The following is a 243,793-nucleotide window of genomic DNA, read 5'->3' on the forward strand; positions in this document are numbered from 1 at the left end:
GTTTATTTAGTTCGCTGCCACACTTTCTTAACTTCTCTTCACACTTGTAATTACCAATGAGTTGCTTTATTTTAAGCTAAAGCAAATGTCTGCTGATTGGTACCACCTCCCCATAAAGCTGGAGGGGCCAGAGCTTTGCAGGTTGTAAGCTAGGTGTATCACTTCCCAGGGTCAGTCACCTGTCAGCAGGTAAAAGATCCTGTATAATCAAGGCTGGGTGATGGGAGTCCAATGATTATATCAGCATAAGAGGTTGTTTATCAGAACATTTATCTGTTGGTGTCTAGTCTACTTTGTTTATAAAAAGAAGATTAAAGAGTGAAAATAATCTCTCCCTTCTGAGACATCTAGATGGAGGATGAATTTAGCTCATCTTCTTTGCACCATCAAGACATATCCAGTGGTATATCAGATGTACTATGCACACACCTTGTGAAAGCCTCAAGAGTAATGCAAACCCAGGAGCTTATATATGAAAGCAGCGGGAACATTCAGGAAGACAATGTTTCAGCCTATCAGGCTTGATAAAGGCCCAGACGGGTAAAAATGTCAGCTTTATGTGTGTTCCAGCCACTCTCAATCAATCTACTTTCGTATGTAGGTTACTGAGTGTGTCTTCCCCAAAGCCTTGAAGGCTTTAAATCTTGTGCCCAGAGTGATACCATTATTTTCATGATAAAATTGATCCAGGCAGACATCAAATTTCATTTTCATGGTACCAGACTGGTGGGATTGTACTTTTCAGCTCAATGGTTCTAGAAATTCACATTGCAGTGGTGATGTATTAAATTGATTCTCCTTTGCTTTATATATCACTAACATTGCACAGGAGAAGTGGGTTTATTTTTTTCTTTCTGCCCACATTTGGTATGATGTAACTGAATTGCTCAAAACCAGGGGAATTTAATAATCTTTCCACAGGGTCTTATAGTGGGTGCAACTAGTATATTATAATTCAATCACTGTATTATTAAATGCACTGAAAAGGATTCAATGATGAAGGGAGAGGATAGGCTGGGAGAGCTGGGTTTGTTCAGCCTTGAGAAAAGGAGGCTCAGAGGGGATCTCATTACAATGTACCAGCACTTAAGGGGCAGCTACAAAGAAGATGGAGACTCCCTTTTCACAAGGAGTCACATGAAAAGGACAAAGGGGCAATGGACACAAGTTGCTCTTGGGGAAATTCTGACTGGACACCAGAGGGAAATTTTTCACAGTGAGGACAGCGACCATTGGAATAATCTCCCCAGGGAAGTGGTTGACTTGGCCACGTTGGACACCTTCAAGAGTCATCTGGACAGGGTGCTGGGCCATCTTGTCTAGACTGCGCTCTTCCTAGAAAGGTTGGTCTAGATGATCCCTGAGGTCCCTTCCAACCTGGGATTCTGTGATTTTAAGGCCTGATGTGTAGCATGCCTTCCCTTTTCTTGTCTTTTCCCACATCTGATTCTGTCCCTTTGTTTTCTCTTGGAAGTTCCACCTCAAATCCTATAGCCTCTACTGCCATTATATACTGTATTTACAACTCATCTCATAAATGCTTTTTTGTCTCCTTCCCATCTTTTCCTACTTCTCTCAAAACACTCCTCATTACTCCCACCTCTTGTTCATCCCAAGCAGACTTTTTCTGACAAGGTGTCTTGGGCTTTTCACCACCAGTAACTTGCCAAATTCTCATACAGTAGCACAGCTCTGGGCATCGCAAAAGTGAACTACAGGACAAAAATCACTACCTGTCTTTGCTACACAAAAGAAAATGGAAGGAAATCTGCAAGCAGGTAACAACCTGTGTTCAAGGGAGCAGGCACAAGGCTCAAGTACAGTGTTCTCCATTTAGGTGGTGGTTTTTGTAGTTTGAGGTCTCCTTGGCAGTCAAGCAGCACGGTGTGGTGGGAAAGGCAGAAAGCTGCTCTCGACACTGTCACACATCTCAAAACCCCTGCGGATTTTCAGGCCACCAGCCAGTTTTGGTTTATGTCTATCTTCTTATTAGACATTGAAATAACCTTTTCTATGACATACTCTGAACTTGAGGAATTTACCCACAGATTTAAACCTTCACTGACCTGCAGGGAGTTGGTCAATGAGTGGTGTCTTTCTGTTACCTGCGATTCCATTCTATTTTACAGAGATTGCTTCTCAGAAAATAACTGCAAAATTAAATACATTTTAAGGTTTTTTTAACTTTTCTTGAGGATTTTATAGGCATAAATGTATGCCTCCATATTTATTTGCTACTGTCATAGTATCTCCATGCATCCATGATACCTAAAGTTAATATGTTTGTTGCAGGGAGAATAGCATCCTCCTTAAATCCTTAAGGTACTGAAAACATTTCCGGGGGATACCTTTTGCTTTCTGTAGAACCCTGCTGCTTCCATCTGTATCAAAGTCTGTGACACTTCTCCTGAGGATTTGCTTCTGCAGGAACACAGGTGTTAATTCTCAGCAACTCTGCATGTCCAACCCGGTGTGAAAATCACAGAAACTCAGAGCAGTTCTAATTTATTCTGTGCTTCCCACTGCCTCTGAGGGAACAGGTCTCCAGCATTGTCCCATTTCTTCTCTATGTTCCCCTCCCTGATATCTCTTGGACTTTACAAAGGAGATAGAATCATAATGCTGCATATCTACCAAACATGGGGAGACCCCAAGTGCAACAGCTACATCCTGATGTGAATATCAGCTGCCACCAAAGCCTCTTAATCTAAGCAAGTTAATACAAAGGTTGCCTAAAGTAGCAGAGTCTCAAGTCCATTTTTTTAATAGAAATAATTGTTCAAGCAGCTCATGAAAGCGGGAGTAAATGTTGATGTTCAATTCTAAAAGGGTAAGATGGAAAATTCCTTTCCTTACTGAGCAATATTGTAGCTAGTCATGTAGACCTTTTATGCGTATCTGAAACAGGGAGGAAGATTAGACTGTTATACACATTTCCCATTTCACTATCCTTGTACTAGAATTTCATACCTAAATTTCTCCAGTGTAAGTCTATAATTTAAATAACACTGGAACATCAAAACAAATCAAGCTTCACTTCCCAGGAACACAGGGTGCCTTAAAGTCTAGATCCAAACCCAAACTGCCCCAAAGTTCTGAGAAGCTCAACTGGGGCCACATTATTGATTGAAAGTGGACTTTTTCTCATCTAAGTCCCTAAGTCTGGTGGCATACTTAGGTGCTATTTAACACATAGAATTTTTTGACTGGGAAGCCATTGCATCAGGGGCATGGAAAGCATTATTTATCTATCATATTTAAAGCAAGTCCATTGATAGTAGAGGCTTTTCAGGCCATCCTGGTTTAATATTGTTCAAATCAAGGACTCTTAGCCAATTTATTGGTAGGAATATTCTGATTAGTTATATACCGGTCCTAACTCTATGCTGATGGCTTCAACACTCACACCCTTCCCATCCTTTAGCCTCTCTACCTTCATTTCACTTCTAAACTGTCAATCTTCCTACTCCTAGTCCTTTCTTTCATCATATTTTCCTTCAAAATTCTCTCCTCTTTCATTTTTCTTGTCTTTCTTAGCTTATTAAAAAAGAAATTGAACTAACATGACATTTACTACTGCCATGACATATATCTTCATGGTGGAGGACATCCCTTCCCAATACTGTATCTGGATTGTTCTTATAGATTTATGGCACAGACTATATTGCATTATCTGTGCAGCATAGCACAACTAGGCCTGACTTTTCAGTTGGCCCTTATGAATTATGGTTAATTATTACTCATTTTTAACAATATTAAAATTTCTAGAGCATCCCTTCTCACTATGATCTTGATCCAAAGATCACAGAAGCTAGAGGAAGAATTCCTGCTGATGTGAATGGTCCTTACATTAGATCTGGGCACTGTGGTTGATATAGCCCAAAATGAGAACTCAACACTTGGGAAGCCAATGCACACTAAATCAAATCTTTTGAGGATGAGTCATCACTATACTCAGCTCTGCTCAGTGACATTTAATAATAGTATTACAGATTTCCCAAAGTAGCCTTTTATATCTGCATAAAAATGTAAAGAAGCAAATACCGAATCAGCTTGTTGTATAATGAAGAGGGTAGAATTGTGCAGCTTTTACCACTGTGATTCTTTTATCTCCTTTCAATTTAACATTCAGAGTTGGTGCTTTTGAAATATAAAGCAGTTTTCTTAAGGGATAACAACACTGCAGGGTGTGGAATTACACAACTGAGTAAGAATATTGAGAAGGCTGCATACATCTCCCAGTCAAACACTTCCAAGTAACCGTCATCGGTAACTGAACATAGTCCCCCAGCCCATCTTGATGCGAATATGGTTTTCAAAAAGTACTGCCTCATGCAGCACTGTTGCAATAAAAATATTTATTTATAGACTTTTAATAGTTTCTCTGCCACAGTTGCAAATTCTGACTTCATTCTCATGCCCCACTAGAGCATTATTTGCTTATGGAGTACGTACAGAAATACGAGGGAAAACAACCTATTAAAAAAAAAAAAGTCTACTCCATTTCATCACTTGGCATGCACTACTGTGTGGCTTTCCAAAGGATGATGTAAAGCATCAAATGACAGTTGTCCAATATATCCTGCAAATTCTGGGATTTCGGATGAGCTGGTAGATGCTAACTTCTCCCAAAGCCTGCTGCTGGAAAAGAAGTGGTGCTGAGTTCCCTGAGGCCATCTCCAGTGGGAGACAGAGCTCATTTGGCATTTAGTGGGTTTTGTGTTGGCTGTTGTGCACAGGAGATCTCTCTGCCTGATCAAGCACTTTAAAAAAACACCTGGGAAGGGCTGTCAGGTCTCTTGTATAAGAAAGTCCAAAAGCAAGACTCCCCAAAAAATGCCAGTACAGGAAAAAAACATGAGGCGGATGGGCACAGTGTGGGGAGAGATATTTTGTAGTGATGGAGTCACAAGAACTCCACACTTCAGAATAACAATATGACAAAAATCCACAGTGAAGCACAGTCTAACTAGTTAATGTGAGACTGACTAGATCACTACATAGTGATCACTAGATCACTGTAAATGAAAGAGTGACTGTAAACAAATATTTGGGGTCTAAAACCTAGGATGGATGAGCTGAAACCACTGGTTTAAAATGAAAGTATCCCTATATTTGCACTTATGATTTAGGGGTATAAAGATGATCAATGAGACGTTGTAATGCTATGATACGAAGGAGACTCAGTCAACAAGTTGGCTGGTTTTTTAAAGTATTCAGCAATATAAGATGAAATAATCTTCTTAGAAATAACTTGGGACATGGCTTGGAATTCCACGCACGTTAGGAGTGCAGGGCTATAGTCTTCAACAATCTGCTGAGGAAGGGAGATTATCAAATCTGTGAAGGCATACAATGATCAGATGCACCCACATAAACATGCTACATCTCTGTGTCAGTTGTAATGCAAGGGATAATTTTCAGATATGAGAAGCAGCTCCTCCTCAGAGCAGCTAGTCTAAGCATTTGCAAGAAGAGGAATATCTACCCCTACAGTAAGCAGAAACCCTACAAAAAGTTAGTGGGATCAAAAATCATCAAAGATAAGCACATCACAAAAAGCTAACTGACTTATTGTATTAACATGCACATCAGAAGCCAGAAGTTTTCACACCAAAGTAACCCTACATGGGGAATGGACTTGAAAGGTGTATTGCAAATAAGTGTCAGTGAAGGTGTTTCAGAGAAAATTAGTAATTCAAATCACAACAAATCAGGAAGTAGGATTATTTTTTTTACCCAAAAGCTTCAAAAGAACTCAAATATGAAGTCGATCACAATTAATTTTGGTTTGAAGTAGTTTATCCAACAGTCCTGTTTCATAACACAGGACGAAAAATTGCAGCTAGTTTTTAGAAAAGCCTTGCAGGAGTGATTCTGGGAACCACAGACCAGTAAACCTGACTTCTGCATCAGGAAAATGCTCAAAGCTATAATAAAGAGTGGAAGTGGAACTGGCAGACACAGGAATAAATAAATTTGGGGAAAAGTCAACACCTATTAGTCCTCTTGAATCTATTTTGAAGAAATCAGTGAGCACAACTGTAAATGGCATTCAGTTCACTTAGTAGGGTTTACTGGTGGCTACTAAGCATGATGAAACTTCCAGCTCACAAACCCACTAGGCTTTCAATTGATGGAAGATGGATGTCTTTTCTGGTTTTATAAGGCAGCACACAATGATTTCCCAAGGCTCTCAGTGATATCTCTCTCCTCTCCACCAAAGCAAATGGTAGTCTTGTTAGAAGCAGGCCGAGGCTGGGAGCTTTTAAGTTTTTTCTGTTTTGCCAATGCATTTGCAGTGGCACGTCTTTCCTCCCCTTGTACTGCTTCCATATGAACTTTATTTATAATTTTTCTTGTCTTCATTTTAATGAGCTATTTTTATTTTAATTCTATTTTTCAGTTGCTTATCACCCCAAGTGTCTCTGCAGGAGAGTGGGACATACTGTGCCCTTTATAAATTAAGTATTAATTACATGATTAATTATTATTATGTTCAGTTCCCTGGAAGGTTTTATACAAAGACAGTTAAAATGCATATATTCTCTAAGGTACGTCTGTAGAGTGATTATGGACTTCACGCTTACACAAAGCTATTGATTTCTCTCATGTACTCAAGTCTATAATACCATGTTCTGTTCCAAATAGACACTATTTTAATATGCTTCTCCTCTTTATGATCAAGTTTTGTATAAAACTTTATGGAAAGGAAAAAAAGAAAGCTGCAGTTTCTCATCCGCAGACAGAAATTTGTTTCCTGAAAAAACCTCTTCCCTTGGGAAGCAAGGAAATTGTACTTAACCTTTGTTTTCATTAGTTGCTCTACATTGCCATTTTGCTTCCACGCAATGCAATGATGACACTAATGAATGTTGCAGGCAGAGAAAGGATTTGCACTCATAGGTAAACTAGTAAGAAACCTTGCACATAATTTTAATGCTCTGGCTGTCATTGCCACTTCAACAACAGCCTTGTTCCTTGGGGAGTTTACACTCTGTAATTTATTTCAGAGGTGCTTGTGAACCCTTTTGGATTTTGATACTTCCTGCTATTTATCCAGTTCTCCTTCAGAAGCTGAAGAGTAGTGCCTGTGTGCTGGAGGGTGAGTACAGCCCTCCCCGGGCACAGGGGCACCCTGTGCTCACCCCACTACCGGGGCTTCACAGCATTCAAAGGGAGGAATCTTTCTCCAACCATTTCCTCCCCTTCAGTAAAGCTAAGAAGGTGAAGGCTTATGAAAACCCCCCAAAAAAGAGGTGAAATGAGGGCTATGAAAATCCAAGGCAACAGAGGGGCACAGATGGCATGGTCTGGAGACTCTCCCCCATGGGGCTTCTCCAAGAGCAGCTCTCCAGCATGGCAGCTTACGCTCCTGGGGACCACAGACACAGAAAATGGGGTTCTCTGCACCAGGAAGGGTTTAGCTGTATCCTCCTCCTATCTGATTCAAGCTCTGTTCTGTTCCTCCTCCTTCTGATCCTCAGGTGGTGATGGGGCAAGATCTTAGTTAAAGGATCAGTTTGAGAGAGCAGTTCACATTCTCAGCAGTACCCAAAGTTTATCTAACCCTATTGAACTTCATTACTACTGTCATAACTTACATTAACCAGCAATAATCAAAACAATACTAAACCATAAATCATCCTGTCCCTGGGGAGAGGAATGTTCCACTTTGTAGATTAGAAAGTTTTCTTTTAAAGCCAAAGATTGTCATCAATTCCTCTAAAAATGGTCTTGCTTGACAACATGCAGGTGGAGATTGTCTCCTCCTCATGCAAGAGCATGGATGCCATTTGCCTCACTGTCAATTAATCCTCTGCCCCGGAAGGAAAAATCTATCTGCTTGTATGTCTGTCCTGTAAACCGTTTGACACTGGTAAGCTTATCTAAACGACTTCAGCGCTATTCATCAACTGGAGCTTGTGTGTGATTCTTGCAGGCATTTTAGAAGATATATTAAAACCTTCTGCTGCCTCTCCTGAAGTCCATGGCTACTGGGCAGGTGACAACAAGGTGGACAACTACGTTGTGATAAACATTTGCACGGTCATTTTCTTTTTTCTACCAGTTCTCTTTATTTAAAGACATTGTACAACCTTTGGTTGTGCAGTAACAGCCTTTGATTAAATCAGTCATTTTATTGCAAACCATGTAACTAATCGTCTTCAGTTATTTAAATACATTTACATGCAAAATAATAAATTATCATACTAATAACTACGGTGTGATAAGGGCAGTACTGTCTGTCCGAGTTGTCCCAGGGGTCAGTACCTACCTCTGATAAGGTTCAAACTCTAGATTTTGTACAGAATCTAGATATTGATACCAGAGCTGTATATTTACACCTTAAGAGTATTTCTCTCTTGAATATCAGGCTGGAGGAAGTGGTTGTCTGTGCCTATGCTTGCACTTCCACTGAGACAAGTTAGAAGCGAGGAAGACGAAGCTGTTCTTTCATCCTAACAGCAGGGCTAACCACTGCCAGGCGTCAGCCGGTGCTGAAATGTGGTACAGCGGGTAAGTAAGAGCAACCCTCCGTAAAACAATGAACTAGCACAATCCAGCTGTCACCACTGAGTTTGAAGTCCCATTAGAGAGATGGAAAAACACTACTAGAAAGCAACCAAGTAAGTCATACTTTAGGTACTCGGCAGACCAAGTAACCGTCGCCTAGAAGAAATGTCTTCAGCTGACCTACTTATGCAATGGGAGCTGGAGTCCTGGTCTGGACTTGTGCAGGGAGCCAGAGCAAAAGCAAAACTTCTTCCTTCCAAGCAGCTTTAACATGTGAATGAGAGTGCTGCTGGAGGAAGACACCTTCAGTCCACAGGTCACTCCTTCCAACAGAGCCAGTGCAGGGAAGGAGGGGTGGGAGGAGACGTGAGCACCGGTCTTGGGGGCTAAGCCAGCTGCCCTCGCTTGCCTCCAGTGCCTAGATTTAAGGCACTCTCCCGTTACACATCCTTCAGTAGCACACAAAACACCATCCCAAAACATGCTCTGTGTGCTCAATGCAGTTACTGGAGGCAGAAAGTGGCAGGAGAGGAAAGGCGTTGCAGGCATCACAACTGGGAGCAGGGCCCACGGAGGAATGCGGCGATAATTGGTTGCAGCAATACCTCCACTGCCCTTCTCTCGAGCTGAAGAGATCATCCTCAGCTCCTAAAGTTCAACCCTGCTGGCCCTGAGCCTGTCCCGACCCCCTGCCCCAGCTCTGCCTCTCATGCTGGGGGATGGCTGGTGAGTCACGCCATCGCAGTGCTGCGCAGCACCTCAGCCACATACCAGCTCATGCCACCACCTCGGCAGCACATTCGGGAACGGCCAGCACGAACAGTAAGTAGCGGTTGTAAAGCAGGGATGTTCATGGGCTCAAATTTTAAGCTTTGTCCCTAAAATGAATTGGAAGCATCTGGCTGTTTTGCTGTCGGTGGGTAATGATGCAGCCCCGTCACAAGCCCAGATGTGATTCTACATTCCTGCAGCTGTTCTGGTGGGAGTTTCAACACCCGAAACATCTGCTACTGGGAATCAGAGGCACAATACTTACATGATCATTTAGGGCTGTTATTTTTGTATGTTTGCTATTTTGCTTTTTCCTTTCCTTTGGAAAATACATTTTGTTTATGTAACATCATATTCCGTTTGTCCGGCAGTGACCGCTCCCCTAGTAAGAGGGGAATCCCCACGTAAAGTTGTGCTATAAGTCTGCAGCACCAGGCGCAAAAAGCAGCAGGTTCAGTGTGTCACAAATGAGGTTTATGGGGGTTGACGCTGCAGAACATTATGGTCTGTCATGTAAATATATATGTAGGGAGCTGCTAAAATGAAGTCATTACTGTCTGCTGCATAAATATGTATTTAGACCATCTTAATAATACAGAAATGCCCGTCTATCAGGTAATTACATATTTAGACTGTGGGAGAAAAGGCTGTTTTGACATCCAGTAGTTACTTACATTCATTAAAGAAAAAAAAACCTCAAAGCAAAAGAGATGAGAAGACCATACCATGACTTTACAAGGACAATAAAGGGAAGATGAGAATGTGCAGGAGAAAACAAACTCTGGGCTGTGGGGAGGTGGTAAAGCCTTATCGTGCCCAGACTGATCTACTGAATTTTGTAGGAGGGGAAAAGCATGGTCCGGCTGGGACCTCTAAATTCCAGGATTAATCCTGAAGTAAAAGTTTGTGATTATACTACTCAAACCCATTAGAAACAGATTTTCTAATGAAAATGCTGACTTTGCACTGTAACACAAGCAGTTGATATTATAATTTCTTATTTCCTGTTACCATGGACATACACTGAAAAGAAACAGAGGACCTGGAAAATTTATACAAGAGGCTGTGTCATGCCATTTGTTACCACGCTGTTAATTACACTTTGGTTCCCACTGCGCGACTCAGCACAGGTTCGCCAGCCCCCTGCATCTGGAAGCCATCCTCTGCTCTCCCACTTCAGGCAGCTAATCCTACGCCTTTTAGGTGCTGCAGAGGACACACTATGCCACCAAGTCTTCTATGTGCTAATCAACTCCCAAACAACCATGAAAGTGATAATCATCGTGCCTCTGGTCCCCGCGTTACGCTATAGAAGTAAGGTGCCGGGAGGCCATGGTGCTGGTTGCGAGGATGGTGGGAGGGTCCATCTGCACAGGACTGGAAGGCAGCACCACACCCAGGAGAGAGGGGAAAAGCCAGAAAGGTGGTAGGAGAACTTGGGGGTATCAACGACAAGGTGGTATAGGGGGCAAGAGAATGGGGGGAAAAGGCAAGGAATGAGAAGGTGGGAAAGGTAGGTCAGAAAAGGAAGGAAGGCAGCCTGGAAAAACTGCTGCCAGTAGAAATATTGCCTTATTCATGCACTGCCTGGTGGGGCTGCCTGGAGAACGGCTGCTTTTGGACAGGGTAAGGGCTCCTGGGACAAACTGGGAAGCCCTGAATTATCCACCCCAGCATAGGGAAGCAATGAGGTAATGGAGCTGAAGGGGGAGGTGGGGGAGTGGAGGGGAAGGCACATCAAAGAGACGAAGCAGAAACATTCTCTTCTTTTGCAGAAGGGGAGGAAGCCCCGATTTAACTTTTCCATGTTTTCTTTGGATTGTTTTCAAGCAAGGCACCCTGGGTTGAATGCTTCATCTCAGGCAAAGAAACTCCAGCAAAGCAAGCCCAGATCCTCACTTTGGCATCTCAGTCAGCAGTAATTTATATTGCTGTTCCTCCTTAATAAAATCCATCGTGCACTCCAAAAGAGTAACTAGGACACTTAGTTTTTATTCCACATGCATCTCATTTGTCTTCAGCAGGTTCTTCCATAATCTCATCATTATTGCAATCACCCTCTGAGGACAGCTGACTTGCATTAATCAGCTAGGCCTCTCATCCCTCACTAGATTCTTTACAGTTTTACTGTGCCCTTGGGCATCCTAACTTTACTTGAAAAATTAATAAACCTCCCCTCTCTTATCTTACCTTATTAATGTCTGTCTTTGTAACCCATTATCCCTGCATCTCTTCAGTGACCATTTGAGGATGTGGTTACCACCAAAGGATTGTGCCCTGGTGAGGCAGCACACAGGAGTGCCCTACATAATTGAAACAAAAAAAAAAAAAAAGGAGGGGTGGGGGTGATGAGAGAAAGAAGGAAGAAGGCCATTAAAACTTTCAAGTCCAACACCATTGTTTACAACATAGAATAAAAATATGGGAGTTGCTAAGGAGCCAATATAGACTATTAAAGCTCATCAAATAGTTCCTTTTTGCCTTATTCCTCTTACCATGAAAGCAGCCCCTTGCCCTGCAATGCCCCCATGCACACCCCAGCTCCCACCCTTCCTTTCCTGTTCCCTTTCTCTCTCACATACCCTATTAGACCTGACTCATTCGTTTTAGATGTTTTGAAATCCTGGTACATTAATCACTTGTGTTTGCGCACACTTTATGTGGGTTGTTGGTCACGGTTTGTAGTTATACTAGCTGTCTCCCTTGCTTACTTAAAAGTACAATCCAATTGAAAATAAAGATTTTGCAGGTTTGCTCATTTCACACAGCGATAGCAGCTGGTAAGTGTCTTTTGCAATTCATCAGAGGCCTCCCAGACCACCTGCTCTTGGCATCCTGCAAACAGCTGGCTCTGTGTAAGTACCATAAGCTATTATCTTACTCAATAAATAATGAAATAAAGAAAGAAAGCAGGACAAAACAACATCTTTGTAAATAACATACACTCATGACTAGCCACCTCTCCTATTTCAGAGAAGAAGAAAATCAAGGTAAGACCTTTTGCTGGTTTTAGCAGTACCTTATGACCAAAGATGGAAATAAATCAACACCAATACATAGATCTCTGTATTTTCTTTCTTTCTTTCTTTTTGAAACCTGCCCTATTTCTGAAAAGGCCATAGGGAGCTTTTGTGAAACTTCAGCTAATGTCACCAGATGTCCCACTATTGAGAGGTGACTCTCGGTCTTTGAAGGACTGCTCCACTTAGGTTTTTTTGAAATTAACTTTTGTCCCCTCTTTCTGGTCCCAAGCATAGATGCAAGGTCACTTGCTCCTCCCCAGTACTTTGCTGCCTGTGAGGCTGCTGCTGGGTCTCCTCTGGGCAGGAGGTGGTCAGGAGCTGTGGTCGGAAGCTCCACGGGCTGCCAGAGCTGGAACACAAAATGCACTCCTGTGACTTGGAAGGAACTTCAAAGGTGAGAATAGGGAAGAAGATGATGGGGGAAACAATGCCAGAATCCCCCTGAAGTTGGATAAAGGTTTTAATAAGAAAGTGTTGTATTTTGGGTACAAAGCCTGTATCTGTTAAAGATTTTTATTTTTTAATCTATGAAGTCTACGAGGTGCATCTAACAGACTACTTGCACTGCAAACAAAGGCAATAAATAAATGTAATCTGTTGCATGAATGACTTATATCAGCACGGTTTAAATTTAGGGTTTGATTTATCTTTTTTTTTTTTTAATGGCCTCCTGTTTTATGTTTGCCACAAACCGAGGATGCGAGAGATGGCAGCTGGAGATAAGACTGCTTGAGCTGCAGAGAAAACTGGGAAGTTCAGTGCCTGCCACAGTTGGCAGACACAGAGCCACTCTTTCTCCCGCAGAGGAAAGCCTTGCTCAGCAGGCTGTCTCATTCCCTTTAATGGCAGTCCTCTTGTAGTAAGGTATTAATCACTGCGAGAAAGGATGCCTGACCCCAGCTCCTGTTATTGCAAGCCAGGACTGGGAGAGGAGTGTTTAAAAGCGGGCTTTTAACATCCTGTAAAAAAAATACTTGCAGTGGTTTTCAGAACTAGTGTTTTCTCCCTCTTGCCTTGCAACCACCGCATGGGATTTGCTACTGAAACTGCAAACTGAGGTACCATCCCCTCTCCTTAAATCAGGTGGAGCAGCTGACTCCGAAAGGAGCGTGGAAGTGAAGGAGCCCTCATTTGATCCCATCTGTGCCAGGCAGCACAGCGGAGCTGGCACTGGGATGTTTTAGTTTGCTCCTGTCATAGATCAGTGGTGAGTTAATACCTTTCTGACACAGTGTGCAGCCAGGAGAGGGGCAAGGCAGGTAGTCTGCCTCAGAGAGATGTCTCTGATGGGCCCCTTAAAATCCTGTGATTGACAGGGCCATGCCATGCACTTCTAATGAAGCATTTAAATGCCCCGGTAGGTACAGCAAACGTGCATGATATCTCTGCAAGTTTTTCCGTTTCGTTTCAACCTTCCTGCCCTTTCCATTCTCTCTCTTCTCTTGTTTCCAAGAGAAGTCAGTTCCAGAGGCCAATTCACACGTAAACATGAGATGCAAACAAACCTGCCCAGCACTTACCTCTCTTTTCTGTAGATGATGGGGACAAACAGCCACAAAGAAAAGTCTTAAGAAAACTATGGTGCAAACAACACCAGTGGCTGGTTTCTAGATTTCATTTCCTAAATGCTTTTGAGGACTGGCTTCCAAGCCTGTGACAAGGCAGACCATCTCTTCGGGCCATTGCTATTCCAGCAGCAGGGCAGCCTGTCAAGGGCACGGCTGGCTGGAGGTCTTACAGAGGGAATCGCTCACCCCGGCCTCTGCAAGCGGTGTTTTTCTAATGAAACAGGAGTGAAGGAGTGATGAGCTTCGACAAGCATTGAGCAGTTCACCTCCTTCGATGAATCTTGCGAGGTCTCAGGAGAAAAATAGTATAATGGGTGGCAGCATCTCTGTGGGTGTCAGTGGGATCTGCAGAGAGTGGAGAGAAAGAACTAAATTGGTTGCAGATACAGAATGTTTTGTGACTCCCTTTCTGTGTCATTTATATACTTTTGCCACTAAGGAGAAGTATACTGTCCTACTGAACATTATGGCAGTGTTAGCAGAGGTTTCTTGTGCTTGCACTAAACTGGAGCCTGAAGCAAAATCTCAGACCTAAATGTTCCTCCATTCTGTGTATCAGATTTTCTTTATTCCCTATATCTTACAGCTTTTTCTCTTTCTGCCACTAAGCATTTTCTTAAACTTGTGGCTAGAAGCTATAGTTTTTATGATATTTTTAGTACACTGCATGGTTGTTTAAAGTGCACCTTATAAAACTTCAGTCCTCAGCCAGCTCCCTATAAACTGGTTCTGTTTTACATCAACAGGCTTCAAACCTTCCTTGCCAATCCCCACCCTCCCCTTTTAATAACGAGGCAATCTATAGCAACAATTTCTCTTGCATGTGCTGATGCAGCCTACTCAGAATTCAAGACAGGAGGCTTTTACTTTACTTTATTATTTCACCAAGACTAAAATCCTCCAGATACTATTTTCATTTTTAAGAGCAGCCTGGGTAAACACCGAAGATGGAATTAAGAATTTTGCACTTGACAGAAAGAAGCTTGAATAAAATGAGCATGGGACATAGCATAACCTAGCCAGGAACCTGAAAAAAATAGGTAGGAAAAAAAAATAGCTAGGAATTCATTATGAGCACAGGCTCATTCTATCTTAACTCAGGCTCCAAATGTCCTGACACACATGGGCAGTTCAGATCTCATTTCTGGTCTGGCCAAATCTGTAGTCAAACTAGTGTTTCAATATTAATTTTGAAGAATTTGGCTTTGCAGCCAGCAGCTTATGTTTTTATATAAAAAGCAATGATGGGCAAAACTCAAAGGGTATGAGTTTTGGTTTACATCCATCTTTCCATCTTTACACCTCTCTCATAAGATAAGGCAAGGATATTTCTTTGAGAGTTAAGTGAACTACTGCGAGCATTTAGATCTGCAAAACTGGGTTAGAAACACCACAACTTTTCTGATGATATTGACTTCTTTTCAATCAGGACAGAACTATACAAATATCCTTTCCTGCAGGATACTGATGTCTCTAATGAATATATTACAGTATTTCTATTGGACACTCCCTAGAACACCCAACCAAGGCCAGAGCACCATTGCAGCAGGCACATAGTATATATATCTAATAAGAAACTTAATGCTATGAAAAAAATAGCCATTAGTGAATCCCCCTCATCACTTTTGCACTGACATCAGTGGGGCTTCTTTTCTGCTTGCATGGGTAGCACATGCTTGCAAAACTGTAACCTTGTTAGACTAAGGATGCCAGAAAGGAGGTGGTTTTACTTCCTCTATTACAGTTATTGTTATTATTTTGCTTCAGTGTTATTTTCACTGAGGGAATGGAGTATCAGACTTTCACTTGTGGAAGACCTTCTGATTCTCTTCTGAATATGATATTCCACTCTAACACTTCAGCACTTGCCTCCCTTTCTCCAAGCATCATCATGCGCAAGGCAACATGTTTTTCAGTCTGCCTGCAACTGCTGTTGAAACTCCCATACTTTAGTTAAAAACCAAAAGTAAATGGAGGATATGGAATATCAATGGGAGGTAGCACTCAAGCTGATGGTGCAGCACTGTTAATTACACAATACTTTTATTGAGCAATTCAGTGGTAATTCTTACTGCTATTCCTCCTTAATAAGATCCATTGTGCACCATAAAATAGTAACTAGGACACAGTTTGTATTCTACATGCATCTCATATCTCTTTAGCAGGTTCTTCCATATCCATAATCTCATCATTATTACTATTACCCTCAGAAGACAGTTGACTTGCATTAATCAGACAGGCTGCCATTCCCTTGCCAGATTTTCTGCAGTTTCATTGTGCTTTTGGACATTTTAATTAACTTGAAAAATTAATTAAAAATCTTACCTTATTAATATCTCCTACCTTCCCCCTACCCTGTAATCTATTATCACTGTTTATCATCACTGACCATTCAATTCCAGAATGGTTGTATTGAGACAGCACACCAGAATGCCCAGGTAATGATAAAACAATAGGGTGACTCTGACACATCTTAAAATGCTTGATTTGGTCTTTTACTTCAAGTATACATGACTGTCAGAGAAGTAAAACCAAACTGCTACAGCTCATTAAAGACTATTCCGATTCCTTCCACTCACAATCCAGCTTAAATGCTCAGATCTTTCTTCTGTTCTTGTACAGTTGGGTGGAGATTTCCAGAGAATGGACTGAATTAAATGAAGGCCAACTCACTTGAAGATGCCATGGCACATCCCTGAAACCTGACCACCAATCATATTAGTTGGAGTTTTACAATCTTTATGAAAAAAAAGAAAATTAAACAGGGAGCTATAGATATTAATAAGGAATCCATGGAAATTACTCCTAAAACATACATAGTTTAATGGAGAAAAAAAGCTTTTCTACTAGTATTTTTAAAACAAACTACAGAACCTGGTAATTTGCTCCAACAGTTGCCCCAACATGAAATTCTTTAGGGTGGTTTAAAATTCTCAAGAGGCTGCCATATTTTGTACAAAAAATACATTGCGCGGCAGAAAGGGTATTTTTCATGCATTTTTGTATTTTCTGCCATGCTTCTTTCAATTTCTCATCACTATTAATATGATTACATCATGATTGCACTAGCATGAGCAGTTTCACTGGAGCCAGCTAGACTAACAGCAAAGAAGAGCGCACCATGCCACAAGTGTGCACAGGCTTGTCCTCAACATTTCTGTCTGAGGTGCCAGCTGGGATCTCACCTCCCTTCTCCAGCTCATACAAAGTCTCATGCCTGGACTGAAAGATTTGCAAACAAAACCGCAAATTTTTGATTCAGTGCACCATTATTTTGAATTGTCTGCTTTTAGTGACCATCCAATGATATGTCAGTGGAGCTGCTACGTATTTCCTTAGCTTTAAAACTTACTCAATGTTGTATCTTGGTCTTTGTAAAGAAGAGCCAAGAGACACTTTAGCCAGTTCCCCAGGTTTCATGAATGGGGGTCCTCAAGCTGCTAAAGTGATTGATGAAAGATCACCCACCTTGCAAGGGCTCATGTCCCTTTTCCCTGGGAAGGAGAGAGACAGTACCTGTTACATAGTCATCCACACAGGGTTTCTATAGGGAAAATAAAGAAAGAAACCCAAGTTCCTACAGACATTGCTTGTGATGCTGAACTTCTTTTAGAAAGATATGGGGCCTACTGGAGACATGGTGAGATTCAAGCTTTACTTTCCTAACAGTAAGGACAACTTGTCCCATGGGAAAGGCATTTGGCTCATGGCTTGGGAGACATGGGTTAAATCCCACCTATGGGCATCCTATCTGTGCAAATAATTTAGACATTGCCTGTCTCTCTCCCTCACAGATAATCACAGCCATGTAAGCAGCTGTAACTAACACTACTGCTCAATGGACAGAGCCAACAGCAGGGAAAAAGTGAATTGATTACAGATATTTTTTTAAAAAAACCTAAAAGTCCCCAGCAGATAAAATACAAATATTCAGAGCAAACATAGCACACTTGCAGTTCCTCCCAGACAGGACAATTCCAAGAGCTCTCCATAAAGGAGGATGATCCAAGAAAAAGATATCCAAACTGCCTGTGGTTTTAGTCCTTCCAGGAACAAAGAATTTGTTTTTCAGTAAGTGTCAGAGTTTCACACACAAAGGCCTTCACCCACTTTTCATCTGAGTAAATACCTGATGTAGCAGCAGAAGACAAAGAAAAAGGAGTAACCAGTATAGCTTAATTCCTAACAAAAAGCACTTTGAGATAGTTTAAAGCTGCACATCCTATCACAGCCAGGAGAAGCTTCTGAATTATTTAGTAACCACAGGCCTTTCAAAAGGAGAAGAAACTCATTGCCCAATTCCATGGGACTTAGATGAAGTTGTGTGGGTAGGAGTATTAGATATTTATTCACCATGGACTTTGATAAATAATTTACCAGTTCAACCGTGACTAACAAGATCGCTGAATGGTGAAATCTCTGCAGTAAGCAAATAGAAATGTTTCTTCTGTCAACTGCACAGGTAAGGCCCAGGGCTTATCAAAAGAAATCTAGGCTGCATTTTGTAAAAATCAGCCCCATAGCCAGAAAGCTTTATGGCAGTGGACGGAAGTATTCTGCTTCGTAGTTATCATTACAGACTCAGTCTTACCCGGCGTACAGCAAATTCAGAGGTTTATTAATAAAAGCTTGGACTACTGGATCAGAGGGGCCCTCTGCCCAGTACCACAATGCTTTTGACACAGAGGTGTCAGAGAGATGAGGAAAGTGTCTTCTTCTTACAGTGAACAAGCGAAAAGCATACAAATCCTTCTGCTCAAAACCAGAGATGGAGCACTTTCAGCTGTGCATACAGAAAGGGAGTTCTCCACTAACACTGATAAACGTACAAAAGCAGAATTAATGCGCATTCCTAAATAGTGTATCTTTCTCACTCTTTTTAAATGGATGGATTCTTTAAACCTCCTGCCCCACTCTTCTTTTGAACTAATCCCATTTATACTCCTGCAGTTGCATGTGCACATTGTCAAGCAATAGTGACATCAAGTGGTCTAGTTTAGCTGATTGCTAGCGTTTTTATTTCCTCACTCATCCCAAGGGCAGATATCGATCATCATCAATCCTTTGTGTAAACAGATCTGAAATAAATCCAGTATCAGACATTTATCCTGTTGAGGGTATAGCTCATCAGCTTGATTTAAGTTATGTTTATATGTGAGTATAGTATGATTTACAAGAGACCTTCCAACTTTTCACTGTATAGTAGTTTGAAAGTTCTCTATCAGAAAAATACCTGTATAATACCTGACAGTAAGAAGATTAAGAGCCACCTTCTCCCTTCTGATCTATAGCACAGGTAGACCAAATCAGCAGAATGAGTATTATTTATTGTTTGTATTTCCTGAGTGCCTAGTATCCACCAGCAGAGATCAGGGTTCTGTTGTACCAGACACCATAAACATATGAGGAAAAATGTTCCTAGCACCCAAAGACCTTGTACTTTCCCCTATGAGAAATGCAGGAGCAGTCAGCAAATGGGAGAGCACAAAACTATGAAGAGGCAAAAGCAACATAGCAATGTAGTCCTGTCCCACCAGCTTCCTAAGTAACAAGAAGGAGGCATAAAACCCTCTTTTATGACTCCACACCTCTAAAAATATGAACGCAATTGTGATGGCAAAACCACCACTGTTGGCTGAAGGTATCTGGCGATGGAATGAACTGCTAGAAGAGATCCAATAAATCCAAGGTCTAACCATCACCTGGGGCCACAGCCAAACCTTCTCCTTTTCCCTAGTGATACCTGCAGTGGCAGGTCTACCTCTGCTTCTCAAAAACAACAGCTGAAAATGTCTAGCCTTTCCCTCAAACCTATCAGCTCTTTGAAGATTTCAGAGAGATGTGCTAGCTGATGGGTACAAACTCTTTTTAAGATATTTTTAGCATATCCATGGTGATATATTCAATTTGCTATTTATTGTGAGCAATAATTCACCTGATATAGTTGGATAGCCACAAATACTGCTTCAGTAAACTGTCCCTGAATTCTGAAAGTTTTCTGGGCCAAAGGGTTAAATTGATAAAGGTATCTATTCCTCAGGATTACTTTGACCAGCATCAGACAGTAGGGCACAGAGAAGGAGTTGCTTAGCAGACAGTGACTCCACCACACACATTTTCATCTATATCACAGACTTTATGAGCCCTACAACCTGTAACACATGCCCTCAGTCGCTTTGGAGAGAGGGCTTAGCGCAGCACATGAGGAGGGTGAACATATGCTAGTGCATGAACTGAAGATGTCAATACAGAAAAATAAGAATAGGTGTTTTTGAAAGGAGAATGTTTTCCTCCACACTCTTTCATCAGTGACTGTGATCGTGTATATGAAGTATAATTCCAGCTTTTCAGAGGTATCTTTGGGTTCAGCAGCAGTGGACATGACTGCAAAGCAAATTGGGGGAGGGCATGTCATGAGCATGCTAGCTTTAACCTAGAAGTGGCAAGCATAAGGTCATGGAATACACAAGAGAACATGCCTATAAAGGATTAATAAGGGTGGTAAGAAGGAGAAAGGTGCACAATCAGGGATGCTTTTGGCTTTCAGATTAAAGGTGGTGGTCACAGCCATATGACTGCACAGACTCTCTAGTCCAGCTGTAGCAGTGCAACCTCCAAGCTAGTCACAGGGCATATACCCGAGTCCTTGGTTGCCAACCTGTGCAGTGCACCTTCAGGGGTACTGATAGACATGCTGGTTAACTGGTGTCTGGCACTGGTGTGCCTTTTCATGCCAAAATCACACCTTCAGTTTGCTGTGGAGGTACATCCATGGCACCACTTGGTTCCTCTGCATCAGAACTGCAATATGAGTAAGCTGGATTTCCTGCTAGAGTAAAGCATAAGGGGCTGGGTTGACCATGTGTCCTGGCTTCAGCTGGGATAGGGTTAAGTTTCTTCATAGTAGCTAGCATCTGGCTATGTTTTGGATTTGTGCTGGAAACAGTGTCGATAATGTGGAGATGTTTTAGTTATTGCTATGTAGTGCTTACACTGGTCATGGACTGTTCCAGCTCCCCGTGCTCTGCCGGGTGCACAAGCTGGGAGGGGACACAGCTGGGACAGCTGACCCCAACTGACCAAAGGGATATTCCATACCATATGATGTCATGCTCAGCATATAAAATTGGGGGAAGAAGAAGGAAGGGGGGGACGTTTGGAGTGATGGCATTTGTCTTCCCAAGTAACCGTTACGCATGAGGGAGCCCTGCTTTCCTGGAGATGGCTGAACACCTGCCTGCCCATGGGAAGCAGTAAAAGGATTCCTTGTTTTGCTTTGCTTGCATGTGCGGCTTTTCCTTTACCTATTAAACTGTCTTTATCTCAGCCCACGAGCTTTCTCACTTTTACTTTTCTGATGCTCTCCCCCATCCCACTGCGGTGGGAGTGAGCGAGCAGCTGTGTGATGTTTAGTTGCTGACTGGGGCTAAACCACAGCACTATGTTCTTGTCCCATGTTTCCTTCCTGTTTCCTAACATTTAAATAACCAGATTCCCATTTCCTTTTCCCTATATTGAGAAGTTAGCTGGTTTACATACCATTGTCTACTGGTACAGCCCCCGTATGGGCTCCCAAGGCCCCGATCCCAGCTGAATAAACAGTAGTGTCTCATGGCACACAGCAGCATGCTACACACCCAGAGTGACCTGTTTGATACATGCACAGTGAACACAGTACCACGGGGGGGAAACAAGGCCTTTGGAACTGGGAGGCCCAGATTACGGGCCCCACCACCCCATGCTGTAAGACAGCCCTGGTTATTACTGAGTACAGGTGCAAGTGAGAGAACATGTTCCTCGTTATTAGCTATTCACCATGTGTGCTCCAACATTCATTAGTCTCCTGTTTAACTAGAGTTATTCAAGTAAGGAGCAGGGACAATACCATATGACTTATGTGAACACTCACACACCGTGAATAATGAATAGTGAATAGCCAAAGTGAACCTCTCACTGGACTGAAAATGCTTTGTCCAAGCTGTTTAACAAATACTTAGGAATAATATTCTCATTGACAGAAATTGGATCTTGTTGAGGAATAACTGATGCACATGCAGAAGAAAAGGAAAAAAAGAATACCTCCCACATACATCTCCCCAATTTACTGAATTTACTCACAGTGAATAATCTCAATAGGCTCTGCTTTCCGGCAATGATGGGAATCCCCCTTTGGATCCACAAGATGGGGAAATATCGCTTTATATATCTACACTCCGTCCTTTTTTTTTTGTTGCTGTTATGGCTTTTTGTAATTTTCTAGACAGTAGTAGTACTGAAATAATTTTCTCTGACAGCAGACTGTTAAATGGAGGCACAGTGGAAAAGTAGGACAACGTTGCAGCCACACAGGGGCTCATTCACCCTTTCGGGCTTCAGCAGGGGGGATGTTCCTTCCAGTAGCGAGTTGCCCAAGTAGGATTCAGGGACTATGCAAAATGAATGGAGTTGCCCGGGCACAGACCCGCCCCATCAGTCGGGTCTGTCAGGGGATGACATTTACTCCGGCTTTCTCACGTCGGGTTGTCATGTAGTATTGAATTCATTCTCGACCCAGAAATGAGAGGTAGTGGGATCAGAATGGTCAGACAGCTAACGACGAAGATTACATAGGCTGGAAATTGTCTTTTACAAAGCAAAAAAAATAAAACTAAAGCTAGCTATATCTCCTGGTCATTATACTAATAACAGGTAGGCTGGGCAGATATGCACGGGCTATGCATGAATGCATTGAATAGCAGCTTGAATATTTCTCCAAATGGCTTAGGGAAGCTGCTGAGAAGAAACTAATATGTTAGACTTTCAGAGCAATCAAAACCTTAACAGAATCTGAAATGGTTGCATCTTCTGCATTGTGTTCCACCACAAAGTGCTGTGAGCCTCGAATTAAATTACAGAGACGCAAACTGAAAGTGAGGAGCTGTAGCCACATCTTGATACTAATATAAGCTTACTTCACCTCACCAGAAGGATCCAGGATAGCATTATAAACCAAATTTTCACATCCTCTGTACTCTGGCATAGCACATAGCATCATCCTTGGTAAATATAGGACCTACCAGAAATAGAAATATATTGACCCAGGATGCAAAAAAAATTTTGCCCTTTGCAGTAAGGATCAACTTTTGTTCTTAACACAACCCTTTGGTCCATTTTATTTCATATTGCTCTGTTTTGTTTTTTTGCACAGGAGCCATGGGTAGTGCTGCAGATAGAGGGGAAAATCCCAGGGCTGTGTTAAAAAAATTCCAGATGTAAAGCAAAATGGATTAATACACTTTTCTACAAAGTGGTAAAATGAAAACACATCTGATGGACTTCCACACAGTTTGCCTCAGGCAAAGAGCATTCCATTAAAATAAAAATACATTTGGTTAGAGCAAATTAAATGTTCCCAAGGAGGAATAGCTTGAGGTCAAAGGTGAAGCCACTTTACTTGCACACATGTTTTCAATCTGTTTGACCTCTGTGATCAGCAAAGCTCAGATGTGCAAAGGGGAAGAAGCTTAAAAGAGACTGGGAAGAATAAAAAAATAAAATACAAAGAAGGGCATAAAAGATCTGCATAACATCACTGTAAACTCCCTGTACTGAACGAGCAAAAGTTGTGAGTGGTTTTCCTGTGATCCTTTTCTGGGTAATAAAAGACCTGGAAGATCTTGACCATATTGCAGAATAATGTTTTTTCTCATCAGCTGGGACAGAAAGAAACTCTCTTAAGCTGTTGTGGCAGGGATTTGTGTTCTGATGGTGAGCATGCCTGAAACGACTCAAGGGAAGTGGATCAAAAAGAAGAAGAAGAGCAAGTAAAAGACTTTCTGCTGAATCAGTGCCCCATTTCATGCACACTCCCTGCTGCATGTGCTCTGGCTGCTCTCTTGCAGGCACGCTTTTGGGGCAGGTTAGCGCCCAAGAAACCAGAGGGCTGGAGCAATCAGGCAGAGGACAGCACCCTGCCAGTGTGCCAGGTGACAGCTTCCAACACAAGCTTCACAGTGACTTAATTTCACAAGGGAAGAGCAGTCATGTCTGCCTCCTTTATGAGACTAACCTAACCTAAGGTCATATTCCTGCACTCTGGAGAGATCTGACAGACAGGGGAGACAGGGTGAGCAGGGGCAGGGAAAACAGGGTTCTGTGTTTTGCCTCTCTCCTCTCCGAGTCAGAGTCTTCTTCAGCACAATGTGAATGTTTTGAACCCAGGCTCAAAGATGGTCGAAAAAAAGCAAAAAAAAAATCCAAATAAATCCCAGCTAAAGGCTCTTCTGGAGCTTGCTCACTTCAGCATATATAGCCCAGAATGCTACAAACTACAGAACCCTTTTACTGCCAGCCACGGGTTTATGATGCCTGATAACGCTGTACATTCGCTGCCCTGGCAGCCAGTGTTAGACTGGCTTTTTCCCCTGTGGCTGGTGCTTGAGAGAGGAGCCTCTCAGCAGTCACTGCTCCTTGCAGTCAGCCCTTAATCAGGTCAACAACAATAGGTTTTGCTTCTCACTCCCAATGAAAGGCTGTTGCATGAGCAGACTAGAAGTCCACAGATCCTTTGGACAAACTAGACTTACCCAGGAGCCACGTTTGGTCGTATTGCTGTTTTGAAGCCAGTCAGTTTAGCTACTCCATATTTCACAACTCATCTGTTTTCTATGGATTAGCAAATCCATTGGCCCTTCTCCATCTCTGACAGCTGTGTTATTGCCTATGTCATTGCAGGAAAAAAAAAAAGAAAGGTGCTTTACATCTTTCCCAGGTTATTACTGTGGATTGATCCATCTACAGCCCTGCAGCTGCAGGTTGCATCCCCCATGGCTCACTACCCACTCACATTCTAGGTGGCACCAGTGCAACCGGTGCATCTGCTTTGCAGAGCCCTGGGCTCAGCTGGGGGCTCAGGGCTCATCTGTGCACCCTTCTGGGCTCAGAAGATTTGAGTGGCATTTCCTTCAGGACTTTCGGCACCCTTTTGTCTCTTCAGCTGCTTCAAAGCAGCAGAAAACCACAAATGCATTTTTCGAAAAGGTAGTGTCTGCATCTCTACTAACTCCTGCTCAAGAAAAGCAGCTCTGCAGTTGTCATGAATCAATGTCCTCACTGGTCCTGAAAACCCAAAGCCAGCACCTCAGCCAGCATGAATGAGAGGGACTGAATCAATTTCAATTATATGATATGGGTTAAAATCAGCAGAAAAACTGGGACCCAGGGTTCAGAAAGCACATGACCATCTAGTATGTGCTTCAGGTGCAAATCAGCCCCAGACTTTGGACCATAATTCACCCTGCTTTTAGTCAGTCCCAAACCTCACACCCCTGAGCTTTGGGGCAGAGGGGATCCTGAAATCAGGCTTGAATCATTTCCAAGATCAGTGCTATTTACGCCTTAACCGATGGCAGCAACACATCCAAAAGGGGTTTGCTACACCTCTCTTGAAGTAGCCTGGATCTGTGAGGTCGACTGTTTTATTAACGGGTAAGTCTGTGCCATGTGAGGAACAGCAGAATTTACACTTGCCATCTGCAAAATGAATTACATGTTCCAGGCATCTGCAGCTTCATAAATTATAACACAGTGTCAACAGTGCACCTGTGAGGAGATTTTAGACAACAGGAGCAAAGAAACTGCCAGCGTGCCGAGGGGATGCGCAGGCAGAAACGCTGGAAAGGCATTTGGCCGCTACCCGCTTTGGCTTGCCGAGCTTTCCCTCCTGCGCGCCCATCCACCAGCAGACTTGCACCACCCTCACCGAGGGTGGGAGAGGGCACGCTTTTATCAGCCTTCTAAACGCCCGCTCCTCTCTGTAATTAGGTGTGGTGATGAGGCTCTGCTTGGTGTTCCTCTGTGCCCCCCCCTTGAGCACTGCTGGTGAGGGCCCCTTGGGGGAGAGGGGAGCAGGCAGGAGGGCCGGGGGGGGGGAGCCTGGGGTTTTGCATATGAGATTAAGGACTGAAGATCCCGTTCATTTCCCTTTTATCTGTCTGTGTGCTGTAGCACTGAAGTCTCTGCTTTCCCTGTGTTATATTCAACGTGCAGAGTGACTCATCTGCAAGCGCAAATTACCTTGCTAAAGTATTCTTAGGAGAAATAATTAGCCACAAGCACCTCCTCGCCAGCCTCCTGCATATGCCTCCAGGGACTGGGGCGCTTGACATAAATCATTTAGTCCCGAGCCCTAGCACACACCTTTCCCAAAGGACTCCATAATTGGCAAAGTAGTTGCCAACCGGGTTTAAAGTGATTTGAAATTGTTTTCCATACAGCCTTGCTGATAGCAAAAGGTTTCCCCCTTTCCTCAAGCATGAGTTACAGTAACATGATTGAATGTAACCCGTTATTCAGTTCAAGCTGTGATTCTGATACGGTATAGACAATATAAATTCCCCAGAGCTCTGTGAGGCCACCTCAATGGTCCATTTAAGTCCAATTCAATTAGGCTCACTATAGTTCTTAGGATTTCTTAGGTATGTTTGCAGCAGCCTTGGGGTTTGAATGTGAGAACAGTATTCATCTAGGAGTTTTAAATTAGGTCTCAGGTGTCATCATTCTAAATGAATTATTACAGTGGTGTGTTCATGCCATTACAGGTAAGGTTATGTTAGTATCTCCATTCAGCCATATTAATGCACCGAGGGCTGGAGCTTGGTATGTAAGGTCCTTGCCATACAGTGACTTTTTTAACCCACTTTTCAAAATAATCAGGATGCTGGGCACCGAGCTGTATTTAAAATGCATGTAAGTAAGTTGTTTACTTTCAGCTTCTGAATGATTGTCAGCGATGTGGTTTAGGAGATGCTGTTACACCCGTAACAGTGCCAGCGCACTCCACTCCACAGAGAATGAGGAGGAAAGGGTCCTTGCCCTGCCTGGCTCACCATCATTGCCCCTGGCAAATAGGCAGGCAGCGGGGAAGGGAGTGCTGGGACAGGCAAAGTAACGGGGGAAGGAGTGCAAGCTGCTGCCTTGCTCATGCCTTCGATTCACCAGCTGGGTTTTGAAGTCCTGTTTTTTCTTTATTTCCCTAGCCACAGCTGGTGGGGAGGGAATCATAAAGATGATACTTTATTTTGCTTTCCCCAGCTTTTCTCCATTTGTGTCTGAATCTGATCTCTCCCCAGTATTTAACACTCCTCTCAGTGCTTTCAGGAATGAGTGTGTTGAGGGGAGGGAAGCACTTCAGCAGCCCAAACAGCCTCGCCATATTTTGTATCTGCAGATGGACACCATTTGGTTCCTCTAACAAGGCAATGCAAATGCCAGGTATGCAGATGAAGCTTAGTTCAAAGAAGGAAGAAAGAAGAAGGAGAGAAGGTGTTTAATTTTTGGCAGGTAATTCTGGAAGCCTAACTGACATTTGGGTTGATTCCCAAGACCAGTATTTAAAGGGTAAAGATAACATGTCTTTATTGGCCTACATGGTGAAATTATTTTCATTATTTTACTCTGGTCCCATCTAGTGGCTCCAAGAGAAAGTGAGACCCCCTTGGTCCGTCACTGCATTAACAGGAAAAGTCACAGTCCTGCTAGGGCTAAATAAAGAAGGGGCAGGGGACATTTAACGGGCAGGAAGCTGAGGCACAAAACAATCAGGTGGCCTTTACATACTTTTACACAGGCTGTCAGGTCTCCTGGATCCAAGCATCCTGAGACTCATGTTGTACTTTCTAGAAGAGTAGCCTACCCCTCATAGCCCTAACCTTTTCCTATTGCTTTTATCCTATAAATTTCATTTAGTTTCTCTCCATTCAGATTTGCTATGTCTTACCCCTGTTCTCCTGGGAGAAACATGCCAATATTTTGCCTGTGTTATGCAGGGGAATAGTCGGAAGAAAAGACTCAAAATCTCTTTCCTCCACTCTCTGTCATATCTTTGCTAGGGCAGACTGTAGCCCTAAGATCCTTCCAAGATCAAATAAATGCCTCCAGGAAGAAAAGATCAAAGGAGAAAAAAGCTTAAGAAGTCACTAGTCTGGGTATTTCCTTGTATTAGAGTGGTCCATCATGATTCAAGCCGTCTCCTGGGTTACAAAAATTAAGGGGCAAAGCATGCTTCTCTGGGGACAGAGACCCCCAGGTGAGGAAGAGCATCTACAGGGCACATCCACACAGACAGGAGGAGACCTTGTGCTCTCACTTTTCCCTTCTCCCAACCATCTAGAAAAGAGTCAGACCCTACCCACGGGCCATGTAGCAACATTAGTACCAATTATTTCCAAGATTCACAGCAAGTCTCGTGAGCATCAGGGTGCTAGCGTGATGGGCTCAGTGAGCCAGACATTTCTAGGCACCTCGCTCCCTCTTCTGCCTGCCACAGCCAGGGTCCTCTTCTGGCTGAGCACAGAGACATGAGGATCAGGAAGGTCACAGTTCCTCCAAAGGTATTCAGAAAACAGACTGAGGCATGGCTCACTTGTTTATAGACCTGGGCTGGGATGTCCTCCCATTACTCCATGAGAGCTTTTCTGTGGGGTTAACACTAACCTGCCTGCACTGCGCACAGATTACCACTTAACCAAACATGTTAGGTCACCTGCTAAGTGCTGGATGTTTTCCAACTCTTCTTCAGTATCAGTTTCTAGGCATGGAATTTCAGCAATTCATTTTCTTTTAGCTGGCTTCACATTTCTATCTTAGTTTTGTTTTTCATGGCATCTTCCTCACTTCTTTTAATACTGCTACTATTAAAGTACAATTAAGGTCACTTTAGGGTGTCACTCATGGGACTGTCCCTTGTTTGCAGAACCCCAACGGAATTAGATCCAAATGACTTAAAGTTAGTAACATATTTAGATATCTTGTTGGGTCAAGATTACAGTGAAAGGGAATGTGTTAAAAGAAAAAACAAATAGCTCCTAAGGAGCAGTGTTACTTTGAGACATTTTACCTTCCTTCAGGTACTGGAAAAGCCTATGCCTATCTGAAGTCTTACTTAAGTAATTGATTTGTTCAGATGTGGTTTCTTACCATTTAACTGTCTCCTTTTGCTAGAACCACTTTAGGAATTTTTTGCATCAACCGGACAATGAGAATTTAGCAGGAAAACAACAGGCAGCCACTTTCTGCTTTAAGAAAGGTGGGATATTTCACATGAGAAGACAAATCCTGACATCTCTACAGAGTTAATCTAAAGCCAGACTGGCAGCTGGGAGCAAAAAAAAAACCTTCCCTAAAGCACAGAGCACAACAGGTCTGTGTTGGATTCCATGCTGATGATACCAAGCTGGGAGGAGTGGCTAACACACCAGAAGGCTGTGCTGCCATCCAACTGAGACCTGGACAAGCTGGAGAGCTGGGCCAAGGGGAACTTAATGAAATTCAACAAGAGCAGGTGCACCTGGGGAGGAACAACCCCATACACCAGTACAGGCTGGGGGCTGAACTACTGGAAAGCAGCTCTGTTGAGAAGGACCTGGGAGTGCTGGTGAACAACAAGCTGACCCTGAGCCAGCAACGAGCCCTTGTGGCCAAGAAGGCCAACGGTATCCTGAGTTGCATTAAAAGGAGTGTGGCCAGCAGGTCGAGGGAGGTTATCCTCCCCCTCTATTCTGCCCCAGTGAGACCACATTTGGAGTACTGTGTCCAGTTTTGGGCCCCCCAGTTCAAGAAGGACAGGGAACTGCTCGAGCAAGTCCAACAGAGAGCTACAAAGATGATCAGGGGAATGGAGCATCCCCCTTATGAGGAAAGGCTGAGAGACTTGGGTTTGTTCAGCCTGGATGAGAGAAGACTGAGGGGGGATTTCATCAATACTTATAAATATCTAAAGGGAGGGTGTCAGGGTGATGGGACTAGGCTCTTTTCAATAGTGCCCAATGACAGGCCAAGGGGCAATGGGCACAAGTTGGAACACAGCAAGTTCCACCTCAATATGATAAAAATCTTTCCTGTGAGGGTGCCAGAGCAGGGGCACAGGCTGCCCAGGGAGGTTGTGGAGTCGTCTTCCCTGGAGACATTCAAAACCCACCTGGACATGCTCCTGTGCCCCCTGCTTTAGGTGTACCTGCTCAAGCAGGGGGTTGGATGAGATGATCTCCAGAGCTCATTTCCAGCCCCAACCATTCTGTGATTCTGTGATTTGTTTGATGTTGTACTGGCTGCAGCCATCCTCTCCAGACAACCCCAGTGGTGTTTGTCAACTGTCCTCTGCAGTGGGAGCATGAAAAGGCACTTCCCACCTCCCTAACGGGGCAGCTCAGTTGCACCCCAGCCCTTCACCCAGGCAAGATTGGCCGCATGCTGCCTCTCACAAGCCTTGCTTGCCCCAGGAAGCGTGCACAGGTGTGCTGGCAGGGGGTGACCTGCTCTTCCTAGCCTCCTTCCTGGCACCCTGCACCTCAGCCCCCATGTTCATTGGTTCATGAGCTGCAGCCCGGGTGCCCTGGCTGGACTCCGGCTGCCCTCAGACCTCCGTATGCAGTGGGAAAGGATTAAGTGAGCAGCCACAAGAAATGTCAGAGGCACCCTAAAGCTGCTGCTGGGAGGTCCTGCGGCTGTCTTGCTTGGACTGCCTGAAAAGAGGCTTCATTTGGGCCAGAGCTTTGTGTTACCTTATTTCTTCACACTTTGTGTTTATTGCATTTTTGCAGGCTGTGTGCCAGGCAGCTGAGAATCCTCTGAACCCATTCTCAGCCCGGACCCATCACTCCAAAGACGCTTTTTGTGTCCTGTAACTCAGCTAATTTCACCACGGTTTCCTTCCAGCGTCCATAAGGAACAGACTCTGTCACAAACAACGTGCGATGCCACCAGGGCACAGCCTCAGAGCTTGCAAAATGTGCCACCCGTACAATCCATGCCTCACACCCATAGCATCTATAGGACCCTTTGCGTGAAACTGGACTGCTTAGAGCCACTTCGTGCAGCAGACCTGGCAGAGGGTATAAAAAAATCTGTGCTCTGCCACCCCGTCGCCACCGCATCGCCCCCGTCGGTGGCTGCCAGGGGAGTTCCGCGGAACAACAGTGACATCCAGTGGCCGCGACCACCCGGCCGAGCCGTGTAATTCCTGCTGTAGGCAATGCTCGGGAGGGTGCAGATGCTTTGCCTTCATTATGGAAAGAAAAAAAAAAAAAAAAAAAGATGTGCAAAGTACTGCCAGGCTGGTGAGGCAGCAGCTTTAGGGGAAATGCAGGTCTTGCTTTTCAGCAGCAAACCTGCGCGCTACTGAAGGCAACTGAAAAGGCAGGGTCACTGCTCAGCCGGGGAGACTTGGGATCAGAAACTGCGTAAAGAATGCAGACTAAAGCATTCCGGTGAGCAGGGAAAGGGTGTCTGTGGAAACAGAAGATCACCTCCATGCCTCTGGCTACTACCCCCAAAACCAAAAAAGTGATGGGGTGCAGCCCCACATTAGCAAAATTGGCCTGGCGTTGGTTTTACTTCTCATTGTTTCAAACCTTATGACTGTAAATCTTCCAGCCACAGTCAAGGGACTTAAAAAAAAAAAAAAAAGTATGCTGTGATTCTCCTGATATCTGCCCAATGCTGGAACCTTGGATCCAAAATAGTGAGTACTGGGAAACTGACAAAATCAAAGGGCCAGCGATGCTGCAACCTTTCTGACTTTTTTCCCCAGCAGTCCAGCGTTAGCGTAAACGATGACAAGAGCTACCCTTACAAAACTGACCCGAGGCTACATCTACACTGGAAACCTCTATCTGTGGAACCACATTGGTTTAAGCAGTGACATTTTTATTCCTGTTTTTTATTCCTGGTAAATCCCTAGAGCAGGATTAGCTGTACTAGCAAAAGCTTCAGTGAAGGAGTGATAGGAGGCAAGTTAACAGGCAGTAGTCTCTGCTCACTAACTGTGCCTGGGGCAGCCCTAGCCCAGTTTCAGTGTCCTTTCCTCCTCGCCCTCCTCCTTCTGAACCATAGCCCATTGCCTGTGAGCTGTGCCCGTGCTGGAGGGCTCTGCAGCTGCACCAGCTTAGGTCTCCTGCTACAAAGCAGCCCTTCATCATCATCCTTGCCTGTAAGATCCCTTTATACAGCAACATCCCAGTATTTCCAAGAATATTAATTTACTGGCAATAGTACTGATTACAAGCACTTCAAGGCAATTTACAACTCCTACACCAATATTTCCTCTCGCAAGATCTCTAAAAGTAAAGGAGGGAGAAGGGCTCCGCATATCTGAGTCATTGTTTGTGCATTCAAGAGCAAGGACCAGAGTAAATACATGAGAAGCCACTTCCCTATGTCATCATCCTTGGCTGTACTGTAGATATCATAGCTGTAACATTTAAATAAGTTACATGGGTGCTGAGGGAGAAATCCATGACCTGTGAATGTTGGGAAGTGGCTTCTTGGTTCCTGAGAGCATGGGAAAACAGAAAATTAATTAAGGTAACTAGTAGCTTTATTTCTAGCTTTCCCAGTAGTCCCAGGGACGTTCAGGACTGTCCAGTGAACTGGAAGAAAATCAATAACTAATTGAGAAGTAAACATTCACGGTTACAGGTCATCCTCTGCAATCTCAAGCCACAGAAAGGGAACCCTGTTCTTTTAAGACCTCCATCCGTGGGGCTTGTTGAAGACATTGCCAGAATGTTAGTGCGGTCACCTCCTCCTGCCACATAGAATCAGAATCGTTAAGGTTGGAAAAGACCCTTAAGATCATTGAGTCCAACTGCTAGCCTATCACTTCCAGGCCCACCACTGAACTATATCCTCAAGCACCATGTCTACCCTTTTTTGAACACCTTCAGGGATGGAGACTCAACCACTTCCCTGGGCAGCCTGTTCCAGTGCCTGACAACCCTTTCAGTGAAGAAGTTTTTCCTAATATCCAACCTAAACTTCCCCTGGTGCAGATTGAGGCCATTTCCTCTCATCCTATCACTTGTTACTAGGGAGAAGAGACTGACACCCATCTCACTACAACCTCCTTTCAGGTAGTCATAGAGAGCGATAAAGTCTCCCCTCAGCCTCTTTTTCTCCAGACTAAACAACACCAATTCCCTCAGCCGCTCCTCATAAGACTTGTTCTCCAGACCCTTCACCAACTTTGTTGCCCTTCTCTGGACACGCTCCAGCACCTCGATGTCTTTCTTGTACTGAGGGGCCCAAAACTGAACACAGTAGTCGAGGTGTGGCCTCACCAGTGCCGAGTACAGGGGCACGATCACCTCCCTGCTCCTGCTGGCCACACTGTTCCTGATACAAGCCATGATGCTGTTGGCCTTCTTGGCCACCTGGGCACACTGCTGGCTCATGTTCAGCCAGCTGTCAACCAGCACCCCCAGGTCCTTTTCCTCCAGGCAGCTCTCCAGCCACTCTTCCGCAAGCCTGTAGCATTGCATGGGGTTGTTGTGACCGAAGTGCAGGACCCGGCACTCAGCCTTGTTGAATCTCAACACATGGGTAGACCTGAGTGAGGACAAGTGCCCCTGGGGCCTTCTGCTAGGCCCCCCTGGGGCCTTCTGATGTTTGCAACCTCACTCCCAATCATTGCCTGCTTCTCCCATTTGTGTGCCACTCACAACAGTGCCTGGGACATCCCCTTTGTTCCAGCCCTGCTCATGCCTCCTAAGAATTGCTTCCTTTTTAGAAATCCTGGAGGTGGGTTCCTCAGTAGCAGTGAACATTTTGAGGATGCCATGGGCACCTGAGCAGAGCTGGAGCCATCCTGGATGAGATGACACCAGCAGGTGACTGATGGCACAGGAGAGCCTGCACAGGTGCCACTTCTAGAGGCACATCTGCGGGTACACACCCAGGACATGGAAAACTCCCCTTTCCCAGGATGCACCCCACTGATCTCATGACAATAAAATGGCTTTTACCACTGCCACTTTTGTAGTTACCATTGCTAGCTGTCCTGGCAGGCAGGCATAGGGCTATGCTCCCTGTCCTAATTAGGGAGCTACTCCCATCGCAGGGCACCTGCGACTGCTCCACGTGTGGAGGACACAGAGAATGAGGATGGACTCTGCTTTCCCACTCCTCACTCAGCAGCTGCAGCAAAAAATGGACTGATCCAGCCTGTAAGAATAACCTTCTTACCCAAGTTGCTTGTTTAACAGTGTTGGCTACTGCTGCTGTCTTCCCCCCCCCCCCCCCCCCCCAAGCCTAACAGGTAAAAACCCATGGGAAACCAGCTGCTGCTAGGTGCACAGGAGCTCCAGCAAGGGGTCTGGGTCAGCAACAGTGGTGGTAACATGCCAGGACTCCTGGAGACAGGGTACGGCTGTCAGCGCAATAGGCGGGCGCCAAAATTATGCCAGCACCTCATTAACCTGGAGAGGCAGCTCTGCACAACGGAGGAGGCAGGGATGGCCTAGGCGGGGGAGGCCAGGCTGCTGCTCGTGTGTCAAAGCACAGGCAATAATTGACAGCTCCATGCTGGCAGGCAGCAACAAAGGAGAAATCTGTAGACCTGTCCTCCCAACATGAGGAAAGAGCCGCGTGGTTCTCTAACAACCTCACTTCACTATCGCCTTCCTTTTCATGCGCGTAATAACTACCAGCAGCAGCAGCAGCATCTCCTGTCAATTGCTGACAAAGGATCCCACCTGGCACCATGCAGATGCTGCCTCACGAACAACAGGCCACCAGGAGAGAGGTGCTGAGTGTTGGAAGATTTATAGGAATCAAACTCTTCTTTGTGAAAGAGAAAATATGTGGGTGGCAAGAACAAAAAGGATGGGAATAGAAAAAAGACAGGGAGGAAAACCTGCTGGAGGAAGTACAATAATGGAAATAAACTACAGGAGAGAAGACTGTGGCCCAGCCAGGCTGGTGTGGTGAATTGTAATGCTTTGCTGGTTTTGGTCCCCACTCCTTATTTGGTCCTGATTTACTTATTATCCCTGGGGACCAGAAGTGGGGCTGTGATGGGACTCCACTGAAACGCCAGTAAAGTCCATTGCTTGTTGCTGTCATGATCCTGCTGACTTCTGCTATAATTAGGCCAGCAGTACTTCACAAATTCGTGATATCCTACTGGAGTTTGAGTGGGGAACTTGAAATATTTTGCTTATGTATGCAGTTACATGTAATTCTTAAATAAGTCCATGTTCAACTTGGTCTGGCACCAAGATGATGTTACCACAGCTCTGTCCTCTCCCTAAGTCTCTGCAGCCAGCAAAAATCTGCATATCTGCTGACTTCTACCCTGTTTTGTCTTTTGCTTTTAAACTGTGTCAGGATCTTCAGTCACAGATACTGCCTTCTAGATGGAGGTCTGAATTTCCAGAGGTAGCTCCTACAACTCTTTTTAACTCATAAAACTTCCCAGTAGTTGTCATATACCTTCCTCCAGAAGGGCCCAGTAGGTGAGAGGAAAGACACAGCACGCAGTGGCATTTTACCTGGATACTTCTCCATCCTTTCTTCTCAACAATTTAAGCTTCAAAAGTGCTGAGGGCTTTTCCTCCCCTCTAAACGTCAGTAAGTGTTGTCAGGTACCCACTGCATCTATGTCTACAGACACAGCTCTATGACATGTCTTCATTTTTCACCTTTTTGTTTTGTGGAGGCACAGCTCCCCTTGCTCACCTGCCAGACTGGGTCATCTGACATTACATTTGCACTTTCCCAGAGGCCAGCAGGCTTCAGCTACTAAGCCATCATCATCTAGGCTCCCCCTATGGGCATAATATGCTAATTTATACCCACAATCAAGCATCTGTGATACCATTTGTGTTGCAGATACTTTGGAGGGAACTGATGGTTATTCAGATCTTGCATTAACTGAGGAAAACCTGATTTATTTCCCCACTGAGCGGAGCAGTTACTAAAACCAGTATGGACGAACTCTCCTTTTTCAACGTGCCTTGGCTGCATGCTAATATTTTGGAGTCTAGGTGATTCATTCACTGGAGAAACTTTGCTCTCTGAATTATTTACTTACTCAGCCTACTAAGCCAGATAATAGGAGATGGCAGAACCTTTCCTCATCTCCCAGAGGGTATATTAATGTCTTTTAAACATTTATACTCTGCCCAAATTTATATATTTCAAGACTTATTTGTGCCTGCATTCTTTTTCTTTAGTCAGTTTGATACTCTTTTGTTCTAACTTTGCTTGTATCACAAAAGTTTGGCCGGGGATAGAGTCACACTTCCACACAAAGAAAGATTTCCTTTTTTACACAAGCGTCTTATGTGTGAGGACGCTCAGCATTTATTTCCTATGATGGGGAAAATCCTACCACCACCTCCCTCTTTCCTGTCCTATAGACATTGTTTGTATCCAAAGATACAGTCACTTCAAATGTATTTTAAAACAAAAACGTCTCCATCTATATGATTGAAGCATTCATTATCATTTACATTGATCACAGCAGCTTTTCTCTGAGGTAGAATCCAAGATGCATGTGTCTATTCAAAACAGTTCTCATGACACCTTTGTAGCTGTCTGCCCTTTTCCTTATGCTGATCCCCATTTCGAGTTCACCTCCTGCCTTACACTCCCTTGCTGTGCCAGGGTCAAAGTTCCTGAAGTGCAGACCCCCTCTGCCTGCTCTCCTCTCCCCACGGGACCTGCTCCTCTGTCTGCTTTGTTTCCCCTTTTGAGCCACAAGCAACAAAATTAACCTACTACTCCACCCCTTTCCTTTTCACACCTTCTTCTACACTGATCCCTTCTCCTGGAGCAGGCTCTCCCCACCACAATGCTTGTCACTTGCTGGGTCCCCAGGCTGTTCCCAGCTTCTCCAACAGAGATTAATCACCAAGACCCCACATCAGGGAGATTCAAGCCCCAAAGAAGGGAGGTACCAGAAGACCCTGTGCACTGGCAGGGACTTCAGCATTGCTATTGCTCTTACATATGTATCACCACATATTTATATATTACCATATATTCTGTTAATGAGGAACAATACTGAACCCAACAAAGACAGAGAGACAAGATAGGTCTGACCCACCATCCTAGATCCCTCTTCAAGAACCACCTATTCTAGGATCTCTGAAGGTTGAGAAGGAATTGCAGATGGCTGAGATGCTCTTCATGTACTAATTTTATTTTATTTTATTGCATGTGTATCAAGGCTGTAAACACTCCTTCAGGTAAGGACCAGACCATTCAGTGATTATAAAGCACCTAGCACAGCCAAATCTTGGTCCAGCCTGTCTGTCAGCCTCCAGTTATGCAAATCATGATAATAACTGATTGCATGCCTCTCCCTTTGTCCCTCCCTTGGAGCATCGGGTCAGAAAGTCAGTCATGGACCGGGTAACATTTTGCATTTTCTATTGCAACAGACTTTTGTCCCAAGTTCCTCTACAAAACTAACAAAACATAATAACATATAGAAAGTCTTTACTCGTATTGCTTTTGTGACATTTACTTTTACTATAGAAACTTACCAAGATTACATATAATCATGATAAGGAGATTAAGCGTAATTTTGAACATATATGAGGACAGTCGCTGATCACAATAAGCTGAAACAAGCCTTTTTTAATTCCTGTTGAGGCCTATTTGCTCTGAGTCATTATTTACCTCTGACTCTTCACAACCCTGCTGTGCTAATACTGTTTCAACACAGATTTTTAACATTTTATGAAGGCACTGTGTTAGCTTTTAACCAACTGATTGCTATATTCTGCATTGCTGAACTTAATTTTTCCCCTTCACTTTTTCAGCCTAAGCATTACATTTCATTTCAACCAAGTCAGTCTCTGAATAGCCCAAATTTAAATATCTACAAACTTGCTTGCATTTTCTCCACTTCAGGATACTAAAGCACATATGAAATGCATGTTTCTGAAGTTTGGTGCCGAATGACACATTGAGAAACAGATAACACAGGCAGTGATGGGTGAGAGAAAGAAGTGACATGGTGAGTGCTGTTTTACGAAGAATTAGCAATTTCAAGGTGAAGAGAAAACACAAAGGGACTGTGCCTGGACCATGGATATGAGCATGGGAGAGACTCAAACAGATTCCTTCTTGCATAGCCAGTGTAAGCCATAGCAATACTCTGTGTCTGGTTGCAACTTGTAGGGTAGAGAAGCAGTGAAAATCCAATGCATATAGAGAGAGAGACACTGGTAGAGCCAAAAAGAGAGATCTTCCTCAGAGGTATTCAGAGTCCTATGGGTCCATGTTACTGCACTATCTAGCCCAGAGCAATTGCCATCCCTTTACAGCAGGTGAATAAAAGAGAGACAGTGTTAAATTTTCTGGTATCTAGTTTAACACATCTTCCATTCTGGGACCTTAATTATATCCAGGTGGTGTCCAGGTGCAGTTGTCTGGACTATCTCCATTGGGCACATTTGCTTATAGAATAGTCTGGTTGGTGGTTTTTTTGTTTTAGAGAAATGTGTTCTCCCAGCCATTCATTATGGGATTCCACTCTTCCCAAATTTTCCCTATGTCCCCAAACTGAATAACAGCTAATCAAAGCCAAAAATAAAAGAAGCCCGCTTTGACAACTGAGAACACTTCCAACATAGTTTATACAATATGCTTAGCCTCATTGATTTTTCCAAAAGCCACAGCAAGGGTATATTTTAAAGCATGGAATATTATCCCTGAGATGAATATAGTTGCGTTTTTTTCTTTTTGTTCTTGAGACCACTGAATTTCACCATGAAATTTAAAAAATAACCTGAACTTTATAAGGCTGTTATAGAAGGAAGCCATAATAAGAAAGAAAGATGGCACCAGTATACAAGAAGAGCTTGAGGACAACAATATCACTGTTGGGGGACAAAGGCATTTTCCAATGATCAGCCACTAAATTCCACCACCACATTTGACTATGCCCAACAGCCTCACTAAGGTTATTCGAGAGGTAAGTGCTGTCAGAAATGTTATTATGGCAAACTATGACAGCCTAGATATAGGTTAGCAACCAAGTGCTTCTAATGGTAGTATGGTCTGACAACACCACTAGCTAGGATGGCCAACAAGTGTCTTCATCCCCAGCAACCTTCATTCAACAAACATGAGATGATCACAGTCTAGACTTGGTGTAGTTCATATTAAAGGCACTATACAAGACAGCTGACCATAGAAAATATTTTTTACAAAGTTATTACAAACTGTTTCAGCTTAAATTAAATGGGAAACACAGCAAAAATATTTTTTAAAGTAAGATCATTGATTTCAAAGAGCAGAAGTGCAGGTAAGTCAGACAAACTGAATACTGAATACAAACAAAAAGGTGACCGGCGTGCTTAAATAGGATAGATGAAGAAATACCCAATTTTAAGTTAGAAAAACTCTGTTGGGTGATATTTCAGGTCTGTTAGTAAACCTTTCTGATAAAGTAACCAAGTTGTGTACAGTGCCATAGGACTGGGGAACAGCAAGGGTATGACCTGCAATTAAGGAGGTGAGAAAATTGACCCATATTTACAGGCCTATTAGAGCCACTTGAATAGCTTGCTAGGCTTTAAAAAAGCTTCTGTGGGGAGTCTAATTAATGATGCAGAGGTAAAAGCAATATGGGATAAAATGCAACATGGGTTTACTAAAGGTAGACCTTGCCAGACTCACTCAATTTCTTTTTTTTGAAAAGGTAACTATGAAGGCAGCAGGGGAGGTATTTCCAGTAAAAATAGGGAAGCATTCATGTCTTTATATGAGGCCCAGGTGATACCATATGGAAAACTGCATACAATCCTGGTCACCCACGTTTCAGGGAGATACCTTCCAGCTGGAAGAGGCACAGAAAGGTCAGCGGGAAGGTTAGGAAAATGGATGTGAAATGCCTGGCTGTTCAGCCTAACGAGGGCTGGCTGACTGGGGATGTGGCTGCGAGAAGCAGCCTAGGGAAAGGAGACCTATCTAAAATAAAAGACAACACTGGCACAGAACCTATGCATACAAAGTTGTCAAGAGTAAATTTAGGCTGGAATGAAAACGAGCTGCAAAAGCTTTGAAGCTCAGGCAAAGGTTTCCAACAAGAGTTTTGAGACAGAAAGCTAATTACATCTCAGGATGAGTAGTGGGTATTTGAGAAGGGGTGGCCCAACAAAGTGTCCTGAGAGTAGGGAACTGTCAGACACTTGGAGGTTGTCTTTGCTTCCTCAGCTCCCACTGCTTTTCAAAGGCCATTGCTATGGCTTTACACAAAACACATTCTCTGAACTAACTTCCAAATCAGATTATTCAAATTAGATCATGTTAAGAATACGTCATAAAACTAGCATTACTACTAATTTTGAGAAACAGCAATTAAATGCAAGGTTACTCAAGAACCAAAATAAGTGGGTCATTTTAAAACTGCACATAATTTGTATTCAAAAATCCCTGTATTTTGATGTCAATTAATGTTATATTGAAAATAATTTATCACGTAAATTAATAAAATGAGGAATGGAAATGAAGCCCAGCAGCAATACACAGGTACTGGTATAGGCTGGATGTTACTAGCCATTAATTGGACTTCCCATGTGAGTAAAAAAAATGCAAAGACCCTAATTGTTTTTCCAGTTAAATCAGTTGGGCAAGAGTCCAACACTCCCCCCACTCTTTGATTCAGTTTCCCCACCTGTAGCACTGTAACAGGGCATAGCATTTTCAATCAAAACATTTTTAACGCTCACCAGGTTGTGAAAGAAATTGTGACAGCTTACAGTGCTCTGTAGGTGCACAAAGGCTGGGAGACATTGACATAGCAAATGTAGGCAAAGCCCTGGAAAAAAACAGAGAAAAAAATTGTTTTAATGTTATGTCCACTACCACTTTTGATATTTGCCACCTTTAATGTCCAGTTTTCACTAGACACTAACTACATTACCAAGTAACTAGTCAACAGAGTAGGACCTGTGAGCATTGGCAGGAAGGAGGTGAGGTGCCAGGAAGTGTTGCTGGCTGCTCACAGAGTGCCCTGGACCCGTAACAGCCTATTTCCCCCTCTGATGGGGCAGGGAGCAGTAGGTAGGTTACTAAGGTAAAACTTGTTTACATATTTAAAGTATTTTATCTTGAATTAGGTGGTCTTCACAGGACCCCTCCACCCAAAATTATTCTGCGATTATATGAAGTGGTACTACTGGCCCCCTCAGCCTCTTCTCCCAGCTGACCACTATCGCAGAAGCTGGAAACAACAAGGAGCAGGAGAGCTCCATTCAGGGCTGGGTACAGTCTACCTACAAGGGTGACATTGCAAGACCAAGCCATAAGAAAATGGCTTACAGCATCCCTAAACTCATGAATGTTTGGGGGAAAAGATAAACTTTGGGTAATGGTCGTTTCAGTGGCATAAATAACTTTGAGAGGGACAATGTATAACCAAGTCAGCTTTGAAATATGATGGATTTGAATTAATCTCTGCTGCACAAGGAAGCCTTAAAATGTTTAAAATATCTGAGGGATGGCCTGCAAAGGTGCAGCTAAGCTGCGTTAAAGGTTTAAAGACTATTATTTTCTACTGGTCTAAATCCTTAAATCACCTTAAACTCTTAGCTCACCTAAGACCTTAAAATAAAAGAACCAAAACTCTCTGTGTCACTGTATCAAGCATTAATCTAATCAATATTTATTAAACTTAAGTATGTAAATAAAAGTATAAACTTTATGTTATTAAAAAGTTGTGAGGTTTTAGAAATGTCATGACTGAATGTTGCTCTCAGTTGACTTTACAAAGGCAGTCTGCATTAGTGTGAAGGTTCAAACTTCAGATATAGTTTACTCTCTGTATTGAAGACACCCCTTAAGTTTGGGGAACCCTCTTTGTCATTTATGAGGTTGGGGACCAATATAAAAAGGAATAATAGAAATATACCATAGCAAATTTTTTTTTTATAAGGAATGCATCCCACAGGTTTGAAGCTTGTATGAATAACTGCACTCTCATTTTGTTTCCTTCAGTGGTTTTAGTCACACATTGCACAATAGTCATCAACATTGTGAAACATAAACAGCCTTGCAGACAGTCTTCTGCTTTCTTTTTCAAATCTTCTCTCATTTTCCAGAGAAACTTTACTTTCCCTACTCACTGTTAAATAGCCTTGTACTTCCTCCTACAACATCTGTTATTGTAAATGAAGGGTAGCTTTGCTTCTTCTTTCTCTTCCTTTTAACAAAACCACACAGATGGAGAGAGAATTTTGCTTTCCCTAGCACTGAAGAGATGTCCAGAGCAGTTAAAGATGAGAGATGTAAAGAAGGAAAGAAAAGAGGCTTTAAAGGATTAGCAGCTCCTGTTACTAGAACCACCCTCAGTATTGCAATGGAGGGGGAATTCACACCTCAGCAGAGAAAAGGGACTGCAGCACCTTCACACAACCCAGCAGTGCAGGGGTGATGGGGGAGCCTAAGGACCTGGCCACAGTGTGTGCTCAGCCAAAGGTCTTCTGTGCTGGCCCTTGTCTCTTTGCTTCACTCTTCAAGCAAACACCTCAACCATATTCCCTCTTGACCAGCAAATAAGCAGATTATAGACTGGAAATCTCCTGGAAAAGCATTTGCAGCATTAATTTGAGGTATTAAAGAGGAGTCAATACCATTTGGCTGTAAATTGGAACAGGAATCAAACAAAAGTTTGCAGGCAAAAAAAAGTGGTGTGTTTTTTTTTTTTTTGTAAAGCCTGAAATTTAGTGCAAAACCAAAAGAATCCAGACATTGCCCAGCTTTGAACTCACAAGCTGAAGGAAAATCATAAGTTAGGCAAACCTGCCCCCGATGATTGTTGTTACATGTGAAGATAAATTAGAATTGGAGCCCCTGCAGGCTGGGCTATCCAGGTACCCATGCACAGGGTAGCCAGTCCTGAAAGGTGCCTCCTGGGCATGGTGCTATGTTGCTCATGTTGCATCTCTGCCCTCCTCTCTCTGGGGCAGAGCACAGCTTTCAAATTCACCTCACAGCTGTGGAAACCTTTTTGCCTATTAGAAAAGCTAAATTGGACACTAAGTGCCCTGACTGTCAGCAAAACACAGCTGGCGGCATTAGCCACCAGGGCAGTCTGAAACGCAGCACTTCTCTTTGCAGGCTGCTGCCCCACCACAGGCTCACCAGCAGCCCTTCAGGTGGCTGGGCCTTGGTGGCAGTTTCCTTTCAATTAATAAATCTAAACTGGGAAGAGCCATGGAGAGTCAGGAATTATACAGGGCAGTCAAAGGGGACAAGGCAAAAGCTAATGGCCTGAAGCGAGAAAGAAAGACAATCCTAGATGAAAAGATCTGAACAGCAAGGTCCGCCAAAAAGCACCCATGGGAACAGTTACACTAGTGATTTGTGCTTTGGAAGGATCAGGGGGAGGAAGGAGAGGAGGCGATGGCCTATATGAACACTTTGTGGCTTCAAGTGCAAGAAATAAACAGACTCACTCCAGGAATACTAATCACTACAGAGAGACTTTGAGTTGCTCCACTGTGGGTAAGGCAGTCCGCTCTCCTCAACCTGACCATAAAGCTGTGATATTATCAGCAGTGAGAAAGTCCAACACACACTTTTCCCACTTTTCCCTCTCTGGATATTTCTTTACACAGCTGACATGTCAAAAATTAGAGAAACCATCTTTTTTTAATGCCAGCAATGTGATAAACTACACCCATGTTACTAACATCCTTTTTAAAAGGTAATTCACTAAAAACCTAGCAAAGCTGGAATAAAAAAAAAAAAAAGACCCTGTTTAACCTGTCAGATCTTTTCCATGCCGGTACTGGATGTAGCATAGCACGGAATCGCACCTGCTGCTCTGCTGGTTCCCTTTCTCATGAAAAATACATCCAAAGAAGTCTGCTAGATCTCGCTGTGGTAATTGATTCAGCTGATCTTCAGACAGTCCTTTCTAGCATCTAAGGAGCTATGTGAGAAGAGACATTCAGATACAGCTCAAGGTCTTTACCAAAACCAGAAGTTTTTTGCCTGTTTGCTGTTTTAATAGGCAACTAACTACTCCCCCTCACATTCTCCATTTGGTTCAGGCTTTTCCTTTCTACCTTTCAGGATCTGTGTGTTCCAAACAGAATTATGGCAATTCAACATGTTACATTTGGATATGCCAGCAGTCTATGTGACTTTTATTCATCCATTAAAGAGATTTTGTATTTTTATCCATTGGAGCACTGGTAGCTAAAATGCATTTTATTGTGCAATATTCCAGGTCAAGCAGTTAAAAAAAGTAAACAATAATTTTTTGCCAAATTAAGAGTAACAAAACTCCCCTGGAGCTGACCCAATGGTACTGGCTCCAGCACCCCAGTGCAACAGGAACAAAATGCACAATCAATCCTCAAATGGAGCTACAGTTTTAGTGTCATTTTCTCCTCCCAACTCCCATCATCACGGGAAGCCTGAAGTCCCATCAGTATGAGTGTCAGTAAAACCACTGATTCCAGCCTGTGACCCCAATCAAATTAGACAATTAGATTCTTTCCCAAATAAACCCTGCCCTGGTTGGCAAGGGACAAGAATAAACCTCCTTAGCTCCATCTGAAAACTCAATCCCCTCTCCAAGTTGGTCATGGGTTTATTCCATTTTTCAAATGACAAAGCAGCTCCTCAGATCAACATCACATATTTTTGCAGGTTTAATACTATGGTGATTTGCTCTCCACACTGGCTCCCCAATGGAGTTCAGGTCTCTCTTTTAAGGCTCAAAAGCTGGAATATATTTAATCCTAACGTCCTGCTTTTCCTCCCTGTGCAGATGTGTCCTCCCACAACACCAAGAATCAACAAATCTAGTAACTTTGCAAGAAATAACTTGCACAGAGACCAGGGTCTAAGCTCTGGACATGGCAAGAATCTCTGAAGGAAATTAAAGCACCTTTTTGCCTCAGTTTTGGTTTAAACTCTCCTTTCTTCAGCCTCTTACATGCAGAGATTCAAGTAGGAAGGAAGACATAAACCTGCATGCTAGATGGGAGGAATATTTAAAATTATAATATTGCCATTCTTCATCAAGAAAAAAATAACAAGCATTTATACACAGCTCCTCAAAGGACCCTATGCCCAGTTCCTCCAACATGGTAGAGAGGAAGGGTACAACACCAGATGGAAGGCTGCAAAAGGAGGTGAGTCAGAGGCCAATGCTGTTTGCTCTCTAACAGGATACACCTCGCCCGGTGGTCTGGTACAAAGGGGCAACTGCCCAGGCAGAACACAGCAAAGGAAACCTGATGTATAGTAACGAGAAATTAACCAGTGCATTGTGACATTAACCAGTGTGAACAACCCACCAATAGAGAACAGAAAAGAAATAGTGTGCCTGTCAGTATAATACCAGAAAAGTGAGGCAATGAGTTAACCTAAAATAACACTAATAGAACAGATTGAAAACTGATTGATCTGTGTACACCAAAAATTACACTGAGATATAATACAAATAATGTAAACAGTTAAACTTCAGAGGCTGTACCCATTAACTTCCACGGCATTATTCCAGAAATTAATTTGGCTCATGTCCTTTAACGCAGGCATTTGCACTGATGTACTGTCATTGTATATACTTGAGGACTGACTCTACTTGCAGTCAGTTGTCAAAAGCGGAAGAATCAGTTGAATGTAAATGTCTCAGCAGGGAACTCCCCTAATTTTAACAGTTACAGACAGTTTCCCCCATACAAAGACCTCAAGAGAGAGCTAAAGTTGCTAAGACGCTTAGCACTACCAGGGAAAGCAGTAAAACTGAGATCCGTCCCGCTGGGGAAGTCCTCCATCTCCAAAGCCCAGCTGAGCAGATCCCCTTGAGGTTGTCAGCTGAATAGATCAGGCAAGGTCCTACTCCATTCTAGTCTGGCACAACTTTGCTAAAGTCACTGGGGGTTTACCAAGACAGCCAAGCTAAGGTTCTGATCTGTAGAAAATGGCTGAGAAACATATCCACGTACCCTTACCCAAAGCTGCAGCTTCCTCGTTACTTTAATATGACACAAAAGCAAGCTGCTGACAAAGGGAGAGGTCTCACCTCTTCTGTTACACCAGCAGCTAGCACTTCTGTGCTTGTGTGATAAACTAGATAAGGTACTCGCCCTAAATTAACCAAACAGAAAAACAGTTACTTGCCACCTGGATCAACCCCTAGACTGTATTTCCTGCACAGCTGCACAAACCTTCACCAAGGATGGCAGCAGGGCCAGGACCATGGGGCCAGGAGCAGCAGCAACAGCAGTAAGGAGAGATGGAAGGCTGTTTTAGCAGCAGTCCACAATTAGAATAGCCTTAAAGCAATAATGAGAACAAAGCCCTTTATATCAGCGGAGAGGACAGATTTTTTCAATGAGCCAATGCTGAGGACGTGCTCTCAGCTTGGTATGACTCTCTGTCCTTTTCCACGGGAGATATAAAGCTCTGGTTTAAATGCAGAACACAGGATGATTTCTATGCAGTGCAACTTACGAAGAAGTCCTGCACTGACTTACGATTATCTGTGTGACTGAAGTCTCCCTTTCTTTGCCAAGGTAATAAGCCATACCTCTAATCTTTTCTGCAGTAGAGTAAATATTAGATGTAATATAACAGATCTAGCAGAAAGGTGCTGGTGTCATATAATGCAGGATTGTATATACAAATAGCACCTTTTAAAAACCCATGGATTTGCAAGGTTTTAAAATACCATGTAGCGCTAGTGACATCTGCAGGGGTATGTCAGTTGGAACAGCCAGAGGAAAATGCCAAAAATCAGACTACTCTGAGAAACTCTCATAAGGCAAATGAGCAGATAACATTCATAACACCTGCCTTCACAAGCCCACCAGAGGATAAACAGACCCTCTCAACTGCTGTCTCAAGGGGTTAAGTCAGACCCCTCCTCTAAATCATGCTCTGTAGGAGCTTCTCATTTTGTTGAAAATTCAGGTGAGGGGAGAACCTGACCTCCTGTTTTACAGGGCACCTACACAGCAGTGTGGCTGTCCTCTTTCCTAGGAGTGAGAAATAAAAGTGTGATCTTCAGGGGAGGTTACATTATTTCCTTGGTCAGGCCTAGGTAGGGTGACCAAGAGACACCAGTGTGAAGGTGACAAACACAAATCATTGTGCCTTGTCCTACAGAAAAGGGGGAAAGGGAGCAACTGATTTAAAATGTTTCCACAGCTCAAGAGAGAGCACATCAGTGAAGAGTCACTATTGGTTGTATTGAGTCTTGTTGCAACTAACAGGTGCAATGAATGCTCTTTAAAGATACAGTGATAAGAGCGAGTTCCTACAAAAAAAAAAAAAAGCATACTCAAGATAAAAACTTTGGGCAGAGTTGTTTAACAAGGAGAGAAAAGGGGTGAGTGAGTATGCACTCAAGTGAAGATCAGAGCACTGTGCAAACACTTAATGGCAAGCAAGTTTGATCCAGCCTGAAGTACAGTAGCCAGATCCTGAAAAAAGAGCTGGAGGGAAGAAGTCTTAGGAGGGCAATACCTAGATTTGGTGATGTAAGGAAGGAGACAGTCTGCTTTTTTCATTTCCCCTCTGTTCAAGAAAGCAATCCCTTCTGCAAAGTGAAAAATTGAACTTCATCTCCTCTCATTATGTGATGTTGTTTCAGTTTTGCCAAACACGAATCCAGCCAATCTACTTTATAACACTTTACACTACTTACACTAGGAAAGCTATTTCTAGCTCACTTCATTAACACTGCTGCTGAAACATTGCTTTTAAAATAAAGGCATGCAGGCAGAAAACAGAACAAAGAGGGATTTAATTTTTCTGGTCTGTTTATATCTGTTGTGTTTCTTTGCTTAACATTTGTTATTTTCTGATCTTGGTTGATTTTTTATTATTTTAAATTTTATCTGAAATAAAAACTCTGCATTTTACATTATGTTTAATCCAAGTTCTCAAAACCCTTACAAAATAGAGTGCCAGAACCTCCACACCATCAAAAGGAATCAGCTATGATTTTTTATATTTCTTAGGAACAGAGGTCATCAAGTTTGAACATTTGTGAGATAAGGCAGCACTGTCATTTTAGTGACGATATGCAAGAATCCTGTGTTCTACCCCAAAATTACAGCAGCCTAACAGCAGGTAGGCTATGAATGGTAAAGCTTGTATAAGGTAAGGGGAGGTATTTATGGTTGTGCTAACACATTAACAATAACAGATTTTACACAGGGAATATTCAATTTCTGTGTAGATCTCTTAAAAGGAAAGGTATTTTTACAGTACAGGAAATGAGAAAGAAAACAGTAATGTGAGTGAGAACAACAATCAGATCTATGATATGTTTAATGAAATAGCTGTACTAATATGCCCAGGGAACCGTTGAGCAAGGCTCACAGAAATATATGCTGTAGCAAATATATAGGCGCTACAACAATATGTAGGAACATGAACTACCTGATGCAAAATGGGAAACTAGGTACTACAGGTATACAAGAAATATGGTGGGGGCCAAGGAAAAAACCAGCATTGAAGGATGCAATAGTAAGGGAAGATTGGTATAACAACGAAGTAGTATGATAGCACTGCACAACATGCCATGGTAACATGATAAAAATAAACAAAAGGAAAGGGTGGGATCTGGAACTGTTTTGGGGGAAGAAGGGGAAGAGACCCTTGTCAGGCAGAGCTGGAAATCTCCTTGGGAGACCCTGATCAGACTAGATTTGCTTTGGAAATCACTAGTGTGATTTCTTTCTGAAAGACAAGTGGTGTCACAGATAGTCTTCCACTGTGGAAGACTTCAGTTCCCCAGGTATGACTGGGGGACATCATGACACAAACAAGAAGTGACAAGCTGGGTCCAAGGCCAATGTCAGAAGTCCATTCAAAACCTAAACAAAATGCAAAGCACAGAGCTAAGAGCAGCCTACAGGCACTCATGTAGCTCAGACGAGGACCCCTTCAGTCTCATGGTGCTCCAGGGCCCGAGGTTGATATTGGCGGTGGGGGCCCAGGTGAGGTTGGCAGTGAAGGCCTATTGGGTGCCCACAGGGCCCTCACCCAAATAACAGTAAGAATCAATTGTTCTTGACTAAGGTTTGCTCAGCAAGAGGTCCTTCCCTTCATCAGTTATTTTGGTTAGAGCCCAAAAAAGATTTTTTTTTTTCTGAAGGAATACACTGTTGTTCAGTAATGAAACTAAAAAGCTATGTCTCCAGAATCCAGACAGAATCCACCTAAAAAGCATGACACTCTCTTTTATTCAACCCTAGCTTTTGCACTTAGATACATGTCTGAATTTTGTTAATAAAGGCTTTTTCTTTACACATTTTTGTAGCAATTTTCAAGTAAATTCTGTACTTCAAAGTAAAGATTTACTCCAGTACTTTGAAACAGGATTTTTTAAAAATGCATAAGAAAGAAAGGAAGTTGTCTGGTCACTCTCACCAAATAATACATGGGTAAAAAGGCCCATATGCTTCTGTCAATCCAAGGGAGAAGTGAGATTCACATTTGACAGCAATATCACTTTTCCCTCTAACCAGCACCCTTCCTGATGCCTTTCATCAGCACAGACCCCATGCCATGGCTTGCAGAACCTGCACTGACCACAAGATCAGAGCAGGTGTAGGGAGAATTTGATGTCAATGGCACTTAGGTCAGTAATGCAGCTTACTTGTGCAACTTCCACGGGGACTTACAGTCCACAGGAACCTTTTTGGACTAAACCCTTGCTCTGACAGTTCCCAATATTTCTGCTGCCTGGCTCGAGGATAAGGACTACAATGTACAGATGTCCTTTGCCTTTCTCAACTGGAAATAACTACTACATCAGAAGAATAAAAAGGCTGATCTAGCCCCTTGCCTCAACCACTCCTTTTTTCTTGCCCATCAGCTTCTTTCTTACTCCCCTATCCTACAAACAATAGCTTACAAAAAGTGAGGAAGACAAGACCAACTGGATTCCCAACTTACTTGCCAGTACAGCTGCAAAGGGTGCCAGAAATAAGCCAGAGGTATTAGTGAAATGTCTGCCCATGCCCCTAAAACCAAGTTTGCATCAAGAAGCACTGCCTGGTTAGAGTAATTATTCTGGCAACTTCTAACATGTCAAGTAAGCCCAAATGGAGGCAACATTAGGTACTCCACTGCCCCTCAATGGAGCTAGGCTTGTACTCAGTGTCTTTCATCATCTTCAACCTGCTTTTCCTAGGCCTTGCACAGTGCACTCCTGCAGGCTTCCCAGGGCCTCAGGCTGCTTAAAAAGTCCCTCTTGATAGCAGCATTCAGCTGCTGTTCTGGCCTGTACCAACTATCTGTGGCAGAGACCACACTGGTATGAGAAGCAAGCAAAAGGCAGGAGCAAGGAAGAGGAAGAAAAAAACCCACAAACCCAAAAACCAAAAAACCCCCACCATGTCATAGATATAAGAGTATGTGTACTTATCTGCACACGGCAATGGCTTAATTTCAGAGATAGCCTTTTGACAAGCTAACCAGAATGAGTTCTTTAAGCCCCTATTGCTAACACTATCAAAAAGCTTGTCTTATAAAGCATTGAGGAGCCATGTGCTCTTAAGGCTGACACAAAAGGATTTGTTTGCCCATGTTCAACATTACTGAATTTGCAAGTTATGTTTTAAAAGAATTACAAAAGCTTTGCAGGGCAAAAAACTGGTGCACGCTGCACTTAAAGAAAACAGATAGGTGTAGTGAGCACTTGTGTTTTGTGTTCTGACCTGCTTTGGATATATCTGTTGACTTTCAGCAGTAATTACAAGCCCAACTCATTGGCTAAGATCCTGTAACACCTCATGCTGCTTAGACATCAACTAAAAAGATTACATCTAGTCTGAAGAACAAATAAGAAGGGTATTCAGAGAATGCTGGAGAGAAGCTAGAAAAGCCAATATGCTTTTGTAAACCTCTCAGTTACACCATGGGCTTCCTAAGTTTACATTTTAATCTATGTTAATCCAAAAAGAAATGTCACAGAAAGAACAAAAAAATTAAAGGAAATTATTGTGGGCCAGAATCTGTAGAAGGAAAGAACTTTTCACCTCAGCACCTGAGTGTGACAGTGGAACAAGGTCAGGTGAGGCAAGGTAATCACCTGCTCTGCCCGGAGACAATATCAACAGAAGCACATCGTCTTCCTGTATTTGCCATAATGCAGCTTTTTATTAGTTATTAGACAGTCCGATAAGGGCTGTGTCCCTGGCCATCATTCTCCTTACACTGAACTTACGTTCATGTTTCTATCTGCAGATGTAAGAACGATCCCCCTTCCTCAGCACTTCACACCTGAATCTTGGGCAAGTTTGTTGCCAAAAGGTTGGCTACCCTTCAGTTTCTTAACATTTAAAAAGCTTGAAAAATATAAAAATTTATATTCTTCCCTTTAAGTTTAAAAAAAAAATTATGTATTTTTTTCACATATTCTTTGCATGATTATGTTATTTTCAGTTCATATGTTGTACTCCATGATTAACATCTTCAGCAAAGCTCTATTTAAAAAACAGGTCTTTGAAGTAGTTTCTCTTAACTCTTACAGTTCTCAGCTCAGTTTGAGAGACACTTCCTACGTTTGTGAATACATGTGTATTATCTGTAAGTAGATCAGTTTAGATTATTATACAGCATAGCAAGAAAAATAACTGTGATTAAGTGGTAGTTCAGCCCAAAAGGAGAACATTCAGAAGACTATTTAGTAAAATATACCAATATACTATATGAATATACACTAAATAAAACCAGAAGATAAAAGGGACACCCACTACTTCTCACATTACTTTAGTATTTATTCTTCCATTTATTTGCTGCCCTTATACTTACTAACAGTATGCTGAAAAGAAGCTATTTGTATTTTAACAAGTTAGACTATTTAATAAGGAATCTAGTACCTGGTAATTCCAGAATTCTGCAGCTAAACAACCCTTAACAGCTTGGAAACTGCATATTGAAAGATTACCTCCATGCTGTCTCAGCTAAGTTACCATACATGCTATAGGGAGTCATCAAGGTCAGTCATTTTCCTGGCTCATGCAGCAAACCAAACACAGCCTTACACAGTGTGTAAGAGATTTGCCCATTTATCATAACCTCCAAAAAATGGCATGTAACAGGAACTGAAGTAGTACAGAAGAGGACAAATGAGATATAATACTCACATTTAGCCTGTTTCTCAGTTATTCAGATTGCTTGCCCACTGGCACACTGAACCAAATGGGTATTTGCTCAGGTGTGGAGTTGAGTTGGTCCCTGTGCATTATGTCATATTAGGAAGTGAGCAGGGCTTGTAAGACCAGCATTTTTCACAGTGTGGGTTAGAGCTTCACTGGGAGTCACAAAACGATCTAGAGGGGGCTATGCAGTGTTAGAGCCACTCAGACTGCTGCACACATCCTCCCCTGGGCCAGCAGCAGCAGATTTTCTCCCTCAAGGAGTAAGAACATATACTACTTTTTTTCTATGATCTCTCAACACTATAGCTGTAGAAGGCTTGTTTCTTGAAGAATAGCTGACGATGCACATAAATGCTTTACATGCCTAAATTCTCTACCATTGCATCTGAGCAAGGAGGCAGATTAATGCCCTTCTGCAGTGAACACCTTCACTAGAGTTTTAAAAAGTAGTCCCTGTATTCCCCTGATGTCTGAACATCCTTAGTGAAAGGACATAATCCTACTATGTGCCTCAGAACAAAAGTCATAATTTAACTGCATGTTTTATGATAAGGAAAAAAATGCTTCTGAATGCAGTAGAAACTGTTCAAAAGAAGTAGAATAGAGAAGATACTAGCTTTAGAATACTATTGACCTTATGGCAAGTACCCACCTTTGTTATATTTTTAACCAATACCACCCATGAACACAAATATAAGCTCTACTGCAATTGAAGATAGTATCTTCAACAACCAGAATGAAGATAATGTGGACAGACTACTAGGGAAGGTCAGACAGAGGCAATATCCTTTAACCAGCCAATTGAAATAGCTGGAAAAAGTATGCAAACTCTGTGCATGCATGTTTATCTGAAGGAGGACGTATTTCACAGAAGGCTTATCTAGGCTTTCTAACTAGACTAATCTCCTGGAGGAGACTAATTTCAAACTCTGGTTACCTCCACACCTCACCCTGCTCTCTGGATCCTTTTTTTCTTTTTCCTTCTAAAAAGACCCTGATCTTAATCTTGCAAACTTTTTGGGACATAATATTTTCATGAAAGCCATTCGAAATTTAACATGACAGAGAGGGTAGAGAAATGGATTTACAGAGGAATTGAGCCACAAAAGCCAAAAGGTTATTTCATACAAGGAGCTATGGACACAGGTTCCTTTGCAGACCCCACGAATAATCATTAGTAAAGTGTATGGGGCCCAGCAAATGGCAAAGGCACATACAATTATGGCAAGTGACTTGGCTCTTTTCTTGTCCTGCTGCAGTTTTGACCTGGTCATTGCACAAAAAGAAACAGAGAAGTCATTTTCTGGGGTTACAGAATTGCCTCTGGATGGAGATGAGCTCTCAGTTACCAAAGACCCTTTCTTTGGCCTTGTGGAGATAGAAACACTGTCCTCTGCTTCTGATGGAGTAGAAGACGCTCCTGGCCTTGGCAAGAGGCAGAATCGCCAGGACAGGGTGCCGCTCCTTGGAAGCTCACAGTCCTGCACGCTGCTGTGCCACTGGCGCCTCTGGATGCTGTAGAAGATGTGCACATTGAAGTAGGTCACCGAGAGCAGCGGCACGAAGAACTCCAGGGTGGATGCGCACAGCAGGAAGTACCAGTTGTGGAAGAACTCAGCGTAGCACTGATCCGCCGCTACCACGCTGCATCCGGCCACATACTCCCAGAAGAGGATTGCTGGGCAGTAGAGGAGGAAGGCAAAGACCCAGATGGCCACCATCTTGACGACAGGGTTGGACGTTATTCCCTGCTGGGCTCTGTAAGATACCTGCGAGGGAAAAAAGAAAAAGGTTGCATCTGTAGAGACGCGTTTTGGAACCAACAGAAGTAGCAGGAGAGGCATTTAACACCATGCTTGGTAATCTAGAGCTGTGGCCATGCTGTTTAGGTGAAGCTCACCTCAGTGTGTGTACTTCACTGATGTTGACATAACATAAGGGTGTCTCTCTACAGGTTAATGTAACTGTGCTAGGGTCCTGGTCCAGGTGATGAAACATGATCATCCATCAGTATCTAGTAATTTGGTATGCCTTGTTTGAGATATCTGTGACCTGAAGTGCCAGAGCAATTAGCATTTTCTAGTTGTTCAGAGCATGACTCCCATTCACTGACAACTGCACTGCTTTTCACAGCATTTTACATGCAGACAGGACTATATGCGTCACATTGGTCAACAGAAAATGTGGCACATATATTTAACACCCACCTTTGAGAAATTGTTTATTGCACACTTCATGAGGAGGTAGGAATAGATTCCAGCTCTGCAATGCAACCTTTAGCTGACGAAACCACAAAGTCACCCCTTTTCTTCCTTTTCCCCCCACTTTGGGGCCAGTACATATTTTCCACTGTATGTTGCAGAACAGACATATCTTGTAGCTCACATCCTGCTCCATCCCTTTCACAGGATGACAGAGTGAATGTGTAATTCTGGGAGCATAGATATCCAATTAAAAAAAAAAAAGTATGAGTTAATGTCATTAAAGACTATCATACAAACGTCCCTAGGTCTTAATTACACTTGCGCAGGTGGTCTTAATTTTGCACTTTGTAAATGCTGAGTCTTTGGCTTTCCAGTGTAATATTCCTTATGTGCAAAATATTTTGGTGTTTGATTTCCCAGATTTTTTCCTTTACATAAAATAAAATAACAGAAAATAATGAAATGCCATAAAAAGACAAGTATAATAAGTTAATTATAATTAACAAAAATAAGGCTGAAATTCTATTATATGGCATTATGTTGACACTCTCATACATCACCAAAGAGCTGGAACCTTTAGCTCTCCCCAACACTTCCCTGCCACTTGAGCTAGCAGAGTGACTAGTGAGAAATTCTGCTTTCCATCCTTAGCATGAACCAAGACATAAAGCACACGAGAGCAGAGACATAGAGTGCATTTGAAGATTTGGGTTCTGCCCCAGGCACCGAGGGGAGTTTATTGCCACATGTCCATAGGCAGTCTGTGCAGTCTGTCCCTTGTCCCACCCTCTGCCCTGTTTGCTCTTGCTCCCAATCTTCTCCAGGAACATTTGGGGCCACATCTCAGGCCTAGCCATCCTTCCCAGTGTCCTTCACCTCACTGACCTAGCTCGACTGCCTTTTCTTCCCATGCCTGATTTTAGGTCCAAATCCAAATCCAGTTTATTTTTAATATCCTCTTTCCTTGCCCCCTTTCTACCAGCCTCCTGTCTTACCCTTTTCACCCCTCAGCCCGCTTTTCCTCAAGCAGCAGCACAACAGCAACCTGCAGCAGAAATTGTGAGAAAAGTCCTGCTTGACTGGCTCTGGACCGGAGCATGCTCAATGCAGAATATTCACCACAACTAGCAGCAAATATCTAATAATCTCCACATGCCAGCATATTTTTGAGGGCCATTATCGCAATTAAATTTGGCTTATACTCACCAACATGGCAAACATTGGTCAGTATAACCCACCAATGATTTTGTGACAAAATCAGAGAAGCTATAAACAGGGTACTTACAGCTTTAGTAACTGACAGGAAACGGTCGTAGCTGATGAGAACAATGTTAAATACTGAAGCTGTGCACAGGAGATAGTCTGTAGCTAGCCAGAGCTTGCAGGCACCTTTTCCCAAGTGCCATTTCCCCGTCAGGCTGTAAGGGATGTAGAGAGGCATGCAGAACACACCTGTGGAAAGCAACGACAAAGACACCATGTGGTTCATACAGATTGCAAATGGTACTCCTGGAAGCAGAGAAAGACAGTATCCTGGTCTTAGGCTAAAAAAAAAATAAATCTGTAAAGGTGCATATGTAATTTAAATACATAACATCTTTCATTCTCAAGAAATCTGACCATGAATTTCTACGTATTAGATCTTAGCATATTTGGGTATGCTGATTGCTGGGAATAAGCTCAGGGCAAATCAGCAAAGAAGGATCTGCTGAAGAAGAAAATTACAGTCTAACCAACTTATAGTTTCTAAAGATATATAATCAGTGTTGCAGCATATATGCATTGAGTTTGTGCCCTGACATGTAACCTCATTGCTGTATATCCTCTAGCCTTTTATCTGTTTTAGAGTTTTCCCCCTAACACATCTACAGATGTTGCTAATATCAGTTATTAATGTAGGAAGGGTTAGCATTTGTAAGCTAGAGACAATATATTGGACAGTCTTTGTGGTATCTGGAAACCTTTTCTACCAACAATAGAGCAGACACAGCAGAGGTATAAAACGCTCTCCCACTTTTAAGAGGTGTTTTAATCTTGTACTTGTTCTCCAACTGAGATTAACTCCAGAACTATTTTTTTTTTTGCTTGTTACGTTTGTTTTTCTCCAAAAAGCCTTCCACTGAAGTACTTTTATAAGAAAGTCATGTTTGTGTTCTATTTTTAAGGCAGCAACTTCTTCATTTCACAGCTAATATTCTTTCAAAAGTATGGTGTAATATCTGATCCTACATTCCTGAAAACACTGATCCACTAAAGACAAATATAAAACTATATGCAGCTCTAAGATCCATTTTAAACTCTTCAGATTATTCTTTTTCAATATGTCCATCAAGATCTTAGAAGTTACTGAACATATCCAGGCTGATGTGGCCCACTGACAATAATCTGAGCAGTGAGCTGACAGACTCATCAACAGGCAAATGCTCACAGCGTTTCAAAACTGATGGCTTGCTTTAACATATACCTTAAATACAAGCAACATCACTTTTGTACAAAATACTCATTTTTCATAGTTGCTGATGATAGTTGCTGCTTTCATCAACTTCAATGGGATCAATGTTTGGCACCATGCCAAAAGTAATGACTGCTTTATCAATAGATATAAATTCAGAGGCAAGAACTAGGTCTTAAGTATTTATATTTGAAACTATTCTCACTTTTACTAATTAGAGAATGCAAAAGATGTGAGTCAAGTGACTGGAAAGATTCTAGATTTCTAAGAAATTAAAAAAATACCACAGCAGTTTCAGAAAAGAAAGCATTTTCTGACCGATCCCAGAGACAAAATCCTAGATTTACATGATCTATAGGCCAACATAATACTGATACCAATAATTTCCTCTTGGCTGAGTTAAGACTCCACGGGGCACCAGCCACAAACCAGAATTGATGTAGAAGGCAGATATTTAAATCTCTTGACTAAACTGTAAGATAAAGGAGAAACAGACTTTTGCAGAAGACCTGAGCAATGAAATGGCAGTTCTAGCAAATTCTTTCCCTGGAGGAGGGAAGCAAAGGCTCCAACACACGTATTATTTGGCTTCTGCCCTGGTGGTGAGCCCCAGAAATAGGCACAATGGGTTATAAATGGCATAAATGAAGGAAAATCTTAAATACACGTCACCACAGAGCACTGACAAAGGAACAGCAGTTAGGAGGGACAGTATTGCCAGAAGTGGAGTAGGTTGATAAGCATTATTTCCTTCCTCATGATTTAGTGAATATTGGTCTCTGTGGCTGCCCTGAAGAGAGAGCACTTGTGTGCAGAAATACCTCCTTGCTAGCCTCAACTCAAGATGTTTGCTGGAACCTATTCCATGGGACCATGGTTTTTGTCAGGCTTTCTCTGCTGCACGGGCTCTTTCCCTGGCCTGAACCTTGAAGGATTGCTACACAAGGCATTCACACCCTGCATCTCCTCACCTGGCATCACACACCAGGACTGGATCCATGGCACCTCAAGGGGCCAACTCTGCTGGGCTTCTGCAATGACACTATGGGAAGAGGGGACTAATAAGGAAAACGGATAGGCGATGCCAGCAGGCTGTTGGTGGCATAGAGCAAGCCACCTGATCTATAGCCTGCACTGAGTTGAAGCCTGCAAAAAGTCATAGTAGTAATTGTTTTGGGGTAGTGTAATACACTCATTAGCCATTAGTACTACGTAGAGAAGTAATTAATTTACCTGGATGTACCATACGTAGCTGTATAAGAAAACAGTTACTCTGTCCATTATAAGGATGTTCTGAAGCGTGTGATCTTAAAGGGGGAGCAAAGGTAAGTCATGAACTGTAGCAAAAAACACTCTTTCCTTCAGTTGGTACTCACATATAGTAGTTGTTCCTTTTCCCTGAAGCAGCAGTAAAAGTATTTATATGAAAAAAGGATGCATTTCTCATTATAACATATTTTGAGACATAATACGCTGTTAAGACACTTAATGCAGCTTTCACCATTCCTTACCCCTCCCCTAGACACACAGCTGGGAAATAGGTCGCTTAGAAGAAGCCACCCAGCAAAAGCAGCCCCCTTGCTTCTCCTAAGATGCCTAGGAAACAAACAGGACATGCCTCCACAGCTGCCACTTACCCACTGCAAAGTCAGAAATAGCAAGGTTGAGAAAGTAATAGTTACTCCGATGCCTGAGGTTTCTGTCCATGATGAAAGCAAGGATCACCAGGGCATTTCCAAGGATGGTGACCAGAGCTAGCAACACCATGAGGAAAGCCAGCAGCACCAACACGCCCAGTGAAAACTCGGAGCCCGGTGACTGTGTGGACGAAGTCTCATTACACATTCTAGCCGTATGAGGAGCTTCAGCCGTGCTGTTGTGCATGTTGCGTATCCAGGTCAGTTCAGTCTGGGAAGAAATTCGCATCTGGCGGAGTTATCCAAAAGTTTGAGACAAGTCCATTAACAGGATAGGTTGAGTACTGACACATCCAAAAAAATTCACAATATTAAAATAAAGGAGTCTCTAACATTCCTGGATCTGAATGCACCTATTGGCCTGAAAACAAAATCTATAAAAAAGACACCTTATAAGCAGCAGCAAGTGCACATTTTAAAACAGATTATCTCTTTCTCTCCTGAACACTGATCATTATCTGCTGAGGTCAGAAAAGCTGGTCTGAAAACAACTCTATTCACAGTCAAGCAGTTTGCATATTAGCATTGTGTAAGCATTTTTACACATTGAATTCTGCTGCAGCTAAAAACAGATCTCATTTTCACTTCCCCAGTGGTCAACAGGATTTAAATTATTACAATTTTATTTTTGTTATGGTAAAATTTCGGCACTGTTGCACTTGCTGCTCTACCACTTACTAAATTTTACAGTTAAGAACAGAGATGTATATTTCTTAATGTTCCTGGTTACATAGCATTTATAATTCAGTTATACACAGCAGAAGTACCACCAATACCTTTTCAGTTCACCCTAATCAGAAGAAAGTCTAGCCCTGGGCACAGCAAAAACAAATACCTGGAATTTGGAGGACCTTTTAAACATGTCCCATCTAATCCTCCACTCCCCAGGTAATTCCAGGTAAACTTCCATTCCACAGACTGCCAAACACTTAGCGCTTTGCAGGTGTGAGCAGGTGTATCCCTTCCTCATCACAATTTCATTTATTTTGGTCAGAGTGCACAGAGGTTGGCAGGCCATGGCTGACTCATGCCTGCAGCTCACCAGCTTCGTAGCACCACGCCATACCCTGTGACCAGCTTTTCCAGCTGCAGCCATAATTCTGGGTTCTTGAGAAGATGTAGGGCAAGAGACAAGGCAAGAGAGGGTGGAAAAGATGTAGGATGGGGAGGTGCAGTGTTCTGATCCTGTCTTGGGGAACAAAGGGAAATATATTGCAAAAAGTAATTAAAGCAAAAGGTGTAGGGCAACAGGACCAGAAGAGACCTCAAGATTCATAAAATGTGGCAAACAGACACCTGCCTCGGATGCCTGTGCACAAACGCAGCCTGGGAAACACACAAGACGAACTAGAGCACCCTGTGCAGTCACAAAGTCACCAGTCATGAAGCCAGTGGCATGGGCGACAGTGGCAGGAGTGTGTTGCAGAGCACCCTGATTGGGGTGAGGAAGGTAAAGTCTTTAAGCAAATCAAGGAAGCCTTTGGGTCACAGACCCTGTTTCTTGTGTGGGACTTCAAAGATCATGACATCTGCTGGAAGGGCAACACAGCACTTAGAAGCAGTCAATGAGATTCCCAGAGAGTGGCAGGGAGAATTTTCTGATACAAGTACTGAATGGGTCAATGGAGGTGGCACACAGCTAGACCAGCTGTTCACTGGTAAAGAGGAGCTAGTTAAGGACATGGAATCAATGGCAGCCTCGGCTGTAGTGACTATGAGGTAGTGGAGTTCAAGCTCCTAAAAGGGGTGAGGAAAGAGAGTAGCAGAGAACAGACCATGGACTTCAGGTGAGCAGACTGGTTTATTCAGGAAAGCGGTAGGTGGGATCCCACAGGAGGTAGCTCTGAAGTGCAAAGGAGCTCAGGGAACCTGTATGCCTAAACAGCATCCTCCATGCACAAGAAAATCCCAGTTCTCAAGAAAATGAATAGGCATATCAGGAAACTGTCTAACCAGGGAAGCTGCAATCCAAAAAGGCAGCGTAGAGGAATTTGAAGCAGGGACAGGCTACAAAGGAGGAATTTAGAGATGTTGCCAGGCCACATGAGTATGATGTTAGAAAAACCAAAGCTCACCTGGAGTTGATGCTTGTAAAGGACATCAAGGACAACATGAAGAACTTCAGCCACCCCATTAATAGTAAAATGCTGAATAAGAAAAATGTAGGTGCTTTGTTGAATGGGGCCAGGATCTAGAGACAGCAGATGCAAGCAAGGCTGAGGTACCCAATACTTTCTTTGCTTCATTCTTCACTAATTAGGTCTCCCTCTCACAGGATCACAGCATGGCAGGGGTTGGAAAGGACCTCTGGAGATCATCTCGTCCAACCCCCCACCCCCGCTTGAGCAGCCACACCTAGAACAGGGGGCACAAGAATGTGTCCAGGTGGATTTTGAATGTCTCCAGGGAAGGAGAATCCACAACCTCTCCGGGCAGCCTGTTCCACTGCTCTGTCACCCTCAAAGTATAGAAATTTTTTCTCACGTTTAGGTGGAACATCCTGTGTTCCAATCTGTGCCCATTGCCCCTTGTCCTGTCATTGGGCACCACTGAAAAGAGTCCTGCCCCATCCCCTTGACACCCACCCTTCAGATATTAGAGGTGTTGATGAGAAGCCCCCTCAGTCTTCTCTTCTCCAGGCTGAACAAACCCAAGCCTCTCAGCCTTTCCTCATAAGGGGGATGCTCCAGTCCCCTGATCATCTGAGTAGCTCTCCGCTGGACTTGCTCAAGGAGTTCCTTGTCCTTCTTGAACTGGGGGGCCCAAAACTGGACACAGTACTCCTCCATGCTTAGTGAATGAGTTCAAGGAGGAGACCTGTCAGGAGCAGATAAGAGTTAAGACAGGGATTACTTGAGAGGACTTGAGCTATGAGTCCATGGGACCCGATGGGCTGCGCCCAAGGCTGCTAAGAGAACCAGCTACCACCCTTGCAAGGCCACTTTGTGCAAAGGCCCCGTCGAAAGGTTATGGAGATGAAGGGAAGTTCCCAACAACTGAAGAAAGGCAAATGTTGCAACCATCTTTCAAGTGATGTCAGAAGGACAGAAGGTCAGCCTCTCTGGTCCCTGGGAAAATAGTGGAGTGAGCCCTCTTGGAAGGCATTTCTGAGAACTTGAGGGAGGAAAAGGTGACTGAGTTTACCAAGCTTAAATCATGCCTGAGCAACTTGGTTGTCTTCTTTAATATAATGACTAGATTAGTGGACACGGGGAGAGTAGTCATTTGCTTTTAAACATCAGGGAATAAATCAAATGCTGAAGTTTGAATTGTAGTCCTTCTTGGGGCTGAGGGAGAATTCTGTGTGGTCTCTCCTTCCTTCCTTCATTGCTTCCTGTGAAGGTAAACCATAGCCTAACATAAAGGAGACAGACATTAGGAGAATCATTAGGGTTAAATGCTTGGCCCAGAAATAAACAAAGAAATGAAGAAACAATAACACAATTTCTTCCAACATGTATGTTTTATTCGGGTTTTCTTTTTTTAGGACCTGGGAGGGTCAAGCTAGATACACTCTTGTGGTTTGAGCTGAACCTCACAGAGTCACATACCTACTGTGACTTTGTATTTACAAGACCTATTGGACATCTGCAAAGACAGAAGAAAATTCAAGGACAAGAAATGGTAAAATGAATGAGAGAGTGGATAGAGACTTGGCTTAGAAATCACTTTGGCAAGCAAAGTCCATTTGTATCAGTGCACAAAAGGTACACCCAAGAACAAATGCGGAATAACTATCTTACCATAACCCTGCAAAATGTCCAATAGGGAGGAGAAGACTTAGAATGCCACCTTGACCAAGACAGCTTTAATGCTGTGAGCACAGAAGCTAAGTGCTTGACTTAGGCTAGGAGCACTGAGCAGAATCTTCAACAATTAGAAAAATACAACAAATCATTCAAATACAAAGGATTGTTGTAACAAAACAGTTTGAACTCTGTGTGTGCAATATAGAACATCAAAAACATTGATATCTAGCAGCTTCACTACTCTATGTAGTTTCAAATTTGCTGCACATTGTGCTCCCTGACAAACACTAGTTTTCCAGTACTGCAAAATGTGGATACAGTTTACCTAGTCCATAATTTTGCAGGCCATTTTTCCAAAGTAAAAAACACATTCTTTAATTACAAAATGCAAACTGAGTTTTTATATTAAAAGGATAGGGATAGAAAAGCAGATGACTCAAATACTTTCCCATTTTGGGCCTACCAACAGTTTCTCTGTTTAAAAGGTGTTTATTTAGTACACCAGCTATTCTATAAATGTTTTAAATGCGTGTGTGTGCGCGCTTGATTTTTTAAGTCTCACAGAGAAACAAATCCCACAAAACCTATGCCAGCGCCTTAGCTCATGACAGTGAAAGCAACTGTGCTGAATGGCCTCCTCCTGAAGCTGTATCTCTCTCAGCAATCAGGCTCACAATCCATAACACTATCCATGTGAGGCAAGGAAGCATAATGAATGGTGAAAGTCAGTCTTCCACCAGCATGAATACTGGCAAGAGAAGTCTTCTTCAAGTCTGAACAGAATGGCATTTTAGCTCCTCAAAGCCATCAACTTTCATGCTATGATTAAGTTTCTTTCATGCATTTGAACTGTGCTTGCAAAGGAGCACTCTGCTTTTGCAACACGTCTTCAGCCAATTTCATATTCGGTAAAAAACACTATTTAAATTGACTATTGCTCTTCGTTGTTCTGTGCATCAGATTTCTCTTTCCATATTTTATACATTTATACATTTATATACACAGAGAGGAAAGAAAATCAATAAAAAGAGAGAAAAAAAAATTAACCAGTGACTCTCACCCATTCACGAAAGCTTTCTGGGTGAGCTGCAACACCCAACACAAGGCAAGAAAGCTTGGTACGTGGAATGGGTTATAGTCAAGCTCCATTGCCTTCAATACTCCTTTCAGCCCTGGATGTTCACTCATATTGTTTATTAAAAGCTGCTTAAGACACCTCTGTGTCAGCTTTCAGATAGACCTTTATGAATCCCATTCTCAAGCAGCAAATATGGCCCTTGTTCAGTGATAGAAAAAATCCAGTTTGATACTGGTTCAGTGGCAGAGAAAATCTGTATAATGTCACAGTAACAGGACACAAAGAACTCATCTAGTACAAAAATCACTCTGTCAGTTCAAATTTGTTCCAGATATTTTGATGCAATATCTTCACACTTGCAAAGCTTTACACCCAAGAGGATATTGTCTGTTCTCTCACAGCGAGCCAAAATCATAAATCCAGCATGAACTTTGTATTGCTTGCTTTGCCAATCCAACAGGAATGTGATCATGTGCCCAAGCCTGGCATATCTATTAGGTGGTCAAATAGTGCACAAATCTGACAATGATATTTACATTTAAGCATGACCAGAGGCAGCCACTCTCAGGAGAAAAGAGTACTGGTGAAAAAAGTAACAATCATTTATGTCTGTGACAATTTTGATAACCATTCTTAAAATTCCATTACCACCAAAACTTTCATTCTCTGAAAATCATCCAGGGTTACTAACTCACAGGGTAAGTAAGTTACAGGTTACAGGTACTTACAGGTTACTGTACTTACAGTTACAGGTATTTACAGGGTTACTAACTTACAGTAACTTAAAGGGTTACAAATGCACTGTGTCCTGCAACACCAGGTATGGACTACACTAAAATTAGAAAGGATAGATATGCCAGATTAGGCAGTCCATTCACTTGCATATTGCTCACTGTGGGAAACGACTACAGGGCACTATCTTGTCTTCATAATAGTTTGTAAAATGAAATTATACTGATCCTGTGAGTATTTTTACAACCTTGCAAAAATGTAGCAGAACTGCTTCTTCACTGACAGATTTAGGTTCACAAATAGGACATAAATTTTAATTCCACACATACATGAACATGTATGTCCTCCAATGAACCTCTATGGAGATAGCTATAGAAGAGTTCTTTCTTAGTACCAATTCTATATAAAAAAAGGGAAAAAAAGAGTATCTCAAACCTACAAACCAAGAAGGACATCCAGCAACACTTATTATTCTTTTCATTGCACTAGGTGGTGTTTACGTTGGCATCATGCTAGCAAAAAACAAAATCCTGAAAACTAGCAAAAACAGGGCAAATATATGTCTCTGCTGCAACCTTAACCAATGCCATTAGTAAACAAAAGTTTTTTTGCTAATTCTGTTGAAGATACATATGAAAAAAAAATAGCACTAAATAAGAGAGGATCCTCTTAGCTGCAAGTAATTTATTTTAACTTTCTAAAAAGAGCCCGATCTCAACCTTGCAAACCTTTTGGGACATAATATTTTCATGAAAGCCATTCGAAACCTCATATGACAGACAGGGTAAAGAAATGGATTTACAGAGGAATTGAGCCACAAAAGCCAAAAGGTTATTTCATACAAGGAGCTATGGATGCACTTTCCTTGGCAGACCCCACGAATAATCATTAGTAAAGAGTATGGGGCCCAGCAAATGGCAAAGACACATACAATTATGGCAAGTGACTTGGCTCTTTTCTTGTCCTGCTGCAGTTTTGACACAGTCCTTGAACGGAAAGAAGCAGAAAAGTCCCTTTTGAGGGCTGTAGGACTGGTTGGTGTTGGAGATGGACAGTTAGACATCACTGCTGGTCTCCATGACTTTGTTAATGATGAAACACTGTCCTCTGCTTCTGATGGAGTAGAAGATGCTCCTGGCCTTGGCAAGAGGCAGAATCGCCAGGACAGGGTGCCGCTCCTTGGAAGCTCACAGTCCTGCACGCTGCTGTGCCGCTGGTGCCTCTGGATGCTGTAGAAGATGTGCACATTGAAGTAGGTCACCGAGAGCAGCGGCATGAAGAACTCCAGGGTGGATGCGCACAGCAGGAAGTACCAGTTGTGGAAGAACTCAGCGTAGCACTGATCCGCCGCTACCACGCTGCATCCAGCCACATACTCCCAGAAGAGGATTGCTGGGCAGTAGAGGAGGAAGGCAAAGACCCAGATGGCCACCATCTTGACGACAGGGTTGGACATTATTCCCTGCTGGACTCTGTAAGATACCTGCGAGGGAAAAGGACACGTCACATTGAGATAACATTTTGGAACAACTATCTCAAAAAAACATAAGCAAGCACATCAAATATAATATTCATTCTGTAATTCCCCAGACACCTAGAACATCTTCACTTATGTAAGGTCCTGAAAAACTGTTGGTCTTACTCATCAAATACTATAGATCTATGATTGATTTTAACTCTTGGGATTGGAGAGGAGCAGAAATTATGATGGCTAAACTACTGTTTGGCTTCCAGGTGTGAAAGGACATGGCTTGTTTTCATCATCACCACAGTAAGGTGGCAATAAGGAATCAGTTAATGCTTCATGAAATGCCCAGGCTCAGAGGAGAGCTAAAGCAGCTGTGGGACTTCCTTGCTGCACGGGCAAAAGTACTCAGCCTTCTATGTTAGACTGGTTGCTATGTGAGGCTACAAACACTGGACAATGTAATTTTTAATACTATTTCCTCTTGCCATAGCAGAAGAATCTATCACACACATATATATGCTTTAACATACCATACGTTATTGAAACATTGTTATAAAACTCACTTTACCTTGTAAACAGCTCATTCTATTACTGTGTATCTCGATGTTTTTACGTCTACCCAAACTGCATTAATTTATTTTACTCTCTAGCCATAAATATCTATCTTTGAAAAAAAAATATTAAGAATTAAAATCATGTGGTCCAAAGTTAGGAAATACAAGACTTTAAAATGCCCTTGTATAGCCCAGTCAGTAAGTACAACGCATATATCTAGCTCTTGGTCCCCTGCCCCTTTCAGAGCACAAGATGATCAGTTAATGAGAAACCAGACAAATTTATTTCCTCCATACAGTTCAACACTTGTCATCCCAGGCTTTCCTCAGAACCAGAGCTACTACGTTCCTCATCAGCTTCCCATGCTGTTCATTAGCGTAGCACCTGCATGCTATAGAAATATTAATGAATGTTATCTTCACAACTGCATACGACATGAGGGGCATTGTCCCTGTTTTACCAGTGAGCAACAGAACAGTGATGCAGTGTTACACACTCTATCTTAGATTCTCTGTTTTAAATATCTGTAGCCTGAAGATTCAGACTCCTTTATGTCTTAAAGCAACATATCAGCTCAGAACACAGCTCCAGTTCTGCAATAATGAATTCGCAACCCTTTGCAAGATGACAAGGATCTCAGTTTAGTAGGCAGAAAACAGGAAGCTCAGCACAGCCTCACAGAAAGATAAGTCTGAAATGACTGTCCCCTGGCCGCAAGCTAGGTTTGCAGCAGAGGCAGAGGTGGATCCCCAGTCCATGAGGAAGCATGATAGTTTTTTCTTTTGGATATCAGCCCTATGTTACACACTCCTGGACTCACTCCATTGTAATATCCTAGAGGAGAAAAACAGAAATGAAGACCATCAACAGTGGTAAGAACACGGAGCTCAGTTGGGTTGCAGAGGCCTTTTAAATCTACATTTCTCTCATTCTGAGCTCTGCAACTTCATTAATATTTTTCAGTATTACTATTTCTTAAATATGGGGGTTTTCACGTTTCATTGTTCAGCTTTAAAAAAAAAAAGGCGGCAACAACCAACCCCCAGACCATAACACTGGGGAAGAAGAGAAAAAGATTAGACATTGTATCAGCACTTTGCAAACAAGAACCTCCCGATCTAACACAGCCCATGCCACTCAAACTAGCAGACCTATCAATAGCAAAGGATGTTGATTCCCTTCCATCTGGACCAAACACCAGGTAGTGCTTAGAAATGGTGAATGGATGCCCCAGATATCTTCTGAAGCAGAAGAATGAGAATATTAAAGAAACTCCTCTTGCCTCTCTGCATATTTTGAGTCATTATTTTTGCTTCAAGGGATTAGTTTCCACCCAGCTGCTTGTTGGTAGCACATGTCAGTCACCCCCTGTAGTAATGCAGATCCTCATCTGATCTTCAGTCAGTCCATCCCACAACTCTCTCCATACCCTTTTCTCCTTTTACACTTTATCCCAAGTCTAAAAGCATCCTTGACCCAACTTCGTTTTGTTACCACTCTTCTAATGACCAAAGCCCAAGTTCTCCATGTTCCTGCTGCCCCTTTTCTACCTTGAGCTTCCCATCTCCTCTGTAGTGTAATTAAAGAGTTTCTAATCCAGGCAGCAGGATGGAAACATTGAAATCATAGGCAAGGCATTGTCCTATCTCTACGTCCCAGTGCAACACTGAAGCATCAAAGTTTCTACAGAAAAAAAAAAAGGTACAATAATGAAGGACTATTTAGCTTGTAGTATTATTGAGAGCACTCTGAGTTTTATAGAAATCTCAAGATATATAAACAAATAATTAGAAATGTTCTTCTTACAGCTTTTGTAACTGACAGGAAACGGTCGTAGCTGATAAGGACGATGTTAAACACTGAAGCTGTGCACAGGAGGTAGTCCATAACTAGCCAGAGCTTGCACAGGCCTCTCCCCAAGTGCCACGTCCCTGTCAGGGCATAAGGGATGTACAAAGGCATACAGAACGCACCTATGGGAATAAACCAAATGCACGTCAGTCAGCACTGCAGGCAGTGCTCATGAAAGCAAAGAAACATTTCTGCAGTATCTGATAAAAGCACAATACTGACTGGAATTGCCATGTGGAAGGCTCTGTATTCTCATGCAACAATGAACACTTGACCACAAGCTAAGAACCAGTAACACTCTTATTATTAATACCTTTCTGAAAGTTGTATTATGTTTATTGTGTATCATTATTACTTCTCCTGTTTCTATCACCTGCTAAAGGAAGGAGCAGCTGGCTTTTTCATTTGCTGAAGTAAACACTATTCTATATTTAGCTACTGAAATTAAAACAAACAAACAAACATCTCTTTTTCCCCCCAATGCAGTTTACTATTTTCTACAATAAACAATCTAATTACCATTCTTCTATCCTCTTAAGAAGCATGGTATAGTGTCCAAAAGTGCTCCAGAAGTAACTTTTATAGAAATACAATATGAATTTCAGACTAATCTTTAAAACTATCTAATCAGAAGGCTGACAAACACTGCACAGTTAATGAAGTACATCCAGTCTAACATTTCTTCTCATCACAATTCTTGATTACAACCACTTTTCAGTGGTGAGCTGATAGGGTATTATTTATGGAAACACACCAAACGGTGGGAACATACATAAGTGACCGGCACCCACTGCTATCTAAATTTAAGCTGTTAAACCCAAATGTTGCAAAAGTCCCAATAGGATCTCATTTTAATGGATTTCTAGGTGATTCCACTACACACAGTCACAATGAAGCCCTGCAAGGCTGAAGAACTAACGGTGTAGCTTGCTGCGATGCAGAAACGCAACGAACAGCAGCGACGCTGCAATGAAATGGCATCACTGCATCTACAGAGCAACCAACGCCTGCTGCTTCCAGCAAAAGGTTATAGTACACGTTTTAACATTCACGGGGCGGGGCGGGGAACGGTATTATCTCTACTTCCTTCTTTGGTAGAGGACATTATTTACTTCGTACTTCTCAGCTAGGTGCCAGTATTTGTTCAATATGATGCTATATTGTGAGGAAGATGACAGAACACCACTCTGTCCACTGGTTTTCTGTCACTGCTGTGGTTTTTTTTCCCCCGTGTACTGTAGCCAGGCAGCAGAAGTTCTGTGGCACAACAAGGCCATTATAAGCTGGAAGAAGACATCATTCATTATGGGGGAAAGGATCAAAAGATTATACAAGGAGATCTGGACATCACGAGGACCGGACTATCAGAAGTTGCGCCCTATAACAGGATTTCTGACACTGGCAATAAATTTTAAGAACAGCTTCAGTTATTCCGGTATCCTTTTTAAATGTGTAGGTAAAAGAACTAGGAAAAAAGACAGTTTCAAAAAATTTTGTTGTGATGTGATGAGTCAGAATATAGATTTCATGAAATAGCCACATCTGTTTAAAACCATCCGTCTCCTCAATAATTTAGCCAATACTTTTACCAGAGACACTCAACACTTCACAGAATATTGCAATGCATCAATCTCCTTTGCACATCATGCTAGCATTTTAATTGCACTTTTTCTCAGTACAAGTTTCAAAACAAAACGTGTGCCTATGTATAAATACATACATATAACATCAAACTTATTAAAAACTGTTTGATTTGTTATTTTTATTTACCTATACAAACACATATTCCTAAGGTATGACTCTAGATGGGGCATGTACGGCAATTCATCACTATTTAGTTGCAAACTCCAGCTGATTATCTGTATGGTGTGAGAGTAGATTGCAGTAGAAGGTATCAACCATGTATGCAAGATCTGCAGATAATATATGCTGCATTCATTTGACTACCTAGAGTTTAGTCAAGACTCTTCACAAACAGCTCCCATTCTTTATTATTCCACATCGATTCACACACAACAGTGTTTCTCCCTGAAGCAATAACATTAAGTGTTACCCGTTTACCTGGCAAAGGATCCACTTGTTATGATAAGGCATTTCTGAAAAATAGTAGGCTGTTAAGACACTTAATGCAGCTTTCACCATTCCTTACCCCTCCCCTAGACACACAGCTGGGAAATAGGTCGCTTAGAAGAAGCCACCCAGCAAAAGCAGCCCCCTTGCTTCTCCTAAGATGCCTAGGAAACAAACAGGACATGCCTCCACAGCTGCCACTTACCCACTGCAAAGTCAGAAATAGCAAGGTTGAGAAAGTAATAGTTACTCCGATGCCTGAGGTTTCTGTCCATGATGAAAGCAAGGATCACCAGGGCATTTCCAAGGATGGTGACCAGAGCTAGCAACACCATGAGGAAAGCCAGCAGCACCAACACGCCCAGTGAAAACTCGGAGCCCGGTGACTGTGTGGACGAAGTCTCATTACACATTCTAGCCATATGAGGAGCTTCAGCCGTGCTGTTGTGCATGTTGCGTATCCAGGTCAGTTCAGTCTGGGAAGAAATTCGCATCTGGTGGAGTTATCCAAATGGTTGAGATTCATAAGGAGCACAGACAGGATGGGCCAAAAATCCAATAAACATCCAAAACATTGACTCAGGAGGTAAAAAATTTAAAACTTCTGATGCTAGATAAATCTAGTTTTCCTAAGATCTTGTTACTTTAATAAATACCAATGCATCTGAAACCATGTATATCTCTAGATGTTACCAGTAAGAAATATGTAGTTTTTCCAAGCTCATATTTTAAAATGCAAGTTCTTCTTCATGCAACCTGATTTTTATCTGTGGCGGTCAAGAGGGCTGACTTGAAAATATCTCTTGCCTTCTTCCCTTCCTCCCTTCCTCCCTCACTTGCAGAAGCGTTTTGCTTGTTAGCATTATGGACATCAGCTTTTTCTTGGGTAGCTATCCTCATGAGAACGTAAACTACTTTCTAATTTCATCCTTGTTTATCTCATGTCATTTTATTTCAGCAAGTGTGTGGTCCCTCTCTATTGTGTTATATATTTTTGTTGACCAAAGGCATGGTCAACTTTGTTGTTGCTGTTGTTCCTCTTTCTGTGGACCCTGGGGATGAAAACTGTAATGCTGTAAAGTAAACATATATACAATTAGTTACCAGCGTAGTTAACCAGTAATAGTCCAACCCTCAGAGATCAGCTGCAAAACTCCCACTGAAATCAGTTTCAAAACTCTTAGCAACCTCAGTGACGCAGCATTGGCTACTGCCATCCCAGAACCAAGGAATGAAATACTGATTCCTTGAACGTGAATGAGAGCTTGGCAATTAACTTTAATAGGACCAGGCTTTGCTCTCCACACTGGTGGGAGAAACTGTGAGTCTTCCACAAGTGCTTATATTTTTGTATGAGTTATGAAGCCATTTGCAGAGCTGTGAGTATTCCACAGTTGTAAAAATTCAATCATTTTTATTATGGTTTCTAAAAACACTTTGGTGTCTAATTTCAGGTAGTTAAATTTGAAGAATGTTGGCTGTCGTGTCTGTGCTTCTGTTGTGGGAACAAGTTCGTTAGCATTTGCCAAGTACTTTTACTAAATGTTTTAACGGCAGCAGTATAAAAATACAACTTTATTATCCATACAAATATCTTCACAGCATGCATGTCCATTACTGCTTTAAGCTTTATTTTGTTTCCAGGTAATGCTGGAAATGTAGAAAACACACTTTGGCAACAACTACTAAGTAACACTGCTAACCTTTCTTCTCCTAGCAATACTGAAGGTGATCTACATGATGTTTAAAGGTCCAAGCTATTAAAAGTTTGAAATGAAAATAAAGTGGTGAACAAATGTGAGGTCAAATTAAGGGTTTGGCCGAGCTTGTATCCTGTCCATCTCAGCTGGCTGTAGCCTAAGAAAGAGTGTAAGACCACGGCAAAATATACTGCTGGTGTGCTCCCCGTGCCTCTAGTGATTTGCGGCTCAAAGTACCGATATGGTACGAGAAGCGAAATTCGATCATTTTATTTTCACTTCATCTTCTGAACAGTCACCTTCTGAACCCAAGAATTTCTGCTTCTGCATGTTATTGACAATAAAAGACATCACAGGGCTTCTATAGGCCTCTAAGGAGGGTAACAGTCCTTCTGCAATTGCTTCTCTGCATCCAAATCCAGAGAACAGCAGGAAAATTGCCATGGATACTGCCAAATCATGGATCCTATATAAACTGTTACCATGTCCCAGTTATACTTTTTCTCTCCTCATACCTAATGCAATGAGTCCTTTTTGACTGCTCTCACCTTACCGTGGGAGCAACGGCTCATTCCTGCGCATTCAATGTGACTATCCCTTGGTAAGAATCACTGCATGTAGGGCAGCTCACATGCGCATGACATACCTGCCACAAACCTTCAGCAGTGGGTGCTCAGAAACTGCACGGAGTCCCATATCCTAGAGGGAAATTCATAACAGGTTTTCTTCTTTTACACATGGGGCTCCTTGCCCTCAGTCACAAAGAGTGCCTGGAACGGGTTTCCCCATCCCAGTAACACTCTCCCCTTTTCAACTGCAGAAGAGGGGAGAAGACCTAAGCTCTTAAGTATGCTTTTTTACTGGAAACTTCTGGATATACTTTTGATTTCTAACTTGTCCCTGAATGGCCAGAAACGCCAGCTTGAGCTGGCAGGCTTCCTACAGACTGGTGTCTAGGGCAAATCAATGCACAGCCACCAGTCTCAGAAGAAAAGAATTTGTTACAATCTCCCAAAAGCCCCATGAAGCCCAAAAGGCTGCAAAAATCTTATAAAAGCAGAAAAATCAGAAATCCAAATGGTGTTCCAAAAGAATACCATTTTGTAAAAAACACACAAATACACAAGCTATGAAGCCGAAAGCCACTGTCCACAGCAATTGCAGTTAGAACTGGATCCTCTTAATAGCAAAGCCCTCACTCAGGTTTTATGCATTTTTTTCTTCAGTGAGAATCTATGCTAAAATAATTAAAGCTATAGTGTCAGTTAAGTTACCGATGTAATTTGCAGCTACTGTGCCTTAGAATGGTGTGATTACAGCTCTTTGCAAAAGCGAGTATCATGTTTTGGACCCTCTTCTTCTTTCTTAAGCTGCTTTACAAAAAGTATAAATAGAAAGGTTCTTGTATCTTAACCCAAAATCTTCAGTGCTGAGGAAGTGACAGGAGGGTGCCCACATAATGGCTTCCAAGATACAATGACCACATTCTTACTTTTGTAGCCTGCAACAAATTATCATAGTTTTAGAACACGTGTATACACAACAGCTAGGCTATACCTTGTTAAGGTAAGATACAGAGAAGAATCTAAACAATTAAGCTAAGAAATATGGTACCACTTCGAATTCTCTGCTTTTCTTTGACATCTTTATTTATTGCTGCAAGAATTAAGACTTTGGCTTAAGTGTAATGAAGTTTAGCAGAGTTCCCTGAAAACCTGGAAATTCTGGGCTCTGCTTCTGGTCCAAGTGGATCCCCCTTCTAACTTTTCAGCCTGTTACTTGATCTCTTTGCTTCAGTTTCCTCAACTCTAAGAGGAAGGTAATGCTTAGCAAGCTTCTCAAAATCTGAGGGAAATTCTGCATTAAGGTATATCATGGAAGAGAGTGAAAGATACACCCTCCAAAGTACCTTTAGTCTATTAGTTAAGATAACTCATTTGGGAAGCAAGGAAAACAGATTTCACAGCCTCCAAAACCGACCTGAAGACAGGATTCATCGTAGCTGAGCACTCTACCCATATACTCTTCAGTCTGAAGAGAAGACTCAGCAGCTTCACTGTTTTTCATGAGGATCAGCTGACCTTACCAGATGGCTTAAATCTTAGGGTGCTTTCTAGAAATATATAGTTCCCTAATCCCTTTCCATCTCCCTCCCTCAACATTTCTTCTTGGAGCTTAGATCTAACTTGGTTTCTCAAAATCTTAGATATCTAACCCTTCCACACCATGCTTGGAAAGTCTGTGTGCAGCAGGGTACCTAAAATTATGGGTGCTATACTCATGTGCCTTACAAATATACCTCTGACATCACAGACCTATTGTGCATAAGTCATGATGCCATGTAACTGATCTGTTCACATCCGGAAGATAATCTACACTAGTCAGCAAGATTTTTTAAAACATCAGCAGTATAAGTAGAGTTTAATAGAAGATCCGCTACATAAGCCTTTAGCAGAATTTTTTTTTGTGTGGCTAGAACCATGATTAAACCAGGCTAGAACACATGTCTAGCTAGAAAAATACCTGAAGCAGATAACAAACTGCTGATTTTCTACTGGTATCAGGGCAGCATATGAATTGTTCAGTCATAACCCTATAAAAAGACATGAAATTTGTCTACAATGACTATTTGAAGAAAATAAATGCATAGCACAGATTAATATACCGAAAGGATCCACAAGTACGTGTTCCACCTTTCTCTTCCCCTCCTTCTTCCCCAGGTATTAAACAATAACACATACTAAACAGTAAAAGAACCACCCTGAATTACCTGCTTATTCAGACTTTGCGATATCAGGAAATTACAAACAGTCCAAAATTGTTCTGTTGCAATTGAGAGACAATAATCTTCACTTTTAAAAGTCAAGGGCAGTAGATTTTAAAAACAAGTAATCTTGCCCCTATCTCAGCATGGAAGATTTCCAGATATACGGTAGGACATTCAGATGAAATGTTCTCTCTCATCACGATGGAAGTTCCAGCTAAACTTGAGAAAAACCTTTCCTGTGAGGGTGCCAGAGCAGTGGAACAGGCTACCCAGAGAGGCTGTGGAGTCTGCTTCTCTGGAGACGGTCAAAACCCGCCTGGATGCGTTCCTGTGCCCCCTGCTCTAGGTGTGCCTGCTAAAGCAGGGGAGTTGGACAAGATGATCTCCAGAGGTCCCTTCCAACCCCTGCCATTCTGTGATTCTGTGACTTCTTGAAGACAAGCTTGTTGGAAAGACAGGAGTTCTTTTCCATTGCTCAACTGTCTTGAATTTATTATTTGAAGTCTCTGTTTTACACAGAAACCACCTGTCTGTTCTGTAGAAGGTACTTTGCTAACAAAATACCCCGATTAGAGACCCGATATAAACTCCAGCTCTTCATTCAGCCTCTTAACTTTGAGCAACAGAGGAAAACAAATCATTCTGATACCATCCTGTAGGAGACTGGGCTCCTGTAATGGCTAATGTGGTTTCAGCTGTACTCCTGATTCATTTCCAGAAAAGCAAAGCGAAAACAGTAAGAGATAAGGCAACAGAGTGGTAAAAAAGATTAAACAGAAGTCACAATCCGCCTTTTTCTGCTAGTGCTTGATTCTTCACGGACGTATTTTTATGACGGGCAACTATACTTTAAGTATGGACTAAGGCTACAATCCTTTTCTTTTTTTTTTTTCTCTCCAGATAACAGAATTTGTAATTCTTCCACAAGTAGGGGATATGTATACAGCTTATATTGTCTTAAACAAATTTACAATATCTGACAACAAAAACTCACTGTTAAAACTGCTGCTTCAGTTTAACACTCTACCTTCTATAAGGATGTTATATTTTTAAAGTTGCTGCAAGCCATTTTTGTAATCGCTTTCCATCGCTGGATCACTTGCTAGTTCACACAAACACACGCACACGTAATTTATTTAACACAATCTGATTTCTCATCAGGTTGCATTGTCAAGTTCTGGACTGAAGAATGGTGATGCTCCATTCTGATTTAGTTGATTTTCAGTATGTGTCACTAGATCCTTATTTATAAGGCTTTAACTTACTGGAAAATATTAAACTATCATAGCTTACATTGATAAACAAGATTATTACATTGTTTAGCAGTAGGAGTTTAGAATATCAGTATTTATAATAATGCACTTAACAGGAGTATGGAGATTGCGTCCCCAACTTACTCAAAAGCAAAGGCTGATCCTGGTCTTGTTACCTGGCAAGGGAGGAAGCTGTGCCAAATCTAAAGCAGATCTCCTGTCAGCACTCTTCAGATAAGAAAGTGCAAAAACTCACTCCTTTCCCAGTGTCATGGGTACTTCTGCTGATTCCGCTTACCACAGAAACCTGCAAAAATGGTGACGCATCCCTAACAGAAAAAGCAAAGCTATCTCTTTTCTGCATAGACACATACCGAAGGCTACAATTCCCCTCTTAGGGTTTATAAACCTTACCCCAAAATAAAAACACGATGACTTACGTCAGCAACGTAAAAATTAAATGGTTGTTATTTATCAAAATGACAGGGTTATTATGATTACAAGGAGTTCTCTATTTTGTTCTCTTCACATTTTTTAATAAAGGAATACCAATCTACAACTACTACAGTTCAGAGACAAAAGATGTCAGTACTTCCAGTCATCCATTCAAGAGCAATACACTGGCTTCAGAAGAGCATACTTTAGCACACTCAAAATTCATCAGAGATTCCAGCGTATCCAAGGTTAGACTACAGGAACCTGCAGCTTCCCCAAATATTATTAATCAAAATGTCACTTTTTTTTAATATATCTGTTTGGTTTTTGGTTGTGTTTTTTTTTTGATCAGTGGCTCATTGCCTCAGAGCACAAGTGACTCTGGAAGCAAGCCAGCTGCTTGTAAGAGTAGGCCGACTTTTCTTTCTCAGGTTCCAAGGTAGCTCTGTTCTCCACTAAGCCCAGTTTCTACAGAATTTAGGTTCTTGATTTCTTTGTTAGCAAGCCAAATGCATTACAGGCAATGATGAAAATGTGAGGATCAAAATACATTCCGTGTGGCTGCTGCTGCTCTGCTCTACATGCGGAATAGGTTGTGTCCTTTGGTTACCAGTCCAGTGTGAACTCTTGACACCTCAAGGACTTCAACTGCTGCATCAGTGCTCAATTTTTGATGCTGACACATAACAACCACTGCTTCTCTAATTTTCTAATTACAAAGCAGAAACAATTGTATTCAATTAAGTGACAGGATAGAGCCTCCTTGAAGCATTGCTAATAATCAAAGAGCAAGAATCACTGGTTCTTTAGGCCATGAGTACGCTGAGGCATCGCTCTCAAAGGAAAGGACAAAATCCTGCATTGCAAAACTCTTCTGGAAAGCCACATGAAAACTTGTTCTTAGAATAAAGGAAGTTTCAACCCAGCAAATGCTTATAAACAGAAATAGGAAGAGAATGCAACTTCTCTAGCCAAAAGTGTCCACAAGACAGCTAGCCAGCACTTCGTGTTCTCTCTGAATGGAACAGCATGAAAATACAAACATATTTCCACCCTGATGGCCTGTTTCCAGCTCTTTTAAGGGATAGGGGATTCATTTTGCTCACTGATTGGCTTACCTATATGGTCTACTTCATTTACACAAGTGGTTATCAACAACTTGTTTCTTCTATTTTGGGGTTTTAGTTTTTGCTAACACACAACCCTGAAACAGGAGATTCTTGAGGATAAGGATCAGTACTTTCTGGAAAAAAAAAAAGTGATAAAAAAAGAAAAATCAGACACCTAGCTTTCACATACCTCAGACTGAACACTCAAAAGTTCACACCTTCAGAATCACTTGTTGATTCTAAGCATTCAAGCTTAACGATGCTCTTTGGAAAAAGAACATGCGTTACCTTGAGTGGAGCTGAATCTTGGGCAGCTGTAGCAAAACATCTTGCCATTCTCCCTGCTTCCCACATTAAGTAATTGCTACAACCTCAAACTTTCACAAAAGCAACAGAAAATGTGGAATACTTAAGTTAATAAGGTATTGGAAGTGAACGGCAAAATAGAAGAGCCTATCAGTAAGACAGACATACTATGAACAAGAAATACTTGTATGACCAAAAAAGTTCAAGACTACTACACACTGGAATACACAGATCTCCCTCCCCGGGACAAATAGCATTTTATGTGCAAGTACAGATGCTAAAGCTGAACCCAAAAAACCTTTACTACGCAGACAAGGTAACATAACTGCATAAAATTGTTTCAATAAATCAAAGCAGGCTCTATCTGCCAGAGAATTAAGTGGCAATGTTTTTTTAATCATGTATTTTAGCGGTATTTTTCAAGTTACTGAAATTCTTACGGAATATCTCTGTTGCTATATCAAACTTCAGAGTAGTTACTTTGATTACATGAAGTTTGCCTCATGAAGGGTTTCCTGAGGTACCCCTACTGGAGAACTATAATGAACAGTTCAGCGTAAGAACATACTGGCAAAAAGATGTATACTGAACTGGTGGGCAAATAAGCTAGCCTTACAAATACACCCTCAAACTATGCAAGCACCACTAGAGAAATGTCATTAAAAATAGTCATAGCCCTGACATTACTATATGAGCAAACTAATATAAGGGTTACCTGTACCTAAGAAAGCACCCGTGACTCAGCTAATACTTAATGGATCACAAAGTTCAAAAATTAGCTTGAGGAAAAAAAAAGAAAAAACACAACAGACCATCATCCTCCCCAAGCGGAAGATATCAAGGAAATGTAAAAATAATTATTTAACTCTCATCTAAATAGCAATATGATAATTAACTGACAAAAATTTCTGTTCATTTTTTGTAATGCGTTAGAGAAAAATCTGGAAGGTATAATAAAAGAAATAATAAGAAGGAATATTTATTTCTATTAAATAGAAAATTCAAGTGTTTGTCACCATGTCATTAACACTTGTTTTTTCCCCCACTCTACACCAACGGAAGTAATTTCAGTATGTTTACCAATGTTCACTACTAGCTGTAACAGTCCGATTTCAAAATCCCCATATTCTTTGTTGAAATCACTGGTTCCTTTAACTATACAACACTTAATCCTCAGCTTTTCAACAGGCTCCTAGAGCTCCAACACTCACAGCACAATCCTCAAAGACATTTTGAAGTCATTTCTTTACATTTCTTAGTTCATCACCCGTGACCAGCCTTTCTTATGTCACCAGGCAGGCTCCATCTATCATGACCAAGTACTGCACAGGCAGGACCAGGCTCTCCAAGGCCATATAGCACTGGGACACATGCTTTCCATTTAAGTATAAAAATATCTAAGACTTTGTAAGTGACCTTGTCTACAGATTACTCCAGTCTCACCCTCAATACAATAAACCAGGGAATTAAATTACTAATACAAAAGAGGTGTTTGAGTTCGAACCCAAGAACGGAGGAGACAATTAATCCACATTTTAAATTTAGTCAACCATTGTTGGGTGGGAGGTGGTAGGATGGGGAAACGGTTCCAGGTGTTTCAGTGCCCTCAAAGCAAGGAGCTGAAATGTGTAAGAATACAGAAAACTTGTGTTTAAGTATTACTTTGCAACAGCAGAAGCAATCACAGAACAAGATGAAAATATATCTATAGCTTTACTGAATTCTCTTTTGAATACAAAATGCCTGTTGTATTGGATAAGGCAACAGTGTCCATGTTTTCTTTGTATAAATATGTGCAAAACAATCTTTTATAGTTTTAAAAAATAAATTAGTGTTCTGTTCTCTTCTTGTTGTCCTTCCTTATCTTTTTGCTCTTTCCTGCTTGTTTAGATGATTCTTCCTGAAATGAAAAACAAGCATTTCAAAATTTGACCAACATTCTTACGTACTGTGAGCATTCTCTCAAGGCCACCCATGAGAACTATTTTTAATATAATCAGTGTTCATATTTATGAAAGTTTAGTTGTATGATATTAACCACTCGGTTTCATCAATTTGTCTGCTCACCTTGCTATTTAGAAACTTCTGCCTTCAGCAATGATAAAATTATAGACATAGTTATGTCAACAGAAGTATATGATGTAAAAATGATCCAAGCCATTTCCACTCAAGGAAGAGGTTACCAGTATAGGAATAAATCTACACTATACTGCAAAACTGCTTCTAGTGTGAATGTGGCCTTATCAAGAGATATATTGTACACCAGTACATTAAAACCGCTTCCCTAAGTGAAACAAACCTACACTGGGAAAAGCAAAATTTTGCCAGTCTTGCTGGATCAACACTCTAATGTACAGCTTGCTCTCACCGCCCATTCTGAAAAAGAAGATTTTTCTTCAGTAGGCATTCATTGCTAGCACTCCCCAAAATGGTGAGGGAATCTGCCACTATATCTCACAGAACCTGGGACATGAAGTTCCATCTGTTATTTTTCTGATGGACACTGGTAACAAAATACATTTGTTAACACACAATAGTCTGATTTAAGTTGTTAAAAATAACAAAAATAAGTCATTTTGGGTACTAAACCTTCTCTTGAGGGTTAATGCTTAAAAGCCTTGTTAGTTTCATTTTCTTTTATGAGCAATGCTTTCAAATAAGAGAACATTGAGAAACTGCCAAGAAGGTAAATCAATAAGTATACACAACCACCTCCAAAATGCAAAAAGCAAATAAGTGAGAAGTCCAGTGGCAGGAATGGGGAAGAATGCTCAGCTCTCAGCCACAGCAAGCTTAGATATTTCATACAAAAAGGAAAACTGACAGTTGCTTACTTTTTCAAGTATCCATTAGCAATTATTTCCTACTGTCTTAAACTTCCTATTATTAGCAACCACATACTATAATCTACATAGACATATCTAATAGGCTGTTCTGAGCAGGAAGAAATGTTGAAAACCAAGAATATTAGATCATTAAATGACCTAAGTCCCTTAAGAAGTACAATGCCATTTAAAGACATTTGGAACTTTGTCTCCCGAGTTATTTAAGCTGCCTTGAAACATTTTCCCTTAATCTTTTCTGTAACAGTTAATGTTACTTTGTTTGAATTCTTCACTCTAGATTCTTTTTAAATGGTGTCTACCTTCCGTAATTCTGAAAAATTCTTTGGGTCTAATAAAGCTTTCAATTTTTAAAACGCCTTCTAGTCACAGTGATTCCCAAGCTGAGTCTGCCACACACTAGAACTGGCGGCACAGCTAAGCGTGAGAAACAGCAGCTTCCAGTTTTCTGACCACACAGAAAGAGGTATTTCCCCTTCCCATCCTCCCCTACCCCTCAAATTTGTGTTCTGGACCAACCTCCTCAACAGCTGTCACCCTTCTATTGCACAACTCACACTTACAATCCAGATCACTAACTTCTCTGGAAGTTCTTTGGGAGTCTTTGCACTGATCCTATGCGCCCTATCAGTGCATCAAAACAACCAGAGAATGACACAGGTAGTATTACTTTTCTTCTGGCTTCATCAAACAGTGACAATTTACACAAGTTCACATACAATACCTTCATTCAAAGTGGCAGAAACTTACCACTGAATGTACATAGTTGTATTCCACAAGTACATTTCTTGCACAATTGTTTATATGTTTGAAACGATCTGGTCCTAAGAGAATACCTCCGTACCAGCGGGATACCACAACTAACACATTGTGGACATTCAAAATCTGTTTTTTTAAAAAAAAGGCAAAAAGAAATAGAAATTGTTACTTTCTACTTGAACTAGTTTTACAGTTGACACCTATTTTACACATAGAAAAAGTCTACTGTCTTGCATTTTTAGGGAGAACTTATAGCCAGGTTTGCTCACACCCATGTTGTTATCAGAGGGTTACAAATAACGACGAGTCAGCAGCTGTGGTTAAGTTTCCCTCTCCAAGCTGCTACCCAAAGGTAAACTCAAAGTAAAATGAGTCAATATATCCCTCAGAAAGGTGCACAGAGCCACTTCATGTGCATTACGGTTGCTCAATCATGTGTCAAAGGCTTCAGGCATAACTTAAAGGGAAAATTACTGAGTTACATTTATTATTCTTTGCTATGATGAATTATTATTACCAGAGAACCTCTGTCACTATCCACATTTTTGGAAGTTTTGTTGGATGAAGCTAATAACAGCCAGGGGATCAGGCATATGTATGGATACCTAAAAGGCCATAAGCTAGCACTGTTGCCATGTGCGGGACTTAGCAACAGCACCTGGATAGCACATAAAACCTCTGCATTTTCCAGGCTTGAGTCTTAGTCCCTTATAACCAAGCAGTTGCTTTCTGAATTCAAAAAGGCATATATAAAGTTCACACAACACAAAATAATCGTATTAGCAATTAGGATTGAAAGGAATTAAACAAGCTTTATATAGCTTTTTTTTAAGACTGTAAATAAAAAAATCAAGTAGAGAGTTAAACGGAAGTGATAACTTCTTTTACTGCAATTAAAGGCAAGAAGCATGGAAGGCCTTCAGCAGCTTTACTTTTCACAAAATCTAAACGTGACTGGACTAGACTTGAAAACTACCATTTATTCTGCCTTACAGCAATTCTGTGCCCAAGATCTCCCCATCAGCAGCAAACACTAGTAACACAGGGAATGCCAAATACTAAGTATCAGAGAGAAACACACATCTTGTCAAAATACAAGACTGACATTACTGCATGGAAACGTGTAGTGACAATCACCAATTAGCAATTTTGCTTGAATTAGTCTTGTGTGATTAGTGACCACGATCCTGAATTTGTCCCTCAAACTAAGGCACCTGAAATATCTGTGGAAGGTCTTCACTTACAAAACAGCTTTCTCTCAAGTCCTGCGCAATACTACACTAATGCGTACAGATGGCTGGGAGCCAGATAGAGCAAACACAGCTTTATTTGCACAAGACTGAGCAAAAACACTGTGGTCTACAAGGCATCAGGGTGGTTTGGTGGAGGTGAGAAATCCCTGAAGATATATCAATAAAGCATGTCAACAACCACTCGTCATCTCCATTAAGGAGAAAAATATATGTATTTGACTAATTTGAACAATACTATTAGAAGATTCTATCATTGCTTGTGAAAACAGAAGTATTCTTAGAATTTTAAAATGAAAAAGGGTAAGTACAAACAAACAAAAAAAAAGAAAGAAGGATCAGGGCAGGTTTTGTGACAGGCATTTCCTACTCTACATTAACACACTGGCCATAAAGTCTATGTATAGCAACCGTTCACAGTAAACAGGATGCCAAACGTAGTTGGGAAATTTTTTAACTAAGTTCAAAAAAATTAACCTAAAATTCAGTTTCTTGTAACCGGAAAGTGCTATCTTGACTGAAGTGCTAGGTTTATCTGAAATTAGATAAGATTTCTGTTGCAAAAGAAGAACTGTAAGTACAGCAACAATTAGTGTATTAAACCACTTAATTTTCATGCCCGTATCTCTTAAGTGCTTATAACAGAAAAACTACAAGACCTATGACCATCTAGAAATCAGCCTGCGAACTGTTTTAATCTTGTCCTATGAGTGAAAATCGCACTTTCCTGATCCCTACAGCAGTACTCTTCCAAAACAAAAACACACCCAGTAACTAGGACTACAGATGGAGAGAGATGATCCATATGATTTAGACAGATTCACATTTGAAAGGGGAAACTTCATGTCACTTTCTAAACTGGATTTTTAGGGGATGTTAAGTGCCTAGACACTGTAAGTCTGACAACTTTCAAAACTATACGTTAACATGCTGAGAAAAAAAGCTGATAAGCTCAGAACAAATTGAGGTACAGTAACAGCAAAGTTGTTTCTTTCATTATTTTTATTACAATAATGTTTCCACACTTACCACATATACTTGCATATATTACATAAAATAAGTTTTCCTTCCCAAGTCATGTTTGAGTTACTTAGGAAGTTTCATAAAGTTCTAAATTAAAAATGTCAAAATATTTCCATCAATTCTATTTTTTTCAGAAAAAAAAAGCAAGCTTTGAAATATTAATAATAATTTAAAAAAGCTTTAAAACAGTGTCCAGGAATAAGAGTATAACACAGTAAGCAACACAACATGCAAGCAAGGGAAGGATGGGTAGGGAAAACCCTTGCTGTGAAGGGGACATCAATCTAAAAATCAAAACGAAAAATGGTAATTAATGTGCTAATTACTACAGCTAAGTGACATGAGGCACTCCATAAGATGTAACCACCTGTCCCCTGTAGTTATAATATTTTATTTATGGTTTTACAAGGGCTTACATCATGCCAGTGAATCAAAATTTATCAATCTCAATTCACGTTTAGTAGCAACTTTGCCGAGGTAGTATTATTTCAACACTTGAAAACTACAATGCATGTATGAGGGCTAAGAACCCAGAACTGAAACAGCCCAAAGAAACAGATTAAATGATCACGACAATAACTCCTTCACTCCCACCACCTTTTGCATTTGAAGCTGTACTCTGCAAGTTCAAATACAAGTGGTTTTTTCATTATGCATATTTGAGGAAACGGAATGAAAGGCTGTGTATAGGTCAGCTGTTACATTCTGTCAATCGGCTTCTTCCAGTCTTCATTTTCTACATATCTTACACCACATAGTAAGCAGAGGAATACAAACTTATTTCTCTTTTAAACTGCTCAAACTATTACTACCACCTATGAAAAACTACTTGTTTCTGTGATCCAAGACCTGGAAATCCCAATTTAGTACATGCATGCAACAGTCTGTTACACCTTTAAGAAAGTAATCATCTATTTGGCTAAAAGCAGTGAAAGAATTAAAATAATCTTCCACAAGTTTATTTACATTGTAGTGATTTTTAAAATCTGTTCAAGACTTCCAGAATTTAAATATTATTTTCTATAACCTGCATAAGATGAAGAAGACGTCCACCTGCTGCTGTCTCTCCATCATCTTCACAATCCTGTAAGAATGTCTGCTTATCTTCACAGTATATTCTTAAAAAGAAAAAAAGGTACAAAAAAGAAAAAAATTAACATAAAATAGATTGAAAAAGTGTCAATCAACTAACATTTTGACATGATTAATGAAGTTTCAGGGATCTTTCATACCATACACACTTGTATCAATTCTACTTCTCTACTAAGGACATTTACTTGAAAACAGGATGAGGCTTAGGGTAAACCACGAACATCTGTACAGTAGAACAAGCTTTGACAAGTTTTTACGTAGACTTTAGCTACTTCAGGTTACCTCCAGACTCATTACCAGTACAAATTCACTAATAAGAAAAATCCTTCAGTTTTTAACCTAATAATTACACCTAGCTGAAATCAACTCTATCAGATACAGATTCAAAGTATGGTACACACCCACAAGCTGGAAGAACTCAGACAAAAATATTATGAATAATTAGTTAGGCCTATGTTTCAGCAGCAGGATCATGAAACCATTACTGAAATCTCCATGCCATCTCTTTCCTCAGGGGGCACCCCAGGAAACTCTGGGGGGTATTGTTTCATGTAAAGGTCTCATTTTCCAGAAGTAATGCTCAGAGGTCTACTGTTTGTTATCAATTGATTTCATAACTTCCAAACTTAGCTAATACACAGGTGACACACTGACAAAGAGGGTTGTGGTACTAGGTGACAAATATGAAGCAGTAAGTACGTTCTTGTTGCTTTTTTGAAGTGTATTTAGACAGTATGAGTGAAAGAAGCCAGATCATCATCAGCAACTATAGAAATCCTCTCTTTACAGAAACCTTTTACATAGGTAGACTTTTTGGTAGAGTAAGCTTTCGCTTGCTCTCGTTTCATGTTTCATTAGGATCACGCCAGGACGTGCATGAATGGATCAGTGTCTGTACACGCATTTTCAGATGAATGGTTCCTCCAGTAATGAAAAGGGCTCCTTTTACTGTCACTTACATTGCTCAGAAAACCTACATCACTACGTGGACTGAGACCAATTAATTTCACATAAGCTACAGTCACAAAAGTTGCCAGAAGCAGACCACTGCCAAACTCATTTTTACCTGTTTCTGATTTTCCAAGGTTTCTCGTATTTCAGCTGTAATTTCATAAGCCAGATGTCTGCATCAGGCTTTCTGTTTCAGCTCTTATTTCAAGGAAAAATTTTCAGCTATTTTGAAAAGGGGGGGGGGGGAGTTACTCTGCCCAAGTAAAACACATCAGGATGATGTGGCATTTCTATGCTCACACATACTACACAAAGGATAACAAAACATGTTCAAATCCACTTTTAGTCTTTTTTATTTATAATGCCGCTTTACTATCTTATTTCCTACTATATGTTCTACTTTCTCAAACTCATAATGAAGCCTAAAAACTTTACCATACAAATAAGAAACCTACTCCCATAAATATTTAATAGCAAGGAAGTTCTTTGATGGATTTTACTTTCTCATGTCCTGCACTCATTTGTCAAAGAATGAAAAAAAAACCCAAACAAAAAAAAAAACCAAACCCCACCACTATTCATCTCTCACCTGTATGCATATATGTTGTGGGTAGCACTTGCAATTTTCTTATTCTCATACAATTTTTCAAGAACTCTCTTTACCTTTAAAGAAACAGAAATAAGCTTCCTTTTACAATGGGGATTTCATACACACCATCTCAATATCACTGCTAAACAAACATCTTAATACTATAATGAAAAAGTTTTACACTTTGACATAAAATGAATTAAATATTCAGTGTGATAACTCAAGAAGCAGCTTCTCAGTATCTTCATGCTAATTTCACATCAGTTTTCTGGGACACTGAAAACAGCTGTTCCTTGAATTTGTACATTGTGTACATTCATGTTATTGATGGATATGTAGAAGCATAAAATAGCTTTAATAAACAAGAGACAGTAAGATCTAGAAAACATTTCTAACTGGTATTAACTATCAATTACACCTCCTTACTTTTTAAAACTATAACATTAAGCTGGAATATAACACAACTTGACATACATTTTCCCATTACACACTGCTTTTACCTATTTCACAAAACGTGATTTTTAGAAAGCTCTACTACATTTCAAGTTTTTCCTTTTTCCTCAAACATACCTTCTTCAGAGTTTCCATTTCACAGAAAGAATAACTAAAAAATTCTAATATGGGTCTGAAAGTGTCAGTATTTCACAGAAGAGATATTCCCACCATTTCCATCTCTCTGCTCTTAAGAAGTACCAAATTCAAAACATTTATCAATATCAGTTCATCTTCTGTTTCTAACTAAACAAGCTATCAATTGTTCAATGCTTTCCAATTCGGCCTAGCAAAAAGGAAAGCTTTGATCAAGATGTTGTTTTAGTACATAATACAAAACTAATATTACTTTGAGCAAAACATTACTAAAGTTGAGAAGGCGTGCTTGGCAAGTAAATTGCCTTCAACTCCAAAGAAAAATGTCTCTAAGGAGTAATCAATATACATATTTAATATGTCTTAGCTATACTGTGCTATTTCCAATTCTTCTGGAAGAAATTCAACTTACAAAAATCACCTCAAATATAAGATACCTCAATGAAAAAACTACTATTATTAACGCTTCAGACACCTGTTTTCTCCGTTCTTTTCCCCTGAAGGGGAATACTGAAGAAAGACAATTTACATTACTTAATACACTTTCATTAATACATTTCAATATATGGACTTAGAGTACAGCATATGAAATGATCACCACCTTTGACATTAGTTTTTTGTCAGCTACCAGGCTCCTAAAAACACATCTTAAAGATTCATTATGTATCTGTATTAGCAATGAACACCCAATACAGACATCTTACAGCTAAGCAATAGTTTATCCTTTTCCCTGTTATAGCTCCTAAGCCTTTTTTTCCTCCTGTTCCCCTCTCTATTATTCCTGCCTTAGGGAATTAAGGGATGTAATTCTTTTCATGTCAATGATGCACCTGCTCACAGAAGATGCAAGAAGATCAGTTCTTAGTCTCACCTTATGAAATCAATGTCAAGTGCGAGAACCCCATACATTTTAAGTGCTAGAATAAGTCAATTCGAGACAAGGAAAAACAATGGTACCAAATATAGCCTGCTACCTGAAATAGGCCTACCACTTTCTTTGCCTCATAAGGTTTATGGTAACATATTCTGCCACATATGAACCACAGTATTATTCTGGCTATCACTGAAAACTACGTTACAAGTTAAGTTCCACTGTTAAAAATACTCAATAAAGGTATTTACACAGCAATCTATGTACTGTCTTAAAATATAGATGAATATCATTGCAGCATATAGATCATGCCACTAAAGTATTATGGGCACACATTAATCATAGAATCATTAAGGTCTAAGATCATCAAGTCGTCAACCCAACACCCCCAGGCCTCCTTAACCACGCCCTGAAGTGCCACATCTACATGGTTTTTTGAACACCTTCAGGGATGGTGACTCCACCACCTCTCTGGGCAGCCTGTTCTGATGCCTGACCACTCTTTCATTTTCCTAATATCCAATCTAAACCTCACCTGATGCAACTTGAGGCCATTTCCTCTCATCCTATCACTTGTTACTTGGGAGAAGAGACCAACACCCACCTCACTACTACCTCCTTTCAGGCAGACGTAGAGAGCGATAAGGTCTCCCCTCAGCCTCCTCTTCTCCAGACTAAACAACCCCAGTTCCTTCAACCTCTCCTCATAAGACTCGTTCTCCAGACCCTTCACCAGCTTTGTTGCCCTTCTCTGGACACACTCCAGCACCTCGATGTCTTTCTTGTACTGAGGGGCCCAAAACTGAACACAGTAGTCGAGGTGCGGCCTCACCAGTGCCGAGTACAGGGGCACGATCACTTCCCTACTCCTGCTGGCCACACTATTCCTGATACAAGCCATGATGCTGTTGGCTGCCTTGGCCACCTGAGCACACTGCTGGCTCATGTTCAGCCGGCTGTCAACCAGCACCCCCAGGTCCTTTTCCTCCAGGCAGCTCTCCAGCCACTCTTCCCCAAGTCTGTAGCATTGCATGGGGTTGTTGTGACCAAAGCGCAGGACCCAACACTTGGCCTTGTTAAACCTAACACAGTTGACCTCGGCCCATCAGTCCAGCCTGTCCAGATCCCTCTGCAGAGCCTTCCTACCCTCAAGCAGATCGATCCCCTCTTTTGGCTTCCTTTCAGAAAAATGAGTCCAACCACAGTAAAGCTTCCCTGCAGCCTGAAGACCAATCACCTCACACTGTACAGCAAGACTCTGTGAAACAAGATGGATTTGACAGTTGGGGAATTGCTCTATCTTTATACAAACCACATACCAATAGGTCTTAACTGGAAATTCCTAGGTTTACTCATTATAAGTTGTCTTTAAGAAAAAGTCATAAAAGAAGAAATTAACAATATCTTTGCATGCAAAAGAAAAATTACTAACCTGCTTTAAGTGAGTACTATTTCTTAACACAGACCTGCCCTTTTGGAAACCTCGGTACCTGTGGGTACAGACTTCCTCATAAGTAGGAACAATCTTACTCATAAATCATGATCAAAGAGCAAGAGTAAAGGACATGAAGCCAATTATTCTAATTTCTTCCCTTTCTAAAGCAACACAGTTCATAGGGACTCACAGTTCATAGTGACTGAGCACAGCTAAGAAAGCCCCTGAAGTACAGTGCTACTTTAATGAAAATGGTAATGTACTGAGTATTTTAAAACACTGAGTTATTTCACATTAACCTAATGAACAAAATTACTCTCACTTTGCAAGCAGTAAAAAAGAACAGCTCAAAAAAGCTTAGAGTGTGTTCAAAAAGGCTCAAGTTGTATCCAGATAGAGAAAAATAAGATAAGATGGCAAGATAGATGTGAAAAGTACAGCACATTTTTGATGGTGTAAATGTAATAATTTTCTTCTGAAAAAAACATAAGCTGAAGGTTACCAGGGATCTGTACTGCCAGCAGATAAATACAATATATAGATATAATATACATAAAAGAATCACTTAAAGAAGATACAGCTGTAGCATGACAACCTGAATGAATGTACAGTATTTATGAACTTGAAAGGTCAGGCAAGGGTGAGCCTAACCACAGAATAAGGTTGAGCAAGCTGGTAAAATGAATAGAAACAAATCAGCAAAACTATATCATATTTATTTAAAAGTTTAAAGGGAATTGGAGCATGAAGCTGTTGAACTATATCTAAGATATCTAGCCTACCAGTTAAAACTCTTTCTGCAGCAGAAGGTGACTGATGCGATACAAACATCTCAAAAGTACTCCAAGAAGGATGTAGGGAATTAAATACCAACAAGTCTTACATCCATACTAGGCAAACTAATGGAGGTGAAGTAAAAAACCCACAGACAGCTTTCGTATAGAGAAATATGCCTCAGAAGTCTGTCAATATGTCAACATTCTTTCAGTCACTGAGCATGAAGTTGATCTAGCTTACTTCGAATTACAAAGAGCATTTGACAAGATCCCTTACCAAAAATTCTTAAAATAAAAGCTCAAATTGGATAAAAGGGAAGAAGGAAATCTTCTCAGGGTTTAACTCTCAGTTAATGACGAGACAAGATGAGTAGATCAGTAGTTTCCACACTAAACAGGGATCATCAAAGGAGATTGATGTTAATAGATGCAAAGTGACATACAAAATAACTCCGAACTAGTTATTAGCCTTTACAGAAAGAGATCTTGGGGTTATAACATACATTTCTATGAAAACACCACTCAGTGCTCAGTAGAGGTCAAAAAAGTAAACTGAAAGGTATTACTAGGAAAAAAAACATGGAAAACAGAAAAACTCTTCACACCACTCTAGAAATCCTTGGAGTGACTGCATCTTCAGTGCTGTCTATAGTTCTAGTCTGTATTTTAAAGAGGTTAGAGCATACATTACATATACAGAAAGGCTTACATCTACAAAGCACCAAAATAGACTAGGGGTCTTCAGCCTGGAAAACAGGAAACTAAGGTCTATAAAATATGATAGAGTCTATAAAAATCCAGACCACATAGAGAAATCAGAGAGGTGCAACAAACAAAGTTACAAGTGACTGATTCACAGCAAACACAGGAAGGCGTATTTTCATACAATGTTGTTGATTCTGAAAGTTAATTCTGGTGCAAGAAGCAACTGGACAAATTCCACAGAAGCTAAAAAAGAAACCCCAAACAAACCAGTAATATTAAACACATGGACACTTTCTTTACCTTGCATTAAACTTCTGGAAGAGGGAAAGCATGATCGGAACCAAAATGTAGCTGCTCTTTTCTAGCACTCTCTCTAGGTCTCCATTTATCACTGATTTCAGTAAGAGACAAACTGGTGCAGATATTGTTTTCTAGTTGCAGGCAAATACAACTCTAGAAGTGTGCTCACCCCTCTCACTTAGGTCTAGATAAAGATTTACTCGTGCATTATCCAAGTGGGTTTTTTTTTCAGTAGATCTCCTTTCTGAAGGAGGGAAAACATTTATAAACTCATTTTACTTCACTTTCCAAGTAACACATGGCAGACTCAGTAGCTTCCAAATGTCATACGATAAACCTGCCAACACCCAAAAGTCAAATTTCAATGTTCCTATTCTCTTACCTCTAATGCATTTAATGGTAAAGAATAGTAGAAAGCACTGCAGAGCTGATATTTACAGTTACTTAGGTGATAGTGAAAGCAAGAAACTGATGACTACTCAGACAACATTAGCACACAAAGATGCAAAGACAGACATTTTCGGCTAATCCCAAGTATTTCAGTAATACTTTGTCAACCTCAAAGTGCAGACAAAAAGAGTAGAATGGATTTCTACTAACTTGTCTGGGTGTCACCACAGGAGCCAGATGTGCCTGGAAAGTACTCCTTCGATCTGTGATTGGGTTTCCATGATGTATGGATGGCAGTTCTTCATCTACTGATCACAAACAAGGAAGTGTTTGTTTTCTTTTAAGGGTACTGAAACAATGTAGATGGCTACATAAGTAAAGAATGTCTCAACTTTAAAAAAAGGGATTTGTTAAAGTTAAGTATACAAGATAACGTATGGAACCACCAAAAATATGTTGGGTTTTTTTACGATTGTTATTATCCTTATTATAATGTTATTCATTTTACTCAAAAGTCGAATAGAAAAACAGAATCTTAAGGCCACTCCTAAATTATTTCGTCAGAATTAATAAGGACATATTTTTTACCTTCTTGACTTTCAGATGTAACATAATTTAACATTTTAATTGGATCTTCCTGAATGGGCTGATAGTCTAGGAGAAAATCATCTCCATCATCTTCAACAACTTCTTCACTGGTTTTCTTAATATCTGGTTCTATTAAGATACAAGTAGTAGAATTTATTACACATTTTTTGTGAGACAAGTAAGATGAAATTTCAAATTCTTTTTCTCAAAAATCTCTGGCTTTTAAGTTCAAACCAGTTTGCCATTAAGAATTATGAAATACAGAGTAGGAACATTAATTAAAACAAAACCCAGAAATTCTTAGTCCAGCAATTCTCGCTTAGAATTAGGAACACAATACTTATGCTATGGGATCCTTGCACAATATCTTCTGTTTCAATACTAATCAACAGTATTTCTAAGAAGGAAAGAACAATAATGTTTACCATTTCCATTAAACGTTTACAACATGACCATTAATTTAATCTGAGCTTAGAGACCGAAATGATCTGATATTTCACAAGAACTCCAGCCATTTATTGGTTATTTGGGGAAAAAACATAAAGCTGTTTTTCAATGCTACTTCATGAGGTTATAAATCATTACATTCCAAACATCTCTCTGGACATGTTTCAAGGGCTCTGGGATTCCAAAAATCCTGTCTTCCGTCATGCACAGGACATACAAAAAATAATAATCAATAGCAAAAGTGTAAATATCACACACAGTTAGTGCTCTGACACCTGGATTTAGGGGGAATCCTCCATACAGACAAGTTAATATATCACAATCTAATTTCCTATTTAGAGGGCTTATGATGTGGTGATGATGCAGTTTTATAACATAGGTATTTTCACTAAAAAAGTGGAAGGGTGATAGAGTATGTTCGAATGGCATAGGAAAAACATTATATGTATTAAGTAGAAGTCATAAGGTTGCTGTCGAAATACCCAACAAACTTTCAATACTGTCAGAAAAATTTTCACTTCTCAGTATCCACTCCTTAGCCATGTTGATGAAAAATTATTTTTAAATGTCTGTGCTGTAGCAACAGAATATGCAGTGTATTAAAAAACTAAAACTAGACCTTATTATGAAGAAGCACTGAAAATACAGGTTTTTCTTCCTCTTCAGTCTTTTACTCCTCACAGGACTAAGCTAACATCCATGACATAGAAAAATAGCTCTATTCCCTTTTGCAACAAGTGCATGCATGCATGTCACTCATGCATTTCATAGCAGTTTAGCATTTTAATGCACAAAAAAACCCCACTTTTTGAAATAAAAACTCTGAACTTACACAAAATCTATCACCATAAGAGTAACAGCAGAAGAATCACTGCAACTCTAGTGATGATGTACTTCCCATCCCAATAGAGTAAAATGCAATTAAGATGGAATACTTGGTCATTCGTCTGCATATTCCACTGAAGTTTATCTTCTCTTGAGGCTAATTCCAATCCTCCAAGAGTGCACTCAACACCAGAAATTAATTACTGATATGAATGATTCCTTTACAGAACAGAGGACAATGCATAATGTACCTGTATGCAGCACTCTGCTTTCATGCAAGTAATTTAATTCCTGAGAGAACTGAGGACCTTGTTCTAGTTCTCTGAGGCCAGCTCCTTCCTTTTTTTTCCCCGTTTTTTAAAAAGGGAAGCTATCACTGTAAGACAATAAGCACGTTTAAAAAAAACAAACAATGACACTAGAGGCTGTTGTTTTCTGTTATTTAGGTCCAATAAAAAACTGAACATAAAGCTTTAACTTGTAACGAAATGTTACTTTGCAGCTGAACAAAAAGTAAACTGAAAAACCTGTGTATGTTCTGAAGTACCTGGATCTGATGACTGTGCCTTTTCTATAAGAACTTCTCGGATCTTCTCCACCCATAAATAAAGTATACTTTCACCAAGGTTCTGCCTGGAAGTTAAAACTCACAGTGAATGAAGAATAATTTTTGTGGATTTCACTTGGAAAGGACACCAAATAACATACAGATTTTAGACATGCAGAAATAGAACATTATAATCTAGTGAGACAAAGAGCTTAGGCTTGTGGAAAGTTCTGTCACAGTAGTTCTATAGTTCACTGTGTGAAACACGTGATATCTGCATCATCATATACACTCTTTGTGGCTTGCTTTTTTTTTTGTTTGCTTGTTAATATTCAAAGCACCAATGCTGGAGGAAAACAGGCAACTGACAGAAACTTTCTGGCCACTCGAGGAAGGAAAGCAACTGTGAGAAGAGTAAGTTGGACGGTCCTCAGTATTTTCAAAATAATACTAAGCCAGTATATGTCTAGCCTTAGAGCTTGCTCTGGACCAGTTTTCTCTACAAGAAGTACTGTACTGCCAGTGGTGAGCTCCCTCAGATGCTCTGTGGCTGTAGGGCACTCTTTCCCTTCATGTCTGGGGGGGAGGCCCTTCCTTGGAACAGCAACACTTCTCTTCCCCCTCAAGCAGCCAATGCACACACAGCAGAGGTTGACCTTGGTGGACTGTCATTGTAGGTCAGTGGCAGTAGGCACAGTGGGGCACTGGACTTACATGCTACAGTTTGGGTAACAAACAGTCCTATAGGACAGGGAGGTAAGGATTTAGGTCTGGGAGTCCATAGTCGGGGGCATAGGCGTCTGTTAAGGTATGGGGGAGAATGGGATGAACAGGCTTTTTATGTGCATATTCAGTTAAGAAATGCTGCCTTAATATGCAGCAGAACCCAAACAACCCAAAATATATTTAGAACCGTGTCCTGAAAGTTGCCTTTGTAATGATATTTTAATATGTTTATGAACTGTGCACGTTTGTCTCAAAAACAACACTAAAGATTTAGAGCTGTAGGTAACTCATGATGTCTCATTAATTTTATTTTTACTGCCACCATCTGGGGCACCACATAAGTACACATCAGTGATGGGATTACATTTTAAACTCTTACTTGGCTTAACGTGTACAGCACTATTCCTGACTGCAACCAGAAATCAAACAAATATATATAAGAAAAATATTCAAAGAAAAATAAGGAACTCATAACATTGTAGATCTGTCTTCAGAATCTGGACAGCCTCCAGAACAATTCAATGCCCTGATTTCATGCTGTTTCTTATCATACAGAAGTGCTACTTTAATGCACGAAGAACTATACTTGTTTTAATGATGGAATGAGAGGAATTAGACAATGAGTAAGACTTCTCTGTGGTACACAAGTAAATAGCAATTTCTTCAGCTATAACCCAATTTCAGCTTCTACCTATTCACAAATTACATTTAGTCACACAAGTTACCTTTCTACGTTGCAATTTTTCTTGTCACTTATGCCTAAGACATGAAACAAAGCTTTGTATTGAGTAAGTCTTACCAGAAGAATATCTGAAGGAAAAAAAAATCCAAATATTTGCTACATTTTTAACTTCTGAGAACTTTGGGTCTCCCAAAACAAATTTATGATCTCTAATTATCTGCTTTTTCCACCTCCTTGAGAAGACAGTGACAGACAGTATAGTTCATATTGTTTTAGACTGGAGAACTAAGCACTTTAGATCACTAGGGTCTTGAAACCTGGTAAAACACACATTATAAATGATGCAGAGTACCTCTGTTTACCTGTCAACTATTTCAACATTGGATAGATAAAGGGCTTTCACAGACACTGTGCACATCACTGATTACTCCAGAGGGTTTTTAAACAGTCTAAAGTGACATATATGGCCAAAAGTACAAACACATTTGTTTCCTGCTGAACAAACAAAAATGAGAGGAGACCAGAGAGGGCTCTGCACAGCAACTGATATAGACAGAATGGAGCTGCAAGGGACTGATCTAACTAGCACAATTTAACAGCCCACAAGACTGCAGGGGGAAAGACAGACAAACAGACAGAAACACCAAAAAAAGACTAAAAGAAGTGCTTCACAAACATGCTATTTCTCCTCATAGTCCTCATGTGGCAACTCGCGCCAGGTGCTCAGGACATTTGAAGAGCCACCTACAGCAGCTCTGCCTCTGGTAGAAACTGCAGCAAATCCTATGAATCTGAAGAGAGTTAAAGGCAATCTCTGTCCTTTTTGCTCCACTGAACAACTGTGCTTAATATGATCCCACAGAACTTTTCACTTAAAATCCTTGTGTATTTTTAACACTTCAAATTCAATTTTACTTGCTTATCTGTTGCTTAATTGGATGAGAAACCCAGTTAATCAAAGTAACCGAGTAATTACATAAAAACCCCTCATGCAAGCCAAGTGGTCTCTTCCTTATTTTATTGCATTAAAAAAACATCTCTTATGGAAGATGTTCAGATTTCAGTATTTTGGGCATGACTGTATTTCCTTAAGACGTATTTTCATTTCATTTAGTTTATATTAACTTTGGGATCTAAAATATTAAATAAACCATACAAAATTACTACATTTACTACCCTAATTTCACAGTAATTAAAAAACACATAATTTGAGTATTTCTAAATGTTCTGTTTATTCTCATGCATTCATTATGCGTTGTTGTTAGCTGCACACTGTGATAGTAAACAGCCCGCTATGTTACAGATTCTAGTTAATAGATTCTACATGTGTTTTATTTGTTTTAAAACCAACTTATCCCTTAGCTATCTTTTCAGAAAAACTGTTTTGCCACTTACGCTCTAAGACAAACAAATATTTTCACATCCTGCGGTTTAACATTCAAATGCAGAATAGATGCAGAAATCTCATACTTCATAGCACCAGTTCATAAACAATCTCATAGATTCTAAACAGAGTCAAAATGCAGACTTCTATCCTTATAGAACACCAGGTCTAAACAATATCAAAGAAATTTGTCAGAGTTTAACACAATTTGTTCTTGCAAAATGCTTAGTAAATACGTGGCCTCTTTACCTCTTAGATTTATAAAAGGAACTTGCTGGTTTATGGCTATTGCAGAGATCACTTCACAACTACTAGTTCATGCAGGTACTTCAAAAGCATACACTGAGTAGGACATGAACCTGAAAATATATTGCCTCCTTTTATTATATTCCACAGCCTCTAACTTACACATATATTTCTTCCAAGCTATTTGCTAGTTCCACATAATCTTGTCCTCGAAGCCACGGGGCACTAGAATGAAAAGAAATAAAATAAAAATTGTGCCCATATGCCAATTCCAACATCTCAACATTCATTTTAAAATAAGTGTAATAAACACCCTGAAAATAAATCATTGTCAATCATTCCCATTTAACAAGATTCCAGTTGTAGACATCTTGCTAAAAACACAATCACCCAGTTCTCCTTCAAGACTCCTAACTTGGGCTGCCTTTTCTTACCTCAGGTAAGAAAGCTGTTCAGAATTGTTTTTCATGGTAGGCCAATGTCACTCCAGAGTCACTTTACGTATTATTAGCTTCCCTTTCCAACTCCTTCAGCACCACTTAGCATGACCCTTCAGTTCTGTACCTGTATCCTCCTGGTCTCATGTTAGACCACAAATTTTGCCTCAAGTTTACCAGCAGTATTTTGTATTGCCTTGTCAACACTACTGACCAAAATTCATTAGATCTGCCGTGTGTCATGCCCTGCCAGTCCCTCTATCACCGAAATCAGAGATCTGGCTTACACATCTCTATTCCCATCTCATTTACGTGTCAGGAGACAAGGGGAGAGCTGGGAAGGAAAACAGGAAGGCGGCACATCCATGGCTCCATCCCAACAAGAGTCAGTGCTCAGATGAAAATCATGCCTTACAATCTGAAACAAGGATCCAGACAAGAAGGGTACCCCCAAGGAAGCAATGAGACATTGCTGTCCAACACAACAGGCAGCAGCCACAATAGCTCCACTGTCTAACTTCTGCCTTGCCACAAAATAATGCTGCAAGAATTACACCTGAGGGAAGAGAGCAAACTGCCATTGAGAGCTCCATGAGACTAACTCGGGAGAAAGAATAGAATGTTCTTGCTGGAAACATCCCCCATCACCGGTATAGTTTAATTCATGGAGTCAACTTGAACTTCAACTTTCACTGTAAACAATTAACAGTGGTAATTCAGAAAAGAAATACAAATGTTTGAAAAAAAACTTCCACCTACTTTAGCTGATAAATAGGTGGCTCTGCAGTTGGATATCCTGGCGGCAAAATCACCTGAAAGACATTCAGGATAAGTATTCACTGGACTACTCCTTTATGCTAGTTGAGCTTTACTCATGTCAAGCACTGAGACCACAATCAGTGTTACAAATGAAGAAAATAGTTGGCTATGTTGTTACAGAATGGCAAGAAAATCTGAATATCTTTATTTAGGATTCCAATAATGGTAATGCATACAAATACTATAATTCATGGTGCAATTTTTGTGGATGAAGTGTCATGCAAAATAAAGTGCAGATGAAATTTGAAATAAGCTGCATACATGGTTACTGGACTTATTTAAGTGGCACTGCACTTCCACAAGTGGACACTTCAGTGTTTCTTCCAATAAGTAAACTTATTGTTTTCAGTTCTGTAAAGTAGCAAATTACTCTGTTACGTTGATTTGAGCTTCTCCACACTTTCCAGGAAGTAAATCTAGAAGCAATTGCAGCAGATTCACTGAGGTGTCCTACACAAAGTCAATGTAAAAAATACTTTAAAATTAGTCTTTGGAGAATAACATTGAAATTAATTTTTGTCAGGTATAGAATTAGGATATATAACTACTGAAAATGTCACAAGCACATCAATGAGTTACAGGAACAACCACTGAAACGTCTATCACAGAGTCCAATCCAAAAGCTCCTTAATCCATCTGAGTAGATAACGAAGCCTATTTAGAAGGGTTTCATGTGGGCACAAGATTTTGCCTGCATCAACCCAACTGCAAAATCTGTGCCAAACTTCTTAACACCACCATACCTGCAGACAGAGGGTCCATTTTGGTTGATCCAGAGAATCATTAATCTTAATGCAATAGATTTTTTCATTTTCATCAACAACACACCAGTCTTCACCATATATGGATGAAAGGGCTTCAATTTCATCAACCTAGAAAAAATATTATGCAAAAATAAATCAACCCCAGCAAAGGCAACAACCTTGTGTGCCAATCACGGCTTTAAGTCTTGCTCTTCTACACCTTATATAGAAAGGTGACAAGACTCAGTAAACCAGAAGGCCATAAATATTGGGGATCTGGTTGATTCACAGCATAAGTAAAGTTTGCTCAGTTCTTCCATACACACACCAGCTTTTGCAATTCTACGGATAACCCTGTAATTCTCAGCAGTGACAGGGTGAGTAAAGTGGCACGGAGCAGCTACAAGGCATCCCTGCAGCTGCCAACCAGTACCACTCCTAGCCAGGTCATCCCTCAGGAGAAAAACCCCAAGGCCTTGGCACCAGTTCTTACTAAGAACGAATAAATTTATCCAGCAAATTCCCGTAAAAAACGGACGGCCTCCTTCCACCTAAAAATCAGACACCTGAACTGGCTCTTCAGTGCCAGTCACTCATCGGTGCCAGAAGGGCCATGGCGCTGGGTACGGAGCTCCCCAAAAGGCCCGGGGTCACCAGAAGCCACCTAAAGCCCCCGCGTTCGACGCGCCGCTCGTACTGCCTGCCCCAGGACGCCGCGGCGCGGCCGGGCCCGGCGTGACCGTGACAGCCCGAGAGCCCACAGGCTGGCTCCGCAGCCCCCCTCACCCCGCCGCCGCTCACTTGCTGCTGGGCCGTTTCCGCGCCACTCGCCGCCATCGGTCCCTGAAGGGAGGCAGGGGGGCGAGAAAGGGCTGGCGCCTTTACGGCGCATGCGCTGATGGGGGAGTTTGCGCCGTAACGGCGGTGAAGCTGCCTGCCCTTCCTCCCGCCGGCGCCCCCTTCCCGCCGCTGTCACCCCGCCCGTCGGTACCGTGAGGGGCGCTGTGGGGGTCGTCCCGTCACCCTTTGGCCGGTGCGTCCCGGAGGCCGAGGGGATCGAAAGGGCTGACCCCGCTGCTCCGGGGGGCTCACAGACTCCTAACAGGAGAGCGTGGCCCGGCCCGGCGCGAGATGGCGAAGCGCCCCTGTATCAGCTACTTGTGTCTGTGAGGGGCCCCTCAGCCCTCCCTGCCCGGCCCCTCGGCTCCCCTTCGCCCGGGGCTGGCTGTGCTTGCACTGCTGGGCGCAGCACCCGCCGCCTTCCCTGCCTGCGGCCCCTGCTTCTTACCCACGCACAGCCGGCCTCGGAGCAGGACTGCCCCGTGGCCCGGACAGACCTTCAGGCACCAAAGCATCCGAGCTCCGCTCCCAATTAACTATTCGAGCAGTCTTTCTTTCTACTCTTTTCATCCCCGGTGCTCTGAAGTGCTGTTCCCCTGAACCATTTTTGCGTGTTTCTGAAAGAATGAGCGATCTTCAGTGATCTCTGTGTTTCCAGGTTACGTTTGACTGCTGCCCCGAATAAAGGAAACTTAACATACTCATACAGTAAGTACCCCAAATAACTAGGTCAACGTGTAGCATTAATAAATCGTTACAAATTCTACTGTCATGCTTTGCCACAGAATCAAGGTTACACTTGCAAGGTGGTATTTTCATCTTATTCATGACACCCTATTTTAAAAATAAAGTGTATAAGCAGTTGTATTTCAGTCATGATTTTACAGGTACGGTCATTTTTACCTTGCATTTATGGCACTCAAGATGAGCGATTGGCACTCTTATAACTACGTAATTCCTTTTAAAAGGATTGAAGAAAAATCATTAAGTGTTCCGTCCAGTTTTCATTGTGGTTACAGAAATGCGGTTCATTTATTTAACATTGACAAGTTTTATGTGTCTCTTAGAGACAGCACTGATCATTAAAGGTAACTTTTTACTTGAGTGCAAAGTATGGGTGTCATCTTTCTTGCAATTTGCAGTTCATATGTTTTCTTCCAATATGTTTTTCTAATGACTTAGTTTTTAAGAATTCAAGGCGGGCTTTGTTTTCTCCTTTCTCAAAAGCTTGGAAAATCTGCACCTGCTCAGTAGAACAGGATGAGAGTTCAGAGTGGTTTTGAGAAATGGGACACGTTCTAAAACCAAAAAACAGCAACCAAAACCCCAGGATGCAACTGAGTAAAGACAAACCCAGCACTGTATTATCAACTGCTTACATTCAGGGTGAACTACTGGTTACACAGCAATTCCACAGAATTATTTGGGAGTTACAGTGAATCCCGTGCTAAGCACTCATCAATAGTGCCGTGCTTTTGCTTAAAGAACCATCATGCCAGGATGTCCAAATACACATGAGGTAACATAAGACATGTGAGGTAATCTTGCTTTGTGCGGAACCACTAAAGCCCCAGCTGGAATTCTGTGTCCCATTTTAGACATTTCAAGAAGGATGTGCACTAAGTAAAGTCTGGATTAAAGCAGTGAAATCAAACACAAATCTAGAAAGCCTGACATCTGAAAAGATTGGAGAGAAGCAGCTTGTTAGTTTAAGTAGAAGTCTGAGAGAGGTGGGCATCCTTACTATGCTACAGGTTGCTGCGGAGAAGAGACTACATTTTTTTCCCTCTCGGATGTAGAAAAGATATAAAGTACAAAGATTTCATGTTTGAGTGATTCAAATGAGATGCTAGAGAGAATTTGTCAACAATTAATTAAGTCATGCTGAGTGAAGAGGGGTGGTGGTGTGATAAACATCCTTATTTACACACTGGCTGTTGCAAAGGTGGGCACAATACAATGCAGTGATGAAGCAACATGTTACCTTCCATTGCAGGAAGGAAGATTCGTATATCTGAGAGGAAAAGCTAAGCACTGAGGAGTTTATTGAGGCACCATCACTGGAAGCTCTAAAAGAGGTTAGGCCTGGACAAAGTTAATCATGTCTTGGGGCAGGAAAATGGGATAGATTTCTGTGAAAACAATAATTCCTAGGATGCTTATGTGAATGTATTCTTGGGCTTGTTCTATTGGAAATTAGACTGCCACTATTAACTATGACTCTACCTTGAGGGACAAAGAGATGACAGAGATCATAAAGAAGGCAAAATTTGGTTCCACATTTAGACCTAGACTCAAAAAAATACATAGTTTTAATATTCCTATTTTGGCTGCAAAATTTTAATTAATTGGAATTTGGAAATATTTAAGAACATGCATATCAGAACTTAATGAACAATGCTATTGATGCTATCTGAGCTCAAAATCTTAAATCCTATATTGAGATTACAGGGATGGAAGTTTGGCTAAAATAAGAAAAAATATTTTTCCAATCTACAGTAATTGACAAAATAAAATAGAGCTCTCTCCTGATGTTTGAGTACCCATATAGCTATATATAACTTTCCAGTTGTGAGGTTATAAATACTAAAGATTGTTCTATATTTGATAAATAGAAAGCAAATTTTTTCCAGGATCAGTGAGGCTTCTTTGTCTTCCATGTCATGGACAGAGCTTGTTTAATTATGTTTGAAACAATAATGAAAAGAATATACCCAGTCTCAGAAAATGACAAAAATGCACATTTTATCAGGTGAAGTCACATATTCAGAGAGAGAGAGAGAAAGAAAGGGAGAGGGCTTTTTTAAACAATTGCCTTCTGACCAAAACATAACAGAAAGCTTTAATCTACAAGGACCTAGAAAAGATGGTGCTGCAGCTGTTTGTCCTAATACTAAATTGCCATATAAATTTAAAGAGAGGACTATGACATTACGAGGCATTTTAAACTTTCTGATAGCAAACTCCATATAGTGCTTGTGCTTCATAAGTTGCTAGTTTGACCTTAGCTGAACTAATGAGTTTACATTACTATAAACATTATTAAGTTCTAATTGACATTTTCTATGACTGTTGTTGTCTATAATCCATACAAAAGCACTGATATGAAGGAGTTTAGCAACCTACCAATTGGCCAGGAATAAACTGTACCGGATAAAAAGATGCAAAGAATAAATCACAAAAGTTATATGGACTGTAGGCATCTCTGACAGGTTTCTGAGGACTTAGTAATTTCCTTTAATTGTCAGTTAGATTTGTGATAAGTCGTATTATATTGAAATGGAGACAAATGTGGTTAGTGAATCTCCAACATGTTTATGTATACTAAATTAATTACAGAGTAGCTGAATTGATATGGTGTATGGGGGTATTTAACACTTAATTACTTTCTTTGTCTGAAATAAACATTCTGTTAAAGCAGGACATTAAATACATAGCCACAGCTTCAAACTAGGTTTAACAGCAGAGCACAGTTTACTGAGATATTTGGGGTCTTTTAGTACATAACTGAACTGACTGTTCATTATGGTGAGGCACCTCCCAGACTGATACTCTTCTCAGCAATGCATGAACTTTGATACTTAAAATGGTTACTAAATCTAACCTTTGGCTCATCAGTTCTCCCTTTGTGAACTATAGATAGCAAATGAAAACATTTAAAGCTCAAATCAAATCAATTAAGCAAAAGAAAACCCCGAAGGTCAGGAAGTGGCCCAAATTGCTACAGGGAATACAAATTCTTTGTTCTGTCTTGTCAGGGGAAGATAATACAGTGGGTAATTACTGATGCCTTTCTGGAACCAGAATCTAATCCTAGAGCACAAAAATCTTGAACCAGATACAAATAATGTTCACATAGTTAAGGAAGCAATTTTACACAGAAAGAAAAAATGAGAAGAATGTTATTTAAATGTACTGCATGCAAAAGCTATTAACAATTTTGAAAGAAAAAAAATCAAAAATTTTAGAGATGCTTTTTTATTTAATGAAATACTGCTTACGTTCTACTACCAAATCTGTCCAGAGGGGGGAGGTAAATACCCACATTTTCTAGTTAATATAAAGAAACTGGAACTAGCTGAAAACTAGTCATTCTCCCTGCGTACATAACTTCAGCTCACATAAGCTTTATTCGTTGCAAAGTCTATTATGTTTGCTAGTCGGTGTTTAACTTCATGATCCACACCTTATAAACTTTAGATTTGCATAATACATGAAGGCGTTACAAAAAGATGTTAGGAAGACAGAGGAAGACAGTGTAGAGTTTGACAGCACAAAGTAAATGCTGACTGGGAATAAAATGCCACAATTGCTGTGTGAAGAATTCTGATTTTCAAGTAAGAATAATTTGTAAAACATGCATCATAAAATCTGAACTTCACTAGAGCTGTGAGCTTTTGACTATGAACTTTGATGGGGCCACAGTATATAGACATGGAAGGATAAATCATGATTGAATCACAAATGAATGAAAAATATAGAACTAAGAAATATATAAGAACTAAAACATTGGAGTAAAATATCAATAACCCTGCTTGATTTTGCATACACCAGCTCAGGCAGCATGTTGTATTTGCAACATCTCTTTTATATAAAAAGGGTAAGAATAAGGACAATGTCATGTCATGTACTACCAATTAATGCCCTCAGTTCTGTGTTCTATTTTGAGCAGGATTTTCTTCTACTGAGGCTCTGCCAGTACTGTAGCTTTCTCTTACTAATAGTGCAGTGAGAGCATTTTGCTATAGTAACTTACAAAGAAACCACAAGATTTTCTCTCATGTTCCAGTTCCACTCTACATCCAATATAAAACTCAATCTGGGCCATCCAATAAGGAGCATATATACAGTTAAGCACAAAGTAGTTCAGCTGATTTAAGTATCACAGAGACGTGTTTTGCTAGATTACAGTCTGCACTGACATAAATTAGCTGTAAGATTCTTGTTTACAAGACCTCCACACGCAGCTAATTTATCAAACGGATTCAAACACAAGAACAAAAAAACGTCTTAAACAAGCCTAAATCTTGGTCTAAGGTGACACCTGGTAAGACTCAGGAGAGGTGTAGGTACAGGAGACTTACATCTTGGTTAAGAATGTTTCTTCTCTTTTAGCCACAAGCCAGTTGTGTGCTGGCTATAGCAGTGTGCAGTTTCTTCTGTAGGGCTAGAGAAATCTGAAAGCTTTTCTATGCAGTAATAGATGCTGGCAGGTTTTAGGAGCAAAATGAGAAATGATCAGCATCTTGGCTTGTATATTTGCTAATGATGGCACAACCACAATATTGTGGTTATTTTTTTTCAAGTAATGGCAATGAAGTGTGGTATTATTTCAACATTTCAGCTGAAATACTTGTAGTCATAGGGTTTGGTTGCCTGCAGCAATGAATTCAACTAGCACTACACCCAGCAGAAGCTCCTTCCCTCAATAAGTTTCTCCTCAGAAAGTGCTACGGCCTTACAGTTTCGAATTCTGCAGTCAGGTTGCCCCATCGCCCCATCCCAGAATATGAGATGATGTAAAACATACTATGCTATGAAAATGAGTGACAAAACAGTTCAGTGAGTTCTGTGCAAGGCTGTTTGCCAGTGCATTCATCCCTAACATGAGAAGCATTTCACACTCTCTACATCACTAATTTCAGCAGATCATCTGAAAAAAGAAAGACATGGGAAAAAAGATAAAAGATGTGCTCAAACCAGAAAGAACCCTTGATATCAGCGACACCATTTTTCTTATTTCCACACTTCAAAGCCCAAAATGCACTGTGCTATTACTCTGGGATGTGCAAGGAGGCAAAACATCAATGAAAAATAGACACTCCTTGAAGGTGCTGGAAGCAGGGGGAGTATAGCAATCCTAGCCAGGAGACCACTGCACATCCAGGAGTCAGTGACCCACAGTAAGTTTAACCTGGGCAGGTGCAGGTCTGTACTGTGCTGCGTTCAGGCCTGTCATGTGGAGCACAAATCTCTTGGCTGCAGGATAAACTCCACCAGCTCCTTGCCACAGAGGAGCCTGTGGGCAGCTCCTGCTTGGTGCAGGTGATAACACCACCTGCATGGCCTTGCCTTTATGTAGAAGTGCATCAAGAAGTTCTCATGTGAACATCCTTTATGAACAGCTGTTTTCTTGTAAGAAAATTAAAATAGTGTGAATGACCAAGGAGGAGCTTACCTCCACAGATGGGTTCTGTGCAGCGTGGTGTAGAAGTCCATCCAGGGTCAGCCCAATGCTCCAGGAACGTGGGGTTCACAGCACCTGAAGGGACATAAGATTTACTCACTCTCTCTGTTACTCTTCTCTAGTCTATCTTTTTAAAACAGTAATTTTTTTAAGCCATTTGTTGTCAGGCCTTTGCTACTGAGATTCAGAGAAAAACCCTGCACCATCCCTTCCAATTCCTTGCCCCTACTCCCAGTGCAGAACAGGGAGCTACGATACGACAAGCTGAAGGGTAAAGCTCTCTGCTATAAACTCTGTGCTGTGTTGCAATGGGTTGTAGCATAGAGGGATGCTGACACTTTCATTTTATTACAAAAATGACAATAAATGTGAGGAAATAATATAAATATATATAATATTTGTGTATGTAAAATATAATACAAAATAGGAAAAGGGAGGGATGCTTCATTTTATTGTAAGGTTGCTTGGAGCAGTTATGGCATTGTGGAAAATGCCTCAAAGGCAGAAGCAAGAGAAAGAAATAAAGGGAAAGAAGCAGCGGTGGCCAAAAGCATAAGAAAAGATAGGAACATGGGCACGGAACAGCTAGTGCTGTGAAGTAAGGACAGCAACTCAAAGACCTGCTCCTAAAGAAAGTCAATGTGATCCTTCACTGAAGCCTTGCAGATGTCTTATACTTACTGCTGAAGCATCCCTGGAAGCAGGTTTCTTAAGGAAAAGAAACTAATTTAAAGGAATGAAAAGCAGGAAGAGTCCAAACAGGGGAAATGTGTGTTATCTCTGCAGGTGTGGAACTATTCCTTTCTCTTTTGGTACTTCATTCTTAAAACATTAAAAATATACGTAGCTAAAGACAATACAGAAAAACATAACACGCCTGGTTATTTATGTCTCAAGAGTTTCACAAGAACTGCTCAGGTTTAAACTTGCCCACTTTGGGAACAGAAGTTTCATCCTAATCTTTTCATAGTTTCTCATGGCACCTGCGGCTCCTGCCCTGCCTTTTCAGCCTTCCTGCCATGTACGAAACAGACTCAGTCATGCCTCAACACCACGAAGCTTCCCTACTTCCCTAATAATCCCTGCAGGATTCCAAAGGCACTGGGGGTAGCTTTCAAAATGCAAAACCCCTCTCAGGCGCTAAAGGCAGAAAAGCAAGGTGCTGGCTATTGTCTTCAGGTGAAAGTCATAGTGGAGAATAAATAAGGGCAGGACAAAGAGAGGGGAAGGAGGGGAACAGAGGTCTCGGCAACAAAATTGCCGATTGATCCAAACACCGACCCACCATCAGTGAAGGAAGAGTTAGTATATGAATTACTACAGGAGCTTGACCCCTACAAATCAATGGGCCCTGACGCCATCCACCCGAGGCTGTTGAGAGCTGGCTGACATCATTGCAAGGCCGCTCTCCACAAACTTCGACAAGTCATGGAAAACAGGGGATGTCCCAGAGGACTGGAGGAAGGCAAATGTTACCCCTATCTACAAGAAGGGCTCGAGGGAGGATCCAGGTAACTATAGGCACATCAGCCTTAGTTCAATCCGGGGAAAGTTATGGAACGAATCCTCCTGGGGGCCATCACAAGTCAAATGAAGCACGTGATTGGGAAAAGCCAACATGGCTTCACTAAGGGCAGATCGTGCTTGACAAACCTGGTGTCCTTCTATGACAAAGTGACTTGTCTGGTTTTCATGGGGCAGGCAGTGGACATTGTCTACCTGGACTTCTCCAAGGCCTTTGATATGGTCCCCCACAGTCTCCTACTGGAGAAATTAATGCGTTATAGCCTAGACAAGTGGTCTGTGCAGTGGGTGGGGAACTGGCTGACAGGCCGCACCCAAAGGGTGGAGGTAAATAGCTCCTTTGCCAAGTGGCAACCTGTCACTAGAGGAGTCCCCCAGGGATTGATATTGGGCCCAATGTTAATCAATATCTTTATGTGATCTGGATAACGGCATCAAGTGTAGCCTGATGAAGTTTGCTGATGATTATCAAACTGAGTGGGGAAGTAGACACTCCAGAAGGGAGAGCTGCTCTGCAGGATGATCTGGATAGGCTGGAAGAGTGGGCCAGCAAGAACCTTACGAAGTTCAACAAGGAGAAGTGTAAGATCCTGCACCTTGGAAAACATAATCTGGGAGTGCAGCACAGCCTGGGGTCCACCTGACTGGAGAGCAGCTCTGTGGAAAGGGACCTGGGGGTCCTGGTGGACAGGAAGCTCAACATGAGCAAACAGTGTGCTGCTGCGGCCAAGAAGGCCAACAGGATGCTGGGTTGCATCAAAAAGGGCATCGCCAGCAGAGATAAAGAAGTCATTATCCCGCTCTACTCAGCGCTTGTCAGCCCACACCTGGAGTGCTGTGTACAGTTCTGGTCCCCTCTATACAAAAAGGATGTGGACAAGCTGGAAGGGGTCCAGAGAAGGGCCACCAAGATGATCAAAGGACTGGGAAGCTGCCATATGAGGGTAGGCTGGGAGAGCTGGGTTTGTTCAGCCTTGAGAAAAGGAGGCTTAGAGGGGATCTCATCACCATGTACCAGTACTTAAGGGGTAGCTACAAAGAAGATGGAGATTCCCTTTTCACAAGGAGTCACATGGAGAGGACAAGGGGGAATGGACACATGTTGCTCTTGGGGAGATTCTGACTGGACACGAGAGGGAAATTTTTCACAGTGGGGACAGTCACCACTGGAATAATCTCCCCAGGGAAGTGGTTGACTTGGCCACGTTGGACACCTTCAAGAGTCATCTGGACAGGGTGCTGGGCCATCTTGTCTAGACTGCGCTCTTCCCAGAAAGGTTGGTCTAGATGATCCCTGAGGTCCCTTCCAACCTGTGATTCTGTTATTTTGTCCGCAGTAGTACCAAAACTCTTGCTTTCTTAGGTTGCTTTTGGGCGACCTTAGACTTAAACTGCTCTTAGGAGCAGTGCGTGTATTCCCAATTTCCTCTTGCTTGCACACGTTCGTATACGAGACTGAAGCGATTTCCAAGGACGCCCTTTCCCCCCTCTGGTGATTCTTCTACTCTTCCAGGCCTCTTTGGAGGCGGCTTTGCCCAAGCCCCCTCCGCCTCTGCGAACGCCCGCGTTCCCGCCGCCCGCCCCGCCCCCCCCCGCCTCAGTAGCCGCCCCCCTCCACGGGCGCGGGCCGGGGCGGAGGGGGCCCGCAGCGGCGCAGCTAGCGCGGTGCCCGGGTTGGGGCAGCATGTAAACCCGGGCGTGAGCTGGGCGGTGCCCGTCGGACATTCCCGGGGACGCAGGGGCGTTACCCCCCTCACCGGGACCGGCCGGCGGGCGGCCGCGGGATACTTTCGCTCAGAGAAGGAGGGGGAGGGGAGGGGGCGGGGCCGTGGCGAGGGGGGCGGAGCTCCGCCCCGCCCCGCCGCCGGCAGCCCGCCCCGCCCGCCCTGCGCGGCGGCGGGAGGGGGGTGGGGGGAGCGGCCCGCGCTGCCGAGACGCCGCCGCCGCCGGTCACGTGCGGGGCCGGTGCGTATAACCAGAGCGGGCGGCGGCGGCGGGAGCTGTGCGGAGCGGTGAGGCGAGGCTGGCGGCGGGTCCGCCCACCCGGCCGGGGCGTGCTTCCTTCCGCGGCGGGGAGGGGGGAGACGGGCCCTCCCGCTGCGGTGTTTGCTTTGTTGCTGCTGTTATTAATGTCCCGTGCCGCCGGGGAGGGGAGGGGGCGCCAAGTTCAGTCAGAGCCGGCTGCGAGGGGCGCAGCGGGGAGGGGAGGCGAGGCGAGGCCTGCGTGGCCGCCGCGGCGCGGGGAGCTGCGTGCCCCCGGCGGGCCCCCCGCCCCGGAGCACGCCCTTTGCCACCCGCCTCGGGCGCCGCCACTCTCCTGCGGCCGCTGGGAGCGTGTTTGGGGGTGGAGTGGGGTGGGGGGTGTCGCTACTTCCCCCCTCGCCTCAGAGCCTCTCACAGCGGCCGGAGCGCAGCCCCGAGTGAGGCTCGGCTGGAGGCTGAGGAGCGGAGCAGAGGCAGCCTTGCTGGCCGGGCGGGGGGCTCTGGCCTTCGGGAAGCGGTGTGAGCGCCCGCTGTTGTGCGCGGGTGGCCCTTCCTCCTCCTCCCTGCAACCTCCCCGCAGCCGCGGGCGAGTGGCCGGTGCCTCCAGGTGTGGTGGCCCGCGCCCTGGGCCTCGGCGCGCCTTGCCCGCAGGCGAGAAGTGCCGTTGCTGGGAGGCGTGAGCTTGTCACCCTAAGAAGTGTTTGATACCGGTACTGAAACGGACTGCTCGATTTCAGACACGCGCGGAGAGCGCCGGTGGTTCTGCTGAAGTTCTCTCTTGCTTGGAACCGTGCTTGCCTGCTGATCCGGTGAGATCTTGCCCTAGTAGTGGTAAGCTTATTCAGAGCTCCTGGTCTGAAAGAAAGTCTTTGATGTAACAGAACTAAACTAGGCACAGAAAATAGGCAGGAGATGCCAAAGAACAAGGATTAGTTTAAATACCTATTGCCTTGGCAATGGTGTTGAACAGATACCGTGTTATTGCATCCCTGTTAACTGCTGCTGAGCAGCCAGTAACTTTATTTTAGGCAGCTGGTGCTTTCATATGAATTAGCATGAGACTGTGTCATAGAAGCATGTTCAACTTCTAACTTCTAGAGCCCTTTAACTGAAGATTAAAATAACTACCTTTAGATAAATCACTCGTGCTTCTAGTACTGCAACTTTCTTCTTGGACCAACTCCTGTCAGTGCTGTGTGTCGTGTGGGTTTCTAGACAGGTTCTGTCTGTTTGTGTGGTTTGGTGCATTTTGTACTCCTTTACAAGCATCACTTCATAATGTGAGCTTGCTGGGGCATGTAGAAGTCTTCCTAAGCAAGTATCGTTCCCTCCTACAGGAATCTAGTTTTCATTGCTAGAGGGAGATGTCTTGAAATACTAGCCAGTGCTGTGCTCTAACAACCTTACTATTTATCATGAATAGAAAGCTTCCTGCGCAACCAGTAGCTGCTGACTCGGAGCCTTAATGTTAAATGGGGTAGTGTCAGTGCTGCTTCAGCTGCTTGTCAGGCTGCAGCACAGTGAAAACCAGCCGTGTTCCGGTTAGTGTGTACTGTCGCTGTTCTGGGCTGTGTACATGGCAGGAGGCCTCAGCAGGAGAAGAAAACAAAGCAAAAGCAAGTGGGTCTTATCAGTAGTGCTGCCCCGTGGTCAGGGGTGGTGCTTTAGGAGTTGGTAGACTGCCTTGTGAGAACAGCAGCCTTTTTTGCTTGGACTCTCTCTTGCAGTGGAGTAAAGCTGGTAGTCTGTATATCAGTAGTTAGGTGGTCTTTCAAGGTTAAGCGTTCTGCAAAACTCCCTTAAGCAGGCGTGCAGGCAGAGTGGTAACCTGGGCGCTCTGTGTTAGAAGCAAACCCTCTGTGAAAACAGGCACGGCAGTAGTGTGAGAAGATCACTCTGGCATAGATCTCATAAAAGAAGATAAAAGTGGAATGTCTCGATGCTATTCTTAACCTTATCCTTTAAGAAGGTACAATTATCAGTCAAGTACTGCTCTGGTAGTCCTAATGAGTTCAATAGAAGTGCTTTGCAGTCCCATTTTGGCTGTATAGGAGGTGCTAAATATTGTTTTTCTGTTGTTTTCTCGTGGTATACCAGTGGCTGTAGAGACTACCATACAAGCCTTTTAACAGCACAAGGCATAAAGATGAGCTGTGAGAGGCAGTTTAACCTATATCAGCTGAATAACAGAATAATATAATGATGGCAACACTGCTGACTGAATAGATGTCTGCTCTTAAGTGGCTAGTAGCTTTGCATATGGGCCACAACTCCTGTAGATTAACCTGCTAGTAGTATCTTATAGCTGATGAATCCAAACTAAACTATTAAGTTTTTCCCTCTGTGCTGATGGTCTGGCTCGGTACCTCAAAACTGGTGGTGGGGATTTTGGAGTTCTCATGGTGGTGGGTTGTGTGACCAAATAAACCTCCATTTGCAGAGGAATGCAGGTATATGAAGTACAGTTGTAAGCACATAGCATTTGGGTGCCTGTGTATTGACTTCTTTCTGTACTCTAAACTTGCCACTCAGATTTCTGTGGGTGGTTGCTCATCTCCATTGTAGAGCAAATCCTGTTGCTTAATACAGTATTTTGAAGATTATGCTAAATTCTCTTAAGAGCCCCTTTGCTGCTGGCTTCATTTATGCACTTCGTTTGGCTTGTTAGCTAAAACTTTAGGTTCTGTGTCACTTGTCTGATGCGTAACACAGATTCACTTTCCAGCCCCAATTGTAGGAACATTTTCATATGAATGATCCTTCTAACTATGACTAATACCCAGACAGTCATTCTTCTGCGTCATTGCATGCTTCAAGCTTATAAAATGTATTTGAAACCGGAGGCTTGGCCTAAACAGCTAAGTCTTTGGGAACTAAACCAGTGAAGCTGACAGACCTTTCTTACCTGTGTTACTATGCATGTCACTCTACTGCTAATATTTGCTGTAAGAATACAAACAAATGGGTGATTTTAACCTAATGGCTTTTTGGGAGGAGAAAAATCAGGCAAGTAACTTTACAGAGTGATTCAGCTTTCTGTATACCTTAAGCTGTTTAAGATTCTGCTCATGTACCTAACTGGCCTTGCTGCATACAAGAGTTGTGCAGTTGGATCGGCTTCTTGGTTCCCTTCCCAAGCAGTCTTGTCTTTTCCTTCTCAACATCAAATGGAAACTGCAGGTTCTTAATGTGTTGAAAGTGCATTGCTATTCATACCTGCTGTGTATGTGGGATGTTGACAAATGATATGGGGTAATGATAGGAGTGTTTTTATCTCATCTGAGATGCTTGAGAGATCGCTAAAGAAATATTGTGTGGGAGAGGGTGAATATGAAGGATGAGCTTTGGTTTCTCCCCCATCCCATCCCTGATGGGTGGGCCAGCAAAATGAACTCTAACTATCCTCTTAGCTTTTGTCTGTATGATTCTCAGTGCTGCATTCTGTGTCCCCCTGAAACATTACCACTGAGCTTCAGAAAAAGTATTACAGACTGATAATACATTAACATATTTGATTTTGGTCTCTCTCTAGACATTGTTACAACTGATGCACTGAGAAAAATTATACCTGCTCCAGTGTGGTGGGTTGACCCTGGCTGGATGCCAGGTGCCTACCAAAGCCACCCTATTGCTCCCCTCTTCAACTGGAGGGTAGAGAAAATAGAATGAAAGGCTTATGGGTTGAGATAAGGACAGGGAGAGATCACTGGGCAATTACTGTCACAGGCAAAACAGACTCGACTTGGGGAAACTAGCTTAATTTATTACCAATCAGAGTAGGATAATGAGAAAATAAAACCTAAATCTTCAGACACCTTCCCCCCACCCCTCCCTCCTTCTGGGTTCAACTTCACCCCTGATTTCTCTGCCTCTTCCCCTGCAGTAGTGCAGGGGGATGGGGAATGGAGCTTGTGGTAAGTTTATTGCACATTGTCTCTGCCACTCCTTCCTTGTCAAGAGGAGGACTCCTCACACTCTTTCCCTGCTCCAGCATGGGGTCCCTTCCACAGGAGACAGTCTTCCATGAACTTCTCCAATGTGAGTCCTTCCCACAGGCTGCAGTTCTTCAGAAATTGCTGCAGCATGGGTCCCTCCCACAGAGTGCAGTCCTTCAGGAACAGACTGTTCCAGCGTGGGTCCCCAATGGGGCCACAGGTCCTGCGAGGAGACTGCTCCAGTGTAGCCTCCCCATAGGGTCACAGCCTCCTTCAGGCACATTTACATGCTTTGGTGTGGAGTCCTCCACAGGCTGCAGGTGGATATCTGCTCCACTGTTAACCTGCATGGGCTGCAGGGGAATCTCTGGTCTGGTGCCTGGATCACCTCCTCCTCCTCCTTCTTCAATGACCTTGGTGTCTGCAGAGCTGTTTCTCTCACATATTCTCACTCCTCTCTCCAGCTGAAATTGCTGTTGCACAGGTCCCCCCCACACGCACACGCTTTTTAAACCTGCTGTCCCAGTGGTGCTACCACTGCTGCTGATGGGCTTGGCCTTGGCCAGCAGTGGGCCTGTCTTGGAGCCAGCTGGCATTGACTCTATTGGACATAGGGGAATCTTCTAGCAGCTTCTCACAGCAGCTACTCCTGTAGCCCCCTGCTACCAAAACCTTGCCACACAAACCCAATATACACAGTAAAAACAAACTGTCCTGTGTTGCCTCAGAGAAGCGGATAGGCTGCTGCTTAAAGGAGAAGGTAGCTCCAGGGCTCCAAGAGTTACTAGAAGGACTGGTACTGGTTTTTTTCTAGTAGAACTGAAAAGCAGGCACAAATGAGTATTGTCTGTCTACTGCTGGAGAAAGCATTTGTATCCTGCGTCTGTGGTAGATTGCAGGTGACTGATCCAGTCTGTTCTGAAACATTCTAGAAAGGGCTTGCTTAGTTTCTCTCAAATTATTTGAAAATGGATTCACTCTTTACTTTTGCTGATTGAGCAGCAGGTAGGAGAAAATTCTCTGTATTGTTAGCGCTTTGACAGTCTGTCTTGCTCTAGGTTTCTGTCTGTCTTAAATATTACAAGATCTGTCACTATTATAGGCTTTTTGTTGCTTACCCAGTGTTCTCTCTGTCTCTTTTCTCGCTGAGTGGCTTCTCATCTTACAGTAGTCAAAGAGCTCCCTGCATCTTTTAGCTATGAGTGTGTGTGGTGCAATCAAGCTGCCTGTCTGATGCAGCAGAATGTAAGCAGTTTGATTGGTCCAATCAAAACCTCTGCTGATGTAGTAAAGCTAACTATGTGAGGCCAGTAATGTTCTTTGCAATCATTAACTGACTTTAGAAATCTAGATTCTGCAGGATCTGACAAACCTAGTGTGTCAGGTGAAGATGCTAAATTGCAGACACTATATTCAGGCAACCTCTTTGTTTACTCTTGTGTCTAGCAGCAATAAATTGTATATTACAGCACAGTCTTCTGAGGGTGCTTTTAAAATCCCTTCTTGACATCTCTTAAGGAGTGGGTTTAAATGGGACATTAAAGTTGGGTTTTATCTGTGCTGAGCTGTGCTGCATCTGGGTCTAGTTGTTGTAACAGCATTTAAAAAAAAACAACCAAAACTTCAGATTGTGATTGTGTCAATGTGAGAAGATTGATCAAGACATCATTTAATAACTGTATTTAGTGAGAGACCTGGTAAGTAGCAGTATCACTTGCCCAAAGGTCTCAGGCTCGCTGTTTACTAGAGAGCTGTTAAAGTAGCAATGATAACAGGTTTTTTTCTCCATTCTTTGAAGGATGTAAATGCACCTTTTTTTGTAGTTCAAAAGCAATGGTAAGATGAGAATTAGCTAGTTATGTTTTACAGTTGCACGTTAACTTCTTTATATTGTACTATTGTGCTTAAAGATAAGATCAAATCTACCAAGTTTTTTGAGTAGCTGATTCCCCTTCAAGTCAAGGTTGGAGTGGGTCATGTATCTGAGGTCAAGAGCTGGTCATACCAGTCACCAATGGGTGTCTGGGGACCTCCAGGTGAAGGTGGATTCTGTTCCCCAGGGTTGGCAGTGAAAATAAGTCTGAGTTAATTCTGAAGAAATACTTGGGCTAAAAGGCATACATCTTTACATCTTTTTCTTTTTTTTTTCTTATTGCCTCTGGAAACCTTAAGATGTGAAGGTAGAAACCTTACAAGGAAAAAGTAAATGCTTACTGGTTGTGCTTGTAGCAAATCTTGCCTTGTTTGTGGCATATGGTTCCAACTCTCAAGCCACACTTAGAACCTGGAAAACTGAGAAGAAAGAAAACATGGGTATTTTATTTAACTGCTTTGTATGAGGAATTTTAATGCTTCTTAGTGGCATGATTGTGTGCTGGACAGCTGAAAACAGCTTGCACATTAAATGTGTTCCACATAGGAAATAACTGCCTTTCTCATACTGGTGTTAAATAAGGGAGAAAAGTGATGTATTATCAAGCCACATCTTATAGCAGCATAAGAGATTGCAAAATTGGTTCTTTCATATCTTCACTAGAGATGAGTACTGAAGCAGAACAGCAGCTTCTCCATGATGCTAGAAATGGAAATGCTGAAGAAGTTAAACAGCTGTTGGATACCATGACCAAAGGAGAAATAAGCTTTGATATCAACTGTAAAGGTTAGTAGCCTTCCTCAAATATTTGTAACCTCACTGTTGAAGCCACAGCTAGTCAAACTGTTACTGATATTATAACATTGTTTTCTTAAAGTTAAAAAACGCTTATACAACTGCTTTTACGCTGTGGCTCTTATGGCCATACTTGCATAAGGGAGAGATCGTAAACGCAGACTACAGGTAACTGTAATGTACAGAAAACCTCAGAGTAATTCACAAGCTAGAAATGTCAGCAAGACAAAGAATCAGTATGTCTTTCTGCCTGTGTTCATGTTTATGCTAACTTTGGAGCTTATAATATTAAACAAAACAGACCATGGTGCTAGGGGATGGTTAAAGGAAGTAAAGAGTCTCCAGCAATGCAGCAGAGATTTGGTAGTTTATTTGCACTCTGTTAGATGTTATTTTATTTTTTTAAGCCTGTGTTTCATTATAATGTAGGAGCAGTTACATCTCTTTACTTGCAATGTCTACTTTTTACTATTAGCAGCATACTAGGTTACTTGGGGAAAAGGAAGAAGAAAGTAAAACTGCCAGTTATCTGTGTCTGGGCCTCTGGCTGACATGGAAGTTTTGCACGTGCATAGCTAACAGTTATGACTAAGCAACTTGCTGAGCATTAAAACTTCAAACTGCAGCTGGATTTGCAACCTTGCTAGCAGTCAGACTGCCCTATATCTTAATTCGTTTAGTAGCTTTCTTATTTCTCTTCATTTACATGAGTGGGTTTCTGTTTGCTTCGAAAAAGTGGATGTGTATCCCACTCTTTTTACATGGGCTGGTATTTCTTTGTTCAGCATTTAACTGTTAAGCAGCATGGAGAAGATAGTGCTGCAAAGGGAGAGGGGAGCGAGCAGCTATGCTTCCTCTCAGCCATGACAGAGGGAACACCTTGCCCTAAAGAGCAGGAAAGCCTGTTATCTGAACAAGCTCTATCCCTTTCCCAGCTCTGGTTCTTAATCATCAGTTTACTCATCCTATTGTTTGACTACTCAGCCATGTCTGTGTATTCCCAAGAGTTAATGTGCTCACCTCTGAAAAACAAGTTGTAAACCCCAAACCCTTTATGTCATCTTCAGGGAGCTGATTCATAATTTAAAGGGGAACTAGGCAGAGCTTGACAGAGCTAGAGCCCTCTACCCTCAACGAGTATGTCCTTTGCAAATGTTCATGACATTGTATGTAGTGCCTAAACAGCTGGAATTAAAATACCTTAAGATTCATGCAACAGTACCTCCAAACAAGTTGAAGTCTCTTGTGCTTAGAAGAGATTTAAGAGCTTCTCAGATGTGTTCTTAAACATAATCTAAATTCAAGAAAGCCTAATGGCATGGTGTAATTTTCAGTCCTGTATTTTATCAAGCAAACTGGTCTCTGGTCAGCATTTCTGCTCAAAGTCAAGTGTTAGTATTGTGAAAGTTTGCAGCTAGGTAGAAGAGACTCAGGTAATGAAGGGAAAGATAGATGGTGCTTAGCTGTTAAGCTTCCAATTTAGTGACGCATGGCCAGCCAGCTAATACATGCTTGTTAATAGGAGGTCTAAGAAGCTAGAGGGAACATGCTGGTGATAGTTTAAGCTAAGCAAAATAATTCTGAATATGGAATCTATACACAGCAAAATCTCTGTTCTCCAAGTTCTGGCTCTTCTAAACATTAGTTACACTTCTGTGTCCTCTAAAGTGTTCTCTGGGGGAACTGTTTTTTGGCTGTGTGAAACTTCAGAATTAAACCTCTGTTCTTTCACTGTCACTTTTCAGAGATTGATTGTTTCAGTCACTTTGCACCTGTAGAATACCCTATTGCAAATGGTCTAAGACAAATTCAGGCCAGCCAGCCTCTGCACTATAACTACACTTTCCATTTTGCCTCTTCACTAGCAAAACCACTGTCTTGCTACAAATCCTGGTCTGTTTGGTACTACCAGAGAGTAACTGCACAACCACATGATAATTAACTAAAATACAGGCTGTAGACTGTAACTGAATTTCTGTAACCCTTTTTTTCCCTACAGCCTCTTGTCTTTCTGTCATTACCTTCTGGATAATCAGATATCCCTAGAAAGTTAGGGTATGGGGAATGTCTTCAATGCTGCAGTAGTTCCTTCAGGACTTGGATCTGATGTGGCAATGACACTTGGCTTGGAATAAAGTACTTTTGGAGCAGGTGGGAGACTGTACTGGAGGTAGCGTGAACTTCCCCCAGAGCATGCCTTGGGAAACATAAGTCCAACACATTAATGTGCCTGGATGTCAAAGCTTACCTTGAACATCTTGCAAAACCTGTCTTGTTTTTCAAAGGGTAAGCTTATGTCTGAGGCTGTGCTCTAGATTCACAGGTGTGAAGTCTGACAAGAGTGATCCCAAACATCCTGATCTCAGCCAAAATAAAGGAAGAGAAAATAAATCCAGGCTTCTCCTACTTTTTCTGTTGTGACTGGATTCTAGCCAACCAACGCTTGCAGATAAGCAAGACTTGCTTGATGAGAATCCAGCCAATGGTGTGAACTCCTTTTCCAGTTTTCTCAGTTCACTGGTTTCAAAAGAAGGTATCCTCATTAAAACAGTACTAAACCTGGGTTTCATCCAAAACGATCGTATTTTATACAGCTATGTTAGCTTATTCTCCTTAAATACAAGGAAAAAGAATATCTAGGACTTTGAAAAGTAAGGAAACTGTAAAATAAGGTTGGTGGTCAACTGTATTATGCCAAAATATATTTTTGAATGACTGCACAGCAGACCACAACCAGGAGATGACTCTGGTTTGTCTCCATTTTCTAAACACATGGTACCACTTGAGACTTACAGCGAACTGGCATCAGTGCAAAGAACTGGGTGGGAGGGCTAGAGGAATTATTTTTTTGTTGTATTTATTCTGCTTTCCTATCCTTGCATTTTCCTCAGTGGAATGATGTCCTGGTTTAAAATAATAAAAAAAGTGCAAACACTTGTGGTCAGTTGAAGAGAAGTAACAAACACCTCAAGAGCTTGAGAAGTAACTGGTCAGCTAACATCAGAAATGCAAACATTCAGAGTTGGTTGCAGAACAAGACCCTCTGGCACTTTATTTCATAAGAACTACAAATCTGGCCAGGTTACGGATTTCTTTTTCATGACCGAATTCCTTAGCAGCAGCACTGTCTTGTCAGTGCTGTAACTAATGACTGTCTTGGACTAATTGTATGAATTCAGTGCAACTTGGACCTCTTGTGTATTTGAAAGAACCTTCCCTGCTAGACTGAAGGATGAATGATGTCTGTTTAATATGTTGTCCAGCATGTGTAGCCCCAGAGTTAGTGATCCACACAGTATTTATCTTCTGTGGTACTTTAGCCCACCAGCTACATACAGCAGTTCTGTTGTAGGCCAGACTAGGATGAGGGGAAGATATTAAATCTGGGGTTGGAACAACAGCAGGAGTTGAGAAGAAAGAACCAAATAACAAAAGAAATAGCCAACAAAAGGCAAAAATGTTAGCTAGAAACCATTAAAAAACATGGGAGAGTATTTCAGCTGTGAACCACATTGTAATGTTTATATGTTTATTTGTAATATGAGAGCAGAAAGTTTTTTTCCTGCTGCTAGTGGCTTGTCCCCTCAGGCCAAACAACGTTATGCATGTTCCAAACTTCAGTGCTTGAAGATACATGAAAAGGGAAAACTTAATCATGGCAGTAACTTGAAAACTGTTATTAATGCCTCACTTTCTTTTTTGCTTCCAAATATGAAATGATAACTTTTATGTGGCACTTGGAGTGCTGTAGGCCTGTTGCTTAGTAAAAACAAAGCACAAATCAGCTTTGCTTAGTACAGCTGAGTGTTGCAATCAGAGACTAATGTGAGTTGTTAAATTAGTAATCTTTAATACTTTTTGTATCTTGCTTTTATAGAAGTAATTGTAGGACAGTTCTTGAATTTCATTTATGTAGACAGTCCTCCAGGACATGCTTTAAATGGTCTTAAAGCATAAATGATAGTGCCTGCTTCCTACTTATGCTTTTCATTCCTGCAGAGGCTTTCAGCTGTAGGTGTTACATGAGTTCTGCAGTGCACAGAGGTTTCAAATCATGGTACTTGCTAAAATTGAGTGCAAGCAGAAGACAACAAAAAACCTTAACGCTAGGCCATCCTGCCTGTTTTGGTTTAAATCATCTGTTTGGGAAGATGGGTTGTTCTACACTGTGTGCAGGATATAAAATCAGGTAAACCAAACTGGGTTCTGATAAATGAGGAATGTGTACTTGCATGTGCTAGATTCATAGTGAATGAAAGTAACTGAAGCCTCTTGCTACTGTTGAAGAACAAGGTATTACATGAAAACAAAAGTTTTATACTCCATCAGACTACATGATTTTCTCATCTCAGCAGGATTTTGTAGGTTGGAAACTAACATTCTTAGACCACATCCCAATCTAGTAAGTCAGATGATGTGAATAGTATTGATGCTTCCAGTCTCCTTTCTCCTTGGTTACCATGAAGATGATCATCCATGCTGACCTCCAAGCACCTGACAAGATCTGTTTTGTACTGTGACCAAGACTTAATTTATCTGTTTTATCTTTTAGGCAGAAGTAAATCGAATATGGGTTGGACACCTCTTCACCTTGCATGCTACTTTGGACATGGTGTTGTGGTAGAGGATTTGCTGAAGGTATATTTCTATTTGCTTCTGTGTATAAGGCAGAAAATTCTTTGTTGTGCTAGAATCAGTTAGTATTTATTCAGGTTTTTGTGATAGAAGAAAGGCAGCTCTGTAGAGAGGCAGAGAGCCACTCCTACCATTTATCTGCATGTAATATAGGGATAACTAAGCTGATTATTAAAACTAAGGAACAAAATAATTGCAATATTAAGACCAGCCCAGTTCACAAGGACCCAAAATAGTGACACTGGAAGTCTATACCATAGTATGCAGCTGTTACTATGAACAGTGTCTACAGCTCTCAATACTTAGTTAACTTTCTCACAAAGTATGTGTGTTTGTCTATGTAACCATCTGAATATACGAATTAGAAATACAGTCTATAGGTATGCACTTGTGAAAGCTTCAGCCCTTTTCAGACTCACTATATATCTGCATAGAGTAAGCCAGCATCTGATACTGGTTATGCAAATATTTTAAGGGCCTGATCTAGCTTCCTGTAGTTCATAAAGTTTATAATTTAGGCAATTTCACTTAGTTGCAGGAAAGGCTAAAGTGTTTCAAATGCAAAGAAGTCTGTGTTACCTAATCAGATGCTGTGCATAGAAGTATGTCTAGAATTCTGTGCAAAGTAACTTATATGAGTTCATTCCAGGCACAGGCTAATGTAGTTTGACTCATTTCTTTCTAACATATTTGAAATAATGAACTGTGTGATGAACTTTGAGATGACAAACCTCTGTGGTCAAAGTTGACCTATTTGTATCTTCATAGCCATGTCTGCACTGCACTCGCAGTTGTTTCTGGCCAAGTTTAATTTTCTTACCCTCAGCTCTCAGGGTAGCTTCAACCAAACTTAACTATATTATACGCTATTCGTATTTGAAAGGTTTTGCTGTAGATGGCAGGAACATGATAAGTAGCCTCAAATACAAAGGCAGCTAACCTAAACTTGAATTTCATTCAGAATAAATGCTACTAGTCATAATTGTGACTGAAGCAGTAAACAAAGTTAAGACTTGGCTGAGAAGTTCTTCTCTAGCCTACACACCTGCTCAGTAGATAATACTGTTTTCAATCCAAGAGGGCTACTGAAAGCAAAAGATAAAGTTTTGTCACTTAATGCATTTATCGGCACTTCCAGAGTTGGAAGAGCATATGTAACTTCGTGCTTCCTTCTTTGCTGATAGGGCTCTTGAAAGGGTGTTATTTAAAGAATGAGTGGAATAATAAAGGAGGCTGCACACCTCTGAAAGCTAGGCATATGTAGGTGTCTCAGTGTACTTGTGCCTAGATTTTGAGCTGAAAGAGCAAGTGAATGAGGTATTATCAGAAACAGAGCTTGGGAATTAGAGTTGGGTTCATCAGTTAACCCTAGGCAGGCAGCAGTGATCTGGCTAAATTATGTGATCTAAGCATACATGATAGTTATATGTCCTGCCCTTTTTCTGACTTTTTGAAAGGTTAGGTAAGGTGACATAGAAGAAATGCTTAAAAGAAGGGTAGGTTTTCTTGGTTTCCTGGAACAATGCCTGTGCAAGCAGTCTTCCTTTCAGAGAAAATGTGTGGGATGGAGAAAGTGTGTGACAAGAGGAAGGGAGATTCAAGACACAGACTGTAGAGGAGAAAAGGGAGGAGAAAGGTTAAGTTTCATATGGTACCTCCTTAAAGCTGACATGGAAGTTTTTGCTTCAAAAGAAAGAACAGCAATAGCTGTCTAGAGAGAACATCAGTTGTTAAATATCAGGAGCACCAGGAGGCTGGTGCTACTGTGTGTACATCTGTAATATGTGCATGCATGTTATCCAGCACCATTGCAGTTCCTTCAGGAAGTTGCTTGGTTTTTTGTGGTGGCTTGTTTTTTTCAAAACATACATTCCATCTGTCCCCCCACCCCCTCAAAAAAACCCACACAAAACAAATCAACCCCCCCACCCCCTGTGTTTCACTCTTGGGAAGGTGGTATATAGAAAATAAGTTTGAGAGATGCCTGGAAAAAACACAGGAGGCTTTTCCTTTTCCAAGTGGTTTGTTGAATGCTAGTGATGAATCTTACATGTGTACTTTATCTTTGTTTCCAGGGTGGCTGTGTTACAGTTCTGATCTGATTTGCCGTGAGGCCTACATTAGTGTCCTGTCCTCCCTATTCACCCAGTCAAAGTGAATAGCTATGTCGTTGTTGTTGGAAGGGCATTCAAATGTCTTTTGATCTTGCTGTTTAGGCTGGTGCAGATGTGAATGTGCTGAATGACATGGGGGACACTCCACTCCATCGTGCAGCTTTCACAGGACGCAAGGTAAAGTATGTTCACTTTTTTAAGCCTCAATCATAGAATTATTAAGGAAATACTAGCAATAAAATCACTTCAAAGAGATGTTTTTACAGTGCCTAAAAATGACATACTGTCTGTTTCGATACAGTGCGTTCAAAAGTAGGTATATTGCCTAGTGGATATAACTGTCCAAAACAAAAACATCGTACAAATATCTCTTCTTGAAGACAGGAGAATACTGGTCCATGGTCTTCCTTTGATATACCTCGTCATATCTCTCTTAGCTTTTTGCTGGTGAAGATTTTGGTGGCAGACCAAAAAAAATAGTAGTTGTCTTCCACTGTAGCACCATGCATCAGTTGTGTAACTAACTGATGTTGCTTCTGTTTGGCTTCTGCTCTAGCTGGAGGGGCTAATTACTGTGCGGAAACTGGTGTAAAGATCTCCCATCTACTGCTAAAGTACAACAGATTAATTTGTGTTTGTGCCTGATGCGTTTGACACAGTGAAAGGCCTAGGGATTGTTCCTCCTAACTAACTGCATATTTGCATAGAGAGAAACCTTATTGTTTTAATCTCAGTGGCTTCTGGACGGTGGAAAAAACTATAAATTAGGACACACTGGTCCATTTGGTGCCTGGAAGTACTGTTTTTTTCATAGAAAACTAGAATTAAAGAGCTTTTGATAAGCCTAATATGTGAGACTAGTTTTATTGTTCCCCACATGCTGCCATAATTCCCAAACTAGTACTACCTCTATGGACAACTTCTTGGCCCTTATGAAGGAGTGACTTCTTAGTCTTTTATCAGAAGAGCCAATCGTACTGTTTGCATCTGTCAAATTCAGCATTTGTACCAGGTACACCAGCTTTTAAATTGGAGCACGTCTTTTCAGCAATAACTAATCTCCTGTTAATTCCTTCAGCCTGACTGGTGTGATAGAGAAGGTTGCAGTTACTGCCACTCTTCAATCTCTCTAAAACATCCCTTCCTGTTTTCGTAAGTCAGCAGTGGTGAGAAGCCGTTACACAGCTCATCTTACAGGATGTCAATAGCTGCAAAGCCCAATTATGGCCTTGCCATAACAGAGATGGATAAGCAGTGTTTTTCAAATTGTTTTCTAGGAGGTGGTGATGTTACTCTTGCAGCATAACGCTGATACTTCTATTGTTAACGGGAGTGGAGAGACTGCAAAAGAAGTTACTCATGACAAAGACATAAGGAATATGTTGGAAGGTAACTTTAATAGGTCATAGTTAGATTTTTTTTTCAACACTTGTATATTCTACAAGCTGATTTTTCTCTTGCAAGTTACAGAAGCTCAATTGAATTTTCTCTTTAAAATTGGTCATTAAAAATTAAGTTGAGTTTTTGGTTCCTGTCTGCAGTACTGACCTTTGGGTGTTTTTTGGCAACATGTCTGCAAGTGACTTAGAGTTAAGTATCATGAATGCCGGTAGCATTATTTAAGTAACTAATTTGATCCTTTTGGGGTAATCCTTGCTACAGCTCTGAATCGTACATGGCAGTCAAAGCCTTAGCTCACTGGAAGAGGAAGAACTCAAGTCAAGGATAGTCAAGTGACTTTGTGTCAAAATCATTAAAGAGCAAAATCCTGAACAGTTTGCAAAGGTGACCCAGTTTTGGATCAAGTTTAGGACTTACTGTTGCAGTCTTAGAGGTTATGTTAAAAGGAAAAACCATTCCCCTCCTTTTCTCCATTGCCTCACAGGTGTTGAAAGTGAGGGAGATGGTGTCCAAATACTTACATAGGCTCACTGCTTACAGTTCTGGAGAGTTCAAGAACTGTGTTGCTTCCTGGTATTATTATGGTACCCCTAAACACTGCGGAAGCTCTGTGTCCGATACCACAAACTGTATATGTGAAAAGTGATCTCTGTTCTGATTCTACATGCAAGTGCACAGATAAGCAGTGCTTACCAGTAAGGACTGCTACCGGATTGTTAGAGAAGCATAAAATTTCTGCAGGATGATAGGGAAAAGAGAAACTGAGAAGAACACAGGGAAGATCTGATGGGGATGTTACGTGGGTCCCATATTTTCCCTTTACTAGGGTCAGGTTTTAAGTGTTTAAAAAAGCAATAACATATAATATATGCGTGTGTATACACACACATCTTGTCAAATATTACATGTTTTTAATATAATTTTGCTCTGACACAGTTTTCTAAATAAATATTCCATTTACACATCTCCCAAATAATACTGGAAACTCTTGTTTCTCTAGGCTTGTTTCGGTATAACTTCTTGAATGTTGTACTTCATATGTACTTGCTACTTTATTGAGACTGACCTTAAATTTGGTGTTTATTTAAATAGCAGTGGAAAGGACACAAGAAAGGAAACTGGAAGAAGAACTCCTAGGAGCAGCAAGAGAGGGCGAAACAGGGAAACTGACTACCTTGGTAAGAATTCCAGTGCTTGTGATGCTTTTCTGTCAAGTGGTTCAAGCCATAATGCTAATGTAATATCATGTGACCTTAGGCCTTCCATTTTGAAGTGCTGTGACTTCAGAATATTAGTGCTGTGCACCGTGTTATGTTGGTAAGGTGCTGAACCCTCAAGGATTTCCCAGCTTCCTTGTTGGAGGCTGCAAAACAATGGCTTTCAGCTTCTTTCGTTTCTACTCTTCACTCAGTTGTAAGGAGCAGTGTAATGGTTTTAGATCTACTGACATAAGCTTGTTATATTTTTATGGATACCTTAATGTCATGGGTGATTAGGTTTTCACCACAGTAGGGCCTATTTTAAATCTTGAAAGTAAGCCCTTGCCACTGGCATCCATTGCAGCTGAAATTTCTCTAGTTTTTAAATGGACAGTCATCCGCACAGCAAAGTTTCATGCTGAGCAGGACTTGAAAATAGTGTATGTGCGCACACACTCTCATAGTAATTCAAGTTGAACAATACCATGGTAAGGCTATAGGAGAAGCAAGTCACAGTAATTGAGTCTGGGGGGTGCCTCTGGAGATGATCTAGTCCAACTCCTGTTTGTGGTGCAGAGTCAGCTAGAGCAGGTTGCCCAGGACCATATCCAGTTGGGTTTTGAAGCAGGCTCTCAGTGCTTCAGCTCAAGCTTTTGAGTCTTGAATGGTTTCCTTGGACATAAGTGTGCAGTGTGGAACATTATTCTACCTGGATAGCACCTTTAGGTAATACCTTTTAAGACATCAAAGCAGTCTGAATTATTCTATTCACTTCTAATGGAAAAATCACAAATGAGATTTGTATTGAGAAATCTGATACTCTTCCTTCTGCCTAGAAGCCAGAGTGAACACCTATTTAAAATTCTGTTACCTTTCCTTCCTCTGAATTTCTCTTGTAGTCTGAAGAACCCTTGTCTTTGACTCCTTCTTGCATGGAAACAGGTCATCCATGTAATTTTTATTTGTGCTTTTTGCACTATCCTCTTCAAGGTGCAGAGAGAATCAGAGCTGTACACAGTACTTAAGATGTGGAAGAAAAGTGCATTAATACATTGGTGTGATTGTATTAATTGTACTTAATACATTGGCATAAGTGATCTGTTCTTAATTCTGGTAATTCCTAACACTTGTTGCATTAGATGTTGCATGTCTGCTGACTAAGCCTTAAACTGATGCAGAACAAACTAGAAAAAGGTGAATCCTCACAGAAATCTGTCATTGAAGAACTCTGTGCTTTTTTTCATGTGGCAGGTAACCATACATGCACATGAAAACTCTTCCTGTAAACATTTTTCACTTCTAAGTGATTTTTTTATACTTAGTATCATTGATCTCTGTGTATGTGAGGACAGCTATACGTTAACCATTAAAACTTTTCAAAGTACTTATCACTTTTTTTGACCATGAGGCAGTTTAAGTCAAGTCATAACAGGTTTTTCCTGGAGCCCTTCAGTAAGTACTTGGACCTCTGGCCATTGAATTAGTATTTTAAAACTCCTCCTGACTCTTGTGAAAGTCCAAAGAACTTTCTCCACTTACGGTTCTGTGGTGTAAACCTCCTTGACTTTTCCTGCTCTTAGGCTGATACCTCTGTGGAGAATTTGTGTAGCTCTTCTGAACTGCCCTTTGTCTTGAGAATTCCTTACTGTTTGCCTATTGATGTTCAGCCTTTTCTGCTCCTACTGTATCTTTTTTAATTAGCAGACTATTACACTTATGAAACTTCTTTAGTTGCTTAAGCCTTTTATTGTGAGACCTAACACACCAGAATTGTATTCTCTACTGCCCTCCTTTTGGAACAGAGTGCTACTTACTTGAAAGATACCCTTTTTTTGTTAACTCTCCTTTATCTTGATTATTTTTACAAAAAAAGAACTGTACTCGTATTCTAACACAATTGTCTGGAAGGGGTAATTTCATGGTGCAGTTTCTCTAGACCTTCTAATTTGACTTCAGACTGTTCTTTCTCCTGTTCCTGCATGTGCTTTAACTTTATAACTGCTCCTTCTATTAAAGTTTCTTGAAGTCAATGGTAATGGTGGCTTTTGTGTGCCTCTCTTATGTTAGGACTCTCATTAGATCAGCTTGTTTTGCTACTGAAGCCTAGACCTTCAGTAGCTGAGTCTTAACCCAGGCTTTTTAGTCTACTTGAACAAAAAACTGATGTTGTTCCTGAGAGTTCTAAAAAATGTACTGTACATTTACTGAAAAAACCGGAGAGCTTTTTATCTCAATGAGTCTATGCATGAAAGTTTCTTCAAAATACTGGCTTGTAACAAGGTGTGAGCTGCCGAAAGCACAGGCATGTGGCTTATAAGGAGTGGAGGCAAGGAGTCTGGAGAGGCAGAGATAAGTCAGATGTAAAACAGCTGGTAAGAAAGAGCTAAAACCTAGGAATCCTCAGGAGCTTGGCTATTTAAGGCTTCAGTATTAATGAGGTTATACTTCCACAAGCTGTCTTTTTTGACTTGTGCCCTCTTCTCAGTTGAACTGTAAATAACAGCTGTAGCAGTTTATCCTTTATAGAACTATTACTGAAGCATGTTTAAGGTGGTTATGGTTGATGCAACTTAAATTGCTGTGATGGGAATGGTGTTACGGAGTAATTTCTATAAGACAGCATATGGCTAATGCAGAAGGCTTAAACTGAGTTTCTCTAAAATTTTTGTTACGTGCTTGTGACTCAAGTCTCCTAAGACTGCTTAACAGTAACTTAACCTTTCTATACTTTGCCTTTCTATTAAGGCAGTCCCTTTTGGCTTGGAAGCTTAACAATAATGGCTGGTATTGCATAGAATGGTTTGGGTTGGAAGGGACCTTTAAAGATTATCTAGTTCAACCCCCATGTACGCATCCAACAGCCACATATTTGAGTTGAAGTGTAGTGGCATTTTAGGGTGGTTAGTAGTATCATGCTTAATGACTCTTTGGGGTCAGTTTCTCAAAACATTTATATTATGTCCAAGTAAAACTCATGGGTTTTTTCCTCAGTTACATAGTTGCTCTAATCTTTAGTTCCTGCAATACTTAGACCTCAGAATGCAGCAAAGCTGTGTAACAGACTGCCTATACTTGGAGCTTCTAAATGGCCCAGGATAGCTCTGTCACTGAGACTGGCAGGTGGGCCACCCTTCAGTACAAAGTTCTTACCCTCTGAAACAGGGTGGCTGTACAAACTTGTTCTGGATTTAGAAATGGCCTGTGCTAACTTTCAGACTGTGACTGGAAGTCTTCTACAGAGAACAGTAGATTTTTGACAGTAGAATAAGACAGGCCCATTTTAGCAATATAAATGACTGAACTGCAATGCTGGGGAGCTCTCTGGCACTGTGCAATTGAGGAGGATAAATGTTTTCGTGTTGCACAGTAATTGTGGAAAGGGTATAGCAAGCAAAAAAACTAAGTAGTTCCCTACTCTGTCTGAACATCTTGATTGTTGCAGTCCTTGCACTTCTCACACTTGCTACATGCCCTCTTTGTTGTCAGATCTACACTAAAGCATCCTAGTTAGGAACAGCTAAATTTCAAGGGAATGAATGTGGCATCTGGAGAGGGAGGAAAATTGGTAAATAAGCAAAACTTTGATTATTTTTTTCCAGTTAAACAAACCTAAACCACCAGATATCAACTGTACAGATCAGATGGGGAACACACCATTGCATTGTGCAGCATACCGTGCCCATAAGCACTGCGCATTGAAACTTCTAAAAAATGGAGCAGATCCTAAAATAAGAAACAAAAATGGTGAGTACAAAGTGAAAGTACATAAAGTGTTAAGAAGAGACAGAAATTCAACAGCTTCCATAAGCTGTGTTACTTAGCACTCAATATTCAGGGAAAATGTTATGGTGCTTTACAAGCTTTGTATCACTAATAAAGGAAGCCCAACACTGACTGAATTGCAAAAGACTTAAGAACTGTAGCAAAATACTTACGTATGTGCTTCCCCCCCCCCCCCAAACTTACTCATTTCTAGAAAAATTTACCTGCTCTCTATCTTAAGCATGAAGTGTGTCTGGCTTTTGTTTTCTTGATGCTAAAAACTGAACATAGATAACAAAGTGGTAAGTTTGAAGGTGTGACCCAGACAAAGTGGCTTTTCAGAAGAAGGCTTCTAATGGAAGCAAATCCAGGAAAATTGTATGCAGAGGTTATGCAGACTGTGTACTTGTTATCTAATTAAAGATGCCTCTATCCTGGTATTTGTGAATGTTCTGAACTGTTTTATGTAGTTGAAGTGCGAAAACAAACTTAAAGAGCAAAGGTCTCCTCTGGCCAGTAGAACTCTGAAGTGAACTGAAGTGAACTTTGGTACACTGAAGTTCAGAGCCTTTTTTGGTCTTCTGCCCCTGAGGAGCTTATGTTCCCCAATTGCAAGTAAACTTGGATGCTTTTGGGACCAAACTTAAATGGGTAAACACCATGTCAGAGTGATTATTTTTAAGTTAAGTACATGTAGCTTTATATGCATCAAATTCTCATGCCTCATCTTGGTTACTAAACAGATCAGACACCCCTTGATCTAGCCCAAGGTGCAGAAATGAAACTGATACTGGGAGGTAAAACTGGAAAGGTAGGAACATCTGTATCCATTTAAAATGCCATTTGCCAAAGCTGTCTAGCTGAAGCTATTCCTGCATAAGCTTTACTTTCTGTGCAGGTTATCAACAAACCCCTGAGACGATATGAAGGTCTCCTATGGAAGGTATGTTTTATTTCCTGTTCTAAAATAGCTTATAAGATCTCAGTATGTAGTTTTCTATACTTCAGTGAGTTGATGAACGAGGGGGCTTTTCAATAACACATTTGTTAAGACTTGACTTAAATCTAGTATGTTGGATAAATTATAGATGGGCTGGCTGGGTAGAGCAGTTAATGGATTCATGGTGCTCTGATCTTAACCTCAGTCCCTAAAAATCTCTTTGCATCTTTGTAATTTTTGTGGCAAAGCTTCACTGTAGTAAGGTTTTGTGTCCTGTCTGTGTGATGGGCAAAATGTGGTGGTGGTTTTTTCTCCCCTGAATAGTTGTCTTACTCTCTAATGTATAACTAATATTTTGCCACAAATTCACCTTCTGGAAATTTTAAAACTTAGAGGAAAGATGTCAGTCAAATGCTTGTTTAAAGCTTGTTTTGCTCTGACACTCAAGTGAATCTTTTCCCTTGCTAAAAAGTTTTCTCCATCTTCTACATGAATGCATAATTTTAATGAAATCTTTGAAGACTCTGAAGCTTTCTTCAGTGTAAATTTTCCTATATATTCACTCACAATTGTAATAATGAACTGCTTTTAGACCAGAACTATGTACTAAAGAGTGTGAAAGATAAAATGTTGTAGTTAAATTTATATAGAATTATGCGGTGATCAAGGACCCCTGTAATGTTAAAATGTTTTAGTATTTCAGTTCTTACTGAATAGCAGGCTTAACAGAACAACTGTCTTCAGTATTTCAAAAAAGGAAAATAGCACTTTAATTGTAAAGTATTCCCAGGTTGCTGCTATCAAAATGTGTAAAACCTAAAATGTTTTCCTAATGACTGCCAGTTTTATGTAATAGCCTCAAGCTATCAAACTTACTGGGAATAGTAACTCTTCAGCTGTAAACCTTACTTGGCCTTTTTTGTTTTGCCTTTTTTAAGAGCTCACGGTTTTTTGGTTGGAAACTCTACTGGATAGTTCTAGAACATGGCGTCCTTTCCTGGTATCGGAGACAGTAAGTTCTGTGTTTAAATTTTTGATAAGTGATTTAAATAATTGTAATCTTCAATCTATTAAATCTCTCTTTCTTTCAAAGAGCTGATGCAGTAAATAATGATCATCGTCAGGGATGCAAGCATCTAACACAAGCTGTCTGCACGGTAGGAAGTGAAATGACTGGTAACTACTGGGTTTTTTGTGGTGGTGTTCCATACATAGACAATGAAAACTTCGGCTAGGTTGGTAAGCCTGCCTTTGTTATAAAAAAGGGAGAAAGCTTGTGCTGTTGCTCAACAAGAACCAGTGTTTTTTGCAAAGTATTCTTATATGTAAAGTGGCCATAAAGCTCCTTCTCTTCTTTCCAAAGTCGTGAAGATTTAAACAAACATAAGGCTTCCTAAAAGTATGCCTCCTCGGTGGTGCAAAACAACTGTTTGGAGCATGTGATACAGAATAGCAAAGCTCTAGTTCCTCCTGTAGCTGCCACTGGCCACTTGTGACTGATTGTGTAACTTCAGTTCTCCAACTAAGATCAACTTTTCAATTCTAAAGGTGACTTTTGGAAAACTTCCTTAACTGAAAGGGATGAACAGAGGAAAGACAAGCCAGGTGTTATGTATAATGCACAGGAAGATAGTGTTCAAGTAGGATACATTTAGGATAATTTCAGTACTTTTTTTCCTACAATTAACCTGTCCTAGTTCTATAGATTGGAGCCACTAGTTCTGTTAAACTACAGTACTATAGGAAAAGTGACTCTTGCTTTTCTATATCTACAAATGCCTTAACATTGGTTGTCTTGCACCATTGCTGATATTTTGTCTGAAGGAAGTGGTGCAAATATAACATTCTGACATAAAGAACCTCTGTATTCTCATTCATGATGTAAAGTGCAAGGGAGCACACTTTGCAAAATTGTTCTGACTAAGCTTTTTGTAAACCATAGTTCTCTTGCATCAAGAATGAACCAAAAACTTTGGAGTTAAGAGTAATTCTCTACCTTGCTTACTTTTAAGTTTTGTCTCTTCTTACTGATTCATTTTACTAATTTTCTTTTCTCCATGTTGCTTTAGGTAAAATCTACAGACAGTTGTTTCTTTTCTGTTAGATGTTTTGATGACACTGTTCATCGTTTCAAGATTCCTAAAAATAGCCTTCCTTCTCAGACTAGAGAGGTAATAATGACTCTATCAAAGGCTGTAAAATGTAGTAACTTCTGTAATGAATAATTTGTGTTCCACTTGCTATGGATGCATTAGCGAGTTCAGTATCTTGATTATCAGGACTTGGTAGCAGAAGTGCATATATTGACTTTTTTAGCACAACTATAGACTAAATAGCAAAAATAGTTGGATTGCAATTCTCTTCTTTAAAGTTAGTGCCACCTTGTTTCCAGCTCTGTGCCTGTATTATGTGCTGTAGTCTAACTTCCTTTTTTTTTTTGACTTCTTCATGTGGTAAATTTCTACTGCAACTTCCTCCTGTTACACTTGCTTTCATAGTTCATTATCCCGAACAAAAGATGGTTTAATGGTACATTCTACCCTTAGCTAATCTCCAAGATGACCTAATAAATTATATTTCCTTGATGGATCTGAAACAAGATAATAACCTTTTTAGGGCTATTTGTAGTGTATTTACTATTGCACTTCTGTAGGCACACTAACTAGAGGTGAAGTAGGGGTGGAGGCAACTGGAGTACTGTGTCCAGTTCTGGGCTCCCCAGTACAAGAGAGATGCAGACATACTGAGGAGAGCCTAACAAAGGTCTGCTAAGATGATTAAAGGGACTACAGCATCTCTAATACTAAGAAAGGCTGAGAGAGCTGGGACTGCTCAGCCTCAAGAAGAGAAGGCTTGGGGGATCTTGGCCCAAAGTTCCTGAAGGGAGGGTGTAAAGAGGACAGAGCCAGCCTGTTTTCAGGGGTGCCTGGTGATGGGACTGGAAGCAATGGGCACGAACTGATGTTCAGAGGGAAGCTCCTGTGTTTAAGGGAAAAAAAAGGTGAGAGTAAGGAAGCACTGGCGCAGGTTGCCCAGAGGTGTTGTGGAGTCTCCATTTTTGGACATAATCACAAGCTGTCTGGACATGGTCCTGGGCAACCAGTGCTAGATGGTCCTGCTTGAGTAGAAGGGCTTGGACCAGAGGATCTGCAGAGATCCCTTCCAACCTCAGCTGCTCTGTCATTCTATGAACAGGAAAATAATCTACCACTTAGTTATGATAGTGCTTGACGTTTTAAACACAGTTTGTCGTGCATAAGAAGGCAAACTTTGTCACAGAGTCCTTGCTGTCTGAACAGAAACCCAAAGATGCAAAATACATTCCCTACAGTCTTTTCTTAATTGATACAACTTTTATGTGACCTTGGATACACTGAGGGGTGGGTGGCACTTGTGCTTGAAGTTTGATCAATTAAGTCCTAGAGAGCACTCTGACCACAGTGTGTCTCATTTTGAGTACATGTTACAATTTTAATGATCTATTTTCTGCTCATTAAAGTGTCTTGTTTTACTAATGAGTATCTTATTCATGTCAATTAAAAAAAAAAATCTTAATTTGTTCTTTTGCATGTATGCTGTTGCCTTCTGGGGATGACCTCTGAAATGAGTATTAACTCTGTGGTTTCCCCCCCCTCCCAGAGTTGGCTGGAAGCAATAGAAGACCACTCTGCATATAGCACTCATTACTGCACACAGGAACAGTTGAGTAGTGATGATGAGGAAGATGATACAGTATCTGTGACAGACCTACAGGATACTCTGAAAGTACGTACTGAGTACTTATTTGGTTCATGCATCTAGGCAGTTGCAGATAAGTAGTGTTTTGTAATGAAATAATTTAGTGTACTTTTGGCTAGAAGTAATGATTCTTTCTCTCCATGGATGCATAAATGTTTCTTGTATTTGCACTGCTTCCTGTCATGTGTTCCTGTTCAGACTATATGCATAAAACGGCATATTTATAGCCACAGAATTGTGTTTTTCAGTTTTACCAGCACTACTGCAAGGTAGAAAGTTGCCTGAGACTCTCAGCCAGGAGAGGGAGCCTTGCATACTGTACTTGGGGACACCAGGACTGGAGGATAACAAAGCTAACATTCAGCAAGCTCTACCCCTATAAAATAGGCAATGAAGTGGCTTAGAAATGATCCTTTAAGGATTTAATCTAATCTAAGTGATTAGATGCGTTGTACAGTGATTGTTCAGACCTGTACTGGAAACGAGTCTTCCTTTGATAATTGTAGCATTCAGCTTGTGATTCTTGCTTTTTGCCATACATACACTTCTAAAACGTTTTACTTTAAGGGAAAGTTGACACTACAATACAAAAATCTTCATGTGACTGAACTCCATGTGGCTTGTACCATACCTTTTGGTACAAGAACTCAAAGCAGCTCCTGACAGAACAGAGGTGGGAAGAAAACTGTCACTGGGAGTTCCCAGCAGCCTACAGAAGAAGATGGTATTATCTAATAGAGACCTGTCTCCAAGTTCAAATGCAGGCTTGGAATATGATCTTAGGGTGGGTTCCTGCATGTTGTTGTACTTGCCATACATCAGTTAACCTATGCTTTTGCTTATTTTGGCCTGAGGTTTGTCAAAGAGCAAGCAATGTCTCTTCGTTTTCAAACTTTTTATTAAAAAGGCGAGGGAAAATGCAGAAGTAGAACATATGACATAGCTTTGGGGATTGGTTTGCTATGCTATTTTAAACAAAAGCCGGTCAGCAATATAATGTGCATAAATCTTCTGTTTGTGTCTTTGAAGGTACTCAAAGTAATTTCTTTCACTTTTACAGTATCAGTCTCTGTCATTTGGAATCTTTGTTAAGATTTAATATCCAAATTTCAAAATTTCAGTACAGGTAAGAGAACAAGGCACTTCTGAACTAGCTATCCTTGCTGTCTTTCAGAAAGCACAAGCATGCCAACAAAGACTCAGTAAAGAGATTTCAGACTTCCTTGCAATGGTTAAATCTTTGGATGCTACAAAAGGTAAAACTTATTCTTGTAAAATGCATTTTGTTACCAAGGAACTAATTTTTTCTTTTAAGTAGGACATGCTTCAGTTCCACTGGAATTAAATTTTCAGGAGCTTGAAAATATAGGACTGTTTTCCTCGTTGAAAAAGACTCAAAGTAACTTAATTGCCAAGAACTAAGATTTCAGATTTGGGGAAACAATAAGTACATTGATTGAAAGAAATCTTCCTAGTGGGTGTAAATGTGGTAAAACTGCCTTGAGGTATGGTGCTTACTGAGTAGTATCATGGGAATATAATGTAGGGATTCACTTTCAAGGTTTTTTTTTTTTTTAAAATATCTGTGGCTGGTAGCTTATTGCAGAGCTTAAGTGTCACCTGACAGGTACAAATTGCTAGCTGTCTCACTCTAGCTTTTCCCCTCAAAAAACTTGTCCTGTAGTGAGCAGAAACACGATGAAAGCTGTGGCATGATAAACAGGATGTGAAGTCAAGTCATAAAACTGTACAGGAAACTGGAGGCATGGTGTGATGGGATATATTCCACAGACTTCTGCCCTGAGTTTTATGCCAGATTTGAACTTCTTGGGCTTCATTTTAAATAATAACACTTAAATTAACATGTACGTGGACTTTTTGCAGCATAACTGCCAAAAAATAGCACAGGCATCAAGCTGTTAGATTAGACCTTGTTTCATTTAATGCCTTAAACATGTACAGAGGTTGCTCACATACTAAACACACAAAGGAGTTATGTATGAACATCTAACCATTGCTGCTTTGAACCCGAGTCCTAGTTACATATTGTGACTAAAAGTTACGAAGCTCAAGCTAGAAAATAAGTTGTTTATCTGTACAAATTGGTAGTCTGTAACAAAATAGCGGTTTTAGGAGGAAAAACGTTCTTTCATCCCTATGACTTCCCAAAAGGAGTCTGAAATACAACTTTTTATCCATGTGCTACTGGGGTAAGTTACTGTGTGATGTTAACTTATCTTGTACTAACTGAATTTTTACTTCTTTCACAAAGGTAAGGTTTCATAATACATAAGTGGCTTTATTGGGAAGCCTTTGTGATTAATAACACAGTAAAACTGAGTTCTTCACAAAAAGCAGTTTGAAAATTAGTAGGAGGTGGATAAATTCCCTTTGGTAGATATAGCGGCAGTTTCTCTGTCCCCATATTTCTGGCCTGAAGACATTCACTGTTTTTTTTAAATATACAACTTAAGTAACCAAAACCCATAGTAGAGCAAAACCAGATACTATCTCTTTCCTAGAAACGGCTAGTCTTGGCCAATAGCAGTATTAAGTTCCTATATTCCTCCCAATTAATGTTTGTAACTTGATGGGTCAGTGAACTGTTTCCAGGTTCGTGTGTAACCTCTGTAGGTCTCAACAGAGAACTGCTGCAGCTCTCCCACTTCTTACATTGGGTTGATGTGGTATCGTTAATGTACTCAAGTCCTCTGGCTCCAGAAGAATGCAAACTTCTGAGTTAAAAGTCCTTCCATGTGGAACTTCTAGAAGCTTTTGAGTAATATAAAAAACAGCTGTCTTGGGACCTGGTATTTAAATTTTCTCCCTAACTGTCTCAACATGCTATTCTAAATCCAGGTATCTTTGAGGTTTTTGCATATTATTTATTACAAATAAAGATGTCTCTTGCTCCTGTGCTCACTGAGCTGCCCTTCCTAATAGAGGCACTAGCTGCTCTTGATAGCTGCTGCAAGTAGAGACTCCTAATTATAGTCAGTAGTAAGCTTTGGCATCAAAGACAACAATTAGCATGTGGATATGTACTGTGTCTTGTCCTGCACAAGCAGTGTAAGTTGCAAAATGAAATCAAGAACTGTCATTGCTGGACCTCTTAATCTTTAGTGGTGTGACATCAACTTGAAGCACCTGTGTTACTAGATGGTGTCAACTGATTATGGAGTCTGTGGTCACTAAATAAACACTTATTTTAATTGCAACAAGTGTGCTTCCTGAGAGAATGGCTTGCCTGACTCCTGAGGAATTGCTGCATATCATAGGACTTCAAAGATTAATTCAAATATTACGTAACTTCTACCAACTGATTGGGTTATCATGGTTTCCTGCTGGTTCTGGACATGTGGCCCCTTCTATAAATGGCCATAGGAGTCAGGAGGTAGGTAAGGTGGCATTGCTCTGCAAGCTGTACTACTTACCCACAAGACGACTCCATGAGAATAAGATCACCTTCCCCTTTAATGATCAGTTTCCTTTTAACTCCCCATCTATTTTCCAAACCTAAATCTCTAGCTGCACTGTAGTAAGCTTTTTCTCTTTTGTATAATACTATGTCAGAAGGAAAAAAGCTGTTTCTCATTTTAACTTGTATTAAACCAGTGTAGTATCCTTTTTATTTGAATTCTGTCAGCTGGCAACTCTGAGGCTTTTAAATCTAGAAAGTGGTTAAAAGGAGATTGTTGCTTGTCATTCTTCCAGTGTCTTGCAGTGGCTTGCTACCTCTGCTAAGCCATGGTGAAAGAGAAACTCAATCCAGTTGTGTGCCGTTTATACCAGTACTAGGGAAAGGATGCAAAAGAAAGAACTTACATTTCCTCAGTGCTACTTCTGCATGCCCTTTCCTCACACAGATATTACACTGCACCAGCCATCCTGTAAAATATGAATGTTGTATCTGTATTACTTAGAGGGGAAAAAAAATAATTAAAAGGACACTGTAGTTGACAATGTTCTCCTAACACTACTAATCTTTTCTGCTTTCAGGAATATCTTCTCCCCTCCTGAAAAAAGTTGATGTGGTCTCTGAAGTATCACAGGAAACATGTGAGGCCCTGGCTGACTGCCTCAACCTATTCACAAAGCAAGAAGGGGTATGTATTGTGCTGCGTGGGTCTATAAAGGGTCTGAATAGCTTAGTGTATTTCACTAGTTCCCTACTTACGTGTTACAAAAATAAGTACGCATACCCATAGAACTTCGCATTGTTGGTAAGCTGTCCTCCTGCATGCTGAATGTCTGATGAAAACTCATGCTTCTCAAGAAAGAGTAGCTAAGTTCCTCTACAAAAGGATATCTTAGTATTTGAGTGTTCAGAGGAGACCCAGATTTTGCTTACAAACTACTGCTTGTAATGTTCAAAACGAATGCTTGAGTTCAATAAAGCAGTTGCTTTGCTGATTTGAAGGTTAAAATATTGAGAAAACAATCTTTTTTTTTGTACTGGCTAGCTGAAGCGTTTAACAGTATTGCTTCTGAATTTGTTTTTCAGACCATGTGCTTAGTGGGTGTGCGAATGCTATCTATTGAACTTCTGGCTTTCCCAGTGACAAATATTTTGCATGGTGTTAAACATAATGCAAACACTTCAGTTTGGGACTATATGTAAAACTCATTAATTCCTGGGGTGGGAGATCTGGTGTTTTTCTTCCCTCTAGAAGATACCTTAGTACCATGGAATAAATTTGTCTTCCTGCATTGTGGTAACAATAATCCCTCAGGTAGGCTCTTGTTGTCATCAGTAAGCTGTGTTTCAGAATGAAGTTTGTGTTGGTGCTGTTAGTCCTCCAGTTATTTAACAGTGAGCTGCAAACACTGGCTCCATTGTCTAGGATTGGTTTAAGATATTTTTTTCATTCCTTTCCAAGCCCTTTTGTCTCTAGTCACAAGTCTTCTAGACTTACTTGAGTCAAGCTCTAGCAGTGTGGACCAAATGTTGTTTTTCTTTTTTTACACTGAGTTTTTTCTCTAAGAAAATCTAATACTGAAGTTGCCAGTTCCATTTGTGGATGAGGGGGAAATTGTTACAACAGTGGGTGTATGCTGTTAGTTAGTATTCCTTAATTGTGTTGGCATCTTGCTTCAAGCCAGACTAAAATAGCTTTCCAGAGTGGAGTATGGCAAAACATGGTGAAATCGTAATTTCACCTTACTTCAACTTGGAACAGCCTCAGTAGGTGCTATGGAGGCCTTATTTTAATCTGGAAGCACATAGATTTGGGCACAGAGGGATAAGCTGAGGTGTGAACTTGAGTTTCCACCATAGCTGGTAAAATCAGTCAGTCATGACAGGGAAAAGATGTGATCCTGGAGAATTCTGTGTCTTGGCATTTTTAAACTTCAAGCTATAGCAGTTCCAACTATAACGCAAGCTTTTAAAGATGCCATAAGCTCTAAGGGAAGTTACAGGAGCAATACATTCCTAAGACTTGAACCTTTCCAAAAAGTTACATTCCTTGAGCATTACTGTTCTTAAACCCACAGCATTTGGTTTTGTTGTCTTCTATGAGGTAGGGCCCCATTTGTTGCCACTCAGTGCTGATTTCTAGATGGTAGTTCTGTTGGCATCACAAAAGCAACATATTGGGTTCTGCATGAACAAGTGATAGGACCCCAATTAAATGCTTTTTCTATTCAGTATACTTGGAATATTAAGCATAACTCTGAAGTATCAAACTCTAGTGTGAAAACACTTGTCTAAAATACTCTAAAACAAGATCTTTTTTTAGAGTGCTTGTTTCTCTTCTGACCATGATCTCAATAATGAAGTTAAGCCTTAGGTATTGTAAATGTTTGGGGACAACTGCCATCAATGCTCTGCTCTGGCAGTGATCAGGTGCTGTTAACTTAAAACTGCCAAACTACCTTCAGGAAGGATATAATGCTACAACTGGTTTTTAAAAGCTGCTTTCCTGTCTGTCCTGTTGTCTCTGGGCCTCTTTTAGTTATCAGTGGGACCGTTTGACTGTGGCTTGTCTTACAGGGACTCCCTGGTAGAACTTCCTTTGAGGACAGAAGAATTATTTGCCCCGCAATACCATTCAGCCGTATTGTGCATGGCCCAAGAAAACTGATTCTCTCTAGAACAGACGTGTTCTCAAGCTGGTGCTTTCTATCTTGCCTCTGTAAGGAGAATTCTTTTCCCCTCTAACTTAAATTGTCAGCATACCAGAAGCCACTGCTTGGCTAACGAGGAGAGGCTGCTAACTTAAGGACAGCCACAGTGAACACACTTCTTGACTTTTGGAGAAGGCTTTTTTTTGTGCAGTAGCGCTCCTCTCTGTGCTGTGTAAATTGTAGCCTAATTGTGCAATATGCAAATGAAACTGCTAATAGAGCACCCAAAACAAAAGGTTCAACTGCCTTCCGCTTGCGTTAGAAATGGTGCATGAGCGCGATATCCAAACGCTCCATCTGCCCGCTGCTCCTCCCGCCCCCGGTGCCTCCGGAGGGCTGGTGCGGGGCCGGCTGCGGGAGGAGGGAGCCCCGCAGCACCGTGCCACCCGCCACGCGTGCCGGAGAAGGCGTGACCTCACCGTCCGCACGGCAGGAGTTGCTGTGACGCCATAGAAGGGGAGCGGTGGCGGGGGGGGGGGGGGGGGCGGGAAGCTTCCAAAAATAACTCACTGCGGCGGGGCTCCGTGTGGGGCGGCCCCACGGGCTCTGGGGCCGCCCCGCCCATGGGGAGCCGCGGCCCCCTCAGCGGCGGGGCGGGGGCGGGAGCGCTCGGCCTGTCAGGGCGTCTTTAACCGGGCCGGGAGCCGGCTGCCGCCCCGCTATTTCGGGTTGGTTCCCTCTTCCCCATCCCCCGCGCTGGGCGGGACGCGCTGGCCCGGGCGGTGCGGGGCGGAGGGGCGGGGGGGGGGGGGCGGCGGTGGTGCGCGGAGGGAGCGGAGCGCGGAGCCGTGCGCGGGGAGGGCGCCGCTCCCCCGCCCCGCCCCGCCCCGCGCCGCGCCGCGCCGCGCCGCGCCAGGGCGTCCGCCCGAGTCCGCGGCGTGCTGCAAGGTGAGGGGGCCGGGCCGCCCGCGGCCCTCCCCGGCCCGGCAGGTGCTGCCGCTGCTGCTCCTGCTGCAACCCGGGGCCGGTTTCCCAGCCGCGCGGGGCGAGGTCTCGGAGCGGCTGCTTCCCCGAAATCGGGTCCGCGGTATGTAGCGTGCGTGATGAGCTGGGCTTCGGGTTCGTGCCTTGGGTGGCTTGGGTTTCCTTGGGTGTGTTTTTTGCTTTTTTTCCTTCTTGACATTGGGATGAACCCATCAGTGTCAAGCAGAGAAAGTAGAGATGAGCACAGATGCTTTTTGCTGAACAATTACAGCGCGTTAGGGAAACCCGAGGATAATTTGGCTGCTTTAATCTGAGTATTTATTGAGGCATTTGTGTCGGAGCTTGTGCAACTTAAAACGTTTTCTGCAGTGACTTTGGCACAAGGTTAGTAAGTATTGTTTCAAAGCAGGACTTCCCTTGTACTATTTCTAGCGGATATCGGAACCTGCGTTCCAAGAGCAGTTTGATTCTGGTATTTTTACAATCTAAGGTATTCTGATATAGTTGTAGGGGAACTTTAACTTAAGGTTCTTTGCACGCTAATTTCTGTGCTAGATTTTCTGGGTGATTTTAAAATATCTCCAATACTTTAGCTGCACGTACTGAAGCTGTCTGAAACTGATAGGAAAGGTATTCTTTAAAGAAATTGCCTTTTTTTTAGCTTGCTTCTTCATTAACCAGTTGTAGATAAAGTGTGCTGATGAGTATTTTGACTCTCCTAAATTTCGCTTTTACCATCAAAGGTTATATTTAACAGTAAATTGCTTATACTGCAAGAGTTGAGAGCAGATGCAGTTGTAAGCTGATTTCATTTCAAGCGGACTGCCAGTCCGTTTGTGGCTCTGATCTTCTTCCTTTGTTTGTAGGTGTTGTCATTCTTTCTAGTGTTTTTGTTTGGTTGGTTTTTTTTAAATTGGTTTGAAAGACTTGTTTACAAGCTGGTAAAAAAACTTTAGCTGATGCGATAAGAGATTCAGAAAGGTTTCTTCATTTTGTGGTTTAAGTGAGTTGTATACTCAGCTAGGTAGAATTTGTAACAGATTAAGCTTGTCATTTTTACGGAAACTTTAAGGTCAAAATACAGTGGGACATAGTCCTTGGATTTATTTATCTCTTTACCATGGTGTAACATGCTATCTCTTGTATGTATCACTGATATACTGTAAATAAATGTGCCTGCAGTTCAACTAGTAAATATTAATCTCAATAAATTCAGTATACTGCCTTAGTTTATTTTATATCTCTTGGAAACATAACTGAATGTCCAAGGGTTGGATGTGTCTGTGTGTGTTCTCATGAACGCCTGCATGCTCTTTGGGATACAAATAGTTGTCTTTGATACATGCCTGTCTTGGTGTGTGGTCTGGGAGACGTGTATGAGTGTGACTGTTACTGCTTAGACCTGCTACCTTACTGGATTGTGAATGAAGAAGGTGCCTGTAAGCTGTGTCCAGGTGACTCCTTAATCAGACTTTTTATTATTCTTTTCCTCGTGGGAGTGGGGATGACAGAACAGATCTATTGATATGCGCACCCCAAGCAAATCTGTCTAGAAAAGTCTTGGAGTCCATCACCAGTCCTTTTCTGCCACCTGGCAAATACAGTCAGCTACATTACATTAGTCTGTCAGGTATTGGAGCCTTTGGTGTGTGAAAGGGAGAGGAGAGGGTGTGAGGGACTCCACTAAAATCAGGGAAGCTAAGAAAGAGGTTAGCTTTATGATTTATGAGTTAGGGCTGGGGAGGGGAGCATGTCTTGGCCAGCTGTTGTACAAGACCTAGAACCATAGACTCCTTAGCCCTTCAAGTCATGATACCAGGGCCTGTGTTTCTCTGCTCTTTTCTTGTGCTTAGGAACAAGTGACAGGCTCCTCCTGCTGTCCCCCCCCCCCCTTTTTTTTTGTTTGGTTGTTTTGGGGGTTTGTTGTTGTTTTGCTTCCTCTCAATCACTGGAGCACAACAGCAATTTTGTTATCCGTTCTGTGGCTGTTGCTGAAAGTAGAGGAAATCAAGGCAAGACCTCAGGGTGTCAAGGCCTGTAGGCAATGCCCCAAACAACTGAAACACTATTCAGCTTGTAAACTTGGGGAAAGGGGGAGAACAGTTTTCAGGCAACTGATAATTGTACTGGGCACAGCAATAGGTGTCTGGTGTTGAGAGACTCAAGGTGTGTCTGCATCAAGAAAACCTTTATTGGCTATATCAGTCTCTTACTCAATCCTATTTCTTCCCCTCTCCTCCAAATGAGTAGAAATGTACTAGAAGTACCTAGTGCAGCTTGAATCTTGTTTGAAAGTAACAAGCTAATTGGAAGGTTCTCTGTGCTCAAACAGGTGCCCAGATAAAGACTGATATTTTTCCCTTACGCAGAAGAGCATGGGATATAACGTGTTGTGGAATGATGTAGAAGCTACTGACAGGGAAGTTATTTGGCAGGTTGTTTTTCCTGCTAGAACACTGGTAGTTCTAGTCATGCCTTGATGATTCTTGCTGTACTGATTTTTGGGTGCTGTACATGCATACATCTTTCACCAGTGCTAAAGCTCTAAAGATGAGATATTAAAATCAGAAGAACTTCAGAGTGAAATGTTTGCAGATGGCATAGTGTTCTCCCTCTGGAAACATTTTCTTTCTACCACTGTACTGCAGCCTTGCAGAGAGAAAGCTAACTATGGGTCTGTGAAGACAAGGTCCTTATCGGTATTATGTAAAGCAGTTTCGTGAGTCCAAAGTGTCAAGGAGATAAGGTAGTTAAAGAGCATAATTTTTTTTCCAGAGACTTTCTTAGAGCAGCCAAGAATGAATAGGTCACCAGAGTGGGCAAAGACGCTAAGCAGTGGCCCAGACAGAAGCTTGTTCAAATAACAAATACTGTGACTCCATTCAGGGAAAAGATAAGTAAATACTACTGCCTTTTTTATAAAAAGGTATTATGTGTGTTGACAGAATGCTTACATTTTTGAAGCAGTTGATAAGATCTTTGGTTGAGTACCGTATCTACAAAAGGCTTCTGGGTGACAGAAGGGTGCTTGGATGTTACTGTAGGTCAAAAGGTGAATGCTGCCAGTCTTTGTAGTACACCAGGGTCCCAACTTTTTTTTCCCTTAAGAGCATGCACTCCAAAAGTTCACCTTTTTGTTGTAGCTGGTTATATGTTTGAATATAATCTATTGGCAAAGTGACATACTAATTTCTAGTGACAGGGAAACTCTGGCTGACTTGTAGCTCTATGAGCCTGTGTGAAAGCGGGTCGCGCAACTTGTCCGAAGGCATTCTCCACTCGGTACTGCATTGCCCAACTCAAAGCACTCTGCTAACGTGTTCTTGCGCTTTCTGGAACAGATTAATGCTTTTTCTAAGCTTGGCTTGTAGTTACTTTTTTCTTGGCAGTTGTTAAGCAGCCTTGTGTAAACTAATTTGGAATCTGTTCATGGGCCTCTGGGGAAACACAGTGTAAAAACATATTAGTTCGAAAGGAGACCCCTTCTCACTGGGCTTTTGCAGCTCCCACTCTGAGCTTTACTTCTGAGGTCTTATATGACTTGTTTAGGGATTTTATTTTTTTAATGCAAAAAGGGGCTTAGCTGAGGCTGCAGGGAAGAAAGATCAAGCAGCAATTAAGCCTAATAGAATAGCATTTGATATAGTACGCTTCTAAAATAGGTATTAGCAATTCTGTTTTCCATGAATGTATTTGAAAAATGGTGCTCTTGTCCCTGTGTAAGCTGATAGAGAGGAACAAAAAAAGTGCATAACATGGTAATTTTCTTACTGTGTTCTTGCTACTTACTGCTGTGAGGATGTTGTTTGTTTTGCTCTGTCATGCATGGAAAAAAACTGGGGTGAGAAGGGTACATATTTTTATCACTTTGGTGTCATTGTGATTTTATAATGGCATGTAAAGCTGATTAGCTTGTTTTCAGTGTTCTGGCGTGATGTGTGTATCTGATGGAAGAATAGATCAACAGCAGAGTTCTAAAACTTGCTAGCTCCCAGGCAGCCAATGTGTTGTCAGCTAAGCACAGGTAACATTTCGGGGGGGGGGGGGGGGGGGGGGAATGGAGGAAAAAAAGGATTTAAGGCTGAACCTCTGTGCATAGCACTGCAATTTTTAACTTTGTTTGCTGGGATTTTGCATGCAAGCATGTGAGATACTTGACTGCAGCGGCAGTCCAGCTGAGTGGTCTGGTTTTGTGTCTCAGCTGCATAAAAGATCAGAATGCTGAAATGGGTGACTGCGGTCACACAGGTTTACTAATTCTCTGGAGATGTAGTCTCCTCATTGACCATTCTTTCTTGAAACTTAAGGCTTTTATTATGCTTTTTCCTTGTAAAGATGATAAAAGCTAGTTTCTTAAAATAATGATAAAAAAATTATTTCTATGCATGTAAAAAACAAATTTCATGTAGCCTGTCCAGTACTGGATATTAATGTGCTTTTGAGGGAGATAGAATATTTAACTTTCTATTGCTCATATAGTTTGTGTGAGGTTGTTTTAAAGGAATTGTCTCTAAGGCTTCGTGTCACTTAAATGTTGTAAACTCATCTTAAGTTCGCCATGTGGTATGTTTTATTTGACCTCCTTAAATGTCAGTGATTTCAGCTCTCTTGCTGAAATAGTCAGCACAGTAGGCTGTCCGTGTGCAACTGTTTAGCCTTTCCTTGAATAAAGGAGGTTGACTGAATCTAAACTTTTCTGCTGTTCTTTGCTGTGCTTTTAGTTGGTGTATTTTAGTCAGTTCTGGCTCCATGAAACATAGGGGTCTTCTATCTGTGAAGAATAAAAGCAATGATGTCTCATTTAGAGAGTACTAGTGCATGAGGGAGGGTGTGTTGTCTTTTTTTATTTTCTCTTTTTACTTCACCTGGCCACAATTATGGCTTTTCAACCAAAACTCCTTTTTTCCACTTTTAGTCAATGACTCCTCAGAGCTGATACCATTTTTATAATAGAGGTAAACCATTGTGGAATTTGACCTCTTGTTTGCTTTTTAATCTCATGAACAAAATATGTACTTTTGGGGTTCTCTCCCCCTCCCCAGACTGCCAGTGACTTTAAAAACTTCACTGGTTTTAATTTTAATACTCACAAGTGTGTTATCTCTGCTTGCTTTGCTGTCCAGTGAAGAAATGCATTTGTATAATGCGGAGTGCTGAGTCACTGAGGTTATCGCTAGAATTGGTAAATGAGCTGTGTGTAGAAAGTGTTTACGTACTGAAAATAAATCCCTGGTATTATAGTTTTCCTTGAAGGTACATGCCAGGTCTGGTCATCAAGGAATGTTAGTAACCTCTTTATCCAGAGTGTTTGTATTGCTCTTAACATCACCCCCTTTTAAATGCATCAATAATATACTTTAAATGTGTTCAGTGTCATGTACAAATGGGAAATGCAGGCCTATGCTATCCCATAAGGGTAGCTGATAAGTGCACACAAAGCAAATATTGCTCCAGTTATAGAAAAGAGCTGAGCTGAATGTCGCTGCAAAGTACTGGTAAGATAGAGGGCCTCTTATGAATAAAGTGTATCCAGTTTTTGTGAATATCCTGAAGAGTCCAGTATAAGAGGATGTCCACCTTTGTAAGGATAGTCCTCATCTGAATATCTTGTCTTTATAGAACGCATTTGGGAGTGATACCTGTAATATTCTTACTTTGTTTGCATAGCTTCACGTTAAGTGGCCTCGTGGACTCGACTTGGTCAGTGGTTTTCAATAGGAATGTTTTCCCTCCTCTGTGTGTCACTGCTACATTGTTAGTGTTAAAACTTGGACATTGATGCAACAACTCTGGCATCCATAGGTACAGTAGAAGACTCTGAGAATGGCTTTAACGTATGCCTACTTCAAGGAAGTCTCTAGTATGCATCATAATGCGGGGGTACTTCTTAGCTTAGAAGTAGAACAGTTTAGTCACAGAAGCAGACTATAAACATTTTTGTCCACTTTGGAAAGTTTTGGGCTGCCAAAGCTACACTGCTTCCACAACATAAGCTTGATTAGATACATTGCTTGACTCTTGAATAGAAACACAGCTTCCTATTAATCTTGAAATTTAACTAATCAGGTTGCTATTGCAGGTCCTTTAAGTCAAGAGCTATGGTGGGAGAAAGGATAGGGAGAACAATACTACTCTTGCCTTGTCTGGAAACATTCAGTTTAATTGGCTGAAGCGTCAGCCTCTAGGCCTTGTGCAGGTGTGCTGTAGCAGAAAAGCATTTGTGAAGAACTTGGGTTTGAACTGATTGACTCTGCCCCATTAGTTCATGTCTTACATGGGGATTTTATCATCGTGGGGGGAATAATCTTAAGATAAAGGTATAGCTCCTCTAGGTAATGTGGTAGTCTGTATATGTCAGTAGTTAATACCTTTCTGGAAATGCCAACAAGACTATTAATTGCAGAAGCATTCTGTGATATACATGCAAGTTGGGTTGTCTATTTTTCCAGTGAAACACCTTGCTGCAAGGTCAGACAAATCAAATTGAGGTGAAAATGAGCTGGCTGAGAATTTAAGACAGCTTGAAACTTCAGACAGTTGCATCTTTGCCTATGGATAGCAGAAATCTAGTTTTTTGTCTGACCTGTATCTCTTCCAGCTCTGAAGCCACATTTCAGGCTAAGGGCTAAACTTGAACCTCACAGACTGAGGTTGAAAGGGACTTCTGGAGGTCCTATGGTCCAACTGCCCTGCTCAGGAAGGGCCACCTAGAGTTGGTTGCCCAGGACCATGTCCAGAGAGCTTTTGAGTACCTCCAAGGATGGAGATTCCATGTCTCTGGGCAACCTGTGCAGTGCTCAGTCACCCTCATGGTAAAAAAACTGTTTCTTGATGTTCAGAGGGAATCAGTCTCCTGTGTTTCAGCTTGTGCCCATTACCTCTAGTCCTGTCACTGGGCATCACAGAGAAGAGCCTGATTCTGTGTTCTTTGCACCCTCCCTTCAGCTACCTATAAAGATTGAGATCTACCCTGAGCCTTTTCTTCTAGCCATAACAGCCCTCAGACATCCACACAGTACTTAAGAGGTAGTCCAGTGCAGTAGTTCTAGACAGTTTCAGGGAACCATGTTTCATAGATCAGCTGATAACATATGGTCAGTGTTTACTATTGTTTACTCCCATGTACAGTGTATTGAATCTAAAAAACGTGTCACTCTAGGCTGTTAGATCCTTGTTCAGCTTGGGGTGGGGAGGACTCTTGGTGTTCCTTTAGATTTAGACTTGCATCAACTCTATCTTCTAGTTTTATTCTATCAGCCACTGTTTTTCATTGGAGAAGTTCATAAAAGATTACTAGAAGTATAAGCTGGAGCCACTTCTTCCTCTGAACTGTAAATACTACTGGATTGCATATTTGGGAGTAATAAATAAAAGATTTATCAGTAAATAGCTTCACTACAGTGTTAAGTGTGCATCTTAAGCAGAAGCAGGCTTGTTTTATCTGCTCAATTAATCTTTAGTTACTCTTTGCACAAGAAGGCCCTGAGTAACAATGAGTAACATACTGAATTCTTGCAACAAAGTGTAAAAAAAAAAACCACCAAAAAACACCAAAAACAAAGACCAAACGAAACCCCACAAAAAACCACATGACTTTTGCCTTTATCTGGTGGAGGTGTTTGAGATCATTGATAAGGAGAGATCTATTCCACTGAGTGAGAATATTTGGATTATCTAGCTGTTCTGCATGTCAATGGTGGTGTTCTGTAGTTTTTCCTTGTAATATATCAGTAGGTAAGTAGGTATCATATTTTGGGATAACAGCGGTGGTTTTAGACTCCAGCAATTATTTCTGTTATTCCCAAAAATAAGAAATGGAAGGCAGTATTTCAGATTTCATTCTCAATATGCAACTGTCTTTTTGCTACTTTGATCTGAGGTTGAGAACTTTCAGTGTGGATCTCCATAGTCCACAGCAGAGTTATGTCTGCCCTAACTGCAAGATGAACTTCTGTACAACATACTATAATTTGAGGAAATGTCTTATCAGCCTACCCAGGGCCTAGCTGATGTCTGCTGGCTGTTGCCTGCTTAGCAGAAAGGTCAAACTAGTGTCTCAGAGGAAAATCATCCCTAAGAAGTGACAAACTTCTTAATGCTGCTAGTCATTCTAAAATCTGAAGTAGAAGTGGGGTTTCTGCATTTGTGTCTGTCTATGAAGGCCTGATGCTTTAATAATGGAAAGTTGAGAAGAGCCTGTTCTGGGCTATAGCAAATGAGAATGCTTTCCAAGGTGGATTTTGTTAGGAGATCAGAACTCCAGCACTGTGGTGTGAAACTCACCATTGACCTCTGGCCTATGTAAGTGTTCAACTTTTTTCATATTTAACTGGTTTGGTTAGCATCCAAAATGAAATTAAAACTAGCAGATAAGACACCTGAGTTTTCCATTAATGCAGAACAACTGTACAGCACGCATGTTGGTTTTGGGATTGCTTTCTTAAAAAAAACCTGTCAGTTATTCTTCATAAATAATTAACAAGGTTCCCAATGCAGAGCTTGTAGAACAGACAACTGGCTTCAGAAGTGTTAATTTTTAATAGGAAGCTAGTTTCACTCTGAGTCAACAACATGTCCAGTTGTGTAGCAGCATTAGTAAGCCAGTAAGAGCCAACAAAAACATAGCAAAAACATGGCAGTTGCTTCAAAAGAAAACATTAATACATGCATCATTGTGATCCAACTGGGAAGAAGTTTGGGGGAGGGGATACAAAGGGGTTGATCAAAGTAATCAGTGGTATATACTGAAAAATACTAAGGGAAGTAGCTTGATCAAAACTGCCTTAAGATCTATTTTCAAAACAGTCCTTAAGAATAAAAAGGAAATGTTTCCTGTGTGAGTTCTGAAGAACCCTTACATCTTGAAGTCTGGTCTCTCTGTTTGCGAGCCTAGCAAACTTCAAAGATGTCCACAGTCTCTCAAAGGCAAAAGACGCAAAGGAAGTCCTTACCAGATCTGAAAACATGCAGCAGTATACTGTTCTATTCCTGTTGGCAACAGTATAATACATCAGCTTGAATGAGACCCTTAGTTTGGGTAAGGTTACTTGTGGCATGTGTCTCTGTGGAAACAGATACTTAATCTGACTAGGGCAGCAAAATACCTTTGGGGTGTGGTTTTTTCCTGGTAATCTTGTAGCTCTGCAACTTGAAACGAGCTTTCCAAATATGTACATCACTGCTGATGTCATTCAGTCCCAGCTTGTTTTGGTATAAGCTATTGGCAAATGTGAATATCAGCCATATTTAATTTTGGCTTTACTCAGAATAGAAACAATACTTAATAGAAAATTACAAAATCAGAAGGCTTTTTGTTTGAACTCCTGATATTTGACTAATTGTTATTGTAATACCGGAACATGAGTAGGAACAGAATGCACTCTGGAAACTGGCAACTTCTGCAGCTATCAAGCCCAAGTAGACCTCATGAGATTTATCAGTTTACAGTTAAGTTGTCTAAGTAAAATGGAAAAAACCAAATACGTTTGAGACGAGAACTTGGAATTGCCACTAAGTTTCACTTTAGAAACAAACCAGAAGAAGCTCTGTTAAGTCTTGACCAGTGCATAATCACTTTGAAGAAAGCGTTTCTCTGATAGAAAATTTTGAACCCAAGTTTTTAAGCCCAAACCATCCTTTTAATCTGCAATCAGAAATGAAGTACTTGAAGCTTGTTCTTGCACTCCTAGGTGGGTTCTTCGCTCAGAACTGCGACATTCTCCACTGGTTAAAACTGCAGTGCTTCATCAGCCTCCGAATAAACAAACTTTGACATAGCCAAATGTGGAAACAGGAAAGGGGAAGGAAGGCAGCGAGCTCCATATAGAGGAGGAAGTGTCAGTGCCTTAAGAGGGAAAGGTGGGAGGCAAATAGTCTTTGTCCCCAACATGTAGATAGTTCAGAAACTGTTAATCCAGGCAGTCCTGAATTATGAATTTTTATAATAGACTTGTATGTTGGAAGAAGGGTGCTGACTGCTCTCAGCATCTCCAGCTCTTCCCTTGAATAACAGCTCTCTGCTTTGATGTCTGTCTGTGTTGACACGATCCTGCCAAAGTATGAGTTTCTTCTGTGTGGACGATAGCTTGGCTCTTGCTTCTAGCAGTGGTTCCACCCTCTCTAAGTTTTAGGATCATATCTGGTCCTTTCCTTCATTAGCAGAATTTTATTTTAATAGATCAAATATAGGGAAATATGATAACTCTGTATACTCAGAAGAATGAAATGTAGCATTTCCAAATCAGCCCTGCTAAGCTCCTCCTCTTGAACTTTTGAGGTGAACGTTTGTAGCTGACTAACAATAAATCCTTGTGTTCATCTGGGGAATGACTGAGGCATAGTCTTATGACTTGATTTACAAAGTCTTTGGTTTCTTCTATAGGCCTTGAGTTGGGATGTAAGTGAATGCGTTACCCGGACTTCAAATTGGTATGTATAGGGTTTGCTTGTGTATATGGGGGTCTCTCAGCCTTTGTACCAAAAGGAATTTTATTGGTGATGTTTCATGTATGTGTCTGAAAGAAAGTAAAATATTATGTTAGCCTTCTGAGTTCTTTCTTTTGAATTTGATGATTGCAGTAAGATGTGGTACTTGGATGCTGTAGCTGTAGAGTCAGCTGGCCAGACTTCTGAGATGAAAGCTGATGCTGTCTTGTGATACAGTACATAACCCTTTACCTATTACCAGTGAGCTCAGCTGACCTCTTTAATTAACTGATCACATCTTGGTTTGCATTTCAGTAGTTGCACTAGCTGTAGTTCAAGTCACTGGTGAGTGCTATCTAACTATTGTGTTTTTAACTAGGTAGATGGTAAGCTTATAGCACAGGGAGAAAACCTAAGCAAGAAACAATGGTTGAAGAAAAGCATGACTTTTTTCTGATTGGTCCTCTGTACTCTGGAGTGAGCCAAGGCTATGATGACGTTTACAAGAGCTAGTTTACTCCAGCAGATGAAGAGTTATGATACAAGGCCTTAACGTATGTTAAGATAGCAGATGTTTGTACAAGTTCCTTGCGGTTGGTGGTGATGGGGATTGGTGAGTCAGCAGGGGAACTCTGTGTGGAAAGGCCTATGTGTAAACAGATAAGAACTCCAAAAGTTTTGTAAAAAATATTTACATGCTTTAGGGCTTTAGGAATCTAGTGATGTTTTCATGAAACTGCTTGCAGCTGTTCGGGAACACTTTGTTTTTGCTTTAATGTGAGCTGTCACACTTGCAGTTTTATGATGTGTCATAGGAGTATTCATGAAGCACTTGTTCCTTTCTCTAGTACTTCAAATACTTGAGGTGTGCTTGCAAAGAAACATACTGAAATTAAAACTGTTCCTGCTTTTTGGGGGGTGGAGGGGAGGAGGCTTAGGAGAAAAGCAGGATTATACATATTCATATCATACTAATGTGTGCTTAGTGGGAGTTAAGTCCCATGAGTAGAGGTAAAAATCAAGCCTTTTAAAAATTTATTTATTTTCTTTCTGGAAAAATTCCTTTATTGAAGCTCAGATGTGGTTAAAGCTATGAGAACTCCACGTGAGAGCAACTGGTTTCAGTTTTCACTTCAGTAGCAGCTTCAGCAACAACTTAGTCCTACTCTAGGCAGCAGAAAATCTGAAAGCACTTTTTCATAGAAGGATATCCTGTAGAATTAGTGCTGCAGTAGCATGCTTCAAAATTAGCTAACAAAATATATAGAACAGCTCCATTTCTAAGTAGATATGCCTTGGGGAAGATATTAAGTCGTTAAATTTCTTCTATGATGAAATGAAAAGGCAGGTTTTGTTCACGACATGGAGGCAGACCTGACTCTTCTCTAAACTATGTACATCTCATTCTACATTATATGTAAAAGAATAACAGATTTACTCAGCACTAGTTTAAACTGGTCATCACAAAGAACTGGCTTGTGCAAGGACGCGCTAGCAATAGGGACTGTATTGTACCGATAGCAAAATTGCAACTATGTGAGCCTGTCTGTTAGAACCAACAGTGTACATATCAAACTGTCTACACTGAGGTTGTGATTTGCACTGTTAGCCTCAGATTAATTGGTAGGGGTTTTTGTTTGGTATGAATATCACAGAAGAAGGGGAAGAATCCTCACTTTGGATTCCCAATGCTTCCTGTGAGTAGTTTTCCGTATTGTAATGTGTTACAACACAGAGCTTCGTAGGTTCTGTCTTTCAGAATAGCATGTCCTGTTGGAGTAGCTCACCCTTGAAAGTAACAGTTTCATATAAATAGTTATAGTGTGAAACAAATGGCAGGTTTGATTGGCATTTACTTCATTACAGAAAGTAGGATTACATTTCTTAAGGCCAGGAGATGTCCACAGAAAACTCAGTTCTATTATAGCAGCATTTTTCTAATTTGTTGGTTATATGTTAATTTCCAACAAGGTGTTAGACTAGCCCTTAGTTTGCTACTGAAAACTTGCACCCTGTGTTTTTGCTTCATGGCAGATACCCCGTAAGTGGTGACATTTCTGGGATTATGGAATTTCTGTGGCAGTTGCACAAAGCCATTCCTTTTGAAAAATCAAAGCCCCACTTCTGAGTAGTCAGACACATTGGTGAGGCAGTGTCATAGCCTGCTTTGCAGCACTCAGCTTGCTGCAGAGCAGAATTGGTCCACAGCAGAGTCTGGCTTTAGATCCCCTGGTGGTTGCTACATGAAAGAGGTAATTTTTTCCTTTCTACACAACTTGAGAGTCTGCATATTTTGGGCATTCTTATTCCTAACACTGAAGTTGAGTGCTTTTGAAAGTAAAATTTGACTGAATTGCACTTTCGAAAAGTCTTTTCTCTCTTTCAGTCGAGGAGAACCTAGAGCTAAGGTATGCTGTCTTTTAATTTACTATTCTAATGTTAAAGGCAGGTCTAAAGCCCTACATATTGTTGAAGTGTCAGTGTTTGTTATATGCCTTGCTTGCTATGTGTTGTTTTTAGGATTTACTTGCAGCTGCAATAGCATGTTGCTGAGATGATCATTTATTAGCTGGGTGTACAGTGGTGTGACCCTTTCCTACCCCACAAAAGTGCCACTGTTGTTGAGCATTAATTTAAATTAAAAGCATTCAGCACCAAACAAAGCAAGTATTTTGTGTATTGTACTGAGATGTCTTCAGGATGACAGAGAAGCCTTAGTTACAGGCTGCGCTGATATAGTTCAAGACTTCAGGCTTAAAAAAGAAAAAGAAAAAATAGTGGTTTGGTGCAGTTTCTAGCCTCCCACCTACCTCATGGAAGTTGAGGGTGCAGAAAGGAATGGGTCTGGTGTTTGTTACATGCAGATAAGCTTTTTTGATACTTTGGAATAGGCTTGTGAACTTTCTGCTAGTAATACACAGTGAAGGAGTTAACTTTTAAACCATGCTCTTGTGCTTACCAGGATTTCTAGTAGCATGGAAAGACAATAGAAATGTTTTTTTCCTTTAAAAAAAAAAGAGGTCTGACTGCTAAAAACTCAATTCTACTATTTAAACTCACAATTCAGTGCTTACAGCCTGAAGGACACAAATATTTATGGGAAGCTGTTGGAAGGAGGCTCCCATTCAGTTAAACCAGAAGTGAATCCAGTTACCAGAACTTGGATATCAAACCTCTTCAGCTGGAGAAGTATTTGAAAAAAAAAAAAAATGGTTGCACTGACCTAGATACTGAAGTCTTGGTGATTCTGTGTCAGTGTATCAGGTTATAGCTGTGTCTATAGCTGTAAGGATTGAGTGATTAGCTTTGTCTCACAGAAGTAAAGAGTTTCCATCAGCAATTATAAATCTGAAGTTTCACTATAATAACAATGCATTCTTTAGAGATGAAAACAAGACCAATCTTCATGGTCATTGTCTAACAATGCAAGCACAAGCCCAGCTGTATTGATAACTGTAATTGCTCTTGTGCAGAATAGCTCCTGAGAAGGGTAAGGCAGGAAGCCTAACCAGCTGAACATTGGGAACTCAGCTGACCTCATGCTGGGCTCACCAGAGCACTCTGTGCTGCTGTCCCTGTGAAGCTCAGTGGAAAGCTTATAATGCTGATGGTGGCACTGGCATTGTGGGGACCAGTGACAGGGATCAAGAAGATGACAGCCATTCCGTAGCTGGAGGATGAGGAGCTGAACCCAGTGGAATGTGACTTGCCATCTGTCTCTTTCTCAGCTAAGGCACCACTACTAAAGGTACAGAAACCACGGCTGTATCACAAGCTGTGCCTTATGCAGTCTGTCAATAAATTGTCTCTTCTGATATTTTCCTGGGTATGCTCAGACTGGATTTCCAGAGCTGTGTATACACTGATACTTGCATCATTTTGGTGTGATGCTTATTACATTACATAAATCTTTGCATTGCTGTGTAAAAAGGGTGTGGTACTCAGCTAATGCAACTCCATGAAATCAGATGATATTTCACTGAAAATTGTTCATCTGTCTGCATCCAGTTTAATAAACTGAAATCTGTATGCTTCTGAAAGCGGGTGTTTTCTTTGTTTTATGCTCGGCTTTGTGCTTTATACATAGATCCTAAAGATTTTGTGTTAATAAGCATTTTCAAAACTAGTCTGGAGGCTTCTTCTGTAATCTTGCAGTTGTTTTTGTGTTGGGACACTGAAGAAAGGATGGGAAAGGAAAAAATTAGGAAAAAATTTGGAAAAATGGATAAAGCTGAAGGGTCATCTCCAAAACTGGTGGTGGTATAGCCAGGAAGTTGGAATAATTCACTTCAGAAATGAATCATTGGTGAAATTTTGTGAATAAAAAGAGTATAGTAAAATTATGCATAACAGCAATGTATTTCTTATTTTGGGAAACCTGTCACTCATTGGTCAATTATCTTGTTCAGTAAACTTATGCTTTGAAAATAGTGCTAATCTGCCTGCATATTTCATGTTAAACTTGGAAGAATGGAGAGCATGGTTCTGGGAAAAAACCCAAAACATCCTGCCTTTACGGCAAAACTACTCAGGAAGCTTTTAGGATATTTATGTCATCAATAATAAAAGACAAGCTGACAAAGTGGTGGTATCACTTTAAAGATGGTCTGTGTTAAAAAAATAAATTCTCAGTATGCTTATTTCAAACAAGGTTATTTCTGCAGTGATACCTGTATTTTTAAGTAGAGTACATGAAGGTTGTACTAGCTTTCTCTCTGCAAGCATTGGTCTTCTACAGGTTAAATCAGCCAAATAATGGTAGTAGAACCATCTCTCTCTTCCTCCCTGCCCAGTTCTCACATTGACACTGTAGAACTGTTTTGGTGCTGAAGGACATAGTACAGTTAGAGACAGTAATTCCAGACTACTACCTTCAAAGAGCTGCTAGTGCAAATTCCTACCCTTCACTGAGTACTAAGCTGTAGAGGTTTGTAGAGCCACCACTCAGTTCTCTGAATGTGTGTCCATCCCACAAGCTCAGTACTGCTGACAAAGTTTTATATTGGACTTTCATCTCCAGCCCCCAAGTACTGAATTAAGGCTGCTTTAAAACTAGTTCATTCAGATATGAATGAACACCCTGAAGGTTACAAGCAACAAACTTAAACATGTTTTCTTTTTTCCTTAGCTTCTGGCTAGTGTTGTGCTGCTTGTGTAACAGATGAAAAGCTTTTTTTGTTACCTATTAGTAGTGTGTAATTACTGTACTAATAAGTGTTTGGCAGCTAGGAAGCCTGGAAGTATACAGAAAAGGAAACCTTATTGTAAAGCTGGCTATTTACTTTCCAAAAAGGGAATTTATTTCAAGTACACCTGCAATTCTGAGTAGCTATACATTATGGTAGGGCAGAGAAACCTTAAAGGCAATAAAAGACTTTCTGGGGGAGGTGTGGTGTCTTAAGCCTCTATCTGTTCTTGCTTGTTTAGTTGCACTACTGTGCTCTTAGAGGATGCAAAAAAAGGTTCATCTGGGTTTTGTTAAATATATTTTGGTTTTCTTTCAATTTGCTGTTAAATAGCACTGAATCTTAAGTGTTTGGTAAAGATTTAAATCACTGAAATAATTTATCAGAACAAAACACTAGAATATAAAGGCATCTAATTCAATAATGAAAAAAAATTTGCAAATACCATTTTAGTAACTGGCTTTACTCTGCTGTTTGATAAGAACGAAAAGTACCATTTTATTTTCAGTCTTCCACCTTCCCCCTCTCAGGAGAGTGAAATACTGATGCTGTTTCTCTAAATGGGCAGTTAACTATTTAATAGCTTACAAAATGTAACCGCTGCAGAAACTGCCTAATAACATGATTTTTTGCAGGGGCATGTCTGATGTCTATGAAGCATTGCAGTAATTGGCTTTGTTGGTACTGTCAGAGTGAACTTTAAATGAAAGTGACAGTAACTAGTCCAGACTTTTTTCATTTTGTTCAGGGTAAAACTATTAGACAGTAAGTGACTTACTGGCTTTATTGCTTTCAATTAGCAACCCAATTTTATAGTCTTTTTAATTACCATTTAATTGGATTGCCCCTTTACACTCAGAGCCTGGCAGCCAAACCAGCTGATTTAGTATTTGGTGCAACTGAGGGGGTGAAAACGTCTTCCATAAATCTTTCTTCAGAGGATATGTTACTGCCAGCACAGAAGCTCTTCTCTGGAAGTGGCAAATCTGCTTTAATATCTCCTTTCTAGCTTCTAAATTTACACCCCCTTATTTGTGCCTGACTCCGAATCCAATATTTCAGTGGTTGTTATAACTGAGGGGGCTGAAGCCTCCAAAGTAAAGCTTTAATGTAAAATATAACCAGATAGGATATCTGGACAGTTGTTAAATTAGATTCAGAGAGGTAGTGTTGGTATATGTGTTAAGTTGTCCCTCCAACTGTTCCAAGAGATTGTCATGCCCTTGCATGTTCTTAGTTGAGAAAGTGTTGTAAACTGACCTTTGAGAGTCAGCTAGAGGGCAAGCCAGGGGTTGGGGGTGCTTTTTAAAAGGGACTAGAAGGGAGAAAGCAAGAGAAAGGAAAAGAGTCAGTGGTTTAGGGACTGAAGAAGTGGCGCATTGAAACCTTGCTGGGCTGGGAGAAGAGGCCCTTCCTGAGTCTTCAGCTACAGCCCTCTCCCCTCCCCTGGCAGAAAGAGGAGGAGGGAAAGCACCAGCAAAAAAACCCGAGGAGGAAATAGGAAGGACGTGTTGCTCTCCCATTACTAGTCGTAGACTCAAAACATGGATAACATCATCCTCTCTGGAGCTGATTGCATGTGTGGGCTTAAGAAAAAGGTCCACCATCTGGTGGCTGGGCTTTTCTTTTTTTTGTCAGCTTTTGGTTCCTCTGTAAACTGTTTTGGGAGTGGGGAGGGAGGGCTGTTTATATCGATGTTAAATCAGTTAGTGGAGGAATCTTTTTTTAACCTCCTCCTGTAATCCTCAGGGTTAAATGTTTTCAGCTCATAGTTCAGTTGCAGTTATTTGTAGCTGGCATTCACATTTGCTCTGTAATTCAATTTAGATGATGCTGCTTGGCCCAAATTAGAGCAGACTAGTACAAGGAGCTTGGTACATGTAGAAACCGATCACAAACTCCATAGTTCAGGTCATCCAAGCAGAGTTGTAAATATTTCCCTTTGGTTTTAAGGTAGTTATCTGGCTTGAATTCACTTGTGGAATTGTGATTTATACTGTCAGACCTTGCTTGTCAGATTTCTCAACTATGGAAAATGCAAGTAACAACCTTATTTTAATCACAAAAATGCTCGTTAATAGTCTCATTAATCCATGTGGTTTCAGTTCCAGTTGTTTGCCAGTTATTTATTTATTAGAGTCTATTTCCTGAATAGCTTCCAGCTACACATTCTTCAGAGAGATGAGATTTTATTCATACATGTATCTACTTATAGGTGAGGAATTTGAAACTGGAGCATGAGCAGGAAAAAAACAAGATCTTGTCAGAAGCGTTAGAGACACTAGCTACGGAACACCATGAATTAGAGCAGTCTCTGGTTAAGGGATCTCCACCTCTCAGCATCATCAGTGAAGAGCAGTTCTATGATGCTGTTTCAGGTAAGTAAGGATGTCCAGAATGTATGTAGCCGGCACATGTGTGGTGAATGTGTTGTGAGGGGGTGGGAAATCTCTGCCTTTCTAGTGCGGAACTAATTTTAGGAGACTGCTTCATGAGTAGGCCTCTAAATATTTGCCTGAGTTCACCTGTAGAATCATATTGTTTCACCTTGGCATGACAAAAAGTTACAAAAACACAGAGCAGTCATGAAAGGTCTGATTGCTTGGGTGTCTACACCCTTTTTTAAATAGCAAAACTTAAGGCTCCTATTTTAGGAGATGTAACTGTATCTGGTAGCCTTCTGACTTGCTTTCTCCATGGTGGTGTATGTTTTTTGCTTTGTTTTGTTGTTAAGAGTAGTCCATAAAAATCCCTAGTTTTGAGGAATAATGAGGTTAAAGGCTTGTTCTGTTTCACTTTTGTATACCTTAATTGTCACAGGTGGAAGAAAAGGATGAATCAGTGTCTTGCGTGAATTTCTGAAATACCTTTGCTTTCCCTATCTGCTCTTCAGTTTAGTAACTTTCATATTTTCATGTGCAGAACATGCAAACGGTGATTCTGGAAAACTCTGACTGTGTAAGATGATTATAACATGCTTTTGTATGGAGAGGCTGTAGATAATGCAGCTCATTAATAGCTCGAGCTGGGTGATCCCGTAGCTTACAGCTGTCTACAACTATGAAGGCTCTAGAAGAGCTTGAGGGTGAACATAATCTTAACGGTATCAGATAATTAGGTTGTGACGGCATACTTCATGAGCAAGTATGGGGTTACTTTTTCTGCAAGCTGAACTCTCTGATGCTTCTGACAGATGAGGAAAGAAGTGTTTGCGGTTCCTTGATAGGTGTTCTGCAGTATGCAACTTAAGCAGAGAATAAAAACAGGCGAAGTGGAGTCTATGCTCAAGTATAGCACTAGCACAGGAACACAGCGAATCAACAGCAGACTTTGCTGCTTGGCACAGTAACAAATTTAGCAAGCCTTCAAGAAGAGCTTGAGGAACACTAGAAACAGGTTCTTTAACCAGAACCAAAAGAATAATTCTGCATTAAAGGCCTCAGGCTCTTTTACTTGTTGAAACAAAGCAGAGAACAGTTGTTTAATTGGTGCTGCTGGAATGTAGTCTCTCCAGCCAGGCTCGCTTTGTGTATGCGAGAGAATACTCAACTTTAAAGAGCTGCTGGTCTATATATCTCATAACTGACCCAGTCTCTAAATCATCTTGAATGAAAGCATGCAAAGCCTCATTTCTAGCTGGGAGAGGGTGGTGTTTTTGTCATTTGAAGCTGCAAACAAATCATATTGGCTGGATTTCTATAACTGTGAAACTTGCTGAGCATATATGTATATACATATATACACACACAAAAAACCATATATGTCAGTTCTCTCTCCTTCAGAAGTTACTTGACATAATTAATCTTGATTGCAATTTAAATAATTTTCCAGGACAGACTCATTTCATGACTCTCTGTCAACTTCATCAGACTTGTGTTAGATTCTCTTCTCTAAGTTGTTCATGTTCATTGCTTTGTGGTGATTAGGGTCTTCTGTGCCTCTGAAGGCACATATTTGGGGAAGGGCACTTTTATTTTGGGGGCAGCTAGAGAAAGGGAAATGTGACATATTTTCCTGGCTGCTGGATGCATGTTATGACTTCCACTGTAAGCACAAAAAGAATTAAATTTCTGTGGGTGTGGTTTGGGTGGGGTTTTTTTAGCTAATTACTGGGATCCTGGTAATGCTTTCTAACCCTCTTTCTGACATGTCAGTGGAGTCTCAACTAGAAGGCTTCTTGTTTCTGTATGACCAGTATACAGTAAGAGCAGAGGAGTAGGGGGATACAGCACTGGCTCAGAGTTTGGGAATGTGGGTAGTCTTTCTTGGACTAATGAGACAGGATAGAGTCATAAATACTTTCCTAACAGAGCAGTGACTAGCCTAGTTGTCAGAAGCTAAAAAACTTCTTTCTTCAGAAATCTAAGCTACTAGGACTTTGTCTTCAAAGCTTTTGCTAAACCTGATGTGCAATCTGATAGTATTTTATGAAGTTAAATGATACTGATTTTGGATAAGTAGACATGTTCATGAATTATCTTACTAGGCTGTAATAGGAGATTGAGCAAACACCGATGTATTTTACCAGGGTGATGTGGCAAGTTATAATGTCTGTTAGTGGAAAAATGCCACTACTTTGAGAGGTTTTTTTTTTGTATTGGGATACCATCTTTTTCTAGTCAGTTCTCTGAATTTTTAGACCTCCACCATAGGGGTGAGTTTAGAAGTGAGACCATTGCATAACTAGGCTTGCACTTTGAGCTGAAGAACTGTTAGCTTTCATTTGACAGGTTGAAAGAAGCTGCTGCTTTTTGGTTCTTTTTTTTTTGAGAATGTTGTCTGCATATTAGATACTTCTGCTTGTTTACACTCAACAAAGGTGTAACTAGCTGTGACAACTCAGAGCAATGCAAGACTTTTCAAACAGGTTTTTGAACAAGTATATTAGAAAGGATATGTTCACAGCAGCAGCTACTTGTCCCCATTTACCATGCTCTGATTCACATTGTAGAGCCATCTGATTGTGTGAACCAGACTCCTGAATGAAGCTGAATCAGAAGATACATTCTGGTTGCTATTGGACACTCAGTCCATGGTCGGAGAGTGGAGCTATTCTGAAGAGAACACCACCAGAAGTGTACCTAGTTCAAGTGTCAAGTCCTCAGCACCATCTGTTTGGCATTAAATCTGTTCCAACTGAGCCATGCTACCTGCTAATGTTGGCATAGACTGAACTGGTCACTGATATCTGTGTTGCATAGTTCTGTTTGTAGAAATTGTGAGCACAATTATAGAAATATCCTCTTTTCCAACACTGGGGTGAGGAAAATGTTTGTAATGTGGCAAGATTGCTTACTGAAAGAGTAGCTTATTTGCTGAAGTCTCTCCTCTTAAGTGATGTGCTGTTATCAATGCTTTCTGACTGTTGCGGTAACTCCTAAATCCCTGCAGTGTGAGACAGTGCATGCTGAACATGAAAGGAAGAACCTACAGGAAATGGGACTTACTTGTGTTACCAAAGCATGGTATCCAGTGTTAGGAACAGTGAAGTTAAGGGTGTTATTAACTGAACTCTGATAGCAGTAGGTCAGTTAACGGTGCTTCCCAGTGCACGCTGATCCTCTCATCATGGGAGTGGTGGAAATGTGTAATTAAACTCAATAGCACATGGAGTGCTGGAGCTCTTGGTTTCAGGATTGAATGCTTAATGTGTCAAACTCTTCTTCTATGTTTAAAGCAGGGTGGGGTGGAGGGGGATTGAATTGGGGACGGGAAGAAGCACCAAACAAGTAGCAACATTTAGTAAGACCAATGGCATCTCAGAGAGCTGGAAAAGTTATTGGCTTTAAGTATGCAGACCTCAGGAAGCGTACGAAAATAGAATACAAACGCAGAGTCCATCCACAATGTTGAAAAATGGCTAAGCAGGTCAAGAATTAAAGGGTTGCAGGTACTTGGGTTTTGCCTTGCAGATATCATTCCCTGGTTATATGCAAATTGCACGCCCAGTTTGGGAAGAGCTTAGAACTGTCCTGATTTTCCTTCTTAACAGGTTTTATCTGAGAGGGGGGGTTTTCTAAAAGCACAGCTTTTCTGTGTGTCGAGGGTGGTATTGATGGTTTTACATAGATGCAATCTTACTATAAAAGCAGTTATTTAGCTACAGGAATATTCAGATTATACTAAAGCTAACCTGTCATAGTACAGCTTCGGCTATTATGCACCACTAATGGGTGCTGTCTTTATAAATAATGCTCCTAAATGGTAAAAGAAGTAGTAGAGTAGTTCTGTTGCTTTTGCGCACTTCCTAGTTTGTCTCTAGTTATCAGCTCATTTAAAAGTAAAAATTGTACAAAAAGCATGGAAACTTACTGCCCTGCCTTCCATGTTTAGGGTGGTTTGTCAAGTGGCTTTTTTTGAATGCATACAAAAAATACTCCACAACCTCTGCAAGAATACCGCTGCCTGTGGACTTCTTATGTTGAATATAGTTAAAAGAATAAATTCCAAGTACCTGAGAGGGATGGGAAACACCTGGTCAGAATTCAAACCCAACCTTCCCAGTGGTTAAACACTCCCTCTCTCAGGTGCATTTATTAATCAAATACATTGGCCAAACTTCACTGACCTTCACAAACTCTCTATCTGGAGCTGTACGCTTACCAGTTGTTGCAACAGGAGATGAACTTCCCTTGAGTTAAGTTTCTGTCATTGCTTCTGCTGCTTCCCCTTGCTCTGCCACTCTTGCAAAATGTAGCGGGTGTTTTTACTGTTACCCTGACACTTCAGGTTTCATGAGCTGGAGTGCTTCCTAGTCAGCCTGGTCTTGTCTCAAAGATCACTTAAAATTTCTGGCTTCTGAACAGGGACTTATTCCTTCCCCCTCCTCAGCCCACACCCCCTTAAGTTCAATAGAAAAAAAATTTCATTCTCTCCTAGTCATCTGTTTGGCAGCTGCTCCGCAGCAACTTGTGAATATAAATCTTTTTTTTGCAGTGACGGGGGAGTATGCAAATCTTAATTCAGAAAAGAGTTAGCTGCAAGTACACAGGGAAAAGCTCGTTTTGAGTTGCCTGTTGATCTGTGCTCTCAATACTAGGCTTGTTCACTCTTGACACCTAAACAAACTCTCAAGGCTTGATAAGCTCGTTGGGTCAAAGGAGGTAGCGGAGGTTTAGGGATTGGAGATTGATATCATTGATGGCAGGAGCTGTTGTAGACATACTTTCTCAATGAGAGCCATTTCTCAGGAAAATAGGAGAGATGTCTCCAGAGAGTAATTTCTTAAACAGTGTCTGGTTTCATTCTTCTACTGTTCTTTATAGTATAGCATGTTCTTGTATTAAGTAAGGCACATGCCCTGGAGAAGGCTGGCTGGTCAGTGTCTACAGCTCTGAAGAGGTTTGCAGGTGCTGACCTAAGTCCAGCATAATTGTGTCTCAGCACTGTAAGGCCAGCATTAGGAGAACTGATCATGTGTAGTGTTTAAAAATCCTTGTTATACTGAGAAGAATATCAGAGAGTAGTCAGCAGTTCTGGTGAAGCTTACCTCTCTTTCCCTTCTTCTGGAGTCCTAGGTCTATTGCCGAAACTCAGATTGAGGGAATTGTGTGTCGTGACTCTTGTCTGAAAACACGACAGTCACGGATGGTACAGAAGAGAAGAGCCTTATAAGAGGCAGAGTCTGCTTTATGTTACAGGGTTTGCTTCATGCTTTTCTTGCAATGATATCCATTGGCACAGTTGAGTAGCTCCTTCAATAGAGAGGTGGAATATTTACCTTGAAGGGATTTATAGCTTGTCGTGTGGTCAGGATGCGGAGGCCCAAGTTGTGTGACTTTGCTAGAGTGTCTCTTCCTTTGTGATATTTGGATACACAGCAGTGTTTTCTTGATGACCTGGGATTATGTCGTCTGGAGAAATCTGTATTCTGTGTAACAGACTTGTCCACAAGTTAAAGTGCTTCTCCTTATCCTACTTGTTATATACAGTACCCACCAAACTAATGCTGTGATGTGTTATATCATAATTTGGCATGGAACTAGACTGACAAATTTGGGGAAACTTGTGAGAAGAATCTCTGGAGTGCCAGTCCACTTTTTTAACATATCCTTAGCACCAGCTGGCAGTTCTCTTCATTCCCTAGCAACTGGCTTAATTTCAGTACTGTCTTGACAAGGATAGGGATGGATATTTTTCATGAAAGCAAAGGTCTCCTTTATGCTTCTAGATCTCTCTCTAGAGAAGGTGGAGACATGGTGCCACAGCCCATCCATTCATCAGGATTTTGCCCTGTACTTGACCCCTCTGTAACCTGAATGTAATAGAAAGTCCTCTTGTCATTGTCCCCTTCACCAAAGCAACATATAATTTACATGTTCAGGAGAAGCTACTGACATCATTTTTTAAAAGAAAACAAGAAAGCACCTGGCAATGGACAGCTGTGGCTGAGATATTCTTTTGGATGGATTACTACTTCAGCAGGTTTTGATTACTAGTTTTGAATTAGAATCAACATTCAAAGAGAATGACTAATCCTGCAATTATTTCCCTGGGTATTTGCAGCCAAAAGCAGTAGCATATCCTGAAAGAAGTACATAGCAGGAATGGTGTCTACTACAGTTTGTGTTTGGTTTTTTCAGAAGCGGTGAGGCTTGCATTAAGCTGTTAACCATTCAGTGTTGTACCTGGTTTCTGCTAAAGGATTTCCCAAATAGGATGGAAATGGGTGCGTCTTTACTTGTCTTGAGCTGTTCCCTTACTGCTTGGAACTTGTAGTTGGATAATCTTTTGACAGTCTTGTCAAGTTCAAAAGAAAAACATGAAACAAAAATGCAGCCTTTTGCCAGGAAACTTTTACTTTGTGATTTGGGGCAAGACTGTCTATTCCAGAGCTGGTCAAGTACTACCTGGTCAAAACACTGGTTGGAAATAAGGTGGTGGTGATGATGTTTTTAGATTTGTGTGATGTGGATTGAACTATTAACCTACCTTCCAGAGTACAAAGTTTATCTTATTGATTGGTGAGCTTATCATTTAGACTTTGATGGGACTTATGTGGCTAATGTAATCCACTGTGTATGATACCTCCTTCTGTTTTGCTGCTTGTTCATAAAGTTGGGAAGTGAAGGTTACTGAACAGCACTGAGTGTCTTCAGAATTTAGACCAAACTGAAATCTTATAGGAGGAGTCAGTACTTGCATGTTGAGGTAACCGGTATTTAGTTAGGTAAGATACTGGCATCTACATGACACTGGCACTTGTCCAAAGCAAGTTATAGTAGCTTCAATTTAATAAAAATGTCAGATTTTGGCTCTGTTTGATAGAGGATTTTTAATCTACTGTGTTCACACTTATTGTGCAGTCTCCTTAGTCTGTGTCTAGGTACAGAGCTGCAGTGGTCTGTGGCAATACTGGTTACTTACCAAATGGATGCTGTCATCAGGACACAGTAGCCTACTTAGGTTTCAGTTTTGTACAAAGAGGGAAGATCTGTTAGTGACTGAAGTCTGGCACAGGCTGTAGTTTGGTTAACATGCACCTGCTCTTTTGCAGATTCAGAATCTGAAAAATCATTAAGTGGGTTTGAAACAACAGTGGCCTACTCATTAGAGGACAGCATGGATTCAAAAGATACAATAACTTCAAGCATGTCTGAAGAAAAGGTTTGTGGCAGTGGGGAGTCGCTGTCTAACGGAATCAAAAAACACAGGTAGGATGTTGCCTGTTCTTAAGGTATTACAATGTGCATTAATGGTGACTGAAAGATCACAGGAATCTCTGAAAAGCTAACTATGAACACTTTTTTAGAACTTTATTAAGGGTGATTGATAAGTAATTGGTTGTTCTATGATTTTATAAAGAATATTTTTCCCAAAGCTGGTGTGCTCCTTTGCATCTTGCTTTTCGGTGATCAAATCTGAATAAGTAAAATAAAATATAATGTGCTATGTAAAAATGGACACACTTGTTTTTAATAGATTGACAGCTATGTGGATTTTAATTTCTTCATGTATCCTTAATGACCTATATCTCCTCTTGCCTCTTTAATTTCCAGTCATTTGATCCTTCATTGGTATCAGGAATGAATGAAAAATGTTGCTAGCCTGGCATCAGAAACTCAAATGTGAACAAAGGGAGTCTTATTCTAAAAGTCTCATCTATGTTTTATGTGCCTATTTTGTGGTGTCAAATGATCCATTTTTGTTTCCTTGCGGATAAAGGAGGACAATAGGTCTGGAGTTAATGAGATGTAATAGACACCACTGTTCTCGAGTTTCAGTGAAAGGGCAAGATAATGTTTGTGCTACAGGTCAAGCCAGACTTCAGTGGGTTTCAAAAAGACTACTTTGGAAGTGTTTTGAATATGTGGAATGATGATGGGGACACTAGATTTCTGTAAGAACAGGGAATTCATATTTAATTTTACAGAAGCAAGCAAGACATGCTTTAATTACTTGGTATCTTAAGTAGTTAAATTGCAGTGACTGAAATATGCAGTAATGTCAGACCTGATGTTTTCAAGGTTCAACATCTGCATGTATATCCCTCCCATGCTAGATAAAGACTAAGGTAAATGAGGGCTTGGGTGGAGTAACAGAGTGGTTTGGGAGGTAACATAAAGCAGCTGACTAAGCGTGTTGCTCTGCGCTCTTGTGCTGTTTAGCAAGGGTGGTATTTATGGCCTTGGCAAAATGCCTTTCCTAATTAGAGGAGGAAGTTTGGAGGTGGGGGGGGAAGCGAAGCACTAGGTGAAGGTGAACATCTGAATTGCATTCATTGGCTTCTCCTTGTGAGGAGAAAGAAGGCAATTCATGGTCAACATGAAAATGGTGATGCATGTTGACATGCATTGTCTTGAAGAGTTTTAACAGGAATTGATCCTGTGTTTACTATAAAAAAGAAATAGCTTGGTAAGTTTCCATAATGCTACATTATGTTGTCAGAACTATAGGGAGCAGCTGACTGGAGAAGCATTTAAGATCTGCTGGTTCTATATAGGGGAATGAAGAGTAATAAAGAAGTGCTTCTGTGTAAGTTGTTTCTCCGAGTTGCGTGTCTTTTTGGCAGTGAAGAGAGTACAGGATGTTGGAGTAAAACAAGTGTGTAAATTGGCTGGCTAATAATTTACCTAGAAAAGTGAAAACATGTTTTGCATATAGATAAGAATGTATGGTCATATTTTGACTAAATGGCTATAGAGTGTATTCTAGGTTGAGCTGTAATGTCAATTTTTTTTAGCTGGCACCCTGGTGACACATTGGGATTTGTCCACAAATATATTGATGCAAACTGTTTCTCCCCAGAGCTTAGGCAATTTAAACCTTACCTCCAAGGAAACCTTCCCAGGGGATGGGAGTTGTGTGGAGTTTCTAGCCTCATTTTTGAGGCTCTTGGTGGCAGCGATGTTTCACCTGGAACAGGACCTGTTTGCAGTTCTGACTTCAGAACCGTATTACCTACCTGGAGCTGCTGGCTCTGGTTTGTGCCTCTTCTGGTTTTGAGGCTCATTAGAGGGTATGTGGTCAAATATGCATTGCCTGTGCTGCCACCTGTGTACTTTCTGGAGCAGGAACCTTAACTTCTTGATCCTGTGCAGAGTGAGTGGGTGGGAACATTTTGACACCATTTAATTCCATCCTTACACCCTTGGGTTTGCTAGAACTTTTGTTTAACTTCTGTTTGTGTTAACTGCATGGAAACAAGTCACATAAAGAATAGACCAGATTAATTTCTTTTGCATAAAATCTTGATAGCTTCCTGTAGTTCCTCAGATAAATAGAGGATCTACAGCTGCATTTGGGTTGAGAGTACCTAACACTGTTTTGCAGTCAGTATAAGACTCTTTCCTACCTTCATCTCAAAACCCTGAGTTCTAATCTGCCTCTCTTATTTGAGTGGTGAGTTTTCCACAGGGAGGAGGAGGTTGGTTTTTGATGGGGGTGTGTGCATGTTTTGGTTTTGGAGATGAGGAATAAATCTGTTGGTTCCAAGGAACTAAGTGTTGATCTACATATATAGACATGTGGAGCCAGTGTCTCTGCTCTGCTGTCTTGTTCTGATTTTTTTAAATGTAGTTTGCATCCTACTGGTTGTTCATAGAGGGTTTGAAAGAATGTGGGTGATGTGACTCCTAGTTTAGGTTGATTTGAGAGTGGACTTAATTTTTAATTTTTTTGGGAGAGGATTTGAGAGATAGAGTAGTGCATTAAATCTGAAAGCATTCAAATAACTTCTTTTTAAGAGGCAAATATTTAATCTGAGCCAAACTTCTAAAAAAAAAAAAAGCACAAACCACAAACAAAACAATCCCTGCCCCCCCAACCCTTGCACAAAAATGTTCTGTAGTATCTGCCAGGATTTAACATCCATTTATCACTGCTGTTTCCCTCTTATTGCTGAATTTTCATAGCTAGCTTTCCCTTTGGTCCCTGCATTGGGGGCCTTTAAGAGTGCAAATGTGTTTGCATTTGGCTTTTTGGGAGCCAGGAGGTTATTTGAACAGGTTTACATGAAGAACAAGTTAAACATGCCTTTTCACACCATATATTGTCTTTGCCACGAGATTCCTATAGTAGCTGATATATTATAATGCTTCTAACAAGTGTTTTTAAGTGAGTGATCTTAAATGCATCTTATCTGTTCTACTGCACAGAAATTCCAGCAGATGTTTTTGTCACTTAAAGCTAAAATTAACTTCCTGAGTTGTTTTTAAAATTGAAATCTGGAAGGAAATTTTTCAATTCACAAACCTTTCCCTTAATCACAGGGAGTATGTCAAGGGCAGTAAGCCTCGCATCTTGGCTGCCTGTCATCTTTCCATATATCCTTACTTGTCCCTGGGATCTTTCTTGGTGGCTTAAAACTGCTTTTTCTTCTGCGTGTGTGTTATATGGACAAAAGAACTGACTGACGTATCAGGTTTGGCTGATATATATAAGAAATAGGGATGAATGGCTGATACTGAATGCCAACTTTCAAGTAATTTTAAACAAATCGAAGGGAGGTTAACTTCAATGAAAATACAAGTTTTAACATGTAAGGAAAGCAATCCCTCTGTATACTTCAGCAAACTAGAGGTATGTGAGTGTGTGTTATATGCAGAAGGACTTAATTAAACACAAATATCTGCTCTGCTAACTGCCTGCATTAAAGAATACACAGAAAAAAACAAGTAAACCCTACAAATGAAGATAAGACTGAACACTTGGTGAACACTGTCCTCTCCTGGTCATTTGTATCAAAGCATCCACAGAAGTATTTTATAATTAGTATTATTCAACATGATCCATTTCATGAAATATTTTTGTATCACTGGAAAATCAGAATAGGGAGTGAATATCATGTTGGTCAATTAAAATAAATCCTGCTACCCACTCATCCCCCTGCATGGGAGCTGAGTAAAACAAGACAGGCTGTTAGCCACTTGCTAACAAAACGTAGCTTGGCATGGTGATGAGTTCAGGCATGTGAGCAGGTTTGTGATTGGATACAGCTTGTTGTATTTGAAGGAGCATTTTTTGGTTTTGTTCTTTCTGAAAACTGAAACATCAGCCCTGGTACAGGTGTTTCAGTAGCAAATAAGTATAACATGGCAAGTAGGGCTATTGAAACTAAACCTAGCCTGAAGAGATTTTTTTTTTCTTCTCTTGGCAATGTTTCTGTTTATCAGAAAACTGGGGTGGAGGATGCAGCTACAGCCTGTTCACTCTAAAAAAGACATTCCTTTAGCTACTTTGAAGGGAGACAACACCTTAGTTAGGAAGGCAACATGATCATTTAGACAGAGTTAACTGAACTTTGAAACTCAAATAGTTCACACAGTTTGAGTGAGATGTAGGCAATTCTTGTCCATTGAGAAATTTTTCTCATTGGTAATAGCTTCATGATCCAAACATGAATTTTTGTGGTGTTGTGGGCAGAGGGCTTTGACCTATATTTATGCCTTTCTGTAGGTAAATTGGATTAATAGTTGAGCTGATCAGCACCAGTAAGAAAACTGAACAAAACCTGTGCCTGATTTCTTGTAAAGCTGAGAAATACAGGCTGTATTACACAGCCTAAATGTTGGTCTTGAAAATATGTTTAAGACTTGTTTTAGAACAGGCTGCTGTGTTTTCTGTTCTTTAATGATGCTGCTTTTTCTCTTGCTCCTGATTTTAATACAGGCAATAAATGTCATGGCCCTTCATTGTCAGTATATGGGTGACTAGCCAAAAAAAACCCCAAAACCAACCACAAAAGCAACCACAAACTGCATGGCTTAACCTCAGATCTCTTCAGACATTGTGATAATACCTATGTACCTACTCAGAAAGAAGGTACTTTTTCTTACAAAGACACAACTAAATATCTTAATGGTGCCATTGTGAAAACACTGTTTTGATAACTTAGGTAGAAATTCTCTTCTACTGCTCTTATGTAAAATGAAGGGAATGGTTCTGGTTTTGGAGAAATTCAGGTTTCTGTGTAGGTAAGAGTTTTAAGTACTTCAGAGCACCACTGTCATTTCCCATTGGCTTTTAATATAAAAATTGGAGAAGTGTTACTTTCAAAAAAGAGTATTTGGGTTTTGTAGTCTTGGTTAGTAATGGAAAACTTTTTTTTCTTCTGCTTTCTCCCCTGTTCCTTTCCCCAGAACAAGCTTGCCGTCTCCAATGTTTTCCAGAAATGACTTCAGTATCTGGAGTATCTTAAGAAAATGTATTGGAATGGTAGGTAATCAGAAAGCTATGGTAAAAGTTGTGAAGTGATTGTTTCATTTGAGGCTCAAATGAAATCTTGTTGGGGTGAGGGACTTTTTTTTCGTTAAATTTGCTGCTTATGCTTTATTTGCTTTCACAGCTCTAGAAGGTAAGGCTTGATTAGAGCAATATTCCTTCAGTAAAAGCATTTTATCTTTATCCCTTGAAGTACTTACTGGTAGTGAAATTTTTTTACTTTGACTGTGGGAAAACAAAACCAAAAAACCAGCTACTTTAATATTGCTCTTCTCCCTTCACCTTAGTATCTCAGTCTTCCCCTCCCAAGGTGTTACTGGCCAGATGGTGGCCAGATCAGAGGTTAACTAGTTGGCACACAATCTGCTTTCAGCTAAGGGTGAGCTGAGAAGAGTTATTCTTTCCATTAGATCCTGCAAAAGGCTGAAAGTACTTGCTGATAAACCTTTTGTCAGCCTCTAACAGTAGCCTACAGAAGGGAATGTTTGTGTTTAGTCGCTGTTGTTTTTTCCTCCTCCCCTTGCTGTAGTTACAAACAGCACCAAGCAATGAGTTGTGGAAATGCTGGGGGATGCCTGTATTGGCAGCTCCAAGTCTCCTGCGTTGTTGTGAAGCATCTGAGACTTCTCACAGTGGCTTTGGCAGAAAAGTTATTACAACATGGAATGGGTGTTATACACGTGGAACTTGGAGTGGATTGTACTGAAGTGCCTGCCAAAGGTGTTGGTGCCAGATGCCACCATTATGGTTAAGAACAGTGCTGTTTATTGTGCACATTGCCAGTGGTCATATTGTATGCTTTTAATTTGCTACTGCCAGCAGTTTGCAACATTGCTATGTTATGCATTCAGAGGGCATGCTTTTTAAAAATCAGGAGGAGAGTAAACAGCATCAAAACTGTAGGACTTCTTTTAAGTTTTTATTCCTCTTACGAAAGTTCCCTTTTTCTTCAGAATACAGAATCCCCATTTTTACTTCTGTGCCACCATGCTTCCCTGTCCTTTCTCATCCTCCTCCCCCCACCTGCCCACCTGCTTCCAATAAAGATAATATGTTTAAGTAATTAGATGGCCTATATCTATTTTAAGAATAATAACTTCGTCTTTAAAAAGGTCCTTTATACTTCATTCTGTTGTTTCATCTTGCTGCCTTAATGCATTTATCAATAGGAAGTTTGTTTGATGTTTGGTTTTCTTTTTGTTTTAAAAGTAGCCTTAACATCAACACAGATAGGCTTATCAAGCTCACAAGGGATGTACAGAGTTTTTTTCCTTTCAGCATTAGTGAAGCCAGGTCAAGCACATTGAATTAGCGCTAAGAGCATCGTTTATTTTTGTAGTAAGCCAATTACACTTGGGTTGCTGCAGGTCAGCGTATCTGATCATTTGGTTTTTAACACAAATTTCATTTGTGCATCAGGAGTTGTCGAAGATCACCATGCCAGTTATATTCAATGAGCCATTGAGCTTTCTACAGCGACTTACAGAGTATATGGAGCATACATACCTCATCCACAAAGCCAGCTCACTTTCCAGCACAACTGAGCGAATGCAGGTATTTTGGGTGTGGTAATTAGTGCTAGCTCTTGATGAAAATGCGTTGGGATTTTTTTCTTCATAGTCTCGTTATAGGAGCAACCCCTGTAACTTGCTGCATGTCGGATTCTCTTATTAATTAACCAGTTTTGCTTATCTGGGAAAACATTTTGCTTTTCCTAAGGCTTGCTTTTTTTAGCCTTTTGATGAAAACTGTTATTCCTCTGCCTTACAAATAGTACTTTGCTAAGCTATTTCAGAAGAATCATTCTGTAATACCATGACTGCTGTCGATAGTTGATAAAGACTAAAATCCAGGAGGCTAACTATGTACTCTTCCTCTTCTGAATAGTGTGTTGCTGCATTTGCTGTGTCTGCTGTAGCCTCGCAGTGGGAACGTACAGGGAAGCCATTCAACCCCTTGCTTGGAGAGACATATGAATTGATCAGGTAATGAACAGAAAATGCACTGAAGAGTGGAGAGTAGTATTATGTGTAACTGATGTTTCATTAGACTTGTCAGGTGGCTTGCAGACTGCTCTTTGGCTTCTAAGATTCCACCAATTCTCCTAGCAGCTGTTGGAGGTGCTTGCAATGAGCGTTGGTGTTCAGCAATGCACCTTACAGTGAAGGGAAACTACTTAACTTTTCAACTCAAAGCAGACAAATGAAATTTTCCAGGTTTAAAGGGGAATTTTAATTACAAAAACTACTTTTTTTTTTTCTGAAACCCTTCTGGATTAAAAGAAGCATGGTACATAAAGGAGGCTTTAAAATTGTAGTATTCGTTATACGAGCGTCCAGAATACAACTAGGCACTGTTAGTCTGTTAGTACACAGCTGTACTTGGGGTGAATTTTTCTCTCATGTGAGGTTTTGGCCTATATTTGTGCAAAAGCTTAAAGAGGTCGCTATCAAAAGTGAACATTGGCTGATCAGATTTGGTAGTTCTCGTTACCTTCTTACATGATGTCCTGAGTTATTTAGAATGGGGATGTTCCATGTATTAGTTAAAATGCTAAGATAAAACAAAAAGACATATCAACTAACTCTTGCACTGAGTACAGCAGCTATGCATGGGTCCAACTATCTGTTTCACCCTCAGGAAAAGAACTGCAACTTCACTATACTCGATACGTAGATAAATGCTTTTGGTTATCTTTATTTTGCAGAGATGATCTTGGCTTTAGACTTCTCTCAGAGCAAGTTAGCCATCATCCACCAATCAGTGCTTTCTATGCTGAAGGTTTAAATAATGATTTTGTGTTTCATGGATCAATTTATCCTAAACTCAAATTCTGGGGCAAGAGCGTGGAAGCAGAACCAAAAGGCACAATGACTTTGGAGCTTCTTGAGTAAGTTGATAAGTGAGCATGTCCATAATGATTAGTGTGCATAAGAATCTCATGGCTTAGGAATGGACATGTCTGACACCCACATCCTAACGTTTGATGGCAGACCACTTTACGGGAAGGAGGGGATGAGAAGATGAAAGGAACTTGCTGCCATTTCTTGTAATATACTGCATACTAATAGTGTTAGTAGTCGGGGCTTTTGTGTCTGTATGTTCTGCAGATGCCTGGACATCAGTCCTACGAAGACTAGCACGCTTGAGTCCTGCTGGCTTTCCTCATGTCATTCAGTGCTAACAGTGACTGCACTGAAGTAGCTGTTTTAAGGAATTGGTAAAATCAGTAGCAATAAGTTAATAAACTTCTTGGGTTTCCTGACTAATTGCCATGTCCCTTTCAAGGCTTGGTGTGATTTATAGATGATGGCTTGTTGGAGCAGTGATATCCAGTACAAAGATACAATGTTTTTATTCCCCTCCCTTAGACACAATGAAGCCTACACATGGACAAACCCTACCTGCTGTGTGCACAACATTATTGTGGGCAAACTTTGGATTGAGCAGTATGGAAATGTGGAAATAACTAACCATAAGTAAGTTAAGCATGAGTGCTTTCGCTTGCTGCAAGTTTGAAGAGGAAGAGCATTTGGAAGTCATTAGTGCCCTCTTTTTCTGCCTTTAGAACTGGTGAGAAATGTGTACTAAGCTTCAAGCCCTGTGGCCTCTTTGGGAAGGAGTTACACAAAGTTGAAGGCTACATTCAGGACAAAAGGTAACAGCATCATTCCTAACAGGAAACAAATGGCTGCCCTCTGTTTCTGATGGGAGGTGTAAACTGAATGCCCTTAACGTAGTCTCTCAAGGGCATGAACATGTAGCAGCGAAGTTATGAATTGTGCAAGTTTAAAAAGTTGCTCTCAGAAATTCTTCTTTCAAATATTTTTGTCTGAAATGATTAAATAAACCTCCTTAAGCTCCTTTGTAAACTTAGTCTTTTTTTTGACAGCAAAAAGAAACTTTGCGCACTGTATGGGAAGTGGACTGAGTGTTTGTACAGTGTTGACCCAGCTACATTCGAAGCTTACAAAAAAAATGACAAGAAAAATGCAGAAGAGAAGAAAAGCAGTAAACAGGTATTAATCACCTAAAGAGGTGGTATCTCAAAAGCACGATAAGACAGCTAAATATTTTAGCAGCATTTAAGAGCATTAAGGTTTCACTTAATCTCCCTTTCCTAGTAGGACACGAAATGGATTGGATGAGTACCTGCATTAAGGGATAATATGCCTTCCCTCAAGGAGCTGTACCCAAACTTCCCAAAATTTGGAGTGATCTAAATACTGGCTGATTCATTACCTGCCCCTTCCTCCAAAAAGTCACATGGAGGAAATAACATATCTGTTAGTTGGACCATGGTTCTGATCATATATAACATTTATATTCTAATAGGAGGATCCTAGAGGCAGAATTAGACTAGTTTCTCATCTTGGCAGAAGATAATCTTTTCCAGCTTTTACAAGGAATTTTTGTATTGCTTTCTATTAAATTTTCGCAACCACAGAGATGTTTGCCTTCCCCCCCCACCCCGCAATTCCATTTTTTTTTTTTTTCCTTCTGGGGAAAAACCCTCATTCTTAATTCTTCCAGATTTCTGGTCAGCAGTATGCTTTTTAAGGTGAATGGTGATGGTGACAACACACAGCTTGAAGAACAACCACTCACATAATAGCTTAAAGCAGATTTCTTGCTCCCTTTTGGTGATTGAAGCCAGATTTTTGTGTTGATTTGGGTGTTACAAGTTTTTATACCTGAGAAGAAAGAGACACAGAACTCTGACAGCAGTTGTTTCTGTGCAGGTTCAGATTGTTTCTGTAACTGAGATTGCTCCAGTACTTTTCATCAGGGGAGAGCTAAAGCACTGGGGATTACTGCTTCTCTTTGAGTCTGACCCTGTGAGCTCTAGGGAGAAGGAGCAAAGAAAAACATACCCTGCATCTTTGTTCAGCTACTGCTTTGCATTTTCCAACAATGTATAAGATGATCCTTGCTGTTCACTCCAAAATGAAGCATCCTGTTGCATAAAGCTCATGCTGCGATGTTTTTCTGAATCTAGAAAAGCATGGGGTTTTTTCTACTCATTTCACAGAAGTATTTTTGTGTAGAAGACTAAAAGCTTTGTAACGCACGCTATGAATCAGATAGTCTTTGAATGTATTCCCACTGCCCCCTTGTGTTTGAGGAGTTGATGTTTTTTATGGTTTTTGAGCATCGAGGTAAGCCAAGTGTCATGTATAATGTCTGGATGTGGTTTGTCCCTTCAGGATAGTGAAGGATTCATTCAGGCATGAAAGTACATGGCCTTTCAAATTTCTCCTAATTAGAATTTTCAGATTTATTTAGTTGTTTTCCAGCTATTCCTTCATGCTGCATTGCTACTAATGAAGAATTGCTTCTGCCTCCTATAGGGGACCTGCTTGGATGCAAGTCCTTCTGCAAAAATTGCCTCAGGTTTTTTCCCGAATCCCTTTGATTTTTATAGGGATGAAACTTAGGGAAAAAAAATTTTGCAGGGAGCGAGACAAGCCTTCGTGTATGCAAAGGTGATATTTTACAAACTTCAGAAGGGTTATAGTAGACCTAGGGTTAGACCAGTATGATTCTGCTCTGAATGAACTACAGCCTTTTTTAGTCAAGGTGAAACATTTCATACAGAATTTTCAGTGCAAATATGTGGAAAAGCATAGTGTAAGGCAATAGCAACTGCCCTCACATGTGCCTTGTTTACAGACACCAGAGGTCTTCCTTTGGCAAAGTCTGTTACTACCCTTCTAGCAATGTACTGAGAGGTTGAGTAGCACTGAGCTTAAAATATGGATCATTGTGGCAAAAGCACATGAAAATCCACTTTTTACCTAGTTCTTTGTAATTCTTATGACATTTTTGAGACTATGTATACAACAAGGCAGAAATTGCAGTGTGTATTGTAGCCTTTGTGTAAATGTTGGTTTGGAGCTTGATAATCTGGTACTGTTTTGTTCTGGTGTCTTTGTTTTGATATATCTTTCTGATCTGTTCTGCTTCAAATTCCTGATTTCTGAAAGGTTGATCAGTGTCCTTTAAAGGACAGAATGGCAGGTTGCCAGCACAGTTCAGATGTAGTCAACTAAAAGCCCTGTTCATCTTCCTCACAGCTGAGGGACTGAACCTGGTCTGCGTGTTGTTCTGGTTACTTTGCAACTTTTTCATTATTAAAAGCCCATGGAACCAAGTGCTTCGACATGAAACAGAATCCTTAATACTTCCTAATTTTCTTGGAGGCATAACACATGAATCATCTCAGAGGAGAACCAAGTCCAGTTTGGCTACTGGATTATTTTTTTGCACTAAAACATCAGTCTGTATTATCTGACACAAATATCAGAAAGCAAATCTTATTAGCAGCAGGATTAAAGCTGTTGGCATGTAGCCAAAGTATTTAAAGCATTAGTTGCTTTAGTTCAGCTTTATTCTCCAATGGTCTCTGAAATGTGCTACTGTTTTTTAGCTGTGATAGTGACATCAAATTTTTTGGGGAGAGCCGTATTCATTGTCTAGCTGGCTTTAGTTCAGTATTGTAGCATATACTTGTGCGGCGGAACTAATATCAGCAGCATTGGACCCCAGCTGCTTTAAAGCTTTGTGTAAAAAGGGTGACGGTTTAGAACTAGATCAAGTCACATCTACACTGTGACCACCAGTTGTTCCCTACTGCCTTGGTAACCCTGGGTAGAGTTTTTCCCTTTCTGGGAAAACCATTCCCCAGTGCTGTGGCTGCAGCTGCCTCAGGCCATGTATGTCAGCCTTCATAGGATACCCTTCCCAGAAATATCAGCTAATCTAGGATGTTCATTTAACATCTGCAGTTTGCCATTTCAATAGTGTAGTGGTCAATGAAAGGGGGAAGGTTCCTCTGAGCAAAGAGCAGTAACATAGGGCTTTCTGTTGTGCACAACTGAAAACAGCAGCATTTGCGTTATGTGCTGGCATTTTTTTGACGTGGAAGGATGAGGAATGTGACTTCTATTCTTCAACTTTAATGAAGCAGTAAAGGAGTTAAATATCAGGCATGGTAATGCTTGTCTTTGAGGAACCAGGACACCTCTGTGGTGGTAAAAAATGGCATTTCCTAACGCTTGAACATCCAGATTACATCTACAAAAGATGTCAATGTAAGAAACTGTTGGTAGTCTTCCATTGGGAGGGAATTAGGAGTATGTATGCAATGTTAATGCTGTTATCCTTCTTGACAAGCATCTAGAAAAGTCTTTGTATCTGAATTTTTTTACTTTTGGTCAAGAAAATAATTTTATATAAGTTCCAGTGTTCAAATGAATAGATGTAAATGCTTCATGACTCCAAAGAACTTCTTTCCTTTGTGTGCTTCCTTTAGGTGGGCAATACTGAGGAACCAGATGAGATGCCGTTACCAGATTCTGAGAGTGTGTATGTTATTCCTGGAAGTATTTTGCTATGGAAGATAACTCCAAGACCTCCAAATTCAGCACAGGTCAGCTACGCTTCTGCTTATTTGAAAATGTGTGCTATCCTGTTATTCTGTATGTTCAACACAAAGTAAATCCATTTGTTGTCTTTTTTCATTATCAAGTCTGGGTTTGCCTGTTTATTGCAACAAACTTTCCCACTACAACTGTAACCCTGTAATGTGGGATCAGATGGATAACTGCTACAGGCATGACTCTAGAGTTAGCAGAATTTCTCTGGAAAACGGGATGCTTCATGTAGCTAGAGGTATGGGGGCTTTCCCCACCTCTTCTCTCCACCCTGCTCCCTGCACTGAGGCACCTACCTTGTGAGAAATCTCTTCTGAAGAGCTTTATTGGACAACAGACACTTCCTAGGGGCCACTTGCAAAGCCTGCATAGTGTGAGTTGGTGTGTGAAGGGCTGTGGAGCTGGAGAAACAGTCGGTGGAATACAAGGGTATGTGTGTAACTGGAAGGACACAGAATTGTTGTTCCAATTCTGGAACAACCAAAAGGTGACCTCAGTGGGTTAATCAAGGGGGAAATCTCTCTACAGAGATAGGGAAAATACCTGTAAGACTAGAAAAAGAAGATAAGAGAGGAATAGTGCACTGAGTAATTGGATGCTGGCCTGCTTAAACAGAAACACCAAGGATCACCTGCACTCTGCCCTGACAGTGCAGTTTTGCTGATATCTTGAGTATTCCTATCTTGAGTGATTAACTAATAAAAAAAACACTTTTATGTTTGTGTTTTAGACAGCAGCTTTCTTGTGTATTAAGACTAGCAGCTTGAGTTGTAAAGTCACCTTTTATCTTTGTCTCTGAATTTCAGATGTATAATTTTACTAGCTTTGCTATGGCTTTGAATGAGTTGGACAAAGAAATGGAGAGTGTCATTCCCAAAACTGACTGCCGGCTGCGACCAGATATCAGAGCCATGGAAAATGGAGAAATAGGTAACTTTAGTTATTGATAAAGGTGTTTTTATTTTTTTTCTTAAAACTGAGGGACTGGGGAAAAAAGTAAATTCCACATTCAAATTTTTAGTAGAACTTTTAGAGTAAGTAGCTACCCATAAAGATACATTCCTCCATGCTGCAAGACAGTAACTCTTAATACAGTCTTCTGTAGGTTGTGATATGCTTCTAGTGAAAGGTGTCACCCACCTGTGCTGGGGCTGGTTGGGATGGAGTTAATTTTCTTCATAGCAGCCTGTATATGGTGCTGTGTTTTAGATTAGTGACCAAAGCAGTGTTAACACATCTGTGTGTTGGCTATTGCTGAACATCTGCACTGTGCCAAGGCCACCTCTGTTTCTGGGGTTAGCAAGAGGCTATGAGGGGACACAGCTGGGACAGCTGACCCAAACTGACCAAAGAGAAATTCCATACTAGATAACATATCATGCTCAGCAATAAGTTGTGTTTGGGGGGAAGCAGCTGTTGCTCAGAGACTGGCTGGATACTGGTTTGCTGCTGGAAGATAGTAAGTGATTGCCTTTGCATCACTTTTTCTTCCTTTTTCCCTTTCCCTTCACTTACTAAACTGTTTTTACCTCGACCTGTGAGGGTTTCTTTGCTTTTGCTCTTTGATTCTCTCCCTTAGCCCACTAGGGTGGATGGGAGTGAACAAGTGGCTTGTGGGTGCTTAGTTGCTGGCCAGGAACCCACCACACCATCTACTTATGTTATGCTTTTTATTCAGCTTTAGGCCCTCTGCTGTGCTTTCATAGTCAAGCCCTGTAATAGGAAACTAGTCTAAGGAGAGACAATCTCTAAGCATTGTAAGGAACTATTTGTAAACTTTTCAGTTTTCTGTTTCCATCAGCGTGATGCAAAAGGAGTATTTTGAGGTGCTAATTCTGAGAAATGCAGTCTAAACTATTCACATGAAACTGCAATGCCAAAAAATACCCTTGATGCAAAACTGTTCTTCACTGGGAGTTGAACACTTCTGTTGTCCTAGAATAGTGAATTAGAAATACATTGTGAGACTTTCAGTGAGTAGAAATAGTGTGCTTTTTAGAAACCTCATAGAGATTGTTACTGTAGATGCCATAGAGTGAAAAGTGTCTTTTAGTCTTTTGACATGTGACTTGGTGTTAGATACTTCGGTATGGTGTGGAACAGCCTTCCCCTGGCCCTCTTTGCTCCCTTTTCTCTGGCATTTTACATATTAAAGCAGGATGGCCAGCTTTGTGGACTAAAAGCATGGGGGCTCTAGCTTTCTCTGGATTGTTAAGTGATCAGGATAAGTCATGAAACTCTGATTCAGTTTCACCTATATAATAGGGCAATGACTTCTGATAAATCTGAGATCTAAGTATGAAAAACAGTGATACGGGCGTAATACAGTGCAGTTGTGCATATTTTTTTTGTCATAAGCTGAAAACCACTTCCTTGAGGCTTTTAAAAAAGCAGATCAGTGAATTCCCACAACCAGTCTCTCCTGCCTCTACTCTTGTTTTGTGGCCGGCAGGGTGGACCTACTTGGTTCAGAACATCCCCAGTAATTTGTCTGTGTAAACTCAAAGTGCAAATAACTATGGTGTTAGCAGCGGACTGTGTTCCTTAACTATACTAACAGCATAAGGTTTGTCTAGCAGGTAGACTGGTAATACACAGTGTGTTAGTAGCTGGCAGGTTAACAGGGAATGGCTGATAGTCTTCCAAAAACGGTTCTCTCGACTACTTCTAAGATGTTTGTGAAATGCTTTTTGAGGATTCAGGTATGAAAGAGATCATCCTTCACCTAATCTGCTTTAGTCTGACTTACTCCTCAGACCTTCTGACCACCCTTTCTGCCAAATAAAGCAACTGTTGTTTGTTTAGGACCATGACCCATGCTACCTTAATGTATTAACAGAGAGATGAAGGGATGCTGCAGAGAGACAGTTATTTGTATTTTGGAAGTGAATATTCCAGATCCCTGTTGATCGGGAAGTAAGTCCTATAACAATGTAACCTAAACCTTAACAAGAAGCAGGTAGCCAGACTTCTGAAGCAAATCCAGCATATGTTAATCAGTTTCCCTACTGAAATAAATTCTAGGTACGCCACCTCCCCTAGGTCACATTCGCTGTCACATGAACACTTTTTCAGGGTCCCCAGGCCATGGATAAACACGTATTTAGGAGTCTTAAAGACTGGAATTCCATTGGCTCATCCTGTGCCACAGCTGGCCTGGCTTTGCTCTTAGACTAAACCAGAACCTCTTCTGTGTTATGTAAGAGGCTTTTTAAATGGTCAGCTTTTACTACTTCCTTTATTTGATGGGTAAGGTGGAGTAATGTCCCTGTCTTATATTACACTTTAACATCGTCTGTGGTTTTATTTGTGTATTTTTACTCCTTCAAGATCTAGCTAGTGAAGAAAAGAAGAGGCTAGAAGAAAAACAAAGGACTGCCCGCAAAAATCGTTCAAAGTCAGAGGAAGACTGGAAGACGAGGTTAGTGTGCTTGCCTCTGTCTGTGTAGTTACATGTAAACATTCTGAACAATGAGGTTAACTGCCAGTCCATGCCAGTGATGTGCAGTGTTGTGTCAGCATGAAGAGCTGACATCATCAGGTTTGGTAGTGCCGCTGTTGTATTTGCAGACGTGGTCCCTGCAGGCTGTAGTGCTTCCAGAGAGGAGCGACAGGCTTGGGCTCAGTTCTTTCCCTCTCACCACTTGCACACACACATTCAAATACAAACTGAGTTGGTTTTCTGAGCGCCTTTTGTTTCTGACATGAAAAAGATGTTGCCGCAGACAGCTGCTTTTAAGGACTGTTGTTGCTGATTGATTTATAATTGCCTCAAATTTGCATGCTTGGCCGAAGAGATGAGGAAATGCTTCCTCCGGTGAACTTGATAGCTTACTGCCCATGACTTCTCAGATCAGTTGCTGTGTGCTGGCAATACTGTGTTCCCACTGCCTACAGCTATTCTCAAAGTTGGTGAAATGACTTTATCACCCAGATATCCAAGTCATTGTCTCCTTTCTGAGAGGGTCACTAACTACAAAAGCAAGAAGAGCTACGGGGAAAAATCAGCCTACAAGGGATCTGCTAGGATGGTGGTTTTGTGGTTAATGTGGGGGGGGTTTTGTGGTGGTTTGGGGGGGCGGGGTTGTGGTTTTGGTTTTTCTTTTTACTATAAGATGAGAGGGGTCAGTTGGGGAGCTCTTACAAGCTAAGTAGAAACCACAAAAACCTGACCAAATGAATCTAGTTAGACCAGAGAAGGCCTATTTAAAGGTATAGTAATAAATTGGTGGTCTCTTCACGGGGTGCGGGGGGCAAGTAAGCTACGGTCTCTAAAAGTAAGCAAGCTCTATCTCTTCCCTATTAACTAACTATTAATACAACCAGACACTGTGGATTAAATATCTTTAAAATGTCTGTTTGTAACTATAAATCACTCTTTTCTCTTTTTCAAATGAAGTCACCCATCATTCCAGAGTCCCAGGTTTGGACATGTCTGCCTTTGTCATTTTCCTGTGCCTGCTCTCTTGAAGTGTTTGGGTTTGTTTGCCCTGAGACTGGTGGAAAATAACATCTTTGTAATGCTTCCAAGTAAACGTGTTAAGTGCTGGACAGCCTTGCACCTCCCTCTTTCCTGAATTCACAGTGGTTCTAGCTCTCACCAAATGTTTTCAAAGTAAGCAATAGTTATACTGTGTTCCTCCAGGTGCCTGAAGTAGCTTAAGGTATATCTCAAAGCACCTGAGGTTGGTATTGGAAACTGAGGAATTCCCAGGGGGCAACTCAGAGCAATGGTTTTTGGGGTATATAATTAGTGCAGACACCAGTCCCAAGGTTCTTCAGTTGCTGTTGTACAGGTACTGTAGACCTGCTCAGTGCTTGCCTGGGGTGTCCTTAAAGAATCCTTTGTTTTCCAGGATGTTTCTAAAGCTTTGGCAGAAAATTCCTAGTGTCTGATCTCTTTAGTAGGAATGCCAAGTGTGACTGCCTCTAAAGGATGAACACAAAATGTGGAGGAAGAGTTGTGCTTCGGGGAAGAAATGCATACTGTGAAGGGAAACTCTCCTACCTGTTCCCAGAAGGTCACCTGTCTTAATCACAGAATCACAGAATGGTAGGGGTTGGAAGGGACCTCTGGAGATCATCTTGTCTAACCCACCTGCTTGAGCAGGGATACCCAGAGCAGGGGGCACAGGAACGTGTCCGGGTGGGTTTTGAATGTCTCCAGGGAAGGAGACTCCACAGCCTCCCTGGGCAGCCTGTTCCACTGCTCTGGCACCCTCACAGGAAAGATATTTTACCTCATATTCAGATGGAGCATCCTGTGTTCCAGTCTGTGCCCATTGCCCCTTGTCCTGTCATTGGGCACCACTGAAAAGAGCCCAGCCCCAGCCTCTTGACACCCACCCTTTAGATAGTTAGAAGCATTGATAAGATCCCCCCTCAGGCTTCTCTTCTCCTGGCTAAACAAATCCAGGTGTCTCAGCCTTGCCTCGTAAGGCAGATGTTCCAGTCCCCTGATCATCTTTGTAGCTCTGACTTTCTCCAGTAGTTCCCTGGCTTTCTTGAACTGGATGGCCCAAAACTGGACACAGTACTCCAGATGTGGTCTCACCAGGGCAGAGTAGAACGGGAGGATAACCTCTCTCGACCTGCTGGCCACACTCCTTTTAGTGCAGCCCAGGATACCGTTGGCCTTCCTGGCCGCAAGGGCTCGTTGCTGGCTCAGGGTCAACTTGTCCACCAGCACTCCAGGTCCTCAGCAGAGCTGCTTTCCAGTAGTTCAGCCCCCAGCCTGTACTGGTGCATGGAGTTGTTCCTCCCCAGGTGCAGGACTTTACTCTTGCTTTTGTTGAATTTAATTATGTTCCCCTCAGCCCAGCTTTTCAGCCTTAATCTGCAGTGTAATATAAACTCTTTAAACTACTGCAATCTCCTTACCACAGAAAAGCAGGCTTCTTAGTTTGTCTTAGAGGAGTTCCTCCCTCATAAGACAACTCTCCAAAGTGCCTAATGATTTTTTTAGATTATTTTGAATCCACTTTCAATGTGGGGTCTTGGTTTTTCTGAAAAAGTGATTCATGTTGAACACTTACTGTTCTAGAGACTGATCAGTAGTTTTAAGTCTTGAATAAAAGACTAGTTCAGTTCTGAAACACAGCAGTGGTCTGTTGCTATTGATGATGAAAATCAGTCCCCTCCTTCTCCCATCACTTCCCTCGCTAGATTATCCGATTGCTTTGGGTCTGTTCCTGTCTCTCAAACTTAGTTATTCTGATTGCCTTTTCCCATCCTATTGAAGTAGGTGGTCACTGGAGGAGGGGCACATTGTCCTGACTTCACAAGTGTTGCAGACACACTAGTGAGGTATTGGGTGGTAGAATTCCTTAACGTGAGAGTGACGTGACTGTGCTTATAGCCCTGCCTCTCAGCAAACTCTGCTCTGGAATGAGCTGCTATTACCTGTGAACTAGGAGGTGAACTTGATGCATGTGCACATGCATGTACCGGTTACTTTGGAATAGCTGATGTATCCTGTGTGGAGGTGATGCAGTAGTGAACCATGTGCAGAAGAGGGGTTGAAATGACTGTCTTCTCTTGGCTTTGGTTCACTTAACCAGGACAGCAGGAGAACCACTGAAGCATTCAACTGTTCAGTTTACCACCATGAAGATGGTACAAAGCATTTCTTCCGATACATATCTCAAATCTTTTGAGCCAAGCAAGACTTGCCTGTTAGCTGTCCTGCTCTGTAACACGACTCTGTAGTACTGATGGCCTTTATGCTTTTGCTCTTTTTAAAGAGATCAAGTCATGTTTGGTCCGAATGTGCTTTAATTTCTGTTCTGAACCTTTATAGTACCTTAAAAAGGAAGAGCTGAGTTAAAATGGGCTGCCTTGCACACGCATGATTTACCTAAGTGTGTTTGCTGCAGTGAGGCATATAAATGAAAAGCTGGCTGTTGTGGCCAGTGAGGAGGTGAAAGGAAGCTGTGGAGAGTATCAACCACAGAAACAGCTTCTAGCAAGCTTGCCTGTGCCATAAACACAGCTTGGCAAAATATAGCAAGAAGTTAAAATACTACAGGTCTGGTACTGTGCAGTGTGTGCTTTTGAGGCAGGAGATCGAGTAACTGGGCCCAAACAGAAAGTGGTGTTCAGTGACAGGCTGCAGGATTGCCAGAAATGGGTGTGGGAGGAAGAAGGACATGTTTCTGTGCCACGGTGATTTGACAGGGTTGTACTCACCACTGGGGAATACTTGCCAGTAGCATGGCCTTATAAGTACACCTTATTGTGCAGATAGATAACACTCCCTGCTGCCTCCAGAAAGGTTTCATACACACGTGCATGTAATCTGTGCGTGTGTATACACCAGTGCCTCCAGATTAGGTAGGGGGGAGAGGGAAGGAAAGAAAGAAGGTGCTAAACTTCAGTGATCATAGCAACAACCAGCTTAGCAAGAGCTTGCAAGTACCTTCATGCAGATGGAATCAGCTTTCTGGTCATTCAGATTAGCCCCCCCCCCAGTGCTGACAGTGGAGTGCAACACTTACCTTGTAATAAGCCGGGGCTTTTCCTGCAGCTTGTGGGTGGTATTTCATGTGCACTGAGGGCAGCTGGAACACTTCAGTGCATTGCAAAACAAGGTTTTAAGAAACAAGGGGAAATGTAGAACCCAGAGAAATAATAATTTTCTGATTTCAGGACTGCAGTGCTTGTGGTGTTTATATGTCTTGCAAAAACTGTTACTGCTTATGCATGCCAAAATGATTGTTCACAACTGCTTTGGAGTAAAACCGTACCCACCCTTTATTTGAGTCTTGACTGCTTCAAGTGACAAAATACTGGTGTCAGTAATTTCACCTAGGAGACGTTTAAGCGGTGTGGCAAATGGGGAGAATCTAGCCACTGAAGATGACTTGGAATTCACTTAGGAATTTAAAACCAAGAGGGCTCCTGCAATCACAGTAATTACTTTGAGCAGTAAACTGCTGAAGAGGCAGCAAAGCAGTTCTGAACTTCCATAAAATCGTGTTAATAGCTTCACTAACATGCTGTATGTTTCCTTGCAGATGGTTCCACCAAGGCCCCAATCCCTACACTGGTACACAGGACTGGCTTTATTCTGGCAACTACTGGGACAGAAACTACTTTAACTTGCCTGATATTTATTAAAATGCAGTAAGGAGCCTGTGACTGATAGAAGGAAGTCTTAATCTCTTTTATTGTTTTCCCTTGTTTTACTTATCTCCTGGAAACAAACTGACATGTTATCAGACAGAATATTAAGCATCTCCACAGTGCATCTGGTGGTACATGATCTGCAGTCCCATAGAGAGGGGAATAATTTTTCTGGCTGATGGTGGGTCCTCTGGATAAAGTAAGTCGCCAGGGTTTCGAGCTGCCCTGCTCGCTGAATACACCTATATTAGGTTGTGGTGTATGAGGAATAGAACACCTTCCGCTGTTCTGTGAATACTTTCTTTTGTAGGTAACATTGGCGCAAGTAAAACTGGTTTTATTTATTGTGACATGGGAATGTTTAAAAGCACACACAGTAATTGCAATATTCTGTTCTTAAATGAAGAAGGGTGTGTCACTTTTGTAAAGATGTAATTTTTCATAAAGTGACTTTTACTGAAGTAACTCCCTTAAATCCTTAGCTCTGGTCAGAGATTCCAGAAGCGTTCCTGTCCCTGGAGCATTAATGCAGTCTGTTTAAGCTGGTAACATTACTCAGATGTATTTATTCAATGTTTTGTGCAGTGTGTTTTGAATTTTGCTCTCCTGTTTTGCTACCAACCTTATGGTTTAAGGAATTAAGAGCCATTTAAATATCTATGGACTTGATTTGAACTGCACACTAGTAACAGGTTTTAAAAGAATCTGTTTCATGCACTAGAAGTTCTGGTGCCCAGCACCACTGCAAAAAGGCAAGACCCTAATCGGTCCAGGACCTGGTGAAACACAGCAGGGGGGACAGGACCTGTGTCTGTACTGTGCAAACTCCCTGGGAGGAAGTCTTGTGCATTTCAAAGACAGTACAGCACCTCAGCGAGGCCTCCTGTGCACAGCTGCTTTACCCCTTTTCAGTGGGGTGCATTCAATCTTAGAGTAAGTTTATATTGAACTGTGTACAGAGCTTCTAGAGGGCAAGCTGCTCTTTGTACAATATTTTAATTGCTGCCTGGAGGTTAGTGTTAACTGAATAATTTAATTGCTACTAAATAAAGGCTTCAAAACTTCTTGCATCTAGTCTAAAGTGAGTGGTGTCGGACAGTGCTGACCCTTTCTGAGGAAGCCTACTTGAAGCTGCTGCCATGAAGCTGCAGAGTGTGCTTCCATGTGTGTCCAGGACCTCTCTTCCCCTAAGCAGGCACAGCCTGCTTATGAGGGGTGGGGGTGCCAGGGAGCTGGGAGCTTTCTCCTTCAATATGCAGTGAGGCTGCAGCTCTAGCCCTGAGGGTGGATTACTGAAACAGCACATAAGGCAAGAGAGAGGCTTTCTGGGTTTTTTTTTTGTGCGCTACTAGAATTAGCATCCCTACCTGGGTGAGGCATATCTGCATAGATAGGGGAAAGCTGTTTCTTTAGCAGCCTTTCCTGGGAGAACTGGGCCTTTGCAGGGAGCTGTAGATGTAGAAATTGAATACCTGCACTGTCTCCTGGCAGCCTCATTGCTGCACTCAAGCCTCTACTCTGGCCACCATTTCTTGAAGTCTCTCTTCATTGCTGTGCAAATTCAAGTGGGAGCCTGAGATAGGTAGAAACAGTCTAGCTGTTGGGTCAGTGCTGCAGCAGGTCATGCAGCACTGAATGCTTAGTGCTAGGAAAAAAAGGCATTTAGTTCCTGCCAGCCCACCCAGGTGCAAGAGGGGGAGAACCTCTATACAACATTGACTTCTGTCTTTTTTTTTAAGCAACTTCTGTTTCACAAGAACGACTTTTTTCTCTAGACCTAGTCATACTGCAAGAGGCTGGCATATCTAAGTGACCATAGCTATAGTAGTTAAAACCTCTAAAGCAAAATAAAGATATTCTTTCTTAAACCCCTCCTTGAGGCATAACCTCAATTGTCAGCCTGCCTAAACTTGTAGTTTGAATTGCCCACGTGTGAGAATTCTTCCTTCTAGTTGAAAGTACGACTGTTGTCTTGCTCCTGACATTTGTGTACAGTTCCTTCCCTGAGTATAACCCCAGCACTACAGCCTACACTGAAATAACCTTGGCTCTGTGTCATCACTCTGTAGTGCTGGGGTATATGCATATACCATGTTAGCACAGCACAGAAGCTGGGCCCCTCTTCAGTGAAAGAGCTGCAGCAGATGTGTCTTAGTGGTCATAATTCACACCAAGTTAGCATTCAGGATTCGTGCTGCTGTGCTAGGAAAGTATTAAATGCATGGGAACACCATTCTCATTACTGGCTTTATTTGGAGCACTTGCATTAAGTTATTTATTACAATGTTAACTCCACGGCTCCTGCTCTCTTCCTGAAGTCCAAACAGCATCTCTTTTCAACCTGTTTAAAAAACATGAACTCAGTAGAAAGCATGCAGCAAGAACTACATTAATTGCTACCTAAATACTCTTCAGTTAAGGTTATTGTGCCACACTGATTATTACACTGTGCCTCCAGCCTGAACTTTAAGGGTTCTAGACACGTATGAATGTGAGATTAAAAACTTGGTTACTTCAGGCTAAAACCAGAACAAGACTCGTACTACTCATTGCAAAGTGTAACAAGCAGGGGAAGGCTTCCTATCTGAAAGGTAGTTTAACCACTGCTTTTAATCCTTATTTTATTTTGAAAAGGGTTAAATTAAGTTTTTAGTAGTAAAATCCAAATACCAGCATCTCCCCCTGCAAGAAGCACGCTTACTTCATGACCCTGCCCATGTAATGGCAACCTATCCTGCAGTACTGTAGGCTTTCTGCAAGAGCAGTTATACCTGTGTGCTTATCAGCAGCTGGCAAGCCTTTCCTTGCAGACATCACATCATCCAGAGGGATGGCAACTGAGAAAACACAGGGTGTGCGCGGCTTCGCCACAGTTTCCTCCACAGAATTAGAATTGGGGCTTGCCGTGTCTGTTTTCTCATCAGCTGGCCTAGCAACCGGGACTGGGACTGTAGTGAATCTCCTCCTAGCACCTGCACCTCGCCGTGCAAAGACAGCGTAGCTAGGAATAGGTTTCCAGTCCTGTATGTTCTGAACACTAGAGCCCACTAAAATGAAAGGTGGAGCATCTCTCCTCTTGCTTTCTTCTTGTAGCACATAAATTGGAGCAGATACTTGTGACAGCTGACCATATTGCTGATCTTCCCCTCTGAAAAGACTGAGGGGTGCCTGTGAATAACGAACACAAGCTCCAGCTGGAGAAAGGGATGGTGGTGATTTTTGACCTTGTTTCAAGTCAGCTAGACAATAGAGGGTCCACACATTAGGATGGGGTGGTGGCTGTCCTGCTTCACTTGATGCCATGGCTACAAAGATAAAAGTAAGAGTGCTGGTATCAGAAGCAGTGAATTTCAGTCATTTTGTAAATCCTTATGCCTAAAACAAACATACCTTCACTTGCTGAAAGCAAGCATGTTAGAGAAGAGAGCTGGGATAGCAAACACTGCTCGGTATGTGGCTGACAAACACCTGCAGCCTAGAAAAAATAAAACTGTTCATGGTCAGAGCAGAGGCTTTTCCGGGTAAGAATTTGTCTGGTATTTCTGAAACTGCAGATTGTCAAACTCCCCTAAAAGTCTGGGGGTTTTTTGTGTTGTGAGTTTTTTGGTTTTTTTTTTTGTTTTTTTTTTTGAAGAGCCAATGGTAATTTAACAAATATGCCTAAGCTCAGCTCTCTTCTACAAAATGCTCTGCTGAGACCTCACAGCTGCACCACTACTCCTGGGGCAGGGCTCGGACAGATTCTGCAGGACCAGGGAGGCTGGAGGCAGGGGAGTCTACCTAGAGAGTTTGTCCAGCTGGGCAAGGGAGGAGCTGGGCACATGTCACCACAGGGGAGAGACGCTGGTGAGGGCCTCACCAGGAACGATGCGCACCCGCTCTCTCTTGCTGTTTGTGGAACTGATGACCAGGGCTTACCAGCTGCACAAACTCACCAAGCTCAAGACAGCACAGGCAGCCACCACCATTTTTCTTCTAAATGGAAAACCTCCTAGGTCAGTGCTGGACTACAAGATCTTTCAGGGGAGGAGAATCAGAACTAGGGCTCCAGCTGGTCACCTCACTTCAGCCACAGGGCACATGTATTACATCTTAGGTCTCTAACACCTGCTTCAGAAAATATGGCTTGTTTTGAGCAAGACCATTTGGCACCAATGGGGCGCCTTCCCATCACTTTTATGTGCCTGTTTCCCCACAGGAGCAGAGAGCTAGCAACATCTCTTGGAACAGAGGGCGCAGAGATCTATCACATGTGCGCTGGGCCAAGCAGGCAGTGGTGGTACAGCAGTTTTAGAAGTTCCTCTACCCTTTGGTGCACTGACATAGGTGCTTTTCCATTTAGTGACCACTGATGAAGCTGTAGAGCTGGAAGCTGGAACGCAAAGATGCCAAAGACCCAAACTTTCTTACCTGACCAGACATAAACTTGCTCAGCTGATTCCGCTTGTGCTGTAGATTCTGTTCTCTCAGGATGGCACACTGAATCGTCAGCAGATGGACCTAAGGTTGTAGCACTTGAGCCCTGGCCTGCATTTAACGGCTGCTCAATCTTTAAGAGATAAGCTGTTTGGTCTACAAAGGGAATGGTTATTTTCTGTGGAAACTGCTCTATGTAAGGCAGACGCTCTGCATCCATACTGGGCTCATCATCCCACCACAGCGATACAGCCTCAGTGGTTGAGGTAACCTCAGCTTCATTGCAGGAAGGCACAGCCTGCAATGGATCTTTAGGAGCAGGTGATGGTGATGGTTCTTCCCACAAGGCAACTGAGGAAACTCGATCTACATCATTTGTTGAGATATCAGCCTGGCTGTCTGAGGGGCCTAGTTCTCCAGCTACGGAGGACTGACTCCACGCTCCTGGTTGTGACCTAAGAGCCTCTACAGAAGCCTCAGCTGCTGGGACAGCAGAAGCATCTTCAGCAGCAACTTCTACTGGTGTAAATTGGTTCTCTGAGGTCTGAGAGTCTTCATAAAGAGTCTGCACACTGGTTGCCATGTCCCTCACAGAATAAAGAGAGTCACTGTTACCTAGCACGTGGGTAGCAAGCTGTGCAGGCTCAGCAGGGACGTACACCAGTTCAGGTCCCTCAGGGGATGAAGCTCCATCAGATCCAAGGGAGAGTTTGCTTTCTGCAATTGAACTGGCAATTGATGGGTGTTGAGTTGCTTTGGAGCTATATTGAATATCAGGTTCTTCAAGTAGCTGGTCTTCCTCTGTGTCGGTACACTTGTCCCTTTGCTTGGGCCCCCCAGAAAAGAAAGTATCTCTGTACTCTGATGTTTTCTCTTCTAGCCCCTCATTCCCATTTTCTGCAAGGTAAAAAGCACATAATGACAATACGTGAGCACCTGTTTCCATTTAAATAAAATTAAGATTTCAGCATCAACTCAATTAGATGCTCTACAACATATTTTTGAGGCTTCCTGGGTTGCAGAGATGGAATAATTCAGGCGGAGGGGAGGGGCGGGGGGTGTGTGTGTTGCTCCTTGCCTACCAATAAGGGGAAAAAAAATAATTCAGAAAGCAGTGGTACCACTTTGAAATCTAGGAAGCCTTAACTGCATTCATGACCCTGCAGTGATGGCTACGTTCTTATCTACTGCCCACAAACATTGATACACTTATGGATTAAAAGATTAAATTTATATTAAGCACATCAGGTAAGCCAGCTAGAAGACCACGGCTCCTCTTTGCAACACTTCAGAACTCTTTCGATCTGTACAAGTTATTTAAGATGCATAGATGGTGACATTTCAGCTTCCTCAAGAATCTTGATTAGTTGAACTGACAGGTATCCAAATGAAGAACAGGGCTAATTTTAGCTACAGAGTGAAAAATGGCTTATAGATTAGTTATCATGGGAGGAACTCATGGAATCAAAACAGTGTTCCATCACATGGTTAATAAAGCAGTCAGCACTGGGGGAAAAAACCAACAAACCAAGAGGTCTGGGGTCTACCATGATTAACAACCGTTGGCCAATATGTAAAACCAGCACAGTAGCAGAAGAGAAGGTGAGTCTTTAATACATCACACAGCTCAGTGCTGAGCTGTTTTCTGAAGTCGTGACTGGATGAGATCAGAAATTATGAGAAATACAGCTCAAAAGATGACAGAGCTAAATCCGCTCTGAAGAAAACCATCTTTCTGGCTGCCATCCCAAGCTAACGCAGGCCCATTTATAATCCAGTGTCAGCCTCGGGCAATGCCACAGAGAAGAAAGGCCCCCTTGCAGCTACACAAACTATCCAGCTACCTACTGGTGCACAACGGGTCCCAAAACCCACGCTGGCATCATGGGTGGGAGACTCCAGAGGAAACATTGCTTGACCTTGCTAAGGAATTCCTCTCTGATCATCCCCTTTCACAACAGAGTTGTGACCACAGTAGGGGTTGGGCAACACAGAAAGAGGGGGACTAAGTGGTCTATAAGGAAAAAGGTGCGAGAGGGACCCGTTTTGGAGCTTGGTGACCACGCAGGGGTCAGTTCACAATCACATAAGCAGACTGCTGACAGGCATTCAGACTGAAAACTTCTGCACTACGCAGCCACTCTCTCCATCATATTTGAAGACTCATGGCAGTCAGGCAAAGTCCCCAGTGACTGGAAAAAAGGGAATATTGCACACATTTTTTTTAAAAAGGCATTAAGTAGGACGCTGGGAACTACCAACCGGTCAGCCTCACCTCCATACCTGGTAAGATCATGGCACAGATCCTCTCGGAAGGTACATCAAAACATATGGAAGACAGGAGGGCGATTAGAGACAGCCAACATGTCTTCACCAAATCATGCCTGACTAATCTAGTGGCCTTCTGCAATGGAGTGAATGCATCGGTGGACACGGAAAGAGCTACCTGGACTCCTGGCTCTTAAATTGGAGGGAGATGGGTTTGATGGCTGGACTATTTGATGGATAAGGAATTGGCTGGATGGCCATGTTCAAAGAGTTACAGTCAACAATGTCCAAGTGGAAACCAGCAATGAGTGGTGTCCCTCAAGGGTCTACACTGGGACAAATACTATTAAATATCTTCATCAATGACATAGTGGGATCAATCGTACCCTCAGCAAGTTTGCAGATGACACCAAGCCGAGCGGTGCAGTTGGTAACAGTAGAGGGAAGGGACTATACACTAGAGGGAAAGAGACTTTTTACCAAGGCCTGCATTGACAGGACAAGGGGCAACAGTCTTAAACTGTAAGAGGGTAGACTGAGATCAATTATCAGGATTTTTTTGTTGTTGTTTTTTTACAGTGAGGGTGGCGCGACACTGGAACAGGGTGCCCAGAGAAGCTGTGGATGCCCCATCCCTGGAAGCCTTCAAGGCCAGGTTGGATGAACAACCTGATCTAGTGAAAGATGTCCCCGCTGATGGCAGGAGGGTTGGACCAGATGATCTTTAAGGCCCCTTCCAACCCAAACCATTCTATGATTCTGTGATTATGCAAAAGTTGCTGTGTGACATCATTAATGCAACATTTGCAAATGCACCAAAATCCAGCCTTTGGTGATAGTCGCATTGCAATATCCACCAAGCATTTTTACAAGAAGAAAACTGCTTCAAGTGCTGAAATCAGTGGTGGTTAGCTTTTTTAGAGAAGATCCTAAGCTAGGAATAAGATAGTAGCACTTTCTGTTCATAGCTGGGGCTTCTCTTCATTGCTGTAATTACTTTGGTATATAGTGCTCAATCTGTAGATCAAGGCTGTCTCAAGTGCTGGCTAGTTCCAGGGTTACCTGGAACGCAGCCTAGGTGGCCTTTTTGAATAAAAAGGGATATTTGAAGCTGCCGACACTTATGGTAACCAGATGATGGAGACTCAAACCAGTGGGGCAAACAGAAACAGGCTGTGAGCTAGACAACACACCCATATCACTGCTCCCCACAGAGCCTTCATGTGGCTCTATGGATTCCAGGCCTTACAGCCAAACCCAGGGAGCAGATGAAAGCTCCCAGCACTTCCCAAAGAAATTAGCATCCCACAGAATTAAATAATCTCTTTTTTATAAACAAAGAGACACAATATTTATTTGCAAAAAGTAGATAAGTGTAAAGTCATTATCTTCTTAGGGAACGATAAATCATACTGCAATATCCTAAAGTTAAAATGACCAAAAGCATCCAGGCTCTCATCCATACTCAAAGGAGAAGGTACATGATCCCAGGGGACTAATTCTTTCCACATTAAACACAAGCAAGGGCTTTCTGAAGGCAGCTTGCCTCTTCAATAGGTCAGAGCCTATATGCCTCTTTCACATGACTAGATAGAGACAGGATGCAGCCCGGAAGTGAAAACTACCTGCATCCATTTGGTTTGGAACATGGTCTCAAAATAGTTTAAAAGAACAAATAGAAACTATCTTACCGCTAACAGACTCAAACTTTTCCACGAGTTCTATTATATCCAGATCAGGATTCCCTGAAAACAGAAGCAGAAATTAAGCTGGAGTAGGACACCACACTCAAAGAGCTCAGCTCTTCAGATGAAGCACTGGTAGGAACAAACCTTTTCGGAAAGCGACAAGCTCTTGGAAATAGAGGGCGAAAAACTCCGCAATGTCATCTGGGTTGTTTTCCATGACAGCCCGGGTCACCCCCTCAAGCAGGGTCTTGAGGCCATGTGGAACAACCAGCCTGATCTTTGAAGACTGCATCTTCACCTGCTCAAGTCGCCTTATAGTTTCTCATCTGTACAAACAGAACCTCTCAGCTGAGCATCCACCCCACCCCAGTGTGAAGTGTGTAACAGCGGCAGCAGGATCGCAGCTGCTCATCCCTTGCCACGCCATCAACAGCCCTCCTCCTCCACCCCTTCCCAAACAATCCTTTAAGTTAAAGGGGGTATTTGCCATTTGCAGTGACCAAATCCTTTACTCCCCCTCCCCACCTTTAGGCAGAAGGCACAGTCAGGGGGGCCGGCCAACTAGGAAACAACGATGTGAATTCAAACCCAGGCCATGAACTCCTTTTAAAGCTAAAACCCACCAAAGCACCCCCCTATGAGCCACAAAAGCCGTTTGTGTTCAAGCAAAGAGTTTACAGGACACTTCTTCCACCCTCCTCCTCCTCCTTCATCCCCTCCAGCACTTGCTCTCTCCTGGTCCCAGCCTCTCACCAGTGCCCCCGGACGACGGCCACCACACCCATCCAGGAGGGTGTGATGTCACAGTGCCCGTGCATCATCAGTGCAGCACAGCAGTGCTGAGGTTTGAAGCTGTCAGCGGCTGCACGCCAGCTCTGCGGCATTACTGCCTGTTGGTCAAAAAGGTTAAAAAAAAAAAAAAAGAGTGGGAGACAAAATACACGATTAAAATTTACAGCCATACAGCCAGAGCGCTCCACACCCGGGTGACACTGCAGCTCATCACTGAGGACTTTTCTCCTGCAACACACCTTGATTCTCATTGTCGCACAAGAACCGTTGCATTTGATGGACACAACTCTGAGCACAACTCTACAGCCCTTTTAATAATATATTTTAACACCAAAGTACAGTGTCATGGTTGCTGCTGCTCAGGAAAAGTGGCATCAGGGCTGCAAGGGTGAGGCCGAGCACCTACGGGCGCTGCCCACCACGTGGCGCGGGGAAAGCGAGCGCCCACAGCGCTCACATCCTGTGAGACGCTGCCTTTTGTCCATCCCCATGCTACTGTGAAACCCATTCCTGCTTTCTGCTGCTGACTTGCCTTCGGGCACGTAACCAGTGGAACGCACGGCGCAGACAGAGCTCCTCTGAGGGACTCTTTTGCCTTCGCCAAAACATCATTTTTCCTTACCAACAACAGGCAGCTGAACCAGACACGTTTCTTCCCTGCACACCAAGAGTGTATCTTCGTGCTCAGCCTCAGGTTTCGATGACTTAACATCCAATGCTGCAACCTGCAGAAAGCAGAAAGGCTGCAGCGCATCCCTCCCACCCCTCTGCCAGCCAAAGTACAGCGAGCGGGTGGGTGCACAGACCCACCCCAAGGTTCAGCCTGGCCTTTCAAGATTTAACAGATTTAAATCTTGAATTTCAACAGATTTAAACTGATGTAACAGACTGCAAGATATAGCATCCGAGATGTTCTGTGGTGACCTCCGGCAGGAGCTCAAGCGAACAGCTGGGGACTGCAACCACTTCAGCCACGGCAGCTATATCCAAAAGGAACCAGATTATGCCTTAATACGGCTCCGTTCATACTGCAGAACCTTACGACTGCAACGGCAAAACTTGAAACAAATCTCAACAACCCCAGGGACAACGTTTGCTTTCCAGTAGGCATTTTCAGTGGATACGGACAAGATCGTTTTCTATTCCAATAAAATAAGCACAAAAAAAAGTAATCGTACAGTGCCATATCACCACTAACTAGGTTTCTGAGGATCACGAATGCAGGAAGATCATGGGGAAAGCCATGGTAAGGAGTCTGTTGTGGGATAAAAACTTATCCTCCAGCAACGCTACAGATCAGTCTTCAACAAACTTAGAAAACCACCATCTACCTACCTGCGCTTGCATTCCTGGATGTTTCCATCTACAAAAACCTGAGGGGAATCCCAGCAGTGCTGAAGATTTAAGACACAAGCGTCATTGCTGCTAAAGTGTTTAGACTATTTACATTAGCTTCCTTTATTAAGGTAAGTGACATTATATTCACAATAGCTCATTTAAAATTAACAGAATCTTATATGATTTTCAAGTTAGTTTACTGGCAAGTATGTTAATGGTAAACTCACCACAAAATGCTTCTTCCATAAAAGAATCCTTAGAAAGTAATTTCTCATTAAGAAAACTTCTCCCAGTAGCTCATCAGTCCTGGAGAGTGACAATAGAGACCACGCTATTAAAAAAAGGTAAATATGCATAAGCTATGACTTATGAGATTAGCAACAAAAGCCTTCCTATTGAAAGAATAAGACATACTTCAAGAATACATATACGAGGACTAGAAAATGTGTCATTTCTGAAGTCAGGGCTGTAACCTGACGTCTAGAATTCTGTATGGAGAACATATGGAAGCAACAGGACTTCATAAAAGCATTAAACACGCCTGTGTGCAAAGGCAGGCACACAGTTACTTTGAAACCATCCTCAGTGAATACAGATCAGAAGATAACTTCTAAATTTGTGTCTTTTGAAAACTTTCAAAAGTTCTAGCTCTGCAAAGCTCGGCACTGCCAAAGCTTCAAAGGTGTTCAAGTACAGATGCCATAAACCACATGAAAATTTATTATCAGAGGTAACCAAACAGAGGCATAAGCCTCCTTAAATATTTAAAAAGGCTTCAGCCACTAACACAAAAGCATATCTGTCTGAAACTTAAGAGCACACAGGAAAAAAAAACACGTCTGGAAACTACTTCACTGCGCTGGAACTTGAATGCCATTTTTGAAAACCATCTAAAGTAAATCCATCACACAAAAAGTGTACCAGCTGCTCTACTGAAACATGTTGCCCTTTAGCCCCAACTGAAGAGCCTGTCAGCCTAAGAGCAGCTGGCCCACTGAAGGTAAGGGCGGAAGGGACCAAACAGTACGGTATTTAAGTGTAATTCAATCAAGGGAAACAACCCTGAGCACACACCTGTTGGGGGTGGGGAAATCATCACTGTTTGCCATCTACTGACAATGGCACAATTTTGCAACCAATCAATTAACCAAGTTTCAAAGTTCAGGGAGAATACAGATTTGCAACACTGACAAAGTTAAGCCTTTTCTAAAATAACCCGATCTTTTTTCCAGTTCATCTTGTACAACAGCTAATTTCATACAAGAATTTGCTGGACTATTGTACGTAGATGCAGATAATTAAGTGTAAAAACAGCAGGTGCCCATGCTTTCTGGACCTCTGTATAGAATACCGTATTGTAATTGTTCTTAGGTGAAAATGAACCAGAACTGGAACTTACCTGTATGTTTCCATCTTCTGTAAGTCAACTTTTCCAGACAAAAGTAGTTTTTGAAGTAGTCTTTCCTGGCTCACCTCAAAACATTAGGATGCAAGACAGTATTGTATAAGCACCTACTCAAACTGTAATTAGCAGAGGAACAAATCCCCATCCTGCCTTTTTTTTCTGAACTCCTAATTTATATAAAATAATCTGTCCTCCAGTTCCTTCAGGATGAAGTGATCAGAGGCAATACACCTGTATGTCTTAAAAGTCCAGTGGAGTCTACCATGCGTGCTCTAGGCTGCCTGCAGAGCCGAGGACAGGCGCCCTGGTCAGATGCCACTGGATGCCCAATCGCCTTAAAAGACAGCTGAGCATAAATTTACATCCAAACATTAGCTTTAATAATACTTGCTTAATATTGCACCATTTTTCATGAAAGCGATTGCTGCTGCTGTCAGTATTTTGCAATGACGACTGGAAAGGGAATTGGAGTGTCATTTACAGGCTACCCTGCTGTCACTCCCCTGACAGGTTCAGTTCGCAGCCTCGCACCGCCACGTGTAGCCCTACACCAGCCTCACACTTGCCCCTGTTCACGCTTCAGTTACAGAGCAATTTTTAAACACAAGTACAAGCAATTCCTAGAAAGACAATCAGATTGTTGTAAATTGAAAAAGCAATTCGATACAACATTTGGGGAATTTTATTTAAGAATAAAGCATGACTAGAATAAGAAACAAGCATTCGAAGTCAGAGAGAGAAGAAATTAAAGTGCTTGCTTTAGAGTAAATTAGAAGCATTTTTCCAAGACGGAGGAATACAACAAATACAACTGCGTGTGGTTCTTTTTCTTTAATGAAGAACAAGTAAATTTGATGTCTTAAAAAAAACGCATCTTAAACCTCGTTCACTCTATGGTTGATCTCACCATGACACATGTAACTCACTTTCTAAACCAGGAGACTATAATTATACTGGAAGAACAAAGGCTGAGGTAACTGCTGACTAGAAAACTTTGTTACAGAGTCACTTGACATCCCAGAAGTTTTCCAATACTTCATACGATCTTGTTCAGGAGGCCACCAATTAAAAGATATTTTCGAGGAGCAAGGGAACAAAACTCATGACCACATTTCTTTTAATTTAATCAGAAATATAAAAGTGCAAGTTCTGTAAATTAACAACATTTACAGTACATCACAATAAATATGCCACTTTGTGACCTCTAAAAACTCTAGTTATTTATTTGAAATGAGTCATATTGAGATAAAAACTGCATCAACATCAACAAAAATACCTGACCCAGTAAAGATAATCTTAACATATTAACTAGCAAGATGCATATTCCATTATTGCTATTAGACCATGCCTCCGAGTTCCAAAGTATAAAAACTTATCAGTTTACACAAAATACAGTTGAAATTTCTCTCATCACAGGCACAGTCTAACATAAAAAATAATTTTGACATTTACAATGTAGGAGATTCTCCTACGAGGGGAGGAAAAAAATAATTAATATAGAAACAGAGAATTCTATTTCAGTGACGATTTGCTAAATCCACAGAAAAGCTGCAATTTGCACAGAGTTAAACTGTTATATGAATATAGTGTCTTTCCATACCCACTCCTGGCCTGGTGAGAACAACAGGCCTTTCAGTAAATTTAGTACAGTTTTGCTAGCTACCTCCATGTATGCAGACCCTAGATATCCCAACACAAATGGCATGCAGGTGCTTTGTGTCCTGAACAGCCTAGTCTCACATTATATTTAAGCGGTGTATTTAAAAAGGAATTTTGTCAGTTACTGTGCTGTTTCTAGCTATTCACCCAGAATGGAGTGTCCGTCTCATTGCAAAACATTAAAAGTCAGATAGGACAAAATAAGATTTCAAGTACGTTAAAGCCCATTTTTAAAATCATTATTTGAATTCCAAGTAGTCACTATATACACACAATATATTGTTTTCTAGTCAATACTTATTTGGATTGACCAAATAAGGTTGAACACTCATTTGTGACTCAATATCACTGTCAAAGTTGAATTAAAAAAAAGTGTACTGTCTGTAACACACCTAGATTATAGAAAAATAAAACTGCTTTTTTTAAAGAGTTAAGAGTCTCTCCTCTCCTTCAGGAACTGCAACAGAAGAGTTTAACTGCTCTAGGAATGCCTTTCATAGCAGAAACCGTGTATTTCTAGAGAGAAATAAAAGTGTCTCAACCATTTCCTTTGGCCTACCAAATAGGATATTACTTTTCTCCTCCATATCAGTCTTGCTTTAGATGCAACCTCAAAAGCAAATCAATGAAGGTTAGGTGTGGGCAAGGTCTAAAACTTTGGCAACATATTCTACGAAAAGGTAAGGGAAGAAGAAGAAGAAAAAAAAGAGTTTAAGCTAAGGAACTGTTTAAGGCAGTCTGACTAAAGTAAAGATAAGGCTTTTGGATAACTGTTTCCAAGGATATCCAGTTTTCTTGGCTTTGCAAATTAACATAATTCAACTAACTTTCTGGTCAGATTTCCACTCATAAGCTTCTTTAAAAAAAATGTTTACCTCGCTCAAATATGATATTAAGTGAATATAAAACATAAGGAGATACAGACAAAAGTAAAAAATGCTACGGATGAGCATGCAGATGATCAAATATTAAATATTATATGGTCATGATAAAAGTTTTAAGCTCTCTGAGGTATTTCAATATCTGAACACCACAGGTTTGGAACACCATATACAGACTTAGGATATTGTAGTATTGGTGTAACTACCAAAGTAGATCTTTGGGTTTGTGTTTTGGTTGGTTGGGTTGTTGTTTTTTTTTTTTAATACCTTTAAAGGTCACTGCTATAAAAGATTCAGCAGCTTGAATAACAAATATGTAGAATTACTGTTTCTGGCCTCTGTATTTTAACATAATATTTAGAATATTAAGAGCAGAAATAAGAACTGCCCACATTCTAATTGCATGTCAAACAAAGTAAGTATTTGGCTGGAACGCACCAGGAGCGGAGATCCTAAATATTGACATAATTTATATCACAAGTACGAGCTGGGCTGGGAGGGAAGGAATGAAGAGTGGAAGGGGTGTGAGGTTTAAAATTCACACGTTAGTCACCATGAAGTCACTGACATAAGCCACTAAAATTTAGTAAGATCTGCTTTTTGTGGCTGAACAGTTTTCCTCCTCCTGTGTATTGGCTAATACTTGAAGAAAAATAAAAGTGTTCTGACCATTCCCAACTTGAACATTTACACCAAATATTTTAATTATATTATTCTAATCAACACAGAAGTGCTCTCCTTAGCATATTTTAGATCTAGACCTATTTTAGAAGGTAAAAATCGCACCTGGCAATATTGTTGAAGTAAATTATGTGTGCTTACTTAGGCTCACTCACAGAGTTACAAGCAATTGTGTTCAGCCTGATTTAAACAAAATAAAAACTGAAGAGTTAAAAACACAAGGTCACTTAACCTTCTTCCTTGTTGATTTACTTTTAGTTAAAATTATAATGTTTTACTAAGCCATACCAACTCTGACCATACTAGGAAAGTATCTCTGGCACAAGCGGTTTTCAGAAGAAAAGCTGGTTTTCCCAACAGCTTTTTCTCCTGCTTCATCTTAAAGTGCAGAAACTGTGGGAAAGGATAACACGACTTCCTGTCCGTCACTGTGGAACTACTTCCTTTAGAGAGGCTAAGGCTGCGTGTATGCGGACGTGCAATCTGTTCTCAAAGTCATAGCCAGTAAATTCCTCCTGGGGGGAGCAAACAAAACAAAGTTATATAACTATTAGCCTCCTTCACTTCATGATAGGTAGATAATTTTACTACTAACGCTTAAGAAATGTTACAAAACAGACTGAAGAGGTCAACTGGAGATTGCATGTTGCAATACCCCCGGATTACCCAAAGTAACAGAACTATTACAGAAATTCCAAGCTGGTAGAGAGCAGAAAGCTTCCATTCCCAGCATGCTCTTTGGATCTCATGTAGCTGGAACAGCACCTAGGAATTTCCGTGAGTCCAAAAGCTTTAGAACATCCCCACACGTCCCAGGCAGGAACCAGTTAGAACAGATAAGAAGTGGAGAGTTGTCATTTTCAAAATTTCTATAGCCAAATCTTAGCTGAAAAACTTGGCAACATTGTTACACTCCAAGAGGGGTCACTAATGTGGGCTCCGTGCTATGGCTGACCTAGAAATACATACCTACATTACATAAATGTGTAGCATATACATTAATGTATACACGATAACATGGTAGATTATAGGCAAGAAACACTGACACTTCACATCCCCACCCCGCCCCAAACCCCCCAAACCCCCACCTCTCCAATGCCCTCATCTCAGGAACATAAATTTGAAAGCGTCTTAGTTTTTACCTTGGCTTGGAGAAGTAAGGTTTTGCCTCTTGGCACAGTCTACAAAAAGACAAACATTGCATTAGAAATACATGGCAAATGTTACAGGAAATAGCTGAGGTATATGTCAGGCCAGAACAGCATCTCTATCTTGAAAACAAGGTACCGAAGCAGACAAAATCCTCTCAAATTAGGAAACTAGAGATACAAATGAGGCATCCAAGAAATGCAGTATTATGGTATTTCTCATCTTCTACAGAAAAGGAGAAATTACAGCTTTAAATGCAAGCTGCTAATGATGATAGTGAGCTACAACAATGTGCAGGGAAACAAATGAGGCTACAGATAAATGACTAATTGATCAATGGAATAATTTTTCTGTCTTAACTAAAGTTTAAGCCATTTATTTACAGAACAAGTTGCCGGATTTTAAGTATTAGAAGTTGTTTCAGAAATCTTAATTTCAAACTCTTAAGGAAAAGTATACACATTTGCAGATCAATATTTACTACTGAAAAGCTCATGTTTTATTTCTTATCATATAGTACATTTTTATTTTAAACCTTAGAAATAATCAACTGACCGATAAGTAGTCAGAAAATTTTTCTTATACAAACATACAGAATATGAACATATGTATTTATATTGGTTAAATTACATTCAGCATCTTAAAAAAAAAAAAAATCAGTAAACTTCTTGATGTAACAACTGGAGACATTCAAAACCTGCCTGGATGCGTTCCTGTGCCCCCTGCTCTGGCTGTCCCTGCTCAAGCAGGGGGGTTGGACAAGATGATCTCCAGAGGTCCCTTCCAACCCCTACTATTCTGTGATTAACCACAGTAAAATCTTAAAAGAACCTGATTAGCACTAAGTTTAAAATAACAAAGATGATTCAGACGATGTAATAAATCAGACATGTAATTCTGAGTAATTTTATTATAAAGTAAATTTAGTAACAGCATGCTTCTTATACTAACATGCATATTCATATGCCTAGCTGTTGCTCAGGTCTTTAATACGCTCAGCCTCTCAGGTAAATGCGATTTATAAAATCCTATCCCCTTCTCTTTCTTAATCATTATAGAGCTCTCGCATGACACCTCAGATAGTAAATGCAGTTTTCTATAAACAGCATCACTTGCCTCTAATTCTAGCTCTTGCTTTTCCCACTCCATCCCACTTTCTTCAAGTCAAGCAGCATTTACCTCCTCATTGTCTGAGTGCCACGAGAGGGAGTTTCCTGCATGTCCTTCACATACTGAGCGTTACCACAGCTTCTCAGCACAGCTACAAGCCGAGGCTTGTTCAGTCCTGAAGCACCCAACACGAAGCACGTTTGGTAACTGTACGCACATGCTACACAAGGCAGGGAGGAAGGAAGGAAGGCAGGCTCCCACATTCTCAAAATCTTCAGATAACTTCACTGCCCACTACAGGTTTTTTTTTTTTTGGTGTTTTTTTTGTTGTTTTTTTTTTTTTTTTTTTTTAAAGAGATTGTTGACATGATCAAATTTAAATATGAAAATGGGAAAAAGGCAGCAGGAACATTACTGGACTCAGCCTCCCTACTAGGCTTCAAGGCCCTGTTCCAAATCGTAGGGCAGCAGGGCTTTCAAAAAAGAGCTATTATTTTTAAAAGCATTTTCTCTAGTTTTGTCTTTTGTCATAATAACAACATATTGAAAGATATTCCATTCCTTCCCTCTTTAAAGGGGAAGGTTCAGCTTAGATGGTTAAACCTGACAAGACTAAAACCAACTGAAAACAGAATCTTAAGAATGTGAGATACTATCAGCCCACCTACTTTATACGCTGCATACAATGATGTGGGGTTCAAATATAGGAAGTACTATATAAAGCAGCACAAACTCCAAGCAGCGGTGTTACATGGTGCTGTTTCCCTCCTCAAACAAGAGTGGTGCAGGAGTTGCCCTAGTTTCCGATCCCCTGGGCTCCCTAGGAGGCAGGGTATGTGCAAGGACCTGAATGATCAAATGTATCATTAACCAAGCCATTTGGACAGTCTGAAAGCCAGGTGGATTATTTTCCTCTTCATCCTGAGCAAAAAACCCTCACTGCTCAGGGTGAAAGCCAAAATGCCAACACATACAGCTTCAATGGAATTTAAATGACTGAAATCACTTCACTTATACATCCCCTGCAATGAAATAGTACAATGGTATGCCTGCCCGCAGTCCAGCCAGGTTTCCAAGATGCACTGATGTGCGAGATTAGGAAGATATCTGTCCTAAGAGTGAGGATAAATAATGCCAGAGTAAAAAGACTGTTAACAAATACCATATTGTTCCAAATATAAGTTTGATCCCCAAAACATGTAGCTATTTTAGGAAGTCATCAAATTCTATTTGGAGAGTATAACTACAGGTAATCTCTTAACTTGAACAGCACCTAACAGGAAATTAAATACATGAGAAAAGGATCCTAGGCACTCACCACCTGCAGACAACAAATCCCTGCCTACCCAAGACATTCTTGCTAGGCCTCTGCTGCCACCAGCAGCAGCAACACTGAGGGAAGTGAAGGGGGAGAGAGGTCTTTGCACCTTGAGGGGTGACAGAGTATTTCCATATCCCAGTATTTTTATATATAGTTTCTCGTAAGGTACATTAAAAAAAAAAAAAAAAAAGGGCATCACAGCATGATCAGAGACACGAAAATTGAAGTCTTTGTCGTTCTTTTCTGGGGTAAAGTACTACATAATAACAAAAACAATGTGGTGCTAGACTCAGAATTCTTGCTTTACTGCTTGCTGTAGGTTTGCAGACATGTTCATTTTACTGCTAGAGAAAGACACCACTAATAGTGAGGAAGGTAACAGCTGCCCTGAAGAACCCCAGAGCGCCTCAGGCTGTTTTTTATGTAAAAATAAAACCCAGTAACAACAAAGCAAGTCATTGCAGCGTTACCAACAGATAACTAAGCTCCTCAGAATGTCCTTATAGCTCTTGCTATTGAAAAATTAAGATGATGTTACCCAAAAACGCATTTCTTGGTTCACAAAAAAACGAAGTAGTAAGTTTCTTTATGGTAGGTATAAAACAGATTTTCAAAACATAACGTACACTATTACCTATAAACTTGGTTTCATTGTTTGTATAGTGATATGTTGACTCCTCACCCTGAAGTTTAAAAATAGTTTATGCTATTACCTCTGGATTGTCTAACAGAAGACAGCCAAGTTCATAGCAAGCATATGGCTGGACGTAGAAGTTGTTTTGACGGCACAGTTCATCTTTAGCAGCTCGCTGAAAGAACTATAAAAATTAAAGAAAGAAAAAGAAAAAGAAGATTGCAGTAATACATTAAAATTAACTGTTACTTAGAAAAAAATCCAGAAGTACCGTTCAATTTTAAGCACTAGAAACTAGCGCAAAGCTAAATTGAGACTACATTAAAAAATTCCAATGGTAGAGATTCTTTAAGCAAGGATCCAGAGTTTTTCACTGACACTAATGTATCAAGGCAAAACTATTTGTTTGGATTTTTACCAAGTAATATATTGACTGTTTCAAGTGTTTTCCAACTTCACATTGGAAAAATACTAGATCTAACAAGGAACTTTAACATCAGAGATTAAGTACCCAGATTATTTAAGATACGCTGCTTGAGAGAAGCGGGGGGTGGGGGGCGGGGGGAAAGGAAAAAATATTTAAAGCCAGCATCGGCTCCCTTGTTGCTTATGTGAACTGCATTTCTTTTTTTCTCCCCAAAATAGAAAAGGTTGTGCCTACAGATAAAAGCCTGGAGCAGTGGCAAGATTATTCTTCAGAGTGTGCTAATAATCAAACCTCTCAGTTTCTAATAGACCTGGAGGAGAAGCAGTAAACCCACACTTCCAAAAGGTCAATCTCCAAGTTTGTTTTTGTTTGTGGGGCATTTCTGTTTGTTTGTTTTGAAGTTGAATTTTCTTTGTTGGACAAGGTAAATCCAGCAGAGACAAGAACTTTTCCATTCTTCTTCACAGCTTCCCCTTAAGTCTTGCTCATACGAGCCCCTTCATCTAACATGTTCATTCAACACAGCCAATTACATTTACAACATAGAATATAATGAAAACATGCTAAACAGATTTGAAAAGAACCTGACATATTCTGTTGGAATTCACAATATGATCAACAGCACTGACAACTGATGGCTTGCTTGACACTCTACTCAGCAATATTTACTGTTTAACAGAATAGCTCATAAAATAGGATTAATGGTGTAAGTTATCATTTAACAACTTACCTGAACAGCATCTTCAGAATTTCCTAAGCATTTGTGTATGGCACCAAGAAGCAAATTCCTCAAACCAACAGCTGATGAATCATCAACATCCTGACAAGCTTAATGAAAATATTCCAGTAAACAAACAAGACAGATTGAAATCCTTCCTTAGACAAGAATTGTGGTCGATGGTGACTTTCAGTCTGGTGATTAAATTTAACCAGAAAAAGGAGATGCTACTAACATTAATATAAATCAAAGTAATTTGGTTTCTTTTAACTACTACCCATTTTGTATGAACCGCATCAAGCAGCCTGTCGCTCATGAGAAGAATTCCTAACAGGAATGAATGGGCTGAAGTCAAAGGCAGTTGATGTGTTCTCACAAGAGGAGGAGAATCCATTTTCTCTATTGGCCTTCAAAACATCCACTAAAGGTCAACTTCAGAAACAGTCACGGCCTTCTGGTGTTATGGGAAACTGGGTTGTCCCAGATATTGAGAGAAAAATACACAGTCCAATTTACAAGGAGCACAGGGCAAGCAGTTCAGACAAAGCTGATTTGTTCTGAACTGAAGCCAAGTGGCAGACACACAAAGATCTGTACTGGACTTAAAAACCCAGACTAGGGGATTTTGGCATCACATTTCTCAGTGCTGATGAGAGGATAAGGCTTATTTGCCAGACCTTTGCCAGTCCACGACCCAGGGACAGACTGTGCTTCAGCTGAGTAGTGCTCTGTTTCCAGAAAAAACTGAATCATGATGAACGTAACCATCTCTAGATGAATCAGGCTCCATTTTGATCAAGCTTATTAGCGTCAGGTCTGTTAAATCAAGGCGAGTTCCATGAGGAGCCTGCACCACCGCCTCCAGAAAGGCTGGGGTACAGGGAGGCCTGCAGGGCTTTTCATCCCTTCAGAAGGAGCTGAATTGCTACGCCTGGAGCGGGAGAGCTCCTTCAACTTCACATTCTGCCTCATCTCATAAACCCTGCCAGGTCTTGACTAGCTCTGCATTCACAACACAGTTAACCCACAACCCAAATAAGCCACCTATGAATAACTAAGAGTTGGCTGCATGGAGTATTTGGGCATTACACGATACACAAGGCTGTCAACTTTTGCTCCTATAGTGAGTCTCAAGTTACTCGGCGTGTTACTCACAGAGATACATGTGGATACAAATAAATTCCTTTATTTTTAAGTAACTGCTAGCCCTGAGGAAAAGCCTGGAAACTCACCCCAGCGAATCACACTCGATTGTTCAAGAGAAGATGAAGCAAATAAAAAAGAAAAAAACATTCCCCTATCGTCTCATCATTCTTGAGGTACACAAGGCACAGCAATAAGCACTCATTGTGCAGAAAATCTTCAACCACGGATCGCTGATGCAGACACATCTGTCAGTGTCATACAAGAAGCTTATCTCTGAATTTTTATCTATACTGCGATTTCACATTAAAATGTGAACAACTGGCTGGAAGCTTATACCAGGAATATCTACATTGCTTCTGAGTGTATAGGAGAGGGGTACATATTCTTTACAACCTCTAAAGCTGGTTGTTCTGAAGGCAAATGACAGAAAAAAAGAAATCCTGAAATTTATTTTTATGTAAGTTAATCTAATTTTAAAGCCTTCACCATTATCTTTGGCACTAGAAAACTAGGCATCTGAATGTAACCCACTGCCATTGCGCAATTTAAATGGACAAATTTTCTTAAATTAAAAACAGAACAAAACCCCACTACTAGTCCTGACTCCCAACTAAAAGACTGGTAGTTTTCTAGCTTAACACAGAAATCACGTGCAATCCCAAAAATTTCACAGTTACAGAAAAAAAAAAGGAAGTATCTTGGTGGCAGACATTTTTTGGTTTATTTTCTAAATGAGCCGGTAATAACTTGAAACTGTTTTCAGAATGCAGGCAAGACTGATCGCTGGATGGGGGAAAGAGTACTGAAAACCTCAAGATAAATACTGCTACCACAAGCTTCATGTGCCAGACATCCAAAGACATCTAGACACTAAGAAAGAGGCAACCATAAAATGCTCCTTTCACCATTATGATGGTCCCATCAGCCAAGATAAACATAATCCGTATCATGTCATAGATGACTTCACAAGCTACATATTTCCTCTTAGAAGAAAACCGATATGCAGAAATGAATTGGTAGTTTCATTTTCTTACTTTGTACATAGGTTTACAGAAGTTAAATTTTGCTTAGTGACTTTGAACAATCACTATCACACTATTGTTTCATTTTAAACAACGGGAAAACGCAACTGATTAAAAACCAACTTCCTGCAGCAGGCAGTTAAGCTCCCCCAAAAAACCTATAAAAATGAAGCATTACGCTGAATCTTAATGGGTCATTATTCTTTTGTTACTCAAACTGTTTTGCTATGACACATGCACACAGGCTTAAATTTTCGTGCTACAACAATCAGCTACTCCACACAACAGAAGAAAATTACACACCTCATTTAAAAAAGTACATAAATAAATCAAGGAACCATATTATACCTTGGCTCATGTGCTGTAAGTTTGAGAGAGAACAGTTTGGAAGGGCTTTCCATAAGTACAATACTTCAATGGACGCCAGGACACAGAGCTCTTTGGTCGGCATTTGTTTTCTAAATCTATCTGCCTGCAAAGTGGGGAGAAAGAGGGAAGGGAGATCTGTCTTCTGTCTTTTTGGAGGGAACATAATACTCACAAACAATACATCATGAACAGTAATTCTAACTGTTTCATTAAAGCATCCAACAATTTTATAAAAATAAAGTCAGTGGCACCTTAGCTTAAAAACTTTAAGGCTAATAAGCAAAGCCTTTCAATTAATTTAAAGGCTTACATATTGGTCAAAATTAAACCTTCCTTGTATGCAGCCTGATTTCTTTTACTGTATTTCACAATCCCGAGTACACACTGACTGGATGCTGAAACTGCCATATCTGCAAAATCACCAATTGGGAAATACTTCCCAGACAACTCCTAGCTTTCAAAAAGAACTAAGGCTTTGACAAACAAGACAAGCAAGAAGGAGTAAGAAAGGCAAAGCTAGAAGGTAAACTACCAAAAGCAACTACAGCTGTTTTGCCACCCAGCGTGCTATCATGTATCTTTATCTTTAGTGATTACTGTAGTTGTAAAGCTAATTCACATTTCCTTTGCTAGGTTCCTTAAAATACATGATACTATTGTTTTTCCACTTGAATCTTTCCCACTAATTCTACAGAAGCAACACAGCTGAAAACAGACACATCCTTCAAAAGTAAATACTGGTAAAGAATGCAACAAAATTACCAAGTGTAATTACTGTACTGAAACAAGTCAGCCTATGCTAAACCAAACCTTTTTCACTGAAAATTGTTCAATCTGATTGTTTTTTCTTTTGAAAAGCTTCTGAACTTCCTTGAACACGTTCTGAGCACCACTGACGTCACCGGTAGCTCCCTGACACACTACAAGAACACAGAAACAAAAATGTGTTAACACTACTGGGATATGAAACAGGAAAAATGAAGATTAGGTACCACACGGTCAGAGGAAAACACACAGTCACTTCCAGAAAGGATTTAGACTAGGGATTTGACAAACATGCAAATCCCAACTCTGCCAGGTACCCTCTGATCATTAGCAAGTCAGTACTTCTTTTTCATTTGCACTGAAGGAACTAATACCACCCAAACTCTAAGGATTTGTTTAATAAATCTTTGCAATACATTGTTGTATGACCTGTCACTACACTGAAAATCATAATGGGGGGGGCGGGAGTCTGGCACAGAGCTGCATAAGCAGCAGACAGTGTGGAAGGTACTATGTGCACTAATGAGTTTCCCAAACAAAACAGTCCCAAAACCTTATTGCGTCACTGATTTATCACTTATCCAACACATTGAATATACTCACCTGCTGTTAAGTACGCATAGTAGCACTGGGACCACCTGGATTCATTTTTAAGCCTTTCAAAGGATTCAAATGCATCTTTGAAATTCATCTCTATCATGCTGCACCAACCTAAATGCAAGACTAATTTAACTTCAGAGAAAGCACAGTAATTCAAATTTGGTGTCAAGATTACTGAAATACACAGTCTGTTGTGACTGCTGGAGCTAGTCATACAATACAATAACTGGAACAGTTAAAAACGAAACAAATCAGTGACATACATTTAAAGGCTGGTTTAAATTTGCTGGGAAATGTTGAATTATAAGATTCCATACAAAACAATTAATCCACTTCAGAGCAACAACAAATCTATACAGACACCAAAAGCTCTTTGCTGTTTTTTTTCATTTAAATACTGTATTTTGTAGTATGCTGAAACTTACAAAGTTACTACTTGCTCCCTTATTCTTCCCCACTGTGACAAGATCCCTGAACAAGACACATTTAAAGCTTGAATCAACAGATCTTCTCCACTCTAAAGTCTTGTATGCAAATTAAGAGCATAAAGCATATATTGCTATCAATGGAAGGATGAAACATAGGCCCTGCAAACCATGAAGCTTCACTAGACCAATTATTTTGGCACAGAAATGGTGATTGAACAGATTAATTTCTCATTTTAAATAATATGATGTAGGTGAACAGTTTACCTTTTATTCTACTAGTCTACTCTTTGATTTTGCATCACCTTGTATTTGCAGAAAACTTTAAAATTATGAAAAACTGTTGAATTCTACTTGCCCAAACATGAAGACAGGATTATTACCATAATCCATCCAAGACAAAGGTCAGTATTCTAAAAGCTTTTTTAAAATCCTAATAAAAATAATCCAGTTTGTTTATTGAAGTTGCTAGTCCAAATTTAAAAGTGAGCTATTTATAATATAAACATATCCAACTTACCTATTTCGTATAAGCAGACATGCTGAATCTCCCTTTGGTCCGTTGCAAGTTCCAAAGCGGTATGGAATGAGGTCAAGGCACTATTGATTTGACACTAACAAAAGTGAAAGAAGAAAAAAAATTCAGATGTCTGAAACTTAACATTTGTTGGATAATTTGATTTTGACAAAGAAAACATTCAGATTTCTGTTAATAGGTGTTTAAAAATAACTATATGATAAAAAAATATTTAAGTGTCTTACAGACTGCAGCCTCTGGTTTGTTTAGATGGAAGAGGCACAACATCCCATGGAGAACACCACCTCAAAATTTCAGACTCTAGACTATTTTAAATGAGCTAAAACCCACCATGAAGCTGACTGTTTGGAGGGGAAGGTCTAATATTAATTCAATATACCAGCTCCACATTGCAATTCCTTTGGCCAGCTTCCCTCCTCCTGAGCTCTCTCGACCTGATCTCTTTTGAATGGAAGTATAAGCAAATTATGACACAGCCTTTTTTTACAATGATAAATGAGTACCCTGAAAAGGTCCCATAGTGAACAGATTTTTCCATATATTTCATACTAATTATATGAAACGTAATACAAAAGCCAAATCGTAAGAGACAAGGGAAGTAAGACTCACTCATACAAAGCAATTCAGATTTATATTTAAAGGAAACTTTAGACAAGAATGGAAAGCATTTGCTTGCAAGGTACTAACAGATCCACCATGTGCAACAGCAAAAGTTAAAACAAATGGTAAGGAACTTGCACTCAAAGTCATATGAAAAAATGTACAACACTACAGGGCTAAAAAAAGGGGGGAGGGGGGTGTAGAGTATAGGAGTTTAATAATTTAGTAACGATCACCAATAACTTATAGCCAAGTCAGATCATCTCTTGACCTTAAAAATCAGTGGCTATATTCCCTGTTTGCTATTATGTTTGAAATTCTTTGGGTTTGTGCAGTAAGCTTTTGAGTAATCTCATTTCTACTCTTATTAGTCATTCCACCTTTAAAAGTCATATTTTTAGCATCTGCCAATAAACTTAGTTCTCTGCACAATAACGGTATGTTTAATTTTATTTATTTTTAATTATTTCACATTTTTCCACATCCCTCAGTAACCACTTTAAGCAATAGCTAATAGAGAATTCATAAATGCTGCATGACATGTAAGAAAGTAAAAAGGCATATGAGATAAAAACTGATTTTGATAAAATCATCAGTTACCCACAGCTTAGCAAGAAGAGGCTGACAATTTTGTAAGAATTAGAATAATCGTTCTTTTTACTATCTTCATTTCTAGTTTTCCCAATCTAGGATGGGATGCCTCCGTAACAATCACCATAAAGGGGGAATGCAAATCAACATTTAATTAGTTTTATACACAGACACAATATATATCCCAATATGACCTATACCCACTTTAAGAGCATTCCTATATTTATTCTCACATACAGTTATAATCATTTATACAACAGAAGAATCTTTAAGCCAGTCTCTTCTGGCTAAGCACGTAAGTGAAAGAAACCCTTGAAAGAGCAAACCTGTCATCTACACAAGAATAACCGAATTTAAAGATTCATGCAAAAATCTGCAGTGTTGTGTCTTAAGACCACACACACACACACAGAGCTGTAAAGTGATTTTATTAGATTTTCCTCTTTGTCTATTCAGGGAAAACTGTTTTAGTTGCTAAGGAACAATTTAACCATAAATCATATATATTTCATCAAGACAGCACAACTGCCAGCAAAGGGATCCACAGCTGTACCAATATAAACACTGTACGCTTAGAAAATAAAGCGGTGAATAGACCAAGATGCTTTTTGGCATAACAGAAGAATATACTACACAGAAAGACAGGTGAGTTGTATTTGCCCTCAAAGTTACCAGGGAGCCTGAGCAATGCACACCTTGCACACCTTGTTTATTTTGTAGCAGCACATTCTCTCTACTACACATTACTCCACTGATGCTGCATCACCCCAACAAAACTTCCTAGAAAGTAAGTATTACAAGTCCAGTCTTGCAGAAAAATAATGTCAGCTTAAAACTTTATTTTTGTGCTAAGAAGTTTACAAGTTTAGTAAATCTACATTTTGAATGCTTCCGAGTAAAATGCAAAAAGAAAAAAAAATATCTAAATATTTAGTCCTCTGTGAAGATCCTTTGCCTTCTAAAAAACCTAAAACACCTAAACATTTGAAGATATAAATCACTTATTTGTAGGGCATATTATTCCACACAACGGCTAATGGCAATTACATCATTGTCTGTAATGCCGTACACCAGCCTGAGGCAGCACATGAAATACTGACCACCTAGTAATATACAAGTCCAGTTAGCTGAACATTCAATCTTCTGTAATCCATTTCTCTGTCTAGATTTCTCAAGTGATTTGACATCTGCCTAAGTCTTCCTTAAGCCTCAAGCTCAGTAAGTATGTTTCAGAGACATTCTTTAATAATTAAAGTTTCAATCACCTTCAGGGATTGTGGCAACATGCTGAAATATGAATTTCTACTCTTAGTGTTAATTCTTAAATTACTATCCATTTACTGTTTCAGCGAATAAACAGAAATAATTATAAAGTTCCAAGGGTTTGCAAGTATAACATCATTGCTGACACCTGAAATCGACGTTCTTGAGATTTAAAAATATACATATATACGTATACACACATATTTGTAATTCCTTCAACAGGTACCACTCATGCCTCTCTTGGACATAATACAAAGAGAAATAAGATTAATCCATAGTATGCGTAATATACAGAACCATATAGCCATAAAGAGGATTATTAAAAGCTAATGTGAGAACCATAATCTTGTATTTCTTGACTTCAGATTAAAATCAAAAACACCCCAACTCACCAACTAAGCATCTATGGAGCTTACCAAGCCAAGGCAGCTTCCCAAGCTGACACACATTTCCACACAGAACTGTTCTGAAATAGCAGGACACTTTCCCTCTCCCAGGACCTCTCTATACCTGATCAGCATTTTGAATTGGTAAAGCTTTTAAGAAGTTATGCTAGTAATTAAGGGGAAACCAACAAACAATATTTAAAAGGGGGCAAAATACACACCCCATTTTCCCCTAGACATGCCACAAAATCAAAATAGAGTAAAACTAGGATTCTGTATTTTATAGCCTAGAGCAAGTAACTAGAAAGGCCAGCACAACCTCTGAAAATAAGCCTTGAATTAGGCAAGCTCTGAAAATTTCTTAAGATATCATTGTGACTTTATTCCAGAAAATTAATTTCAGACTTTTCAATGTTTATTATTACTCAGGCTACTTTGCCATGCCACACCCTCCCACCCCTAAATAAGAACAATACCACTGATACCAAGATATCTTCAGAAGGTAACTGAAAAAGCAGGAGTACTTGTCAGCATTACATGGAAGCCCGCAATACCACTACACATTTTCACCATCCTGCACATCAAACGCACTGTAGCACACCTGGGTGTACCACTGGTGATCTGCCCGCCAGCTGCCGTACGGTACTTTCTCCTTCAGACTCTTAACGTGCACTTATACCAAGTGAACTCTATAGATCAAGCCTCAGAATCCGAATTTTCTGTCCCAGCCCCAGAGATTTCTTGTTGGTTATACATACACACACACCTGGAGTCTGTTCACAAATCAAAGAGAAGCAGTCTTCCCCAGTTCATGATTTTGTCAAACACTATTTTTGCTTTATACCCTTACTGCTCTCCACGTGAAAGTATCAATCTATTTAACTATTGTTGAGTGGGGTGATTTGTACTATTTTAAAAAGCAGATGGAGATTATTTTTAAGTGTTGCTGATTGGGGAGGCGGGGGGAAGGCAAAATAGCAAGCTAAAAAGCAGAAATATGTAAGATTCAGAACACCACCTGTTACTCTGCCCTCTCCCATGCTACCGCCATGCCCATCTTTCACTCCAGGCCACAATACCACACTTGAATAGTGTAAATCAGAGTTTCAAAAGTAAACTGGTATTCATTAACATAATTATAATATTAGACAATACACATTTAGGAAATGGATGGCAATATTTTTATTTTTACAGTAGTAAGAAAGGCCCATGGGTACAGCTGGGAACTCCAGATTTCAGACCAGTGGGTTTCAGCAGCTATTATACTAATTACATTTTGAAGTACCCTTAAGGCACAAGTATAGAACATTATTCTCCCCTGGTTTTAGTAGCTTAAGCTTACATGAATCATTATCAGCTTTAGTGGAAAGTATTTTAAAGATAGTAATAGTCAGACATTAACAAAAAATATACTTTTAAGGCTGGAATACATACCATACAATCACAAGTCAAGCAAAGCAGTAGTTATGTCCATTAAAAAAACAGCTTAAATGAATTATGTAAAAGTCAGGAAAAACCCTACTTTGAAATATGCAGTCTCTTACCCTACTCTTTGGAGGGGAAAAGAAAAAAAATAAATAAAATAAAAAGAACCAACAACCACATTTGATCAGCCTACCAGTGCAACCTTTAACTTTCTGGTGCACTTCAGCTTTCCCAGATCCTCCTCCGCCTCTCCTTTCCCTTAACTCATTCCTTTCAATAGTCTCCAAACGCTTTCAGACTTCATTTCTCAAAAATGTGAATCTGGGAAAGAAGTTGAAAGATAATTTGGTCCATGTTTACGGTACCTGTGAAGGCTACTTCTTAGAAAAGCGAAGTCTGTTAAGGCTTTTATTGATTAATATTCATACGTGCTTTTTGGTGCACAAAACTTTATACAGTCGCGTGCTCTTCATTTGTCTTTCATAAAGACTGTCACTGTGAAATCTTCCTTTCTCCTCGACTGCCTTCCTTGGCAATTTTCTCTTTTGTCAGATTTGTGTCTCACTGTCCAGTCTTGCATTACTGCTTCTACCTTTTGAACAGTTTCCCTGCCTCCAGGTGTCCACGGCTGAACTATGCTCCTTACTGTTTCTTTTCCCCATAGAAAAGAAAAAACACACACATACAGATATATAAGTGCATGCAGACCTGCTAACAGAAGCTAAATATACCATCACCTGAAAGTTACACAGAACATATACAGGATCAAAGGCTATTAAAAAAAAAGCAAACAAAAAAACCACACACAATCAGATGGAGTGCTAGTAGGCTCGAATACAAAGCCTGCAATGACCATTACTGATCTGTACTTCCACAACACACAAGCTCTTCTGTACAAGAGCCTTTCACCTGTGTACAAGTAAGTTTTATCACAGAACTGTTAAAAGATGATAGATGTTAAAAACTGTAAGATACATAGGCTTCAGCTCAAGGTATACTTTTAAGTCCGTACAGGTTAAAGGACAGACTTCCCAATTTCAGTAAACCATCTGAAAATAATATTACCATGCCTGGTGGAAAGAACTTAAACCTACCTGTGTATTAACAATTTCAAGGAAGGCTGTGTAAGCACTTCCCAGGCTTTGCAGGAGCTCTCCTCACGCACCTTAGAGATGAGGCGGGAATTACGACTCAGCATATTAGTCTGTAATCTAAGCATATATGTGCACTTCTGGTTCAGAACGTACAATGGATGCTGTGAGACCAATGCCCGGATTTGAGACACGTGTAACCACAAGCGTATTATGCAGAAATCCCCATGCCACTGCCACCAGCCGCATATCTGCCTTCACTATTATGTCAACAACATTTCAGCAAATTAAGATTGTAAATTCCTAAGAGTCTAACAGAAGAGCTTAAGACATTCAACCGAAACATTTTTACACAGCAAAGCCTCAGCGATACAGTACCACTTAGAACAAAACAATGACAGGGCAGGGAAGAGGCTGCTGAATGTAAAAGCTCTCATGCAAACAAATACATGAATAGCAAAGGGACATTTTAACTCCTGTTAGCAACCAGTAAGCTTTCTGCTGACTAAGGGTATGGCACAGCACAATGCACACCATTATGCCTGCCTAAGCTAACTCACTACGTTTACATGGCCACTCTGTCTCAGGCACAAACTATTTCGCTTGTAGTATATAAACAGTGAAGTTTAGCTCCATCACTTAATGCACAAACACTGTAAGATAAAGTGTAAAGAACTCTGCTTTGAAACATAACAGTACTCCAGAAAGGGACTGACTACACAAAGCTGGTCTCACCACAAACCTACCCCTCTGTATTCATATATAGAAACATATACCCAGTTTCCTGACAACTCACGTTCACAATTTTGCCCTAGCCTGCCCCGGAAGTCAGAAGAATGAGTTTAATTTTATTCCTCATTATACTAAACATTTAATTAAAAAAAAAAAAAGTCCAGAAAAAGTAAAAGAAAAGAGGGTTCCAAATACCACGTCATACTCTGGCAATCAACATATTTACACCTGTAACTGCAGTTTTATTCACTCTGCAGCTATTCCTAAGAAATTTGATTTTTACCATAAGAATGGAATATGCATATAATTGAACAAAGACCATTAAAATCTCTCCCACTCAGAAAGCAGCAATACTTCCCCAAGACTGACAGCTTGCCTGTGGCAGTATAATCCCCCAAATGCACTGTTGCTTTCAGAAAGACGGGGGGGGGGGGGGGGGAAGAGTAAGACAACATCCAAATCCCATGCAAGAATCTGCCTGCAAAATCTGATAGGCCACTGAAGCCTGCCCTGCCCCTCTGTCTGTTACTGTTGCTACCTCCCTCAGACTATTAAGCGGTATTTGAGAGAGTTAACTGTAAACCCTGGCAAAGAATGACCACCAACATTAAGATCTAGATAAACTCTTGTAATTACAATGTTGAGATGAAGGGTTTGAACATCCTGAGTTCGTGCTTTTGTGTTGGGGTTTCTTGTTAAATTAACAGCTCTGGAAATATTTTGTTCTGATAAAAGCACCAGTTAGGAGTTGCACAGTTTAAAGTACTCGCCACCATCTTGTATTATCACAGATTCTTGAATAACTCAGCCAAAAACCACGAGGCTGCTGCAGTGTTTGAATAATATTCTGCAACAGCATTCACAAACACGTTTTCAGTGAATAAATTTCTGCTTGGATCAGAGCTCAGAGCAACAGAAAATATCCTGGTTTGGCCTCTCAAAAGCAAAAGCAGTTATCTGAGTGAAACTACTGCAAAGAATTAGCTGTATATGAACAATGCATAAAATGAAAAGGGGAAGATAAATGCTATATACTCAGCAGATAATACTCAGATTTTAGATAAGAAGCAAAACTGAAATAGCTATTTATATCACAAGAAACTCATGAGTGATCAAAAGCAGTTCCTTTTAGCAGAGCTACGAACATACCAAGTAGCTGAAAAATAATTCCAAAGTGCCATTAATTCAGATAGAAGCAGCAGAACAGCAGGTTTGGCATGTGAACTTGAAACTAGGAAGGAGTTAATCCTTTCTTCTTACTTACCTTTCCATGTATCTGTATCTTTAGTCACAATTTGCTGCAGCTTGCACAGTTCATTGACATCAGAAAAAAAAAGAAGCAATAAAATAACAAAGGATGGGGAGGAGAAATCAGTCAAAATGAAGAACACATGCAATACCTCTAATCGCTGTATCCTTCCCTTGAAGAACATGAACAGAGAAGAATTTGGATAAGCAGATTCTTTTTTTGCAAGAATTTCTTTCGCCTCTTTCAATCCTGCCTTGTTATCGCTGCCATCAAGGGCAAAAAAGGGACGAACAACTGTGTGGTACCACAACAGAGCTAATCTAAAAGAAACATAAGAGTAAAAAGGATTACAGCTGTAAAACAGAAGTTTAAGGATAACAGTCTACACAGGCAAATTTTTAAATGATGCTGAAAGACAAAGATAGATAAGAATTTTTTCTTATACAACCTGGCTTTAAAACAATACTACTGCCATACACCAATGTACCCCTAAACTGCACCTAAACATACAATTCAGTGCATATTACCCAAAGGTAAAGTAATAATCAAGGTCATATCATCAAAGCAGTTGAGCTTCTAGAACTCTATAGATTTTAAAAAAGAAAAACCCACAGGAAAACTTTGTAAATGAGTTGTTCATTAGAGGGAAAAAAAAAAAACACCTCACACGAAACCAACAAAAAACCAGAACACATCAGCAGACACATTTGAAATCAATGCCCAACAGAAATATATCCAGCATTCAGAAGGGCAGACATCTACATAATCTACATCATTCCTGGAAACAAGGGCAGAGCACAAAGATTTCCAAGACCATCTGAAGGAGGAAACACCCCCCAAAATACCATTTTTCTTCCCCAGAAAGAAGAAAGAACAAACCAACAGGAACATTTAATCTTAAGCTTTCTTAACCAATCAGAAATCCAGTTCTTCTCCTCAAGCAGAAGAGACTTTAGCTCTGCTGTCAATGTTTCAGAAGTGACTTCTGATGGTACCTACAGTAGGGCCAGTAATAAAAGCATTAATTTGGAGATAATGGAATAATAAACCCATTTATGAGGGCAGTTAAAATTAGGTCTGGCTAACCCTTCACCTGATAAAAAGACCTGAAAGGCAGTATGAAGGCTTGGGAAAGAGTACACAAAAAATGCTCCTCTAAAAAGACTAAGGAAATATCCCATTTTACTCAGATGCTAAAATTAAAAATAAACTGGAAAAGATCTTTGGCTAATAGTAAGGATAAATAACTGAGATCAATGACTCATACAAAATAGTATGCTCTCCATAGCAGAGAATATAACTCTGGGAAATTTACTCAGCCTTCAGGGGGTGCTTTTACTTACTCTGCTGGCATATAAATTACTAGACATTAGAATAGCAGGTACTGAAGAATACAGCAAAATACTGACACAAACCCAAAATACATGTAAATTACTAACAGCAGAGAGATCTCACACGCTAGTAAGCGATGAATTTACTAAACCATGGCATGGTAAACAACAAACTGCAAGTAGTTTATTTTACCTGCTGTTGTTTCCTTTAAAGCAAACATGACTTTTTGGTTTTGACTTTTTTTTCAATTTACTTACTTTCATTACTAAGTTATCTACCAAAGCATTTCAATATAGCTACTCACGTAGCTAAAGGGGCCTTCATGTCCTTACTTTCACTTGCATACATCAGTGAAGAAAGCCCCTGTAGGCGGTCTCCAGGAAAACCCAGCAGGTTGATGATTTTGAGCAGGTTTGGGGGCACCATGGATATGCAAAGATGAAAAAGTCCATATCCAAAGCTAACAGCACCTTTCAGTCTGTTTAGCGAATCCTCCGTTACACCTTCTGCAGCAATATGATTATCATTTGCAGCATCAGAAGTCAAGGATTCCTGAGTTGTTTTCTTCTGATATATTTCCTGAAGTGTATTAATGTCCGTATAGCACTTATTGTAAATTTTCCAGGCTTTTCGGAGTATCCACCCACCTTTTATGTATGCTAGAAATCAAGGAGGAAAAACAAACATTTCAGGACATATTTCAGAAGTGGAACATAATAAGTAGTAAATGTTATTTCACAAATCCTAGGATCCTCTATTTACTGTCATCTTGAAGAGGTCTTCCATACTGGGCACTACAAACTTATGTGCTTTTCAACTAGAGACTTTAAAACAGCATGTAACACAAAGGGACTTCCCTTCAGCTATGTAGCAATACAACTGTCAGAAGGAAATGGAGAAATCAAAGAACTTAATGTTGGATTCTGCTCCACTACAGAATGGGGGTGAAATGGCTGCCTGACAAGCAGAGAGAATCAAAACTCAGAGATAACACCTCTTAAAGCCCAAATTATGTTAAAAGACAGTTGTTGGGGAAAAACTAGGAAAATTCCTTCCTTTGGGTTAGATAACACGATTTTCAACACTATCGTTTCCCTGACACTCATATGAAAACAGCGCCTTATAATTAAGAAAAATCTTATAGAAAAAAATAAAAGCATGCATAAATTTTATGGTTCTAAAACATTTTTCAGTTGCTTAACTTCCTCAACTTCAAATGCAAGCTGGGTACCTAAATTTCCCTCTAAATCTAGTCTTGAGCATTCTCAGCTGAGGAGGAGAGAATTCTCGGTCTCATTACCCTCTTTACAGGAAGCAAAATAAAAGAAGTCCAATTTGCTTATTTACACAGCATTCATCTTGGTTATAGCACATCCTTGGATAATGGTAAGTGGTAAACAGAAAACACACATAGAATATACACGTTAATTGTAAAAGCAGACACCAGCATTTTGTCTGTGACAGAGCCCTGAGAATTAGGAACTGCAGTGACAAAGGAGTTAACTAAAAAGGAAAGAAAATAAAAGCATGGTTATAGCAGCAGTGTTCTAAACAGATATCACCAAATTTGCAGAGATCAGTGTTATAACTGCTGCCAGAATTAGATCTTAACAGGTGGGGTGTGTCAAAGAAAAGGAAAATGCTATTAATACCAAACCACTCTTTATAAGCCTTTGCCATCTTTGACAAAACCCTTCCAATTACAAAACAAAACAAAAAAAACCACCAAACATTTCTAGAGAAAGTACCATCGTGGACTAGACTACCTTTTTTTGGATTCTTGTATGAAGAAGGGGTGAAGCCAGTTTGATAGTCTTTAAGAAATTACATTGAGAAAGACTGCAAAATTTCTATCCTCAGTTGTGACAGAAGGGTTCTGTCGACATGAAGTATTAAAAAATTAAACCCCTATATTGAGTTCCATATTAAAGTAGTACAAAAAACAGAAACCCCTGCCATGATTCAGCTGCATTACAAGGCTAAACATTACTGCAACTTTAAGCAATTAGGTCACTTTTTGGCTGCACAGAATATTTTGAAAGGTGTGGTTCGCCACGAGATGAACGCTCATACAACTGTGCATAGCAATGCAGCAGACAAATAATAAAGGAAAATCCACATTTTACTTGTCCTATAGATAATATTTCTGCAAATAGCTAACTACCCTGTTCTGATGCACACATCAAATGGAAAGGATATGATGGGGAAAAAAAGTATAGGTTTAGGCTTTATTTCCATTAGCATGCTGTCATTAACAGTACACTAACACAGCATAACCCTAATAGATTTGCTATACTAAGATAAAACAATCTAACAAATGAAAAAAATTTCTGACTTTTTAAACATAAAAATTAAATCAAGCCCAATCACCGAGCTGATTGCCCAGTATGAACTTCTGAAAGTAGTCACACCCACGACAGCAATAGTCAAAATGAACCACAAAAAGTGGTCAAATATCAAGAAAAGGTAGTTCAATATTGCTGTGGGAAGCTAATATAAGTTGCTGTGTTACTAACTTTACGATGAAACTATTTCTAATGCGTTATGAGGGTGGAAAGGAAAATCTAAGATGTGTTAGGCATATGAGAAAGCAGCTTGTATGTCATCATATGCTTCTTGTCAAACTGTTCCAGTAAGAAAAACACCAGAAATTTTTCATCCATCCGCTGAGAAGAAATATTTATCTGCCTCTGAAGAATGCCTTTTTTTTTTTAAATTATAGTCATTGCAGTAATCTGGTTGCTACTTCTGTACAGAAACATGATAAAAACAAAAGATGTTTATACATAATCAGAAAGATAATATACTCAAAAAACTGACATAATGGATCCAACAGTTCAGCACCAGCAGTAACTAGCAGTCGCTGAGGTGGCATTTAAGTGCTCGGAATTTTAACTAGATTTCAGGTATGTTTTTTACTCCGTACATAACCCAAATACACTGCATGTTCTGCAGTACTCTGCTACCTGCTTCAGTTCTTTGAGCAGCAGACAAGAGAGAAAGGGAACAGACACCACCCTTGGTTACAGCCTCCAACCCAGTTACGCAGCGGCAGAATACATACTGAAATAATAAAAAAAAATCTTCAAGGGAGGGGGGGGAAGAACCAACCCCAAAACCCAGAACTGCATCAAAAATAGTAAGAAAGCCTTTCTGCAGCACTACATACACACAGCAGACAGAAACACTTCCTAAATTTCTGCTAGCTAAAACCAAAGACATTCTTGATGCCATGGCTCGGAAGAAAACAAGTCTGCCCATCACAAAAACAATTATGTCTTTGACTGAAGAGCTTCGTGTTACTTTAAATAATCTGAATACTATTTCCCCGATTCCTTTTGGCTAGTCAGCAGGGTTTTCACTGGCAGTCTGGTCTGACTGCCACCTCTTGGTCTTCATTGATTTGGTAAGAACCTGGGAATGCGCTCACTTTGTCTATGACCTTGACCAAAATTTTTCATAAACTCATGGATGAAGGCATGTTTTAAGATTATGCAAGAGATCCAGGAATGCAAGAGAGCATTAGAAACAGCTTTGCAGCTGAGACGAGGAGGTTTGTATTCAACACGACAGGATTAACCTCTTTGGCATGCAAGGATGCACTTTGGCAACCAGAGAGTAAGAACTGATTCAGCAGTTCCATCTTCAACACGCTTCATTTAAAATTACTTTCACTGGCAGTCTGTCATCTTCCTGAATGGTCACAAATGTAACGCATATGGGACATTAGGATTTTCCCAGTGGGCTGAACTTACAGCCTCTTTTATCTTGCAGGCCACACAAATCACGCTGATGCTACCCATCTTCGTACCAACTCCTCGACTGCCTCTATGCGAACACGCAAAGGATTCCAACCTATCTAAGGAGGCTCAATTGAATATGATTATTGGTATGAAAAAGCAGAGAGCTGTAATCTGTAGCAACCCAACCCATTTTATGACACTACTACCTACACAAAGGCTACCTATATCTCTGCAAGTGTACCAGTCTTGGACTCTTTCAGATGGAACTGTGCTCTTACAAAACAACCATCCTTACCAATAGTCATATTGCCACTTTATGAACAAGCTTTACTAAAAAGATGTCATGCAAAAAATATATTTAAACATTAAAGCCACAGCACACCTGATAACTCTTGTTTTACAAATGAGAGCACAGCCAAGTAGACTTGACAGTCTGCTACAATTATTTGTCTTTGTAGACGATCTATCATCGATAGAGTAGATTTTCGTCCGTCAACCTGTTCGGAATAAAACAAGGCAGAACACAGGAAAATATTAACAAAGATAACACAGAATACTAGTTTAAACCTGACAAATTAAAAAATCTGAAGTTAACTGCAAGTAGTAGTATCGCTACTAAATTAATGCAGCTTCTTGAAGTGCAAAATTATCTGAAAGCTCTCTAATAGCTCATCAAGCAAACTCCTACTTAACAAAGAGGGAAACCTTACATATTTACTATCAGCTATTTTTCTTAAGGTTCTATGAATATTCAGAACATATTTCAATTTAATTTGATTATTACAAAATGCATCAGACAACTAAAAGATGTTAGATAGGAAGACCACAGAAAGAGGTATGACAAGTGGCAGGGAAAATACAGTGCCTCTTAAGAGCAGAGAATTAAGTATCTCAGGTTCAATACTTGTTATCAAGTAAACTAAATATTGAAGAGAAATGGCTTCTTTTTCTGCTGTAGATCTACTATGTCACACTAGGCAGACCACTCACTGGATGTTTCTATACTACTACTTCAATTAGCTCTCAATTGGCACGCTTTATTCTTCCTTCATTGTTTAGAATGAAAAAATCTGAGGGGAAAAAAAAAAGAGCAGGAAAATCCCCCAGATCCCCCAAGGAATATGCCTGGCACACGGTAGCATGCAGGCTCAATGTCACAACTTTGGAACATTACTAGAGCATTTATGAATTAAATCAAGACAGGCCACAAGCTTCCTGAAATAATTTTAGTAGGTCACTAATGTGAGGTTAAGAAAAGGTGCTAAGAAAATAATTACTAACATGAACACAACCTGCTGCTATTTGACTTGATTTCTAGATTTATCCTTCATCTCAACTGCTCTTCACATACCAAAAATCATCTATGCAAAATACAAAGAGGACAGATCGGAAGTTTTCCAAAATATTTATCTGACACATAATTCCATATTTTACAAATAATGTTCTTACATTCTTTTTAATTTTATTCTTGATTGTTTCGATAACTCCAGCTTCTTCACTTTCACAAAGTTTCTCTGTAGCCTTTAAGTCATCACATGCCAGCTGCATTTTCTCTTCTTCAAACGTCATCATAGCATTCTACCAAAAACCAGATTTGAATTATAAAAATCACAACTACTTTTATTTCAGCAAAAGCTATAGGATAGTAAAACTTTTCATAAAAACTTGACAATGTTACTTACTTTTTTAAAGGCTCATTAATACACACACACACCAGCACATGTACTCCTACAGAGAAATGCCAAACTAGAGATTTGGGTGTGCTTTACCAAAATTTCAAGACATAACAGAGCATACAAAGTCCTAACCCCCATGCCTTAACAAACCTTCATATGCCGTCAAACTCAATGCGCTCTCCCATCACATTAAAAGAAAAAGTCATTAAAATTAATTTTCAATTATTGTTATGTAAGGCACAATTTGCATCCGTGCAGATACTGCTTTTATGTAATTCATCCACATAAATAACAGGCCTCCAAAATCAGTAATAAGTAACAGCTATTGCATTTTTCAGAACAAGAGCCACAATTCCTATATATGTAGGCAAAAAAAAAATTATTAAAAAATGCATCCGACTCCAACTACTGCTGAACCAATTTAAAAAGAATTTCAGCACAAGTAACTGCTTTTCTTGATGCTTTATTAAACGAAAGCTCTGAATGACACTGGCACACAAAGTGCTGCTGCTATGTTTAGAACAGTAGCTAAGCAAGATATTTTCAAGATCTACTGATGCTGCAGTGTGATGTTACACTGGTTCAACACATCAATTCAGATAAGCAAGCCTGAGAGATTCTCCCTCTTTCCTTTCTCCTCTCCATTGACTTAAAAGCAAGCATATGCCCCAGGAGGTTTCCTAACCAATATATTTTTCCATATCGCATAGTCTACACACACTAGGGAGAATTCAAATCAATTTCATTTACAACTTCTCTCTCTCTGGCATATCATAATAAATTCTATCATTAAAAAGAGTATCACCATAGCTAATTTCTGGTGCAAACTAAGATTAGGCAGCAAAGTCAGAATAAGGACAGTCTAAAAAACAAGATTGAAACACTTTCTAATACACCTGTTCAGTTTTTATGTAAGATACTATAATTTTTAATACATTAAAAAAAAGAAAAGTATTTAACAGACCTAACTTGCTCATTATGACTCTTCATTCAGTCAATACTCTCAGTTCTCACATATTCAAAAAAGCAGCCATTGTGAATGGGCTGGATTAACAGCTTTCACTCACCAGTATGGATGGAGAAATTTTCAATAGCAAAAGCTATCAAGAAAATTGCATTAATGCGTATTATTTTAATAATGCCTCTACTGCTCTATTTAAGAGAGTTTTTTATTATGGCTCTTTTAATGGAACAAAATATTTTATACGTTTGAGCAGCTGAATCACAGAACCTTTAATTTCTATTTAAATCACAAGTATACAACTTGCTTACAACATGACGACTTATTTTCTAGCTACATTCAATCTAAAACCGTAAGTCTTGTAAAAAGAAACAAATTAAGAGTATCCACCATTATGAACACATGCATGCACATACAAACATTAACCACAGGAGAAGAGATGTATACTCTCTATGCTCCCATCTACTCACCAAAAAACTAACAAAACTGGCTCCAAAACTCATTAATGGGCTATGGTTTCTGTAAAGAAAACAGAATGTAGTTACTATATTGTTACAATAGGAAATATGTGCAAATCAATATTGCACTTCTTGACTTTCATTTATACATCTGTAAGTAAATCTTGGGGTTTTTGTATTAAGTTACAAACAAACATTGTACCGTTCTGCAAGATCTAATGGAAACAGAAAGCCAAAAGCTTCATCATTTTTACAGAGACTCAAATGTATCTTTTTAAAAAAATCTTTTTCAAGCATTAAGCTGTAGATATTTTTTAAGAGAAGCCACTGTCGTCAAAATAGGTTTAGCACAGGTCAAAATCGAGAGCTACAGAAAATTAAAAATCTGCTAATTCTAGTCTTCTCTATGATCCATCACTGCAATTCTGACATAGCAGACAAATGTTAACCGGTTCTGTTAAGAGATTCCCACTTCTCCCTGCTCCTATGAATTTAAGTTAAACTACCCATATTTGAAAAAATTACATGTGCCACATAATTAAGTTGTTGGAAATACAAAGTTCTTGCAAAGCTTATGGTTTTATAGCTACTTTGTTTCAAGTCCAGAATACATATCTTAATATACTACACAGAATAGTTTTAAGATGTTTCACCTATTCTGTTTGCAGGGATATTCCAAAGGGGTAAAATCAACCGCTAGACTAAAAGATGTACACAGCCAAAATCTTGGTAATACACAGGACAGGTTTCAAGCTTCAGGACTACTGTAGTCATGCAGACCATGAGGCTCCAGTAGTGTCACACAGAAGGCATTTTAAAAAAAAAAAATTTCAGGATCTCAGCAGTACCACTGATCCACACTGTTCAGCAGTGGGCTGCCAGGTTATACATCTATCTATAAATAGCATTACTGGAATAAGGATAGAATACATAAAGCACTCCAGAAGAAAAAAATTAAATACAAACACTGACTTCCAGGATTTAAGACAAGGTAACATTTATGCTGCAGGTACATAGATTGCTGTTATTGTACAATACTTATGATTCCAGCTTAGTTCAGCAAGCATCAGATGAGAGTTTTAAAATACGACAAGCACTTGAAAAACACGGAGAAAATCATATATAGTTTATTACAACACTGATTTCCAATAGTAAAGCTGTACTATAATACAAGATTTTTTTTTTTTTAAAGGTAGCCATCAATATCCCCCCCTTTCTCACTTTTTTGATTTAGCATAGATATCTAAAAGGACGTAAACAAGAAGAAAAAGAAAGAACAACAGGGAAGATAAAGCAAGTTCAAATTTAAAAACCTTCCCTTTTTATATCAATTCTGGATATACATATATGGTATATATGTAAGGTAAATGTAATTTGCCACATTTTTTCATTATTTTTTGAAAAGAAATAGGTTAGGCATTTTCCCCCTTGTTGACAGGCCACCAAGAACAGCTGCCAGTAAATGCCTCAGCTAGTCAGTACCTGGACCGTTCTCTACCAACAGCTGTGTTACACACAGCAGCAGCAATCAGCCACACAAGTTATACTTGCTGCTGCTGGCACTTTCAGCATGAACTCTTGCTGCAGAGGGCACATGGCGCTCTTATAATTCACTTTTCAACCCATGGTGCATGTGGGACCCATTCAGCAGCCAGTCTGACCATCATACTTCACAGCACATAACCTCCACCGCACGTTTCAAGGTCATACCTACTGCATTACCAACACCCAACAGATCTGACACTGCAGATCAGATCAGCACAAGAAATTTTTACGTCAGTGTGCTTACATACAAAGTTGCACTTACATCGTACTTTCAAGGAAGCCCAAAAGTAAATCAAAAACTTATTTTTGAGCTCCCTTATATTGACATACACAGAGAAAGAAGTTCTGGGGAGGCAAGCAGGTAGTCATCTCCAGATAATTAACCTTTCTTACTGAATTCCATTCAGAACAGAAAATTGTCAGAGAAAGACTGTTTATCAGAGTGAATTAAAAGAAGTCAACCACAACAGTCATTGAATAGAACCAGAAAAACAAAAATGCATGAAGTAAGAAATAGCTAATTAGGTTTGCACTTTTCAGTAAGATTCTTTGAACACACTTCTTGATAATTAAGTTTCCATCCACACTGAAAACTTTACTTCATTACCAGGAATGGATCCAAATAAACTGTTTTAATGGAATAACTAAAATCTGAGCACCTGTAAAAAGTTTACTTGTAAAATTGTTAAGTATTACACTCTTACTAAAACTTTGCACCACAGAATCCAGATTTTGAGATGGTGTTTTTCACTCTGAAATATGCATATGCAAATCAAATAAGCTTAGCAACATATGTACTTGGCTCTCAGAAGAAAGTAGCATCCAGGCATTCCTTAGGACTTGGCAAGAAGGATATGAGTTTTATCAGCAAAACATAAATACAAATTAAATATTGTGAAATTATAGAATAAATAGTAAAAGTGTTGCATATGAAACCATTTTAAATTCTAGGCTACTTTTCATTTTCTATTAATTTATTTAAAAATATCCTCCTGTAGTAGAAATAGTTCCTGAAGCTTTAAAAAACCAAACCAAACCAAAGCCCACATAATTACATCAGCTTTAGAGGTAAACTGATTCCCTGTCTATGGGAATGTCTGTCTATTCAGCAGCTTGAATAATGGCCATGTTTGGGAGTAAGACCAATAAACTGAACAAACAGGAACATAATTGAGAATCAAATGGCATATATATGCTGTTTCAGCAGTTCAATATACACACTAATTTGGGCATGCTATTAAAACATTTTTTTAAATTTCATTTTCTTTTATTTTCAGGACTTTAAGAACTGGTTCTTAAGAGTGCACATACATATGTGTGAAGGTATCAACATTTAAAGATCCATTTTTAAAAGCCTTTATATTTCTTTTTTGGTAAGTGTTAATACTGTGTTAAAAAATGAGGCAGCTAGTTACAGCTGAGAGCCAACCACTCTTCCAAGATTACAAAAGATATCAAAGCACTTACTGCAAGCAATGAAAATTTGTCTAAGTATTTTAACATATATCTAAGTAAAACAGAGTTTTTTCCCAAAATAAATATTCATCTTTCAAAACTGCTTCCCCACTTGCACTTTGACACTCACAGGTCACGGTTTACAGTTCTTCCACGACTGAAGATGAGACAACAACAACAAAAAAAACATTCGAGAGCCACATCACTACTCTGAAATTATCACTAGCTGTAATACATGAGGTAAAACGTTGCAGATTAGTCCTTTTTAATTTTCAGTCACTCAATCTATAAAAAGCATTGCCATTACAGCACATACGGGCTGTACGACATATGGACCCTGAAGCCAGAAAACATGATGGGAGATGTCTAGGAGATGCTTCTGTTCAGGCCATTATGTCTGGCAATCAACACATGAAAACTTCACTTCAGGAGCTCCTCATGCAGAGTTTGTCATCACTAAACAAAATAAGGAACGTGGCAGAAGTGTTCCTATACAGTCACTGGGTAGAGACTATATTGCAGCTTTATGGATGATCATTTGTTAAGGTAATGTCCGTGTTTAAACTCTATTTTAAACAACCACTGTGGTTAGTGCTCTATCTTTGCAAATATTATGTTGACTGATAAATTCTTTAACAGTTTAGGGTTATCTCTTCCTTGAGAGCTAGGGAAAAGGTTTGCAACGGCACAGGACTGTCCCAGTAAACACTAAGGCGTGACCAATAATGACAGTAAGTTTCTAAGAAAAGAACAATTCCATGAAAATAACCCTTGGCTCAAACTCCTGATAAGCGACCTTCAGTATCAGATATGATTTTACATCTTTTGACAGATTCCAAAAACTTGTTAACATATGAACACACACTGCAGCACTTGAGAAAGTACTAATAGCAAACAAATGGCCATACTGATGGTGACAGGAGCTACAGAACTGAATACAAATGAACATTGAGACACTGCATACCCAAGTTATCCTCCCTACTTTGAAGCAATAACCTCCATTAAAGAAAAGTCTCAAGACTTTAAATTAGCTCAAAGATGAAAAAAATTCAGTCTCCAGACATATTTTGTAAAATACTATTTGCACCTCACCTATCAAACTAGGACTCAGAAGATATCTTTCTTATTATAAAATGTGCTATTAACACCATTTCTACAAGATACCACAGTAAAAGGTTGTACATATCAATAAAGTCGGTACGTATAACGGAACTTAAGTCATAAACTTAAGTGCGCTGAAGTAGCCCTTTCTTCCAGGTATATAAACTGGTGTTATACAAGACTGCTTCCTGCAATAATTCACCTCATTTCATGGTGTATCTTCAAGACATCAATTCACTTCCAGAGGAAAGGTGTTTGCCATGCCACATTTTCACACATGATGATAGCATTTGGGAGTTTTAAGCCTTGGTTTATAGGGCCAAGATAATACAGTCCATTTTTATCATTAAAAAATAAACCAGAACTGAAGCACACCAAAAGAAAAATCAATTATTTATCAGTATTTTTTTTTCCCCTTGTCCACTTCCACTCTAGTATTTAACTTCCAAGTACATCAGCTTCTAAAGCTCCTACAGCCTAGCTCAGGTTTAAATTTAAGTAATGTAATTAACCCGCCAACATTTCCTCCCCACTTTTCTAGGCACTGTTACTTTAACCACAGTCCACTAAGAATTCTAGTCATCACACTGGTAGTGATGCTCAAGCTAAAACAAAACAAATTTTTTTCCTCCAAAATGGGAGAGTAAAGCATAACAAAAAAATCAAGAATTGATGTAAGTTCCAGATAAATATAGAAGCAGCTACTGAATATTTTAAAACACACAGAAGTATGTATAACCTACATACAAAGGTAAGGAATTTACTGCAAAAACGTACAAATCCTTTGGTCATTATTCCGTCACGGATTATTCTAGACTATATTCTAAAAATTATTTGTGAGACTACAAAGAAGACAGATCCTTGCAAAAGTACGCATCTCATCCAATACTGGTATATGAAAGCGCTAAAACAACAGAAGCATCACAAAAGCATTACAGTATTAAGACACACACTGAGAACTGTAAATGTCAGGTCTAGGTTTAGTTTATGTTTTGTAATCAGCCCAATTTTGTTTTAATTATTAAATGAGTTCTTCGCATACACTTCTATTTTCACTAGAAATACACAACCAAAAGAAAACTCAGGAATACAAAAAGACTAATTCTGTGGCCCTGTCCCATCCAGTTTTTACCCGATTTGTTTTGTCCTTACACAAATTAACGGGATGGTTTTGCTCTAACTCCAGGCTGTTACGTTTAGATGCATAAGAATATCAAGCCACTGGGAATTATGAGAAGCATTTTAAATTGTACCTTTACTTTGAAAAGTAGTTACAAAGCTGAGGGACAAGCTAGTTATAATGCATCAACTGATTTGTACTAGCTGTCCAATTGCACACTCTTAATCCATAAGAATTACAGATTTTTTGCAAAATCTTTTTCCACTCTAGGCTCAACTAACCTGACTGAAATTACTTCCCAGGACAAACTGACATCATATAACTTCTTGGTATCTCTAAGTTCCTGAAGTATATTAAAACAAAAATATACCCATCCCACCACAATAGCCCGAAATAATTTATTAGAAATAGCAGATCAAAGAATGGGCATGCTAGCAAGAGTGAAACATCTTTACAATATCCACCCAATTACAATATCCACCCAATTCACAAAGTTAACTTCTTCAGTTTTAAAACAAGATCTGCTTACTATTGTGCCTCTTCTGCAATCCCCACCAAATCTGACTTCTGAGTTATAAACTCATCATTGCTTAGCTTTGTCATCTTCTCATGGGTTTCCTGCCATCAGGTTTTGTTCCATGTGCCAAATGGACCCCTCAACCTCTCTCTGCCCTTTTTACCACTTCTTCTGGCAACGCCCATCTGTGTTACAAAGGCCACAAAACTAAATGTCACATTCAATGCAATCATCTCTATGTACACAGGTTTTGATGATTTAAACTGTAGAACACTTAAAATTTTTCTAACCTATCCACATAAAAGCAGCATCAGCCTTCCAGTTACGTGCATCACTATAACGTGCTCTGCCCTAGCCTTAAGCAATGAAATCTTACCTCACTAAGGTACACATCTATTACATATTTAGAATATTGCTGCTAAAAATCACTTCCCTCGTACATAACTCTCCTTTCTATACATCCACCTAGCAGCTATTCGTCTGCCTATCGCTGCAGTAAACAAAAGCACACAGCGTTGCTACCAGGGCACTCATGACTTATTCTCACGCTGCAATCAAGATGCCACCATCCTCCCCCCAGCTGACTTACGTCAGTTCCCACGCTGCTGCCCTTATCTTTAGAGGAGCTTCCAAAACATCTACTAAATCACTTAATTTTTATTCTTAAGTCTTAAGGTTCCTTCGCTGAGCTCCATAAATAAGAATTTTCACAGCATTTAGACTGCCCATACATGGGCCATAATCTACCTGTTCATCAACACTGGCTTAATGTCGCCTCGTCTCAAATTGTATTTGGGTCAAAAGTATTTTGAGCCACAGACATCATTTTAAAATCAGAAATATTGGCTTCAAACACGTACCCATAATGGAACTTCTGGTCTATTACTTTGTTTGTACGTCTGTTAATACATATGCTGTAACACGTCATAACTTTAAAAATTCCAGGTTTTTAAAAGTAAGCGTACTAAGCTTCCCCGCTCCGCCCCCCATCACTTTCCCATTTGCTCCGACTTCCCATTCTTCTCCGTGTTCTGCTTTACCCTAGCAGGTTGTACGGCATGTTTTCCTACGCTGACCCCATTCTTTAAATCTTTACGTGTTTTGTCTTAGAATCACATCTCGTCTACATCATCTTCACTTTCTTCTTTGGAGATGACCTTATTATATACATTTTACTTACCCATCTTGTACAATTTTCCTCTTCATTCAGATGCAAGTTGAAAACTTTATGAAGTCTTCTCAAAAGTAAGTGTCATTCACGCAAGGAGTCAAATGTTTCCCTGGTAGGCGACAGAAGACTGACGATTTCTTGCAAGATAATATCCCTGATCTTATGCTTTATGTTGTGAGTCAACATTCAGCTAAAAAGCTCCTGATTATGTTTGACACTGTCTTCTCTCCTCTTAGCTGGAAGAAGTTTTAAAATAATTTTTGAATTGCAAATGCTCTTAAAAAGTGAAGAATCAGCAAAAAAAAAAGAGTCTTTTGACAGCTTCTTTTTTTCTTAAATGTTTAGGAATCCACAAAGCTGGAAGGGGAAAAAGAACACTCCAACTCCAACTTTCTTGTGTCAGGGCAAACCGATACCAACCCACAGGCTCCATCCCCAATGCCTATGTCCTCAGTTAATCTCCATGTCTCTTGCAGCTTTCACAGGCAAAGTTTAAACCAATGCAAACTGGGATGGTATCAGCATTGTTCCAGCTGAACAGAAAGACTAATATTTGGCAGTTTCAAATATGAGTTAGCACTGTGGTGACCAGACACAGCTACAAGTATTAAAGATAGTGGTGCTGTCTGTTGTGGATTTATGAAAATACCGCATCCATTGTTATTTGATTCATGTTTAGAAGGTTGTCACTACTAGCAGGTGGAGGATCTAGACTTCTTAAAAAAACAAACTCATGAAAAAGCATATGCAGATGTCAACGCTACTTGCAGATGATTTTTCAAACCCTGGTATCTTCCCTCAAGTACAGTTTAAAACAAAACACCTCACCGATCATTAACTGCTTTAAGTGATAGCCAATGCAGTTCCAACTACATGTTGTATCTGACATATAACATACATGTTCATCTGACTTCTTTGGGTTCTAAATAGATATCTATGAGCTCTAAACACCAAAAGATAAAATATTATGCTCCCATGCCTAACACAGAAACAATGGTTCTATAGACAATGACTTCAAAGCAGCACCACCCTTCAAAGGCAAGACCTGACTGTTACAGTTACACATATGAAACACCACTGACATTTCTACCCTGGTCTTCTCAAGGCGTGCATTATGACCAGCTTTCAGATATAACTGATTTTGGGCTCATCAGCCTACTTTCTGGAAGATGCAAAAATATGGAATAGCAAAGAAAGAAACAGATCCAGCCTGCTTTGGAATGACAGCTGTCCTTCAGCTCAAAGTTGTCTACTGTCCCATAAAGACAGCAGCATTGATTTTAATTAATATTTCACAAAATCCTTCAGGTGGCAAATGTAGAAAAAACTAAAGTAATAATAAGTAATAAAAAGCAGAAGCAAAACCAGTAGTTTCGAAGAAATAATTTTAACTAGTTTAAATGATGTGGCTAATGAAACTAAAGTTTTTCTGAATTACTGAGTTTCCAAATAGCCTTATAGGTTCTTAAACAGTTTCCATAAGGAAAAAAAAAATTCCATTCCTCTCTTTACTTCTAGGATTCACCTGATAACTGTTAAGCTTCTGAAAGAACTAAACTATCTGCAGAGGCAATAGTCAAGAATTAACGCTTTCAGTAAGAAAGGTCACTTGAAATACAGATAACACACTCATCAAGTTCAAAAAGCTGCATTTCATCAGACATCTTTGAGCTTTAATGCTGCAAACTACAAATATCCATATTAAATTATGGAGAGCTCCCAAAAGCTGTTATTTCAGCTTACCAGTCCCATTAAGGATGGGTCCTATTTCATAATTTCAAGTGTACACCAACAAAAATATTCTCATTTAAGGCCATATGCAAGGAAATATACAATAGCATTACTTAAGTCCTTGTAGAAAGCACACATTCCGGACAAGTATAGAACCAAAAACCACCAGGAAAAAAAGTCAACCTCATTGCACATGTCTCCAAAATCCGAATTCATAGGAAGTTCAGCATACTTTGCTGTATCTTCTCTCCTACCTCTAATGCAATTCAATAAAGGTCTACTAGTTCACAGCAAGAGGAACCCTGTTATGAATTTTGGGATGAGACAGACCGGGCTGGACATTTTTCACGCTCTTAGTGTCCGTGAAATTGTCAAAGATTATCAGTTTATGAATCATAAAACCACTTAACCTAATGAAGGAATTCCTATTTACTCTGTACAGGTAGTGTTTAAAGTTCAAGAGCAAACAGTACACTGAATTCAAAGGCACCTCTTGATAAAAATCAAACAAAGAAAAGCCCACACCTGGAAAAAAATAAAAAGATGTAAGTTTCTACATTTAAGAAATCCTTAGTAATAAACCTTCTAGATAACCAAGAGAACAATTTGCAGAAGACATCATTATTCACCCTTTCAAGGGAGGACTGAACTGCATTTTGGAAATAGGAATCTTAATTTTACTGCCTAGCATTACCATAAAATATAAGAAGCATCACAAATTTGGAATTCCTAGACTCCTTCCAGATTTCCAGATTCACACTACTGACAGAAAGCAATGGCACAACACCACAATAAACATAGGGAAGGAAATCTCATCAAGTTTCTGTTAAAAAATTCACAACATAAAAACAAACAAGTAAACCCAACAGTTCCTCAGAAACCTAGAACTGATGACTCCAACAGACTCACGAAATAAGTAACTTTTATGGGGTAACTTCATACGAATGTGAGCTGCATGTTATACATGTGAGGAATGCATAATCAGGACCTTACTTGTCACCTGCAATTAGTTCTACACAACAGTATTGCGCATGTAACGTAGCAGTACATACTAAAGACGGAATGCCCCGTTTAATATTAGACTGTGGCAGGTACATAGTGAAGCTGTTATTCCTTTATTATTAAGGGGAGTTTTCTTAATATGTCTCCCTCCCCCCACTCTACCTCCAAACATGCTTTTTGTTAATAAGATTGAAGTGCATAAGTACTTCATAATACACCATCACTGCAAAGTCAATCAAAAGTCTTTTTTTAACCATGCAGACAACAGCCGTATAGTGCCTATTAATTATTTAGAATGTATGCGCAATTACAGCAGCTCAAGCTTGTGTGGAACGCACCGGACCTCGGACAAAAAGGACAGGTGTAGGCAACCTTTCCTTTAAGGCTGACTTACGCAGTTGCGTTAACGCCATTCCCACCAGATGACTACTTAACGCACAAACCTAGACGCGATGTAGGTAGGGATTATGAAGATAATCTTGAATCTGAAGATAATCACAACGACGCTGCAGGACCTTTTGTCGGCATCCGTTTTGTCGGCTGAAACCAGCCCCAGATCACACAGGAGCATCGCAGGAGAGGCCGTCAGGCGCACGTGTGCCTTTACTCATTCGGGTTAGGGCAGCGCGGCCGGTGGGACCGGGGGACCCGGCGCCGCCTCCCCCACCCCTGCAAGGGGGCGGCGGGCACCCTCCGCAGTAGCCCGCCGCCCCCGCGCCCACCCACCGCGGAGCCCACCCGCGGCGTGGCACCCCCCGGCCACGGGAGCGAATGACGCGTGCCCCCTCCCCACCACGGCCCAGCCTGAGGCGGCACCCGGGTGGGCGGGAGCGCCGACCCTCCCCGCTCCGCGGCGCCGGGCAGGGCAAGGCTGCCGCACCGCCGGGCCCTGCCCGCCTCACGGCCCCGCCGCCCGCTCGCCCACCCGCCCGGGGAGGCCGCCTGAGGGGAGAGCGGGGCAGGCGCAGGTGGGTGCCGGGGGCAGGTGCGCGGAGGCCGGGCCGCCGGCGGAGCGGGGTGGCCGGACTACCTGTATTTCTTGAAGAGCTGGTCGGACTCTCGGAAGCCGTTGTTCAGCAGCATGTTGATGCCGGCCAGCGCCAGCTCCGCGTCCTCGATGGGCAGCGGCGCCTCCCCGTCCTCCCGCCGCGGCGGCGGCTGCTCCGAGCCGGCCATGACGACGAGGAGGCGGCGGGACACAGCCGGTTTTCCCCTAACCCACCTACCTACCCGCCGGGCGGGCGGCTGGGCGCTGCCTCGGCGTGCCCGGGGGCAGGAGCCAGGGGCGCCCGGTGCCTGCGGAGGCGCGAACGCGGCGCCCGGTGCCCTCCGCCGCCCTCCCGCGCTGCGGCGACGCGACAGCTGCCTCGCGCCCGCAAGCCCTCCAAAAGCAGCGGCGCCCGCCTCGCTCCCCAGCGCGCAGGCGCCGAGGGGGCCGCGCATGCGCGGGGGAGGCCGGCGGGCGAGGGGCCGGCGGTGTAACGGTGGTGTAGCGGCGGCGGTGTCGCCGCCGGGGTGGGGGATGGTGCTGGCTCCTTTACCCGCGGAGCCCTGTCCGTCCTTGTTCGTCCTCTGCCCGGCGACGCCGTCCCCTCGGCACTGGGGGCAGCACGGCGAGCCCCGGCAGCAGACAGGCAGGTGGTAATGCCCGGCTTGGAGGGAATTTGTGTGTGGAGCTTGCTAGTGTTGTCCCCCTTCGGTTTTTTTCCCTCGGCGTGTCTTCCCTCCCTCCGCCCACGCGTCTCGTCTCCCCTCGCTGGTGGGCGCAGCGTGAGTGGGTGGGCGCCTTCCGCCCTCCCGCCAGGCAGTCTCTCCACAGCCCTGAGGCTCCTCACAAAACCCACTGGGTTTTTTGACACGGGTGGAATGCAGGAGCGGGGGCCACAGCCGAGCCTTGGATGTGGAGTAATGAAATCTTCCTCTGAAAATGCAGCTCTCCTTTTTCAGGGAAGTTATTTTTTTCTTTTTTTTTTTTTTTAAAAAAAGTTACTTTAGTCAGTGACCCAGGCCACTAGCACAGAGACTGAAATTCCTCATTTGTACAGTGGTGACTTTGTGACCACCCCAGTGCAGGTCTGGGGAACTGTAGCATTTCTAGGAATTTACTCCCTAACTCTTCATGCCTACCTCTCTTAGCAGTAATCTGAACTCGCCCATGAAGCTGACAGCAAAAATCAGTATTTTACAAGTGTGGTTCAGATACAGGCTAGTCTGGCAAGTGTTTCCAAACGCAGGATGGGTGAGACAGTACATTTGCATAAATGCATCCATTCCAACCCAAAATGTCCAAGTACCTGGATGTTGAAAATACACCCACGTTGTTTTCACCCTCCTTTGCATGGAGAGGCTTTCTTTGCTGTGCTTAAATTTGGGTGAAGGCAAAGGCTATTACCTACAACCTGGTCTTGCTTCCTGTCAGGAATGATGGTGCTAGAGCCGCTTTTGTGAAAATTTAAGGATCAGAGTTACCACCACCACCATCACCCCTTTTAGCGTACAAAAGAATGGGACCACACTGTACTTTTAGCAGCAACATTTCTTCCCTATCAAGAAAAACATCCGTCTTCCTGTGAATCAAGTAGCAATATTTCTGTACATGTCTTATGTGAATCACTACCACTGCCTCAGGAAATATGCTGTACCAAAAACCTCTCAAGACAGCACTTTTTGACAGGCAAGGATTGTCTAATGCTAGGAGGCTTCTGAAATCTCTCAGGTGTGAACTGGGCCTTTTGGCTGATTCCCAGCCCCTCGGTCTTACTCTTACTGAACAGAGCAGGATATTCAGAGGGGTGTTTAAAGAGAACATACCTTCCGATACAATGCACATCTCCAAAACAGCATGATCTACACAGTCTAGGAATCCTCAAGGGCTTGTAGGACATCAGCACAGCATGAATGGGGAATGATGTGTTCTCCCATGTATTCACAGGTTATTTGTGAAATTTGCACTCCAGAAATTCAAGCAGCCTCGCTAAAAGGAAGTTGCAGGTTGCAGCTTCACCACCTTTGTTCTCTCTTTCAGGTGTGTGCAAGCTTGTCAAAGGGAAGGGCAAAAACACAGGCTATCTTGAACTACAACAGCAGTTCCTGCAAAGGGGCTATAAAACCACCACAATCCTGTCTCTCTTACAGGATGTGAATATTGTAGCCACTTTGCCTTTTATCTATCTGACAACTTCCGGGAATGCAGATTAAAGGTCTTGGAAATTTTAGGCCAGTTAATTTATTAAAAGTATAATTCTGCTCACCACCTGTAATTTTATTGTCCTCGAGTAATTACAAACCAGTCTCCTCAACCTGTTTTCATAGGAGAGAGGTAGCATAGGTCACAGTAGCATGGGTTATTCAGTACTGCACTGCAGTGGGCTGTGAGGCAAGGGGAAAGCTGGCCACCGACTGGCCCCCTGCTGAAATTGTTGAATTGTTGGCTAATAAGTGCCTATTGTGCTGATGATAGTATGTTACAAGGAATTTAAAAAAAAAAACCAAAAATTAGACGTTTAGAGTGTTGGTAGACTGGGAAGTAAATACAAGCCTTGCATAGCAAGTACAAGTCATCCATGTAGCTCTGTTCACTGTGGTTTCCTTACTCCACTGGCCGTTTCTAGCAGGCTGAATCAGCGGTACCACATCCTCCATGTGAATCAAATTAACTGTAACCCATCACAAGACCTCATCTGCCATTACAGGGCAGGCAGGGAGACTTACAGCCCTGCTGACTTCAAATCCAGTTCTGCAGGAAAATGTGGTTCCAGTGCAGTTTGTGACAACATGGGCCCTATAAAACTGCTGCTGCTCAGCTGTTGAAGTCAAACTGCAGGTGTCATACTGCTTCATTACTGGAGTTTAAATGCGTTAGTCTTCTACTTGAGTAGTTGAAATGCAGTTTCATTCTGCCACTTTCTTCTGTAGAATTATAACTGGAGAGCTGATTTAGCTATTCACGTCTTGAGTTTCAAAATTAATAGCTACCTAACAGATACTTATAAAAGCATTCGTTACAGAAAACATATTATCAGTGCCAGCCCTGAGCAGGGTCTGGAGCAACTGGGTGCTAGAAAGAAGATCTCAAAGAATTCTGGCTCCTGGTGTATGGGGCCAAAAGCCTGCAGAGAGCACACAGCCCTGCTACACTATTACTCAGACACAGGGGCTAAGAAATAGGAGTCTAGCTTTGGAGAAATGGAGTAGGTGTTTCAAAAAGGACTTGGCTCTTTGCTGCTCCTCAGAAATGGTACTTGGAGGTAGGAATTAGCCTTCTCTATCCTGAGTTCTCAGGGGATCTATTGCTCTTCCCTTTGACAAGTTTTCCAAGTTTCTTTCCTGTCTTTGTCCTTCTGAAAGGGAGAGGTCCTGCAAGTCATTGTCTGCACATGCTGGCCCCTGAATCAAAAATTGTGTTTCATTGCTGTTTTTCCTCTGTAAGTCTAATTGGAAGTTAGCCCTACTATAAACTCTATGAGCTACAGAGAATGACAAAAGTTGAAGTAGCAAGGAATAAATTATTACAGAAAAGCATGTTGATTTATCTAAAGCATCAGAGACAAAAGAGTTAAAACCAAGACCAGACCTATATTCATATTTTCTTTAATACCATTTTCATACCCTGTAAATTAGGTCCCACTTGTCCCAGAGCTCTTCTACACTGTGTCTGGATGAGGCAATCTAACCCCTTGCTTCTGTCTCAGAGTGCCCTAAATCTGATTTTGTTGGGTTTCTTTTTACCTATCTTGTTCCAAAACTCTACCTCTGTCCTGGAACACCTCAATAAGCCTGGTACAATTTACACTTTTTAAGATGGAGATGAAATTTCATCAGTGGATTTAGAATATTTGATCATCAGCAATTAAGTTAGTGTCACTGCTTGTTTAAGTAGAGAGAAGTAAAACCCTTCAGAATGGAATTAGATGGTTTTTTCTCTGTGTTGCAGAAAGTATGACTTTGTATGTGTATAAAGTTGAAAATAGTAGTTGAAATCATGAAGACCTCTCCTATTCTTTTTCAATCTCGGGCATAAACCTGCAGAATACACTCCTGTAATTTTTAATTACTTTCGAGGATTTGCTATTCTAGTTAAATATCAGCTGTTGTCCCACTGTTGGTTATGAAGGGCTGTTAGAATCCAGGGTGTAGCCATCTTTTCCACACTGGCTGTTAAGTTCACAAGTACATTTCTAAGGAAATGTACTTTTTAAGTAGCTAAAGGTACTTGTTCTTGGGCTTTGTGCCTCACACTGTACCTCTGAGTTTTGCAGCAATGGAGGTGCCTGCCTATTGTGCCTTATCACTTTAATATTTATGAGTGGTGAGCTCTACATCCGTTATCATCATGCATTTTCCATACAGTGCAGCAATTAAGCAATACTACAAAGCCAAATTAATCTTCATAGCTAGCTCTCCACATTTTCCTATTAATATGCATTGTCATTTTAAGGGCTAAACCCCGCCTAAGGACACACACATGAAATGGCTATTGAAATGATTTGTCTGTTCTGTCAATAGACAAGGAGTATATACATATCCTGGTATACACAACAGGCTTAATGAGTGTCGTCATCCAAAGTATTCAAAGGATACTGAAATTAGTCTTTTGACCCTTTCCTCTGATTAAAGACCATTACAGTAATAACAACAGAAGAATAACCTCCGTTTGTTACAGTGAACTTTACTCCAGAATCAGCTACTCCTTCTCCTCACAAGCTGTTTTACCTGCCTATTTTCACAGGAAACCTTTCATGTATGGAGAGCTATCAGATGGAAAGTGACTGATCTCTCAATCCTGCTCTTTTGAGCACTCATTCGTGGCTGCTCTCATCTAGTCCATCACAAGGGCCGCCTGTGGCATTTCTGCACAGAGAAATCACAGAGATGGCTGGGTCAGAGCACATAAAGTTCTTGGAAAGTCAAAAAGGAAAGTGAAAAATGAGACAAAGCAAGTAAGAGCAATTTCATATATTTTTTCATATTTTGATTCTATTTTATAATGTTTATTTTTGTCCACACTTAATGTTGCTCTGGACCCAATACATAATCGGTCATATAATGGGATACATTCATGTGCAGTACACAGAGTTATTTTTACTGAAGCATTTGATGTATAATTTTTGCTATATAAAGGATGCTATAATGACAGAGCTTTTTAGTGTTGGGTTTTTTTTTTTCCCCAGAATGCGCTAATGGCCAAACATATGCACACAGTTCCGGAGAAAACAAAGGAATACGCAAGTATTAAATACTAACAGCTGCTCTGTTCAGGCGTCAGCCACATGCTGGCCTGTTTTATGAAAATTAATTGGAAAAACTTCCACACAAAATGATCATCCTACTTGAATTTTTAAGAGCCAATTTAAAATGCTTTCTTTCAGAGGAATGACTTCCTACAGAGTTCAGATCTACATTTGGTTGTAAAAATACCTGCTCTGGACTGCCAGAGAGCATGAAATGTAAAGCCCAAACTGATTGCCAGAAATCCACCAGTTCTAGCCCAGTCCGTTCCGGGGAGTCAGAACTAATTCATCCAGATCGTAAAAGACAAATCTTCATCCAAATGCCATTGAAATCTTCTCAGTATGGAGAGTCTGCAAATTAATTTCCCTCTTGTTCTTGCTCCAGTGAGCAATGAAAACAATCGATTGCATCTTTGTTACAGAAGCAGGGGGTAATAGCAAATTAAAAGAGGTAAGCTTAATGATTTTGTGTGTGGAGAGTGATGTAGGCTGTCTTGCCCAAACTGGAAAATATAAACATTTTTTATCCCATGTAATACCCTGTTTCTACATTATGGGATTTTGACTGGGGCCTTTTTAGAACTTTTTAGAACTTTTTAGAACAAATAAGAACCTATTTACTTTGACCTGTCATAAGCGGGCCATAAATTTTAATACTCTGATCATTTTTACTGCTCTGCTTTGGAGCGTCCCTCCAGTTTTCCTGCGTTTTTCAATTGTGCATGAAGCCATTTCACAGACCAGATGCATCTGTATTTTCTCTAAAACATTATATGTTTTCTCTATATATTCCTCCCTATACATCTATATGTATCTAATTATATGTGTAGCATTCACCAGCAAATTATTTGCCCAGTTTCTGAGGATATGCCGTTGTACTTTCAAACCTATGATGAATAATGAGTAATCAGCAAGGCCACAGATAACCTGTGGCAAACATATCAGCCTTAATAAACACCCTTTGTATTAGGGCTCCCACCCAATTCTTGTAATTTAAAATAATAAAAAATCCTTGTAGGA

General features: G+C 40.9%; 6 protein-coding genes across 14 annotated transcripts; 1 reads left to right on the forward strand and 5 right to left on the reverse strand.

Moving 5' to 3' along the window:
* Positions 1-52,772: 52,772 nt before the first annotated feature.
* LOC104042586 (histamine H3 receptor) lies at positions 52,773-58,371 on the reverse strand. Its single transcript, XM_009502061.2, has 3 exons — positions 58,083-58,371; positions 55,279-55,445; positions 52,773-53,558 (listed from the first exon to the last, which is right to left on the reverse strand). Exons 1-3 carry the CDS (start codon positions 58,369-58,371, stop codon positions 52,773-52,775), a joined length of 1,242 nt encoding a protein of 413 aa, XP_009500356.2.
* Positions 58,372-61,669: 3,298 nt separating this feature from the next.
* On the reverse strand, positions 61,670-70,210 carry LOC104042585 (histamine H3 receptor). Its single transcript, XM_009502059.2, has 3 exons — positions 69,851-70,210; positions 67,531-67,697; positions 61,670-65,184 (listed from the first exon to the last, which is right to left on the reverse strand). Exons 1-3 carry the CDS (start codon positions 70,137-70,139, stop codon positions 64,399-64,401), a joined length of 1,242 nt encoding a protein of 413 aa, XP_009500354.1. The 5' UTR covers positions 70,140-70,210; the 3' UTR covers positions 61,670-64,398.
* An 8,699-nt stretch (positions 70,211-78,909) lies between these two features.
* IMPACT (impact RWD domain protein) lies at positions 78,910-99,108 on the reverse strand. Of its 2 annotated transcripts, none has more exons than XM_064442846.1 (11): positions 99,033-99,108; positions 98,232-98,360; positions 97,429-97,481; positions 96,395-96,457; positions 93,195-93,280; positions 91,376-91,504; positions 90,998-91,092; positions 85,723-85,796; positions 84,118-84,208; positions 80,809-80,943; positions 78,910-79,115 (listed from the first exon to the last, which is right to left on the reverse strand). In XM_064442846.1, the coding sequence occupies exons 1-11, from the start codon at positions 99,066-99,068 to the stop codon at positions 79,044-79,046; spliced, it is 963 nt and encodes a 320-aa protein (XP_064298916.1). In that variant the 5' UTR covers positions 99,069-99,108; the 3' UTR covers positions 78,910-79,043. The 2 variants fall into 2 exon arrangements, with proteins under 2 accessions (XP_064298916.1, XP_064298915.1); XM_064442845.1 differs by having other exon boundaries at positions 90,998-91,095.
* Positions 99,109-108,667: 9,559 nt separating this feature from the next.
* On the forward strand, positions 108,668-187,112 carry OSBPL1A (oxysterol binding protein like 1A). 5 transcript variants are annotated; one of them, XM_064442847.1, is made up of 29 exons: positions 108,668-108,794; positions 109,503-109,596; positions 115,237-115,359; positions 119,921-120,006; positions 122,220-122,294; positions 123,395-123,506; positions 124,611-124,696; positions 128,317-128,461; positions 129,223-129,290; positions 129,378-129,422; positions 130,358-130,431; positions 130,513-130,576; positions 131,489-131,590; positions 133,059-133,184; positions 134,332-134,413; positions 137,157-137,263; positions 158,037-158,199; positions 165,318-165,474; positions 170,401-170,476; positions 171,902-172,036; positions 172,370-172,467; positions 173,190-173,372; positions 173,854-173,961; positions 174,051-174,140; positions 174,375-174,501; positions 177,798-177,914; positions 178,725-178,848; positions 181,249-181,339; positions 182,318-185,214. In XM_064442847.1, exons 3-29 carry the CDS (start codon positions 115,239-115,241, stop codon positions 182,493-182,495), a joined length of 2,940 nt encoding a protein of 979 aa, XP_064298917.1. In that variant the 5' UTR covers positions 108,668-108,794; positions 109,503-109,596; positions 115,237-115,238; the 3' UTR covers positions 182,496-185,214. The 5 variants fall into 5 exon arrangements, with proteins under 5 accessions (XP_064298917.1, XP_064298918.1, XP_064298920.1 ...); XM_064442848.1 differs by having other exon boundaries at positions 109,503-109,574; XM_064442850.1 differs by having other exon boundaries at positions 108,669-108,747.
* Positions 187,113-187,239: 127 nt separating this feature from the next.
* On the reverse strand, positions 187,240-198,427 carry CABYR (calcium binding tyrosine phosphorylation regulated). 4 transcript variants are annotated; one of them, XM_064442856.1, is made up of 6 exons: positions 196,772-198,427; positions 195,829-195,931; positions 194,559-194,740; positions 194,418-194,471; positions 190,453-191,355; positions 187,240-189,347 (listed from the first exon to the last, which is right to left on the reverse strand). In XM_064442856.1, the coding sequence occupies exons 3-6, from the start codon at positions 194,704-194,706 to the stop codon at positions 188,740-188,742; spliced, it is 1,713 nt and encodes a 570-aa protein (XP_064298926.1). In that variant the 5' UTR covers positions 194,707-194,740; positions 195,829-195,931; positions 196,772-198,427; the 3' UTR covers positions 187,240-188,739. The 4 variants fall into 4 exon arrangements, with proteins under 4 accessions (XP_064298926.1, XP_064298924.1, XP_064298925.1 ...); XM_064442854.1 differs by having other exon boundaries at positions 195,829-196,600; XM_064442855.1 differs by having other exon boundaries at positions 196,542-198,427.
* Positions 198,428-198,608: 181 nt separating this feature from the next.
* On the reverse strand, positions 198,609-237,963 carry TTC39C (tetratricopeptide repeat domain 39C). Its single transcript, XM_064442853.1, has 14 exons — positions 237,574-237,963; positions 226,914-226,962; positions 225,256-225,384; positions 224,189-224,303; positions 220,368-220,722; positions 218,883-219,051; positions 211,377-211,470; positions 210,435-210,542; positions 209,877-209,986; positions 209,046-209,169; positions 206,542-206,639; positions 205,464-205,568; positions 202,313-202,351; positions 198,609-201,685 (listed from the first exon to the last, which is right to left on the reverse strand). The coding sequence occupies exons 1-14, from the start codon at positions 237,717-237,719 to the stop codon at positions 201,596-201,598; spliced, it is 1,731 nt and encodes a 576-aa protein (XP_064298923.1). The 5' UTR covers positions 237,720-237,963; the 3' UTR covers positions 198,609-201,595.
* Positions 237,964-243,793: the final 5,830 nt, after the last annotated feature.

Source organism: Phalacrocorax carbo, chromosome 2, assembly GCF_963921805.1.
Source record: "Phalacrocorax carbo chromosome 2, bPhaCar2.1, whole genome shotgun sequence".
Taxonomy (NCBI): Eukaryota; Metazoa; Chordata; class Aves; order Suliformes; family Phalacrocoracidae; genus Phalacrocorax; species Phalacrocorax carbo.

Coding starts and splice junctions, on each gene's coding strand:
- LOC104042586 (XM_009502061.2), bottom strand. CDS start 58,371: ATGCGAATTTCTTCCCAGACTGAACTGACCTGGATACGCAACATGCAC. Junction 55,446..58,082: donor TATTTCTGACTTTGCAGTGG/GTAAGTGGCAGC, acceptor TGCTTTCCACAG/GTGTGTTCTGCATGCCTCTC. Junction 53,559..55,278: donor TCCTGTCAGTTACTAAAGCT/GTAAGTACCCTG, acceptor TTTCCCTCGCAG/GTATCTTACAGAGCCCAGCA.
- CABYR (XM_064442856.1), bottom strand. CDS start 194,706: ATGCAGTCTTCAAAGATCAGGCTGGTTGTTCCACATGGCCTCAAGACC. Junction 194,472..194,558: donor GCTTGTCGCTTTCCGAAAAG/GTTTGTTCCTAC, acceptor TTCTGTTTTCAG/GGAATCCTGATCTGGATATA. Junction 189,348..190,452: donor GCAAGTTTATGTCTGGTCAG/GTAAGAAAGTTT, acceptor TTATCTTTGTAG/CCATGGCATCAAGTGAAGCA.
- OSBPL1A (XM_064442847.1), top strand. CDS start 115,239: ATGAGTACTGAAGCAGAACAGCAGCTTCTCCATGATGCTAGAAATGGA. Junction 133,185..134,331: donor ACCTACAGGATACTCTGAAA/GTACGTACTGAG, acceptor GCTGTCTTTCAG/AAAGCACAAGCATGCCAACA. Junction 134,414..137,156: donor ATCTTTGGATGCTACAAAAG/GTAAAACTTATT, acceptor TTCTGCTTTCAG/GAATATCTTCTCCCCTCCTG.
- IMPACT (XM_064442845.1), bottom strand. CDS start 99,068: ATGGCGGCGAGTGGCGCGGAAACGGCCCAGCAGCAA. Junction 98,361..99,032: donor CGGAAACGGCCCAGCAGCAA/GTGAGCGGCGGC, acceptor TATTTTTTCTAG/GTTGATGAAATTGAAGCCCT. Junction 85,797..90,997: donor CTGTGGTGACACCCAGACAA/GTTAGTAGAAAT, acceptor GTTTCTTTAAAG/GTAAAGAGAGTTCTTGAAAA.
- LOC104042585 (XM_009502059.2), bottom strand. CDS start 70,139: ATGCGAATTTCTTCCCAGACTGAACTGACCTGGATACGCAACATGCAC. Junction 67,698..69,850: donor TATTTCTGACTTTGCAGTGG/GTAAGTGGCAGC, acceptor TTATTCCCATAG/GTGCGTTCTGTATGCCTTTG. Junction 65,185..67,530: donor TCCTGTCAGTTACAAAAGCT/GTAAGAAGAACA, acceptor TTTCCCTCGCAG/GTATCTTACAGAGTCCAGCA.
- TTC39C (XM_064442853.1), bottom strand. CDS start 237,719: ATGGCCGGCTCGGAGCAGCCGCCGCCGCGGCGGGAGGACGGGGAGGCG. Junction 225,385..226,913: donor CCAGTTTTGTTAGTTTTTTG/GTGAGTAGATGG, acceptor GGTTTTTGGTAG/AATGCTATGATGACGTTTGA. Junction 209,170..209,876: donor AACAATTTTCAGTGAAAAAG/GTTTGGTTTAGC, acceptor CCCACTTTGCAG/GCAGATAGATTTAGAAAACA.